The sequence below is a fragment of the Phyllobates terribilis genome, unplaced genomic scaffold (genome assembly GCF_046119375.1).
Source record: "Phyllobates terribilis strain yellow unplaced genomic scaffold, ASM4611937v1 Scaffold_25__1_contigs__length_18738178, whole genome shotgun sequence".
In the NCBI taxonomy this organism is placed as follows: Eukaryota; Metazoa; Chordata; class Amphibia; order Anura; family Dendrobatidae; genus Phyllobates; species Phyllobates terribilis.
In genome coordinates this window covers 8,237,759-8,526,116 of record NW_027362785.1, presented here as the reverse complement: position 1 = coordinate 8,526,116, position 288,358 = coordinate 8,237,759, and the positions used below count along the sequence as shown (strand labels likewise).

Sequence of the window (288,358 nt, the reverse complement as noted above, 5' to 3'; positions counted from 1 at the left end):
CCCATCCTGGTGTATGTACCCCATCCTGGTATATGCTCCCCCCATCCTGGTATATGTGCCCCCATCCTAGTATGTGCTCCCCCATTCAGGTATATGCACACCATCCAGGTATATGTCCCTTCATCCTGGTATATGTCCCCCCATCCTGATATATGACCCCCCATTCTTGTATATGCTCCCCCATCCTGGAATATGCTCCCCCATCCTGGTATATGTCCCCCATCCTGGTATATGTTCCCCCATCCTGGTATATGTTCCCCCATCCTGGTATGTGTTCCCCCATCCTGGTATATGTCCCCCATCCTGGTATATGTTCCCCCATCCTGGTATATGTTCCCCCATCCTGGTATATGTCTCTCATCCTGATATATGTTCCCCCATCCTGGCATATGCTCCCTCTATCCTGGTATATGTTCCCCCACCCTGGCATATGTTCGCCCATCCTGGTATATGTCCCCCATCCTGGTATACATTTCTCCATCCTGATATATGTCCCCCATCCTGGTATGTGTTTCTCCACCCTGGTATGTGTTTCTCCATCCTTGTATATGCCCCCCATCCATGTATATGTACCCATCCTAGTATATGCTCCCCATTCTAGTATATGCTCCCCCATCCTGGTATATGCCCCCCATCCTGGTATAAGACCCCTATCCTGTAATAAGTCCCCCATCCTTGTATATGTCCCCCATCCTTGTATGTGCCCCCCATCCTTGTATATGCCCCCCATCCTGGTCCCCCATCCTGGTGTATGTACCCCATCCTGGTATATGCTCCCCCCATCCTGGTATATGTGCCCCCATCCTAGTATGTGCTCCCCCATTCAGGTATATGCACACCATCCAGGTATATGTCCCTTCATCCTGGTATATGTCCCCCCATCCTGATATATGCTCCCCCATTCTTGTATATGCTCCCCCATCCTGGAATATGCTCCCCCATCCTGGTATATGTCCCCCATCCTGGTATATGTTCCCCCATCCTGGTATATGTTCCCCCATCCTGGTATGTGTTCCCCCATCCTGGTATATGTCCCCCATCCTGGTATATGTTCCCCATCCTGGTATATGTTCCCCCATCCTGGTATATGTCTCTCATCCTGATATATGTTCCCCCATCCTGGCATATGCTCCCTCTATCCTGGTATATGTTCCCCCACCCTGGCATATGTTCGCCCATCCTAGTATATGTCCCCCATCCTGGTATACATTTCTCCATCCTGATATATGTCCCCCATCCTGGTATGTGTTTCTCCACCCTGGTATGTGTTTCTCCATCCTTGTATATGCCCCCCATCCATGTATATGTACCCATCCTAGTATATGCTCCCCATTCTAGTATATGCTCCCCCATCCTGGTATATGCCCCCCATCCTGGTATAAGACCCCTATCCTGTAATAAGTCCCCCATCCTTGTATATGTCCCCCATCCTTGTATGTGCCCCCCATCCTTGTATATGCCCCCCATCCTGGTCCCCCATCCTGGTGTATGTACCCCATCCTGGTATATGCTCCCCCCATCCTGGTATATGTGCCCCCATCCTAGTATGTGCTCCCCCATTCAGGTATATGCACACCATCCAGGTATATGTCCCTTCATCCTGGTATATGTCCCCCCATCCTGATATATGACCCCCCATTCTTGTATATGCTCCCCCATCCTGGAATATGCTCCCCCATCCTGGTATATGTCCCCCATCCTGGTATATGTTCCCCTATCCTGGTATATGTTCCCCCATCCTGGTATGTGTTCCCCCATCCTGGTATATGTCCCCCATCCTGGTATATGTTCCCCCATCCTGGTATATGTTCCCCCATCCTGGTATATGTTCCCCCATCCTGGTATATGTCTCTCATCCTGATATATGTTCCCCCATCCTGGCATATGCTCCCTCTATCCTGGTATATGTTCCCCCACCCTGGCATATGTTCGCCCATCCTGGTATATGTCCCCCATCCTGGTATACATTTCTCCATCCTGATATATGTCCCCCATCCTGGTATGTGTTTCTCCACCCTGGTATGTGTTTCTCCATCCTTGTATATGCCCCCATCCATGTATATGTACCCATCCTAGTATATGCTCCCCATTCTAGTATATGCTCCCCCATCCTGGTATATGCCCCCCATCCTGGTATAAGACCCCTATCCTGTAATAAGTCCCCCATCCTTGTATATGTCCCCCATCCTTGTATGTGCCCCCCATCCTTGTATATGCCCCCCATCCTGGTCCCCCATCCTGGTGTATGTACCCCATCCTGGTATATGCTCCCCCCATCCTGGTATATGTGCCCCCATCCTAGTATGTGCTCCCCCATTCAGGTATATGCACACCATCCTGGTATATGTCCCTTCATCCTGGTATATGTCCCCCCATCCTGATATATGCTCCCCCATTCTTGTATATGCTCCCCCATCCTGGAATATGCTCCCCCAACCTGGTATATGTCCCCCATCCTGGCATATGTCTTTCCCCCATCCTTATATATGTCTCTCCATCCTGGTATATATATCCCCCATCCTGGTACAGTGGTGGCCAAAAGTATTGGCACCCCTGCAATTCTGTCATATAATACTCAGTTTCTTCCTGAAAATGATTGCAATCACAAATTATTTGGTCTTATTATCTTCATTTAATTTGTCTTCAATGAAAAAACACAAAAAGAATTGTCCTAAAGCCAAATTGGATACAATTCCACACCAAACCTAAAAAAGGGGGTGGACAAAAGTATTGGCACCCTTTGAAAAATCCTGTGATGCTTCTGTAATTGGTGTAATTAACAGCACCTATAACTTACCTGTGGCACCTAACAGGCGTTGGCAATAACTAAATCACACTTGCAGCCAGTTAACATGGATTAAAGTTGCCTCAACCTCTGTCCTGTGTCCTTGTGTGACCACATTGAGCATGGAGAAAAGAAAGAAGACCAAAGAACTGTTTGAGGACTTGAGAAACCAAATTGTGAGGAAGCATGAGCAATCTCAAGGCTACAAGTCCATCTCCAAAGACCTGAATGTTCCTGTGTCTTCCGTGCGCAGTGTCATCAAGAAGTGTAAAGCCCATGGCACTGTGGCTAACCTCCCTAGATGTGGACGGAAAAGAAAAATTGACGAGAGATTTCAACGCAAGATTGTGCGGATAGTGGATAAAGACCCTCAACTAACATCCAAACAAGTTCAAGCTGCCCTGCAGTCCGAGGGTACAACAGTGTCAACCCGTACTATCCATCAGCGTCTGAATGAAAAGGGACTGTATGGTAGGATACCCAGGAAGACCCCACTTCTTACCCCGAGACATAAAAAAGCCAGGCTGGAGTTTGCCAAAACTTACCTGAGAAAGCCTAAAACGTTTTGGAAGAATGTTCTCTGGTCAGATGAGACAAAAGTAGATGGGAAAAAGCATCAACATAGAGTGTACAGGAAAAAAAAAGAGGCATTCAAAGAAAAGAACACGGTCCCTACAGTCAAACATGGCGGAGGTTCCCTGATGTTTTGGGGTTGCTTTGCTACCTCTGGCACTGGACTGCTTGACCGTGTGCATGGCATTATGAAGTCTGAAGACTACCAACAAATTTTGCAGCATAATGTAGGGCCCAGTGTGAGAAAGCTGGGTCTCCCTCAGAGGTCATGGGTCTTCCAGCAGGACAATGACCCAAAACACACTTCCAAAAGCACTATAAAATGGTTTGAGAGAAAGCACTGGAGACGTCTAAGGTGGCCAGCAATGAGTCCAGACCTGAATCCCATAGAACACCTGTGGAGAGATCTCAAAATGGCAGTTTGGAGAAGGCAGCCTTCAAATATCAGGGACCTGGAGCAGTTTACCAAAGAAGAATGGTCTACAATTCCAGCAGAGCATTGTAAGAAACTCATTGATGGTTACCGGAAGCGGTTGTTCGCAGATATTTTGGCTAAAGGTTGTGCAACCAAGTATTAGGCTGAGGGTGCCAATACTTTTGTCTGGCCCATTTTTGGAGTTTTGTGTGAAATGATCAATGATTTGATTTTTGCTTCATTCTCTTTTGTGTTTTTTCATTGCAAGCAAATTAAATGAAGAGAATAAGACCAAAGAATTTGTGATTGCAATCATTTTCAGGAAGAAACTGAGTGCTATCTGACAGAATTGCAGGGGTGCCAATACTTTTGGCCACCACTGTATATGCTCCCGATCCTGGTAGATATCCCCCATCCTGGTATATATACCCCATTCTTGTATATTTCCCCCATCCTTGTATGTGCCTCCCATCCTGGTATACAGCCCACATTCTTGTATATGCCCCCCATTTTGGTATATGCCCCCCATCCTGGTATATACTCCCCCATCCTGGTATATGCCCCCATCCTGGTATATATCCCCCATCCTGGTATATATCCCCTATCCTTGTATATTCCCCCCATCCTTGTATATGCTCCCGCATCCTGGTATCTGATCCCCAACCTTGTATATGTCCCCCATCCTTGTATATGCTCCCCCATCCTGGTATATGCTCCCCATCCTTGTATATGTCCCCCATCCTTGTATATGCTTCCCATCCTGGTATATATCCCCATCCTGGTATCTGATCCCCAACCTTGTATATTCTCCCCATCCTGGTATATGCTCCCCCCATCCTGGTATATGCTCCCCATCCTTGTATATGTCCCCCATCCTGGTATATGCCCCCCATCCTGGTATATATCCCCATCCTGGTATCTGATCCCCAACCTTGTATATTCTCCCCATCCTGGTATATGCCAGCCATCCAGGTATATATATCCCACCTGTTACTTGCAGATAACTAAAGCAGGGCAGCAAAGGACCCTCATGATATAACTTTACAATGAAGTTCTTCCCTGTGCCGGCCAATATAACCAACAATAAGATGAGAAGTTGCTAACCAGTGGAGAAAAGTTGAAGTTTCCTTAGTGCATTAGGCAAAAATTTCCCAGAAAGTGTTCGTGTTGTATCACTAATCTGATCCTACAAAATGTAAGTTTGTGTCCTGACTCCTGACATCTGTGCCTAAATTAATAAAAAATAATCGGTAAAGGATCCCTGGAATCCGTTTCTGAAAAGAGAAACATGAGGCTCGGCATCCCTTATTTCCAGTTATTTTAGGTATTCCGATACGATAGCTAAACTTTCTCATCGACGCTACATGATGTTCACGCAACATTTTTCATCACAAAGGCATCTGTCCTGCTGAAAAACGATATCCAGCCCCGTGGCAAAAGTGATTCTGAAATAAAAGTTGACTGAGAAATGCGTGAAATTTAGTAGTGACATGGAGATCGCTGTTCTATATCGGGAATGAATGTAGCCTGCCTATAAACACATCCCAGATGATACTATATGCAAAAAAAAAAAAATTGATTGACCATATGGCTAACCTTCAGGTACCAGTCGTATCTTGTATCGCACAGTGGTCAACAGAAGTAAAATTACCCCATCGACACATTTACAGCTGAGAGCCTTAATATTAAGGTCCAAATATAGAGAGTGATAACGCTGGCACAGCAAAGCTCCGTGTATAAAAGTATCAGGGCGGCAGTGTGGACTTATCCTTCACCGGCTCTGCATCTAGAGGTAAGCTGTCCCCCTCCGGGGATGTGTGTCCTAGGCTCGGGCTAAGCATCGTATACATATCAATTCTAGAAAGTTGTTTTTTTCTCATGGATTCCTGTAGATTCCATGGGAAAAATATGTATTTCCTATCACAAGTCATATTATGGCTCTTTACCATAATTTGCCAAATTTGCCAAAATACTAGAACGAAAAGTAGACCCCAGATTTCAGTAAATTGATCATGATACTAGAACGAGAAGTAGACCCCAAATTTCAGTAAATTGATCATGATGCTAGAACGAAAAGTAGACCCCAGATTTTCAGCAAATCGATCATGATACTAGAACGAAAAGTAGACCCCAAATTTCAATAAATCGATCATGATACTAAAACGAAAAGTAGACCCCAGATTTCAGTAAATCGATCATGATACTAGAACGAAAAGTAGACCCCAGATTTCAGTAAATTGATCATGATACTAGAACGAAAAGTAGACCCCAGATTTCAGTAAATTGATCATGATACTAGAACGAGAAGTAGACCCCAGATTTCAGTAAATTGATCATGATACTAAACCGAAAAGTAGACCCCAGATTTCAGTAAATTGATCATGATTCTAGAACCAAAAAGTAGACCCCAAATTTTCAGTAAATTGATCATGATACTAGAACGAAAAGTAGACCCCAGATTTCAGTAAATTGATCATGATACTAAACCGAAAAGTAGACCCCAGATTTCAGTAAATTGATCATGATTCTAGAACCAAAAAGTAGACCCCAAATTTTCAGTAAATTGATCATGATACTAGAACGAAAAGTAGACCCCAGATTTCAGTAAATTGATCGTGATACTAGAACGAAAAGTAGACCCCAGGTTTCAGTAAATCGATCATGATACTAGAACGAAAAGTAGACCCCAGATTTCAGTAAATTGATCATGATACTAAAACGAAAAGTAGACCCCAGATTTCAGTAAATTGATCATGATACTAGAACGAAAAGTAGACCCCAGATTTCAGTAAATTGATCGTGATACTAGAACGAAAAGTAGACCCCAGGTTTCAGTAAATCGATCATGATACTAGAACGAAAAGTAGACCCCAGATTTCAGTAAATTGATCATGATACTAAAACGAAAAGTAGACCCCAGATTTCAGTAAATTGATCATGATACTAGAACGAAAAGTAGACCCCAGATTTTAGTAAATTGATCATGATACTAGAACGAAAAGTAGACCCCAGGTTTCAGTAAATCGATCATGATACTAGAACGAGAAGTAGACCCCAAATTTCAGTAAATTGATAATGATGCTAGAACGAAAAGTAGACCCCAGATTTCAGTAAATTGATCATGATACTAAAACGAAAAGTAGACCCCAGATTTCAGTAAATCGATCATGATACTAGAACGAAAAGTAGACCCCAGATTTTCAGTAAATTGATCATGATCATGAGATTTTTAGTAATTCATTGGTTCACGGGGAATTTTCTAGACTTGTTGACTGAATCATAACAGTGTAGATCCCTCAAAAATTATATTGAGTAGTATAATTCGGGAGAAGGGGAGAGACACCGATTAATAAAAGTGTTAATTACTAGGACAATTATAAATTAATTATTCTAACCGGCAAGCTTTTCTTTTTTTCTTGCAGATAATCCTTTGAACCTTTTTCCATCGTAGAAGGATACTCAAAGGTATGATCCATTTCCAGACTACAATAGGCTTCAAGTACAAAAATGGGAACTTTTATTTTTTAATTTTAACACAAATTACCCCATTTATTAATCATGGAGTATTTTAGGCCATATTAGATTGGGTAGGTAACGAGAACTGCGCCTAATTTGTTAAGAAGTAATGAGCAGCCGAACCTTTGCCGAACATTGTCACCACTAATTTGTGATTATTTTTCACCCTTGCCTTTCCTAAATAAGGGGTTAAAACTAAGTTTACAGATTGATCCTTCAACTTCTCTGGGTTTTTTTTTAGGAGAGGGTGGGGGGGACAAAATATGGCAAACATGGAGAGAAAAGTAGGGTTAGGGTTAGAGTTGACTCTAACCCTAACCCTAGATGCAACTTTCCAAGTAATGCAATTTCCACAAAAATTAGGCATCAACCGAAAAATTAATGTGAGTCAATATAGTAAATGAGTATTCCCATTCAAAGCTGAGATGGTAATATCTGTTTAGCCTTGAAGTGGCCATTTTAACAACTCCCATAGAAGTTATTGTTAACTTTAGTAGCACAGTGAGATCCACTGTTTCTGTAAGTGTTTTCCATATCTCCCATTAGATCAGCACAGTCCGTTCCACTTATTCCCGCCTCTGCGTGTAAGAAGGGTGTAAAAAAAATGGCAATAATCAACCAATAATTACATTTTTTTTTATTCTTGCCATACAGAAAATCATCAGCCATGGCTGACGGTGAGATGGCTGCTTTTGGGGAGGCAGCCCAATACCTCCGAAAGTCAGAAAAAGAAAGAATTGAGGCCCAAAATCGCCCGTTTGATGCAAAAACATCATACTTTGTGATTGACCCAAAGACAATGTACGTAAAAGGAGTCATCCAAAGCCGAGAAGGAGGAAAAGTAACCGTAAAGAAAGAAGATAACACCGTAAGTTACACAGGGCAGAAAGGCATAAGAATTACAAACTGATAGTTGTAAGAATAATAAGACGTTTCATCTCACCATGTTCCTTTATTCTATGCAGACTGTAACAGTGAAGGATGACGAAGTTTTCCCCATGAACCCCCCAAAGTACGACAAGATTGAAGACATGGCCATGATGACCCACTTGAACGAACCATCTGTCTTGTATAACCTCAAAGAGCGTTATGCAGCCTGGATGATCTACGTAAGCCTCATAGACTTCCATGCTCGATGATTCTTCACCTCCTTTTATCCTGAAACATTGTGTAAATTTTTCTTCCTTACTTTTTTTGGTTTCTCTTTAGACCTATTCTGGGCTGTTTTGTGCCACAGTCAACCCCTACAAGTGGCTTCCGGTGTACAACCCCGAGGTGGTGGCTGCCTACAGAGGCAAAAAGCGTATGGAGGCCCCACCACACATCTTCTCCATCTCTGATAATGCCTATCAGTACATGTTGACTGGTAAGTACTGGCTACATTGAATTGTGGGGAAACATTGGAAGGATCTACTGTCCTAACAGAGTCTTCCCACCAGAAATGTCTCGATGGACAATTATAAAAGGTCTTCATGTTTGACCTCAGATATCATTGCTCAACTCAAAGGGACTTTATTCGTAGCTGTTCTCCTGAATCCGGCGTTGTTGTTTTCTTCTTCCTGTGTCTCCCCGTTCCTGAGATATAGACCTTCTATATCTGTAAATTTAGTCTTGTTAGCCAATCAGGTGTGGTCCATATGAAGGCGCCCACAGAAGTGATTAGGACTCCACCGCTTTAACTAAAAAGTCTATATTTACAGAAAAGGGGTCCATATCTTAGGAACAGAGAGTCACCAGAACAAAAGAAACCACAACACCAGATTCAGGAAAACAGTTGCAATTTGACCATGTTAAAAATCACGTATTTATGGCAAGTGACAAGTCCTTTAAGCCAGCATGGTGACCATAAGTGGTTGTAAGGAGGACGAGAGCTCCACATATGGTTAAAATAATGATGTAATTCACTATTTATACCTCAACACCCCTTCTCCCATTTGTTATTATTATTATTATTATAATGGGCACATTAGTCCATAGTGGGTCCATAGTGGGCACATTAGTTCATAGTGGGGTCCATAGTGGGAACATTAGTCCACAATGTGGTCCATAATGGGCATATTAGTCCATAATTGGGTCCATAATGGGCACATTAGTCCATAGTGGGGTCCATAGTGGGCACATTAGTCCATAGTGGGGTCCATAGTGGGCACATTAGTCCATAGTAGGGTCCATAATGGGCATATTAGTCCATAATTGGGTCCATAATGGGCACATTAGTCCATAGTGGGGTCTATAGTGGGCACATTAGTCCATAGTGGGGTCCATAATGGGCATATTAGTCCATAATTGGGTCCATAATGGTCACATTAGTCCATAGTGGGGTCTTTAGTGGGCACATTAGTCCATAGTGGGGTCCATAGTGGGCACATTAGTCCATAGTGGGGTCTATAGTGGGCACATTAGTCTATAGTGGGGTCGATAGTGGGCACATTAGTCCATAGTGGGGCCCATAGTGGGCACATTAGTCCATAGTGGGGTCCATAGTGGGCACATTAGTCCATAATGGGGTCCATAGTGGGCACATTAGTCCACAGTGGGGTCCATAGTGGGCACATTGGGCTTCTGTAAGTAAATGTGTAAAATAATGTACAGATGAATCAATATTCAGTCTTGTTTCAATAGTTTTTTACGCTTTTTTTCTGAAATCATCTATATTTTTTTGTTTAAAACAGATCGTGAAAATCAATCTGTCCTGATTACGTAAGTGTCAAACTCAAGGGATAAAAAGTACAGAGTCGTATTAGTTAAAGAAATGCTTTTAATGGAACACTAATCAGTTTTACTTAAAATGTATTTTTTTTTTTTGGCTCTTCTTTAATGTTTTTTATACATAGTGGAGAATCCGGGGCCGGGAAGACTGTGAACACGAAACGCGTCATCCAATACTTCGCAACAATTGCGGCCATTGGTGACACAAAGAAGAAGGAGGAACAACCCGCTGGAAAAATCCAGGTAATGTGACTTCATCTGTATCAGTGAGATCTGTTTAGTGTCTGACGAATATATAACTTATTACACTAATTTTTATACTTTATAGGGCACCCTTGAAGACCAGATCATCCAGGCTAATCCATTGCTCGAGGCTTTTGGTAACGCTAAAACGGTCAGAAATGACAACTCCTCACGTTTTGTAAGTTACATTTTATTAATAAAAAAAAAGTGCACCCATTTGTTGTTTTTTTTTCAAGATATAAAAAAAAAAAACATTTCTTCTATGTTAAAAACTTTAGGGTAAATTCATCAGAATCCACTTTGGTACCACAGGAAAACTGTCTTCAGCTGATATTGAAACATGTAAGTTAAGACAATTTTTAAGAAAATATTCAAAGTAGAAACTTTTTTTCTAAACTTTTTAATTCATTTATATATTTATAAGATCTACTGGAAAAATCCAGAGTGTAGAAACTTTTTTAAAAAAACTTTTTAATTCATTTATATATTTACTGGAAAAATACAGAGTGTAGAAACTTTTTTTAAAAAACTTTTTAATTCAATTATATATTTACTGGAAAAATCCAGAGTGTAGAAACTTTTTTTAAAAACTTTTTAATTCATTTATATATTTACTGGAAAAATCCAGAGTGTAGAAACTTTTTTTAAAAACTTTTTAATTCATTTATATATTTACTGGAAAAATCCAGAGTGTAGAAACTTTTTTTAAAAACTTTTTAATTCATTTATATATTTACTGGAAAAATCCAGAGTGTAGAAACTTTTTTAAAAACTTTTTAATTCATTTATATATTTACTGGAAAAATCCAGAGTGTAGAAACTTTTTTTTTTAAAACTTTTTAATTCATTTATATATTTATAAGATCTACTGGAAAAATCCAGAGTGTAGAAACTTTTTTTAAAAAACTTTTTAATTCAATTATATATTTACTGGAAAAATCCAGAGTGTAGACACTTTTTTTTAAAACTTTTTAATTCATTTATATATTTATAAGATCTACTGGAAAAATCCAGAGTGTAGAAACTTTTTTTTAAAACTTTTTAATTCCTTTATATATTTATAAGATCTACTGGAAAAATCCAGAGTGTAGAAACTTTTTTTTAAAACTTTTTAATTCATTTATATATTTACTGGAAAAATCCAGAGTGTAAAAACTTTTTTTAAAAAACTTTTTAATTCAATTATATATTTACTGGAAAAATCCAGAGTGTAGAAACTTTTTTTAAAAACTTTTTAATTCATTTATATATTTACTGGAAAAATCCAGAGTGTAGAAACTTTTTTTAAAAACTTTTTAATTCATTTATATATTTACTGGAAAAATCCAGAGTGTAGAAACTTTTTTTAAAAACTTTTTAATTCATTTATATATTTACTGGAAAAATCCAGAGTGTAGACACTTTTTTTTAAAACTTTTTAATTCATTTATATATTTATAAGATCTACTGGAAAAATCCAGAGTGTAGAAACTTTTTTTTAAAACTTTTTAATTCCTTTATATATTTATAAGATCTACTGGAAAAATCCAGAGTAACATTCCAGCTGTCTGCAGAAAGGAGCTACCATATCTTCTACCAGATCATGTCCAACAAGAGACCAGAACTGATCGGTAAGTTACCGAAGAAGGATAAAAATGTCTTTGGGAATACGTGGTGGCAACTATTACAAAATACACAACTTCTTATTTCAGATCAGTTGCTGATCACCACCAACCCATACGACTTCCCGTTTGTGAGCCAAGGTGAGATCACAGTGCCCAGTATCGATGACCAAGAGGAGTTGATGGCCACAGACGTAAGTTTGATTTCGGACGTAGTTAAGCTAATTTTTTTTGCTAGTAATACAGGAAAATTTGTGATACTTCTAAGCTCCATCTCAAAGGTTTTGCAATTAATTTACAGAGCGCCATTGACATCCTGGGGTTCAATTCAGATGAAAAGGTCGGTATCTACAAAATGACCGGTGCTGTCATGCACTACGGCAACATGAAGTTCAAGCAGAAGCAAAGAGAGGAGCAGGCCGAGCCCGACGGCACAGAAGGTGAGGCCAAAGAAGATCATTTAAACACTTTTACTTCAACCTAAGTCATTCAATAACAAGGATAGAAAATATGCCTATCCACACCACCTTACATAGTAACATAGTTTTTAAGGTTGAAGGAAGACTAAGTCCATCTAGTTCAACCCATGTTGACCTTCATATCATCGATGAGAACATGAAATGTGAAAAGCTCTTTATAATAAAAAGTCTTCATTTTGTTTTCCAGTGGCTGACAAGGTTGGCTATCTGATGGGTCTGAACTCAGCTGATCTTCTGAAAGCTTTGTGCTACCCAAGAGTCAAAGTCGGAAATGAATTTGTGACCAAAGGTCAAACCGTCCAGCAGGTAAAGTCCTGGAATATTTTTGTACAATGATCACCGATGGAAATTTTTCAAAAATCTGAATTGGTTATCATTCCCATCTAGGTGAACAACTCAGTGGGTGCCCTGGCCAAGTCCGTCTTTGAGAAGATGTTCTTGTGGATGGTCATCCGTATCAACCAGCAGCTGGACACCAAGCAGCCAAGACAGCACTTCATCGGTGTCTTGGATATTGCCGGCTTTGAGATCTTTGATGTAAGTAATGTAACTTCACGTGACAAACTGAATAAATGTCAAACTAATACAACAATTAATATCGAGAAATATTTTAGTTCAACAGCTTGGAACAACTTTGCATCAACTTCACCAACGAGAAGCTGCAGCAGTTCTTCAACCACCACATGTTTGTCCTGGAGCAAGAAGAGTACAAGAAGGAAGGGATCGACTGGGAGTTCATTGACTTCGGCATGGACTTGGCCGCCTGCATTGAGCTGATTGAGAAGGTATGCAAAGAAAATTAAATGTATTGATTGATCACTGGTTTATTAGCATATTGACTGCACAATCCGACAAATTGCACAAGTAATATTTCACATGCAAGTGATATAAATATTTAATTACCAATTACTATTCACCTTTGACCAGCCAATGGGCATCTTCTCCATCCTTGAAGAGGAGTGCATGTTCCCTAAGGCCACAGATACATCATTTACAAACAAGCTGTACGATCAACATCTCGGCAAGTGCAACAACTTCCAGAAACCCAAACCTGGCAAAGGCAAAGCCGATGCTCACTTCTCCCTGGTCCACTACGCTGGGACAGTAGACTACAACATCTCTGGCTGGCTGGACAAGAACAAGGACCCACTGAATGAGACTGTCATTGGCCTCTACCAAAAGTCTTCAGTGAAACTCCTGTCTTTCTTGTATTCTGCATACTCAGGTTCAGAAGCAGGTAAGTGAACTCTCTCCACTTGTAGTCCTTCTGCTCGTGGGACTACACAGCATTTTCCTAGGGGTTCTCCGAACACTCTTATACTGTGCGTTCTGCACAGTCAGTAGGATGTTCATAGCATTTGGAAGTCCTTTAATTAATTTAAGAAAGGGTATTTGTTCTCGAAATACCGAGAAACACTTTTCTAACATCTTATAAGTCAACTTTGAACCAAACGAGACGATAGAACATAACACAACTAACTAATATTGTTTGTGATTTAGAAAGTGGTGGTGGAAAGAAAGGTGGTAAGAAGAAGGGTTCCTCCTTCCAGACTGTGTCTGCTCTTTTCAGGGTAAGTATATGGAAGAACTCATACAGAATTGTACATGTTTGATCCTATTGTCTTATCCTAAATGTCCTCATACCTATAACTGTATTCATCTACAGGAAAATCTGAACAAACTGATGACCAACTTGAGAAGCACCCACCCTCACTTTGTACGTTGTTTGATCCCCAATGAAACCAAGACCCCAGGTAAATTAAGGAACCAAATTTAAAATTAGGTCAATCTGAAGATCTCCATATTAAATCGCACATCCAGCTTTACATAACGACTGATTAACTTGCTTAATCTAGGTGCTATGGATCATTACCTGGTCATGCACCAGCTCAGGTGTAATGGTGTGCTTGAAGGTATCAGAATTTGCCGGAAAGGATTTCCCAGCAGAATCCTCTATGCTGATTTCAAACAGCGGTATGGATTAAATCGATGACTTTATAATTATGTATATTTATGCATTCTTAAACACTTTTATAATTCTATTAAACCAATGCATCCTGACTTTTAAACAGCTACAAGGTCTTGAATGCCAGCGCTATTCCCGAAGGTCAGTTCATTGACAGCAAGAAGGCTTCTGAGAAACTTCTTGGGTCCATCGATGTTGATCACACTCAGTACAAATTTGGCCACACTAAGGTACTTTTATTTGGTATTTCTATGTCACTATCTAGAGAGTTCCATAGAATCTGATACTATAACTCAGCTTGTATTGTTTGCAGGTCTTCTTCAAGGCTGGTTTGTTGGGTACCCTTGAGGAGATGCGAGATGAGAAGTTGGCACAGCTGATTACTCGTACTCAGGCTATCTGCAGAGGATACCTTATGAGAGTTGAGTTCAAGAAAATGAACGAGAGGAGGTATATTCCAGATTCAATTTAGAATAATACAATTTCTTCTTTCAATGGACTATGATTGTGATAGAAATATGCTTCGTTTCCAGAGAGTCCATCTACTGCATTCAGTACAACATCCGAGCTTTCATGAATGTCAAGACTTGGCCATGGATGAAACTTTATTTCAAGATCAAACCTCTTCTGAAGAGCGCCGAATCTGAGAAAGAGATGGCCAACATGAAAGAGGAGTTTGAGAAGACAAAGGAAGCTCTAACTAAGTCAGAAGCAAAGAGAAAGGAGCTGGAGGAGAAAATGGTTTCCATTCTCCAGGAGAAAAATGACCTGCAGCTCCAAGTGGCATCTGTAAGTAATAAATCATCAGACTCCAGGTTACAATGAGTTTTGGAAGAATTTAAGTTAATTTGGTTCCCCGAATGCATTTTGCAGGAATCTGAGGGCCTGGCAGATGCAGAAGAAAGATGTGAAGGTCTCATCAAGGCCAAGATTCAACTGGAAAGCAAAATCAAAGAGGTTAACGAGAGGCTAGAAGATGAAGAAGAATCTAACGCTGAACTGACTGCCAAGAAGAGGAAACTGGAGGATGAATGCTCTGAACTGAAGAAGGACATTGATGATCTGGAGCTAACATTGGCCAAAGTAGAGAAGGAGAAACATGCCACAGAGAATAAGGTGATTTATTTTCATCGAGATGACAAAGAATATGGTCATCAGTGCAAGAGTGTGACAAAAACATTGCTTGTGATTCGTTGAATAATTCTTATTTGTTTTTTCCACATGAAGGTTAAAAACCTTACTGAGGAAATGGCAGTCCTGGATGAAAGCATAGCCAAACTTACAAAAGAAAAGAAGGCACTTCAGGAAGCCCACCAACAAACTTTGGATGATCTTCAAGCTGAAGAGGACAAAGTCAATACTCTGACAAAGGCCAAGACCAAGTTGGAGCAACAAGTTGATGATGTATGTATGGCCGTGAGCAAAGTGCTTTTCGTTAAAGAAATAAATACATTGCAATGGTCGAAAGCTAACATGATTTATTATCTTAGCTTGAAGGATCTCTTGAACAAGAGAAGAAGCTTCGTATGGACTTAGAGAGGGCCAAGAGAAAGCTGGAAGGTGACCTAAAGTTGGCTCAAGAGTCTACAATGGACTTGGAAAATGATAAACAACAGCTGGATGAAAAAGTTAAAAAGTAAAAAAATTTTGTTGTTAAATATCTATCGGGATGAGGGAAAGGTCAAACTTCTCGTATAGAGCCGAAACACCCCCATAGACATTAAATGGTTGACCGACTCCACCAACTGTGCTATATTCTTGGCATCATTAACCAGCTATACTCAGGTGGACTGATATTTTTTATCCCTTATTTTTATTCCACAGGAAGGAGTTTGAAATCAGTCAGCTCCAGAGTAAGATTGAGGATGAACAGGCCCTGGCAGCTCAACTACAGAAGAAAATTAAGGAGCTCCAGGTAGTAAAACTTATATTTATTGGTATAAGAGACAGCATTAATGTTCACTCCATACTTCTGAATGAACATCAATATTTAAATGTAAAAAAAACAAATCTTGTAGGCTCGTATTGAGGAACTGGAAGAAGAAATTGAGGCGGAACGTGCAGCCCGTGCCAAGGCTGAGAAGCAGCGTGCCGACCTCTCGAGAGAGCTTGAGGAGATCAGCGAGCGCCTTGAAGAAGCTGGTGGTGCAACCTCTGCTCAGATTGAGATGAACAAGAAGCGTGAGGCTGAATTCCAGAAGATGCGACGTGACCTGGAAGAAGCCACCTTACAACACGAAGCCACTGCCGCCGCTCTCCGGAAGAAGCATGCCGATAGCACGGCCGAGCTCGGAGAACAAATCGATAATCTCCAGAGGGTCAAGCAGAAGCTGGAAAAAGAGAAGAGTGAACTCAAGATGGAGATTGATGATCTCGCCAGCAATATGGATTCTGTTTCCAAAAGCAAAGTAAGCACATTAAATGTATTCATCACTTTACACCTAAGGCAATCTTCAGTATAAAGAACATTCTTTTTACTCCGACTTCATAGGCCAACTTGGAGAAAATGTGTAGAACACTGGAGGACCAATTTAGCGAAATTAAGACAAAGGAAGACGAGCATCTTAGGGTACTCAACGACTTAAATACCCAGAAAGCACGTCTTTTAACTGAAAATGGTAATTTTTAATGTTAAACGTAATAAGGGCAAATCTGGTTCCACGAATAGAAGTTTGACATTGCTTTACTTGTATTAATTAGGGGAATTTGGCCGTCAACTAGAGGAGAAAGAATCTTTAATTTCTCAACTCTCCAGAGGAAAACAGGCCTTCACCCAACAGACTGAAGAGCTGAAAAGACAGCTTGAAGAAGAAACCAAGGTAAGGTGCTAAGTTGCTTAAATATATTAAGCATTGTCCCAAGGCTATTTTGACCTCAAGCTAAGTAAATGGTTTTTTTTTACTAATACAGGCCAAGAATGCACTTGCACATGGACTCCAGTCTGCCCGCCATGACTGTGACCTGTTGAGGGAACAATTTGAAGAGGAACAAGAGGCAAAGGCTGAACTTCAACGGGCTTTGTCCAAGGCCAATGGTGAAGTCTCACAATGGAGAACCAAATATGAGACTGACGCCATCCAGCGTACAGAGGAACTGGAAGAAGCCAAGTAGGTTTCCTTTACTTGACATATATCTTGAAATCCAATTCCAATTGAAATTGGTCAAGGTATACCTAATATTAGTCCAATAATTATGTACTTTGATTAACAGGAAGAAACTTGCACAGCGCCTCCAGGAAACTGAAGAACAAATTGAGGCTGTCAACTCAAAATGTGCTTCTCTCGAGAAAACTAAACAAAGACTTCAAGGAGAGGTTGAAGACCTCATGGTAGATGTAGAAAGATCAAATTCAGCCTGCGCCGCCCTCGATAAGAAGCAGAGAAACTTTGATAAGGTAAATGATTAATTACTAGGACTTCTTTTTTCACACTTTCAAATCGTTCTTCGGTAATATTTCCAAAATTGGAGTTACTGGTGGGTGATTCTTGTAATAGTAGAATAGTGTTGTTATATCCAAAATCTTGTCTTTCAATCGATAGGTCTTGTCAGACTGGAAACAGAAATATGAGGAAGCTCAGGCTGAACTCGAAGCTTCTCAAAAGGAATCAAGATCCCTTAGTACGGAGGTGTTTAAGATGAAGAATTCATATGAGGAAGCACTTGATCAACTTGAGACACTGAAGAGGGAAAACAAGAACCTCCAACGTAAGTTCCACCATTTTCCATCGACGTAAAAAAGTTGTGACCGTTTTTATTACGATTTTCTCTACTCCTTTGGAAGTATAATCATTGACGATATTAAAGAAAGTTCTAATTTATTGGTTCAATATCTTCTTTTACTACTAACAGAGGAGATCTCTGACTTAACTGAACAAGTTGCCGAGTCTGGGAAGAGCATCCATGAAATCGAAAAAGCTAAAAAACAGGTTGAACAGGAAAAGTCTGACCTTCAATCAGCACTGGAAGAAGCAGAGGTAGGTTAACCAGAACATGCCATAATAAAATGGTTTAGCATCATTTTATTTTTATCATAAACTTAACAATTTGTATATTTTTAGGGTTCCCTGGAACATGAAGAGGCCAAGATCCTGCGTGTCCAACTGGAGCTTAATCAAATAAAGTCTGAAGTTGACAGGAAAGTTGCGGAGAAAGATGAAGAGATCGAGCAAATCAAGAGGAATAGCCAGAGAGCCTTGGAGTCCATGCAAAGCACTTTGGATGCTGAGATCAGAAGCAGGAATGATGCTCTGAGACTGAAGAAGAAGATGGAGGGAGACCTTAACGAGATGGAGATCCAACTGAGCCATGCCAACCGCCAAGCTTCAGAGGCCCAGAAACAACTCAGGAACGTACAGGGACAACTGAAGGTGAGTTGTGTGAAGATATTTTTTTGAGGATTGAGATATTGTTGACTTGAAAGTGAACTGAATTATTTCTCTTTAGGATGCCCAATTGCATCTTGATGATGCCATTAGAGGAAGCGATGACCTGAAGGAACAACTGGCCATCGTAGAAAGGAGAAATAACCTCATGACAGTAGAAATTGAAGAGATGAGGTCCGCCCTGGAACAAACTGAGCGTGGCCGCAAAGTGGCTGAGCAAGAGCTCATGGACGTCACTGAGCGTGTTCAGCTTCTCCACTCTCAGGTTGGGCTGTATTTTATTTCTTCACAATAATAGTACATCTTTTAATGGTGTATTCCGTCACTAACATCATCATTCTTCCCTGTACAGAACACTAGCCTGATCAACACTAAGAAGAAGCTTGAATCTGATTTATCGCAACTTCAAACTGAAGTTGAGGAGGCCGTCCAAGAATCAAGAAATGCCGATGATAAAGCCAAGAAAGCAATTACAGACGTAAGTAGAACTTCTGAAAGTTAAGAAAAAAAATACCCGTTTGATGAACATATAATCAATCTGCAAAAGATTACATCTTATTGCTCTCTTCGTTATCATCCTAGGCTGCCATGATGGCTGAAGAACTGAAGAAGGAACAAGACACCAGCGCTCACCTTGAAAGAATGAAGAAGAACCTTGAGCAGACAGTGAAGGATCTTCAGCATCGTCTTGACGAGGCCGAGCAGTTGGCAATGAAAGGTGGCAAGAAACAGCTCCAGAAACTTGAGAGCAGAGTAAGAAAGTGTTTCCGAGAACAATATCATTTATAAACGATGCAGTTTTCACTAACGATATGAACTGTATTTGTAGGTGCGTGAACTTGAGAATGAGCTTGATGGCGAACAAAAGAGAGGCTCAGATGCCATTAAGGGAGTCCGCAAGTACGAGAGGAGAGTAAAGGAACTGTCTTACCAGGTACATGGTATGAAAAAAGATCCTTATAAAATGAATGTCCTGACATTAAGACCAAGTTCACATACTTCATCTTTTATTAACAGTCTGAAGAAGACAAGAAAAACGTCTTTAGGCTTCAGGACTTAGTGGACAAACTGCAGTTGAAGGTCAAAGCTTACAAGAGACAGGCAGAGGAATCTGTAAGTCTATGTAATTTTTGATAAGAATAATAATAATGGATAAGAATATTTAGAGACATCTCCTCAATGTCATGTCCATCTTGTAGGAGGAACAAGCCAATGTCCACCTGTCCCGATTCAGGAAGTCCCAGCACGAGCTGGAAGAAGCTGAGGAACGCGCTGACATTGCGGAATCTCAAGTCAACAAGATGAGAGCCAAGAGCCGTGACATCGGCAAGGTGAGATCGAACAGCTCGAAATCTCTCTTTGATTTGATACTTAATCAAGAATATCGCATATAAAGTTTACTAACACATCTTTATTTTTTTTTTATCCGCAGAAGGCAGAAGAATAAAGAAGGATCGAACGTGAATTATTTACAAAAGATGTTCATAAAATATGGGCTGGTTTTGTAAATGTCGGGTCAGCTTTGTAGTATTTTTCGTCTCTAGGTGCAAATAAATTTTCTGCAGACAGTCCCTTCGTTTCGTGGGTTCTTTTCTTAAAAGTTGTGAAATGGCAGAACACAATATTTGGGCCACCCCGTGAAACCAATTTTTTTTTTATTTTTCATAAATCCATAGTACAAGCCATGCAGAAGTTACCATGGTCAAACCCTAACCAACAGTCGTAGTTCTGAAAATCAGTGGTAATAAATAATAGGAAATCAGTGGTTGTCCATGAAGTGGTCCATCCCGATTATGAGCTGTCTCCAATCAATGACAATCACTGCTGAATGGATAACTACTGGTGCTGATGTTCGGGGCACCGAGGGCTTGTATGTCAGACTCCACACGTGGTACCTGAATCAATCAAAAGTTCCCTAGTACATTGATTGGTCTATGGTATTTAGTCACCATATGGTATGGCCATACGCATCATGTGGACATTAAATGGTAAACCATAGGGAAAGGAATGAACTAGAAGGGCACCAACTGTAAAGGGCACCAACCAACCAAGTCCAACCCTCAAATTAACTTTCCTCTTCCAGTATTAAATAATTAAAGCTCTCTGTTCTTTCACACCAGATTTTTAGAAAAGCATGGTGTTACTGCCCTCATTCCCCCAAGATACAACTGTTTTTGGTGCTCATAAAAGTCTAATTTGTCCAGGAAATGTCACGATTCTGTATAACTTACCAACTAACAGACCAAAAAAGCAGAAAAAATACCCATTAAAAAATAACTTTTAATTTAGCATTTAAAAATGTGTACCAAATAGTACGATTAGGATAAACTACACATATTGAGAGGAGATACCTTATAATAAAGGGATGGTGGGGATAAGCATATAGCAATCAAAGATTAGCTCTGAATGACCCTGGTAGAGGAGCTCTCCCTACCTGACAGCGGAGTGTTTTCACCCTAGGGGTTCAAGTGGTGCCCCCGCTCCACGACGGCTGTCCCTCACCTATCCCTGAATATCCCTACTCAAACACACAATAAAACACACATATTGACCAGTAACGTCCTAATTGACGAATTAGATATATATCAAACACACAATAGTATGCTGTGCGTACTCAGTGAGGGGTTCAGTCCACCACCAGGTAGCTCCGGAGTACTTAGCAGGACCCCTTTCTGTGTGTCCTTTCTCTGGCCTTCTCCCTGCACCTCACACCCAGCGACACTTCTATCCAGTACCCTCGGGCCTTGGCGGGCGACGTGTGTTCCGTCCCCTGGATCCTATGCGGCCACCTTCTTAGTGTACTGGTGTGGACTTGTGGCCTGCGGTACTTGAAGTGCTGCAGCCTCCGGTTTCCTAGTTGGGCCTTGTAGCTCCATGCTAGTTGAGGGACCGGTTCCCTTTATCTGGCCTGACCCCCCTACTTTCTAGTAGCGGCGGGCATACGGGTGGCTTATAATAGTTTATAATAATAGTTTATTTTTTATAGCGCCAACATATTCCGCAGCACTTTACAAATTTTAGGGGGGACTTATACAGACAATACAGAATAAGCATATCTCATATCGAACGGAGTGAGGGTCCGGCTGCTCGCGAGCTTACAGTCTAATAGGAAGTGGGGGAGACACAAAAGGTAAAAAGTACATATATTGTATAATGCAGCCTTGATATACTGAATAGGATAAATAATAATACATGGACTGGTCGCAGCCAGTATGTGTGCAGTCCTGACAGAGGCTTTTATGTGCATGGTTGGTTTGAACCCGAAGTTGAAGAAGATTTTAATATGGGGGAAAGCTGGGATGGACAGAGTGTGTTTAGGTGATACGCCAGTCTAAAGAAATGTGTTTTTAGGGTTCGCTTGAAACTGTGGGTATTGGGAATTAATCGAACTGTCCTGGGTAGTGCATTCCAGAGAATTGGCGCAGCACGTGAGAAATCTTGGAGACGGGAGTGGGAAGTTCGGATTATGGAGGATTTTAGTTTCAAGTCATTTGCAGAACGGAGGGCACGTGTAGGGTGGTAGACTAAGACAAGGGAGCAGATGTAGGGGGGTACTGAAGCATGGAGCGCTTTGTGAGTAAGCGTGATAAGTTTAAAACGAACTCTATATTGGATGGGCAACCAATGCAATGACTGGCACAGGGAAGAGGCATCGGTGTAGCGGTTGGCGAGGAATATGATCCTGGCTGCTGCGTTCAGGACTGATTGGAGAGGGGAGGGTTTAGTAAGAGGGAGACCGATAAGTAGAGCGTTGCAATAGTCAAGACGGGAATGAATAAGAGCTACAGTAAGAGTTTTTGCTGAGTCAAAGGTGAGAAAAGTCCTGATTCTTGAGATGTTTTTGAGGTGTAGATGACATGAACGAGTGAGTGATTTGATGTGAGGAGTGAAAGAAAGATCTGAATCAAGTATGACCCCAAGACAGCGGGCTTGTTGCTGGGGAGTAATGGTGGAGCCACAAACAGAGATGGCAATATCGGGCACAGGTAGATTAATGGAGGGAGGAAAGACGAGGAGTTCAGTTTTTGACAGATTCAGTTTTAGGTAGAGGGAGGACATAATGTTAGACACAGCAGAAAGACAATCACTGGTCTTTTGTAGTAATGCAGGGGTGATGTCCGGAGCAGAGGTGTATAATTGGGTGTCATCAGCATAGAGATGGTACTGAAAACCGAATCTACTGATTGTTTGTCCAATAGGAGCGGTGTATAAGGAGAAAAGAAGGGGGCCTAGGACTGATCCTTGAGGAACCCCGACAGTAAGGGGAAGGAGAGAGGAGGAGGAGCCGGCGAAAGACAGAGAAGGAGCGGTCAGAGAGATAGGAGGAGAACCAGGAGAGAACAGTGTCCTTGAGGCCAATAGTGCGGAGCATAGTGAGGAGGAGCTGGTGATCCACAGGGTCGAATGCTGCAGAGAGATCCAGGAGATCAGCAGGGAGCAGGGACCATTAGATTTAGCTGTTAGTAGATCATTAGAGACTTTAGTGAGGGCAGTTTCAGTAGAATGTAAAGAGCGGAAACCAGATTGTAAAGGGTCAAGAAGAGAGTTGTCTGAGAGATAGCGGATGAGACGGGAGTGGACCAGGCATTCCAAGAGTTTAGAGATGAAGGGAAGATTGGAAACAGGTCTGTAGTTGGCCGTGCAGTTCTGGTCGAGGGATGGTTTTTTAAGTAATGGTTGTATGCTGGCGTGTTTAAAAGAAGAGGGAAAGATACCAGATGAGAGGGAGAGGTTGAAAATTTTAGTTAGGTGAGAGGTGACAGCTGGAGCAAGGGACTGAAGGAGATGTGAGGGAATAGGGTCGCTGGTGCAGGTGGTAGGGCGAGAAGATGCAAGGAGCCTGATCACTTCATCTTCCGTGACTGGTTCGAAGTCAGAAAATGAGCAAGATACAATGTGGCGGGGGAGAGCATGCATAACATTTGGGGATTGGGAGAAAATTTCCTGTCGGATATGGTCAGTTTTTTCTTTGAAATAATTGGCCAGATCGTCAGCGCTGAGGTCGGTGGTCGGGGCCTGTGCTGTTTGATTGAGGAGAGAATGAAACGTGTCAAAGAGTCGTTTAGGATTATTGGAAAGTGAGATGATGAGGTTGTTGAAGCAGGTTTGTTTGGAGAGGTGAAGGGCAGAGTTATATGTTTTCAGCATAAATTTATGATGGAGGAAATCTTCGGGCAGATTTGATTTTCTCCACAGCCGTTCAGCGCACCTGGAGCACCGCTGGAGAAGACGTGTTTGAGGCGTGTGCCAGGGTTGTCGCCGTCTATGCCGAATTGTTCTTTGTGTAGGAGGTGCGGCTTCATCCAGGGCGCATAGCATTATTTCATTATAAAGCTTCAATGCAGAGTTGGGACACGAGAGGGAGGAGATTGGGGCCAATGATGATTGCAACCTTTTTATAAATTTCTGGGTGTTAATGGCGCGTATATTCCTATAAGTGTGGAAAGTGGGGGGTCTTGAGTAGAGTCACAGTTCTTGACCGAGAATGAAAGAAGATTATGGTCAGACAGTGGAAGGGGAGAGTTAGTAAAGTCATGTACTGAGCAAAGCCGGGAGAAGATCAGGTCCAATGTGTTCCCGTCCTCATGTGTAGAATTAGCAAGTTGTGAAAGGCCGAAGGAGGAGGTTAATGATAAAAGATGAGCGGCAGATGGGGAAAGAGGATCGCCAATTGGGATGTTAAAATCTCCCATGATTATCGTGGGGATGTCACAGGATAGAAAATTTGGAAGCCAGGCAGCAAAGTGATCCAAGAATTGACGGGAAGGACCTGGGGGGCGATAGACAACCGCCACTCGCAGGGAGAAGGGCCGGTAGAGTCTGACTGTGTGGGCCTCAAAGGACGGGAAGACAAGGGAGGGTACAGGGGGGATAACCTGAAAAGTACATTTTGTTGAAAGAAGCAGACCAACCCCTCCACCTGATCTGTTGTCAGGTCGCGGGGTATGAGAGAAATGTAGGCCACCATAGGAGAGAGCTGCAGCGGCGGTGGTGTCCGACTGCTGGATCCAGGTTTCCGTGAGAGCCAGAAGGTTCTCAAGGACGTCGAACGCACGCACATCACGCGGCGTAAGAAGAATCACCTCTAATTTCCGGGGAGCCGTCCCCCCCACAGAATCTGAGACCATCACCTTGTGAAGCAGGTTTTGCTATTACTTACCCCTTTTATTTTAATAACTGTTGATGCATACATGTAAATTGTCTCCTTTATAATATCTTGTATATATTTTGTAAACACTGCCCCCTTTTGGGAGTAAATCATTATTATTTACCAGCTTCGTTCTTCTTGTCCTATGTTGAGCAAACACGTTCCTCACCCGCTAATTCACGTTACCTAACGGGTACCCGATCCACCTGTTCAGCGATCGGTGGTGGCAGTATACCAGTATTTATGTGATATTGTGGTTTGAGGGTGGCTGGTCGGAGGTATATATACGTTCCTGGAAGGAACTGGTGGTATATATACGTCCTGTCACATCACGTGCCGCAATAGTCGACATAAATTAGAGCAGCTGCACCCGTGCGTATCCTCGGTCAATACCGTGTTTGACCAGCAGGATAAGGGGGCGCCAGAGAGCTGCAAGGTCTGACCCAAGTGGGTGTCGTTTTCATGACAAATTGCTGCACGGCCCATACCCCTAGGGTCCCTTCGGTTCCTGGAGCCTTCCTGCTCCCACTCCTCTCTTCTCCTTCCAGGCTCAGGCCTCCTGGCTAGGCCCGCCTGTGGAGCAGAGCTCATGCAGAGCCTCTGCTCCTTGTCTTCACCTCAGTCTGTCTGACTGGAACTGAACACTGACTCACTAATCTAAGATGGCTCCTGTACTTATACTCCTACTCCGGTTCTCCCAGGATCTACATCCTCCACCCATCCACTACTTAGTTCCCCCTCTCTTCTCTAAGTGGTTCCCCCCACTCCAGCCAGGGATCAGGGACACTTGTGCTCTACTGTAGGAGCATTATCGCCCTGTCCCCCCGGAAATGTGGTGTAGTGGATGTAGTGTTAGGGTCCTGAGCCGTACTCCTTCCTTACCTGAGAGTGAGATACCACACCTCTGGGTGAGATGCAATACCTCTGTGGCGACCGAACCCTCAGGGGCGCCACATCTGTATGACAGATATGGGAGCAGGAGCAGCGAAACAAAGACCTTCAATCAATTATTGTAAAGAGCCAAAGGTCAACCCTTAGTTCCTAAAAATACAATCCCACATGTAAACTACATAGACCCGCTCCCACTTCCTGTAACAAGAGACAGACCCATCCCTACTTCCTGTAGTGAGACAAAATCCTGCCTGGACATCCTGTGAAGAGACAAAGTCTCACTCCTATTTATTGTAGAGAGACAAAGTCCCACGCCTACTTCCTGTAGAGAGACAAAGCCCCACCCCTACTTCCTGTAGAGAGACAAAGCCCCACCCCTACTTCCTGTAGCGAGACAAAAACCTGCCTGAACATCCTGTGAAGGAACAAAGCCCCACTCCTACTTCTTGTAGAGACAAAGTCCCACCCCTACTTCCTGTAGAGACAAAGTCCCACCCCTACTTCTTGTATAGACAAAGCCCCACTTGAGGTGTAGAGACAAAGTCCCAGCCCTACTTCCGGTGAAGGAACAAAGCCCCACTCCTACTTCCTGTAGAGAGACTAAACCCCACCCCTACTTCCTGTAGAGAGACTAAGCCCCACCCCTATTTCCTGTAGAGAGACAAAGCCCCACCCCTACTTCCTGTAGAGAGACAAAGCCCCACCCCTACTTCCTGTAGCAAGACAAAAACCTGCCTGAACATCCTGTGAAGGAACAAAGCCCCACTCCTACTTCTTGTAGAGACAAAGTCCCACCCCTACTTCCTGTAGAGACAAAGCCCCAGCCCTACTTCTGGTGAAGGAACAAAGCCCCACTCCTACTTCCTGTAGAGACAAAGCCCCACCCCTATTTCCTGTAGAGAGACAAAGCCCCACCCCTATTTCCTGTAGAATGAAAAAGCCCCATCCCTACTTCCTGTAGAGACAAAAACCTGCCTGAACAACCTGTGAAGGAACAAAGCCCCACTCCTACTTCCTGTAGAGACAAAGCCCCACTCCTACTTCCTGTAGAGACAAAGTCCCACCCCTACTTCCTGTAGAGACAAAGCCCCACCCCTATTTCCTGTAGAGAGACAAAGCCCCACCCCTATTTCCTGTAGAATGAAAAAGCCCCATCCCTACTTCCTGTAGAGACAAAAACCTGCCTGAACAACCTGTGAAGGAACAAAGCCCCACTCCTACTTCCTGTAGAGAGACAAAGCCCTACCCATAGAAAGTACCACTTCTACTTCTTGCAGAGAGACGGGCATAGCTACAATAGGTGAAGGGGTTGCATTCACACCAGGGTCATGGAGCCTAAGGTGCCGCTTACCCGATGTGCAGGGCATTTCAGTAGCTTAGGTATCCGTGGTTACGACCACTAACAACTAAATAGCTAATTGTCACTATGTGAGTGGTCATAACCATGGATACCTAAGCTATTGCAATGCCCTGCACATGGGGTAAGCGACATAGCAAATCAAAAGAACTATACTACATTTCTAATTATTATTATTTATTATTATAGCGCCATTTATTCTATGGCACTTTACATGTAATTCTAATTGAATGTATTTGCTAATAGCATTATGTTTTTACATTATTTTTTATAATCCTTGTAGGAGTTATCAGTCTTTGTAGGGTATTCCAATACAGGGAATTTTTCTATTGGTGCTTTTTGTAAATTAGTTACTTCTTCCCCTTTTGAGCGGTGTTACCACGAGCTCACTATCTATTCTGTATTACACATTGAATGGCCACTTTATTAGAGACCCCCAACCATAGGCGGATTATAATGAGGTCAATCCGGGCTACCGTCCGGGGCCCGGGGCTCCCAGGGGCCTGTGGCCAGATTGACCTCATTATAATGTGTGACAGGAGGGCCCGGGAGTTGGAAGATGGAATCTGCTCTGCTGTGTCCGGCGGCGCTGCAGAGGATGACTCACCGGCTGCTGACTGTGTAAGTGCAGGAGAGGAGGCTCCGCTCACCTGCTCCGGCCTCCAGCAGAGCACAGAGCCAGCTTACAGCATGGCCACTGCTCTCCCTGCCCCCTACCCGGGTCTGAATGTTACCTCTCCGCTCTCCCCCTCCTGCCCTGCAATTACACCAGAGCTCTGCAGTCAGGCCTCAAGAGGAGGGGAGGCTGCCCCACAGAGAAGATGGAAGAACCTGCATCATGTACAGAAAGGGTAAGTCCATATATATGTATGTATGTATGTATATGTGTGTGTGTGTGTATCTATATCTATGTATTTGTGGACCATCAGAGGGGCTCACTCGTTGTCGAGGCCTGGGCTGCTTCCCCTGTGCAGGACCGCTGGCACTTCACCTGACATGGCCGTGAGCTGTGCGGCTGCGCCTATAATTGTGCTTGTGCATTGCCCCTGCCGCGCCATTACTGCCAGACACAACCGCACAGCGCACGGCCATGTCAGGTGAAGTGCCGGCAATCAAGCAGCGCCATAGGTCCTACACAGATGCTGTAGAAGCAGCCCAGGCCCCAACGGCGAGTGGGCCCCTCTGATGGTCCAGGGCCATGTCTGTGACACGCCGGCGGCCCTGCACTGAGACATGCCTGAGGAGCTGCTGGACAGGACAGTTTTATGTGTTTATAAGATATGTACGTGTGCATGTGTGTGTGCGCATATCTGCATATCGTGAGTGCTCACGTGTGCTGGCCCGACCGCATCACAGTTAGAAGACACGGCCCTGTATGCTGCCGTATCTGCTAGCATGACGTCATGGAAGGTCCTTTCACACCACCGTGAGCCGCCCAACACACCGGACGCATCGCTGAGGAGACCGGGGGCCATCGGAAGGTAAGTATAATCTTTATTTTTTTTATTTTAAATTCTTTTTTTTACAGGTACTATGGTACCCGGGTCTGGAGGAGAGCCTCCTCTTCTCCAGATCCGGGTACCATCCGCACATTGAAACGCTTAATATCCGCTTGTGCACATGTAGTCATGCGGATATTAAGCGATTCAATGCAAGTTAATGGTGGCAATTACGCTGCGTGTCCGCAAAATTAATGGACATGCTGCGTATTTTTCCGCAATGATAATCCGCAGCGGAAACTTCCGCAGCATGTGCACAGCACATGCGGATTATCATTGGGGAACATGGCAGGTCTTCTACCATGCATTTTTTCAGCGTTTTCGCTGCGGAAATTCCGTGGCAAAAATGCTTGAAAAACGCACAGTGGGCACGCAGCCTATGCGTGTATGTATTTGTCTTTGTATATGTCTGTATGTTTGTTTGTATGTGTGCGGCCTCCTGCTGTACCTGGGGGGGGCGCCGTGCGGCCTCATGCTGTATCTGGGGGGGTCGCCGTGCGTCCCCCAGCTGTATCTGGGGGAGGCGCCGTGCGGCCCCCGGCTGTATCTGGGGGGGGCGCCGTGCGGCCTCCGGCTGTATCTGGGGGGGCGCCGTGCGGCCCCCGGCTGTATCTGGGGGGGGTGCCGTGCGGCCTCCGGCTGTATCTGGGGGGGGGCGCCGTGCGGCCTCCGGCTGTATCTGTGGGGGGCGCCGTGCGGCCTCCTGCTGTATCTGGGGGGGGCGCCGTGCAGCCTCCGGCTGCATCTGGAGGGGCGCCGTGCGGCCTCCGGCTGTATCTGGGGGGGTCGCCGTGCGTCCCCCGGCTGTATCTGGGGGAGGCGCCGTGCGGCCCCCGGCTGTATCTGGGGGGGGCGCCGTGCGGCCTCCGGCTGTATCTGGGGGGGCGCCGTGCGGCCTCCTGCTGTATTTGTGGGGGGCGCCGTGCAGCCTCCTGCTGTATCTGGGGGGGGGGGGCGCCGTGCGGCCTCCGGCTGCATCTGGGGGGCGCCGTGCGGCCTCCTGCTGTGTATAGGAGGATTATGTGAAAGCTCATATTATACAGTATGAGACCCTACATACATAGAGGGATGTCCGCATACTTAATTGTGCTCAATATTAAGTCATACAATTAATATAAAAAAAATAATTATAATTAATATATTAATATTGTGCAGAATTAATTTCACAAGAACTATCACATGATCTATCAAAGGGGGATCATGTGACAAGTCATGTGATACATTAGGTGTGTGTGGGGGGGGGGGCCCATGCCGTCTAAACTGCCCAGGGCCCTTGCTACTCTTAATCCACCCCTGCCCCCAACCCTTTCACCATTGGAGCTTCCTTGCTTGGACGGACATTAAAGCTATGACCTTGGAGTCCCCCATAAAATCTAGTGATCAATTTTCCATAGGTCACTGTCGGTGTGAATCCACATTAGAATAGGAAAATAGAGTAATCTGGAATTAGACATGGTACCATATTTAGTGATAGAATAGCTGGAGTCAAGATTTCACTGCCAATCCTTCTGGAGTTTTCTGTGTTCTTGAGGGACTAACGAGAATAGTAGTTGTGGGTGGTAGGGAACTAAAACGTACCAATTATGTACCTATTACTATTACTTAACATTGATACCTGTAGATGGATGACTCCTTTATATTCTGTCAGGTTGATGGAGATGCCTAAAATAGTTTCTTGGCACCGCCAGCCTCCTCTGATACCTGTAGATGGATAAACCCTTCGTGTCGGGCTGGTGGAGGAAAGGTTTTCTTGACGCACCCTGGCTCCTCTCAAAATTGTGGGTGGATGACCCCTTTTTGTCAGGTTGGTGAAAGTGCAGTAATTTTGCGAAGAAGGTTTTCTTGGAGCACCGTGTCTCCTCTGGTATGTGTGGATGAGTGTCTGGACAATTGGATTGTGGTCTTTCTTCCCTTCATGGCAGCTGTTTTCCCTATGCCAGAAGGACATTTCTCCATGCCACAAGGGTCATGTAGTCATGGATTGGTTCCAAGGATTTTCTTCCAGAGCCCATAGATCTTTATCTTATAGAACATCTCTGAGAAGATTGAAGCTTTGGTCTCTGCTCTCGTTACCTTCTGCAAACTAGTAAAAACACTGAGAAATTCTTTCTTGCATCTGTTTCGTAAGCAATTGACTAAGTGTTGCAAACATTTCCGGCGATTCTTATAAAGATCGATGGTATTAAAGATCCTCTTGTGAGGAGAAGAACTGGAGTTAAAATATCTAGAGACTGAAAGAAAAATGAAAGGGTGTGAGTTAATTATGGTAGCTACCAACACTCAGAAGTCACAAGTGGGGTGTTTAACTCAAATAGCTAAGACTTCAGAATGTGCTGAGTGACGTCAATGCTGCAATCCCATAATCCATCTATATGGGAAGAACGTTGAGGACTGGACTTCCACTCCTTCATGAAGCTTTTCATATTGCTTTCAGTCCTTGAAAAGCTTTCGATGAAACTTCAAGAGTCCATAGATACAATTACAGCTTTCCCACTCAAATCAATGAATAACACACTGCCCGTTTACTATTCGATTGACCATGAGAAGTTCTCCACACTGCCCGTTTACTATTCGATTGACCACGAGAAGTTCTCCACACTGCCCGTTTACTATTCGATTGACCATGAGAAGTTCTCCACACTGCCCATTTACTATTCGATTGACCATGAGAAGTTCTCCACACTGCCCGTTTGCTATTCGATAGACCACGAGAAGTTCTCCACACTGCCCGTTTACTATTCGATTGACCACGAGAAATTCTCCACACTGCCCGTTCACTATTCGATTGACCATGAGAAGTTCTCCACACTGCCTGTTTACTATTTGATTAACCATGAGAAGTTCTCCACACTGCCCGTTTACTATTCGATTGACCATGAGAAGTTCTCCACACTGCCCGTTTACTATTCGATTGATCATGAGAAGTTCTCCACACTGCCCGTTTACTATTCGATTAACCAAGAGAAGTTCTCCACACTGCCCGTTTACTATTCGATTGACCATGAGAAGTTCTCCACACTGCCCGTTTACTATTCGATTGACCATGAGAAGTTGTCCACACTGCCCGTTTACTATTCGATTGACCATGAGAAGTTCTCCACACTGCCCGTTTACTATTCGATTGACCATGAGAAGTTCTCCACACTGCCCGTTTACTATTCGATTGACCATGAGAAGTTCTCCACACTGCCCGTTTACTATTCGATTGATCATGAGAAGTTCTCCACACTGCCCGTTTACTATTCGATTGACCATGAGAAGTTCTCCACACTGCCCGTTTACTATACGATTGACCATGAGAAGTTCTCCACACTGACCGTTTACTATTCGATTGACCATAAGAAGTTGTCCACACTGCCCGTTTACTATTCGATTGACCATGAGAAGTTCTCCACATTGCCCGTTTACTATTCGATTGACCATGAGAAGTTCTCCACGCTGCCCGTTTACTATTCGATTGACCATGAGAAGTTCTCCACACTGCCTGTTTACTATTCGATTGACCACGAGTAGTTCTCCACACTGCCCGTTTACTATTCGATTGACCATGAGAAGTTCTCCACACTGCCTGTTTACTATTCGATTGACCATGAGAAGTTCTCCATGTGAGCCAAAGTCTACAGACGTTTCAACTATCGTAGGAAGAAGAGGTCACTGTGCTCAGTGTCAGTTTATCCTTGTTACAGCTGTGGCTTTTGCACCATGAGGTTTTTCCTAAATGCAATAATGATAGGGGCATCCATGCATTATCGAATATCGTTTCTTGGTAAGGTTGACCCAGGTGGATGGTCTCATTAAAGGGGTTTCGAAGAGAAATATAAGTTATTTTTGACATACCATGCACACTTAACTTACCACGCCACTCACATTTCGACACTGCACGGTCCCCCGCCGGTCTGCTCACTGAATTAACAACATTTGCAGTGTCAAAACAGCTAAAACCAGGCACAAGTTAATCTGCTTTAACCAATTTTATGAGATTGCCTAGGCATCCCTGCCGGGAACCAGCTATACCTCCCGAATTAACCCAGATATCGTTCATGAAAGCTTAGTTCAGCTGTGAATTCATATGTTTTCTACAGGGAGAGAAGGGTAAACCTTTTGATTAAATTCAAGCCCCTTGGTCCTTATCTCAGATGAGTAGGGAGACCCCAAACACATTATATGGTCAGCCCATCCCACCGAAGACTGTGGGTTTGGCCAACTTTTACTGAAGCTTGTAATTGTCTTCTAAATGATTTAGGTAGGTTGATTTTAAACCATTTACCAGCACTGATTGACGATTCTCATGCTCATTGGAGCTCATTTACTCTCCTCTTTGCAAAGGGCCAATGTGAACAGTAGCGTTAATGATACAATCGTCCTGTCCCCCGAACATCATCCTCTGTTTACATAGGATAAACCAGCTTAAAAGTTGCAATTGGAGATGAGTGTTGGTAACATTATTGGTCCGCCTAAATGAAATTTAAGGCATTTCAATTACCTCAAGGTTACCATATGTCTGCTCAACTTGTTAACACACATTTAATGGCATCAAAGTTATCAGCTTTTAATCTTTTGATATGTTCTGTTAGATGAACAACCTAATCACCTGATTAAAATATCGACCTCTACTGTTGGCACAAAACGCAAGTCTCCAACCTCGGTAGTTTTTGGGGTAGTCACCATGCTCACTGGCTGGAGAGTATTGCTACAGCTCCTCACGACTATTCTTAGAGTCCATTTGGTGTGGGCCACATGCTCCTTGGTGTGCCACTATATCTCAAATTCCCTGTAGGGGAACACATGTCCCAGCTTTGCCATCTTCTCCTCTATGACCTTCAGGTTTGGCTAAATTTTTTCTTATCTAGTATATATAACATTTGCTGTAGGCCCCCACTTGCCTGAGATAAGAAATCCTTCTGCCACTTAATTCTTGATTACTTCAGAACCTGCTATCTGACTATGGTCTCCCTTCTTCGCGCGCACACAACCATTTTTCATTGCAGGTCTGCTAACATTAGGACCATAGGTCTTTCTCCTTTCACTACTCTTCCCTATCTGCCTTAACAACCAACCTAGATGAGATTTGTGTAAATAAACTTACGACAGTTTATGTATCTTGCATTCCAGGCATTTCTGGCTTTATGTCCATAGGTAATTGTTGAGTATTGTTCTCTTTGCCACATTGTAGTTGGAGAAATACATTAATACACTTATCAACATTGACATTGCAGGAAAAGTTCTGGAGTCATAGAAATTGCAGACATATTATCAATATGCAAATGATGAAAAAAAAATCCTGTTCAGCCCTTGTAAATATGCCACCAGTTAGCAAAATTCTCAGGGTCCGTACCGCCTAGCAGTACGGACCCGATTTTATAACTCAGAAAGGTAACGGGTCAGGATGGAACAGAGTGCGTGAAACAAAGAGAGTGCCTCGGGCAGGAGTTTCAAGACGATAGTAGCAGAGAAGATAAGTACCGGCCATACTGGCAAACTGGTTCCCTTGAGGGGAAGGAAACGCGGAACCGCGGGTTGAGAGTAGAACTCTCACTAACTGGATTTTAGTAGTGTTCAGGGTGGTGGTGAAGGAAGGTGAAATAGTGGAGATACAGAACAAGTGGGTTAAGAGAAAGGAACTGAGACTGTGCGTGAAAATGCTCGGTATTGTGAAGGAAAAGTTCATTAAGCTGTGTACACGCTACCTACTGTGTATAATCCCCACCAAGTTATCATTCAGTCATTTTTGACTGGTGGACTTGACGCGCCCCCTGGGCCGTGGGGTACCCGGAGCCGGGCCGGTAGGTTCTGGGGGTTGTAGTCACAGTGGCTGTGACCCGATCCGTGACCCAGGTGGTCAAACCAAAGGGCTAGTATTTGTGTATGGTATTTATAATGTCCGACTACGCCACCTGTGGAATGCGGCTAATGGAGGCCGCCGCTGCGGAACAGTCCTCTGAAGCGGGTGGTATAGCAGCGAGGGTGGTATAACTCCCCACAGGAAGAGTGTAGCTTCAGGGCAGTGCGTGTGGATGATGGTGGTTATGGTGCAGGTAGTCAGTAATCAAGACAGAGTCAGATAGTACAGTCCCAGGGCTTTTACTGGTGGCAATTATACAGGTCCCAACGGGAGTACTGGCTAGTGATGAGGGCCTGGTCAGTCTGGGAGCAAGAATAGAGTCCTCCTGGCCAGGTGGAGTTGTAGGCCTGCCGTTCTGACTATACTCTTTTGGCTATTCTGCTTGCAGCTGTGTTGTAGCCCACGTCCCTTAGTGTAACGTGCTGTGCTCACCCGTATGGCTGGCAACTCGGGCCTTGTGGATGCCTCGCTCCTCTGTGGCGGTACTGGTCCCTTTTGCTGCTGAGCCTCCGGGCTTCTGATGGGGGCCAGGAGACCTGCAATCTCTTGCCCTACGGTATCTGCTGCTGGGTTTGCAATCCTCACAGCCTTGGACTCCGGTGTCCGGTGTATGCTCTGGCTAGGATGAGCTATCTCCAGCTCCAGTCCCTAGCTCCTTACTCCTTGGTGTCCACAACTCGACTTCTCACACTGAACTGCAACTCTGGACTCTCCTAACCTCGCCTCCAGACCCAGTTATAAAGGGCAGGATCCTCCCCTTTCTGGTCTGGAGCCAGGATGTGTTACATGTACTGTGTTCCTGACAAGGAAACTCCTGTTTGCTCTCAGACATGGCATTACTACCACTGTGGCAACCAGACCCTCTGGGGTGCCACAGACTCCCTCATTGAACTGTTCAACATCTGGTCTTGGCCAACCCAAGTCACTGGTAACGCGCGGCCTAACAGGGCATGGCGCCCCCATAGCACAAGTTCACAAACCCAGTCAGGATCCCCAACTTCATGGAACACGGCGGGGCGTACCTTGCCCACGGCTACTACCCTGCACCACGTTACAAGAATGTCACCATGCATTTACATTGGAAGTGGGCCTTAGTGGGTAAAAAAAAATCTTTATAGGATAGGTCTAGTTCCAGACTTCTTTGAAACCTTCTGAAGATATTTTTTCGGAAAGTGTATATACCATTTCATTCAACACTGTTTACTAGAATGTGTTGGTAAGTGCTAAGCTGAGACCATCGTAGACGAGCAGAACATCAGTGAATAATATCTTCATGGTAGCTGAAGTTTCGCACTACAGCCAGTCTCTAATTCCTTTATGTTCACGCAGTTGTTGCCAAAATGTTTGTGTGGTGCATTGATGACAGTTCAATTTCTGGTATAATGACGGACTGAAATCAATTCTTGGCTGTTGTTTCGATATACAATGGAAGTCCCATGGAGCAGATTCAGCTCCATTTTCCACATAAACAGTAATGTGAGCATAATACCAGGATGACATTATATGTCCTGTGTGAAGAAGAATGGCAACCTAAAAATAGGAAAAAGAGATATCAGAGATCAACTGATACTCGCCATGTAGTGGAGAACGAAGAATTCTCTGGGCCCTACTGGTTGGACTAATGTCATGAAAGGAGTTATTCACTTTTAGGAAAGTGGCCTCCAATTTGTCCAAGGGTGGGTACAGTGACGCCAGCGCTGATTGGGCACCGGGGTCATGTGTCACTGACTCGCCCAGGGGGATATGGGGGACTCGGTACCCGGGCCTTTACCTTCTTGGGATGTCACGGCAGTCGGCTCCCGGGCACGTACTCTGGGGTCACTCTTTAAAAGGGGCTTGTTGCTTGAAGGGATGAATAACAGTTTTGTCTCGTGACGCCACCTGTGGTTACTGGTAATGGGTACCAGCGCTGCTGCAGACCTCCGGGGGTGATGGGATGGCAGCTGGGATGCTTCAGCTCCCCACAGGCGGAGCGGGCCACCAGGGCAGGGTTGATGGAAGGGATGCAGGTGAGAGGTGGCCCGGTCGGGTCAGAGGGAATGACGGACACGCACACAGGGGATTCGCTTCAGTACCTTTACTGGTGTAACGGCAGGTATGGTCCAGGGTACTCAGTAGGAAGGGTGCACTTCTGGACTCTCCCTAGTGAGCGGGTATAAGGCCTCCTGGTCCGTTTCTTCCTCTCTATAAAGCTCCTGGCCAGCCTGCAACTAGGCCTAGCTTCTGTGCTGTTTCACTCTCTCACCTGTCGGCTTGGTAGTAGAACTTTTCTCTGGCAACCACTATCCCTGGACGCTGGGGCCTTCATGGTTCCTAGTTCTGTAAATGATTATAGCTTCAGGTTGACCAGGACTCTGTAATCCTCCTGGTATGCCGGTTATCCCTACTGGGTGTAGAGGACCCTGTAGGCACGGACCCGGTGTCCGGCTTGTGTCCTGGGGTGAGCTTAAGATGCTCTTCTGCCCCCTTAACTCCTCTCTCCTCTCCTTGCCTCATGCCACACTCGAGGCCCTCAGCACAGCAGCACAACAGGTGCTGCCTCTTCACTGATCTCAAGTGCCAGCACACTCTGCCTACCTAACTCCACCCTCCAGAATATATATCCCTAACAGGGCTCCCTCTGGTGGTATGAGGTGGAAGGTTGGAGGTGTCTGTGTGTAGTAAGGGCCTCTTGTGGAGAAGTCCGTCCATGCACCCTTTTGGGTCCTGCGGTACCTGTGTGTAGCAGGGTGCCAAATCACTACAACCGCACGAAAGCCCCGGGACCCCAAGTACCGACACCGCTGTAACAGTGCCGGCATGGGAGGTGAGTATAGGCTTTTTTATTTTATCAAAGCTAAACATTAAGCTCAAGAAGGGGTTGTCTAAATAGTGGACAATCTTTTTAAGTATTTCACGCAGTTTGGGCCACTTTCCTGAAGGTGGACAACCCCTTTAACTGCTTAACGCTTCAGCAATTTTTCAGCTTTGCGCTTTTTTTTTTCCTTCTCCTCTTCTAAGAGGCACAACTTTTTGATTTTTCCGTTCACACAGCAATATGAAGGCTTGTTTTTTTTTTGTGGGACAATTGTAGTCATATATTTTACTATTCAATGTACTGAAAACCGGGAAAAATAATTTCAAGTTGGATGAAATAGTGAAAAAAATGTTGCCGTCGTTTTTTGGTTTCCTTTTTATGTTGTTCATTGGACGGTAAAAATGACTTGGAAATAGGATTTTTGTGATCTTCAACAGTGATTGTGGTTTGCGTCTCTGATTGTGGTCATCCACCAGAGTTCAGCAATAGGCCTCATCCGACTGAACTGAAGATACACGGTCCTCGTTCTCTGGCCTTGAGGCGAGGAGCGGGTCAGAGTTAACCACTGCCTCTACCCGGTCAAGGTCCTGACCCAAGAAGGCCTGGAGGGGAGCAGAGGAGAAAGGCTCCACAGGCCAAAGGATCCCAGGGGGATACGGACGAAATGGAGTCGCCACCTGTATTTCTTACTCTGGCCTAGTCAGAGGGACTCCTGCTGCAAGAGGGGTGACCGGCCCCCGATATCTGACTTTGTTACTTCACGTCTCAGTCAGAAAAGCCCGGAGGCTTAGTGGATCCCAGGAGGGATACGGATGGAGCGGCATACGCCACCTGTATCTCTCTACCTGCGTTTATCCAGAGGGACCCGGCCTTACACCTTGTTTTAACCACACATACAGTCAGGAGAAGACTTAGTGGGAGAACTCACCAAGGAGAGGAACACACACCAGCGGGGTCTCGACAGGTGCTCCTGATCTACCTGGAAAGTGCTGGACCCCCTTCCTGGTGGCCGCAGTACGCCGCGAGGAGCAGAGGAAAGCTTTGCGGCTAAAGTTCATCTGAATGTGAGTAAAGACCCTGGATGACTTCACACCCCGCTTCAGCCTGTTATTTCCTGCGCGGCACTGCACCCACCATTCCTTCCTCACACTGCCCTGAGGCCTGCTCCGCCTGGGGGGAGCCGTCCCATCTAAGCTGCCTGTAACACCGGCCTCAGTGGACTGAAGCAGTGCTGGTGCCCATCACTGGAAACCGTAGGTGGTGTAGTTGGAAAATACCACTCAACCCTGAAAGCCCATTATATCTTTTATGTGACCGCCCTGGGCACGGACCGGGTCTGGGCCACGACTGCAACCCCGAGACACCTATACTGACCCGGCTCCGAGTACCCCATTTCCCAGGGAGGGCTGAGAGTGTCACAAACTTGGCATAGTTGGCAGGATTGCGTGCCCGCACAACGGAAAAGAAAATCCCCATTGCTGCCGGGTACTGTGCGCCTTTACGCAAAAAGACTGTCGTTTTACACTTCATGTGGCGCAGCCCAAGAAGAATGGATGCCATTATGTGCCAAAACAACAGCGACCAAAGTCCTCCCATCGTGGGCCTGGCTCCCCAATGGCGCCAAAAGTGCAGACCGCCCCCTCCAGCAGAGACAGTCCGCGCAGTGGTGTCCGTCAAAATGGATGGGACGTCCCTGGGAGTGCCCGTCAGCCAGCCGCCTGGGAACCGCCCTAAAAGAAGGAGGAGAGACAGAACACACCTTGCAGCCAAGATGGACGCAGCAGAAGAGAAGTCCTCCGAGGCCTCCGATGCTGTTCCACGAGCTGCCACCTTCCTCGGCATGAAGGGAATATGCCTGACCCCGGAGGAGGCCGAGTTCCTCCGAGGAGAAACCCAGGACTTGACCCGGAGGGTCGAGGAGGCCCAGCGATTGGTCGCCGCAGAGTGGAGAAAGACGGTGCTGCAGAGGATCCAGGCCCGCCGTCATGTCGGTCCATGGAGGCTGCAGCCCAGGCGGAGGAAGCCCAGGAGGCCGTGCGCAACCCAGGAGCAGGTAAGGCGGAAACCCTTATCCCGGGCGCAGGACGCACTGTACCTCTCCTAAGTGTCCTGCCGGCGCCCCTGTCCCCGGGCGCCATCGTATGGGAGCAGCTATCGGCTCTGGAGGCCGAGGCCCAAGCCACCGCCGTCACAGGAGACCTGCTATGCCTCCCGGCTCCTGAGTTTCAAGGGGAATCCACCTGCCCCAACCCGGACTGGTCCCCATTAGTAGGGGATCTGCAGCAGCTTTCACTTCTGCCGCTTCCTGCACCTCCAGTCACCTGCCCGGCGGCAGACGAGTATGTCTGGGACAACCAGGGGGGCGACCTGATGGGCTTCCCACAGGAGACCCGGGCTGAAGCGCGGAGGAGGGAGGAGACGTGCCTTGAGCAACTCCTCCAATTTGACAAGGAGCGACGCCAGAAGGAGGTCCGCTGCGAGCGCCTGGAGGTGCATACCAAGGCCGGAAAGTCACGGGCCCGCCAGGCAGAGGCCACCCGTCCAAGCCCCCGGGAGGAAGGCCTGATTGTGCGTTTTCACCAGGAGGCCGGATGGGGCTTCATTCGCAGTTCCACCGAGATGTCTTTGTGAACCGGCGGGACGTCGAGCCGCGGCAGGAACAAGGCCACCCTGACCGGAACCTCTGCCCGGGCAACTTGGTGTCCTACACCCGCCACCACGGGGAGCATGGGTGGTATGCCCTGGACGTCCACAGGGTGTTCAAAGGGGATGCCCCCACTCACCTGCCCATGGAGGACCGGTCAGGCTCAGTCGGCAAAAACGAGCCTTTTCCCCGGTGGGGATACCGCTTCTAAGCAACCCCGGGAGATGCGTCTCCCTGTTGAGTGAACTGTTTTTAGTTTTCTTTTGTACACCCGGATTTAAATTGGAAGAGACATTTGTCCCTGCGGACACTAGCAGTAGACAGACTTCTTATTGTATATAGTTCTGCATCTATTTAGGTGCTCCCTATTGGTTTTATGCAAAACCGCTTCTACTTCTACCTCAGACCTCAGAAGTAAAACCTGTCTGGAGTGGCTCTAATGGAGGTCCAACTCGGGATCTCCATGCCCTGCAGCCACCCCAGGGCCTACTTTGAGGGTTTGGGACAGGTCCCTCATGCTGCTGAACTGACACTTTTCTACAATGTTTTCTACCGATCTGTGTTACGGGTCCGGGAGGTGGAACCTCTGTGCTACGGTGCAAGGACGGACCCAGAGGGGCGTAACCAAGTATCGACTCGGACCGACCCTGGTCGTACGGCGGCTAACGACTCCGTGACCAGGGAGGGACCGAGCCGAGGGACCAGGTGCTACTCTGGGGACGACCTTGTAAGGGAGCAGGTGACTCCCACGGTACAGATGGCAGGGACTGACCGGAATAGCAGGTAGGCACAGCAGGCAGGCTGGCGAGCAGAAGCCTCCAGGTAGGCTATCAGGTAGACACGGCAAGTGACGGCAGGAGTCTCTAGGTGGGCTGGCAGGTGGTCACGGGAAGTGACGGCAGGAGTCTCTAGGTGGGCTGGCAGGTGGTCACGGCAAGTGACGGCAGGAGTCTCCGGGTAGGCACGGTAGGTAACAAGCAGGTAACAGGCAGGTCACAGGCAAGTGCTCCCAGGTGAGAGGGCTGGCAGGCACGGCAGGTAACAGGCAGGCAACAGGCAAGTGCTCCCAGGTGAGCGGACTGGCAGGCACGGCAGTTAACAGGCAGACAACAGGCAAGTGCTCCCAGGTGAGCGGGCTGGCAGGCACGGCAGGTAACCGGCAGGCAACAGGCAAGTGCTCCCAGGTGAGCGGGCTGGCAGGCACGGCGGGTAACAGGCAGGTAACAGGCTGGCGGGCAAGACTGGTAGTCAGGCTAGCAGCGAAACCTGAGGGCTGAAGCAGAGGTCAGTAAACACTGTGCAACAACTTTTGCTCTGGCAATTCCATTTTGGAGGAGGTCTCTTATATATGGGAGGATCCTCGGCTATTGGCCAGGGATTCCTTAGGACGGAGCGCGCGGCCCCTTTAAGAGGGAGGGAGCGCGCGCGCGCACACCCTAAGCACAGTGCCCGGGGAGCTGTTCGCGCCGGCAGCAGGAAGAGGAGCGCTGGAGAACGCAGAGCGGGGAGCGAGGAGGTGAGTGGGACGGCGTCTCTGCCTAGGAGGGGGCAGAGACGCCGATGCTACAATCTGTCTACTTGCATAATGTCTCTTTACTGTTTTTCTACATTTATACATATTATATTTATATATACAGTATATCATGCAACGTTAAAGTGTCCTTACCTCCCATAAAGGGAAGATTGTTATTGTTATACAAAAATTTGAAATGTCTGTACCACTTTTTTCTCTTTTGAAGCCCGCGGACGTGCTGTGTTTCACGAGGGGGGAATGTGGCGCTCCTGAGGGTTCAGTCACCACAGGGGTACTGCACCTCAGTAGAGGTGTGGTATCTCCTCTTCCAGGTAAGGATGGAGCATTTCTCAGGACCCCACTCCACCATTCAACACTACACCACTCCTGTCCTGTACGGGGCCTAAATGCACCAGGGTGCTGCCCCGGCCTGGGATATAGGAAATGGGGGGGAGCCAAAGATAGGCGGAACCATGTAGTGGGTGAGGGTGGAGGACACACTTTTAGGGTACACTTACTAATTCATATTTAATCTACGGCCATCTTAGATTCAAGGTCTTTGATAGTGATCTTCAACAGTGATTGTGGTCTCCGTCTCTGATTGTGGTCATCCACCAGAGTTCATCTATAGGCCTCATTCGACTGAAGATACATGGTCCTCATTCTCTGGCCTTGAGGCGAGGAGTGGGTCAGAGTTAACCACTGCCTCTACCCGGTCAAGGTCCTGAACTAAGAAGGCCTGGAGGGGAGCAGAGGAGACAAGCTCCACAGGCAAAAGGATCCCAGGAGGATACGGACGGAGCGGCATATGCCACCTGTATTTCTTACTCTGGCCTAGTCAGAGGGACTCCTGCTGCAAGAGGGTTGACCGGCCCCCGATATCTGACTTTGCTACTTCACGTCTCAGTCAGAAAAGCCCGGAGGCTTAGTGGATCCCAGGAGGGATACGGACGGAGCGGCATACGCCTCCTGTATCTCTCTACCTGCGCTCATCCAGTGGGACCCGGCCTTACACCTAGTTCTAACCAGACATACAGTCAGGAGAAGACTTAGTGGGGAGAACTCACCAAGGAGAGGAACACACGCCAGAGGGGTCTCGACAGGTGCTCCTGATCTACCTGGAAAGTGCTGGACCCCCTTCCTTGTGGCCGCAGTACGCCGCGAGGAGCAGAGGGAAGCTTTGCGGCTAAAGTTCATCTGAATGTGAGTAAAAACCCTGGATGACTTCACACCCCGCCTCAGCCTGTTATTTCCTGCGCGGCACTGCACCCACCATTCCTCCTCACACTGCCCTGAGGCCTGCTCCGCCTGCGGGGAGCCGTCCCATCTTAGCTGCCTGTAACACCAGCCTCAGTGGACTGAAGCAACGCTCCATAGGTGGCGTAGTCGGAAAATACCACTCAACCCTGAAAGCCCATTAAATCTTTTATGTGACCGCCCTGGGCACGGACTGGGTCCGGGCCACGACTGCAACCCCGAGACACCTATACTGACCCGGCTCCGAGTACCCCATTTCCCAGGGAGGGCTGAGAGAGTCACACAGTCATGTGACAGGACATCGCGGATGACCATCGGGGGCCACTTACTCTTACACCTCCCCTTGTCTTTACTATGAGCTATTCTGTCACATGGTAGTAAAGGCAGACTGCATGGCAGGGGATGGACGTTATTCACCAAAGGGCAATGGGGCTGAATGGAAAAACAGAATTCAATGATTAAGAAGTTGGGTCCAATACTTTTCTCCATATAATATAAAAATGTATATATTTTTGGAATATGTTTTGATTCTACCATTAATGATTCCGTCATTAATGGGGTGACAGAGGGAGCCTCTTCCTCTGTCTAACCTAACCGTTTAGATGCCGCGGCAGTAATAGTCGCAGCTGCTATAGTTCCTGATAGGATGGGCTCAGCTTTTGGGCACGCGCCCTCAGTGCCGCTTATTTATGGCTCTCTCAGTAAGGACCAGCCGCAGTGCCATAAATGTTTGACGAAAGGTGATCAAGGGTTAGAGTTCGCTGACTACTTAATTGACCTCTAGAAGTAATAACAAGTCACTTTTTTTGCAAACCAATATAAAATATTTAAAGGGACAGTCTAGGAAAATAATTTCTTACCGCTCCCCGGTATATTTAGAATGAATTATCGTCACTACCGCTAATAATATGCATTCACATACATCCATGTAACATGGGCCGGGTATAGATTGGGGATTCTTGTCTTCATCGCAGATGTCCTTCGGAGTCTGTGAGCTGTTTACATTCCTTCTTCCCACAAGGAGATAATTCCAGAATCCGGTCCGAGCCGTATCCTCACTTGACTTGGATTATATATCGCGTTCACTAGGTCAAGTTACAGCTATGTACAGTCACGAGGCTACTCAAGAATGTGCACTAAAAATTCTGGAAGACTTCTGGAACCTCTGTGGTCTCTTACATAAAACGACCAAAATTATCGTTTCCGTCCAAAGGGAATTGCCTGTGACGCGCCCCCAGGGCCGAAGGGTACTTGGCAGCCGGGCCTTATGGCTGCTTTTGGGGGAGATCACGGTGGCTGGCCCGGTCCGTGACCCAGGGCGGTCAGTGCAAAAAAGGGATATTAATAGGGGATTTGTCGTGACCCCACCTGTGGTGTCTGGTGAGGATCACCAGCGCTGAGACAGTCCTCTGAGGCAAGTGTTAGGGCAGCTTGAGATGGAACGGCTCCCCACAGGTGGAGCAGGTCTCAGGGCAGTGAGAACGATGCAGGTTGCGCTGGGCATTGTGGTGCAGGGGGGAGCGATGGCGCAGCAGAAGTAACGGACAGAGACAGGGGATTTGCTTCATTACGTTTACTGGTGCTGTTGTTAGGTACGGTCCAGGGTACTCCAGGTGAAGGGCGCACTTTTGGACTTCACCCCAGTGAGCGGGTATAGGGCCTCCTGATCCGTGTCTGTCTCTGCGTATGTTCCTGGCCAGCCTGCAACTGTGCCTAGACTATGTGTCCTGCTTTTACTTCACCTGTTGCTCAGAAGTAGGACCTCCGGTTGGTAACCACTTTCCCTGGACGTCGGGGCCTTCGTGGTTCCTGGTCCTGTAGGTATCTAGCTTCAGGTTTGCCAGGGACTTGTAGTCCTCCTGGGATTCCGGTTATCCCTACTGGGTGTAAAGGGTCCCTGTAGGCTCGGACCCGGTGTCCGGTTTGTATAACGGGGTGAGCTTACTATGCTCCTCTGCCCCCTTAGCTCCACTCTCCTTTTATCCTCGCCGTCGACCACACTCGGGGCCCTCACTACTCGGCAGCTGGCGTGCTGCGTCTTCACCGCTCTCTGAGCGTCGGCACGCTCTCTGCTCAACTCTGAGCTGTGTTCCTCTCTGAACACTCACTAAACTCTGACTCTGGACTGGAACTGAACTCAAATCTCAGCTGCCTAGCTCCACCCTCCCTTTATATATCCCTAACGGGCTCCCTCTGCTGGTCTGAGGTGGTAGGGTGGAGGTGTATGAATGTAGTGAGGGCCTCTTGTGGAGAAGTCCATCCATGCACCATGCACCCTTCAGGGTCTGTGGCACCAATGCGCAGCAGGGCGCCACACCTGCATTTTTTTTTGTTCATGATACTAATTTGCAATAGCCCACATTAACATATGCACATCCACTACACACTATCTAATACTTCTCTTCCCCTGAGGGGGCACTGTAGAGAAATAGAACACTTACCGCCAGCAACCAAATATATCACTAAAATGATTCAACTCCTTGCACTGGAGAGATCGGCGCAATGGAAAGTTCAATAAAGTGGTCCAACGCGCTTCACCATAAAAACATAAAATACAACTTTATCACACTCTCTCTACCCCAGGAAGAAGCCAACAGGCGAAACCCAGGGTCAAGTAAAAAAAATGACTTGCTGGGTGTTTGACACGAGTTTCATAGTTTAAGGTTGAAGGCAGACGTAAGTCGATCGAGTTTAACTTTTATTCTAAAATGTTGATCCATAAAAAGGAAAGAGAACCATGAGGCAGATGGTAATTGTAACATATTAGGGGTAAAAATCCCACCATCAAACTCAACACTGCCCCAGGGGCCCGCTCCACCTGTGGGGAGCAGAAACACCTCAGCTGCCATCCCATCACCCCCCGGAGGTCTGCAGCAGCGCTGGTAATCCTTACCAGATACTTCCGGTGGCGTCACAAACTATTTACTTTATTTTTATTTCTATCCAAGTTCCAATCCCCTTTTTCAAGAGTGACCCCAAGGTACGGGCCCGGGAGCCGACCACCGCGACACCCCCAAAACCAGGCAAAGGCCCGGGTACTGAGTCATCCCCATCCCCTGGGTGCGTCACTATCTCCCAGGTTACCTCAGATAAAATGGAGGACTCTGTGTGTCTTTAAGCCTAAGACAAAATGGAGGACGCTATCTCCCAGGTTACCTCAGATAAAATGGAGGACTCTGTGTGTCTTTAAGCCTAAGACAAAATGGAGGACGCTATCTCCCTGGTTACCTCAGATAAAATGGAGGACTCTGTGTGTCTTTAAGCCTAAGACAAAATGGAGGACGCTATCTCCCAGGTTACCTCAGATAAAATGGAGGACTCTGTGTGTCTTTAAGCCTAAGACAAAATGGAGGACGTTATCTCCCAGGTTACCTCAGATAAAATGGAGGACTCTGTGTGTCTTTAAGCCTAAGACAAAATGGAGGACGCTATCTCCCAGGTTACCTCAGAAAAAATGGAAGACATTCTCTGTCTTTATGTCTAGGAAGAAATGGAGGACGCTATTTCCCAGGTTACCTCAGATAAAATGTAGCACTGTCTCCGTCTTTAAGTTTAAAACAAAATGGAGGACGCTATCTCCCAGGTAACCTCAGAAAAAATGGAGGACACTGTCTGTCTTTAAGCCTAAGACAAAATGGAAGATGCTATCTCCCAGGTAATCTCAAGATAAAATGGAGGACTAGCTCTGTCTTTATATCTAGGACAAAATGGAGGATGCTATCTCCCAGGTTACCTCAGAAAAATGGAGGACTCTGTCTGTCTTTAAGCCTAAGACAAAATGGAGGATGCTATCTCCTAGGTTATCTCAGAAAAATGGAGGACTCTCTCTGTCTTTAGGCCTAAGACAAAATGGAGGATGCTATCTCCCAGGTTATCTCAAGATAAAATGGAGGACTAGCTCTGTCTTTATATCTAGGACAAAATGGAAGATGCTATTGACTCGCCCCCTGGGCCGCATGGGGAACCCGGAACCGGGCCTCTGGTGGGATGCTGGGGGTGGTAGTCTCAGTGTGGCGGCGACCCGGTCCGTGGCTCAGGGTGGTCAAACCAGTGGCAGTCTTAGTGTAATAACAAATGTCCGACTACGCCACCCGTGGATTGCGGTCAGTGGGGACCGCCGCTGCGCTGCAGGTCGCTGAGGCTGATGTTGTAAGCGCAGCCAAGTATGGGATAACTCCCCACAGGAGAAGTATTGCCTCAGGGCAGCTAGTGTGGATGATGGGAGTGATGGTGTGAGCGTCCCAGTACTAATGGTGCTGGTGCGGCGATGAAACACAGAGACGTGTGGTGCAGTTCAGGGTCTTTACTGATGGTATGAAGCAGACCCTCCCGGGAGTACTAGTTAGCAGTAGAGGCCTGGTCAGTCTGTGAGCAAGCAGGATCTCCCCCTGGCCAGGAGGAGTTGTAGGCCTCCCCGTGTATCTGCACTCTTTCCTGGCTACCTTGCTCTATGCGGGTAGAAGTAGCCCACGTCCCTGAGTATACCGTGTGCTGCTCACCCATATGGCCGGTGACTTGGGGCCTTCTGTTAGCCTCCGCTCCACGACGGCGGTGCTGGTCCCTTGCTTGTGACCGTGCCTCCGGGCTTCTAAGGCAAGAGGACCTGGAATCCCCTGCCGGTTGGATTCTGCTGCTGGACCTGGATGTCCCCACAGCCTCGGACTCCGTGTCCGGGTTTAGTGTCTTCAGCCAGGGCGAGCTATCTAGCTTCCAGCCTCTGGCTCTCACTCCTGCTCCTACAGAGCTCCTGTTGTATCTTTCCCTCTCCAAGCTCTGACTGACTTAACCCCACCCAGACCCAGTTTATAAGAGCAGATTCCTCCCCTCCCAGGTCTGGGTGGGCCGTGTTGCATGCTTAGGGCTCCTGACCAGAGAAACCTCCCACTTGCTCTCAGACATAATATTTCTATTACTGTGGCAACCAGACCCCTGGGGTGCCACACTATCTCCCAGGTTACCTCAGATAAAATGGAGGACTCTGTGTGTCTTTAAGCCTAAGACAAAATGGAGGATGCTATCTCCCAGGTTACCTCAGAAAAACGGAGGACTCTGTCTGTCTTTAAGCCTAAGACAAAATGGAGGATGCTATCTCCCAGGTTACCTCAGATAAAATGGAGGACTCTCTCTGTATTTAACCCTTAGGTCACGGCCCCACTATCAGTATTTGGTCAGTATTCGGTCAGTATTTTTTCTCAGGAGCCAAAACCAGGTGAGGAACAATCAGAGAAAAGGTGGAATAGAAACAAGTCACCAATTCTGCATTTATCTCCCACTCCTGAGAACAAATACTGACCGAATACTGATAGTGGGGCCGTGGCCTAAGACAAAATGGAGGATGTTACCTTACAGATTACCTCAGATACAAGGGAGGATGCTCGCTCTCTCACTTTCAATTTACCACAGATAAATCATTCTCCATTTTATCTCTCTCTGTTTACCTCTGATATAATGGAAATATTTTAGTACACAAGACTGTCATTATTAAAAAAGGGAACGCTCTATGAAGCTGCCGGAAGCAAAAATGGAGATTGCCATCTCTCAGATTATTTTATGTGAATTGGAGGACGATCTTTTTTTTACAGTTTACCTCAAATAAAATACATGACGCACTCTCTGTTTCAGTTTACATCATATAAAATGGAGGACGCTCTGTCTCTCTTTTAATTTACATCTAACAAAGTGGAGGACGCTCTCTCTCTCTCTTTACCTCAGATAGAATTGAGGACGCTCTCTTTCTCTTAATGTGGCGCCCCTGAGGGTTCAGTCTCCACAGAGGTACTGCACCTCACCCAGAGGTGTGGTGTCTCCTTCTCTCAGGTAAGGAGGGAGTGCTGCCCGGAACCCCAACACCCGCATCCAACACTGCACTGCTCCAGACCGGCTGGAGGGGCAAGACGCAATGTATGTTTCTGCTGAGCCCTGACCCTGGCTGGAGTGGGGGGAACCCGAAGGTAGGGGGAACCAGTAGTGGGTGTGGGTGGAGGAAGTAGTTTGAGGGTGCACCATAGTAGTAGGTATATAAAGGGAAGCCATCTTAGGGTGGCAGATCAGTAGATGAGTAGTTCAGACAGTGAGGACAGTTCAGAAGAACAGTCCGGGAGCAGAGTCTCATTAGGAGCTCTGCTCCACTAGTAGGGCCTTGTCTGGAGGCCCCGGAGGGGAGCAGAGGAGTAGGCTCCGATCTACAGAAGGGATCATAGGGGGTACGGCGAGTGCAGGAAGACACAGTACGCCCCGCACCTATAGATAAAAGGGAGGACGCTCTCTTTCTCTTTACCTCAGATAAAATGGAGGACGCTCTCTTTCTCTTTACCTCAGATAAAATGGAGGACGCTCTCTTTCTCTTTACCTCAGATAAAATGGAGGATGCTCTCTTTCTCTTTACCTCAGATAAAATGGAGGACGCTCTCTTTCTCTTTACCTCAGATAAAAGGGAGGACGCTCTCTTTCTCTTTACCTCAGATAAAATGGAGGACGCTCTCTTTCTCTTTACCTCAGATAAAATGGAGGATGCTCTTGACGCACCCCCTGGGCCATGTTGTGCAGCGTTGCGCATGCGGGGAATACCCGGAGCCGGATCTGATAGGGGTAGTAGTCCTCGTGGCGGTGACCCGGTCCGTGCCCAGGGTGTCAAACCAAGTGGCAGAACTTAGAATAAGATGTTATATTGTTCGACTACGCCACCCGTTGATTGCGGCTATGAAGCCACCGCTGCAGGGCAGACCGCTGAGGCCGGTGGTACGGGTGTGCAGCGTGGATAGTATAACCCCCAACGGGAGGGGTATGGCCCCAGGGCAGCAGGCGAAGAGGGGATGATGGTAGTGATGTTATAGTAGTCCCCGTCCTAATAGTGCTAATGCGACAAGGAATCAGTGAGACGTACAGCTGCAGTTTTCAATGCTTTACTCACAGTTCTTTATCAGGTCCCTTGTGCGCAGTCAAGACCGCCCGAGTCATGCTGCGTCCACCAGGTCAGGGACTCGGCCAACTCCCAGGCAATTCCAGAGCGTGGTCCAGGGCTCCCCTCTCTTCCTTCCTACTGGCCGTCCCCACCAGGGACCCACCTTTGTCCGGCTCCCTCGGGCCTTCTGGTGGCGAAGCCTTTCCCGGTTTCCCTGACCCTATACGGTATGCCTTCCTGGTGGATATGGTGAGGGGTCGCGCCAAGACTTGACCACGACCTCCGGTTCCTGGCTAAGGATAATTGGACTCCACCAGTTTGGGATCCGGTACCCTGTTCTGCCAACCCTTCACCCGTTATTCCGTGGGATCTTAGGGTTCCCTCTTTTCTTGCGTCTCTGGGCCTTTCCTGGTGTTTATGTTCCTTCTTCCTCTTACTTCTCTCTCTCTCTCTCTCTGCTTCAGGCCTCCACTTCAGGCCTGGCTCTGGAGCTGGGCCCGGACTGAGCCACAGCTCCCTGTCAGCCCTCTCTGGCTGAACTCTCTCAGACTGCACTCCTCTGCACCTCTCCCCCGTTCTATCATGGTGCCCACCTTTTATACTCCCTTCTGACACCCGAGCCCAGGTGACCAGCACCCAATGGGCTCCTACCTATGCCCAGAGTCCCTCCCCTGTCTGCTCCTACACCACTGGGATATTCCTCCCCCCTCCCCACTCCAGCCAGGGACAGACGCTGTCGTACCTGCACATCTGTCTGGTGGGAGTACCGTTGATCTGTCCCCTGGAAATGGGGTGAGTGTAGTGTATGCAGCTAACTGAGCCTCGTTCCACATTCCATCCTTACCCGGGAGTGGAATACCGCACCTCTGGTTCGAGGTGCAATACCCCTGTAGCAGCCGAGTCCTCGGGGTGCTACATTCCCCCCTGGTAAATCACAGCACGTCCTCGGGCTGGAATAGAATAAAAACATTTTAAACATACAAATATTTTTAAAGTGCACTCGCATATAAGACATTAACTATGAACTCATCCCCTTTATGGGAGGTACTCTGTTCTTCTTAACGTTACTGGCATAAAACATTTTTAAAACATTCTACTAATGCCACCGGAACTCTTTTGTAAAACACTATATAAAACTTTTGGCATTATCATTTTAGCAGCATATTAAACTTTCCATTATAAGACATTTTTTTACACAAACATTTTCAACACATATCCTTGAGCTCCGGCCACTGTGCAACTTGCGACCAGGTAAAGTGCAACAGACACTACTTCCAAGGTAGAAAGGCAGTTCTTATAAAACCAATAGGGGGCGCTTTAAGAAGCGCAACTATGTACAAGGGTATGGCCGCTCTCAGTCCTCGGCCAGTGGGAATAGGGGAATGGCTGCTCACAGTCCTCAGCCTGGTTAGGGATTAGGGGCACACAGGTAACAGTTCTTTAACAGTTCCATACTAGTCCCAATGGGGACCACACTTCAATCAGCAAGAGTCCTTGTACCCCGACGGGTAACTATATACAGTTCCACTTTACCATTCTCTAATAATGGTGTCCTCCTTGTTCTTCCGGGTAGTCTTCAGGTCTGTCCGGACCCTCGATGTACTCTGTTTCTTGGTGGTACTGTAGCTCCTCCTCCGTGAGCCTGTGAACGTGGAGGGCGTATGGTCCTTTGGCACCCTTGTGCCGGGTGAAGGTGACCACATCACCCGGGTAGAGATCACGTCCGCGGTGTCCCTCCGGCAGGTGGCTCTCGACATCCCTGCGGGTGACAAAGACGTCGCCGGGGGTTCGATGGTCTCGGATAAAACCCCAGCCATGCTCTAGCTGGAACTTTATTACGGTCCCGTCGGTGCGGGGACCGTGGGCTGTTCGGGGGTCTTGTCGGGCCCTGCGCTTCTGTTCCGCGCTCCGGGCCTGCAGCTGTTCCTCGCGGATCCGCCTCTCTCGCCGTTCTCTTCCAAAGACCTCCAGCTGTTGACGGCAGCACTCCTCACGCCGGACTGCGTCCGCCCGGGTCTCCTGGGTGAACCCCATGAGGTTCTCACCGGTCGGATCCCATTCAAATTGGGCGTCCTCTAACGGGATCGGAGCAATCTTGGCGGGCGCCGGAGCCGGGATCAGAGGCTCACACAGGGGCCGTTCCTTCCGGAGTCGGGGGTTGACGTACTCCGGTGGCCCCACGAAGGGCAGCCCGTCCGGGCTGGTATGTTGTGCGTAAAGATCTGCGCCCAGGGGTGGCACTGTGGAGGTAGAGGGCGCCGTAGGGGCGGCAGCGCCCGGGGGTACTCGGCCTTGCGACCAGGCCGGGAGAATTCAGTTCTGTACTAGGGATGGCACCATTGAGGCAGAGGGCGCTGGAGGGGCAGCGGCGCCCTGGTCCACCAGGCCTTGCGACCAGGCCGGTGGCACTTCCTGTTTCGCCGCGCTCAGGGTCAAGGAGCGTGGCGCGGAAGAGGGCGTGACCGCGGCTCCTGCCGCTTGAGGCCTAGTTGGGAGCAGTGGCGGTGCGGCAACGGGCGCGGTGAGTAGGACTTCGGGCTCTGAGACGGGGAGCTGGGGCAGGCTTACGGCTACTGGGCTCGGGGTAATGACGTCCCCATTACCTGCTTCCATCCTTGCAGCTCCCTCCGCGGCGTCGTCTCCGGCCTTCGTCCTTCCTGTACCATCCTCAGAGGCGGACATGCTCCTTGTTGCAGGTGGCGCCTCCTGCTGGCGGATCCCAGCCTGCCGGGCCATCTCCCTTCTCCACTCGGCCAGCGCATCCTGCTGTGCCCGGACCATCCTCCGGTCCAAGTCCTCCAGCGCAGCCTGCGCACGCTCCGGATCTCTGGGGAGCTATGCCAGGATCTCCACTAGGCTGGCTGGCGGTGCGGCCTGCAGCAGGCTCCGGACCACGGTGTTGGCACTGCTGGACGCTTCCTCCATTCCCGGGTGCGGTCTGTCCAGACTCCTCCAGGCCGCACCCAGCCCCTCAGTTTTGTTCCCTATCCCCCCCATTGGGAGTGGTCCCGGGGCAACTTAGTGACAGTCAGTTTCAGGGGCAGACCCCCCACTCTGATGGACATCTCCATTGTTGTAGTCTCGGCTGATGGGGGCGGTCCCCTCCCTTGGCGCCACTCTGGGACCATGCCCACGATGGGAGGTGGTCTCTTGCCACCCTCTGGCACGCCCACAATGGCGTCCGCTCTGCCAGGGCGGGAAACCGTCCAAGATGGCGGGAATCGTCCCCTGATGGCGGGAAGCTCCGCGGATGGCGGGTAAAAGCTGCAGATGGCGGGCAAACGGCGGGAAACGACCCGAGATGGCGTCCGATGGCGGGAATCCTCTGGAATTGGCGGGAGACTTCTTTTTGAGGTACATGTGAACTTTTCTTCAGGCACGCAGTACCCGGTGGTTGCGGGCACGAGATCCTGCCGACTACGCCAAAGTTGACGCACCCCCTGGGCCATGTTGTGCAGCGTTGCGCATGCGGGGAATACCCGGAGCCGGATCTGATAGGGGTAGTAGTCCTCGTGGCGGTGACCCGGTCCGTGCCCAGGGTGTCAAACCAAGTGGCAGAACTTAGAATAAGATGTTATATTGTTCGACTACGCCACCCGTTGATTGCGGCAATGAAGCCACCGCTGCAGGGCAGACCGCTGAGGCCGGTGGTACGGGTGTGCAGCGTGGATAGTATAACCCCCAACGGGAGGGGTATGGCCCCAGGGCAGCAGGTGAAGAGGGGATGATGGTAGTGATGTTATAGTAGTCCCCGTCCTAATAGTGCTAATGCGACAAGGAATCAGTGAGACGTACAGCTGCAGTTTTCAATGCTTTACTCACAGTTCTTTATCAGGTCCCTTGTGCGCAGTCAAGACCGCCCGAGTCATGCTGCGTCCACCAGGTCAGGGACTCGGCCAACTCCCAGGCAATTCCAGAGCGTGGTCCAGGGCTCCCCTCTCTTCCTTCCTACTGGCCGTCCCCACCAGGGACCCACCTTTGTCCGGCTCCCTCGGGCCTTCTGGTGGCGAAGCCTTTCCCGGTTTCCCTGACCCTATACGGTATGCCTTCCTGGTGGATATGGTGAGGGGTCGCGCCAAGACTTGACCACGACCTCCGGTTCCTGGCTAAGGATAATTGGACTCCACCAGTTTGGGATCCGGTACCCTGTTCTGCCAACCCTTCACCCGTTATTCCGTGGGATCTTAGGGTTCCCTCTTTTCTTGCGTCTCTGGGCCTTTCCTGGTGTTTATGTTCCTTCTTCCTCTTACTTCTCTCTCTCTCTCTCTCTGCTTCAGGCCTCCACTTCAGGCCTGGCTCTGGAGCTGGGCCCGGACTGAGCCACAGCTCCCTGTCAGCCCTCTCTGGCTGAACTCTCTCAGACTGCACTCCTCTGCACCTCTCCCCCGTTCTATCATGGTGCCCACCTTTTATACTCCCTTCTGACACCCGAGCCCAGGTGACCAGCACCCAATGGGCTCCTACCTATGCCCAGAGTCCCTCCCCTGTCTGCTCCTACACCACTGGGATATTCCTCCCCCCTCCCCACTCCAGCCAGGGACAGACGCTGTCGTACCTGCACATCTATCTGGTGGGAGTACCGTTGATCTGTCCCCCGGAAATGGGGTGAGTGTAGTGTATGCAGCTAACTGAGCCCCGTTCCACACTCCATCCTTACCCGGGAGTGGAATACCGCACCTCTGGTTCGAGGTGCAATACCCCTGTAGCAGCCGAGTCTTCGGGGTGCTACATTCTCTTTCTCTTTACCTCAGATAAAATGGAGGACGCTCTCTTTCTCTTTACCTCAGATAAAATGGAGGACGCTCTCTTTCTCTTTACCTCAGATAAAAGGGAGGACGCTCTCTTTCTCTTTACCTCAGATAAAATGGAGGATGCTCTCTTTCTCTTTACCTCAGATAAAATGGAGGACGCTCTCTTTCTCTTTACCTCAGATAAAATGGAGGATGCTCTCTTTCTCTTTACCTCAGATAAAAGGGAGGACGCTCTCTTTCTCTTTATCTCAGATAAAAGGGAGGACGCTCTCTTTCTCTTTACCTCAGATAAAATGGAGGACGCTCTCTTTCTCTTTACCTCAGATAAAATGGAGGACGCTCTCTTTCTCTTTACCTCAGATAAAAGGGAGGACGCTCTCTTTCTCTTTATCTCAGATAAAAGGGAGGATGCTCTCTTTCTCTTTACCTCAAATAAAATGGAGGACGCTCTCTTTCTCTTTACCTCAGATAAAAGGGAGGACGCTCTCTTTCTCTTTACCTCAGATAAAAGGGAGGACGCTCTCTTTCTCTTTACCTCAGATAAAATGGAGGACGCTCTCTTTCTCTTTACCTCAGATAAAATGGAGGACGCTCTCTTTCTCTTTACCTCAGATAAAATGGAGGACGCTCTCTTTCTCTTTACCTCAGATAAAATGGAGGATGCTCTCTTTCTCTTTACCTCAGATAAAATGGAGGACGCTCTCTTTCTCTTTACCTCAGATAAAAGGGAGGACGCTCTCTTTCTCTTTATCTCAGATAAAAGGGAGGATGCTCTCTTTCTCTTTACCTCAAATAAAGTGGAGGACGCTCTCTTTCTCTTTACCTCAGATAAAATGGAGGACGCTCTCTTTCTCTTTACCTCAGATAAAAGGGAGGACGCTCTCTTTCTCTTTACCTCAGATAAAATGGAGGACGTTCTTTCTCTTTACCTCAGATAAAATGGAGGACGCTCTCTTTCTCTTTACCTCAGATAAAATGGAGGACGCTCTCTTTCTCTTTACCTCAGATAAAATGGAGGACGCTCTCTTTCTCTTTACCTCAGATAAAAGGGAGGACGCTCTCTTCTCTTTACCTCAGATAAAATGGAGGACGCTCTCTTTCTCTTTACCTCAGATAAAAGGGAGGACGCTCTCTTTCTCTTTACCTCAGATAAAATGGAGGACGCTCTCTTTCTCTTTACCTCAGATAAAATGGAGGACGTTCTTTCTCTTTACCTCAGATAAAATGGAGGACGCTCTCTTTCTCTTTACCTCAGATAAAATGGAGGACGCTCTCTTTCTCTTTACCTCAGATAAAATGGAGGACGCTCTCTTTCTCTTTACCTCAGATAAAAGGGAGGACGCTCTCTTCTCTTTACCTCAGATAAAATGGAGGACGCTCTCTTTCTCTTTACCTCAGATAAAAGGGAGGACGCTCTCTTTCTCTTTACCTCAGATAAAATGGAGGACGCCCTCTTTCTCTTTACCTCAGATAAAATGGAGGACGCTCTCTTTCTCTTTACCTCAGATAAAATGGAGGACGCTCTCTTTCTCTTTACCTCAGATAAAATGGAGGACGCTCTCTTTCTCTTTACCTCAGATAAAATGGAGGACGCTCTCTTTCTCTTTACCTCAGATAAAATGGAGGATGCTCTCTTTCTCTTTACCTCAGATAAAATGGAGGACGCTCTCTTTCTCTTTACCTCAGATAAAATGGAGGATGCTCTCTTTCTCTTTACCTCAGATAAAATGGAGGACGCTCTCTTTCTCTTTACCTCAGATAAAAGGGAGGACGCTCTCTTTCTCTTTACCTCAGATAAAATGGAGGACGCTCTCTTTCTCTTTACCTCAGATAAAAGGGAGGACGCTCTCTTTCTCTTTACCTCAGATAAAATGGAGAACGCCCTCTTTCTCTTTACCTCAGATAAAATGGAGGATCCTCTCTTTCTCTTTACCTCAGATAAAATGGAGGACGCCCTCTTTCTCTTTACCTCAGATAAAATGGAGGACGCCCTCTTTCTCTTTACCTCAGATAAAAGGGAGGACGCTCTCTTTCTCTTTACCTCAGATAAAATGGAGGACGCTCTCTTTCTCTTTACCTGAGATAAAATGGAGGATGCTCTCTTTCTCTTTACCTCAGATAAAAGGGAGGACGCTCTTTTTCTCTTTACCTCAGATAAAAGGGATGACGCTCTCTTTCTCTTTACCTCAGATAAAATGGAGGACGCTCTCTTTCTCTTTACCTCAGATAAAATGGAGGACGCTCTCTTTCTCTTTACCTCAGATAAAATGGAGGACGCTCTCTTTCTCTTTACCAAAGATAAAATGGAGGATGCTCTCTTTCTCTTTACCTCAGATAAAATGGAGGATCCTCTCTTTCTCTTTACCTCAGATAAAAGGGAGGATCCTCTCTTTCTCTTTACCTCAGATAAAAGGGAGGACGCTCTCTTTCTCTTTACCTCAGATAAAATGGAGGACGCTCTCTTTCTCTTTACCTCAGATAAAATGGAGGACGCTCTCTTTCTCTTTACCTCAGATAAAAGGGAGGACGCTCTCTTTCTCTTTATCTCAGATAAAAGGGAGGATGCTCTCTTTCTCTTTACCTCAAATAAAGTGGAGGACGCTCTCTTTCTCTTTACCTCAGATAAAATGGAGGACGCTCTCTTTCTCTTTACCTCAGATAAAAGGGAGGACGCTCTCTTTCTCTTTACCTCAGATAAAATGGAGGACGTTCTTTCTCTTTACCTCAGATAAAATGGAGGACGCTCTCTTTCTCTTTACCTCAGATAAAATGGAGGACGCTCTCTTTCTCTTTACCTCAGATAAAATGGAGGACGCTCTCTTTCTCTTTACCTCAGATAAAAGGGAGGACGCTCTCTTCTCTTTACCTCAGATAAAATGGAGGACGCTCTCTTTCTCTTTACCTCAGATAAAAGGGAGGACGCTCTCTTTCTCTTTACCTCAGATAAAATGGAGGACGCTCTCTTTCTCTTTACCTCAGATAAAATGGAGGACGTTCTTTCTCTTTACCTCAGATAAAATGGAGGACGCTCTCTTTCTCTTTACCTCAGATAAAATGGAGGACGCTCTCTTTCTCTTTACCTCAGATAAAATGGAGGACGCTCTCTTTCTCTTTACCTCAGATAAAAGGGAGGACGCTCTCTTCTCTTTACCTCAGATAAAATGGAGGACGCTCTCTTTCTCTTTACCTCAGATAAAAGGGAGGACGCTCTCTTTCTCTTTACCTCAGATAAAATGGAGGACGCCCTCTTTCTCTTTACCTCAGATAAAATGGAGGACGCTCTCTTTCTCTTTACCTCAGATAAAATGGAGGACGCTCTCTTTCTCTTTACCTCAGATAAAATGGAGGACGCTCTCTTTCTCTTTACCTCAGATAAAATGGAGGACGCTCTCTTTCTCTTTACCTCAGATAAAATGGAGGATGCTCTCTTTCTCTTTACCTCAGATAAAATGGAGGACGCTCTCTTTCTCTTTACCTCAGATAAAATGGAGGATGCTCTCTTTCTCTTTACCTCAGATAAAATGGAGGACGCTCTCTTTCTCTTTACCTCAGATAAAAGGGAGGACGCTCTCTTTCTCTTTACCTCAGATAAAATGGAGGACGCTCTCTTTCTCTTTACCTCAGATAAAAGGGAGGACGCTCTCTTTCTCTTTACCTCAGATAAAATGGAGAACGCCCTCTTTCTCTTTACCTCAGATAAAATGGAGGATCCTCTCTTTCTCTTTACCTCAGATAAAATGGAGGACGCCCTCTTTCTCTTTACCTCAGATAAAATGGAGGACGCCCTCTTTCTCTTTACCTCAGATAAAAGGGAGGACGCTCTCTTTCTCTTTACCTCAGATAAAATGGAGGACGCTCTCTTTCTCTTTACCTCAGATAAAATGGAGGATGCTCTCTTTCTCTTTACCTCAGATAAAAGGGAGGACGCTCTTTTTCTCTTTACCTCAGATAAAAGGGATGACGCTCTCTTTCTCTTTACCTCAGATAAAATGGAGGACGCTCTCTTTCTCTTTACCTCAGATAAAATGGAGGACGCTCTCTTTCTCTTTACCTCAGATAAAATGGAGGACGCTCTCTTTCTCTTTACCAAAGATAAAATGGAGGATGCTCTCTTTCACTTTACCTCAGATAAAATGGAGGATCCTCTCTTTCTCTTTACCTCAGATAAAAGGGAGGATCCTCTCTTTCTCTTTACCTCAGATAAAAGGGAGGACGCTCTCTTTCTCTTTACCTCAGATAAAATGGAGGACGCTCTCTTTCTCTTTACCTCAGATAAAATGGAGGACGCTCTCTTTCTCTTTACCTCAGATAAAATGGAGGACGCTCTCTTTCTCTTTACCTCAGATAAAAGGGAGGACGCTCTCTTTCTCTTTATCTCAGATAAAAGGGAGGATGCTCTCTTTCTCTTTACCTCAAATAAAGTGGAGGACGCTCTCTTTCTCTTTACCTCAGATAAAATGGAGGACGCTCTCTTTCTCTTTACCTCAGATAAAAGGGAGGACGCTCTCTTTCTCTTTACCTCAGATAAAATGGAGGACGTTCTTTCTCTTTACCTCAGATAAAATGGAGGACGCTCTCTTTCTCTTTACCTCAGATAAAATGGAGGACGCTCTCTTTCTCTTTACCTCAGATAAAATGGAGGACGCTCTCTTTCTCTTTACCTCAGATAAAAGGGAGGACGCTCTCTTCTCTTTACCTCAGATAAAATGGAGGACGCTCTCTTTCTCTTTACCTCAGATAAAAGGGAGGACGCTCTCTTTCTCTTTACCTCAGATAAAATGGAGGACGCTCTCTTTCTCTTTACCTCAGATAAAATGGAGGACGTTCTTTCTCTTTACCTCAGATAAAATGGAGGACGCTCTCTTTCTCTTTACCTCAGATAAAATGGAGGACGCTCTCTTTCTCTTTACCTCAGATAAAATGGAGGACGCTCTCTTTCTCTTTACCTCAGATAAAAGGGAGGACGCTCTCTTCTCTTTACCTCAGATAAAATGGAGGACGCTCTCTTTCTCTTTACCTCAGATAAAAGGGAGGACGCTCTCTTTCTCTTTACCTCAGATAAAATGGAGGACGCCCTCTTTCTCTTTACCTCAGATAAAATGGAGGACGCTCTCTTTCTCTTTACCTCAGATAAAATGGAGGACGCTCTCTTTCTCTTTACCTCAGATAAAATGGAGGACGCTCTCTTTCTCTTTACCTCAGATAAAATGGAAGACGCTCTCTTTCTCTTTACCTCAGATAAAATGGAGGATGCTCTCTTTCTCTTTACCTCAGATAAAAGGGAGGACGCTCTCTTTCTCTTTATCTCAGATAAAAGGGAGGATGCTCTCTTTCTCTTTACCTCAAATAAAATGGAGGACGCTCTCTGTCTCTTTACCTCAAATAAAATGGAGGACGCTCTCTTTCTCTTTACCTCAGATAAAAGGGAGGACGCTCTCTTTCTCTTTACCTCAGATAAAAGGGAGGACGCTCTCTTTCTCTTTACCTCAGATAAAATGGAGGACGCTCTCTTTCTCTTTACCTAAGATAAAATGGAGGACGCTCTCTTTCTCTTTACCTCAGATAAAATGGAGGACGCTCTCTTTCTCTTTACCTCAGATAAAATGGAGGATGCTCTCTTTCTCTTTACCTCAGATAAAATGGAGGACGCTCTCTTTCTCTTTACCTCAGATAAAATGGAGGATGCTCTCTTTCTCTTTACCTCAGATAAAATGGAGGACGCTCTCTTTCTCTTTACCTCAGATAAAAGGGAGGACGCTCTCTTTCTCTTTACCTCAGATAAAATGGAGGACGCTCTCTTTCTCTTTACCTCAGATAAAAGGGAGGACGCTCTCTTTCTCTTTACCTCAGATAAAATGGAGAACGCCCTCTTTCTCTTTACCTCAGATAAAATGGAGGATCCTCTCTTTCTCTTTACCTCAGATAAAATGGAGGACGCCCTCTTTCTCTTTACCTCAGATAAAATGGAGGACGCCCTCTTTCTCTTTACCTCAGATAAAAGGGAGGACGCTCTCTTTCTCTTTACCTCAGATAAAATGGAGGACGCTCTCTTTCTCTTTACCTCAGATAAAATGGAAGACGCTCTCTTTCTCTTTACCTCAGATAAAATGGAGGATGCTCTCTTTCTCTTTACCTCAGATAAAAGGGAGGACGCTCTTTTTCTCTTTACCTCAGATAAAAGGGAGGACGCTCTCTTTCTCTTTACCTCAGATAAAATGGAGGACGCTCTCTTTCTCTTTACCTCAGATAAAAGGGAGGACGCTCTCTTTCTCTTTACCTCAGATAAAATGGAGGACGCTCTCTTTCTCTTTACCTCAGATAAAATGGAGGATGCTCTTTCTCTTTACCTCAGATAAAAGGGATGACGCTCTCTTTCTCTTTACCTCAGATAAAATGGAGGACGCTCTCTTTCTCTTTACCTCAGATAAAATGGAGGACGCTCTCTTTCTCTTTACCTCAGATAAAATGGAGGACGCTCTCTTTCTCTTTACCTCAGATAAAATGGAGGACGCTCTCTTTCTCTTTACCTCAGATAAAATGGAGGATCCTCTCTTTCTCTTTACCTCAGATAAAAGGGAGGATCCTCTCTTTCTCTTTACCTCAGATAAAAGGGAGGACGCTCTCTTTCTCTTTACCTCAGATAAAATGGAGGACGCTCTCTTTCTCTTTACCTCAGATAAAATGGAGGACGCTCTCTTTCTCTTTACCTCAGATAAAATGGAGGACGCTCTCTTTCTCTTTACCTCAGATAAAAGGGAGGACGCTCTCTTTCTCTTTATCTCAGATAAAAGGGAGGATGCTCTCTTTCTCTTTACCTCAAATAAAATGGAGGACGCTCTCTTTCTCTTTACCTCAGATAAAATGGAGGACGCTCTCTTTCTCTTTACCTCAGATAAAAGGGAGGACGCTCTCTTTCTCTTTACCTCAGATAAAATGGAGGACGCTCTCTTTCTCTTTACCTCAGATAAAATGGAGGACGTTCTTTCTCTTTACCTCAGATAAAATGGAGGACGCTCTCTTTCTCTTTACCTCAGATAAAATGGAGGACGCTCTCTTTTTCTTTACCTCAGATAAAATGGAGGACGCTCTCTTTCTCTTTACCTCAGATAAAAGGGAGGACGCTCTCTTCTCTTTACCTCAGATAAAATGGAGGACGCTCTCTTTCTCTTTACCTCAGATAAAAGGGAGGACGCTCTCTTTCTCTTTACCTCAGATAAAATGGAGGACGCCCTCTTTCTCTTTACCTCAGATAAAATGGAGGACGCTCTCTTTCTCTTTACCTCAGATAAAATGGAGGACGCTCTCTTTCTCTTTACCTCAGATAAAATGGAGGACGCTCTCTTTCTCTTTACCTCAGATAAAATGGAAGACGCTCTCTTTCTCTTTACCTCAGATAAAATGGAGGATGCTCTCTTTCTCTTTACCTCAGATAAAAGGGAGGACGCTCTCTTTCTCTTTACCTCAGATAAAAGGGAGGACGCTCTCTTTCTCTTTACCTCAGATAAAATGGAGGATGCTCTCTTTCTCTTTACCTCAGATAAAAGGGAGAACGCTCTCTTTCTCTTTACCTCAGATAAAATGGAGGACGCTCTCTTTCTCTTTACCTCAGATAAAATGGAGGATGCTCTCTTTCTCTTTACCTCAGATAAAATGGAGGACGCTCTCTTTCTCTTTACCTCAGATAAAATGGAGGACGCTCTCTTTCTCTTTACCTCAGATAAAAGGGATGACGCTCTCTTTCTCTTTACCTCAGATAAAATGGAGGACGCTCTCTTTCTCTTTACCTCAGATAAAATGGAGGACGCTCTCTTTCTCTTTACCTCAGATAAAATGGAGGACGCTCTCTTTCTCTTTACCTCAGATAAAATGGAGGACGCTCTCTTTCTCTTTACCTCAGATAAAATGGAGGACGCTCTCTTTCTCTTTACCTCAGATAAAATGGAGGACGCTCTCTTTCTCTTTACCTCAGATAAAATGGAGGACGCTCTCTTTCTCTTTACCTCAGATAAAATGGAGGACGCTCTCTTCTCTTTACCTCAGATAAAATGGAGGACGCTCTCTTTCTCTTTACCTCAGATAAAAGGGAGGACGCTATCTTTCTCTTTACCTCAGATAAAATGGAGGACGCCCTCTTTCTCTTTACCTCAGATTAAATGGAGGACGCTCTCTTTCTCTTTACCTCAGATAAAATCTAGGACGCTCTCTTTCTCTTTACCTCAGATAAAATGGAGGACGCTCTCTTTCTCTTTACCTCAGATAAAATGGAAGATTCTCTCTTTCTCTTTACCTCAGATAAAATGGAGGACGCTCTCTTTCTCTTTACCTCAGATAAAATGGAGGACGCTCTCTTTCTCTTTACCTCAGATAAAATGGAAGACGCTCTCTTTCTCTTTACCTCAGATAAAATGGAGGATGCTCTCTTTCTCTTTACCTCAGATAAAAGGGAGGACGCTCTCTTTCTCTTTACCTCAGATAAAAGGGAGGACGCTCTCTTTCTCTTTACCTCAGATAAAATGGAGGATGCTCTCTTTCTCTTTACCTCAGATAAAAAGGAGAACGCTCTTTCTCTTTACCTCAGATAAAATGGAGGACGCTCTCTTTCTCTTTACCTCAGATAAAATGGAGGATGCTCTCTTTCTCTTTACCTCAGATAAAATGGAGGACGCTCTCTTTCTCTTTACCTCAGATAAAATGGAGGACGCTCTCTTTCTCTTTACCTCAGATAAAATGGAGGACGCTCTCTTTCTCTTTACCTCAGATAAAATGGAGGACGCTCTCTTTCTCTTTACCTCAGATAAAATGGAGGACGCTCTCTTCTCTTTACCTCAGATAAAATGGAGGACGCTCTCTTTCTCTTTACCTCAGATAAAAGGGAGGACGCTCTCTTTCTCTTTACCTCAGATAAAATGGAGGACGCCCTCTTTCTCTTTACCTCAGATAAAATGGAGGACGCTCTCTTTCTCTTTACCTCAGATAAAATGGAGGACGCTCTCTTTCTCTTTACCTCAGATAAAATGGAGGACGCTCTCTTTCTCTTTACCTCAGATAAAATGGAAGACGCTCTCTTTCTCTTTACCTCAGATAAAATGGAGGACGCTCTCTTTCTCTTTACCTCAGATAAAATGGAGGACGCTCTCTTTCTCTTTACCTCAGATAAAATGGAAGACGCTCTCTTTCTCTTTACCTCAGATAAAATGGAGGATGCTCTCTTTCTCTTTACCTCAGATAAAAGGGAGGACGCTCTCTTTCTCTTTACCTCAGATAAAATGGAAGACGCTCTCTTTCTCTTTACCTCAGATAAAATGGAGGATGCTCTCTTTCTCTTTACCTCAGATAAAAGGGAGGACGCTCTCTTTCTCTTTACCTCAGATAAAAGGGAGGAAGCTCTCTTTCTCTTTACCTCAGATAAAAGGGAGGACGCTCTCTTTCTCTTTACCTCAGATAAAAGGGAGAACGCTCTCTTTCTCTTTACCTCAGATAAAATGGAGGACGCTCTCTTTCTCTTTACCTCAGATAAAATGGAGGATGCTCTCTTTCTCTTTACCTCAGATAAAATGGAGGACGCTCTCTTTCTCTTTACCTCAGATAAAATGGAGGATGCTCTCTTTCTCTTTACCTCAGATAAAATGGAGGACGCTCTCTTTCTCTTTACCTCAGATAAAATGGAGGACGCTCTCTTTCTCTTTACCTCAGATAAAATGGAGGACGCTCTCTTTCTCTTTACCTCAGATAAAATGGAGGACGCTCTCTTCTCTTTACCTCAGATAAAATGGAGGACGCTCTCTTTCTCTTTACCTCAGATAAAATGGAGGATGCTCTCTTTCTCTTTACCTCAGATAAAATGGAGGACGCTCTCTTTCTCTTTACCTCAGATAAAATGGAGGATGCTCTCTTTCTCTTTACCTCAGATAAAATGGAGGACGCTCTCTTTCTCTTTACCTCAGATAAAATGGAAGACGCTCTCTTTCTCTTTACCTCAGATAAAATGGAGGATGCTCTCTTTCTCTTTACCTCAGATAAAATGGAAGACGCTCTCTTTCTCTTTACCTCAGATAAAATGGAGGACGCTCTCTTTCTCTTTACCTCAGATAAAATGGAGGACGCTCTCTTTCTCTTTACCTCAGATAAAATGGACGCTCTCTTTCTCTTTACCTCAGATAAAATGGAGGATCCTCTCTTTCTCTTTACCTCAGATAAAAGGGAGGACGCTCTCTTTCTCTTTACCTCAGATAAAATGGAGGACGCTCTCTTTCTCTTTACCTCAGATAAAATGGAGGATGCTCTCTTTCTCTTTACCTCAGATAAAATGGAGGACGCTCTCTTTCTCTTTACCTCAGATAAAATGGAGGACGCTCTCTTTCTCTTTACCTCAGATAAAAGGGAGGACGCTCTCTTTCTCTTTACCTCAGATAAAATGGAGGACGCTCTCTTTCTCTTTACCTCAGATAAAAGGGAGGAGGTCATCACAACGTTGCAATAAAATGCAATAACGGGTGATCAAAACATCAGATTTATCCCAAGATGGTATCAATAAAAAAACGTCAGCTCGGTGCGCAAAAAATAATGCCTCAACCGGCCCCAGATCACGAAAAATGGAGACGCTACGGGTCTCGAAAAATGGCGCCATTTTTTTTTTTTTTTTAAAGCAAACTTTGGATTTTTTTTAACCACTTAAATAAAAAAGAACCTATACATGTTTGGTGTCTACAAACTCATAATGACCTGGAGAATAATAATGGCCGGTCAGTTTTAGCATTTAGTGAACATGGTAAAAAAAAAAACTGTGGAATTGCACTTTTTTTTGCAATTTCACCTCACTTGGAATTTTTTTCCCGTTTTCCAGTACACGATATGGTAAAACCAGTGATGTTGTTCAAAAGTGCAACTCGTCCCGCAAAAAATAAGCCATCACACGGCCATATTGACCGAAAAATAAAAAAGTTATGGCTCTGGGAACGAGGGGAGCAAAAAACGAAAAAGCAAAAAACGGAAAATGCTCCGGTCATTAAGGGGTTAAGGATGCGGCCATTCTTCAGCAGTCCCCACGTCATCATGTGCGGAACGATGGCCGACACAGACATGAATGATGTGTGTCGTACTGTATGCGTTCAGGTGAGGTACGACACATGGATCCCCCTTCATGACAGCTGGGGGGGGTTAGAGAAGAATGGCAGCATTGTAAACAGAACATAGAAAACAGATGAGACGAATGGAGCCTGCCGGAGCGGTACGCGGAGCTCCAAGGAGAGACACATGGAGCGCCATGGAGAGGTATAACGAAGGCTGAGGAGAGGTAGACGGAAGGCCGAGGAGAGGCTCGCGGTGTGCAGGCAAGAGGTGCCAAGAAAAATCAGGTGGAGGGCTGCGGAGAGGTACAGTACAGACCAAAAGTTTGGACACACCTTTTCATTTAAAGATTTTTCTGTATTTTCATGACTATGAAAATTGTACATTCACACTGAAGGCATCAAAACTATGAATTAACACATGTGGAATAATATACTTAACAAAAAAGTGTGAAAATATGTCTTATATTCTAGGTTCTTCAAAGTAGCCACCTTTTGCTTTGATGACTGCTTTGCACACTCTTGGCATTCCTCTCGCGGCGGGCCAGGGAGAGGCACGGGAAAGGCTTAGGAGAGGCACATGGAAGGCCGAGGTGAGACACGCAGAGATCCAGAGAGTGGGGCGTGGTGGGTCAGGGAGTGAGATGCGGTGGGACCTAGAGAGGCATGTGGAAGGCCGAGAAGAGGCACGCAGAAGGCGTAGGAGAGGCATGGAGAAGGCATAGGAGAGGCATGCAGAAGGCATAAGAGAGGCATGCAGAAGGCGTACGAGAGGCATGCAGAAGGCGTAGGAGAGGCATGCAGAAGGCATAGGAGAGGCATGCAGAAGGCGTAGGAGAGGCATGCAGAAGGCGTAGGAGAGGCATGCAGAAGGCGTAGGAGAGGCATGCGGAAGGCCAAAGAGAGGCACGCGGAAGGCCAAAGAGAGGTATGCAGAGCGTTGAGAAGTGCACAAGGGGCCGAGGAGAGATGAGTATGATTTTTTTTTTAACCCATTCCTGACCCTTAGAAACCAGCCGCCATTTTTCTGGAATTTGTGCAAACTTAAGTGCGAAAAATTCAGATTCTAGCAAATCCAGATTTTGAGGGGAAATCAGGAACAATTTTGATTCATTTTAAATTGATTCCTCCGTGTTTCGTAACCATTTTTGTAAGGGCTCACATGCCTCAGAAACAGTCCATGTGGCCACCAAAAACCTCTGCTGGATTCCACTCTGCCAGCCGGAAAAGCGAACTGACCACAGGGTCACAGAGAGCCAGTCCACACCTGACAGGCGTAGATTTCTAACGCTTGGAAGTAAATGATCCAGTTAATTAAAATATCCACAAATTGAAGCAAAACAAAACAGAAAAGGCATTAAAATCGGCAAAACTTTTTATTATCTACGTTGCGGGGAACAATGCGCCATCTCCAAACACACGGCAGAGCGGAGTCTTCACTCACGTGTCTCCTTCTTTCACCTGCGGAACACAAGAAAGCGTCAGTTCTCCCAAAAACTCATCACCCACCAAAAGGAAACTGTCAGGAGGAAGGGTCATAACCTCTTATTCTACCTTCTTATGTGTTAAGACGACTATGATCTATTACTCCCTGTTGTCAGCCATTACTGGGGGAGGTGACTGTAGGACAGGTGACTACAATCGATTACTCTCTGTTATCAGGGAGAATGCTCCGCAGGACTCATCTTCTAGAGAACCCGCCGATCGGACGTCTTCGAATACCTTTCCAAAGTCGCGGCTCTTAGCTCGCATCTTGTTGAGCTGGGATTCGGCTACATCCGCCCGTTCCTCCGCTTCGTCCAGCTCGTGCTGTAGTTTCCGCAGTTTTGAGAGATGAATGTTGTTTTGTCCCTCCTGTAAAAAAAAGGCAAATATGTGACGAATCCGTGTTGTACCCGTGTGTGCGCCGTTACTTTTCCATGAGTTTAGTTTCATGCTGCTTTCAGTGACTGGCAGCAGCGGTATTTCAGTTTTGTTAAACAGCAGTAATCGGAGCTGAAATCCGGTTGCTGCTGCTACAGGCAGATGCCGGCTGTGTAACACAGCTCCATACAAGTACACAACACATCAGGAAGGCAATAAGGAAAAGGTGGAAAGGTGGAGTACGCACCGATTCCTCAGTCTGTCTCTTGTACGACTTGACCTTAGCTTGCAACTTATCCACCAGGTCTTGAAGCCTCAGGACATTTTTCCTGTCTTCTTCTGACTGTAGGAAATAGAGTTTTATTCCGGAGCACCACTCAAAATTCCAAGTTGGCGATCAGGCAGATAAACCATGACTTAGTCGCTCCTCATTTCCTCACCTGATAAGCCACTTCCTTCAGTTGCCGCTCAACTTTCCGATACGTTTTCGTGTTCTCCGCACTTTGTTTCTGTTCAGCTTCCAGTTCATTTTCCAGTTCCCGGATCTGAGATCATTTAAGAAAGAATCCTTCAAAACTTTGGCTAAGTTTCCGTTTCCCGTTCCCCGTCCCCCCCCTCATTGATTTTTTGGGGGGTCTGGGATCAGTTTTGATTTATGCTTCACCCAAATTTGTGGCAAATTGACCTCCTGAATCCAAATTTTTGGGTTTTGCTGGTACATTGCTGGTTTGTAGAGGGTTGGGAAAGGAGTGAAAAAAAAAATTATATTCGCCCCCAATACAGTTCTCGGAGGAGCTCCTTGGCCACTTCTTTCCTTTGGCACCACACGCACAATGTCCTCTTTCTACAGCGGAGGGGAGTAGGCTTCCGACATTATACAAAAATACGTGACGTTACGTCGTGTGATGCCCGAGGCACTTACTAGGCCTTGGGCAACATACTTGGTGACCACACAGTTCTACTTGGCACTGGAAGCCACAGATTGAAGATACGAGAAGATGACGTCACAAGCAGTGCCAAATGAAGGAACGGCCGGAGGAAGCTGCAAGGATGACTCAATGAATGCTGTGGTAGAGGGATTGGTGAGCATTTTTAAATTTTCACCCTACCTTTATTATGCTATGGGGTGTGGAGACATTTTAGAGCAGAATAAGGAATATTTGACGTGCATCAAATAATTTCAAAGCAAATTAATTTCCTGACCAAATTTGAGCCACCTAGATTTTCTAATTCTCAACCAAAACCCAACATGCCTCCAATAAATGTAGTATTCTTCCTACAATCTCACCCTGGCCTCCAGTTTCTGAAGTTGTTTCTTGCCCCCCTTCAACGCCACTTGTTCAGCTTCATCGAGCCGATGTTGAAGATCTTTCACAGACTGCTCCATGTTCTTTTTCATCCTCTCGAGGTGGGCACTGGTGTCCTGTTCCTTTTTCAGTTCTTCTGCCATCATGGCTGCCTGGGAAAAGAAAGAACATGTTATTTTCAGGTTGGGATATCTAATATAAATTCACACAGAACTCATCAGCGACAACTATGTCTATGAAGCCAATCAAACGCCAGTGGTGTGGCAGGGGGAAGCCACAAGAGAGGACTGTCAAATGAGCGGTACTGGAAGACTACACTTCTTGGCGAGAGTGCCGGCCTAGAACTGCCCATGAGGAGTACAGCAGTCGACTAATCAAAACAGAAAAGAAAATTTAGGGTTGACTACAACTCATGCCGCGAACTCCGCCGGCCAACTTGGTGGTTGCACCGTAGAGTAACCTGTGACAAGACTGTAATATACTCTTAGGTTGAGCGCAACAAAATTTGGCGAATGAACCAACATTACCGAGCTTGGTGAATAACCTACAGTGTTATAATTCACCAATTTAACATTTCTTACATCTGTGATTGCCTTCTTAGCCTTTTCTTCTGCGTTTCGTAATTCTTGGATGGCATCTTCAACTTCAGACTGGAGCTGAGCGGCATCGCTTTCAAGTTTCTTCTTGGCGTTGATTAAACCAGTGTTCTAAATATTGCAAATTTAGGTGTTAGGAAAATAAAATACACAGGAACCACCTGAAGTCAAATTTGGGAGATTTTGTCAAATTTGGCTGGGAAATCAGATATCTGGTAGAGTCATACTCCTTTCTCCTCGAAGTTGAGCATGCATATGTAAGGAAAGGTATGGCTATTGCCATTGAAGGTGCTTAGCCCATCTTTTTACTTTAATAAGATATTATAAGCCATTACTTGACTGTGTAGAAGCTGAACCCTCTCAGTCACATCCAGAAGTTCTTGTTCGGCCAGTTTTCGAACTTTCTCAGTCTGCTCCAGCGCCGTCCGTAGCTCTTCGATTTCTGCCTGCTGCAAGAGAATGCGTCGATCTGCAACACCCAAGTTCTCTCTCAGGTCCTCATTGGCATGAGTCAACCCATCCAGTTGTACTTGGGCTTCCTGTGTAAAATAAATACATAGTAAGCTATGATGGCAATTCTTTTTAAAAAAAAAATTGAAAGTGACAGGAACCGACCTTTAGCTGAGTTTGTAGGATCTTCAGCTGTTTCTGGCTCTCAGCAGCCGCCCGGTTGGCATGACCGAGCTGCATTTCCATTTCATTCATGTCTCCTTCCATTTTCTTTTTAGCCCTGAGGACATCATTTCTGCTCCTTATCTCAGACTCGAGAGTAGAATTCAAGGCATCTATCGTCCTCTGACTGCTGCGTTTCAGCTGGTCCATCTCTTCATCCTTCTCCGCTAGTTTCCGGTCCACCTCTGACTTCACCTGGTTCATCTCCAGTTGGATGCGAAGGATTTTTGCTTCTTCGTGCTCAAGACTTCCCTAGAGAAAGAACCTTTTTTAGTTCATCATTGGAATGACAAAAAGATCTACAAATCATTCTTTGGGGTAATTTAACACTTTTTTGATTTAGCTCTTATTGATGTGGAGAAGTCCATCCATGCACCCTTCTGGGTTCTGTGGCACCATTGCGCAGCAGGGCGCCACAATCTACAAATCATTGTTTGGGGTAATTTAACATTTTTTTGATTTAGCTCTTATTGATGTGGAGCTGTAGGTTGTGGCCTGAGGATATTTTCTTCTGGTTGACCCATTTTATTTTAGTCTAACTTGATTGAGTTGGATCAAACAGCTCCAAAATTGACCATATTTTGGTTGTTCTTGATAAGATACATCATTCATTTCTTGCGTACATACCTCAGCCTCCTCCAAAGCGGAGAGCAAGTCAGCTTTCTCCTGTTCCACCTGTTTTCTGTTTTTTTCCACCTCACCGGCATTCTTCGATGCCTCGCCAATTTGATCCATCAGGTCTGATATTTCCTCTGTATTTAAACAAAAAAAAACATTGAGTTACACAATAGGATGCACATTTCCCTCAAACCTTCACTCATTTTTTGAAAAGTAAAAGCATCAACTTACGCTGGAGATTTTTGTTTTCGCGTTTGATCGTCTCAAGTTGATCCAAAGTGACTTCGTAAGAGTTACGCAACTTAAAAAGTTCCGCGCTCAAACTCCTCGATTCTTTTTGAGAGAGCTCTAGCTCAGTTTGGTATTCTTCACACTTCTGTTTCCACTCACCTACAACCTGCAAAACCAAGATCCATAAAATCGATGAAGAAACTGGTTAGACTTGTCCATACTATTACGTAAGTAGATGCACTTACTTTGTCAAAGTTCCTTTGCTTCTTATCCAGTGCAGCTGCCGCGGCATTTGACCTCTCTACGTCCATCATTAAATCATCCACTTCCATCTGTAGTCTCTGCTTCGTTTTCTCCAGAGAAGAACATTTGGAGTTCAGAGCCTCAAACTGCTCCTCAGTTTCCTGAAGTCGTTGACCTAGTTTCTTCCTATCACGCAATCCAATGCAAGCACATTATGGACAAGACAATCGAGTACGTTGAGATTTAAAATATCAAAAGCAATCTAGATTTAGAGGAATAGAGATGGTTAGGTAGTGTCCCAACTCACTTGGCTTCTTCCAGTTCTTCGGTACGATGAATGGCATCTGTCTCATACTTAGTTCTCCACGTCGCCACGTCATTGTTGGCTTTGGACAACATATGTTGAAGTTCTGTTTTAACTTCTTGTTCCTCATCAAATTGCTCACGAAGCAAATCACAGTCATGGCGAGCCGATTGGAGAGAATGGGCAAGGGCGTTTTTAGCCTGAAATTAAATTTTCCCGTTACAGTCGCATATTTTGACTTTTTGTGTTGAGCAAAGCCATCTTACCTTGGTCTCTTCTTCGAAGAGTCTTCTAAAATCTTCCATCTGTTGAGTAAAGGCCGTTTTGCCTCTGCTCAACTGAGAAATCAAAGCCTCTTTTTCTTCCACCGAATGAGATAACGACCCTAAGATACAAACCTTAACGTTAGGGCCAAAGTTTTTAAAAGTATTTGGTGATGTTGATTCGCAAAAAAAAAAATCATTGTGATTTAAGAGAATCAATTAAATGTTATCTTAATGTTCCAGAACTACTTTTATTTGGGCACTTTCCTGAAGAATCAAGCTTTTATACTGCACAAACCATGTTCATTCTGTAGGCGAGCCTTTTGAGTGGTGAGGTCACTGATAAGACGGGTGTTGTCTTCATGCTGAATCTTCATTTCGGAGAGTTGATCTTCCAAGAGCCGGCACATCTTTTCTAAATTAGCCTAGAAATATGGTCATTTTAGCTTTTTTATTTCAGCATTGGAAAATTGAACAGGAAAAATTATAAACAAAAAATACCAATTTACTAACAGTGTACCCATCACCGAATTCTAGTTGGTAGGTTGGGAACAGTTTGTTTCGAGTTGAGTTCTAACCTTGGACTTGGAGATAGACTCCATGTTTCCTGCCAGATCATCAGATTCCATCTTGAGTTCGGTCTTCTCTTTCTCAAGTTTTTGTTTGACCCTTTGAAGGTTTTCTATTTGTTCCCTGAGTTCAGCCATGCTATCTGCCTGTTTCTTCCTCAAGGTTGCCACAACAGATTCATGCTGTAGGTTGGCTTCTTCTAGATCTCGACGTAGTTTGTGGAAATCTACCTCCCTCTTCTTGTTCATTTCGACTTGAACGGCACTCGCTCCTCCAGCTTCCTCTAGTCTTTCGCTGATGTCTTCTAACTCTCTAGATAATTCTGCCCGTTGCTTCTCTACCTTGGCCCGAGCTGCCCGTTCCGATTCGATTTCTTCATGTAGTTCTTCATTACTCGCCTACAGCCAAAAGTGAATCACAAAAATTCTGATTAAAGCTTTGATGGCTTGGTCTAGTATCTTGACCAAGCCATGAAAAATGGGGCCTTATAGTCTCCAAATTAATACCTTGAAAAAGACTAGACTGTGGAAAAAGATGGCTTTATGCCAATTTATGGTCCTGGTCATGAGAGGGTAGCCCATGATGGGTGTTCTATTTAAAACCCTTTGGCGTATACTTTTGTAGTGAATTAGAAGGGAGTCGGATGTTCCGAATTCTTATAGAACGATTACAAGGAGTGCTTCTCCTCTTGACAAAGACAACCCGTTGATATGAATAAGAACGGTGCATTGCTTACTATCCCTTATGGAAGTTCGGCAAGGAAATTGAACACCATGTTTGGAGAACCTACACAACACAGCTCTTTTCTACGACGTTACCTGTAATTCCTTGATTTTTTTCTGCAGTTGAGCGTTGACCATCTGTTCATCTTCAATTCTTTTCTGTATCTCAACAACTTCAAAATCCTTCCTGTGGGGGGTAAAATAGAAAAAACAGATACAACCCAATTAAGAGACAAGCAAAACCAATGTATGATCCGATGTTCTTAGCTGGAATCTTAAGCCAAATATCCTCATAGAATTATAAAATGGTAGAGTTGGAAGTTGGGGCCTCCTTGGTCATCTGGTCTAACCCCTTGCTCAAGGCTGGATTCAGTACACCATCTCAGACAGATGTCTGTCCAGCCTCTGTTTAAAGAAGACTTAAGAAGACTCCTTGGTGCATCTGGCATTTTTTTTAGGCCCCTCAATATCATACATCGCTTGCGCTGTGACATCATGACATTGGGGACACCTATTAGGACCAGACCGACCTAGGATGCCAGAAGAAGGAGTTAACATTATCCTGATTTTTTACAGCTCAAGACCCAATTATTGGTAATTCACATGTACAATCAAGTATACTTTTGTTTCAAAAATTTAGTCTTCTCAAAGTTTTTCAAGTTTCGACGTTATCAGAAAGCAGTTCATGTTGGGAAACCAGAGTTGGTGCTCAATGGCAAATATGGCCTACGGATGACAACCCCAGATCTCAACAGTTTATCAGGTGTCCAGAATATGAAGATCTGGATCTTAACCATAATTCTCCAATACCTATGCCTCCAGATCTGGATCTTATCCATAATTCTCCAATACCTATGCCTCCAGATCTGGATCTTATCCATAATTCTCCAATACCTATGCCTCCAGATCTGGATCTTATCCATAATTCTCCAATACCTATGCCTCCAGATCTGGATCTTATCCATAATTCTCCAATACCTATGCCTCCAGATCTGGATCTTATCCATAATTCTCCAATACCTATGCCTCCAGATCTGGATCTTATCCATAATTCTCCAATACCTATGCCTCCAGATCTGGATCTTATCTATAATTCTCCAATACCTATGCCTCCAGATCTGGATCTTATCTATAATTCTCCAATACCTATGACTCCAGCAGCCAAGGAAGAGACATTGGGCCACCACCCTAGGTTGAATTGCAAAGAACCAGGAACCATTCAGAAGGTTAATTAGCGTTTATTACTTTTTTAGTTTGCCCTCCGAGTTGTCTTTATCATTTTCAAGGTCCATTATCGTATCTTGGTTCAGCTTCAGATCCCCCTCCAGTTTTCTCCTGATTCTTTCCAAGTCAGCCCGCACTTTCTTCTCCTGCTCGAGAGCCGATTCCAGCTGAAATTCAGAGAATACAAAACAATCATCTATCAAATGTAACCTCGAAGTCTCATAGGAACCACGATTCCCCTCAGATCTCTTTCAGTAGGTTCCGTAAATATATTTTATGACTTGGGGCAAACGTACTTCATCCACTTGCTGCTCTAGTTTCATCTTCAGCTTCGTAAGACTGTTTACTTTATCTTCTTCTGCCTGTAGATCATCGAGCGTTTGTTGATGAGACTCTTGGATGGCTTTCTTTTCTTTGCTTATCTTGACGATGCTCTCATCTAATGCCGCCATTTCTTCTGTCAAATTTTTCACCTAATGAGAGAATGCAATTTTTATCAAATCACACTAAACCTGTACTAAACATAAAAAAGAATATAACTACTATAATACTGACCTTATGTGCAAGAATATAACTACTATAATACTGACCCTATATACAAGAATATAACTACTATAATACTGCTCCTATGTACAAGAATATAACTACTATAATACTGCTCCTATGTACAAGAATATAACTACTATAATACTGCCCCCTATGTACAAGAATATAACTACTATAATACTGCCCCTATGTACAAGAATATATCTACTATAATACTGCTCCTATGTACAAGAATATAACTACTATAATACTGCTCCTATGTACAAGAATATAACTACTATAATACTGCTCCTATGTACAAGAATATAACTACTATAATACTGCCCCCTATATACAAGAATATAACTACTATAATACTGCTCCTATGTACAAGAATATAACTACTATAATACTGCCCCCTATGTACAAGAATATAACTACTATAATACTGCCCCTATGTACAAGAATATAACTACTATAATACTGCCCCCTATGTACAAGAATATATCTACTATAATACTGCTCCCTATGTATAAGAATATAACTACTATAATACTGCTCCCTATGTATAAGAATATAACTACTATAATACTGCTCCCTATGTACAAGAATATAACTACTATAATACTGCCCCCTATGTACAAGAATATAACTACTATAATACTGCCCCCTATGTACAAGAATATAATTACTATAATACTGCTCCTATGTACAAGAATATAACTACTATAATACTGCCCCCTATGTACAAGAATATAACTACTATAATACTGCCCCTATGTACAAGAATATAACTACTATAATACTGCTCCTATGTACAAGAATATAACTACTATAATACTGCCCCCTATATACAAGAATATAACTACTATAATACTGCCCCTATGTACAAGAATATAACTACTATAATACTGCTCCTATGTACAAGAATATAACTACTATAATACTGCCCCCTATGTACAAGAATATAACTACTATAATACTGCCCCTATGTACAAGAATATAACTACTATAATACTGCTCCTATGTACAAGAATATAACTACTATAATACTGCCCCCTATATACAAGAATATAACTACTATAATACTGCCCCTATGTACAAGAATATAACTACTATAATACTGCTCCTATGTACAAGAATATAACTACTATAATACTGCCCCCTATATACAAGAATATAACTACTATAATACTGCCCCTATGTACAAGAATATAACTACTATAATACTGCTCCTATGTACAAGAATATAACTACTATAATACTGCCCCTATGTACAAGAATATAACTACTATAATACTGCACCCTATGTACAAGAATATAACTACTATAATACTGACCCTATATACAAGAATATAACTACCATAATACTGACCCTATATACAAGAATATAAGTACTATAATACTGCACCCTATGTACAAGAATATAACTACTATAATACTGCTCCTATGTACAAGAATATAACTACTATAATACTGCCCCTATGTACAAGAATATAACTACTATAATACTGCTCCCTATATACAAGAATATAACTACTATAATACTGCCCCCTATGTGCAAGAATATAACTACTATAATACTGCACCCTATGTACAAGAATATAACTACTATAATACTGCTCCCTATGTACAAGAATATAACTACTATAATACTGACCCTATATACAAGAATATAACTACTATAATACTGACCCTATATACAAGAATATAACTACTATAATACTGCCCCTATGTACAAGAATATAACTACTATAATACTGCACCCTATGTACAAGAATATAACTACTATAATACTGCTCCTATGTACAAGAATATAACTACTACAGTACTGCCCCCTATGTACAAGAATATAACTACTATATTACTGCCCCCTATGTACAAGAATATAACTACTATAATACTGCTCCCGATGTACAAGAATATAACTACTATAATACTGCTCCTATGTACAAGAATATAACTACTATAATACTGCTCCTATGTACAAGAATATAACTACTATAATACTGCCCCTATGTGCAAGAATATATCTACTATAATACTGCTCCTATGTACAAGAATATAACTACTATAATACTGCTCCTATGTACAAGAATATATCTACTATAATACTGCTCCTATGTACAAGAATATATCTACTATAATACTGCTCCTATGTACAAGAATATAACTACTATAATACTGCTCCTATGTACAAGAATATAACTACTATAATACTGCTCCTATGTACAAGAATATAACTACTATAATACTGCTCCTATGTACAAGAATATAACTACTATAACACTGCTCCTATGTACAAGAATATAACTACTATAATACTGACCCCTATGTATAAGAATATAACTACTATAATACTGCTCCTATGTACAGGAATATAACTACTATAATACTGCTCCTATGTACAGGAATATAACTACTATAATACTGCTCCTATGTACAAGAATATAACTCCTATAATACTGCTCCTATGTACAAGAATATAACTCCTATAATACTGCTCCCTATGTACAAGAATATAACTCCTATAATACTTCTCCTATGTACAAGAATATAACTACTATAATACTGCCCCTATGTACAAGAATATAACTACTATAATACTGCTCCTATGTACAAGAATATAACTACTATAATACTGCTCCCTATGTACAAGAATATAACTACTATAATACTGCTCCTATGTACAGGAATATAACTACTATAATACTGCTCCTATGTACAAGAATATAACTACTATAACACTGCCCCTATGTACAAGAATATAACTCCTATAATACTGCTCCCTATGTACAAGAATATAACTCCTATAATACTTCTCCTATGTACAAGAATATAACTACTATAATACTGCTCCTATGTACAAGAATATAACTACTATAATACTGCCCCTATGTACAAGAATATAACTACTATAATACTGCTCCTATGTACAAGAATATAACTACTATAATACTGCTCCCTATGTACAAGAATATAACTACTATAATACTGCTCCTATGTACAAGAATATAACTCCTATAATACTTCTCCTATGTACAAGAATATAACTACTATAATACTGCCCCTATGTACAAGAATATAACTACTATAATACTGCTCCCTATGTACAAGAATATAACTACTATAATACTGCTCCCTATGTACAAGAATATAACTACTATAATACTGCTCCTATGTACAAGAATATAACTACTATAATACTGCCCCCTATGTACAAGAATATAACTCCTATAATACTTCTCCTATGTACAAGAATATAACTACTATAATACTGCCCCTATGTACAAGAATATAAGTACTATAATACTGCTCCTATGTACAAGAATATAACTACTATAATACTGCTCCTATGTACAAGAATATAACTACTATAATACTGCCCCTATGTACAAGAATATAACTACTATAATACTGCTCCTATGTACAAGAATATAACTACTATAATACTGCCCCTATGTACAAGAATATAACTACTATAATACTGCTCCTATGTACAAGAATATAACTACTATAATACTGCTCCTATGTACAAGAATATAACTACTATAATACTGCTCCTAAGTACAAGAATATAACTACTATAATACTGCTCCCTATGTACAAGAATATAACTACTATAATACTGCCCCTATGTACAAGAATATAACTACTATAATACTGCCCCTATGTACAAGAATATAACTATTATAATACTGCTCCTATGTACAAGAATATAACTACTATAATACTGCCCCCTATGTACAAGAATATATCTACTATAATACTGCTCCTATGTACAAGAATATAACTACTATAATACTGCTCCTATGTACAAGAATATAACTACTATAATACTGCTCCTATGTACAAGAATATAACTACTATAATACTGCCCCCTTTGTACAAGAATATAACTACTATAATACTGCTCCTATGTACAAAAATATAACTACTATAATACTGCCCCCTATGTACAAGAATATAACTACTATAATACTGCCCCCTATGTACAAGAATATATCTACTATAATACTGCTCCTATGTACAAGAATATAACTACTATAATACTGCTCCTATGTACAAGAATATAACTACTATAATACTGCCCCTATATACAAGAATATAACTACTATAATACTGCCCCTATGTACAAGAATATAACTACTATAATACTGCTCCTATGTACAAGAATATAACTACTATAATACTGCCCCCTATATACAAGAATATAACTACTATAATACTGCCCCTATGTACAAGAATATAACTACTATAATACTGCTCCTATGTACAAGAATATAACTACTATAATACTGCCCCTATGTACAAGAATATAACTACTATAATACTGCACCCTATGTACAAGAATATAACTACTATAATACTGACCCTATATACAAGAATATAACTACCATAATACTGACCCTATATACAAGAATATAAGTACTATAATACTGCACCCTATGTACAAGAATATAACTACTATAATACTGCTCCTATGTACAAGAATATAACTACTATAATACTGCCCCTATGTACAAGAATATAACTACTATAATACTGCTCCCTATATACAAGAATATAACTACTATAATACTGCCCCCTATGTACAAGAATATAACTACTATAATACTGCACCCTATGTACAAGAATATAACTACTATAATACTGCTCCCTATGTACAAGAATATAACTACTATAATACTGACCCTATATACAAGAATATAACTACTATAATACTGACCCTATATACAAGAATATAACTACTATAATACTGCCCCTATGTACAAGAATATAACTACTATAATACTGCACCCTATGTACAAGAATATAACTACTATAATACTGCTCCTATGTACAAGAATATAACTACTACAGTACTGCCCCCTATGTACAAGAATATAACTACTATATTACTGCCCCCTATGAACAAGAATATAACTACTATAATACTGCTCCCGATGTACAAGAATATAACTACTATAATACTGCTCCTATGTACAAGAATATAACTACTATAATACTGCTCCTATGTACAAGAATATAACTACTATAATACTGCCCCTATGTACAAGAATATATCTACTATAATACTGCTCCTATGTACAAGAATATAACTACTATAATACTGCTCCTATGTACAAGAATATATCTACTATAATACTGCTCCTATGTACAAGAATATATCTACTATAATACTGCTCCTATGTACAAGAATATAACTACTATAATACTGCTCCTATGTACAAGAATATAACTACTATAATACTGCTCCTATGTACAAGAATATAACTACTATAATACTGCTCCTATGTACAAGAATATAACTACTATAACACTGCTCCTATGTACAAGAATATAACTACTATAATACTGACCCCTATGTATAAGAATATAACTACTATAATACTGCTCCTATGTACAGGAATATAACTACTATAATACTGCTCCTATGTACAGGAATATAACTACTATAATACTGCTCCTATGTACAAGAATATAACTCCTATAATACTGCTCCTATGTACAAGAATATAACTCCTATAATACTGCTCCCTATGTACAAGAATATAACTCCTATAATACTTCTCCTATGTACAAGAATATAACTACTATAATACTGCCCCTATGTACAAGAATATAACTACTATAATACTGCTCCTATGTACAAGAATATAACTACTATAATACTGCTCCCTATGTACAAGAATATAACTACTATAATACTGCTCCTATGTACAGGAATATAACTACTATAATACTGCTCCTATGTACAAGAATATAACTACTATAACACTGCCCCTATGTACAAGAATATAACTCCTATAATACTGCTCCCTATGTACAAGAATATAACTCCTATAATACTTCTCCTATGTACAAGAATATAACTACTATAATACTGCTCCTATGTACAAGAATATAACTACTATAATACTGCCCCTATGTACAAGAATATAACTACTATAATACTGCTCCTATGTACAAGAATATAACTACTATAATACTGCTCCCTATGTACAAGAATATAACTACTATAATACTGCTCCTATGTACAAGAATATAACTCCTATAATACTTCTCCTATGTACAAGAATATAACTACTATAATACTGCCCCTATGTACAAGAATATAACTACTATAATACTGCACCCTATGTACAAGAATATAACTACTATAATACTGCTCCTATGTACAAGAATATAACTACTACAGTACTGCCCCCTATGTACAAGAATATAACTACTATATTACTGCCCCCTATGTACAAGAATATAACTACTATAATACTGCTCCCGATGTACAAGAATATAACTACTATAATACTGCTCCTATGTACAAGAATATAACTACTATAATACTGCTCCTATGTACAAGAATATAACTACTATAATACTGCCCCTATGTACAAGAATATATCTACTATAATACTGCTCCTATGTACAAGAATATAACTACTATAATACTGCTCCTATGTACAAGAATATATCTACTATAATACTGCTCCTATGTACAAGAATATATCTACTATAATACTGCTCCTATGTACAAGAATATAACTACTATAATACTGCTCCTATGTACAAGAATATAACTACTATAATACTGCTCCTATGTACAAGAATATAACTACTATAATACTGCTCCTATGTACAAGAATATAACTACTATAACACTGCTCCTATGTACAAGAATATAACTACTATAATACTGACCCCTATGTATAAGAATATAACTACTATAATACTGCTCCTATGTACAGGAATATAACTACTATAATACTGCTCCTATGTACAGGAATATAACTACTATAATACTGCTCCTATGTACAAGAATATAACTCCTATAATACTGCTCCTATGTACAAGAATATAACTCCTATAATACTGCTCCCTATGTACAAGAATATAACTCCTATAATACTTCTCCTATGTACAAGAATATAACTACTATAATACTGCCCCTATGTACAAGAATATAACTACTATAATACTGCTCCTATGTACAAGAATATAACTACTATAATACTGCTCCCTATGTACAAGAATATAACTACTATAATACTGCTCCTATGTACAGGAATATAACTACTATAATACTGCTCCTATGTACAAGAATATAACTACTATAACACTGCCCCTATGTACAAGAATATAACTCCTATAATACTGCTCCCTATGTACAAGAATATAACTCCTATAATACTTCTCCTATGTACAAGAATATAACTACTATAATACTGCTCCTATGTACAAGAATATAACTACTATAATACTGCCCCTATGTACAAGAATATAACTACTATAATACTGCTCCTATGTACAAGAATATAACTACTATAATACTGCTCCCTATGTACAAGAATATAACTACTATAATACTGCTCCTATGTACAAGAATATAACTCCTATAATACTTCTCCTATGTACAAGAATATAACTACTATAATACTGCCCCTATGTACAAGAATATAACTACTATAATACTGCTCCCTATGTACAAGAATATAACTACTATAATACTGCTCCCTATGTACAAGAATATAACTACTATAATACTGCTCCTATGTACAAGAATATAACTACTATAATACTGCCCCCTATGTACAAGAATATAACTCCTATAATACTTCTCCTATGTACAAGAATATAACTACTATAATACTGCCCCTATGTACAAGAATATAACTACTATAATACTGCTCCTATGTACAAGAATATAACTACTATAATACTGCTCCTATGTACAAGAATATAACTACTATAATACTGCCCCTATGTACAAGAATATAACTACTATAATACTGCTCCTATGTACAAGAATATAACTACTATAATACTGCCCCTATGTACAAGAATATAACTACTATAATACTGCTCCTATGTACAAGAATATAACTACTATAATACTGCTCCTATGTACAAGAATATAACTACTATAATACTGCTCCTAAGTACAAGAATATAACTACTATAATACTGCTCCCTATGTACAAGAATATAACTACTATAATACTGCCCCTATGTACAAGAATATAACTACTATAATACTGCCCCTATGTACAAGAATATAACTATTATAATACTGCTCCTATGTACAAGAATATAACTACTATAATACTGCCCCCTATGTACAAGAATATATCTACTATAATACTGCTCCTATGTACAAGAATATAACTACTATAATACTGCTCCTATGTACAAGAATATAACTACTATAATACTGCTCCTATGTACAAGAATATAACTACTATAATACTGCCCCCTTTGTACAAGAATATAACTACTATAATACTGCTCCTATGTACAAAAATATAACTACTATAATACTGCCCCCTATGTACAAGAATATAACTACTATAATACTTCTCCTATGTACAAGAATATAACTACTATAATACTGCCCCTATGTACAAGAATATAACTACTATAATACTGCCCCTATGTACAAGAATATAGCTACTATAATACTGCCCCCTATGTACAAGAATATAACTACTATAATACTGCCCCCTATGTACATGAATATAACTACTATAATACTGCCTCCTATGTACATGAATATAACTACTATAATACTGCCCCCTATGTACATGAATATAACTACTATAATACTGCCCCTATGTACAAGAATATAACTACTATAATACTGCCCCCTATGTACATGAATATAACTACTATAATACTGCCTCCTATGTACAAGAATATAACTACTATAATACTGCTCCCTATGTACAAGAATATAACTACTATAATACTGCTCCTATGTACAAGAATATAACTACTATAATACTGCTCGTATGTACAAGAATATAACTACTATAATACTGCGCCTATGTACAAGAATATAACTACTATAATACTGCCCCCTATGTACATGAATATAACTACTATAATACTGCCTCCTATGTACAAGAATATAACTACTATAATACTGCTCCCTATGTACAAGAATATAACTACTATAATACTGCTCCTATGTACAAGAATATAACTACTATAATACTGCTCGTATGTACAAGAATATAACTACTATAATACTGCTCCTATGTACAAGAATATAACTACTATAATACTGCTCGTATGTACAAGAATATAACTACTATAATACTGCGCCTATGTACAAGAATATAACTACTATAATACTGCCCCCTATGTACAAGAATATAACTACTATAATACTGCCCCCTATGTACAAGAATATAACTACTATAATACTGCCCCCTATGTACAAGAATATAACTACTATAATACTGCCCCCTATGTACATGAATATAACTACTATAATACTGCCCCTATGTACAAGAATATAACTACTATAATACTGCCCCCTATGTACATGAATATAACTACTATAATACTGCCTCCTATGTACAAGAATATAACTACTATAATACTGCCCCCTATGTACAAGAATATAACTACTATAATACTGCTCCCTATGTACAAGAATATAACTACTATAATACTGCTCGTATGTACAAGAATATAACTACTATAATACTGCTCCTATGTACAAGAATATAACTACTATAATACTGCTCCTATGTACAAGAATATAACTACTATAATACTGCGCCTATGTACAAGAATATAACTACTATAATACTGCCCCCTATGTACAAGAATATAACTACTATAATACTGCCCCCTATGTACAAGAATATAACTACTATAATACTGCCCCCTATGTACAAGAATATAACTACTATAATACTGCCCCCTATGTACATGAATATAACTACTATAATACTGCCCCTATGTACAAGAATATAACTACTATAATACTGCCCCCTATGTACATGAATATAACTACTATAATACTGCCTCCTATGTACAAGAATATAACTACTATAATACTGCTCCCTATGTACAAGAATATAACTACTATAATACTGCTCCTATGTACAAGAATATAACTACTATAATACTGCTCGTATGTACAAGAATATAACTACTATAATACTGCTCCTATGTACAAGAATATAACTACTATAATACTGCTCCCTATGTACAAGAATATAACTACTATAATACCGCTCTCCCTGTACATGAATGTGATGACATAATATTGCACACCTTATTTTCTGTGGCATGTTTCTCCTTCTCCACTTTGACCAGGGTCAGCTCCAGGTCATCGAGGTCCTTCTTCAGTTCTCTGGTCTCATCTTCCAGTTTCCTCTTTTTGGTTGTGAGGTCAGAGCTCATCTCCTCTTCATCTTCCAGTCTCTCCGTCAGTTCCTTCACTTTCGCCTCCAGCTGAATCTTACTCTTTATCAGCTCATCACATCTTTCTTCCGCATCAGCTAAAGTCTGATTTTCCTAGTTTCGAAAAAAGGAAAAAGTTGATCTTCACAAACCCTTTAAGCATATTTACAGTTACACTTTAGTCCTGAAGACCATGATCCTTGGACGATTATATTTTTGTCCATGGTCATGTTGACTTACCGAATGGGCCTGGAGTAACAGCTCATTCTTCTCTTGCGTAAGAGACACCATTCTCTGCTCCACCTCCTTCCTCCGAGCTTCTGACTTGGCCAGTTCCTCCTTGATCTTCTCTATTTCTTCCTTCATGTTCTGCAGCTCCTTTTCTGTCTCCGCGCTCTTCAGAAGCGGCTTGATTTTAAAGAATAATTTCATCCATGGCCAGTGCTTGACATTCATGAACGACCGTACGTTGTACTGAATGGTTGTGATGGCATCTCTGTTGAACAGAGCAGGAGTGCGTATTATATGCAGTAAATTGGGACCCCACCATTCGCGAGATCAGGGCACTGAGGACCCCCCATCTGAGCGGAGGTCAAGTAAGCACATCTGTGCTCCATTCATTCTACTTTGCCAAGTAGAGGTCACCTATCCCATAAAAAATAATGGAGTAGAGGTGTTCCTGTTCAAGCTCAGCTCCATTGAGATGGGGGTCTTCAGAACTCTAATCTCTGGATTGGTTCATGTCTCAGGGGTCGAATCCCCAGAGATCAACAAGTTATCCCCTACCGTTCTTTTCCTTCTCCAGACAATCATTCTTCCAGAAGTCCCCAACAGTCTGAAGGAGCTTCATCAGAAAAAATGACTTTACCCCCATCCTCTCCAGTCCAATCACTGTATTATAGTTGTTTTCTCTGATGAAACTCCTTCAGACTGTTTGGGAAGAATGATTGTCCAGAAGAATGATTGTCCAGAAGAATGATTATTGCTGCAGAAGAAAAGATGAGCGCTGCTATCAGTCTTGTGTCTATCAGCAGTAAAGCCTCCTGGGGGGCTTCTCATCCATGTTTTGGGCTTATTCAATGTGCAATGGATTCTCATCCATGGAGGAGGTCACTCACAATGTGTGGAGGCTTCTCATCCATGGAGGGGGTCACTCACAATGTGTGGAGGCTTCTCATCCATGGAGGGGGTCACTCACAATGTGTGGGGGCTTCTCATCCATGGAGGGGGTCACTCACAATGTGTGGGGGCTTCTCATCCATGGAGGAGGTCACTCACAATGTGTGGAGGCTTCTCATCCATGGAGGAGGTCACTCACAATGTGTGGAGGCTTCTCATCCATGGAGGGGGTCACTCACAATGTGCGGGGGATTCTCATCCATGGAGGAGGTCACTCACAATGTGTGGGGGCTTCTCATCCATGGAGGGGATCACTCACAATATGCTGGGGCTTCTCATCCATGGAGGAGGTCACTCACAATGTGTGGGGGCTTCTCATCCATGGAGGGGATCACTCACAATGTGTGGGGGGCTTCACATCCATGGAGGGGGATCACTCACAATGTGCGGGGGCTTCTCATCCATGGTGGGGGTCACTCACAATGTGTGGAGGCTTCTCATCCATGGAGGGGGTCACTCACAATGTGGGGCTTCTCATCCATGGAGGGAGTCACTCACAATGTGTGGGGGCTTCTCATCCATGAAGGGGATCACTCACAATGTGTGGAGGCTTCTCATCCATGGAGGAGATCACTCACCATGTGCGGGGGCTTCTCATCCATGGAGGGGGTCACTCACAATGTGTGGGGGCTTCTCATCTATGGAGGAGGTCACTCACAATGTGCGGGGGCTTCTCATCCATGGAGGGGGCCACTCACAATGTGTGGAGGCTTCTCATCCATGGAGGAGATCACTCACCATGTGCGGGGGCTTCTCATCCATGGAGGGGGTCACTCACAATGTGGGGGCTTCTCATCCATGGAGGGGGTCACTCACAATGTGCGGGGGATTCTCATCCATGGAGGAGGTCACTCACAATGTGTGGGGGCTTCTCATCCATGAAGGGGATCACTCACAATGTGTGGAGGCTTCTCATCCATGGAGGAGATCACTCACCATGTGCGGGGGCTTCTCATCCATGGAGGGGGCCACTCACAATGTGTGGAGGCTTCTCATCCATGGAGGAGATCACTCACCATGTGCGGGGGCTTCTCATCCATGGAGGGGGTCACTCACAATGTGGGGGCTTCTCATCCATGGAGGGGGTCACTCACAATGGCCGGGGGATTCTCATCCATGGAGGAGGTCACTCACAATGTGTGGGGGCTTCTCATCCATGGAGGGGGTCACTCACAATGTGCAGGGACTTCTCATTCATGGAGGGGATCACTCACAATGTGTGGGGGCTTCTCATCCATGGAGGGGATCACTCACAATGTGGGGGCTTCTCATCCATGGAGGGAGTCACTCACAATGTGTGGGGGCTTCTCATCCATGGAGGGAGTCACTGACAATGTGTGGTGGCTTCACATCCATGGAGGACGTCACTCACAATGTGTGGGAGCTTCTCATCCATGGAGGACGTCACTCACAATGTGCGGGGGCTTCTCATCCATCATCCATGGAGGGGGTCACTCACATTGTGCGGGGGCTCCTCATCCATGGAGGGGGTCACTCACAATGAGCAGGGGCTTCTCATCCATGGAGGGGGTCACTCACAATGTGTGTGGGGGCTTCTCATCTATGGAGGGGATCAGTCACAATGTGTGGGGGCTTCTCATCCATGGAGGGGGTCACTCACAATGTGTGGAGGCTTCTCATCCATGGAGAGGATCACTCACAATGTGTGGGGGCTTCTCATCCATGGAGGGAGTCACTGACAATGTGTGGAGGCTTCTCATCCATGGAGGAGATCACTCACCATGTGCGGGGGCTTCTCATCCATGGAGGGGGTCACTCACAATGTGCTCGGGCTTCACATCCATGGAGGACGTCACTCACAATGTGTGAGGGCTTCTCATCCATGGAGGGGATCACTCACAATGTGCGGGGGCTTCTCATCCATGGAGGGGGTCACTCACAATGTGTGGGGGCTTCTCATCCATGGAGGGGGTCACTCACAATGTGTATGGGGGCTTCTCATCCATGGAGGGGGTCACTCACAATGTGTGGAGGCTTCTCATCCATGGAGAGGATCACTCACAATGTGTGGGGGCTTCTCATCCATGGAGGGAGTCACTGACAATGTGTGGAGGCTTCTCATCCATGGAAGAGATCACTCACCATGTGCGGGGGCTTCTCATCCATGGAGGGGGTCACTCACAATGTGTGAGGGCTTCACATCCATGGAGGACGTCACTCACAATGTGTGAGGGCTTCTCATCCATGGAGGGGATCACTCACAATGTGCGGGGGCTTCTCATCCATGGAGGGGGTCACTCACAATGTGTATGGGGGCTTCTCATCCATGGAGGGGGTCACTCACAATGTGTGGGGGCTTCTCATCCATGGAGGGGGTCACTCACAATGTGTGGGGGCTTCTCATCCATGGAGGGGGTCACTCACAATGTGTGGGGGCTTCTCATCCATGGTGGGGGTCACTCACAATGTGTGGGGGCTTCTCATCCATGGAGGGGGTCACTCACAATGTGCTGGGACTTCTCATCCATGGAGGGGGTCACTCACAATGTGTGGAGGCTTCTCATCCATGGAGGAGATCACTCACCATGTGCGGGGGCTTCTCATCCATGGAGGGGGTCACTCACAATGTGCGGGGGCTTCTCATCCATGGAGGGGGTCACTCACAATGTGTGGAGGCTTCTCATCCATGGAGGGGGTCACTCACAATGTGCGGGGGCTTCTCATCCATGGAGAGGATCACTCACAATGTGTGGGGGCTTCTCATCCATGGAGGGGTTCACTCACAATGTGCGGGGGCTTCTCATCCATGGAGGGGATCACTCACAATGTGCGGGGGCTTCTCATCCATGGAGGGGGTCACTCACAATGTGTGGGGGCTTCTCATCCATGGAGGGGGATCACTCACAATGTGTGGAGGCTTCTCATCCATGGAGGGGGTCACTCACAATGTGTGGGGGCTTCTCATCCATGGAGGGGGTCACTCACAATGTGCGGAGACTTCTCATCCATGGAGGGGATCACTCACAATGTGTGGGGGCTTCTCATCCATGGAGGGGATCACTCACAATGTGCGGGGGCTTCTCATCCATGGAGGGGGTCACTCACAATGTGTGGGGGCTTCTCATCCATGGAGGGGATTACTCACAATGTGTGGGGGCTTCTCATCCATGGAGAGGATCACTCACAATGTGTGGAGGCTTCTCATCCATGGAGGGGGTCACTCACAATGTGTGGGGGCTTCTCATCCATGGAGGGGGTCACTCACAATGTGCGGGGGATTCTCATCCATGGAGGGGGTCACTCACAATGTGTGGGGGCTTCACATCCATGGAGGACGTCACTCACAATGTGTGGAGGCTTCTCATCCATGGAGGGGGTCACTCACAATGTGTGGGGGCTTCTCATCCATGGAGGGGGTATACTATACAGCTACTCAACTGTACTACCAGACACAGTGAATGCCTAAGTGTAGTGTTACCTATGGTGTCCACATAATGGCACTGCTATACAGCTGCACAATACGACCAGAGCCAGTGACAGTGATCAAAGGCAGTTCATGCCTGAAACGCGTCTGAGCGTTATTTCATCTATCACCATGAATTTTAATTTTATGGTTTTGAAATAAAGTTTAGAGGATTTTATTTCGTTGCGACACTTTGGAATTTTTCTCCATTGCTCGTTTTAGTGCCCGGTACGTTACCAGGTAATAACTTTTCATACTTAGCGGGATCGACCCCATATATTTTTTGCAGCTATAAAACTGGAGATCGTAAGAAAAAAATGACCTTCTTTCCATCATCTTCTTGAACTCCTCTCTCATGAGGAATCCTCGGCAGATCGCCTGGGTGCGCGTGATCAGCTGCGCCAGACGTTCATCTCTCATTTCTTCCAAAATGCCCAGAAGACCGGCTTTGAAGAAGACCTAGAACAAAAGATTTCGGGCTCGTTCAGTGTTTTCCTGCCTGACTGTCACATTGGTTTCTTATCTAGACAATCCTCTGTAAGCGAAACGCATGGAAAATTAATGTTGCTATTCACTTAAAGCAAACTGAGAAAAAAGTTGAGGAACCGAAAAGTTTCCCAAAAAGTTGTAAAAGTTTTTAGAACATTAGAAGACCGCCGAATTGGATCATACAAACCTTCGTGTGGCCAAACTTATACTGAGTGTGATCGATATCAATGGAGCCGAGCAGTTTCTCACTGGCCTTCTTGCTGTCGATAAACTGCCCGTCAGGAATGGCGCTGGCGTTCAAGACCTTATACCTGGTATGGAAATAAGTATAATCTTTATTTATTGTGGGGCCATCCAGGTTTCACAATCTTGCCATGCTCAAGGCCCAGGGATGCAGTGAGTGATAGCTCAGCCCCTCTATAAAATGCTGGGGCCCGTGCTGTGTTGTCAGTACTGTGAGTGACAGCCCAGTCACCCAATCAGTGGTAGGGTCGTGCTGTGTTGTCAGTATTGTGAGTGACAGCCCAGTCACCCAATCAGTGGTAGGGGCGTGCTGTGTTGTCAGTATTGTGAGTGACAGCCCAGTCACCCAATCAGTGGTAGGGGCGTGCTGTGTTGTCAGTATTGTGAGTGACAGCCCAGTCACGCAATCAGTGGTAGGGGCGTGCTGTGTTATCAGTCTTGTGAGTGACAGCCCAGTCACCCAATCAGTGGTAGGGGCGTGCTGTGTTATCAGTATTGTGAGTGACAGCCCAGTCACCCAATCAGTGGTAGGGCCGTGCTGTGTTGTCAGTATTGTGAGTGACAGCCCAGTCACGCAATCAGTGGTAGGGGCGTGCTGTGTTATCAGTCTTGTGAGTGACAGCCCAGTCACGCAATCAGTGGTAGGGGCGTGCTGTGTTGTCAGTACTGTGAGTGACAGCCCAGTCACCCAATCAGTGGTAGGGGCGTGCTGTGTTGTCAGTATTGTGAGTGACAGCCCAGTCACCCAATCAGTGGTAGGGGCGTGCTGTGTTGTCAGTATTGTGAGTGACAGCCCAGTCACGCAATCAGTGGTAGGGGCGTGCTGTGTTGTCAGTATTGTGAGTGACAGCCCAGTCACCCAATCAGTGGTAGGGGCGTGCTGTGTTGTCAGTATTGTGAGTGACAGCCCAGTCACGCAATCAGTGGTAGGGGCGTGCTGTGTTATCAGTCTTGTGAGTGACAGCCCAGTCACCCAATCAGTGGTAGGGGCGTGCTGTGTTATCAGTATTGTGAGTGACAGCCCAGTCACCCAATCAGTGGTAGGGCCGTGCTGTGTTGTCAGTATTGTGAGTGACAGCCCAGTCACCCAATCAGTGGTAGGGGCGTGCTGTGTTATCAGTATTGTGTGTGACAGCCCAGTCACCCAATCAGTGGTAGGGGCGTGCTGTGTTATCAGTATTGTGAGTGACAGCCCAGTCACCCAATCAGTGGTAGGGGCGTGCTGTGTTGTCAGTATTGTGAGTGACAGCCCAGTCACCCAATCAGTGGTAGGGGCGTGCTGTGTTATCAGTATTGTGTGTGACAGCCCAGTCACCCAATCAGTGGTAGGGGCGTGCTGTGTTATCAGTATTGTGAGTGACAGCCCAGTCACCCAATCAGTGGTAGGGGCGTGCTGTGTTGTCAGTATTGTGAGTGACAGCCCAGTCACCCAATCAGTGGTAGGGGCGTGCTGTGTTATCAGTATTGTGAGTGACAGCCCAGTCACCCAATCAGTGGTAGGGGCATGCTGTGTTGTCAGTATTGTGAGTGACAGCCCAGTCACCCTATCAGTGGTAGGGGCGTGCTGTGTTGTCAGTATTGTGAGTGACAGCCCAGTCACCCAATCAGTGGTAGGGGCGTGCTGTGTTATCAGTATTGTGAGTGACAGCCCAGTCACGCAATCAGTGGTAGGGGCGTGCTGTGTTGTCAGTACTGTGAGTGACAGCCCAGTCACCCAATCAGTGGTAGGGGCGTGCTGTGTTATCAGTATTGTGTGTGACAGCCCAGTCACCCAATCAATGGTAGGGGCGTGCTGTGTTGTCAGTATTGTGAGTGACAGCCCAGTCACCCAATCAGTGGTAGGGGCGTGCTGTGTTGTCAGTATTGTGAGTGACAGCCCAGTCACCCAATCAGTGGTAGGGGCGTGCTGTGTTGTCAGTAATGTGAGTGACAGCCCAGTCACCCAATCAGTGGTAGGGGCGTGCTGTGTTGTCAGTAATGTGAGTGACAGCCCAGTCACCCAATCAGTGGTAGGGGCGTGCTGTGTTATCAGTATTGTGAGTGACAGCCCAGTCACCCAATCAGTGGTAGGGACGTGCTGTGTTATCAGTATTGTGTGTGACAGCCCAGTCACCCAATCAGTGGTAGGGGCGTGCTGTGTTATCAGTATTGTGAGTGACAGCCCAGTCACCCAATCAGTGGTAGGGGCGTGCTGTGTTGTCAGTATTGTGAGTGACAGCCCAGTCACCCAATCAGTGGTAGGGGCGTGCTGTGTTGTCAGTATTGTGAGTGACAGCCCAGTCACCCAATCAGTGGTAGGGGCGTGCTGTGTTATCAGTATTGTGAGTGACAGCCCAGTCACCCAATCAGTGGTAGGGGCATGCTGTGTTATCAGTATTGTGAGTGACAGCCCAGTCACCCAATCAGTGGTAGGGGCATGCTGTGTTGTCAGTATTGTGAGTGACAGCCCAGTCACCCAATCAGTGGTAGGGGCGTGCTGTGTTATCAGTATTGTGAGTGACAGCCCAGTCACCCAATCAGTGGTAGGGGCGTGCTGTGTTGTCAGTATTGTGAGTGACAGCCCAGTCACCCAATCAGTGGTAGGGGCGTGCTGTGTTGTCAGTATTGTGAGTGACAGCCCAGTCACCCAATCAGTGGTAGGGGCATGCTGTGTTGTCAGTATTGTGAGTGACAGCCCAGTCACCCAGTCAGCCGCCCATTTAGATCTGGCCTGATGCGTTTCATCCAGGTGTCTCCCGTTCTCAATGATTGCCTGGCTATTTAGTTAGCTGACAATGGTTAGATCATTGCCAGTCGTAGCTTTTGCTTGGTGGCGTGTTTGCCTTGTTCTCTAGTGCTCTGTTATTCTGATCTTTTGCTACCTGACCTAGGACCTTGCCTTTGACCATCCATTTGCCTAGCCCCTTTGTCTCGATCCGCTAACTCCCTGGAATTCTGACCTCAGACTGTGACCTGTTTACTACTTTGTCTTGCCCCTTTGTTTATGACGAACTCTCTTGGCATTTGACCCCGGACCTCTTGACTTGTCCATGAGAAATGACGTTTACAAGCGTCACACCCGGCCTTTTTTTTTTTTTATAACAATGACAATAGCAGTGCCCACTTCTTAGTTGGAGACTTGATCCCTACAGCTTTAATGATGACCAACACGGGGTGTAAGGCCAGTTTTTTTATGGTGGGGCTTAGCATGCTGCATTTACGCACTCCGGGAAAATTGACAACTTTTTTCTTATATCTTGCACATTATTGTCCTGTTATCTTCACTTATTTGGTTAAAAGACTTTTTGTTTTTACCGTTGCTTAAAGTCTCCATAGTGAATTCTGCTTGGGAAACCTTTTCGACAAATTCTAATTCCTTCCAGTACTCCATTGCACCGCAACTGGTGAATTACGAGGTGGTTATCCATCTCTCCTAAAAAAGATAAAGGTGGAATTAGAGGATTTGAACAGCGCCACACTTGTGTACAGGCTGTGTATGGTACTGCAGCACAGCCTCAGGGAGGACATCTTATAGGATTTATGGTACCCCCAATCTCCCTAAATTATACCTGGATTCTTAGTCTCGTTAGGGATTAAACAACGGACAAAGTGTGGGTGAGTGGTCTTCAAGTTTGTCATCAGTTTGTTCAGATTTTCCTGTAATTTTACAAAGAATATAAATATTTCGAGTAAGACAAAATATCTCTCCTTAGAACAGCGTTCGGTGGACCTACTCGAAACAATGCCGATACAGTCTGGAAGGAGGACCCCTTCTTCTTGCTCCCTCCTTTGCTGGTGGCAGCTGGACAGACACAAAATAATTGAAGGAGAACGTTAATTAAATCATCACAATAGAAATGTTCGATAAATGAGCCTGAAATTCACCTGCTTCCGAAGAGGAAAAGGTGGAGAAGAGATTGGCAAGAAGTTTGACAGAAGACTTCTGATACAGTCCCACCACGGTCTCGTTCAGTGGGTCCTTGTTCTTCTCCAGCCAGCCGGTGATGTTATAATCCACAGTACCAGCGTAATGGACCAGGGAAAAGTGAGCTTCTCCTTTCCCTTTACCCGGTTTAGGCTTTTGGAAATTCGGAGACTTTCCAAGGTGTTGATCGTATAATTTGTTCTTGAAGGTGATATCGGAAGCTTTTGGAAACATACACTCCTCTTCGAGGATTGAGAAGATTCCCATCGGCTGAAAGAGTAGACAGACCGATAAAGATGATTGTGATACCATAGTTAATGCTAGTCTTGTCAAGGTTGAATTTTTTGGAACTTTGGACAGCTCTACCTTTTCAATTAGCTGGATGCAGGCGGCCAAGTCCATGTCGAAGTCAATGAACTCCCACTCGATCCCTTCCTTCTTGTACTCCTCTTGTTCCAGGACAAACATGTGGTGGTTGAAGAACTGCTGCAGCTTCTCGTTGGTGAAGTTGATGCAAAGTTGTTCAAAAGTGTTGAACTATCCAAAAAACATGGGAAAATAGATAAAAAGTCTCTTAAAAAAAATATATATATATATGTACGAGTTCTAAAGTTCACCACTTACGTCAAAGATCTCAAATCCAGCAATATCCAAAACCCCAATAAAATACTGCCGGGATTGCTTCGTGTCGAGCTGTTGGTTGATACGAGTCACCATCCATAAGAAAAGTTTCTCGTAAACAGACCTGGCAAGAGCTCCGATTGAGTTGTAGACCTAAAAGGGAAGTGTTGTTGATCCATAAGTTTTGCCTAATTTCCAACAATATTTACCAAAACCAACCACAATCTCAGGTTTTTTGGTTTTGACATGGCCGATGGAGTGGTTGGAATTCGGTACAAACCAACCACAATCTCAGGTTTTTTTTGGTTTTGACATGGCCGATGGAGTGGTTGGAATTCGGTACAAACCAACCACAATCTCAGGTTTTTTTTGGTTTTGACATGGCCGATGGAGTGGTTGGAATTCGGTACAAACCAACCACAATCTCAGGGGTTATTTTGGTTTTGACATGGCCGATGGAGTGGTTGGAATTCGGTACAAACCAACCACAATCTCAGGGTTTTTTTTGGTTTTGACATGGCTTATGGAGTGGTTGGAATTCGGTACAAACCAGCCACAATCTCAGGGTTTCTTTTGGTTTTGACATGGCCGATGGAGTGGTTGGAATTCGGTACAAACCAACCACAATCTCAGGGTTTTTTTTGGTTTTGACATGGCTTATGGAGTGGTTGGAATTCGGTACAAACCAGCCACAATCTCAGGGTTTCTTTTGGTTTTGACATGGCCGATGGAGTGGTTGGAATTCGGTACAAACCAACCACAATCTCAGGGTTTTTTTTTGGTTTTGACATGGCTGATGGAGTGGTTGGAATTCGGTACGTTGTGATTCGTGAGCTCATAATAATTTGACCATTGTTCTTACCTGCTGCACAGTTTGACTTTTTGTCACAAACTCGTTTCCAACTTTAACCCTTGGGTTGCAGAGAGATTTGACCAGATCTGAAGAATTAAGGCCCATCAAGTAAGCGGCTTTATCTGCATCTGTAGAAAAAAAAATACCGATTAGGGGACAAAATGGCAAATAAACGAAGTTGTCCATACATCTAAGATGGCAGATGTGTGAAACCTATCGATAGCGTCTAATCAGGGTGTCAAAGTAAGAGGCCTAGATACCATTATCCTATATGGTAAGTAACCGAAATCTGAACCTAGCCTGAGGACATTTCAGAACAAGATGCCAGAAGCTTTGAAACTTTGTGGACCTGATTGGGTGGATTACTTGTTCTTCTCATTATTAGTCCCAGCAGATCAGTCCGTCATATCTAGATTATTATGGTCCCCATTGGCTGAGATATTTGACCGTTTCCTGGACCAAGTTTCATTGGGCTTTATCTACCAGTCCACCCAAAACCTCTCTTACCTTCAGTGCCATCTGGCTCCGCTTGCTCTTCACGGGGTTTCTGCTTGAACTTTAGGTTGCCATAGTGCATAACAGCACCAGTCAACTTATAGATCCCCATCTTTTCTTCTTGGTTAAAGCCAAGGATGTCTATGGCTTCCTAAGAGGACAACACAAATGACAGACATACCAATAAGAGTATGATGTATGGGCATATCCTACAGCTATGGACCGGTTATGGTGAAATTGGCCATCCCTGGCCCTTTGGTCATATTCATTGTAGGAGAGGACCTGATGAAGGGATCAATGATGTTTAGGGCAATTTATTTCTCACTATGGGATTCTCCTATGGTGAACCTGCCGGAAGCAAAAATTGTCCTGATTCGCCCTTGTTTTCTTATACTCACGTCTGTGGCCATGAGTTCCTCTTCATCATCTATACTTTTAACAGAGATTTCCCCCATACTTGTGTATTGGTAATCATACGGATTGGTTGTAACCAGCAACATTTCTGGAAAAAAAATAATGTAATCTGTCGTTACATCGGAGCAAAAACAACAACGAAAAGTGAACTCAACGCGAAGCATTGAACTGACCTACAATCTCAGGCTTCTTGTTGCACTGAATCTGGTAAAATATATGGTAGCTGCGCTCATTGGGAAGCTGGAAGGTCACTCTGGACTTCTCCAGCAAATCTACAATGAAAACATTCGAGGACCGAAATTAGGAACTGATATGAATCAAAAGAATATATCAAATCTCATGGTTAAGAAGTCAAATATAATATAGGAGAGACCAAAAAATTAAACCCACTTTTCGATATTTTTTTTTTAAATTATGTCGACTTATTCCTGACAAATGGGTCTGGCCACTAGGAGTCTTCATCTTGTGCTGTCCACTACCTATTGTCAAATGTCATCCATCTCTAGCAGCAGAGACATTGAGATCTATTACAGGAAGTGAGACAGGTCATTGTCTCTACAGGAAGTGGGGTGAGTCTTAGATTCTCATTAGTAAATATAGGTTGGTCTTTGTCTCTTTACAGGAAGTGGGGAACCGGTCTTTGTTTCACTTCAGGAAGTGGAGGGCAGGTCTTTTTCTCCTTACAAGAAGTGAGGAACCGGTCATTGTCTCCTTACAAGAAGTGGGGAACCGGTCTTTATCTCTTTACTGGAAGTGGAGGGCAGGTCATTGTCTCTTTACAGGAAGTGGTGAACCGGTCTTTGTTTCTTTACTAAAAGTGGAGGGCAGGTCATTGTCTCTTTACAGGAAGTGGGGAACCAGTCTTTGTCTCTTTACTGGAAGTGGAGGGCAGGTCATTGTCTCTTTACAGGAAGTGGGCAACCAGTCTTTGTCTCTTTACTGGAAGTGGAGGGTGGGTCATTGTCTCTTTACAGGAAGCAGGGAACCAGTCTTTGTCTCTTTACAGGAAGCAGGGAACCGGTCTTTGTATCTTTACTCTCTCTTTACTCGAAGTGGAGGGCGGGAAGTGGAGGGTGGGTCATTGTCTCTTTACAGGAAGCAGGGAACCGGTCTTTGTCTCTTCACTCGAAGTGGAGGGCGGGTCATTGTGTCTTTACAGGAAGAGGGGAACCGGTCTTTGTCTCTTTACTGGAAGTGGAGGGCAGGTCATTGTCTCTTTACAGGAAGTGGGGAACCCAGTCTTTGTCTCTTTACTGGAAGTGGGGAACTGTTCTTTGCCTCTTTACAGGAAGCGGGGAACCAGTCTTTGTCTCTTTACAGAAAGCGGGGAACCAGTCTTTGTCTCTTTACAGAAAGCGGGGAACCGGTCTTTGTCTCTTTACAGGAAGTGGGGAACCCGTCTTTGTCTTTTTACTGGAAGTGGGGAACTGGTCTTTGTCTCTTTACTGGAAGTGGAGGGCGGGTCATTGTCTCTTTACAGGAAGCGGGGAACCAGTATTTGTCTCTTTACTGGAAGTGAAGGGCGGGTCATTGTCTCTTTACATGAAGCGGGAAACAGGTCTTTGTCGCTTTACAGGAAGTGGGGAACCAGTGTTTGTCTCTTTACAGGAAGCGAGGAACCGGTCTTTGTCTCTTCACTTGAAGTGGAGGGCAGGTCATTGTGTCTTTACAGGAAGTGGGGAACTCAGTCTTTGTCTCTTTACTGGAAGTGGGGAACTGGTCTTTGTCTCTTTACTGGAAGTGGAGGGCGGGTCATTGTCTCTTTACAGGAAGCGGGGAACCAGTCTTTGTCTCTTTACAGAAAGCAGGGAACCAGTCTTTGTCTCTTTACAGAAAGCGGGTAACCGGTCTTTGTCTCTTTACAGGAAGTGGGGAACCCGTCTTTGTCTTTTTACTGGAAGTGGGGAACTGGTCTTTGTCTCTTTACTGGAAGTGGAGGGCGGGTCATTGTCTCTTTACAGGAAGCGGGGAACCAGTCTTTGTCTCTTTACAGGAAGTGGGGAACCAGTCTTTGTCTCTTTACTGGAAGTGGAGGGCGAGTCATTGTCTCTTTACAGGAAGTGGGGAACAGGTCTTTGTCACTTTACAGGAAGTGGGGAACCAGTGTTTGTCTCTTTATAGGAAGCGAGGAACCGGTCTTTGTCTCTTCACTTGAAGTGGAAGGCAGGTCATTGTGTCTTTACAGGAAGTGGGGAACCCAGTCTTTGTCTCTTTACTGGAAGTGGCGAACTGGTCTTTGTCTCTTTACTGGAAGTGGAGGGCGGGTCATTGTCTCTTTACAGGAAGCGGGGAACCAGTCTTTGTCTCTTTACAGGAAGTGGGGAACCAGTCTTTGTCTCTTTACTGGAAGTGGAGGGCGGGTCATTGTCTCTTTACAGGAAGCGGGGAACAGGTCTTTGTCGCTTTACAGGAAGTGGGAAACCAGTGTTTGTCTCTTTACAGGAAGCGAGGAACCGGTCTTTGTCTCTTCACTTGAAGTGGAAGGCAGGTCATTGTGTCTTTACAGGAAGTGGGGAACCCAGTCTTTGTCTCTTTACTGGAAGTGGGGAACTGGTCTTTGTCTCTTTACTGGAAGTGGAGGGTGGGTCATTGTCTCTTTACAGGAAGCGGGGAACCGGTCTTTGTCTCTTTACAGAAAGCAGGGAACCAGTCTTTGTCTCTTTACAGAAAGCGGGTAACCGGTCTTTGTCTCTTTACAGGAAGTGGGGAACCCGTCTTTGTCTTTTTACTGGAAGTGGGGAACTGGTCTTTGTCTCTTTACTGGAAGTGGAGGGCGGGTCATTGTCTCTTTACAGGAAGCGGGGAACCAGTCTTTGTCTCTTTACAGGAAGTGGGGAACCAGTCTTTGTCTCTTTACTGGAAGTGGAGGGCGAGTCACTGTCTCTTTACAGGAAGCGGGGAACCGGTCTTTGTCTCTTTACAGGAAGTGGGGAACCCGTCTTTGTCTTTTTACTGGAAGTGGGGAACTGGTCTTTGTCTCTTTACTGGAAGTGGAGGGCGGGTCATTGTCTCTTTACAGGAAGCGGGGAACCAGTATTTGTCTCTTTACTGGAAGTGGAGGGTGGGTCATTGTCTCTTTACAGGAAGCGGGAAACAGGTCTTTGTCGCTTTACAGGAAGTGGGGAACCAGTGTTTGTCTCTTTACAGGAAGCGAGGAACCGGTCTTTGTCTCTTCACTTGAAGTGGAGGGCAGGTCATTGTGTCTTTACAGGAAGTGGGGAACCCAGTCTTTGTCTCTTTACTGGAAGTGGGGAACTGGTCTTTGTCTCTTTACTGGAAGTGGAGGGCGGGTCATTCTCTCTTTACAGGAAGCGGGGAACCAGTCTTTGTCTCTTTACAGGAAGTGGGGAACCAGTCTTTGTCTCTTTACTGGAAGTGGAGGGCAGGTCATTGTGGCTTTACAGGAAGTGGGGAACCCAGTCTTTGTCTCTTTACTGGAAGTGGGGAACTGGTCTTTGTCTCTTTACTGGAAGTGGAGGGCGGGTCATTCTCTCTTTACAGGAAGCGGGGAACCAGTCTTTGTCTCTTTACAGGAAGTGGGGAACCAGTCTTTGTCTCTTTACTGGAAGTGGAGGGCGGGTCATTGTCTCTTTACAGGAAGCGGGGAACCAGTCTTTGTTTCTTTACAGGAAGTGGGGAAAAGTCTTTGTCTCTTTAATGGAAGTGGAGGGCGGGTCATTGTTTCTTTATAGGAAGTGGGGAACCAGTCTTTGTCTGTTTACTGGAAGTGTAGGGCAGGTCATTTTCTCTTTAGAGGAAGTGGGGAATAGGTCTTTGTCGCTTTACAGGAAGTGGGTAACCGGTCTATGTCTCTTTACAGGAAGTGGGGAACCAGTCTTTGTCTCTTTACAGGAAGTGGGGGACTTTTTTTTGTCTCTTTACTGGAAGTGGAGTGCGGCTCAGTCTTTCTTTACAGAAAGTGGGGGAACCAGTCTTTGTCTCTTTACAGGAAGCAGGGAAAATGTCTTTGTCGCTTTACAGGAAGTGGGGAACTGGTCTATGTCTCTTTACAGGAAGTGGGGAACCAGTCTTCGTCCCTTTATAGGAAGTGGGGAACTGTTTTTTGTCTCTTTACTGGAAGTGGAGGGTGGGTCAGTGTTTCTTTACAGGAAGTGGGGAACCAGTCTTTGTCTCTTTACAGGAAGGGGGGAACTGGTCTTTGTCTCTTTACAGGAAGTGGGGAACTGGTCTTTGTCTCTTTACAGGAAGTGGGGAACCAGTCTTTGTCTCTTTACAGGAAGTGGGAAACCAGTCTTTGTCTCTTTACTGGAAGTAGGGAACCGGTCTTTGTCTCTTTACTGGAAGTGGAGGGCGGGTCATTGTCTCTTTATAGGAAGTGGGGAACCAGTCTTTGTCTCTTTACTGGAAGTCGAGGGCGGGTCATTGTCTCTTTACAATAAGCGGGGAACAGGTCTTTGTTGCTTTACAGGAAGCGAGGAACCGGTCTTTCTCTCTTCACTCGAAGTGGAGGGCGGGTCATTGTGTCTTTACAGGAAGTTGGGAACTGGTCTTTGTCTCTTTACTGGAAGTGGAGGGCAGGTCATTGTCTCTTTACAGGAAGTGGGGAACCCAGTCTTTGTCTCTTTACTGGAAGTGGGGAACTGGTCTTTGTATCTTTACTGAAAGTGGAGGGCGGGTCATTGTCTCTTTACAGGAAGCGGGGAACCAGTATTTGTCTCTTTACAGGAAGTGGGGAACCGGTCTTTGTCTCTTTTTACTGGAGGTGGAGGGCGGGTCATTGTCTCTTTATAGGAAGTGGGGAACAGGTCTTTGTCTCTTTACAGGAAGTGGGGAACCGGTCTATGTCTCTTTACAGGAAGTGGGAACCAGTCTATGTCTCTTTACAGGGTGTGGGGAACCATTTTTTGTCTCTTTACTGGAAGTGGAGCACGGGTCAGTGTTTCTTTACAGGAAGTGGGGAACCAGTCTCTGTCTCTTTACAGGAAGCGGGGAACAGGTCTATGTCTCTTTACAAGAAGTGGGGAACCGGTTTTTGTCTCTTTACTGGAAGTGGAGGGCGGGTCATTGTCTCTTTACAGGAAGTGGGGAACAGGTCTACGTCTCTTTACAGAAAGCAGGGAACTGGTCGTTGTCTCTGTAAAGGAAGTGGGGAACTGGTCTTTGTCGCTTTACTGGAAGTGGAGGGCAGGTCATTGCCTCTTTACAGGAAGTGGAGGGTGGGTCATTGCTTCTTTACAGGAAGTGGGGAACCAGTCTTTGTCTCTTTACTGGAAGTGGAGGGCAGGTCATTGCCTCTTTACAGGAAGTGGGGGTGGGTCTTCGTCTCTTTACAGGAAGTGGGGGTGGGTCTTCGTCTCTTTACAGGAAGTGGGGGTGGGTCTTCATCTCTTTACAGCAAGCAGAGGGCTGTTCTTTGTCTCTTTACAGGAATAACCTGATTTTTTAGAAGCTATACCAAGACACCTCTGACAAACGGCCCCAGCGCAGTGTGAATAGAGCCCGATCCAATAACATTATTAATTACAAAAACAAAGTAAATGATAAAAACAAAAAAACAAATATCAAAACTTATACCAATAACAAAATGACGATAAAACCGAGCAATATTAAATAATTAACAATTATTTCCAGAATAATAGAATGAATATTAAAAATCCGAACAAATGATAACTATAGTGATACAATGAATATTGAAAGCTGAAATAAGGCACAATTATTATTATAAAATGGAAGATTAATAACACAATCAGCCGGGGTCTCACATGTTTCGATATCCGCTGAGGAAAGTTTTCCGGTGGCTCCAAAGTGAATCCGGATGAATTTTCCCTGCGTAATAAATTATTAAAGTTATAGATGGCGTCTATTCTCCAAATATTACCGCAAAGGGTTAAATAAAATGGTGGTAAATAGTGAACGCTCCCTTTTAAATCTCAATTTCTTTGATATTAGAACCTTTGTATAACGGGAAATTGAAATTTCGGATAAAGAGAACTTTTTTTTTTGACCTGGCGGCAACTTACAAAACGAGACGAATTGTCATTCCTGACGGTCTTGGCGTTACCAAAGGCCTCCAGAAGAGGGTTAGCCTGGATGATTTGATCCTCCAGGGTCCCCTAGAGAAAAATCAGGAAAAAAAAAAAAAAGTTTACAAGACTTTCATACTTTTACATATTATGGACAGAATGAGCTCACTTGCAGGTTCTCAGTTAACTCATTCTGAGCCGGCAAAATACAGGGAAACAAAGAAACCCGTAGAAGCTAACTGCTGCAATTTTTTTTTAATAAAACCAAATTATTTGTTAGCCTATAATGCCTGCATAAAAGTAAAAAAAAAAAAATGAACCCCAAAAGGTGAAAAAAGCATAAATCATCCTAACCTGCATCTTGTTTGCGGAGGAAGTTTCTTTCTTTTTCCCTGAATCTGCAGTAGTTGCAATTGTTGCAAAATACTGGATGACGCGTTTCGTGTTCACAGTCTTCCCGGCACCGGATTCTCCACTGAATTTACAACAAAGAAATTGTAACAAAAAAGATAAAAGAAAGAAATAAGAACAAAGAAGAACAAAAGCCAAACGCTGGAAAGAAAGAAAATCGAAACAAAACAATATATATATATATGAGGAGGAGGAGAAGGAGAATCAAAAGAAGGAGATGATGGAAGATTAGGAGAAAAGAGGAGAATTAGGAGGAGAAGAAAGAGGAGGTGGAGAAGGAAAAGGAGTATGAGGAGAAGGAGGAGAAGAAGAAGGAGAAGAAGGAAGAGAAAGAGAAGAAGGAGGAAAAGGAGGAAGAGAAGAAGTAGGAGAAGGATTATTAGGAAAAAGAAAAGGGGGATAAGGAGAATGAGGAGAAGGAGGAGAAAGAAGGAGGAGATTAAAGAGGAGGAGGAGAAAGAAGGAGGAGATTAAAGAGGAGGAGGAGAAAGAAGGAGGAGATTAAAGAGGAGGAGGAAGAGAAGGAGGAGAAGGAGAAAGAGGAGGAGGAGAAGGAAGAATCGGAGAAGGAGGATATGGAGAAAGAAAAGAAGAAAAAGATGGAGAAGGAGGAGAAAGAGAAGGAAAATGAGGAGAAGGAGGAGAAAGAAGGAAAATGAGGAAAAGGAGGAGAAAGAGAAGGAAGAGGAGGAGAAGTAGAAGGAACAGATGAAGGAGGAGGAGAAGAAGGAGGAGAAAGAAAAGGAGGAGGAGGAGAAAGAGAACAAGGGGTGAAGGAGAAGGAGGAGAAAAAAGTATGAGGAGAAGAATGAGGAAGAGAAGGAAGAGAAAGAGAAGAAGGAAAAGAAGGAGAAGGGAGAGAATGAGAAGGAGGACAAAGAAGGATGAGAGGGAGAAGGAAAAGGAGGAAGAGGAGAAGGAGGAGGCGAAGAGAAGGAGTATGAGGAAAAGGAGGAGAAGGAAAAGGAGGAAAAAGAAGGAGGATAATGAGAAGGAGGATGAGAAGAAGAAGGAAAAGGAGGAGTATGAGGAGAAGGAGGAGAAGAAGGAGGAGAAAGAGAATGATAAGGAGGAGAAAGAGAAGGATGAGAAGGAAAAGGAGAATAAGGAGAAGGAGGAGAAGAAGAACGAGGAGGTTAAGGGGGAGAAGGAGAAAGAGGAGGAGAAGGAAGAATAGGAGTAGGAGGATATGGAGAAAAAGAAGAAGAAGACAGTGAATAAGGAGGAGAAAGAGAATGAGGAGAAGGAGTATGAGGAGAAGGAGAAGTAGAAGGAAGAGATGAAGGAGGAGGAGAAAGAGAAGGAGGAGAAAGAGGAGGAGAAAGAGGAGGAGAAAGAGAAGGAGGAGAAAGAGAAGAAGGAGAAGGAGAAAGAGAAGAAATAGGTGAAGGCGAAAGAGGAGAAATTGTAGGAAATTTATGAGTTATAATCATGGTGGAAGGGGAAGGTTAAATTCCAAAGCATTGGGTTAGGTACTAAATGATGGTGTTAAAACAGGAGGTTTTAGAAAGTTTAGTTTTCATTGTTTTGGGGTTTTTTTTAAACTCTAATTTCCTTAAGTTGAGTGTTTTTGAGGAAGTTAATGGTCAGTAGTCGAGCATATGGCAATCTATAGAAGATGGCTGGCACATTCGGGTAAGGTGCCTTAGGTTCTGTTGACTGCTTGATTGTGGTCTCCATTCACAACAGAAGTGCCAGACCCGTCATACATTACTACCGGCACTGGGGACTCCACTAACTTATGGAGTCTAGAGAGGTTCCACTGTGGTGTCCGTAGTGTTGATGATGATTATCACTAGCATAGGAATAATTTCAAACATAAAAGACAAGATAGTAAAACATATTCTCACGTGATGAGGATCGACTGGTTCTCTCGATCTGTACAAGAAGGAGCAAAAAACAGAATTAATATCCTACCTCAGGTAGTGAGTCTTCATGGAGAGCAGGCAGGAGATAGTTTGAGGGCTCATGCACACACTATGGACCTATATACACTTAGTTTCCACCGTTTTATGAAAATGTTCTCTAATGGAAGCAACGCTGAGGATAACCCCATAATGCATCAGCCATGATCCAACTGCACATGGTATGTGTAAAACTGGAGGAATACAGAGGTACGATAGAGCTCCAAGACTTTGGGTGTAACATTACAGACTTTACCACCATGAATCAGTTACTCGGCCAAGTTTTCTTTTTTTTTATACAATAGTATTTCATACAAAGACTAAACATATTTTTTCTCACCAGTCAGCATGGACTGATAGGCGTTATCGGAAATAGAGAAGATGTGTGGTGGGGTTTCCATACGCTTCTTGCCTCGGTAGGCAGCCACCACCTGGGGGTTGTACACTGGAAGCCACTTGTAGGGATTGACAGTGACACAGAATAATCCAGAATACGTCTAGAATCAAACGGAGAGACAAGATTAACAGCCATGAACCCATGAGATTAGTATGGAGTATGACCTTGACCAACAATCATATTGACCAAGGACTACCAAGAAAAATATTATCCGAGGAGGTCAATAAATTTTCAGTTACGGTAATGATTTGGATAGAAAATGTGGGTGATGTTAGGTGTTAGTGAAGACCTCGTTGAGGTTGAGTTGTCGTCCTCTGGATCATTGGATATCTTGTCTTTTTTATCTACATCTTTTTTTTCGATGTATGTCCAAGAATTGTCAAGGAACCTTCTACTAGGCCAAAGTATCCGAGGAGGTCAATACATTTTCAGTTATGGTAATGATTTGGACAGAAAATGTGGGTGATGTAGGTGTTAGTGAAGACCTCGTTGTGGTTGAGTTGTTGTCCTCTGGATCATTGGATATCTTGTCTTTTTTATCTACATCTTTTTTTTCGATGTATGTCCAAGAATTGTCAAGGAACCTTCTACTAGGCCAAAGTATCCGAGGAGGTCAATAAATTTTCAGTTATGGTAATGATTTGGACAGAAAATGTGGGTGATGTAGGTGTTAGTGAAGACCTCGTTGTGGTTGAGTTGTCATCCTCTGGATCATTGGATATCTTGTCTTTTTTATCTACATCTTTTTTTCGATGTATGTCCAAGAATTGTCAAGGAACCTTCTACTAGGCCAAAGTATCCGAGGAGGTCAATAAATTTTCAGTTATGGTAATGATTTGGACAGAAAATGTGGGTGATGTAGGTGTTGGTGAAGACCTCGTTGTGGTTGAGTTGTTGTCCTCTGGATTATTGGATATCTTGTCTTTTTTATCTACATCTTTTTTCTCGATGTATGTCCAAGAATTGTCAAGGAACCTTCTACTAGGCCAAAGTATCCGAGAAGGTCAATAAATTTTCAGTTATGGTAATGATTTGGACAGAAAATGTGGGTGATGGAGGTGTTAGTGAAGACCTCGTTGTGGTTGAGTTGTCGTCCTCTGGATTATTGGATATCTTGTCTTTTTTATCTACATCTTTTTTCTCGATGTATGTCCAAGAATTGTCAAGGAACCTTCTACTAGGCCAAAGTATCCGAGAAGGTCAATAAATTTTCAGTTATGGTAATGATTTGGACAGAAAATGTGGGTGATGGAGGTGTTAGTGAAGACCTCGTTGTGGTTGAGTTGTCGTCCTCTGGATCTTTGGAAATCTTGTCTTTTTTATCTTTTTTAAAATATATGTCCAAGAATTGTCAAGGAACCTTCTACTAGGCCAAAGTGAACCTTCATTATATCCTTAGCTGACTACAAGAAAACCCTCTTCTTTGGAGATAATCATGGGAAACTAAGAAGAGAAAGGATGAACGATAGGATTGATTGAGACTATGACAAATAATGAATAAGCCAACGAGGAAAGTAGAGACCCAAGAGAATCTCAAGTCATATTTTCGGCATAAGCCAAGTCCTGAAGAACATACCAATGAGTTTAAGATTCAAGAAGTGGAGAATTAGATCTACTTTACAGGAACCCTCCTCTATTTTCCAGTTGTCAAGACAGGCCACTTTAATTTGCCATGACATGGTCTTTAGGACATTCAAAAATCACATCTGAAATACGATCATTCATTGACCATAATTGCCAAGAGTCTCAAAGGTGACAGAACCTTTGAGAACTTCCGTAAACAATCCTGGTCATATCTGGTTCTGAACATGGGCCTAGAAGTGGACATTCCCAGTCCCTGGGAGGGGGCGAAACAAAGTTTGTTAATGGTCAAGAAAGTATCTTACATAGATCATCCATGCGGCGTAACGTTCCTTGAGGTTGAAGAGAACCGATGGCTCGTTGAGGTGCGTGAGCAGGGCCATGTCTTCGATCTTATCAAATTTCGGGGGGTTTCTTGGGAAAACATCATCGTCCTTCACTGTGACGACCTACAAAAGAATAACAGTAGCTGAATTTGTCCTTCACCAGTGAAACACCATAAGGCTTGAAATCCTTCCAGAACCTACACTTCCCCCGTCCGTATGTACAGTTGCACTCTTCCCCTCTTTACTCTGAACAATCCCTTTCAGATAGAGCTCCTTAGCGTCCGCGATATAAACAAAAGTCTTGGCGTCGAATGGTTGGTTTTGGGCCTCGATCCGCTCTTTTTCAGACTTGCGCAGGTATTGCGCGGCATCCCCAAAAATCGCCATATCACGATCTCCACTCATGGCTGCAAATTTTCTGAAACATATAAAACCATAAAGAATAAAATGCCACCGAAACAGTGAAGACTGACACAGTAACGCAGTAGACAGGTCGAAAGCGGTAACGTACTGCCCCAGAATCTACGTGAGGTCAAAGCACATTAAGAGAATGCCCCCTAGGGGGCGCGATCGGTCATAAATTTTGAGGAATTGCCATTTAATTAACAATATAAATGTTATGAGTGGGGTTATAATAGTTTCGTTCATGGCGTGGGAATCCTCTGTACAGGACTACATAAACAACTAGATCACATAACCGGCCTCCGCTGCCGGCCAGATGCCCGGAAAGTTGATGATAATCTCTTTATTAATGCACGGAGCGCGTCCTGTGCCAACCCGCGGCCTCAAAGTCTTACAGGAAAAATCCTAATTGCACGGCTCTGGTTACGGGGGTGGAGGAGCAGAAAAGTGCAATGCAGCAGGGAGAAAGGGATGGCACCGGCCAGGGAGTAATGATGAGCGACGAAGCAATCCAAGTGCATTGCCACGCCCCCAGAGCACTTCCAGCCCAATTTGCATATAGGTTATTTTCTAGATTTCTGGGGGTATTATTTTTATTGCGGGATAAGTTCCTATACAGCCATTCCCCCTACATCAATGTGTAAAATCCTGCTGACAGGTTCCCTTTAAATCCCCTCTAACTGTTGACCCATTCATCACCCTAGACGACCAGGGAAATTATTATAAGCCCCTCCTACAACTTAGACCACCAGGGAAATTATTATAAACCCCTCCTACAACTTAGACCACCAGGGAAATTATTATAAACCCCTCCTACAACGTAGACCAATAGTGAATTTATAATAAGCCCCTCTTATACCCTAGACCACCAGGGACATTATTATAAACCCCTCCCACAACGTAGACCACCAGTGAATTTATAATAAGCCCCTCTTAAGCCCTAGACCACCAGGGAAATTATTAGAAACCCCTCATACAACGTAGACCACCAGTGAATTTATAATAAGCCCCTCTTATACCCTAGACCACCAGGGAAATTATTATAAACTCCTCCTACAACTTAGACCACCGGTGAATTTATAATAAGCCCCTCTTATACCCTAGACCACCAGGGAAATTATTATAAACCCCTCCCACAACGTAGACCACCAGTGAATTTATAATAAGCCCCTCTTATACCCTAGACCACCAGGGAAATTATTATAAACCCCTCCTACATCGTAGACCACCAGTGAATTTATAATAAGCCCCTCTTTTACCCTAGACCACCAGGGAAATTATTATAAACCCCTCCTACAACGTAGACCAATAGTGAATTTATAATAAGCCCCTCTTATACCCTAGACCACCAGAGAAATTATTATAAACCCCTCCTACAAAGTAGACCACCAGTGAATTTATAATAAGCCCCTCTTATACCCTAGACCACCAGGGAAATTATTATAAACTCCTCCTACAACTTAGACCACCGGTGAATTTATAATAAGCCCCTCTTATACCCTAGACCACCAGGAAAATTATTATAAACCCCTCCCACAACGTAGACCACCAGTGAATTTATAATAAGCCCCTCTTATACCCTAGACCACCAGGGAAATTATTATAAACCCCTCCTACATCGTAGACCACCAGTGAATTTATAATAAGCCCCTCTTAAGCCCTAGACCACCAGGGAAATTATTAGAAACCCCTCCTACAACGTAGACCACCAGTGAATTTTTAATAAGCCCCTGTTATACCCTAGAAACACAGGGAAATTGTAACAAACCCCTTTATTAGCCTAGACCACCGGAGAATTAATAATAAACTCCATTATCACTCTAGGCCACAAGGAAACATATAATAAAATCATCCTACAACCGAGAGTTTATTATAAACCCCTTCAACAACCCTAGACCACCAGGGATTTATAATAAACCCTTCCCACAACCAGGACCACCAGGGATTTATAACAAACCCTTCCCACAACCAGGACCACCAGGGATTTATAACAAACCCTTCCCACAACCAGGACCACCAGGGAATTTATAATAAACCCTTCCCACAACCAGGACCACCAGGGAATTTATAATAAACCCTTCCCACAACCAGGACCACCAGGGAATTTATAATAAACCCTTTCCACAACTAGGACCACCAGGGAATTTATAATAAACCCTTTCCACAACTAGGACCACCAGGGAATTTATAACAAACCCTTCCCACAACCAGGACCACCAGGGAATTTATAACAAACCCTTCCCACAACCAGGACCACCAGGGAATTTATAATAAACCCTTCCCACAACCAGGACCACCAGGGAATATATAATAAACCCTTCCCACAACCAGGACCACCAGGGAATTTATAATAAACCCTTCCCACAACCAGGACCACCAGGGAATTTATAATAAACCCTTCCCACAACCAGGACCACCAGGGAATTTATAATAAACCCTTCCCACAACCAGGACCACCAGGGAATTTATAATAAACCCTTCCCGCAACCAGGACCACCAGGGAATTTATAATAAACCCTTCCCACAACCAGGACCACCAGGGAATTTATAATAAACACTTCCCACAACCAGGACCACCAGGGAATTTATAATAAACACTTCCCACAAACAGGACCACCAGGGAATTTATAACAAACCCTTCCCACAACCAGGACCACCTAGGAATTTATAATAAACCCTTCCCACAACCAGGACCACCAGGGAATTTATAATAAACCCTTCCCACAACCAAGAACACCAGGGAATTTATAATAAACCCTTCCCACAACCAGGACCACCAAGGAATTTATAACAAACCCTTCCCACAACCAGGACCACCAGGGAATTTATAATAAACCCTTCCCACAACCAGGACCACCAGGGAATTTATAGCAAACCCTTCCCACAACCAGGACCACCAGGGAATTTATAATAAACCCTTCCCACAACCAGGACCACCAGGGAATTTATAACAAACCCTTCCCACAACCAGGACAACCAGGGAAATTATTATAAACCCCTCCTACAACTTAGACCACCAGGGAAATTATTATAAACCCCTCCTACATCGTAGACCACCAGTGAATTTATAATAAGCCCCTCTTATACCCTAGACCACCAGGGACATTATTATAAACCTCTCCCACAACATAGACCACCAGTGAATTTATAATAAGCCCCTCTTAAGCCCTAGACCACCAGGGAAATTATTACAAACCCCTACTACAACGTAGACCACCAGTGAATTTATAATAAGCCCCTCTTATACCCTAGACCACCAGGGAAATTATTATAAACCCCTCCTACATCGTAGACCACCAGTGAATTTATAATAAGCCCCTCTTATACCCTAGACCACCAGGGAAATTATTATAAACCCCTCCTACATCGTAGACCACCAGTGAATTTATAATAAGCCCCTCTTTTACCCTAGACCACCAGGGAAATTATTATAAACCCCTCCTACAACGTAGACCAATAGTGAATTTATAATAAGCCCCTCTTATACCCTAGACCACCAGCGAAATTATTATAAACCCATCCTACAAAGTAGACCACCAGTGAATTTATAATAAGCCCCTCTTAAGCCCTAGACCACCAGGGAAATTATTACAAACCCCTACTACAACGTAGACCACCAGTGAATTTATAATAAGCCCCTCTTATACCCTAGACCACCAGGGAAATTATTATAAACCCCTCCTACATCGTAGACCACCAGTGAATTTATAATAAGCCCCTCTTATACCCTAGACCACCAGGGAAATTATTATAAACCCCTCCTACATCGTAGACCACCAGTGAATTTATAATAAGCCCCTCTTTTACCCTAGACCACCAGGGAAATTATTATAAACCCCTCCTACAACGTAGACCAATAGTGAATTTATAATAAGCCCCTCTTATACCCTAGACCACCAGCGAAATTATTATAAACCCCTCCTACAAAGTAGACCACCAGTGAATTTATAATAAGCCCCTCTTATACCCTAGACCACCAGGGAAATTATTATAAACACCTCCTACAATTTAGACCACCGGTGAATTTATAATAAGCCCCTCTTATACCCTAGACCACCAGGGAAATTATTATTAACCCCTCCCACAACGTAGACCACCAGTGAATTTATAATAAGCCCCTCTTATACCCTAGACCACCAGGGAAATTATTATAAACCCCTCCTACATCGTAGACCACCAGTGAATTTATAATAAGCCCCTCTTTTACCCTAGACCACCAGGGAAATTATTATAAACCCCTCCTACAACGTAGACCAATAGTGAATTTATAATAAGCCCCTCTTATACCCTAGACCACCAGGGACATTATTATAAACCCCTCCTACAAGGTAGACCACCAGTGAATTTATAATAAGCCCCTCTTATACCCTAGACCACCAGGGAAATTATTATAAACCCCTCCTACAACTTAGACCACCAGTGAATTTATAATAAGCCCCTCTTATACCCTAGACCACCAGGGAAATTATTATAAACCCCTCCTACAACTTAGACCACCAGGGAATTTATAACAAACCCTTCCCACAACCAGAACCACCAGGGAATTTATAATAAACCCTTCCCACAACCAGGACCACCAGGGAATTTATAACAAACCTTCCCACAACCAGGACCACCAGGGAATTTATAATAAACCCTTCCCACAACCAGGACCACCAGGGATTTATAATAAGCCCTTCCCACAACCAGGACCACCAGGGAATTTATAATAAACCCTTCCCACAACCAGGACCACCAGGGATTTATAACAAACCCTTCCCACAACCAGGACCACCAGGGATTTATAACAAACCCTTCCCACAACCAGGACCACCAGGGAATTTATAATAAACCCTTCCCACAACCAGGACCACCAGGGAATTTATAATAAACCCTTCCCACAACCAGGACCACCAGGGAATTTATAATAAACCCTTTCCACAACTAGGACCACCAGGGAATTTATAACAAACCCTTCCCACAACCAGGACCACCAGGGAATTTAAACAAACCCTTCCCACAACCAGGACCACCAGGGAATTTAAACAAACCCTTCCCACAACCAGGACCACCAGGGATTTATAATAAACCCTTCCCACAACCAGGACCACCAGGGAATTTATAATAAACCCTTCCCACAACCAGGACCACCATTGAATTTAAATAAACCCTTCCAACAACCGGGACCACCAGGGAATTTATAATAAACCCTTCCCACAACCAGGATCACCAGGGATTTATAAAAAACCCTTCCCACAACCAGGACCACCAGGGAATTTATAATAAACCCTTCCCACAACCAGGACCACCAGGGAATTTATAATAAACCCTTCCCACAACCAGGACCACCAGGGATTTATAACAAACCCTTCCCACAGCCAGAACCACCAGGGAATTTATAACAAAACCTTCCCACAACCAGGACCACCAGGGAATTTATAATAAACCCTTCCCACAACCAGGACCACCAGGGATTTATAATAAACCCTTCCCACAACCAGGACCAACAGAGAATTTATAATAAACCCTTCCCACAACCAGGACCACCAGGGATTTATAACAAACCCTTCCCACAACCAGGACCACCAGGGATTTATAACAAACCCTTCCCACAACCAGGACCACCAGGGAACTTATAATAAACCCTTCCCACAACCAGGACCACCAGGGAATTTATAATAAACCCTTCCCACAACCAGGACCACCAGGGAATTTATAATAAACCCTTTCCACAACTAGGACCACCAGGGAATTTATAACAAACCCTTCCCACAACCAGGACCACCAGGGAATTTAAACAAATCCTTCCCACAACCAGGACCACCAGGGAATTTATAATAAGCCCTTCCCACTACCAGGACCACCAGGGAATTTATAATAAACCTTTTCCACAACCAGGACCACCAGGGAATTTATAATAAACCCTTCCCACAACCAGGACAACCAGGGATTTATAACAAACCCTTCCCAAAACCAGGACCACCAGGGAATTTATAATAAACCCTTCCCACAACCAGGACCACCAGGGATTTATAATAAACCCTTCCCACAACCAGGACCACCAGGGAATTTATAATAAACCCTTCCCACAACCAGGACCACAAGGGAATTTATAATAAACCCTTTCCCACAACCAGGACCACCAGGGAATTTATAATAAACCCTTCCCACAACCAGGACCACCAGAGATTTATAATAAACCCTTCCCACAACCAGGACCACCAGGGAATTTATAATAAACTGTTCCCACAACCAGGAATACCAGGGAATTTATAATAAACTGTTCCCACAACCAGGACCACCAGGGAATTTAAACAAACCCTTCCCACAACCAGGACCACCAGGGAATTTATAACAAACCCTTCCCACAACCAGGACCACCAGGGAATTTGTAATAAACCCTTCCCACTACCAGGACCACCAGGGAATTTATAATAAACCCTTCCCACAACCAGGACCACCAGGGAATATATAATAAACCCTTCCCACAACCAGGACCACCAGGGAATTTATAATAAACCCTTCCCACAACCAGGACCACCAGGGAATTTATAATAAACCCTTCCCACAACCAGGACCACCAGGGAATTTATAATAAACCCTTCCCACAACCAGGACCACCAGGCAATTTATAATAAACCCTTCCCACAACCAGGACCACCAGGGAATTTATAATAAACCCTTCCCACAACCAGGACCACCAGGGAATTTATAATAAACGCTTCCCACAACCAGGACCACCAGGGAATTTATAACAAACCCTTCCCACAACCAGGACCACCTGGGAATTTATAATAAACCCTTCCCACAACCAGGACCACCAGGGAATTTATAACAAACCCTTCCCACAACCAGGACCACCAGGGAATTTATTGCAAACCCTTCCCACAACCAGGACCACCAGGGAATATATAATAAACCCTTCCCACAACCAAGACCACCAGGGAATTTATGATAAACCCTTCCCACCACTAGGACCACCAGGGAATTTATAATAAACCCTTCCCACAACTAGGACCACCAGGGAATTTATATAAAAAAAGTCTATGCCATTTGGGAAATTATTATTACCTGCTTCTCCCCACAACCTAGACCACCAGAAAATGTAAAATACACCTATTTAACACCCTAGACCACCAGGGAATTTATAATAACCCTCTATAATACCCTAGACAAGAAGGGAACCTTCCCTACAACCCAGGTAAGCAGGGGATGTATATTAAACCACTCTCTCACCCTAGACCACCGGGGAATTTATAAAAACCTCTAACACACTAGACCACCAAGAAATTGTAATTAACCCTTTCCATAGCCTAGATTACAAGGGTATTTAAAATAAACCTGGATCACCAGGGCTTTGGCCATCAGCCCCTTCACCACTCTAGACCTTCAGGGACAATACAGTGCACTATGTGGCCGTTTTATTTAGTGACAAGTTTTTGAATACTATAGGAAATGATTACTGTAGAGTATGATGGAGGTATAGGATGATGGGAGCCGCGTAGGATGATGACCACTGCAGCCGATCAGATTACACTTTTAAACTGATAAATTAATTTGTAAATCCAGTCTGAAAGGGACACGAGCAGCTGCCGGCTGCCATCTCCTGACTCAATGGTATTTGCCTGCCAAAGTGGAATTAAAACTGATGGCGGCATCTAAATATCCAAGACGTCTCCAGAAACAGCAGCAAAGAATGTCACAACTTGTCTGACACTTAGGAAAGAACATCCTGATATTTGCTTAATAAAATCAGATAAAGAGCTCCAGAATCCACAGGGGGAAGTATGATAGCAGTTATATTACTGTACACAGGGGGCAGTATGATAGCAGTTATATTACTGTACACAGGGGGCAGTATGAAAGCAGTTATATTACTGTACACAGGGGGCAGTATGAAAGCAGTTATATTACTGTACACAGAGGGCAGTATGATAGCAGCTATATTACTGTACACAGGGGGCAGTATGATAGCAGTTATATTACTGTACACAGGGGGCAGTATGATAGCACTTATATTACTGTACACAGACGGCAGTATGATAGCAGTTATATTACGGTACACAGAGGGCAGGATGATAGCAGTTATATTACTGTACACAGGGGGCAGTATGAAAGCAGTTATATTACTGTACACAGGGGGCAGTATGATAGCAGTTATATTACTGTACACAGACGACAGTATGATAGCAGTTATATTGCTGTACACAGGGGGCAGTATGATAGCAGTTATATTACTGTACACAGGGATCAGTATGATAGCAGTTATATTACTCTACACAGGGGTAAGTATGATAGCAGTTATATTACTGTACACAGGGATCAGTATGATAGCAGTTATATTACAGTACACAGGCGGCAGTATGATAGCAGTTATATTACTGTACACAGGGGGCAGTATGATAGCAGTTATATTACTGTACACAGGGGGCAGTATGAAAGCAGTTATATTACTGTACACAGGGGGCAGTATGAAAGCAGTTATATTACTGTACACAGAGGGCAGTATGATAGCAGCTATATTACTGTACACAGGGGGCAGTATGATAGCAGTTATATTACTGTACACAGGGGGCAGTATGATAGCACTTATATTACTGTACACAGACGGCAGTATGATAGCAGTTATATTACTGTACACAAGGGGCAGTATGATAGCAGTTATATTACTGTACACAGGGGGCAGTATGATAGCAGTTATATTACGGTACACATGGGCCAGTATGATAGCAGCTATATGACTGTACACAGGGGGCAGTATGATAGCAGTCATATGACTGTACACATGGGCCAGTATGATAGCAGCTATATGACTGTACACAGGGGGCAGTATGATAGCAGTTATATTACTGTACACAGGGGGCAGTATGATAGCAGTTATATTACTGTACACAGGGGGCAGAATGATAGCAGTTATATTACTGTACACAAGGGGCAGTATGATAGCAGTTATACTACCGTACACAGGGGGCAGTATGATAGCAGTTATATTACGGTACACATGGGCCAGTATGATAGCAGCTATATGACTGTACACAGGGGGCAGTATGATAGCAGTCATATGACTGTACACATGGGCCAGTATGATAGCAGCTATATGACTGTACACAGGGGGCAGTATGATAGCAGTTATATTACTGTACACAGGGGGCAGTATGATAGCAGTTATATTACTGTACACAGGGGGCAGAATGATATCAGTTATAATACTGTACACAGGGGGCAGTATGATAGCAGCTATATTACTGTACACAGGGGGCAGTATGATAGCAGTTATATTACGGTACACATGGGTCAGCATGATAGCAGTTATATTACTGTACACAGGGGGCAGTATGATAGCAGTCATATTACGGTACACATGGGTCAGTATGATAGCAGTTATATTACCGTACACAGGGGGCAGTATGATAGCAGTTATATTACTGTACACAGACGGCAGTATGATAGCAGTTATGATACTGTACACAGAGGGCAGTATGATAACAGTTATAATACTGTACACAGAGGGCAGTATGATAGCAGTTATATTACTGTACACAGGGGGCAGTATGATAGCAGTTATATTACTGTACACATGGTGCAGTATGATAGCAGTTATATTACTGTACACAGATGGCAGTATGATAGCAGTTATAATACTGTACACAGGGGGCAGTATGATAGAAGTTATATTACTGTACATAGGAGCAGTATTATAGCAGTTATATTACTGTACACAGATGGCAGTATGATAGCAGCTATATTACTGTACACAGGGGACAGTATGATAGCAGTTATATTACTGTACACAGAGGGAAGTATGATAGCAGTTATATTACTGAACACAGGGGGCAGTATGATAGCAGTTATATTACTGTACACATGGTGCAGTATGATAGCAGTTATATTACTGTACACAGATGGCAGTATGATAGCAGTTATAATACTGTACACAGGGGGCAGTATGATAGAAGTTAAATTACTGTACATAGGAGCAGTATTATAGCAGTTATACTACAGTACACAGGGGGCAGTATGATAGCAGTTATATTACGGTACACAGGGGGCAGTATGATAGCAGCTATATGACTGTACACAGGGGGCAGTATGATAGCAGTTATATTACTGTACACAGGGGGCAGTATGATAGCAGTTATATTACTGTACACAGGGGGCAGAATGATATCAGTTATAATACTGTACACAGGGGGCAGTATGATAGCAGCTATATTACTGTACACAGGGGGCAGTATGATAGCAGTTATATTACGGTACACATGGGTCAGCATGATAGCAGTTATATTACTGTACACAGGGGGCAGTATGATAGCAGCTATATTACTGTACACAGGGGGCAGTATGATAGCAGTCATATTACGGTACACATGGGTCAGTATGATAGCAGTTATATTACCGTACACAGGGGGCAGTATGATAGCAGTTATATTACTGTACACAGGGATCAGTATGATAGCAGTTATATTACTCTACACAGGGGTAAGTATGATAGCAGTTATATTACTGTACACAGGGATCAGTATGATAGCAGTTATATTACAGTACACAGGCGGCAGTATGATAGCAGTTATATTACTGTACACAGGGGGCAGTATGATAGCAGTTATATTACTGTACACAGGGGGCAGTATGAAAGCAGTTATATTACTGTACACAGGGGGCAGTATGAAAGCAGTTATATTACTGTACACAGAGGGCAGTATGATAGCAGCTATATTACTGTACACAGGGGGCAGTATGATAGCAGTTATATTACTGTACACAGGGGGCAGTATGATAGCACTTATATTACTGTACACAGACGGCAGTATGATAGCAGTTATATTACTGTACACAAGGGGCAGTATGATAGCAGTTATATTACTGTACACAGGGGGCAGTATGATAGCAGTTATATTACGGTACACATGGGCCAGTATGATAGCAGCTATATGACTGTACACAGGGGGCAGTATGATAGCAGTCATATGACTGTACACATGGGCCAGTATGATAGCAGCTATATGACTGTACACAGGGGGCAGTATGATAGCAGTTATATTACTGTACACAGGGGGCAGTATGATAGCAGTTATATTACTGTACACAGGGGGCAGAATGATAGCAGTTATATTACTGTACACAAGGGGCAGTATGATAGCAGTTATACTACCGTACACAGGGGGCAGTATGATAGCAGTTATATTACGGTACACATGGGCCAGTATGATAGCAGCTATATGACTGTACACAGGGGGCAGTATGATAGCAGTCATATGACTGTACACATGGGCCAGTATGATAGCAGCTATATGACTGTACACAGGGGGCAGTATGATAGCAGTTATATTACTGTACACAGGGGGCAGTATGATAGCAGTTATATTACTGTACACAGGGGGCAGAATGATATCAGTTATAATACTATACACAGGGGGCAGTATGATAGCAGCTATATTACTGTACACAGGGGGCAGTATGATAGCAGTTATATTACGGTACACATGGGTCAGCATGATAGCAGTTATATTACTGTACACAGGGGGCAGTATGATAGCAGTCATATTACGGTACACATGGGTCAGTATGATAGCAGTTATATTACCGTACACAGGGGGCAGTATGATAGCAGTTATATTACTGTACACAGACGGCAGTATGATAGCAGTTATGATACTGTACACAGAGGGCAGTATGATAACAGTTATAATACTGTACACAGGGGGCAGTATGATAGCAGTTATATTACTGTACACAGGGGGCAGTATGATAGCAGTTATATTACTGTACACAGATGGCAGTATGATAGCAGCTATATTACTGTACACAGGGGACAGTATGATAGCAGTTATATTACTGTACACAGAGGGAAGTATGATAGCAGTTATATTACTGAACACAGGGGGCAGTATGATAGCAGTTATATTACTGTACACATGGTGCAGTATGATAGCAGTTATATTACTGTACACAGATGGCAGTATGATAGCAGTTATAATACTGTACACAGGGGGCAGTATGATAGAAGTTAAATTACTGTACATAGGAGCAGTATTATAGCAGTTATACTACAGTACACAGGGGGCAGTATGATAGCAGTTATATTACGGTACACAGGGGGCAGTATGATAGCAGCTATATGACTGTACACAGGGGGCAGTATGATAGCAGTTATATTACTGTACACAGGGGGCAGTATGATAGCAGTTATATTACTGTACACAGGGGGCAGAATGATATCAGTTATAATACTGTACACAGGGGGCAGTATGATAGCAGCTATATTACTGTACACAGGGGGCAGTATGATAGCAGTTATATTACGGTACACATGGGTCAGCATGATAGCAGTTATATTACTGTACACAGGGGGCAGTATGATAGCAGCTATATTACTGTACACAGGGGGCAGTATGATAGCAGTCATATTACGGTACACATGGGTCAGTATGATAGCAGTTATATTACCGTACACAGGGGGCAGTATGATAGCAGTTATATTACTGTACACAGACGGCAGTATGATAGCAGTTATAATACTGTACACAGAGGGCAGTATGATAACAGTTATAATACTGTACACAGAGGGCAGTATGATAGCAGTTATATTACTGTACACAGGGGGCAGTATGATAGCAGTTATATTACTGTACACATGGTGCAGTATGATAGCAGTTATAATACTGTACACAGAGGGCAGTATGATAACAGTTATAATACTGTACACAGAGGGCAGTATGATAACAGTTATATTACCGTACACAGGGGGCAGTATGATAGCAGTTATAATACTGTACACAGGGGGCAGTATGATAGAAGTTATATTACTGTACATAGGAGCAGTATTATAGCAGTTATATTACTGTACACAGATGGCAGTATGATAGCAGCTATATTACTGTACACAGGGGACAGTATGATAGCAGTTATATTACTGTACACAGAGGGCAGTATGATAGCAGTTATATTACTGAACACAGGGGGCAGTATGATAGCAGTTATATTACTGTACACATGGTGCAGTATGATAGCAGTTATATTACTGTACACAGATGGCAGTATGATAGCAGTTATAATACTGTACACAGGGGGCAGTATGATAGAAGTTAAATTACTGTACATAGGAGCAGTATTATAGCAGTTATACTACAGTACACAGGGGGCAGTATGATAGCAGTTATATTACGGTACACAGGGGGCAGTATGATAGCACTTATATTACTGTATACAGGGGGCAGTATGATAGCAGTTATATTACTGTACACAGGGGGCAGTATGATAGCACTTATATTACTGTACACAGGGGGCAGTATGATAGCAGATGTAATACTGTACACAGGGGGCAGTATGATAGCAGTTATATTACTGTACACAGAGGGCAGTATGATAGCAGTTATATTACTGTACACAGGGGGCAGTATGATAGCAATTATATTACTGTACACAGGGGGCAGTATGATAGCAGATATAATACTGTACACAGGGGGCACTATGATAGCAGTTATATTACTGTACACAGGAGGCAGTATGATAGCAGTTATATTACTGTACACAGGGGGCAGTATGATAGCAGTTATACTACGGTACACAGGGGGCAGTATGATAGCAGTTATATTACTGTACACAGGGGGCAGTATGATAGCAGTTATATTACTGTACACAGGAGGCAGGATGATAGCAGTTATATTACTGTACACAGGGGGCAGTATGATAGCAGTTATATTACTGTACACAGGGGGCAGTATGATAGCAGTTATATTACTGTACACAGGGGGCAGTATGATAGTAGTTATATTACTGTACACAGGGGGCAGTATGATAGCAGTTATATTACTGTACACAGGAGGCAGGATGATAGCAGTTATATTACTGTACACAGGAGGCAGTATGATAGCAGTTATATTACTGTACACAGGGGGCAGTATGATAGCAGTTATGTTACGGTACACAGGGGGCAGTATGATAGCAGTTATATTACTGTACACAGACGGCAGTATTATAGTAGTTATATTACTGTACACAGAGGGCAGTATGATAGCAGTTATATTACTGTACACAGGGGGCAGTATGATAGCAGTTATATTACGGTACACAGGGGGCAGTATGATAGCAGTTATATTACTGTACACAGGGGGCAGTATGATAGCAGTTATATTACTGTACACAGGAGGCAGGATGATAGCAGTTATATTACGGTACACAGGGGGCAGTATGATAGCAGTTATATTACTGTACACAGACAGCAGTATTATAGTAGTTATATTACTGTACACAGAGGGCAGTATGATAGCAGTTATATTACTGTACACAGACGGCAGTATTATAGCAGTTATATTACTGTACACAGGGGGCAGTATGATAGCAGTTATACTACAGTACACAGCGGGCAGTATGATAGCAGTTATATTACGGTACACAGGGGGCAGTACGATAGCACTTATATTACTGTACACAGGGGGCAGCATGATAGCACTTATATTACTGTACACATGGGGGCAGCATGATAGCACTTATATTACTGTACACAGGGGGCAGTATGATAGCAGTTATATTACTGTACACAGGGGGCAGCATGATAGCACTTATATTACTGTACACAGGGGGCAGTATGATAGCAGTTATATTAGTGAACACAGAGGGCAGTATGATAGCAGTTATATTACTGTACACAGAGGGCAGTATGATAGCAGTTATATTACTGTACACAGGGGGCAGTATGATAGCACTTATATTACTGTACACAGGGGGCAGCATGATAGCACTTATATTACTGTTTACAGGTGGCAGCATGATAGCAGTTATATTACTGTACATAGGGGGCAGTATGATAGCAGTTATATTAGTGAACACAGAGGGCAGTATGATAGCAGATATATTACTGTACACAGGGGGCAGTATGATAGCAGTTATATTACTGTACACAGGGGGCAGTATGATAGCACTTATATTACTGTACACAGGGGGCAGCATGATAGCAGTTATATTACTGTACACAGGGGGCAGTATGATAGCAGTTATATTACTGTACACAGATGGCAGTATGATAGCAGTTATAATACTGTACACAGGGGGCAGTATGATAGAAGTTAAATTACTGTACATAGGAGCAGTATTATAGCAGTTATACTACAGTACACAGGGGGCAGTATGATAGCAGTTATATTACGGTACACAGGGGGCAGTATGATAGCAGCTATATGACTGTACACAGGGGGCAGTATGATAGCAGTTATATTACTGTACACAGGGGGCAGTATGATAGCAGTTATATTACTGTACACAGGGGGCAGAATGATATCAGTTATAATACTGTACACAGGGGGCAGTATGATAGCAGCTATATTACTGTACACAGGGGGCAGTATGATAGCAGTTATATTACGGTACACATGGGTCAGCATGATAGCAGTTATATTACTGTACACAGGGGGCAGTATGATAGCAGCTATATTACTGTACACAGGGGGCAGTATGATAGCAGTCATATTACGGTACACATGGGTCAGTATGATAGCAGTTATATTACCGTACACAGGGGGCAGTATGATAGCAGTTATATTACTGTACACAGACGGCAGTATGATAGCAGTTATAATACTGTACACAGAGGGCAGTATGATAACAGTTATAATACTGTACACAGAGGGCAGTATGATAGCAGTTATATTACTGTACACAGGGGGCAGTATGATAGCAGTTATATTACTGTACACATGGTGCAGTATGATAGCAGTTATAATACTGTACACAGAGGGCAGTATGATAACAGTTATAATACTGTACACAGAGGGCAGTATGATAACAGTTATATTACCGTACACAGGGGGCAGTATGATAGCAGTTATAATACTGTACACAGGGGGCAGTATGATAGAAGTTATATTACTGTACATAGGAGCAGTATTATAGCAGTTATATTACTGTACACAGATGGCAGTATGATAGCAGCTATATTACTGTACACAGGGGACAGTATGATAGCAGTTATATTACTGTACACAGAGGGCAGTATGATAGCAGTTATATTACTGAACACAGGGGGCAGTATGATAGCAGTTATATTACTGTACACATGGTGCAGTATGATAGCAGTTATATTACTGTACACAGATGGCAGTATGATAGCAGTTATAATACTGTACACAGGGGGCAGTATGATAGAAGTTAAATTACTGTACATAGGAGCAGTATTATAGCAGTTATACTACAGTACACAGGGGGCAGTATGATAGCAGTTATATTACGGTACACAGGGGGCAGTATGATAGCACTTATATTACTGTATACAGGGGGCAGTATGATAGCAGTTATATTACTGTACACAGGGGGCAGTATGATAGCACTTATATTACTGTACACAGGGGGCAGTATGATAGCAGATGTAATACTGTACACAGGGGGCAGTATGATAGCAGTTATATTACTGTACACAGAGGGCAGTATGATAGCAGTTATATTACTGTACACAGGGGGCAGTATGATAGCAATTATATTACTGTACACAGGGGGCAGTATGATAGCAGATATAATACTGTACACAGGGGGCACTATGATAGCAGTTATATTACTGTACACAGGAGGCAGTATGATAGCAGTTATATTACTGTACACAGGGGGCAGTATGATAGCAGTTATACTACGGTACACAGGGGGCAGTATGATAGCAGTTATATTACTGTACACAGGGGGCAGTATGATAGCAGTTATATTACTGTACACAGGAGGCAGGATGATAGCAGTTATATTACTGTACACAGGGGGCAGTATGATAGCAGTTATATTACTGTACACAGGGGGCAGTATGATAGCAGTTATATTACTGTACACAGGGGGCAGTATGATAGTAGTTATATTACTGTACACAGGGGGCAGTATGATAGCAGTTATATTACTGTACACAGGAGGCAGGATGATAGCAGTTATATTACTGTACACAGGAGGCAGTATGATAGCAGTTATATTACTGTACACAGGGGGCAGTATGATAGCAGTTATGTTACGGTACACAGGGGGCAGTATGATAGCAGTTATATTACTGTACACAGACGGCAGTATTATAGTAGTTATATTACTGTACACAGAGGGCAGTATGATAGCAGTTATATTACTGTACACAGGGGGCAGTATGATAGCAGTTATATTACGGTACACAGGGGGCAGTATGATAGCAGTTATATTACTGTACACAGGGGGCAGTATGATAGCAGTTATATTACTGTACACAGGAGGCAGGATGATAGCAGTTATATTACGGTACACAGGGGGCAGTATGATAGCAGTTATATTACTGTACACAGACAGCAGTATTATAGTAGTTATATTACTGTACACAGAGGGCAGTATGATAGCAGTTATATTACTGTACACAGACGGCAGTATTATAGCAGTTATATTACTGTACACAGGGGGCAGTATGATAGCAGTTATACTACAGTACACAGCGGGCAGTATGATAGCAGTTATATTACGGTACACAGGGGGCAGTACGATAGCACTTATATTACTGTACACAGGGGGCAGCATGATAGCACTTATATTACTGTACACATGGGGGCAGCATGATAGCACTTATATTACTGTACACAGGGGGCAGTATGATAGCAGTTATATTACTGTACACAGGGGGCAGCATGATAGCACTTATATTACTGTACACAGGGGGCAGTATGATAGCAGTTATATTAGTGAACACAGAGGGCAGTATGATAGCAGTTATATTACTGTACACAGAGGGCAGTATGATAGCAGTTATATTACTGTACACAGGGGGCAGTATGATAGCACTTATATTACTGTACACAGGGGGCAGCATGATAGCACTTATATTACTGTTTACAGGTGGCAGCATGATAGCAGTTATATTACTGTACATAGGGGGCAGTATGATAGCAGTTATATTAGTGAACACAGAGGGCAGTATGATAGCAGATATATTACTGTACACAGGGGGCAGTATGATAGCAGTTATATTACTGTACACAGGGGGCAGTATGATAGCACTTATATTACTGTACACAGGGGGCAGCATGATAGCAGTTATATTACTGTACACAGGGGGCAGTATGATAGCAGTTATATTACTGTACACAGGGGGCAGTATGATAGCAGTTATATTACTGTACACAGGGGGCAGTATGATAGCAGTTATATTACTGTACACAGACGGCAGTATGATAGCAGTTATATTACTGTACACAGGGGGCAGTATGATAGCAGTTATATTAGTGAACACAGAGGGCAGTATGATAGCAGTTATATTACTGTACACAGAGGGCAGTATGATAGCAGTTATATTACTGTACACAGGGGGCAGTATGATAGCAGTTATATTACTGTACACAGGGGGCAGCATGATAGCACTTATATTACTGTACACATGGGGGCAGCATGATAGCACTTATATTACTGTACACAGGGGGCAGTATGATAGCAGTTATATTACTGTACACAGGGGGCAGCATGATAGCAGTTATATTACTGTACACAGGGGGCAATATGATAGCAGTTATATTACTGAACACAGAGGGCAGTATGATAGCAGTTATATTACTGTACACAGTGGGCAGTATGATAGCAGTTATATTACTGTACACAGGGGGCAGTATGATAGCTGATATATAACTGTACACAGGGGGCAGTATGATAGCACTTATATTACTGTACACAGGGGGCAGTATGATAGCAGTTATATTACTGTACACAGGGGGCAGTATGATAGTAGTTATATTACTGTACACAGGGGGCAGTATGATAGCAGTTATATTACTGTACACAGGGGGCAGTATGATAGCAGTTATATTACTGTACACAGACGGCAGTATTATAGCAGGTATATTACTGTACACAGGGGGCAGCATAATAGCACTTATATTACTGTACACAGGGGGCAGTATGATAGCAGTTATATTACTGTACACAGGGGGCAGTATGATAGCAGTTATACTACCGTACACAGGGGGCAGTATGATAGCAGTTATATTACTGTACACAGGGGGCAGTATGATAGCAGTTATATTACTGTACACAGAGGGCAGTATGATAGCAGTTATATTACTGTACACAGGAGGCAGTATGATAGCAGTTATACTACCGTACACATTGGCCAGTATGATAGCAGTTATATTACCGTACACAGGGGGCAGTATGATAGCAGTTATATTACTGTACACAGGGGGCAGTATGATAGCAGTTATATTACCGTACACAGGGGGCAGTATGATAGCAGTTATATTACTGTACACAGGGGGCAGTATGATAGCAGTTATATTACTGTACACAGGAGGCAGTATAATAGCAGTTATGCTACCGTACACAGGGGGCAGTATGATAGCAGTTATATAACTGTACACAGACGGCAGTATTATAGCAGTTATATTACTGTACACAGGGGGCAGTGTGATAGCAGTTATATTACTGTACACAGGAGGCAGTATGACAGCAGTTTTACTACCGTACACAGGGGGCAGTATGATAGCAGTTATATTACTGTACATAGGGGGCAGTATGATAGCAGTTATATTACTGTACACATGGGGCAGTATGATAGCAGTTATACTACCGTATACAGGGGGCAGTATGATAGCAGTTATATTACTGTACACAGGGGGCAGTATGATAGCAGTTATATTACTGTACACAGACGGCAGGATGATAGCACTTATATTACTGTACACAGACGGCAGTATGATAGCAGTTATATTACTGTACACAGACGGCAGTATGATAGCAGTTATACTACCGTACACAGGGGGCAGTATGATAGCAGTTATATTACTGTACACAGGGGGCAGTATGATAACACTTATATTACTGTACACAGACGGCAGTATGATAGCAGTTATATTACTGTACACAGGGGGCAGTATGATAGCAGTTATATTACTGTACACAGAGGGCAGTATGATAGCAGTTATATTACTGTACACAGGGGGCAGTATGATAGCAGTTATATTACTGTACACAGGGGGCAGTATGATAGCAGTTATATTACTGTACACATGGGGCAGTATGATAGCAGTTATACTACCGTACACAGGAGGCAGTATGATAGCAGTTATATTACTGTACACAGGGGGCAGTATGATAGCAGTTATATTACTGTACACAGGGGGCAGTATAATAGCAGTTATACTACCGTACACAGGCGGCAGTATGATAGCAGTTATATTACTGTACACAGACGGCAGTATGATAGCAGTTATATTACTGAACACAGGGGGCAGTATGATAGCAGTTATATTACTGTACACAGAGGGCAGTATGATAGCAGTTATACTACAGTACACAGGGGGCAGTATGATATCAGTTATATTACCGTACACAGGGGGCAGTATGATAGCAGTAATACTACCGTACACAGGGGGCAGTATGATAGCAGTTATATTACTGTACACAGACGGCAGTATGATAGCAGTTATATTACTGTACACAGACGGCAGGATGATAGCACTTATATTACTGTACACAGACGGCAGTATGATAGCAGTTATATTACTGTACACAGACGGCAGTATGATAGCAGTTATACTACCGTACACAGGGGGCAGTATGATAGCAGTTATATTACTGTACACAGGGGACAGTATGATAGCACTTATATTACTGTACACAGACGGCAGTATGATAGCAGTTATATTACTGTACACAGGGGCAGTATGATAGCAGTTATATTACTGTACACAGGGGGCAGTATGATAGCAGTTATATTACTGTACACAGAGGGCAGTATGATAGCAGTTATATTACTGTACACAGGGGGCAGTATGATAGCAGTTATATTACCGTACACAGGGGGCAGTATGATAGCAGTTATATTACCGTACACAGACGGCAGTATGATAGCAGTTATACTACCGTACACAGGGGGCAGTATGATAGCACTTATATTACTGTACACAGACGGCAGTATGATAGCAGTTATATTACTGTACACAGACGGCAGGATGATAGCAGTTATATTACTGTACACAGACGGCAGTATGATAGCAGTTATATTACTGTACACAGACGGCAGGATGATAGCAGTTATATTACTGTACACAGGGGCAGTATGATAGCAGTTATATTACTGTACACAGGGGGCAGTATGATAGCAGTTATATTACCGTACACAGACGGCAGTATGATAGCAGTTATACTACCGTACACAGGGGGCAGTATGATAGCACTTATATTACTGTACACAGACGGCAGTATGATAGCAGTTATATTACTGTACACAGACGGCAGGATGATAGCAGTTATATTACTGTACACAGACGGCAGTATGATAGCAGTTATATTACTGTACACAGACGGCAGGATGATAGCAGTTATATTACTGTACACAGGGGGCAGTATGATAGCAGTTATATTACTGTACACAGGGGGCAGTATGATAGCAGTTATATTACTGTACACAGGGGGCAGTATGATAGCAGTTATATTACTGTACACATGGGGCAGTATGATAGCAGTTATACTACCGTACACAGGAGGCAGTATGATAGCAGTTATATTACTGTACACAGGGGGCAGTATGATAGCAGTTATATTACTGTACACAGGGGGCAGTATGATAGCAGTTATACTACTGTACACAGGGGGCAGTATGATAGCAGTTAGATTACTGTACACAGAGGGCAGTATGATAGCAGTTATACTACCGTACACAGGAGGCAGTATGATAGCAGTTATATTACTGTACACAGGCGGCAGTATGATAGCAGTTATATTACTGTACACAGACGGCAGTATGATAGCAGTTATATTACTGTACACAGGGGGCAGTATGATAGCAGTTATATTACTGTACACAGAGGGCAGTATGATAGCAGTTATACTACAGTACACAGGGGGCAGTATGATATCAGTTATATTACTGTACACAGGGGGCAGTATTATAGTAGTTATATTCTTTTATATAGGGGGCAGTATTATAGTAGTTATATTACTGTACACAGGGGGCAGTATGATATCAGTTATATTACTGTACAAAGGGGGCAGTATGAAAGCAGTTTTATTACTGTACACAGGGGGCAGTATGAAAGCAGTTATATTACTGTACACAGGGGGCAGTATAATAGCAGTTATACTACCGTACACAGGGGGCAGTATGATAGCAGTTATATTAATGTACACAGGGGGCAGTATGATAGCAGTTATATTACTGTACACAGAGGGCAGTATGAAAGCAGTTTTATTACTGTACACAGGGGGCAGTATGAAAGCAGTTATATTACTGTACACAGGGGGCAGTATGAAAGCAGTTTTATTACTGTACACAGGGGGCAGTATGAAAGCAGTTATACTACCGTACACAGGGGGCAGTATGATAACAGTTATATTCTTGTACATAGAGGCAGTATTATAGTAGTTATATTCTTGTACATAGGGGGCAGTATTATAGTAGTTATATTCGTGTACATAGGAGCAGTATTATAGTAGTTATATTACCGTACATAGGAGCAGTATTATAGCAGTTATATTCTTGTACATAGGGGGCAGTATTATAGTAGTTATATTCTTGTACATAGGGGGCAGTATTATAGTAGTTATATTCTTGTATACAGGAGCAGTATTATAGTAGTTATATTCTTGTACATAGGGGGCAGTATTATAGTAGTTATATTCCTGTACATAGGGAGCAGTATTATAGTAGTTATATTCTTGTACATAGGAGCAGTATTAAAGTAGTTATATTCTTGTACATAGGGGGCAGTATTATAGTAGTTATATTCTTGTACATAGGGGGCAGTATTATAGTAGTTATATTCTTGTACATAGGGGCCAGTATTATAGTAGTTATATTCTTGTACATAGGGGGCAGTATTATAGTAGTTATATTCTTGTACATAGGAGCAGTATTATAGTAGTTATATTCTTGTATATAGGGGCAGTATTATAGTAGTTATATTCTTGTACATAGGGGCAGTATTATAGTAGTTATATTATTGTACATAGGAGCTGTATTATAGTAGTTATGTACTTGTACATAGGGGGCAGCATTATAGTAGTTATATTCTTGTACATAGGAGCAGTATTATAGTAGTTATATTCTTGTACATAGGGGCAGTATTATAGTAGTTATATTCTTGTACATAGGGGCAGTATTATAGTAGTTATATTCTTGCACATAGGAGCAGTATTATAGTAGTTATATTCTTGTACATAGGAGCAGTATGATAGCAGTTATATTCTTGTACATAGGAGCAGTATGATAGCAGTTATATTCTTGTACATAGGGGCAGTATTATAGTAGTTATATTCTTGCACATAGGAGCAGTATTATAGTAGTTATATTCTTGTACATAGGAGCAGTATGATAGCAGTTATATTCTTGTACATAGGGGCAGTATTATAGTAGTTATATTCTTGTACATAGGGGGCAGTATTATAGTAGTTATATTCTTGTACATAGGGGGCAGTATTGTAGTAGTTATATTCTTGTACATAGGCGGCAGTATTATAGTAGTTGTATTCTTGTACATAGGAGCAGTATTATAGTAGTTATATTACTGTACACAGGGGGCACTATGATAGCAGTTATATTACTGTACACATGGGGCAGTATGATAGCAGTTATACTACCGTACACAGGGGGCAGTATTATAGTAGTGATACTACCGTACACAGGGGGCAGGATGATAGCAGTTATATTACTGTACACAGGGGGCAGTATGATAGCAGTTATATTACTGTACACATGGGGAAGTATGATAGCAGTTATATTACTGTACACAGGGGGCAGTATGATAGCAGTTATATTACTGTACACAGGGGGCAGTATGATAGCAGTTATATTACTGTACACAGTGGGCAGTATGATAGCAGTTATATTACTGTACACATGGGGCAGTATGATAGCAGTTATATTACTGTACACATGGGGCAGTATGATAGCAGTTATATTACTGTACACTGGGGGCAGTATGATAGCAGTTATATTACTGTACACAGGGGGCAGTATGATAGCAGTTATATTACCGTACACAGGGGGCAGTATGATAGCAGTTATATTACTGTACATAGGGAGCAGTATTATAGTAGTTATATTCTTGTACATAGGGGGCAGTATGATAGCAGTTATATTCTTCTACATAGGGGCAGTATTATAGTAGTTATATTCTTGTACATAGGGGGCAGTATTATAGTAGTTATGTTCTTGTACACAGGGGGCAGTATGATATCAGTTATATTACTGTACACAGGGGGCAGTATGATAGCAGTAATACTACCGTACACAGGGGGCAGTATGATAGCAGTTATATTACTGTACACAGGGGGCAGTATGATAGCAGTTATATTACTGTACACAGGGGGCAGTATGATAGCAGTTATATTACTGTACACAGAGGGCAGTATGAAAGCAGTTATATTACTGTACACCGGGGGCAGTATAATAGCAGTTATAATACCGTACACAGGGGGCAGTATGATAGCAGTTATATTCTTGTACATAGGGGCAGTATTATAGTAGTTATATTCTTGTACATAGGGGCAGTATTATAGTAGTTATATTCTTGTACATAGGGGGCAGTATTATAGTAGTTATATTCTTGTACATAGTGAGCAGTATTATAGTAGTTATATTCCTGTACATAGGGGCAGTATTATAGTAGTTATATTCTTGTACATAGGAGCAGTATTATAGTATTTATATTCTTGTACATAGGGGCAGTATTTTAGTAGTTATATTCTTGTACATAGGGGCAGTATTATAGTAGTTATATTCTTGTACATAGGGAGCAGTATTATAGTAGTTATATTCTTGTACATAGGAGCAGTATTATAGTAGTTATATTCTTGTACATAGGGGCAGTATTATAGTAGTTATATTCTTGTACATAGGGGGCAGTATTATAGTAGTTATATTCTTGTACATAGGAGCAGTATTATAGTAGTTATATTCTTGTACATAGGGACAGTATTATAGTAGTTATATTCTTGTACATAGGAGCAGTATTATAGTAGTTATATTCTTGTACATAGGGGCAGTATTATTGTAGTTATATTCTTGTACATAGGGGCAGTATTATAGTAGTTATATTCTTGTACATAGGAGCAGTATTATAGTAGTTATATTCTTGTACATAGGGGCAGTATTATAGTAGTTATATTCTTGTACATAGGAGCAGTATTATAGTAGTTATATTCTTGTACAAAGGGGGCAGTATGATAGCAGTTATATTACTGTACACAGAGGGCAGTATGATAGCAGTTATACTACCGCACACAGGGGGCAGTATGATAGCAGTTATATTACTGTACACAGGGGGCAGTATGATAGCAGTTATATTACTGTACACAGAGGGCAGTATGAAAGCAGTTATATTACTGTACACCGGGGGCAGTATGATAGCAGTTATATTCTTGTACATAGGGGCAGTATTATAGTAGTTATATTCTTGTACATAGGAGCAGTATTATAGTAGTTATATTCTTGCACATAGGAGCAGTATTATAGTAGTTATATTCTTGTACATAGGGGGCAGTATTATATTAGTTATATTCTTGTACATAGGAGCAGTATTATAGTAGTTATATTCTTGTACATAGGGAGCAGTATTATAGTAGTTATATTCTTATACATAGTGGCAGTATTATAGTAGTTATATTCTTGTACATAGGAGCAGTATTATAGTAGTTATATTCTTATACATAGTGGCAGTATTATAGTAGTTATATTCTTGTACATAGGAGCAGTATTTTAGTAGTTATATTTTTGTACATAGGGGGCAGTATTATAGTAGTTATATTCTTGTACATAGGGGGCAGTATTATAGTAGTTATATTCTTGTACATATGTGGCAGTATCACAGTAATTATATTCTTGTACATAGGAGCAGTATTATAGTAGTTATATTCTTGTACATAGGAGCAGTATTATAGTAGTTATATTCTTGTACATAGGAGCAGTATTATAGTAGTTATATTCTTGTACATAGGGGGCAGTATTATAGTAGTTATATTCTTGTACATAGGGGGCAGTATTAAAGTAGTTATATTCTTGTACATAGGGGCAGTATTATAGTAGTTATATTCTTGTACATAGGGGGCAGTATTATAGTAGTTATATTCTTGTACATAGGGGGCAGTATTATAGTAGTTATATTCCTGTACATAGGAGCAGTATTATAGTAGTTATATTCTTGTACATAGGAGCAGTATTATAGTAGTTATATTCTTGTACATAGGGGCAGTATTATAGTAGTTATATTCTTGTACATAGGGGGCAGTATTATAGTAGTTATATTCTTGTACATAGGGGGCAGTATTATAGTAGTTATATTCTTGCACATAGGGGCAGTATTATAGTAGTTATATTCTTGTACATAGGGGGCAGTATTATAGTAGTTATATTCTTGTACATAGGGGGCAGTATTATAGTAGTTATATTCTTGTACATAGTGGCAGTATTATAGTAGTTATATTCTTGTACATAGGGAGCAGTATTATAGTAGTTATATTCTTGTACATAGGAGCAGTATTATAGTAGTTATATTCTTGTACATAGGAGCAGTATTATAGTAGTTATATTCTTGTACATAGGGGGCAGTATTATAGTAGTTATATTCTTGCACATAGGGGGCAGTATTATAGTAGTTATATTCTTGTACATATGTGGCAGTATCACAGTAATTATATTCTTGTACATAGGAGCAGTATTATAGTAGTTATATTCTTGTACATAGGAGCAGTATTATAGTAGTTATATTCTTGTACATAGGAGCAGTATTATAGTAGTTATATTCTTGTACATAGGGGGCAGTATTATAGTAGTTATATTCTTGTACATAGGGGGCAGTATTATAGTAGTTATATTCTTGTACATAGGGGGCAGTATTATAGTAGTTATATTCTTGTATATAGGAGCAGTATTATAGTAGTTATATTCTTGTACATAGGAGCAGTATTATAGTAGTTATATTCTTGTACATAGGGGGCAGTATTATAGTAGTTATATTCTTGTACATAGGGGGCAGTATTATAGTAGTTATATTCTTGTACATAGGAGCAGTATTATAGTAGTTATATTCTTGTACATAGGGGGCAGTATTATAGTAGTTATATTCTTGTACATAGGGGGCAGTATTATAGTAGTTATATTCTTGCACATAGGGGCAGTATTATAGTAGTTATATTCTTGTACATAGGGGGCAGTATTATAGTAGTTATATTCTTGTACATAGGGGGCAGTATTATAGTAGTTATATTCTTGTACATAGGGGGCAGTATTATAGTAGTTATATCCTTGCACATAGGGGCAGTATTATAGTAGTTATATTCTTGTACATAGGGGGCAGTATTATAGTAGTTATATTCTTGTACATAGGGGGCAGTATTATAGTAGTTATATTCTTGTACATAGGAGCAGTATTATACAAGTTATATTCTTGTACATAGGGAGCAGTATTATAGTAGTTATATTCTTGTACATAGGGAGCAGTATTATAGTAGTTATATTCTTGAACATATGTGGCAGTATCATAGTAATTATATTCTTGTACATAGGAGCAGTATTATAGTAGTTATATTGTTGTACATAGGAGCAGTATTATAGTAGTTATATTCTTGAACATATGTGGCAGTATCATAGTAATTATATTCTTGTACATAGGAGCAGTATTATAGTAGTTATATTCTTGTACATAGGAGCAGTATTATAGTAGTTATATTCTTGTACATAGGGGCCAGTATTATAGTAGTTATATTCTTGTACATAGGAGCAGTATTATAGTAGTTATATTCTTGTACATAGGAGCAGTATTATAGTAGTTATATTCTTGTATATAGGAGCAGTATTATAATAGTCATATTCTTGTACATAGGGGGCAGTATTATAGTAGTTATATTCTTGTACATAGGGGGCAGTATTATAGTAGTTATATTCTTGTACATAGGGGGCAGTATTATAGTAGTTATATTCTTGTATATAGGAGCAGTATTATAGTAGTTATATTCTTGTACATAGGAGCAGTATTATAGTAGTTATATTCTTGTATATAGGAGCAGTATTATAATAGTCATATTCTTGTACATAGGGGGCAGTATTATAGTAGTTATATTCTGGTACATAGGGGGCAGTATTATAGTAGTTATATTCTTGTACATAGGAGCAGTATTATAGTAGTTATATTCTTGTACATAGGGGCAGTATTATAGTAGTTATATTCTTGTACATAGGGGCAGTATTATAGTAGTTATATTCTTGTACATAGGTGGCAGTATCATAGTAGTTATATTCTTGTATATAGGGGGCAGTATTATAGTAGTTATATTCTTGTACATAGGAGCAGTATTATAGTAGTTATATTCCTGTACATAGGGGCAGTATTATAGCAGTTATATTCTTGTACATAGGAGCAGTATTATAGTAGTTATATTCTTGTACATAGGGGCAGTATTATAGTAGTTATATTCTTGTACATAGGAGCAGTATTATAGTAGTTATATTCTTGTACATAGGGGGCAGTATTATAGTAGTTATATTCTTGTACATAGGAGCAGTATTATAGTAGTTATATTCTTGTACATAGGGGGCAGTATTATAGTAGTTATATTCTTGTATATAGGGGGCAGTATTATAGTAGTTATATTCTTGTACATAGGAGCAGTATTATAGTAGTTATATTCCTGTACATAGGGGCAGTATTATAGTAGTTATATTCTTGTACATAGGAGCAGTATTATAGTAGTTATATTCTTGTACATAGGGGCAGTATTATAGTAGTTATATTCTTGTACATAGGAGCAGTATTATAGTAGTTATATTCTTGTACATAGGGGGCAGTATTATAGTAGTTATATTCTTGTACATAGGAGCAGTATTATAGTAGTTTTATTCCTGTACATAGGAGCAGTATTATAGTAGTTATATTCTTGCACATAGGAGCAGTATTATAGTAGTTATATTCTTGTACATAGGAGCAGTATTATAGTAGTTATATTCTTGTACATAGGGAGCAGTATTATAGTAGTTATATTCTTGTACATAGGGAGCAGTATTATAGTAGTTATATTCTTGAACATATGTGGCAGTATCATAGTAATTATATTCTTGTACATAGGAGCAGTATTATAGTAGTTATATTCTTGTACATAGGAGCAGTATTATAGTAGTTATATTCTTGAACATATGTGGCAGTATCATAGTAATTATATTCTTGTACATAGGAGCAGTATTATAGTAGTTATATTCTTGTACATAGGAGCAGTATTATAGTAGTTATATTCTTGTACATAGGGGCCAGTATCATAGTAGTTATATTCTTGTACATAGGAGCAGTATTATAGTAGTTATATTCTTGTACATAGGAGCAGTATTATAGTAGTTATATTCTTGTATATAGGAGCAGTATTATAATAGTCATATTCTTGTACATAGGGGGCAGTATTATAGTAGTTATATTCTTGTACATAGGGGGCAGTATTATAGTAGTTATATTCTTGTACATAGGGGGCAGTATTATAGTAGTTATATTCTTGTATATAGGAGCAGTATTATAGTAGTTATATTCTTGTATATAGGAGCAGTATTATAATAGTCATATTCTTGTACATAGGAGCAGTATTATAGTAGTTATATTCTTGAACATATGTGGCAGTATCATAGTAATTATATTCTTGTACATAGGAGCAGTATTATAGTAGTTATATTCTTGTACATAGGAGCAGTATTATAGTAGTTATATTCCTGTACATAGGGGCCAGTATTATAGTAGTTATATTCTTGTACATAGGAGCAGTATTATAGTAGTTATATTCTTGTACATAGGAGCAGTATTATAGTAGTTATATTCTTGTATATAGGAGCAGTATTATAATAGTCATATTCTTGTACATAGGGGGCAGTATTATAGTAGTTATATTCTTGTACATAGGGGGCAGTATTATAGTAGTTATATTCTTGTACATAGGGGGCAGTATTATAGTAGTTATATTCTTGTATATAGGGGCAGTATTATAGTAGTTATATTCTTGTACATAGGAGCAGTATTATAGTAGTTATATTCTTGTACATAGGAGCAGTATTAAAGTAGTTATATTCTTGTATATAGGAGCAGTTTTATAGTAGTTATATTCTTGTACATAGGGGGCAGTATTATAGTAGTTATATTCTTGTATATAGGAGCAGTTTTATAGTAGTTATATTCTTGTACATAGGAGCAGTATTAAAGTAGTTATATTCTTGTACATAGGAGCAGTATTGTGGTAGTTATATTCTTGTATATAGGAGCAGTTTTACAGTAGTTATATTCTTGTACATAGGGGGCAGTATTATAGTAGTTATATTCTTGTACATAGGGGCAGTATTATAGTAGTTATATTCTTGTACATAGGAGCAGTATTATAGTAGTTATATTCTTGTACATAGGAGCAGTATTATAATAGTTATATTCTTGTACATAGGGGGCAGTATTATAGTAGTTATATTCTTCTACATAGGAGCAGTATTATAGTAGTTATATTCTTGTACATAGGAGCAGTATTATAGTAGTTATATTCTTGTATATAGGGGCAGTATTATAGTAGTTATATTCTTGTACATAGGAGCAGTATTGTGGTAGTTATATTCTTGTATATAGGAGCAGTATTATAGTAGTTATATTCTTGTACATAGGGGCAGTATTATAGTAGTTATATTCTTGTACATAAGAGCAGTATTGTGGTAGTTATATTCTTGTACATAGGGGCGGTATTATAGTAGTTATATTCTTGTACATAGGAGCAGTATTATAGTAGTTATATTCTTGTACATAGGAGCAGTATTATAGTAGTTATATTCTTGTACATAGGAGCAGTATTAAAGTAGTTATATTCTTGTACATAGGGGCAGTATTATAGTAGTTATATTCTTGTACATAAGAGCAGTATTGTGGTAGTTATATTCTTGTACATAGGGGCGGTATTATAGTAGTTATATTCTTGTACATAGGAGCAGTATTATAGTAGTTATATTCTTGTACATAGGAGCAGTATTATAGTAGTTATATTCTTGTACATAGGAGCAGTATTATAGTAGTTATATTCTTCTACATAGGGGGCAGTATTATAGTAGTTATATTCTTGTACATAGGAGCAGTATTATAGTAGTTATATTCTTGTACATAGGGGGCAGTATTATAGTAGTTATATCCCTGTACATAGGGGGCAGTATTATAGTAGTTATATTCTTGTACATAGGGGGCAGTATTATAGTAGTTATATTACTGTACATAGGGGGCAGTATTATAGTAGTTATATTCTTGTACATAGGAGCAGTATTATAGTAGTTATATTCTTGTACATAGGGGGCAGTATTATAGTAGTTATATTACTGTACATAGGGGGCAGTACTATAGTAGTTATATTCTTGCACATAGGGAGCAGTATTATAGTAGTTATATTCTTGTACATAGGAGCAGTATTATAGTAGTTATATTCTTGCACATAGGAGCAGTATTATAGTAGTTATATTCTTGTGCATAGGGAGCAGTATTATAGTAGTTATATTCTTGTACATAGGAGCAGTATTATAGTAGTTATATTCTTGTACATAGGGGCAGTATTATAGTAGTTATATTCTTGTACATAGGGGGCAGTATTATAGTAGTTATATTCTTGTACATAGAGGCAGTATTATAGTAGTTATATTCTTGTACATAGGGGCAGTATTATAGTAGTTATATTCTTGTACATAGGGGGCAGTATTATAGTAGTTATATTCTTGTACATAGGGGGCAGTATTATAGTAGTTATATTCTTGTACATAGGAGCAGTATTATAGTAGTTATATTCTTGTATATAGGGGCTGTATTATAGTAGTTATATTCTTGTACATAGGGGCAGTATTATAGTAGTTATATTCTTGTACATAGGGGGCAGTATTATAGTAGTTATATTCTTGTACATAGGGGGCAGTATTATAGTAGTTATATTCTTGTACATAGGGGCTGTATTATAGTAGTTATATTCTTGTACATAGGGCGCAGTATTATAGTAGTTATATTCTTGTACATAGGGAGCAGTATTATAGTAGTTATATTCTTGTACATAGGGGGCAGTATTATAGTAGTTATATTCTTGTACATAGGGGTAGTATTATAGTAGTTATATTCTTGTACATAGGGGGCAGTATTATAGTAGTTATATTCTTGTATATAGGGGCAGTATTATAGTAGTTATATTCTTGTACATAGGAGCAGTATTATAGTAGTTATATTCTTGTACATAGCAGCAGTATTGTTGTAGTTATATTCTTGTATATAGGAGCAGTTTTATAGTAGTTATATTCTTGTACATAGGAGCAGTATTAAAGTAGTTATATTCTTGTACATAGGGGCAGTATTATAGTAGTTATATTCTTCTACATAGGAGCAGTATTATAGTAGTTATATTCTTGTACATAGGAGCAGTATTATAGTAGTTATATTCTTGTATATAGGGGCAGTATTATAGTAGTTATATTCTTGTACATAGGAGCAATATTCTAGTAGTTATATTCTTGTACATACTAGCAGTATTATAGTAGTTATATTCTTGTACATAGGAGCAGTATTATAGTAGTTATATTCTTGTACATAGGGGGCAGTATTATAGTAGTTATATTACTGTACATAGGGGGCAGTATTATAGTAGTTATATTCTTGTACATAGGGGCAGTATTATAGTAGTTATATTCTTGTACATAGGGGCAGTATTATAGTAGTTATATTCTTGTACATAGGAGCAGTATTATAGTAGTTATATTCTTGTACATAGGGGGCAGTATTATCGTAGTTATATTCTTGTACATAGGGGGCAGTATTATAGTAGTTATATTCTTGCACATAGGAGCAGTATTATAGTAGTTATATTCTTGTACATAGGGGGCAGTATTATAGTAGTTATATTCTTCTACATAGGAGCAGTATTATAGTAGTTATATTCTTGTACATAGGAGCAGTATTATAGTAGTTATATTCTTGTATATAGGGGCAGTATTATAGTAGTTATATTCTTGTACATAGGAGCAGTATTGTGGTAGTTATATTCTTGTATATAGGAGCAGTATTATAGTAGTTATATTCTTGTACATAGGGGCAGTATTATAGTAGTTATATTCTTGTACATAAGAGCAGTATTGTGGTAGTTATATTCTTGTACATAGGGGCGGTATTATAGTAGTTATATTCTTGTACATAGGAGCAGTATTATAGTAGTTATATTCTTGTACATAGGAGCAGTATTATAGTAGTTATATTCTTGTACATAGGAGCAGTATTGTGGTAGTTATATTCTTGTATATAGGAGCAGTATTATAGTAGTTATATTCTTGTACATAGGGGCAGTATTATAGTAGTTATATTCTTGTACATAAGAGCAGTATTGTGGTAGTTATATTCTTGTACATAGGGGCGGTATTATAGTAGTTATATTCTTGTACATAGGAGCAGTATTATAGTAGTTATATTCTTGTACATAGGAGCAGTATTATAGTAGTTATATTCTTGTACATAGGAGCAGTATTAAAGTAGTTATATTCTTGTACATAGGGGCAGTATTATAGTAGTTATATTCTTGTACATAAGAGCAGTATTGTGGTAGTTATATTCTTGTACATAGGGGCGGTATTATAGTAGTTATATTCTTGTACATAGGAGCAGTATTATAGTAGTTATATTCTTGTACATAGGAGCAGTATTATAGTAGTTATATTCTTGTACATAGGAGCAGTATTATAGTAGTTATATTCTTGTACATAGGGGGCAGTATTATAGTAGTTATATTACTGTACATAGGGGGCAGTATTATAGTAGTTATATTCTTGTACATAGGAGCAGTATTATAGTAGTTATATTCTTGTACATAGGGGGCAGTATTATAGTAGTTATATCCCTGTACATAGGGGGCAGTATTATAGTAGTTATATTCTTGTACATAGGGGGCAGTATTATAGTAGTTATATTACTGTACATAGGGGGCAGTATTATAGTAGTTATATTCTTGTACATAGGAGCAGTATTATAGTAGTTATATTCTTGTACATAGGGGGCAGTATTATAGTAGTTATATTACTGTACATAGGGGGCAGTATTATAGTAATTATATTCTTGTACATAGGGGACAGTACTATAGTAGTTATATTCTTGCACATAGGGAGCAGTATTATAGTAGTTATATTCTTGTACATAGGAGCAGTATTATAGTAGTTATATTCTTGCACATAGGAGCAGTATTATAGTAGTTATATTCTTGTGCATAGGGAGCAGTATTATAGTAGTTATATTCTTGTACATAGGAGCAGTATTATAGTAGTTATATTCTTGTACATAGGGGCAGTATTATAGTAGTTATATTCTTGTACATAGGGGGCAGTATTATAGTAGTTATATTCTTGTACATAGAGGCAGTATTATAGTAGTTATATTCTTGTACATAGGGGCAGTATTATAGTAGTTATATTCTTGTACATAGGGGGCAGTATTATAGTAGTTATATTCTTGTACATAGGGGGCAGTATTATAGTAGTTATATTCTTGTACATAGGAGCAGTATTATAGTAGTTATATTCTTGTATATAGGGGCTGTATTATAGTAGTTATATTCTTGTACATAGGGGCAGTATTATAGTAGTTATATTCTTGTACATAGGGGGCAGTATTATAGTAGTTATATTCTTGTACATAGGGGGCAGTATTATAGTAGTTATATTCTTGTACATAGGGGCAGTATTATAGTAGTTATATTCTTGTACATAGGGCGCAGTATTATAGTAGTTATATTCTTGTACATAGGGAGCAGTATTATAGTAGTTATATTCTTGTACATAGGGGGCAGTATTATAGTAGTTATATTCTTGTACATAGGGGTAGTATTATAGTAGTTATATTCTTGTACATAGGGGGCAGTATTATAGTAGTTATATTCTTGTATATAGGGGCAGTATTATAGTAGTTATATTCTTGTACATAGGAGCAGTATTATAGTAGTTATATTCTTGTACATAGCAGCAGTATTGTGGTAGTTATATTCTTGTATATAGGAGCAGTTTTATAGTAGTTATATTCTTGTACATAGGAGCAGTATTAAAGTAGTTATATTCTTGTACATAGGGGCAGTATTATAGTAGTTATATTCTTCTACATAGGAGCAGTATTATAGTAGTTATATTCTTGTACATAGGAGCAGTATTATAGTAGTTATATTCTTGTATATAGGGGCAGTATTATAGTAGTTATATTCTTGTACATAGGAGCAGTATTCTAGTAGTTATATTCTTGTACATACTAGCAGTATTATAGTAGTTATATTCTTGTACATAGGAGCAGTATTATAGTAGTTATATTCTTGTACATAGGGGGCAGTATTATAGTAGTTATATTACTGTACATAGGGGGCAGTATTATAGTAGTTATATTCTTGTACATAGGGGCAGTATTATAGTAGTTATATTCTTGTACATAGGGGCAGTATTATAGTAGTTATATTCTTGTACATAGGAGCAGTATTATAGTAGTTATATTCTTGTACATAGGGGGCAGTATTATCGTAGTTATATTCTTGTACATAGGGGGCAGTATTATAGTAGTTATATTCTTGCACATAGGAGCAGTATTATAGTAGTTATATTCTTGTACATAGGGGTAGTATTATAGTAGTTATATTCTTGTACATAGGGGGCAGTATTATAGTAGTTATATTCTTGTACATAGGGGTCAGTTTTATATTAGTTATATTCTTGCACATAGGGGCAGTATTATAGTAGTTATATTCTTGTACATAGGAGCAGTATTATAGTAGTTATATTCTTGTACATAGGGGCAGTATTGTATTAGTTATATTCTTGTACATAGGGGTAGTATTGTATTAGTTATATTCTTGTACATAGGGGTAGTATTATAGTAGTTATATTCTTGTACATAGGGGGCAGTATTATAGTAGTTATATTCTTGTACATAGGAGCAGTATTACAGTAGTTATATTCTTGTACATAGGGGCAGTATTGTATTAGTTATATTCTTGTACATAGGGGTAGTATTATAGTAGTTATATTCTTGTACATAGGGGGCAGTATTATAGTAGTTATATTCTTGTACATAGGGGGCAGTATTATTGTAGTTATATTCTTGTACATAGGTCGCAGTATTATAGTAGTTATATTCTTGTACATAGGTCGCAGTATTATAGTAGTTATATTCTTGTACATAGGGGGAGTATTATTGTAGTTATATTCTTGTACATAGGGAGCATTATTATAGTAGTTATATTCTTGTACATAGGGGGCAGTATTATAGTAGTTATATTCTTGTACATAGGGGTAGTATTATAGTAGTTTTATTCTTGTACATAGGAGCAGTATTATAGTAGTTATATTCTTGTACATAGGGAGCAGTATTATAGTAGTTATATTCTTGTACATAGAGGCAGTATTATAGTAGTTATATTCTTGTACATAGGAGCAGTATTATAGTAGTTATATTCTTGTACATAGGAGCAGTATTATAGTAGTTATATTCTTGTACATAGAGGCAGTATTATAGTAGTTATATTCTTGTACATAGGAGCAGTATTATAGTAGTTATATTCTTGTACATAGGGAGCAGTATTATAGTAGTTATATTCTTGTACATAGGGGGCAGTATTATAGTAGTTATATTCTTGTACATAGGGAGCAATATTATAGTAGTTATATTCTTGTACATAGGGGGTAGTATTATAGTAGTTATATTCTTGTACATAGGGGTAGTATTATAGTAGTTATATTCTTGTACATAGGGGGCAGTATTATCGTAGTTATATTCTTGTACATAGGGGGAGTATTATTGTAGTTATATTCTTGTACATAGGGAGCAGTATTATAGTAGTTATATTCTTGTACATAGGGGGCAGTATTATAGTAGTTATATTCTTGTACATAGGGCGCAGTATTATAGTAGTTATATTCTTGTACATAGGGGGCAGTATTATAGTAGTTATATTCTTGCACATAGGAGCAGTATTATAGTAGTTATATTCTTGTACATAGGGGTAGTATTATAGTAGTTATATTCTTGTACATAGGGGGCAGTATTATAGTAGTTATATTCTTGTACATAGGGGTCAGTTTTATATTAGTTATATTCTTGCACATAGGGGCAGTATTATAGTAGTTATATTCTTGTACATAGGAGCAGTATTATAGTAGTTATATTCTTGTACATAGGGGCAGTATTGTATTAGTTATATTCTTGTACATAGGGGTAGTATTATAGTAGTTATATTCTTGTACATAGGGGGCAGTATTATAGTAGTTATATTCTTGTACATAGGAGCAGTATTACAGTAGTTATATTCTTGTACATAGGGGCAGTATTGTATTAGTTATATTCTTGTACATAGGGGTAGTATTATAGTAGTTATATTCTTGTACATAGGGGGCAGTATTATAGTAGTTATATTCTTGTACATAGGGGGCAGTATTATTGTAGTTATATTCTTGTACATAGGTCGCAGTATTATAGTAGTTATATTCTTGTACATAGGTCGCAGTATTATAGTAGTTATATTCTTGTACATAGGGGGAGTATTATTGTAGTTATATTCTTGTACATAGGGAGCATTATTATAGTAGTTATATTCTTGTACATAGGGGGCAGTATTATAGTAGTTATATTCTTGTACATAGGGGTAGTATTATAGTAGTTTTATTCTTGTACATAGGAGCAGTATTATAGTAGTTATATTCTTGTACATAGGGAGCAGTATTATAGTAGTTATATTCTTGTACATAGAGGCAGTATTATAGTAGTTATATTCTTGTACATAGGAGCAGTATTATAGTAGTTATATTCTTGTACATAGGAGCAGTATTATAGTAGTTATATTCTTGTACATAGGGAGCAGTATTATAGTAGTTATATTCTTGTACATAGGGAGCAGTATTATAGTAGTTATATTCTTGTACATAGGAGCAGTATTATAGTAGTTATATTCTTGTACATAGGGAGCAGTATTATAGTAGTTATATTCTTGTACATAGGGGGCAGTATTATAGTAGTTATATTCTTGTACATAGGGAGCAATATTATAGTAGTTATATTCTTGTACATAGGGGGTAGTATTATAGTAGTTATATTCTTGTACATAGGGGTAGTATTATAGTAGTTATATTCTTGTACATAGGGGGCAGTATTATCGTAGTTATATTCTTGTACATAGGGGGAGTATTATTGTAGTTATATTCTTGTACATAGGGAGCAGTATTATAGTAGTTATATTCTTGTACATAGGGGGCAGTATTATAGTAGTTATATTCTTGTACATAGGGCGCAGTATTATAGTAGTTATATTCTTGTACATAGGGGGCAGTATTATAGTAGTTATATTCTTGTACATAGGGGGCAGTATTATAGTAGTTATATTCTTGTACATAGGGGGCAGTATTATAGTAGTTATATTCTTGTACATAGGGGTAGTATTATAGTAGTTTTATTCTTGTACATAGGGTGCAGTATTATAGTAGTTATATTCTTGTACATAGGGGGCAGTATTATAGTAGCTATATTCTTGTACATAGGGTGCAGTATTATAGTAGTTATATTCTTGTACATAGGAGCAGTATTATAGTAGTTATATTCTTGTACATAGGGGGCAGTATTTTAGTAGTTATATTCTTGTACATAGGGGGCAGTATTATAGTAGTTATATTCTTGTACATAGGGGGCAGTATTATAGTAGTTATATTCTTGTACATAGGAGCAGTATTATAGTAGTTATATTCTTGTACATAGGGGCAGTATTATAGTAGTTATATTCTTGTACATAGGGGCAGTATTATAGTAGTTATATTCTTGTACATAGGTGGCAGTATCATAGTAGTTATATTCTTGTATATATGGGGAAGTATTATAGTAGTTATATTCTTGTACATAGGAGCAGTATTATAGTAGTTATATTCCTGTACATAGGGGCAGTATTATAGTAGTTATATTCTTGTACATAGGGGGCAGTATTATAGTAGTTATATTCTTGTACATAGGGGCAGTATTATAGTATTTATATTCTTGTACATAGGTCGCAGTATCATAGTAGTTATATTATTGTGCAGAGGGAGCAGTATTATAGTAGTTATATTCTTGTACATAGGAGCAGTAATATAGTAGTTATATTCTTGTACATAGGGGCAGTATTATAGTAGTTATATTCTTGTACATAGGGGGCAGTATTATAGTAGTTATATTCTTGTACATAGGAGCAGTATTATAGTAGTTATATTCTTGTACATAGGGGCAGTATTATAGTAGTTATATTCTTGTACATAGGGGCAGTATTATAGTAGATATATTCTTGTACATAGGTGGCAGTATCATAGTAGTTATATTCTTGTATATAGGGGGCAGTATTATAGTAGTTATATTCTTGTACATAGGAGCAGTATTATAGTAGTTATATTCCTGTACATAGGGGCAGTATTATAGTAGTTATATTCTTGTACATAGTGGGCAGTATTATAGTAGTTATATTCTTGTACATAGGGGCAGTATTATAGTATTTATATTCTTGTACATAGGTGGCAGTATCATAGTAGTTATATTATTGTGCAGAGGGAGCAGTATTATAGTAGTTATATTCTTGTACATAGGGGCAGTATTATAGTAGTTATATTCTTGTACATAGGAGCAGTATTATAGTAGTTATATTCTTGTACACAGGGGGCAGTATTGTGGTAGTTATATTCTTGTACATAGGAGCAGTATTATAGTAGTAATATTCCTGTACATAGGAGCAGTATTGTGGCAGTTATATTCTTGTACATAGGAGCAGTATTATAGAAGTTATATTCTTGTATATAGGAGCAGTATTATAGTAGTTATATTCTTGTACATAGGAGCAGTATTGTGGTAGTTATATTCTTGTACATAGGGGCGGTATTGTAGTAGTTATATTCTTGTACATAGGAGCAGTATTATAGTAGTTATATTCTTGTACATAGGAGCAGTATTATAGTAGTTATATTCCTGTACATAGGGGGCAGTATTATAGTAGTTATATTCTTGTATATAGGGGCAGTATTATAGTAGTTATATTCTTGTACATAAGAGCAGTATTATAGTAGTTAGATTCTTGTACATAGGGGGCAGTATTATAGCATTTATATTCTTGTACATAGGAGCAGTATTAAAGTAGTTATATTCTTGTACATAGGAGCAGTATTATAGTAGTTATATTCTTCTACATAGGAGCAGTATTATAGTAGTTATATTCTTGTACATAGGAGCAGTATTATAGTAGTTATATTCTTGTACATAGGAGCAGTATTATAGTAGTTATATTCTTGTACATAGGGGCAGTATTATAGTAGTTATATTCTTGTACATAGGGGGCAGTATTATAGTAGTTATATTATTGTACATAGAGGCAGTATTATAGTAGTTATATTCTTGTACATAGGGGCAGTATTATAGTAGTTATATTCTTGTACATAGGGGGCAGTATTATAGTAGTTATATTCTTGTACATAGGGGGCAGTATTATAGTAGTTATATTCTTGTACATAGGAGCAGTATTATAGTAGTTATATTCTTGTATATAGGGGCAGTATTATAGTAGTTATATTCTTGTACATAGGGGCAGGATTATAGTAGTTATATTCTTGTACATAGGGGGCAGGATTATAGTAGTTATATTCTTGTACATAGGGGGCAGTATTATAGTAGTTATATTCTTGTACATAGTGGCAGTATTATAGTAGTTATATTCTTGTACATAGGGCGCAGTATTATAGTAGTTATATTCTTGTACATAGGGAGCAGTATTATAGTAGTTATATTCTTGTACATAGGGGGCAGTATTATAGTAGTTATATTCTTGTACATAGGGGTAGTATTATAGTAGTTATATTCTTGTACATAGGGGGCAGTATTATAGTAGTTATATTCTTGTACATAGGGGTCAGTTTTATATTAGTTATATTCTTGTACATAGGGGCAGTATTATAGTAGTTATATTCTTGTACATAGGGGGCAGTATTATAGTAGTTATATTCTTGTACATAGGGGCAGTATTATAGTAGTTATATTCTTCTAGATAGGGCGCAGTATTATAGTAGTTATATTCTTGTACATAGGGAGCAGTATTATAGTAGTTATATTCTTGTACATAGGGGGCAGTATTATAGTAGTTATATTCTTGTACATAGGGGTGGTATTATAGTAGTTATATTCTTGTACATAGGGGCAGTATTATATTAGTTATATTCTTGTACATAGGGGGAGTATTATTGTAGTTATATTCTTGTACATAGGTCGCAGTATTATAGTAGTTATATGCTTGTACATAGGGGGCAGTATTATAGTAGTTATATTCTTGTACATAGGGGGAGTATTATTGTAGTTATATTCTTGTACATAGGGAGCATTATTATAGTAGTTATATTCTTGTACATAGGGGGCAGTATTATAGTAGTTATATTCTTGTACATAGGGGTAGTATTATAGTAGTTTTATTCTTGTACATAGGGTGCAGTATTATAGTAGTTATATTCTTGTACATAGGGAGCAGTATTATAGTAGTTATATTCTTGTACATAGGGGGCAGTATTATAGTAGTTATATTCTTGTACATAGGGAGCAGTATTATAGTAGTTATATTCTTGTACATAGGGGGCAGTATTATAGTAGTTATATTCTTGTACATAGGGGTAGTATTATAGTAGTTATATTCTTGTACATAGGGGGCAGTATTATCGTAGTTATATTCTTGTACATAGGGGGAGTATTATTGTAGTTATATTCTTGTACATAGGGAGCAGTATTATAGTAGTTATATTCTTGTACATAGGGGGCAGTATTATAGTAGTTATAATCTTGTACATAGGGCGCAGTATTATAGTAGTTATATTCTTGTACATAGGGGGCAGTATTATAGTAGTTATATTCTTGTACATAGGGGGCAGTATTATAGTAGTTATATTCTTGTACATAGGGTGCAGTATTATAGTAGTTATATTCTTGTACATAGGGGGCAGTATTGTAGTAGTTATATTTTTGTACATAGGGGGCAGTATTATAGTAGTTATATTCTTGTACATAGGGGGCAGTATTATAGTAGTTATATTCTTGTACATAGGAGCAGTATTATAGTAGTTATATTCTTGTACATAGGGGCAGTATTATAGTAGTTATATTCTTGTACATAGGGGCAGTATTATAGTAGTTATATTCTTGTACATAGGTGGCAGTATCATAGTAGTTATATTCTTGTATATAGGGGGCAGTATTATAGTAGTTATATTCTTGTACCTAGGAGCAGTATTATAGTAGTTATATTCCTGTACATAGGGGCAGTATTATAGTAGTTCTATTCTTGTACATAGGGGGCAGTATTATAATAGTTCTATTCTTGTACATAGGGGCAGTATTATAGTATTTATATTCTTGTACATAGGTGGCAGTATCATAGTAGTTATATTATTGTGCAGAGGGAGCAGTATTATAGTAGTTATATTCTTGTACATAGGAGCAGTATTATAGTAGTTATTTTCTTGTACATAGGAGGCAGTATTATAGTAGTTATATTCTTGTACATAGAGGGCAGTATTATAGTAGTTATATTCTTGTACATAGGAGCAGTATTATAGTAGTTATATTCTTGTACATAGGGGCAGTATTATAGTAGTTATATTCTTGTACATAGGGGCAGTATTATAGTAGTTATATTCTTGTACATAGGTGGCAGTATCATAGTAGTTATATTCTTGTATATAGGGGGCAGTATTATAGTAGTTATATACTTGTACATAGGAGCAGTATTATAGTAGTTATATTCCTGTACATAGGGGCAGTATTATAGTAGTTATATTCTTGTACATAGGGGGCAGTATTATAGTAGTTATATTCTTGTACATAGGGGCAGTATTATAGTATTTATATTCTTGAACATAGGTGGCAGTATCATAGTAGTTATATTATTGTGCAGAGGGAGCAGTATTATAGTATTTATATTCTTGTACATAGGAGCAGTATTATAGTAGTTATATTCTTGTACATAGGGGGCAGTATTGTGGTAGTTATATTCTTGTACATAGGAGCAGTATTATAGTAGTAATATTCTTGTACATAGGAGCAGTATTGTGGCAGTTATATTCTTGTACATAGGAGCAGTATTATAGAAGTTATATTCTTGTATATAGGAGCAGTATTATAGTAGTTATATTCTTGTACATAGGAGCAGTATTGTGGTAGTTATATTCTTGTACATAGGGGCGGTATTGTAGTAGTTATATTCTTGTACATAGGAACAGTATTATAGTAGTTATATTCTTGTACATAGGAGCAGTATTATAGTAGTTATATTCTTGTACATAGGAGCAGTATTATAGTAGTTATATTCTTGTACATAGGAGCAGTATTATAGTAGTTTTATTCTTGTACATAGGAGCAGTATTATAGTAGTTATATTCTTCTACATAGGAGCAGTATTATAGTAGTTATATTCTTGTACATAGGAGCAGTATTATAGTAGTTATATTCTTGTATATAGGGGCAGTATTATAGTAGTTATATTCTTGTACATAGGAGCAGTATTATAGTAGTTATATTCTTGTACATAGGAGCAGTATTATAGTAGTTATATTCTTGTACATAGGAGCAGTATTATAGTAGTTATATTCTTGTACATAGGGGGCAGTATTATAGCATTTATATTCTTGTACATAGGAGCAGTATTAAAGTAGTTATATTCTTGTACATAGGGGCAGTATTATAGTAGTTATATTCTTGTACATAGGGGCAGTATTATAGTAGTTATATTCTTGTACATAGGGGGCAGTATTATAGTAGTTATATTCTTGTACATAGGCGCAGTATTATAGTAGTTATATTCTTGTACATAGGGGGCAGTATTATAGTAGTTATATTCTTGTACATAGGAGCAGTATTATAGTAGTTATATTCTTGTACACAGGGGGCAGTATTGTGGTAGTTATATTCTTGTACATAGGAGCTGTATTATAGTAGTTATATTCTTGTACACAGGGGGCAGTATTGTGGTAGTTATATTCTTGTACATAGGAGCAGTATTGTGGCAGTTATATTCTTGTACATAGGAGCAGTATTATAGAAGTTATATTCTTGTATATAGGAGCAGTATTATAGTAGTTATATTCTTGTACATAGGGGGCAGTATTATAGTAGTTATATTCTTGTACATAGGGGCGGTATTGTAGTAGTTATATTCTTGTACATAGGAGCAGTATTATAGTAGTTATATTCTTGTACATAGGGGCAGTATTATAGTAGTTATATTCTTGTACGTAGGGAGCAGTATTATAGTAGTTATATTCTTGTACATAGGGGCAGTATTATAGTAGTTATATTCTTGTACATAGGGACAGTATTATGGTAGTTATATTCTTGTACATAGGAAGGTATTATAGTAGTAATATTCTTGTACATAGGAGCAGTATTATAGTAGTTATATTCTTGTACATAGGGGGCAGTATTGTGGTAGTTATATTCTTGTACATAGGAGCAGTATTATAGTAGTAATATTCTTGTACATAGGAGCAGTATTGTGGCAGTTATATTCTTGTACATAGGAGCAGTATTATAGAAGTTATATTCTTGTATATAGGAGCAGTATTATAGTAGTTATATTCTTGTACATAGGAGCAGTATTGTGGTAGTTATATTCTTGTACATAGGGGCAGTATTATAGTAGTTATATTCTTGTACATAGGGAGCAGTATTATAGTAGTTATATTCTTGTACATAGGAGCAGTATTATAGTAGTTATATTCTTGTACATAGGAGCAGTATTATAGTAGTTATATTCTTGTACATAGGAGCAGTATTATAGTAGTTATATTCTTGTACATAGGAGCAGTATTATAGTAGTTATATTCTTGTACATAGGAGCTGTATTATAGTAGTTATATTCTTCTACATAGGAGCAGTATTATAGTAGTTATATTCTTGTACATAGGAGCAGTATTATAGTAGTTATATTCTTGTATATAGGGGCAGTATTATAGTAGTTATATTCTTGTACATAGGAGCAGTATTATAGTAGTTATATTCTTGTACATAGGAGCAGTATTATAGTAGTTATATTCTTGTACATAGGAGCAGTATTATAGTAGTTATATTCTTGTACATAGGGGGCAGTATTATAGTATTTATATTCTTGTACATAGGAGCAGTATTAAAGTAGTTATATTCTTGTACATAGGGGAAGTATTATAGTAGTTATATTCTTCTACATAGGAGCAGTATTATAGTAGTTATATTCTTGTACATAGGAGCAGTATTATAGTAGTTATATTCTTGTATATAGGGGCAGTATTATAGTAGATATATTCTTGTACATAGGAGCAGTATTATAGTAGTTATATTCTTGTACATAGGAGCAGTATTATAGTAGTTAGATTCTTGTACATAGGGGGCAGTATTATAGCATTTATATTCTTGTACATAGGAGCAGTATTATAGTAGTTATATTCTTGTACATAGGGGGCAGTATTATAGTAGTTATATTACTGTACATAGGGGGCAGTATTATAGTAGTTATATTCTTGTACATAGGGGCAGTATTATAGTAGTTATATTCTTGCACATAGGAGCAGTATTATAGTAGTTATATTCTTGTACATAGGGAGCAGTATTATAGTAGTTATATTCTTGTATATAGGGGCAGTATTATAGTAGTTATATTCTTGTATATAGGGGGCAGTATTATAGAAGTTATATTCTTGTACATAGGCGCAGTATTATAGTAGTTATATTCTTGTACATAGGGGCAGTATTATAGTAGTTATATTCTTGTACATAGGAGCAGTATTATAGTAGTTATATTCTTGTACATAGGGAGCAGTATTATAGTAGTTATATTCTTGTACATAGGAGCAGTATTATAGTAGTTATATTCTTGTACATAGGGGGCAGTATTATAGTAGTTATATTACTGTACATAGGGGGCAGTATTATAGTAGTTATATTCTTGTACATAGGGGCAGTATTATAGTAGTTATATTCTTGTACATAGGAGCAGTATTATAGTAGTTATATTCTTGCACATAGGAGCAGTATTATAGTAGTTATATTCTTGTACATAGGGAGCAGTATTATAGTAGTTATATTCTTGTACATAGGAGCAGTATTATAGTAGTTATATTCTTGTACATAGGAGCAGTATTATAGTAGTTATATTCCTGCGCATAGGGGGCAGTATTATAGTAGTTATATTCCTGCGCATAGGGGGCAATATTATAGTAGATATATTTTTGTATATAGGGGCAGTATTATAGTAGTTATATTCTTGTACATAGGGGCACTATTATAGTAGTTATATTCTTGTACATAGGGGACAGTATTATAGTAGCTATATTCTTGCATATAGGGGCAGTATTATAGTAGTTATATTCTTGTACACAGGGGAACTATTATAGCAGTTATATTCTTGTACATAGGGAGCAGTATTATAGTAGTTATATTCTTGTATATAGGGGCAGTATTATAGTAGTTATATTCTTGTACATAGGGGCACTATTATAGTAGTTATATTCTTGTATATAGGGGCAGTATTATATTCGTTAAATTCTTGCACATAGGAGCAGTATTATAGTAGTTATATTCCTGCGCATAGGGGGCAGTATTATAGTAGATATATTTTTGTATATAGGGGCAGTATTATAGTAGTTATATTCTTGTACATAGGGGCACTATTATAGTAGTTATATTCTTGTACATAGGGGACAGTATTATAGTAGTTATATTCTTGTACATAGGGGGCACTATTATAGTAGTTATATTCTTGCATATAGGGGCAGTATTATAGTAGTTATATTCTTGTACACAGGGGCACTATTATAGTAGTTATATTCTTGTACATAGGGAGCAGTATTATAGTAGTTATATTCTTGTATATAGGGGCAGTATTATAGTAGTTATATTCTTGTACATAGGGGCACTATTATAGTAGTTATATTCTTGCACATAGGAGCAGTATTATAGTAGTTATATTCTTGTATATAGGGGGCAGTATTATAGTAGTTATATTCTTGTATATAGGGGCAGTATTATAGTAGTTATATTCTTGTATATAGGGGGCAGTATTATAGTAGTTATATTCCTGTACATATGGAGCAGTATTATAGTAGTTATATTCTTGTACATAGGAGCAGTATTATAGTAGTTATATTCTTGTACATAGGGGCAGTATTATAGTAGTTATATTCTTGTATATAGGGGCAGTAATATAGTAGTTATATTCTTGTACATAGGAGCAGTATTATAGTAGTTATATTCTTGTACATAGGAGCAGTATTATAGTAGTTATATTCTTGTACATAGGGGGCAGTATTATAGTAGTTATATTACTGTACATAGGGGGCAGTATTATAGTAGTTATATTCTTGTACATAGGGGCAGTATTATAGTAGTTATATTCTTGTACATAGGAGCAGTATTATAGTAGTTATATTCTTGTACATAGGGGGCAGTATTATAGTAGTTATATTCTTGTACATAGGGGGCAGTATTATAGTAGTTATATTCTTGTACATAGGAGCAGTATTATAGTAGTTATATTCTTGTACATAGGGGGCAGTATTATAGTAGTTATATTACTGTACATAGGGGGCAGTATTATAGTAGTTATATTCTTGTACATAGGGGCAGTATTATAGTAGTTATATTCTTGTACATAGGAGCAGTATTATAGTAGTTATATTCTTGCACATAGGAGCAGTATTATAGTAGTTATATTCTTGTACATAGGGGGCAGTATTATAGTAGTTATATTACTGTACATAGGGGGCAGTATTATAGTAGTTATATTCTTGTACATAGGGGCAGTATTATAGTAGTTATATTCTTGTACATAGGAGCAGTATTATAGTAGTTATATTCTTGCACATAGGAGCAGTATTATAGTAGTTATATTCTTGTACATAGGGAGCAGTATTATATTAGTTATATTCTTGTACATAGGAGCAGTATTATAGTAGTTATATTCTTGTACATAGGGGCACTATTATATTAGTTATATTCTTGCACATAGGAGCAGTATTATAGTAGTTATATTCCTGCGCATAGGGGGCAGTATTATAGTAGATATATTTTTTTATATAGGGGCAGTATTATATTAGTTATATTCTTGTACATAGGGGCACTATTATAGTAGTTATATTCTTGTACATAGGGGACAGTATTATAGTAGCTATATTCTTACATATAGGGGCAGTATTATAGTAGTTATATTCTTGTACACAGGGGCACTATTATAGTAGTTATATTCTTGTACATAGGGAGCAGTATTATAGTAGTTATATTCTTGTATATAGGGGCAGTATTATAGTAGTTATATTCTTGTACATAGGGGCACTATTATAGTAGTTATATTCTTGCACATAGGAGCAGTATTATAGTAGTTATATTCTTGTATATAGGGGGCAGTATTATAGTAGTTATATTCTTGTATATAGGGGCAGTATTATAGTAGTTATATTCTTGTATATAGGGGGCAGTATTATAGTAGTTATATTCCTGTACATATGGAGCAGTATTATAGTAGTTATATTCTTCTACATAGGAGCAGTATTATAGTAGTTATATTCTTGTACATAGGGGCAGTATTATAGTAGTTATATTCTTGTACATAGGAGCAGTATTATAGTAGTTATATTCTTGTACATAGGGGGCAGTATTATAGTAGTTATATTCTTGTACATAGGGGGCAGTATTATAGTAGTTATATTCTTGCACATAGGGGCAGTATTATAGTAGTTATATTCTTGTACATAGGGGGCAGTATTATAGTAGTTATATTCTTGTACATAGGGGGCAGTATTATAGTAGTTATAGTCTTGTACATAGGGGGCAGTATTATAGTAGTTATATTCTTGTACATAGGAGCAGTATTATAGTAGTTATATTCTTGTACATAGGGGGCAGTTTTATAGTAGTTATATTCTTGTACATAGGGGGCAGTATTATAGTAGTTATATTCTTGCACATAGGGGCAGTATTATAGTAGTTATATTCTTGTACATAGGGGGCAGTATTATAGTAGTTATATTCTTGTACATAGGGGGCAGTATTATAGTAGTTATATTCTTGTACATAGGGGGCAGTATTATAGTAGTTATATTCTTGCACATAGGGGCAGTATTATAGTAGTTATATTCTTGTACATAGGGGGCAGTATTATAGAAGTTATATTCTTGTACATAGGGGGCAGTATTATAGTAGTTATATTCTTGTACATAGGAGCAGTATTATAGAAGTTATATTCTTGTACATAGGGAGCAGTATTATAGTAGTTATATTCTTGAACATATGTGGCAGTATCATAGTAATTATATTCTTGTACATAGGAGCAGTATTATAGTAGTTATATTGTTGTACATAGGAGCAGTATTATAGTAGTTATATTCTTGAACATATGTGGCAGTATTATAGTAATTATATTCTTGTACATAGGAGCAGTATTATAGTAGTTATATTCTTGTACATAGGAGCAGTATTATAGTAGTTATATTCTTGTACATAGGGGCCAGTATTATAGTAGTTATATTCTTGTACATAGGAGCAGTATTATAGTAGTTATATTCTTGTACATAGGAGCAGTATTATAGTAGTTATATTCTTGTATATAGGAGCAGTATTATAATAGTCATATTCTTGTACATAGGGGGCAGTATTATAGTAGTTATATTCTTGTACATAGGGGGCAGTATTATAGTAGTTATATTCTTGTACATAGGGGGCAGTATTATAGTAGTTATATTCTTGTATATAGGAGCAGTATTATAGTAGTTATATTCTTGTACATAGGAGCAGTATTATAGTAGTTATATTCTTGTATATAGGAGCAGTATTATAATAGTCATATTCTTGTACATAGGGGGCAGTATTATAGTAGTTATATTCTTGTACATAGGGGGCAGTATTATAGTAGTTATATTCTTGTACATAGGAGCAGTATTATAGTAGTTATATTCTTGTACATAGGGGCAGTATTATAGTAGTTATATTCTTGTACATAGGGGCAGTATTATAGTAGTTATATACTTGTACATAGGTGGCAGTATCATAGTAGTTATATTCTTGTATATAGGGGGCAGTATTATAGTAGTTATATTCTTGTACATAGGAGCAGTATTATAGTAGTTATATTCCTGTACATAGGGGCAGTATTATAGTAGTTATATTCTTGTACATAGGAGCAGTATTATAGTAGTTATATTCTTGTACATAGGGGCAGTATTATAGTAGTTATATTCTTGTACATAGGAGCAGTATTATAGTAGTTATATTCTTGTACATAGGGGGCAGTATTATAGTAGTTATATTCTTGTACATAGGAGCAGTATTATAGTAGTTATATTCTTGTACATAGGGGGCAGTATTATAGTAGTTATATTCTTGTATATAGGGGGCAGTATTATAGTAGTTATATTCTTGTACATAGGAGCAGTATTATAGTAGTTATATTCCTGTACATAGGGGCAGTATTATAGTAGTTATATTCTTGTACATAGGAGCAGTATTATAGTAGTTATATTCTTGTACATAGGGGCAGTATTATAGTAGTTATATTCTTGTACATAGGAGCAGTATTATAGTAGTTATATTCTTGTACATAGGGGGCAGTATTATAGTAGTTATATTCTTGTACATAGGAGCAGTATTATAGTAGTTTTATTCCTGTACATAGGAGCAGTATTATAGTAGTTATATTCTTGCACATAGGAGCAGTATTATAGTAGTTATATTCTTGTACATAGCAGCAGTATTATAGTAGTTATATTCTTGTACATAGGGAGCAGTATTATAGTAGTTATATTCTTGTACATAGGGAGCAGTATTATAGTAGTTATATTCTTGAACATATGTGGCAGTATCATAGTAATTATATTCTTGTACATAGGAGCAGTATTATAGTAGTTATATTCTTGTACATAGGAGCAGTATTATAGTAGTTATATTCTTGAACATATGTGGCAGTATCATAGTAATTATATTCTTGTACATAGGAGCAGTATTATAGTAGTTATATTCTTGTACATAGGAGCAGTATTATAGTAGTTATATTCTTGTACATAGGGGCCAGTATTATAGTAGTTATATTCTTGTACATAGGAGCAGTATTATAGTAGTTATATTCTTGTACATAGGAGCAGTATTATAGTAGTTATATTCTTGTATATAGGAGCAGTATTATAATAGTCATATTCTTGTACATAGGGGGCAGTATTATAGTAGTTATATTCTTGTACATAGGGGGCAGTATTATAGTAGTTATATTCTTGTACATAGGGGGCAGTATTATAGTAGTTATATTCTTGTATATAGGAGCAGTATTATAGTAGTTATATTCTTGTACATAGGAGCAGTATTATAGTAGTTATATTCTTGTATATAGGAGCAGTATTATAATAGTCATATTCTTGTACATAGGAGCAGTATTATAGTAGTTATATTCTTGAACATATGTGGCAGTATCATAGTAATTATATTCTTGTACATAGGAGCAGTATTATAGTAGTTATATTCTTGTACATAGGAGCAGTATTATAGTAGTTATATTCTTGTACATAGGGGCCAGTATTATAGTAGTTATATTCTTGTACATAGGAGCAGTATTATAGTAGTTATATTCTTGTACATAGGAGCAGTATTATAGTAGTTATATTCTTGTATATAGGAGCAGTATTATAGTAGTTATATTCTTGTACATAGGGGGCAGTATTATAGTAGTTATATTCTTGTATATAGGGGCAGTATTATAGTAGTTATATTCTTGTACATAGGAGCAGTATTATAGTAGTTATATTCTTGTATATAGGAGCAGTTTTATAGTAGTTATATTCTTGTACATAGGAGCAGTATTGTGGTAGTTATATTCTTGTATATAGGAGCAGTTTTATAGTAGTTATATTCTTGTACATAGGGGGCAGTATTATAGTAGTTATATTCTTGTACATAGGGGCAGTATTATAGTAGTTATATTCTTGTACATAGGAGCAGTATTATAGTAGTTATATTCTTGTACATAGGAGCAGTATTATAGTAGTTATATTCTTGTACATAGGGGGCAGTATTATAGTAGTTATATTCTTCTACATAGGAGCAGTATTATAGTAGTTATATTGTTGTACATAGGAGCAGTATTATAGTAGTTATATTCTTGTATATAGGGGCAGTATTATAGTAGTTATATTCTTGTACATAGGAGCAGTATTGTGGTAGTTATATTCTTGTATATAGGAGCAGTATTATAGTAGTTATATTCTTGTACATAGGGGCAGTATTATAGTAGTTATATTCTTGTACATAAGAGCAGTATTGTGGTAGTTATATTCTTGTATATAGGGGCGGTATTATAGTAGTTATATTCTTCTACATAGGAGCAGTATTATAGTAGTTATATTCTTGTACATAGGAGCAGTATTATAGTAGTTATATTCTTGTACATAGGAGCAGTATTAAAGTAGTTATATTCTTGTACATAGGGGCAGTATTATAGTAGTTATATTCTTGTACATAAGAGCAGTATTGTGGTAGTTATATTCTTGTACATAGGGGCGGTATTATAGTAGTTATATTCTTGTACATAGGAGCAGTATTATAGTAGTTATATTCTTGTACATAGGAGCAGTATTATAGTAGTTATATTCTTGTACATAGGAGCAGTATTATAGTAGTTATATTCTTGTACATAGGGGGCAGTATTATAGTAGTTATATTACTGTACATAGGGGGCAGTATTATAGTAGTTATATTCTTGTACATAGGGGCAGTATTATAGTAGTTATATTCTTGTACATAGGGGGCAGTATTATAGTAGTTATATCCCTGTACATAGGGGGCAGTATTATAGTAGTTATATTCTTGTACATAGGGGGCAGTATTATAGTAGTTATATTACTGTACATAGGGGGCAGTATTATAGTAGTTATATTCTTGTACATAGGAGCAGTATTATAGTAGTTATATTCTTGTACATAGGGGGCAGTATTATAGTAGTTATATTACTGTACATATGGGGCAGTATTATAGTAGTTATATTCTTGTACATAGGGGGCAGTACTATAGTAGTTATATTCTTGCACATAGGGAGCAGTATTATAGTAGTTATATTCTTGTACATAGGAGCAGTATTATAGTAGTTATATTCTTGCACATAGGAGCAGTATTATAGTAGTTATATTCTTGTACATAGGGGGCAGTATTATAGTAGTTATATTCTTGTACATAGGAGCAGTATTATAGTAGTTATATTCTTGTACATAGGGGCAGTATTATAGTAGTTATATTCTTGTACATAGGGGGCAGTATTATAGTAGTTATATTCTTGTACATAGAGGCAGTATTATAGTAGTTATATTCTTGTACATAGGGGCAGTATTATAGTAGTTATATTCTTGTACATAGGGGGCAGTATTATAGTAGTTATATTCTTGTACATAGGGGGCAGTATTATAGTAGTTATATTCTTGTACATAGGAGCAGTATTATAGTAGTTATATTCTTGTATATAGGGGCTGTATTATAGTAGTTATATTCTTGTACATAGGGGCAGTATTATAGTAGTTATATTCTTGTACATAGGGGGCAGTATTATAGTAGTTATATTCTTGTACATAGGGGGCAGTATTATAGTAGTTATATTCTTGTACATAGGGGCAGTATTATAGTAGTTATATTCTTGTACATAGGGCGCAGTATTATAGTAGTTATATTCTTGTACATAGGGAGCAGTATTATAGTAGTTATATTCTTGTACATAGGGGGCAGTATTATAGTAGTTATATTCTTGTACATAGGGGTAGTATTATAGTAGTTATATTCTTGTACATAGGAGGCAGTATTATAGTAGTTATATTCTTGTATATAGGGGCAGTATTATAGTAGTTATATTCTTGTACATAGGAGCAGTATTATAGTAGTTATATTCTTGTACATAGGAGCAGTATTGTGGTAGTTATATTCTTGTATATAGGAGCAGTTTTATAGTAGTTATATTCTTGTACATAGGAGCAGTATTAAAGTAGTTATATTCTTGTACATAGGGGCAGTATTATAGTAGTTATATTCTTCTACATAGGAGCAGTATTATAGTAGTTATATTCTTGTACATAGGAGCAGTATTATAGTAGTTATATTCTTGTATATAGGGGCAGTATTATAGTAGTTATATTCTTGTACATAGGAGCAGTATTCTAGTAGTTATATTCTTGTACATACTAGCAGTATTATAGTAGTTATATTCTTGTACATAGGAGCAGTATTATAGTAGTTATATTCTTGTACATAGGGGGCAGTATTATAGTAGTTATATTACTGTACATAGGGGGCAGTATTATAGTAGTTATATTCTTGTACATAGGGGCAGTATTATAGTAGTTATATTCTTGTACATAGGGGCAGTATTATAGTAGTTATATTCTTGTACATAGGAGCAGTATTATAGTAGTTATATTCTTGTACATAGGGGGCAGTATTATCGTAGTTATATTCTTGTACATAGGGGGCAGTATTATAGTAGTTATATTCTTGTACATAGGGGCAGTATTATAGTAGTTATATTCTTGTACATAGGAGCAGTATTATAGTAGTTATATTCTTGCACATAGGAGCAGTATTATAGTAATTATATTCTTGTGCATAGGGGTAGTATTATAGTAGTTATATTCTTGTACATAGGGGGCAGTATTATAGTAGTTATATTCTTGTACATAGGGGTCAGTTTTATATTAGTTATATTCTTGTACATAGGGGCAGTATTATAGTAGTTATATTCTTGTACATAGGAGCAGTATTATAGCAGTTATATTCTTGTACATAGGGGCAGTATTGTATTAGTTATATTCTTGTACATAGGGGTAGTATTATAGTAGTTATATTCTTGTACATAGGGGGCAGTATTATAGTAGTTATATTCTTGTACATAGGAGCAGTATTATAGTAGTTATATTCTTGTACATAGGGGCAGTATTGTATTAGTTATATTCTTGTACATAGGGGTAGTATTATAGTAGTTATATTCTTGTACATAGGGGGCAGTATTATAGTAGTTATATTCTTGTACATAGGGGGCAGTATTATTGTAGTTATATTCTTGTACATAGGTCGCAGTATTATAGTAGTTATATTCTTGTACATAGGTCGCAGTATTATAGTAGTTATATTCTTGTACATAGGGGGAGTATTATTGTAGTTATATTCTTGTACATAGGGAGCATTATTATAGTAGTTATATTCTTGTACATAGGGGGCAGTATTATAGTAGTTATATTCTTGTACATAGGGGTAGTATTATAGTAGTTTTATTCTTGTACATAGGAGCAGTATTATAGTAGTTATATTCTTGTACATAGGGAGCAGGATTATAGTAGTTATATTCTTGTACATAGAGGCAGTATTATAGTAGTTATATTCTTGTACATAGGAGCAGTATTATAGTAGTTATATTCTTGTACATAGGAGCAGTATTATAGTAGTTATATTCTTGTACATAGAGGCAGTATTATAGTAGTTATATTCTTGTACATAGGAGCAGTATTATAGTAGTTATATTCTTGTACATAGGGAGCAGTATTATAGTAGTTATATTCTTGTACATAGGGGGCAGTATTATAGTAGTTATATTCTTGTACATAGGGAGCAATATTATAGTAGTTATATTCTTGTACATAGGGGGTAGTATTATAGTAGTTATATTCTTGTACATAGGGGTAGTATTATAGTAGTTATATTCTTGTACATAGGGGGCAGTATTATCGTAGTTATATTCTTGTACATAGGGGGAGTATTATTGTAGTTATATTCTTGTACATAGGGAGCAGTATTATAGTAGTTATATTCTTGTACATAGGGGGCAGTATTATAGTAGTTATATTCTTGTACATAGGGCGCAGTATTATAGTAGTTATATTCTTGTACATAGGGGGCAGTATTATAGTAGTTATATTCTTGTACATAGGGGGCAGTATTATAGTAGTTATATTCTTGTACATAGGGGTAGTATTATAGTAGTTTTATTCTTGTACATAGGGTGCAGTATTATAGTAGTTATATTCTTGTACATAGGGGGCAGTATTATAGTAGCTATATTCTTGTACATAGGGTGCAGTATTATAGTAGTTATATTCTTGTACATAGGAGCAGTATTATAGTAGTTATATTCTTGTACATAGGGGGCAGTATTGTAGTAGTTATATTCTTGTACATAGGGGGCAGTATTATAGTAGTTATATTCTTGTACATAGGGGGCAGTATTATAGTAGTTATATTCTTGTACATAGGAGCAGTATTATAGTAGTTATATTCTTGTACATAGGGGCAGTATTATAGTAGTTATATTCTTGTACATAGGGGCAGTATTATAGTAGTTATATTCTTGTACATAGGTGGCAGTATCATAGTAGTTATATTCTTGTATATAGGGGGAAGTATTATAGTAGTTATATTCTTGTACATAGGAGCAGTATTATAGTAGTTATATTCCTGTACATAGGGGCAGTATTATAGTAGTTATATTCTTGTACATAGGGGGCAGTATTATAGTAGTTATATTCTTGTACATAGGGGCAGTATTATAGTATTTATATTCTTGTACATAGGTGGCAGTATCATAGTAGTTATATTATTGTGCAGAGGGAGCAGTATTATAGTAGTTATATTCTTGTACATAGGAGCAGTAATATAGTAGTTATATTCTTGTACATAGGGGGCAGTATTATAGTAGTTATATTCTTGTACAGAGGGGGCAGTATTATAGTAGTTATATTCTTGTACATAGGAGCAGTATTATAGTAGTTATATTCTTGTACATAGGGGCAGTATTATAGTAGTTATATTCTTGTACATAGGGGCAGTATTATAGTATTTATATTCTTGTACATAGGTGGCAGTATCATAGTAGTTATATTATTGTGCAGAGGGAGCAGTATTATAGTAGTTATATTCTTGTACATAGGGGCAGTATTATAGTAGTTATATTCTTGTACATAGGAGCAGTATTATAGTAGTTATATTCTTGTACACAGGGGGCAGTATTGTGGTAGTTATATTCTTGCACATAGGAGCAGTATTATAGTAGTAATATTCCTGTACATAGGAGCAGTATTGTGGCAGTTATATTCTTGTACATAGGAGCAGTATTATAGAAGTTATATTCTTGTATATAGGAGCAGTATTATAGTAGTTATATTCTTGTACATAGGAGCAGTATTGTGGTAGTTATATTCTTGTACATAGGGGCGGTATTGTAGTAGTTATATTTTTGTACATAGGAGCAGTATTATAGTAGTTATATTCTTGTACATAGGGGCAGTATTATAGTAGTTATATTCTTCTACATAGGAGCAGTATTATAGTAGTTATATTCTTGTACATAGGAGCAGTATTATAGTAGTTATATTCTTGTATATAGGGGCAGTATTATAGTAGATATATTCTTGTACATAGGAGCAGTATTATAGTAGTTATATTCTTGTACATAAGAGCAGTATTATAGTAGTTAGTTTCTTGTACATAGGGGGCAGTATTATAGCATTTATATTCTTGTACATAGGAGCAGTATTAAAGTAGTTATATTCTTGTACATAGGGGCAGTATTATAGTAGTTATATTCTTCTACATAGGAGCAGTATTATAGTAGTTATATTCTTGTACATAGGAGCAGTATTATAGTAGTTATATTCTTGTACATAGGGGGCAGTATTATAGTAGATATATTCTTGTACATAGGAGCAGTATTATAGTAGTTATATTCTTGTACATAGGGGGCAGTATTATAGTAGTTATATTATTGTACATAGAGGCAGTATTATAGTAGTTATATTCTTGTACATAGGGGCAGTATTATAGTAGTTATATTCTTGTACATAGGGGGCAGTATTATAGTAGTTATATTCTTGTACATAGGGGGCAGTATTATAGTAGTTATATTCTTGTACATAGGAGCAGTATTATAGTAGTTATATTCTTGTATATAGGGGCAGTATTATAGTAGTTATATTCTTGTACATAGGGGCAGGATTATAGTAGTTATATTCTTGTACATAGGGGGCAGGATTATAGTAGTTATATTCTTGTACATAGGGGGCAGTATTATAGTAGTTATATTCTTGTACATAGGGGCAGTATTATAGTAGTTATATTCTTGTACATAGGGCGCAGTATTATAGTAGTTATATTCTTGTACATAGGGAGCAGTATTATAGTAGTTATATTCTTGTACATAGGGGGCAGTATTATAGTAGTTATATTCTTGTACATAGGGGTAGTATTATAGTAGTTATATTCTTCAACATAAGAGCAGTATTATAGTAGTTATAATCTTGTACATAGGAGCAGTATTATAGTAGTTATATTCTTGTGTATAGGGGCAGTATTATAGTAGATATATTCTTGTACATAGGGGCAGTATTATAGTAGTTATATTCTTGTACATAGGGGGCAGTATTATAGTAGTTATATTCTTGTACATAGGGGCAGTATTATAGTAGTTATATTCTTCTAGATAGGGCGCAGTATTATAGTAGTTATATTCTTGTACATAGGGAGCAGTATTATAGTAGTTATATTCTTGTACATAGGGGGCAGTATTATAGTAGTTATATTCTTGTACATAGGGGTGGTATTATAGTAGTTATATTCTTGTACATAGGGGCAGTATTATATTAGTTATATTCTTGTACATAGGGGGAGTATTATTGTAGTTATATTCTTGTACATAGGTCGCAGTATTATAGTAGTTATATTCTTGTACATAGGGGGCAGTATTATAGTAGTTATATTCTTGTACATAGGGGGCAGTATTATAGTAGTTATATTCTTGTACATAGGGGGAGTATTATTGTAGTTATATTCTTGTACATAGGGAGAATTATTATAGTAGTTATATTCTTGTACATAGGGGGCAGTATTATAGTAGTTATATTCTTGTACATAGGGGTAGTATTATAGTAGTTTTATTCTTGTACATAGGGTGCAGTATTATAGTAGTTATATTCTTGTACATAGGGAGCAGTATTATAGTAGTTATATTCTTGTACATAGGGGGCAGTATTATAGTAGTTATATTCTTGTACATAGGGAGCAGTATTATAGTAGTTATATTCTTGTACATAGGGGGCAGTATTATAGTAGTTATATTCTTGTACATAGGGGTAGTATTATAGTAGTTATATTCTTGTACATAGGGGGCAGTATTATCGTAGTTATATTCTTGTACATAGGGGGAGTATTATTGTAGTTATATTCTTGTACATAGGGAGCAGTATTATAGTAGTTATATTCTTGTACATAGGGGGCAGTATTATAGTAGTTATATTCTTGTACATAGGGCGCAGTATTATAGTAGTTATATTCTTGTACATAGGGGGCAGTATTATAGTAGTTATATTCTTGTACATAGGGGGCAGTATTATAGTAGTTATATTCTTGTACATAGGGGTAGTATTATAGTAGTTTTATTCTTGTACATAGGGTGCAGTATTATAGTAGTTATATTCTTGTACATAGGGGGCAGTATTATAGTAGCTATATTCTTGTACATAGGGTGCAGTATTATAGTAGTTATATTCTTGTACATAGGGGCAGTATTGTAGTAGTTATATTTTTGTACATAGGGGGCAGTATTATAGTAGTTATATTCTTGTACATAGGGGGCAGTATTATAGTAGTTATATTCTTGTACATAGGAGCAGTATTATAGTAGTTATATTCTTGTACATAGGGGCAGTATTATAGTAGTTATATTCTTGTACATAGGGGCAGTATTATAGTAGTTATATTCTTGTACATAGGTGGCAGTATCATAGTAGTTATATTCTTGTATATAGGGGGCAGTATTATAGTAGTTATATTCTTGTACCTAGGAGCAGTATTATAGTAGTTATATTCCTGTACATAGGGGCAGTATTATAGTAGTTATATTCTTGTACATAGGGGGCAGTATTATAGTAGTTATATTCTTGTACATAGGGGCAGTATTATAGTATTTATATTCTTGTACATAGGTGGCAGTATCATAGTAGTTATATTATTGTGCAGAGGGAGCAGTATTATAGTAGTTATATTCTTGTACATAGGAGCAGTATTATAGTAGTTATTTTCTTGTACATAGGAGGCAGTATTATAGTAGTTATATTCTTGTACATAGAGGGCAGTATTATAGTAGTTATATTCTTGTACATAGGAGCAGTATTATAGTAGTTATTTTCTTGTACATAGGAGGCAGTATTATAGTAGTTATATTCTTGTACATAGAGGGCAGTATTATAGTAGTTATATTCTTGTATATAGGGGGCAGTATTATAGTAGTTATATTCTTGTACATAGGAGCAGTATTATAGTAGTTATATTCTTGTACATAGGAGCAGTATTGTGGTAGTTATATTCTTGTACATAGGGAGCAGTATTATAGTAGTTATATTCTTGTACATAGGGGCAGTATTATAGTAGTTATATTCTTGTACATAGGGGGCAGTATTATAGTAGTTATATTCTTGTACATAGGAGTAGTATTATAGTAGTTATATTCTTGTACATAGGAGCAGTATTATAGTAGTTATATTCTTGTACATAGGAGCAGTATTATAGTAGTTATATTCTTGTACATAGGAGCAGTATTATAGTAGTTTTATTCTTGTACATAGGAGCAGTATTATAGTAGTTATATTCTTCTACATAGAAGCAGTATTATAGTAGTTATATTCTTGTACATAGGAGCAGTATTATAGTAGTTATATTCTTGTATATAGGGGCAGTATTATAGTAGTTATATTCTTGTACACAGGAGCAGTATTATAGTAGTTATATTCTTGTACATAGGAGCAGTATTATAGTAGTTATATTCTTGTACATAGGGGCAGTATTATAGTAGTTATATTCTTGTACATAGGAGCAGTATTATAGTAGTTATATTCTTGTACATAGGGGGCAGTATTATAGCATTTATATTCTTGTACATAGGAGCAGTATTAAAGTAGTTATATTCTTGTACATAGGGGCAGTATTATAGTAGTTATATTCTTGTACATAGGGGCAGTATTATAGTAGTTATATTCTTGTACATAGGAGCAGTATTATAATAGTTATATTCTTGTACACAGGGGGCAGTATTGTGGCAGTTATATTCTTGTACATAGGAGCAGTATTATAGAAGTTATATTCTTGTATATAGGAGCAGTATTATAGTAGTTATATTCTTGTACATAGGAGCAGTATTGTGGTAGTTATATTCTTGTACATAGGGGCGGTATTGTAGTAGTTATATTCTTGTACATAGGAGCAGTATTATAGTAGTTATATTCTTGTACATAGGGGCAGTATTATAGTAGTTATATTCTTGTACGTAGGGAGCAGTATTATAGTAGTTATATTCTTGTACATAGGGGCAGTATTATAGTAGTTATATTCTTGTACATAGGGACAGTATTATGGTAGTTATATTCTTGTACATAGGAAGGTATTATAGTAGTAATATTCTTGTACATAGGAGCAGTATTGTGGCAGTTATATTCTTGTACATAGGAGCAGTATTATAGTAGTTATATTCTTGTACATAGGGAGCAGTATTATAGTAGTTATATTCTTGTACATAGGAGCAGTATTATAGTAGTTATATTCTTGTACATAGGAGCAGCATTATAGTAGTTATATTCTTGTACATAGGAGCCGTATTATAGTAGTTATATTGTTGTACATAGGAGCAGCATTATAGTAGTTATATTCTTGTACATAGGAGCAGTATTATAGAAGTTATATTCTTGAATATAGGAGCAGTATTATAGTAGTTATATTCTTGTACATAGGAGCAGTATTGTGGTAGTTATATTCTTGTACATAGGGGCAGTATTATAGTAGTTATATTCTTGTACATAGGGAGCAGTATTATAGTAGTTATATTCTTGTACATAGGGGCAGTATTATAGTAGTTATATTCTTGTACATAGGGAGCAGTATTATAGTAGTTATATTCTTGTACATAGGAGCAGTATTATAGTAGTTATATTCTTGTACATAGGAGCAGCATTATAGTAGTTATATTCTTGTACATAGGAGCAGTATTATAGTAGTTATATTGTTGTACATAGGAGCAGCATTATAGTAGTTATATTCTTGTACATAGGAGCAGTATTATAGAAGTTATATTCTTGAATATAGGAGCAGTATTATAGTAGTTATATTCTTGTACATAGGAGCAGTATTGTGGTAGTTATATTCTTGTACATAGGGGCAGTATTATAGTAGTTATATTCTTGTACATAGGGGCAGTATTATAGTAGTTATATTCTTGTACATAGGGGGCAGTATTATAGTAGTTATATTCTTGTACATAGGAGCAGTATTATAGTAGTTATATTCTTGTACATAGGAGCAGTATTATAGTAGTTATATTCTTGTACATAGGAGCAGCATTATAGTAGTTATATTCTTGTACATAGGAGCAGTATTATAGTAGTTATATTGTTGTATATAGGAGCTGTATTATAGTAGTTATATTCTTCTACATAGGAGCAGTATTATAGTAGTTATATTCTTGTACATAGGAGCAGTATTATAGTAGTTATATTCTTGTATATAGGGGCAGTATTATAGTAGTTATATTCTTGTACATAGGAGCAGTATTATAGTAGTTATATTCTTGTACATAGGAGCAGTATTATAGTAGTTATATTCTTGTACATAGGAGCAGTATTATAGTAGTTATATTCTTGTACATAGGGGGCAGTATTATAGTATTTATATTCTTGTACATAGGAGCAGTATTATAGTAGTTATATTCTTGTATATAGGAGCAGTTTTATAGTATTTATATTCTTGTACATAGGAGCAGTTTTATAGTAGTTATATTCTTCTACATAGGAGCAGTATTATAGTAGTTATATTCTTCTACATAGGAGCAGTATTATAGTAGTTATATTCTTCTACATAGGGGCAGTATTATAGTAGTTATATTCTTCTACATAGGAGCAGTATTATAGTAGTTATATTCTTCTACATAGGAGCAGTTTTATAGTAGTTATATTCTTCTACATAGGGGCAGTATTATAGTAGTTATATTCTTCTACATAGGAGCAGTTTTATAGTAATTATATTCTTCTACATAGGAGCAGTATTATAGTAGTTATATTCTTGTACATAGGGGGCAGTATTGTAGTAGTTATATTCTTGTATATAGGGGCAGTATTATAGTAGTTATATTCTTGTACATAGGAGCAGTATTATAGTAGTTATATTCTTGTACATAGGGAGCAGTATTATAGTAGTTATATTCTTGTATATAGGGGCAGTATTATAGTAGTTATATTCTTGTACATAGGAGCAGTATTATAGTAGTTATATTCTTGTACATAGGAGCAGTATTATAGTAGTTATATTCTTGTACATAGGAGCAGTATTATAGTAGTTATATTCTTGCACATAGGGGCAGTATTATAGTAGTTATATTCTTGTACATAGGAGCAGTATTATAGTAGTTATATTCTTGTACATAGGGGGCAGTATTATAGCATTTATATTCTTGTACATAGGAGCAGTATTAAAGTAGTTATATTCTTGTACATAGGGGCAGTATTATAGTAGTTATATTCTTCTACATAGGAGCAGTATTATAGTAGTTATATTCTTGTACATAGGAGCAGTATTATAGTAATATTCTTGTATATTGGGGCAGTATTATAGTAGATATATTCTTGTACATAGGAGCAGTATTATAGTAGTTATATTCTTGTACATAGGAGCAGTATTATAGTAGTTAGATTCTTGTACATAGGGGGCAGTATTATAGCATTTATATTCTTGTACATAGGAGCAGTATTATAGTAGTTATATTCTTGTACATAGGGGCAGTATTATAGTAGTTATATTCTTGTACATAGGGGGCAGTATTATAGTAGTTATATTCTTGTACATAGGGGGCAGTATTATAGTAGTTATATTCTTGTACATAGGAGCAGTATTATAGTAGTTATATTCTTGTATATAGGAGCAGTATTATAGTAGTTATATTCTTGTACATAGGGGCAGGATTATAGTAGTTATATTCTTGTACATAGGGGGCAGGATTATAGTAGTTATATTCTTGTACATAGGGGGCAGTATTATAGTAGTTATATTCTTGTACATAGGGGCAGTATTATAGTAGTTATATTCTTGTACATAGGGCGCAGTATTATAGTAGTTATATTCTTGTACATAGGGAGCAGTATTATAGTAGTTATATTCTTGTACATAGGTGGCAGTATTATAGTAGTTATATTCTTGTACATAGGGGTAGTATTATAGTAGTTATATTCTTGTACATAGGGGGCAGTATTATAGTAGCTATATTCTTGTACATAGGGGTCAGTTTTATATTAGTTATATTCTTGTACATAGGGGCAGTATTATAGTAGTTATATTCTTGTACATAGGGGGCAGTATTATAGTAGTTATATTCTTGTACATAGGGGCAGTATTATAGTAGTTATATTCTTCTAGATAGGGCGCAGTATTATAGTAGTTATATTCTTGTACATAGGGAGCAGTATTATAGTAGTTATATTCTTGTACATAGGGGGCAGTATTATAGTAGTTATATTCTTGTACATAGGGGTGGTATTATAGTAGTTATATTCTTGTACATAGGGGCAGTATTATATTAGTTATATTCTTGTACATAGGGGGAGTATTATTGTAGTTATATTCTTGTACATAGGTCGCAGTATTATAGTAGTTATATTCTTGTACATAGGGGGCAGTATTATAGTAGTTATATTCTTGTACATAGGGGGCAGTATTATAGTAGTTATATTCTTGTACATAGGGGGCAGTATTATAGTAGTTATATTCTTGTACATAGGGGGAGTATTATTGTAGTTATATTCTTGTACATAGGGAGCATTATTATAGTAGTTATATTCTTGTACATAGGGGGCAGTATTATAGTAGTTATATTCTTGTACATAGGGGTAGTATTATAGTAGTTTTATTCTTGTACATAGGGTCCAGTATTATAGTAGTTATATTCTTGTACATAGGGAGCAGTATTATAGTAGTTATATTCTTGTACATAGGGGGCAGTATTATAGTAGTTATATTCTTGTACATAGGGAGCAGTATTATAGTAGTTATATTCTTGTACATAGGGGGCAGTATTATAGTAGTTATATTCTTGTACATAGGGGTAGTATTATAGTAGTTATATTCTTGTACATAGGGGGCAGTATTATCGTAGTTATATTCTTGTACATAGGGGGAGTATTATTGTAGTTATATTCTTGTACATAGGGAGCAGTATTATAGTAGTTATATTCTTGTACATAGGGGGCAGTATTATAGTAGTTATATTCTTGTACATAGGGCGCAGTATTATAGTAGTTATATTCTTGTACATAGGGGGCAGTATTATAGTAGTTATATTCTTGTACATAGGGGGCAGTGTTATAGTAGTTATATTCTTGTACATAGGGGTAGTATTATAGTAGTTTTATTCTTGTACATAGGGTGCAGTATTATAGTAGTTATATTCTTGTACATAGGGGGCAGTATTATAGTAGCTATATTCTTGTACATAGGGTGCAGTATTATAGTAGTTATATACTTGTACATAGGGGCAGTATTGTAGTAGTTATATTTTTGTACATAGGGGGCAGTATTATAGTAGTTATATTCTTGTACATAGGGGGCAGTATTATAGTAGTTATATTCTTGTACATAGGAGCAGTATTATAGTAGTTATATTCTTGTACATAGGGGCAGTATTATAGTAGTTATATTCTTGTACATAGGGGCAGTATTATAGTAGTTATATTCTTGTACATAGGTGGCAGTATCATAGTAGTTATATTCTTGTATATAGGGGGCAGTATTATAGTAGTTATATTCTTGTACCTAGGAGCAGTATTATAGTAGTTATATTCCTGTACATAGGGGCAGTATTATAGTAGTTATATTCTTGTACATAGGGGGCAGTATTATAGTAGTTATATTCTTGTACATAGGGGCAGTATTATAGTATTTATATTCTTGTACATAGGTGGCAGTATCATAGTAGTTATATTATTGTGCAGAGGGAGCAGTATTATAGTAGTTATATTCTTGTACATAGGAGCAGTATTATAGTAGTTATTTTCTTGTACATAGGAGGCAGTATTATAGTAGTTATATTCTTGTACATAGAGGGCAGTATTATAGTAGTTATATTCTTGTACATAGGAGCAGTATTATAGTAGTTATATTCTTGTACATAGGGGCAGTATTATAGTAGTTATATTCTTGTACATAGGGGCAGTATTATAGTAGTTATATTCTTGTACATAGGTGGCAGTATCATAGTAGTTATATTCTTGTATATAGGGGGCAGTATTATAGTAGTTATATACTTGTACATAGGAGCAGTATTATAGTAGTTATATTCCTGTACATAGGGGCAGTATTATAGTAGTTATATTCTTGTACATAGGGGGCAGTATTATAGTAGTTATATTCTTGTACATAGGGGCAGTATTATAGTATTTATATTCTTGAACATAGGTGGCAGTATCATAGTAGTTATATTATTGTGCAGAGGGAGCAGTATTATAGTAGTTATATTCTTGTACATAGGAGCAGTATTATAGTAGTTATATTCTTGTACATAGGGGGCAGTATTGTGGTAGTTATATTCTTGTACATAGGAGCAGTATTATAGTAGTAATATTCTTGTACATAGGAGCAGTATTGTGGCAGTTATATTCTTGTACATAGGAGCAGTATTATAGAAGTTATATTCTTGTATATAGGAGCAGTATTATAGTAGTTATATTCTTGTACATAGGAGCAGTATTGTGGTAGTTATATTCTTGTACATAGGGGCGGTATTGTAGTAGTTATATTCTTGTACATAGGAACAGTATTATAGTAGTTATATTCTTGTACATAGGAGCAGTATTATAGTAGTTATATTCTTGTACATAGGAGCAGTATTATAGTAGTTATATTCTTGTACATAGGAGCAGTATTATAGTAGTTTTATTCTTGTACATAGGAGCAGTATTATAGTAGTTATATTCTTGTACATAGGAGCAGTATTATAGTAGTTATATTCTTGTACATAGGAGCAGTATTATAGTAGTTATATTCTTGTACATAGGAGCAGTATTATAGTAGTTATATTCTTGTGCATAGGGGCAGTATTATAGTACTTATATTCTTGTACATAGGAGCAGTATTGTGGTAGTTATATTCTTGTACATAGGGGCGGTATTGTGGTAGTTATATTCTTGTACATAGGAGCAGTATTGTGGTAGTTATATTCTTGTACATAGGAGCAGTATTATAGTAGTTATATTCTTGTACATAGGAGCAGTATTATAGTAGTTATATTCTTGCACATAGGAGCAGTATTATAGTAGTTATATTCTTGTACATAGGGGGCAGTATTATAGTAGTTATATTCTTGTACATAGGGGCAGTATTATAGTAGTTATATTCTTGTACATAGGGGCAGTATTATAGTAGTTATATTCTTGTACATAGGGAGCAGTATTATAGTAGTTATATTCTTGTACATAGGAGCAGTATTGTGGTAGTTATATTCTTGTACATAGGGGCGGTATTGTAGTAGTTATATTCTTGTACATAGGAACAGTATTATAGTAGTTATATTCTTGTACATAGGAGCAGTATTATAGTAGTTATATTCTTCTACATAGGAGCAGTATTATAGTAGTTATATTCTTGTACATAGGAGCAGTATTATAGTAGTTATATTCTTGTATATAGGGGCAGTATTATAGTAGTTATATTCTTGTACATAGGAGCAGTATTATAGTAGTTATATTCTTGTACATAGGAGCAGTATTATAGTAGTTATATTCTTGTACATAGGAGCAGTATTATAGTAGTTATATTCTTGTACATAGGGGGCAGTATTATAGCATTTATATTCTTGTACATAGGAGCAGTATTAAAGTAGTTATATTCTTGTACATAGGGGCAGTATTATAGTAGTTATATTCTTGTACATAGGGGCAGTATTATAGTAGTTATATTCTTGTACATAGGAGCAGTATTATAGTAGTTATATTCTTGTACACAGGGGGCAGTATTGTGGCAGTTATATTCTTGTACATAGGAGCAGTATTATAGAAGTTATATTCTTGTATATAGGAGCAGTATTATAGTAGTTATATTCTTGTACATAGGAGCAGTATTGTGGTAGTTATATTCTTGTACATAGGGGCGGTATTGTAGTAGTTATATTCTTGTACATAGGAGCAGTATTATAGTAGTTATATTCTTGTACATAGGGGCAGTATTATAGTAGTTATATTCTTGTACGTAGGGAGCAGTATTATAGTAGTTATATTCTTGTACATAGGGGCAGTATTATAGTAGTTATATTCTTGTACATAGGGACAGTATTATGGTAGTTATATTCTTGTACATAGGAAGGTATTATAGTAGTAATATTCTTGTACATAGGAGCAGTATTATAGTAGTTATATTCTTGTACATAGGGGGCAGTATTGTGGTAGTTATATTCTTGTACATAGGAGCAGTATTATAGTAGTAATATTCTTGTACATAGGAGCAGTATTGTGGCAGTTATATTCTTGTACATAGGAGTAGTATTATAGAAGTTATATTCTTGAATATAGGAGCAGTATTATAGTAGTTATATTCTTGTACATAGGAGCAGTATTGTGGTAGTTATATTCTTGTACATAGGGGCAGTATTATAGTAGTTATATTCTTGTACATAGGGAGCAGTATTATAGTAGTTATATTCTTGTACATAGGAGCAGTATTATAGTAGTTATATTCTTGTACATAGGAGCAGTATTATAGTAGTTATATTCTTGTACATAGGAGCAGTATTATAGTAGTTATATTGTTGTATATAGGAGCTGTATTATAGTAGTTATATTCTTCTACATAGGAGCAGTATTATAGTAGTTATATTCTTGTACATAGGAGCAGTATTATAGTAGTTATATTCTTGTATATAGGGGCAGTATTATAGTAGTTATATTCTTGTACATAGGAGCAGTATTATAGTAGTTATATTCTTGTACATAGGAGCAGTATTATAGTAGTTATATTCTTGTACATAGGAGCAGTATTATAGTAGTTATATTCTTGTACATAGGGGGCAGTATTATAGTATTTATATTCTTGTACATAGGAGCAGTATTATAGTAGTTATATTCTTGTATATAGGAGCAGTTTTATAGTATTTATATTCTTCTACATAGGAGCAGTTTTATAGTAGTTATATTCTTCTACATAGGAGCAGTATTATAGTAGTTATATTCTTGTACATAGGGGGCAGTATTATAGTAGTTATATTCTTGTATATAGGGGCAGTATTATAGTAGTTATATTCTTGTACATAGGAGCAGTATTATAGTAGTTATATTCTTGTACATAGGAGCAGTATTATAGTAGTTATATTCTTGTACATAGGGGGCAGTATTATAGTATTTATATTCTTGTACATAGGAGCAGTATTATAGTAGTTATATTCTTGTATATAGGAGCAGTTTTATAGTATTTATATTCTTGTACATAGGAGCAGTTTTATAGTAGTTATATTCTTCTACATAGGAGCAGTTTTATAGTAGTTATATTCTTCTACATAGGAGCAGTATTATAGTAGTTATATTCTTGTACATAGGGGGCAGTATTATAGTAGTTATATTCTTGTACATAGGAGCAGTATTATAGTAGTTATATTCTTGTACATAGGGGGCAGTATTATAGTATTTATATTCTTGTACATAGGAGCAGTATTATAGTAGTTATATTCTTGTATATAGGAGCAGTTTTATAGTATTTATATTCTTGTACATAGGAGCAGTTTTATAGTAGTTATATTCTTCTACATAGGAGCAGTTTTATAGTAGTTATATTCTTCTACATAGGAGCAGTATTATAGTAGTTATATTCTTGTACATAGGAGCAGTATTATAGTAGTTATATTCTTGTACATAGGAGCAGTATTATAGTAGTTATATTCTTGTACATAGGGGGCAGTATTATAGTATTTATATTCTTGTACATAGGAGCAGTATTATAGTAGTTATATTCTTGTATATAGGAGCAGTTTTATAGTATTTATATTCTTGTACATAGGAGCAGTTTTATAGTAGTTATATTCTTCTACATAGGAGCAGTTTTATAGTAGTTATATTCTTCTACATAGGAGCAGTATTATAGTAGTTATATTCTTGTACATAGGGGCAGTATTATAGTAGTTATATTCTTGTACATATTGGGCAGTATTATAGTAGTTATATTCTTGTATATAGGGGCAGTATTATAGTAGTTATATTCTTGTACATAGGAGCAGTATTATAGTAGTTATATTCTTGTACATAGGGAGCAGTATTATAGTAGTTATATTCTTGTATATAGGGGCAGTATTATAGTAGTTATATTCTTGTACATAGGAGCAGTATTATAGTAGTTATATTCTTGTACATAGGAGCAGTATTATAGTAGTTATATTCTTGTACATAGGAGCAGTATTATAGTAGTTATATTCTTGCACATAGGGGCAGTATTATAGTAGTTATATTCTTGTACATAGGAGCAGTATTATAGTAGTTATATTCTTGTACATAGGGGGCAGTATTATAGCATTTATATTCTTGTACATAGGAGCAGTATTAAAGTAGTTATATTCTTGTACATAGGGGCAGTATTATAGTAGTTATATTCTTCTACATAGGAGCAGTATTATAGTAGTTATATTCTTGTACATAGGAGCAGTATTATAGTAGTTATATTCTTGTATATAGGGGCAGTATTATAGTAGATATATTCTTGTACATAGGAGCAGTATTATAGTAGTTATATTCTTGTACATAGGAGCAGTATTATAGTAGTTAGATTCTTGTACATAGGGGGCAGTATTATAGCATTTATATTCTTGTACATAGGAGCAGTATTATAGTAGTTATATTCTTGTACATAGGGGGCAGTATTATAGTAGTTATATTACTGTACATAGGGGGCAGTATTATAGTAGTTATATTCTTGTACATAGGGGCAGTATTATAGTAGTTATATTCTTGTACATAGGAGCAGTATTATAGTAGTTATATTCTTGCACATAGGAGCAGTATTATAGTAGTTATATTCTTGTACATAGGGAGCAGTATTATAGTAGTTATATTCTTGTATATAGGGGCAGTATTATAGTAGTTATATTCTTGTATATAGGGGGCAGTATTATAGAAGTTATATTCTTGTACATAGGCGCAGTATTATAGTAGTTATATTCTTGTACATAGGGGCAGTATTATAGTAGTTATATTCTTGTACATAGGAGCAGTATTATAGTAGTTATATTCTTGTACATAGGAGCAGTATTATAGTAGTTATATTCTTGTACATAGGGGGCAGTATTATAGTAGTTATATTACTGTACATAGGGGGCAGTATTATAGTAGTTATATTCTTGTACATAGGGGCAGTATTATAGTAGTTATATTCTTGTACATAGGAGCAGTATTATAGTAGTTATATTCTTGCACATAGGAGCAGTATTATAGTAGTTATATTCTTGTACATAGGGGCACTATTATATTAGTTATATTCTTGCACATAGGAACAGTATTATAGTAGTTATATTCTTGCATATAGGGGCAGTATTATAGTAGTTATATTCTTGCACATAGGAGCAGTATTATAGTAGTTATATTCTTGTACATAGGGGCACTATTATATTAGTTATATTCTTGCACATAGGAGCAGTATTATAGTAGTTATATTCTTGCATATAGGGGCAGTATTATAGTAGATATATTTTTGTATATAGGGGCAGTATTATAGTAGTTATATTCTTGTACATAGGGGCACTATTATAGTAGTTATATTCTTGTACATAGGGGACAGTATTATAGTAGCTATATTCTTGCATATAGGGGCAGTATTATAGTAGTTATATTCTTGTACACAGGGGCACTATTATAGTAGTTATATTCTTGTACATAGGGAGCAGTATTATAGTAGTTATATTCTTGTATATAGGGGCAGTATTATAGTAGTTATATTCTTGTACATAGGGGCACTATTATAGTAGTTATATTCTTGCACATAGGAGCAGTATTATAGTAGTTATATTCTTGTATATAGGGGGCAGTATTATAGTAGTTATATTCTTGTATATAGGGGCAGTATTATAGTAGTTATATTCTTGTATATAGGGGGCAGTATTATAGTAGTTATATTCCTGTACATATGGAGCAGTATTATAGTAGTTATATTCTTCTACATAGGAGCAGTATTATAGTAGTTATATTCTTGTACATAGGGGCAGTATTATAGTAGTTATATTCTTGTACATAGGAGCAGTATTATAGTAGTTATATTCTTGTACATAGGAGCAGTATTATAGTAGTTATATTCTTGTACATAGGAGCAGTATTATAGTAGTTATATTCTTGTACATAGGAGCAGTATTATAGTAGTAATATTCTTGTACATAGGAGCAGTATTGTGGCAGTTATATTCTTGTACATAGGAGCAGTATTATAGAAGTTATATTCTTGAATATAGGAGCAGTATTATAGTAGTTATATTCTTGTACATAGGAGCAGTATTGTGGTAGTTATATTCTTGTACATAGGGGCAGTATTATAGTAGTTATATTCTTGTACATAGGAGCAGTATTGTGGTAGTTATATTCTTGTACATAGGAGCAGTATTATAGTAGTTATATTCTTGTACATAGGAGCAGTATTATAGTAGTTATATTCTTGTACATAGGGAGCAGTATTATAGTAGTTATATTCTTGTACATAGGAGCAGTATTATAGTAGTTATATTCTTGTACATAGGAGCAGTATTATAGTAGTTATATTCTTGTACATAGGAGCAGTATTATAGTAGTTATATTGTTGTATATAGGAGCTGTATTATAGTAGTTATATTCTTCTACATAGGAGCAGTATTATAGTAGTTATATTCTTGTACATAGGAGCAGTATTATAGTAGTTATATTCTTGTATATAGGGGCAGTATTATAGTAGTTATATTCTTGTACATAGGAGCAGTATTATAGTAGTTATATTCTTGTACATAGGAGCAGTATTATAGTAGTTATATTCTTGTACATAGGAGCAGTATTATAGTAGTTATATTCTTGTACATAGGGGGCAGTATTATAGTATTTATATTCTTGTACATAGGAGCAGTATTATAGTAGTTATATTCTTGTATATAGGAGCAGTTTTATAGTATTTATATTCTTGTACATAGGAGCAGTTTTATAGTAGTTATATTCTTCTACATAGGAGCAGTTTTATAGTAGTTATATTCTTCTACATAGGAGCAGTATTATAGTAGTTATATTCTTGTACATAGGGGGCAGTATTATAGTAGTTATATTCTTGTATATAGGGGCAGTATTATAGTAGTTATATTCTTGTACATAGGAGCAGTATTATAGTAGTTATATTCTTGTACATAGGAGCAGTATTATAGTAGTTATATTCTTGTACATAGGGGGCAGTATTATAGTATTTATATTCTTGTACATAGGAGCAGTATTATAGTAGTTATATTCTTGTATATAGGAGCAGTTTTATAGTATTTATATTCTTGTACATAGGAGCAGTTTTATAGTAGTTATATTCTTCTACATAGGAGCAGTTTTATAGTAGTTATATTCTTCTACATAGGAGCAGTATTATAGTAGTTATATTCTTGTACATAGGGGGCAGTATTATAGTAGTTATATTCTTGTACATAGGAGCAGTATTATAGTAGTTATATTCTTGTACATAGGGGGCAGTATTATAGTATTTATATTCTTGTACATAGGAGCAGTATTATAGTAGTTATATTCTTGTACATAGGAGCAGTTTTATAGTAGTTATATTCTTCTACATAGGAGCAGTTTTATAGTAGTTATATTCTTCTACATAGGAGCAGTATTATAGTAGTTATATTCTTGTACATAGGAGCAGTATTATAGTAGTTATATTCTTGTACATAGGAGCAGTATTATAGTAGTTATATTCTTGTACATAGGGGGCAGTATTATAGTATTTATATTCTTGTACATAGGAGCAGTATTATAGTAGTTATATTCTTGTATATAGGAGCAGTTTTATAGTATTTATATTCTTGTACATAGGAGCAGTTTTATAGTAGTTATATTCTTCTACATAGGAGCAGTTTTATAGTAGTTATATTCTTCTACATAGGAGCAGTATTATAGTAGTTATATTCTTGTACATAGGGGCAGTATTATAGTAGTTATATTCTTGTACATAGGGGGCAGTATTATAGTAGTTATATTCTTGTATATAGGGGCAGTATTATAGTAGTTATATTCTTGTACATAGGAGCAGTATTATAGTAGTTATATTCTTGTACATAGGGAGCAGTATTATAGTAGTTATATTCTTGTATATAGGGACAGTATTATAGTAGTTATATTCTTGTACATAGGAGCAGTATTATAGTAGTTATATTCTTGTACATAGGAGCAGTATTATAGTAGTTATATTCTTGTACATAGGAGCAGTATTATAGTAGTTATATTCTTGCACATAGGGGCAGTATTATAGTAGTTATATTCTTGTACATAGGAGCAGTATTATAGTAGTTATATTCTTGTACATAGGGGGCAGTATTATAGCATTTATATTCTTGTACATAGGAGCAGTATTAAAGTAGTTATATTCTTGTACATAGGGGCAGTATTATAGTAGTTATATTCTTCTACATAGGAGCAGTATTATAGTAGTTATATTCTTGTACATAGGAGCAGTATTATAGTAGTTATATTCTTGTATATAGGGGCAGTATTATAGTAGATATATTCTTGTACATAGGAGCAGTATTATAGTAGTTATATTCTTGTACATAGGAGCAGTATTATAGTAGTTAGATTCTTGTACATAGGGGGCAGTATTATAGCATTTATATTCTTGTACATAGGAGCAGTATTATAGTAGTTATATTCTTGTACATAGGGGGCAGTATTATAGTAGTTATATTACTGTACATAGGGGGCAGTATTATAGTAGTTATATTCTTGTACATAGGGGCAGTATTATAGTAGTTATATTCTTGTACATAGGAGCAGTATTATAGTAGTTATATTCTTGCACATAGGAGCAGTATTATAGTAGTTATATTCTTGTACATAGGGAGCAGTATTATAGTAGTTATATTCTTGTATATAGGGGCAGTATTATAGTAGTTATATTCTTGTATATAGGGGGCAGTATTATAGAAGTTATATTCTTGTACATAGGCGCAGTATTATAGTAGTTATATTCTTGTACATAGGGGCAGTATTATAGTAGTTATATTCTTGTACATAGGAGCAGTATTATAGTAGTTATATTCTTGTACATAGGAGCAGTATTATAGTAGTTATATTCTTGTACATAGGGGGCAGTATTATAGTAGTTATATTACTGTACATAGGGGGCAGTTTTATAGTAGTTATATTCTTGTACATAGGGGCAGTATTATAGTAGTTATATTCTTGTACATAGGAGCAGTATTATAGTAGTTATATTCTTGCACATAGGAGCAGTATTATAGTAGTTATATTCTTGTACATAGGGGCACTATTATATTAGTTATATTCTTGCACATAGGAGCAGTATTATAGTAGTTATATTCCTGCGCATAGGGGGCAGTATTATAGTAGATATATTTTTGTATATAGGGGCAGTATTATAGTAGTTATATTATTGTACATAGGGGCACTATTATAGTAGTTATATTCTTGTACATAGGGGACAGTATTATAGTAGCTATATTCTTGCATATAGGGACAGTATTATAGTAGTTATATTCTTGTACATAGGGAGCAGTATTATAGTAGTTATATTCTTGTATATAGGGGCAGTATTATAGTAGTTATATTCTTGTACATAGGGGCACTATTATAGTAGTTATATTCTTGCACATAGGAGCAGTATTATAGTAGTTATATTCTTGTATATAGGGGGCAGTATTATAGTAGTTATATTCTTGTATATAGGGGCAGTATTATAGTAGTTATATTCTTGTATATAGGGGGCAGTATTATAGTAGTTATATTCCTGTACATATGGAGCAGTATTATAGTAGTTATATTCTTCTACATAGGAGCAGTATTATAGTAGTTATATTCTTGTACATAGGGGCAGTATTATAGTAGTTATATTCTTGTACATAGGAGCAGTATTATAGTAGTTATATTCTTGTACATAGGAGCAGTATTATAGTAGTTATATTCTTGTACATAGGAGCAGTATTATAGTAGTTAGATTCTTGTACATACGGGGCAGTATTATAGCATTTATATTCTTGTACATAGGAGCAGTATTAAAGTAGTTATATTCTTGTTCATAGGGGCAGTATTATAGTAGTTATATTCTTCTACATAGGAGCAGTATTATAGTAGTTATATTCTTGTACATAGGAGCAGTATTATAGTAGTTATATTCTTGTATATAGGGGCAGTATTATAGTAGTTATATTCTTGCACATAGGAGCAGTATTATAGTAGTTATATTCTTGTACATAGGAGCAGTATTATAGTAGTTATATTCTTGTACATAGGGGGCAGTATTATAGTAGTTATATTACTGTACATAGGGGGCAGTATTATAGTAGTTATATTCTTGTACATAGGGGCAGTATTATAGTAGTTATATTCTTGTACATAGGAGCAGTATTATAGTAGTTATATTCTTGTACATAGGGGGCAGTATTATAATAGTTATATTCTTGTACATAGGGGGCAGTATTATAGTAGTTATATTCTTGTACATAGGAGCAGTATTATAGTAGTTATATTCTTGTACATAGGGGGCAGTATTATAGTAGTTATATTACTGTACATAGGGGGCAGTATTATAGTAGTTATATTCTTGTACATAGGGGCAGTATTATAGTAGTTATATTCTTGTACATAGGAGCAGTATTATAGTAGTTATATTCTTGTATATAGGGGGCAGTATTATAGAAGTTATATTCTTGTACATAGGCGCAGTATTATAGTAGTTATATTCTTGTACATAGGGGCAGTATTATAGTAGTTATATTCTTGTACATAGGAGCAGTATTATAGTAGTTATATTCTTGTACATAGGGAGCAGTATTATAGTAGTTATATTCTTGTACATAGGAGCAGTATTATAGTAGTTATATTCTTGTACATAGGGGGCAGTATTATAGTAGTTATATTACTGTACATAGGGGGCAGTATTATAGTAGTTATATTCTTGTACATAGGGGCAGTATTATAGTAGTTATATTCTTGTACATAGGAGCAGTATTATAGTAGTTATATTCTTGCACATAGGAGCAGTATTATAGTAGTTATATTCTTGTACATAGGGAGCAGTATTATATTAGTTATATTCTTGTACATAGGAGCAGTATTATAGTAGTTATATTCTTGTACATAGGGGCACTATTATATTAGTTATATTCTTGCACATAGGAGCAGTATTATAGTAGTTATATTCCTGCGCATAGGGGGCAGTATTGTAGTAGATATATTTTTGTATATAGGGGCAGTATTATATTAGTTATATTCTTGTACATAGGGGCACTATTATAGTAGTTATATTCTTGTACATAGGGGACAGTATTATAGTAGCTATATTCTTACATATAGGGGCAGTATTATAGTAGTTATATTCTTGTACACAGGGGCACTATTATAGTAGTTATATTCTTGTATATAGGGGGCAGTATTATAGTAGTTATATTCCTGTACATATGGAGCAGTATTATAGTAGTTATATTCTTCTACATAGGAGCAGTATTATAGTAGTTATATTCTTGTACATAGGGGCAGTATTATAGTAGTTATATTCTTGTACATAGGAGCAGTATTATAGTAGTTATATTCTTGTACATAGGAGCAGTATTATAGTAGTTATATTCTTGTACATAGGAGCAGTATTATAGTAGTTATATTCTTGTACATAGGGGGCAGTATTATAGTAGTTATATTACTGTACATAGGGGGCAGTATTATAGTAGTTATATTCTTGTACATAGGGGCAGTATTATAGTAGTTATATTCTTGTACATAGGAGCAGTATTATAGTAGTTATATTCTTGTATATAGGGGCAGTATTATAGTAGTTATATTCTTGTACATAGGGGGCAGTATTATAGTAGTTATATTCTTGTACATAGGAGCAGTATTATAGTAGTTATATTCTTGGACATAGGAGCAGTATTATAGTCGTTATATTCTTGTACATAGGGGGCAGTATTATAGTAGTTATATTCTTGTACATAGGGGGCAGTATTATAGTAGTTATATTCTTGTACACAGGGGGCAGTATTATAGTAGTTATATTCTTGTACATAGGAGCAGTATTATAGTAGTTATATTCTTGTATATAGGGGCAGTATTATAGTAGTTACATTCTTGTACATAGGGGGCAGTATTATAGTAGTTATATTCTTGTACATAGGGGGCAGTATTATAGTAGTTATATTCTTGTACATAGGAGCAGTATTATAGTAGTTATATTCTTGGACATAGGAGCAGTATTATAGTAGTTATATTCTTGCACATAGGAGCAGTATTATAGTAGTCATATTCTTGTACATAGGGAGCAGTATTATAGTAGTTATATTCTTGTACATAGGAGCAGTATTATAGTAGTTATATTCTTGTACATAGGGGCAGTATTATAGTAGTTATATTCTTGTACATAGGGGGCAGTATTATAGTAGTTATATTCTTGTACATAGGGGCAGTATTATAGTAGTTATATTCTTGTACATAGGAGCAGTATTATAGTAGTTATATTCTTGCACATAGGAGCAGTATTATAGTAGTTATATTCTTGTACATAGGGAGCAGTATTATAGTAGTTATATTCTTGTACATAGGAGCAGTATTATAGTAGTTATATTCTTGCACATAGGAGCAGTATTATAGTAGTTATATTCTTGTACATAGGGAGCAGTATTATAGTAGTTATATTCTTGTACATAGGAGCAGTATTATAGTAGTTATATTCTTGTACATAGGGGCAGTATTATAGTAGTTATATTCTTGTACATAGGGGGCAGTATTATAGTAGTTATATTCTTGTACATAGGGGCAGTATTATAGTAGTTATATTCTTGTACATAGGGGGCAGTATTATAGTAGTTATATTCTTGTACATAGGGGGCAGTATTATAGTAGTTATGTTCTTGTACATAGGGGGCAGTATTATAGTAGTTATATTCTTGTATATAGGGGCAGTATTATAGTAGTTATATTCTTGTACATAGGGCGCAGTATTATAGTAGTTATATTCTTGTACATAGGGAGCAGTATTATAGTAGTTATATTCTTGTACATAGGGGGCAGTATTATAGTAGTTATATTCTTGTACATAGGGGTAGTATTATAGTAGTTATATTCTTGTACATAGGGGGCAGTATTATAGTAGTTATATTCTTGTACATAGGGGTCAGTTTTATATTAGTTATATTCTTGTACATAGGGGGCAGTATTATAGTAGTTATATTATTGTACATAGGGGGCAGTATTATAGTAGTTATATTACTGTACATAGGGGGTAGTATTATAGTAGTTATATTCTTGTACATAGGGGCAGTATTATAGTAGTTATATTCTTGTACATAGGAGCAGTATTATAGTAGTTATATTCTTGCACATAGGAGCAGTATTATAGTAGTTATATTCTTGTACATAGGGAGCAGTATTATAGTAGTTATATTCTTGTACATAGGAGCAGTATTATAGTAGTTATATTCTTGTACATAGGGGCAGTATTATAGTAGTTATATTCTTGTACATAGGGGGCAGTATTATAGTAGTTATATTCTTGTACATAGGGGCAGTATTATAGTAGTTATATTCTTGTACATAGGAGCAGTATTATAGTAGTTATATTCTTGCACATAGGAGCAGTATTATAGTAGTTATATTCTTGTACATAGGGAGCAGTATTATAGTAGTTATATTCTTGTACATAGGAGCAGTATTATAGTAGTTATATTCTTGCACATAGGAGCAGTATTATAGTAGTTATATTCTTGTACATAGGGAGCAGTATTATAGTAGTTATATTCTTGTACATAGGAGCAGTATTGTGGTAGTTATATTCTTGTACATAGGGGCAGTATTATAGTAGTTATATTCTTGTACATAGGGAGCAGTATTATAGTAGTTATATTCTTGTACATAGGAGCAGTATTATAGTAGTTATATTCTTGTACATAGGAGCAGTATTATAGTAGTTATATTCTTGTACATAGGAGCAGTATTATAGTAGTTATATTGTTGTATATAGGAGCTGTATTATAGTAGTTATATTCTTCTACATAGGAGCAGTATTATAGTAGTTATATTCTTGTACATAGGAGCAGTATTATAGTAGTTATATTCTTGTATATAGGGGCAGTATTATAGTAGTTATATTCTTGTACATAGGAGCAGTATTATAGTAGTTATATTCTTGTACATAGGAGCAGTATTATAGTAGTTATATTCTTGTACATAGGAGCAGTATTATAGTAGTTATATTCTTGTACATAGGAGCAGTATTATAGTAGTTATATTCTTGTAGATAGGAGCAGTTTTATAGTATTTATATTCTTGTACATAGGAGCAGTTTTATAGTAGTTATATTCTTCTACATAGGAGCAGTTTTATAGTAGTTATATTCTTCTACATAGGAGCAGTATTATAGTAGTTATATTCTTGTACATAGGGGGCAGTATTATAGTAGTTATATTCTTGTATATAGGGGCAGTATTATAGTAGTTATATTCTTGTACATAGGAGCAGTATTATAGTAGTTATATTCTTGTACATAGGAGCAGTATTATAGTAGTTATATTCTTGTACATAGGAGCAGTATTATAGTAGTTATATTCTTGTACATAGGGGGCAGTATTATAGTATTTATATTCTTGTACATAGGAGCAGTATTATAGTAGTTATATTCTTGTATATAGGAGCAGTTTTATAGTATTTATATTCTTCTACATAGGAGCAGTTTTATAGTAGTTATATTCTTCTACATAGGAGCAGTTTTATAGTAGTTATATTCTTCTACATAGGGGCAGTATTATAGTAGTTATATTCTTGTACATAGGGGCAGTATTATAGTAGTTATATTCTTGTACATAGGGGCAGTATTATAGTAGTTATATTCTTGTACATAGGGGCAGTATTATAGTAGTTATATTCTTGTACATAGGAGCAGTATTATAGTAGTTATATTCTTGTACATAGGAGCAGTATTATAGTAGTTATATTCTTGTACATAGGGGGCAGTATTATAGTAGTTATATTCTTGTACATAGGAGCAGTATTATAGTAGTTATATTCTTGTACATAGGGGGCAGTATTATAGTATTTATATTCTTGTACATAGGAGCAGTATTATAGTAGTTATATTCTTGTATATAGGAGCAGTTTTATAGTATTTATATTCTTGTACATAGGAGCAGTTTTATAGTAGTTATATTCTTCTACATAGGAGCAGTTTTATAGTAGTTATATTCTTCTACATAGGAGCAGTATTATAGTAGTTATATTCTTGTACATAGGAGCAGTATTATAGTAGTTATATTCTTGTACATAGGAGCAGTATTATAGTAGTTATATTCTTGTACATAGGGGGCAGTATTATAGTATTTATATTCTTGTACATAGGAGCAGTATTATAGTAGTTATATTCTTGTATATAGGAGCAGTTTTATAGTATTTATATTCTTGTACATAGGAGCAGTTTTATAGTAGTTATATTCTTCTACATAGGAGCAGTTTTATAGTAGTTATATTCTTCTACATAGGAGCAGTATTATAGTAGTTATATTCTTCTACATAGGGGGCAGTATTATAGTAGTTACATTCTTGTATATAGGGGCAGTATTATAGTAGTTATATTCTTGTACATAGGAGCAGTATTATAGTAGTTATATTCTTGTACATAGGGAGCAGTATTATAGTAGTTATATTCTTGTATATAGGGGCAGTATTATAGTAGTTATATTCTTGTACATAGGAGCAGTATTATAGTAGTTATATTCTTGTACATAGGAGCAGTATTATAGTAGTTATATTCTTGTACATAGGAGCAGTATTATAGTAGTTATATTCTTGCACATAGGGGCAGTATTATAGTAGTTATATTCTTGTACATAGGAGCAGTATTATAGTAGTTATATTCTTGTACATAGGGGGCAGTATTATAGCATTTATATTCTTGTACATAGGAGCAGTATTAAAGTAGTTATATTCTTGTACATAGGGGCAGTATTATAGTAGTTATATTCTTCTACATAGGAGCAGTATTATAGTAGTTATATTCTTGTACATAGGAGCAGTATTATAGTAGTTATATTCTTGTATATAGGGGCAGTATTATAGTAGATATATTCTTGTACATAGGAGCAGTATTATAGTAGTTATATTCTTGTACATAGGAGCAGTATTATAGTAGTTAGATTCTTGTACATAGGGGGCAGTATTATAGCATTTATATTCTTGTACATAGGAGCAGTATTATAGTAGTTATATTCTTGTACATAGGGGGCAGTATTATAGTAGTTATATTACTGTACATAGGGGGCAGTATTATAGTAGTTATATTCTTGTACATAGGGGCAGTATTATAGTAGTTATATTCTTGTACATAGGGAGCAGTATTATAGTAGTTATATTCTTGTATATAGGGGCAGTATTATAGTAGTTATATTCTTGTATATAGGGGGCAGTATTATAGAAGTTATATTCTTGTACATAGGCGCAGTATTATAGTAGTTATATTCTTGTACATAGGAGCAGTATTATAGTAGTTATATTCTTGTACATAGGAGCAGTATTATAGTAGTTATATTCTTGTACATAGGGGGCAGTATTATAGTAGTTATATTACTGTACATAGGGGGCAGTATTATAGTAGTTATATTCTTGTACATAGGGGCAGTATTATAGTAGTTATATTCTTGTACATAGGGGCACTATTATATTAGTTATATTCTTGCACATAGGAGCAGTATTATAGTAGTTATATTCCTGCGCATAGGGGGCAGTATTATAGTAGATATATTTTTGTATATAGGGGCAGTATTATAGTAGTTATATTCTTGTACATAGGGGCACTATTATAGTAGTTATATTCTTGTACATAGGGGACAGTATTATAGTAGCTATATTCTTGCATATAGGGGCAGTATTATAGTAGTTATATTCTTGTACACAGGGGCACTATTATAGTAGTTATATTCTTGTACATAGGGAGCAGTATTATAGTAGTTATATTCTTGTATATAGGGGCAGTATTATAGTAGTTATATTCTTGTACATAGGGGCACTATTATAGTAGTTATATTCTTGCACATAGGAGCAGTATTATAGTAGTTATATTCTTGTATATAGGGGGCAGTATTATAGTAGTTATATTCTTGTATATAGGGGCAGTATTATAGTAGTTATATTCTTGTATATAGGGGCAGTATTATAGTAGTTATATTCCTGTACATATGGAGCAGTATTATAGTAGTTATATTCTTCTACATAGGAGCAGTATTATAGTAGTTATATTCTTGTACATAGGGGCAGTATTATAGTAGTTATATTCTTGTACATAGGAGCAGTATTATAGTAGTTATATTCTTGTACATAGGAGCAGTATTATAGTAGTTATATTCTTGTACATAGGAGCAGTATTATAGTAGTTAGATTCTTGTACATACGGGGCAGTATTATAGCATTTATATTCTTGTACATAGGAGCAGTATTAAAGTAGTTATATTCTTGTTCATAGGGGCAGTATTATAGTAGTTATATTCTTCTACATAGGAGCAGTATTATAGTAGTTATATTCTTGTACATAGGAGCAGTATTATAGTAGTTATATTCTTGTATATAGGGGCAGTATTATAGTAGTTATATTCTTGCACATAGGAGCAGTATTATAGTAGTTATATTCTTGTACATAGGAGCAGTATTATAGTAGTTATATTCTTGTACATAGGGGGCAGTATTATAGTAGTTATATTACTGTACATAGGGGGCAGTATTATAGTAGTTATATTCTTGTACATAGGGGCAGTATTATAGTAGTTATATTCTTGTACATAGGAGCAGTATTATAGTAGTTATATTCTTGTACATAGGGGGCAGTATTATAGTAGTTATATTCTTGTACATAGGGGGCAGTATTATGGTAGTTATATTCTTGTACATAGGAGCAGTATTATAGTAGTTATATTCTTGTACATAGGGGGCAGTATTATAGTAGTTATATTACTGTACATAGGGGGCAGTATTATAGTAGTTATATTCTTGTACATAGGGGCAGTATTATAGTAGTTATATTCTTGTACATAGGAGCAGTATTATAGTAGTTATATTCTTGTATATAGGGGGCAGTATTATAGAAGTTATATTCTTGTACATAGGCGCAGTATTATAGTAGTTATATTCTTGTACATAGGGGCAGTATTATAGTAGTTATATTCTTGTACATAGGGAGCAGTATTATAGTAGTTATATTCTTGTACATAGGAGCAGTATTATAGTAGTTATATTCTTGTACATAGGGGGCAGTATTATAGTAGTTATATTACTGTACATAGGGGGCAGTATTATAGTAGTTATATTCTTGTACATAGGGGCAGTATTATAGTAGTTATATTCTTGTACATAGGAGCAGTATTATAGTAGTTATATTCTTGCACATAGGAGCAGTATTATAGTAGTTATATTCTTGTACATAGGGAGCAGTATTATATTAGTTATATTCTTGTACATAGGAGCAGTATTATAGTAGTTATATTCTTGTACATAGGGGCAGTATTATAGTAGTTATATTCTTGTACATAGGGAGCAGTATTATATTAGTTATATTCTTGTACATAGGAGCAGTATTATAGTAGTTATATTCTTGTACATAGGGGCACTATTATATTAGTTATATTCTTGTACATAGGGGACAGTATTATAGTAGTTATATTCCTGCGCATAGGGGGCAGTATTGTAGTAGATATATTTTTGTATATAGGGGCAGTATTATATTAGTTATATTCTTGTACATAGGGGCACTATTATAGTAGTTATATTCTTGTACATAGGGGACAGTATTATAGTAGCTATATTCTTACATATAGGGGCAGTATTATAGTAGTTATATTCTTGTACACAGGGGCACTATTATAGTAGTTATATTCTTGCACATAGGAGCAGTATTATAGTAGTTATATTCTTGTATATAGGGGCAGTATTATAGTAGTTATATTCTTGTATATAGGGGCAGTATTATAGTAGTTATATTCTTGTATATAGGGGGCAGTATTATAGTAGTTATATTCCTGTACATATGGAGCAGTATTATAGTAGTTATATTCTTCTACATAGGAGCAGTATTATAGTAGTTATATTCTTGTACATAGGGGCAGTATTATAGTAGTTATATTCTTGTACATAGGAGCAGTATTATAGTAGTTATATTCTTGTACATAGGAGCAGTATTATAGTAGTTATATTCTTGTACATAGGAGCAGTATTATAGTAGTTATATTCTTGTACATAGGGGGCAGTATTATAGTAGTTATATTACTGTACATAGGGGGCAGTATTATAGTAGTTATATTCTTGTACATAGGGGCAGTATTATAGTAGTTATATTCTTGTACATAGGAGCAGTATTATAGTAGTTATATTCTTGTATATAGGGGCAGTATTATAGTAGTTATATTCTTGTACATAGGGGGCAGTATTATAGTAGTTATATTCTTGTACATAGGAGCAGTATTATAGTAGTTATATTCTTGGACATAGGAGCAGTATTATAGTAGTTATATTCTTGTACATAGGGGGCAGTATTATAGTAGTTATATTCTTGTACATAGGGGGCAGTATTATAGTAGTTATATTCTTGTACACAGGGGGCAGTATTATAGTAGTTATATTCTTGTACATAGGAGCAGTATTATAGTAGTTATATTCTTGTATATAGGGGCAGTATTATAGTAGTTACATTCTTGTACATAGGGGGCAGTATTATAGTAGTTATATTCTTGTACATAGGGGGCAGTATTATAGTAGTTATATTCTTGTACATAGGAGCAGTATTATAGTAGTTATATTCTTGGACATAGGAGCAGTATTATAGTAGTTATATTCTTGCACATAGGAGCAGTATTATAGTAGTCATATTCTTGTACATAGGGAGCAGTATTATAGTAGTTATATTCTTGTACATAGGAGCAGTATTATAGTAGTTATATTCTTGTACATAGGGGCAGTATTATAGTAGTTATATTCTTGTACATAGGGGGCAGTATTATAGTAGTTATATTCTTGTACATAGGGGCAGTATTATAGTAGTTATATTCTTGTACATAGGAGCAGTATTATAGTAGTTATATTCTTGCACATAGGAGCAGTATTATAGTAGTTATATTCTTGTACATAGGGAGCAGTATTATAGTAGTTATATTCTTGTACATAGGAGCAGTATTATAGTAGTTATATTCTTGCACATAGGAGCAGTATTATAGTAGTTATATTCTTGTACATAGGGAGCAGTATTATAGTAGTTATATTCTTGTACATAGGAGCAGTATTATAGTAGTTATATTCTTGTACATAGGGGCAGTATTATAGTAGTTATATTCTTGTACATAGGGGGCAGTATTATAGTAGTTATATTCTTGTACATAGGGGCAGTATTATAGTAGTTATATTCTTGTACATAGGGGGCAGTATTATAGTAGTTATATTCTTGTACATAGGGGGCAGTATTATAGTAGTTATATTCTTGTACATAGGGGGCAGTATTATAGTAGTTATATTCTTGTATATAGGGGCAGTATTATAGTAGTTATATTCTTGTACATAGGGCGCAGTATTATAGTAGTTATATTCTTGTACATAGGGAGCAGTATTATAGTAGTTATATTCTTGTACATAGGGGGCAGTATTATAGTAGTTATATTCTTGTACATAGGGGTAGTATTATAGTAGTTATATTCTTGTACATAGGGGGCAGTATTATAGTAGTTATATTCTTGTACATAGGGGTCAGTTTTATATTAGTTATATTCTTGTACATAGGGGGCAGTATTATAGTAGTTATATTACTGTACATAGGGGGCAGTATTATAGTAGTTATATTACTGTACATAGGGGGCAGTATTATAGTAGTTATATTCTTGTACATAGGGGCAGTATTATAGTAGTTATATTCTTGAACATAGGAGCAGTATTATAGTAGTTATATTCTTGCACATAGGAGCAGTATTATAGTAGTTATATTCTTGTACATAGGGAGCAGTATTATAGTAGTTATATTCTTGTACATAGGAGCAGTATTATAGTAGTTATATTCTTGTACATAGGGGCAGTATTATAGTAGTTATATTCTTGTACATAGGGGGCAGTATTATAGTAGTTATATTCTTGTACATAGGGGCAGTATTATAGTAGTTATATTCTTGTACATAGGAGCAGTATTATAGTAGTTATATTCTTGCACATAGGAGCAGTATTATAGTAGTTATATTCTTGTACATAGGGAGCAGTATTATAGTAGTTATATTCTTGTACATAGGAGCAGTATTATAGTAGTTATATTCTTGCACATAGGAGCAGTATTATAGTAGTTATATTCTTGTACATAGGGAGCAGTATTATAGTAGTTATATTCTTGTACATAGGAGCAGTATTATAGTAGTTATATTCTTGTACATAGGGGCAGTATTATAGTAGTTATATTCTTGTACATAGGGGGCAGTATTATAGTAGTTATATTCTTGTACATAGGGGCAGTATTATAGTAGTTATATTCTTGTACATAGGGGCAGCATTATAGTAGTTATATTCTTGTACATAGGAGCAGTATTATAGTAGTTATATTCTTGTATATAGGGGCAGTATTATAGTAGTTATATTCTTGTACATAGGGGGCAGTATTATAGTAGTTATATTCTTGTACATAGGGGGCAGTATTATAGTAGTTATATTCTTGTACATAGGGGGCAGTATTATAGTAGTTATATTCTTGTATATAGGGGCAGTATTATAGTAGTTATATTCTTGTACATAGGGCGCAGTATTATAGTAGTTATATTCTTGTACATAGGGAGCAGTATTATAGTAGTTATATTCTTGTACATAGGGGGCAGTATTATAGTAGTTATATTCTTGTACATAGGGGGCAGTATTATAGCATTTATATTCTTGTACATAGGAGCAGTATTAAAGTAGTTATATTCTTGTTCATAGGGGCAGTATTATAGTAGTTATATTCTTCTACATAGGAGCAGTATTATAGTAGTTATATTCTTGTACATAGGAGCAGTATTATAGTAGTTATATTCTTGTATATAGGGGCAGTATTATAGTAGTTATATTCTTGCACATAGGAGCAGTATTATAGTAGTTATATTCTCATACATAGGAGCAGTATTATAGTAGTTATATTCTTGTACATAGGGGGCAGTATTATAGTAGTTATATTACTGTACATAGGGGGCAGTATTATAGTAGTTATATTCTTGTACATAGGGGCAGTATTATAGTAGTTATATTCTTGTACATAGGAGCAGTATTATAGTAGTTATATTCTTGTACATAGGGGGCAGTATTATAGTAGTTATATTCTTGTACATAGGGGGCAGTATTATAGTAGTTATATTCTTGTACATAGGAGCAGTATTATAGTAGTTATATTCTTGTACATAGGGGGCAGTATTATAGTAGTTATATTACTGTACATAGGGGGCAGTATTATAGTAGTTATATTCTTGTACATAGGGGCAGTATTATAGTAGTTATATTCTTGTACATAGGAGCAGTATTATAGTAGTTATATTCTTGTATATAGGGGGCAGTATTATAGAAGTTATATTCTTGTACATAGGCGCAGTATTATAGTAGTTATATTCTTGTACATAGGGGCAGTATTATAGTAGTTATATTCTTGTACATAGGAGCAGTATTATAGTAGTTATATTCTTGTACATAGGGAGCAGTATTATAGTAGTTATATTCTTGTACATAGGAGCAGTATTATAGTAGTTATATTCTTGTACATAGGGGGCAGTATTATAGTAGTTATATTACTGTACATAGGGGGCAGTATTATAGTAGTTATATTCTTGTACATAGGGGCAGTATTATAGTAGTTATATTCTTGTACATAGGAGCAGTATTATAGTAGTTATATTCTTGCACATAGGAGCAGTATTATAGTAGTTATATTCTTGTACATAGGGAGCAGTATTATATTAGTTATATTCTTGTACATAGGAGCAGTATTATAGTAGTTATATTCTTGTACATAGGGGCACTATTATATTAGTTATATTCTTGCACATAGGAGCAGTATTATAGTAGTTATATTCCTGCGCATAGGGGGCAGTATTGTAGTAGATATATTTTTGTATATAGGGGCAGTATTATATTAGTTATATTCTTGTACATAGGGGCACTATTATAGTAGTTATATTCTTGTACATAGGGGACAGTATTATAGTAGCTATATTCTTACATATAGGGGCAGTATTATAGTAGTTATATTCTTGTACACAGGGGCACTATTATAGTAGTTATATTCTTGCACATAGGAGCAGTATTATAGTAGTTATATTCTTGTATATAGGGGGCAGTATTATAGTAGTTATATTCTTGTATATAGGGGCAGTATTATAGTAGTTATATTCTTGTATATAGGGGGCAGTATTATAGTAGTTATATTCCTGTACATATGGAGCAGTATTATAGTAGTTATATTCTTCTACATAGGAGCAGTATTATAGTAGTTATATGCTTGTACATAGGGGCAGTATTATAGTAGTTATATTCTTGTACATAGGAGCAGTATTATAGTAGTTATATTCTTGTACATAGGAGCAGTATTATAGTAGTTATATTCTTGTACATAGGAGCAGTATTATAGTAGTTATATTCTTGTACATAGGGGGCAGTATTATAGTAGTTATATTACTGTACATAGGGGGCAGTATTATAGTAGTTATATTCTTGTACATAGGGGCAGTATTATAGTAGTTATATTCTTGTACATAGGAGCAGTATTATAGTAGTTATATTCTTGTATATAGGGGCAGTATTATAGTAGTTATATTCTTGTACATAGGGGGCAGTATTATAGTAGTTATATTCTTGTACATAGGAGCAGTATTATAGTAGTTATATTCGTGGACATAGGAGCAGTATTATAGTAGTTATATTCTTGTACATAGGGGGCAGTATTATAGTAGTTATATTCTTGTACATAGGGGGCAGTATTATAGTAGTTATATTCTTGTACACAGGGGGCAGTATTATAGTAGTTATATTCTTGTACATAGGAGCAGTATTATAGTAGTTATATTCTTGTATATAGGGGCAGTATTATAGTAGTTACATTCTTGTACATAGGGGGCAGTATTATAGTAGTTATATTCTTGTACATAGGGGGCAGTATTATAGTAGTTATATTCTTGTACATAGGAGCAGTATTATAGTAGTTATATTCTTGGACATAGGAGCAGTATTATAGTAGTTATATTCTTGCACATAGGAGGAGTATTATAGTAGTCATATTCTTGTACATAGGGAGCAGTATTATAGTAGTTATATTCTTGTACATAGGAGCAGTATTATAGTAGTTATATTCTTGTACATAGGGGCAGTATTATAGTAGTTATATTCTTGTACATAGGGGGCAGTATTATAGTAGTTATATTCTTGTACATAGGGGCAGTATTATAGTAGTTATATTCTTGTACATAGGAGCAGTATTATAGTAGTTATATTCTTGCACATAGGAGCAGTATTATAGTAGTTATATTCTTGTACATAGGGAGCAGTATTATAGTAGTTATATTCTTGTACATAGGAGCAGTATTATAGTATTTATATTCTTGCACATAGGAGCAGTATTATAGTAGTTATATTCTTGTACATAGGGAGCAGTATTATAGTAGTTATATTCTTGTACATAGGAGCAGTATTATAGTAGTTATATTCTTGTACATAGGGGCAGTATTATAGTAGTTATATTCTTGTACATAGGGGGCAGTATTATAGTAGTTATATTCTTGTACATAGGGGCAGTATTGTAGTAGTTATATTCTTGTACATAGGGGGCAGTATTATAGTAGTTATATTCTTGTACATAGGGGGCAGTATTATAGTAGTTATATTCTTGTACATAGGGGGCAGTATTATAGTAGTTATATTCTTGTATATAGGGGCAGTATTATAGTAGTTATATTCTTGTACATAGGGCGCAGTATTATAGTAGTTATATTCTTGTACATAGGGAGCAGTATTATAGTAGTTATATTCTTGTACATAGAGGGCAGTATTATAGTAGTTATATTCTTGTACATAGGGGTAGTATTATAGTAGTTATATTCTTGTACATAGGGGGCAGTATTATAGTAGTTATATTCTTGTACATAGGGGTCAGTTTTATATTAGTTATATTCTTGTACATAGGGGGCAGTATTATAGTAGTTATATTACTGTACATAGGGGGCAGTATTATAGTAGTTATATTACTGTACATAGGGGGCAGTATTATAGTAGTTATATTCTTGTACATAGGGGCAGTATTATAGTAGTTATATTCTTGTACATAGGAGCAGTATTATAGTAGTTATATTCTTGCACATAGGAGCAGTATTATAGTAGTTATATTCTTGTACATAGGGAGCAGTATTATAGTAGTTATATTCTTGTACATAGGAGCAGTATTATAGTAGTTATATTCTTGTACATAGGGGCAGTATTATAGTAGTTATATTCTTGTACATAGGGGGCAGTATTATAGTAGTTATATTCTTGTACATAGGGGCAGTATTATAGTAGTTATATTCTTGTACATAGGAGCAGTATTATAGTAGTTCTATTCTTGCACATAGGAGCAGTATTATAGTAGTTATATTCTTGTACATAGGGAGCAGTATTATAGTAGTTATATTCTTGTACATAGGAGCAGTATTATAGTAGTTATATTCTTGCACATAGGAGCAGTATTATAGTAGTTATATTCTTGTACATAGGGAGCAGTATTATAGTAGTTATATTCTTGTACATAGGAGCAGTATTATAGTAGTTATATTCTTGTACATAGGGGCAGTATTATAGTAGTTATATTCTTGTACATAGGGGGCAGTATTATAGTAGTTATATTCTTGTACATAGGGGCAGTATTATAGTAGTTATATTCTTGTACATAGGGGCAGTATTATAGTAGTTATATTCTTGTACATAGGAGCAGTATTATAGTAGTTATATTCTTGTATATAGGGGCAGTATTATAGTAGTTATATTCTTGTACATAGGGGGCAGTATTATAGTAGTTATATTCTTGTACATAGGGGGCAGTATTATAGTAGTTATATTCTTGTACATAGGGCGCAGTATTATAGTAGTTATATTCTTGTACATAGGGAGCAGGATTATAGTAGTTATATTCTTGTCCATAGGGGGCAGTATTATAGTAGTTATATTCTTGTACATAGGGGTAGTATTATAGTAGTTATATTCTTGTACATAGGGGGCAGTATTATAGTAGTTATATTCTTGTACATAGGGGTCAGTTTTATATTAGTTATATTCTTGTACATAGGGGGCAGTATTATAGTAGTTATATTACTGTACATAGGGGGCAGTATTATAGTAGTTATATTACTGTACATAGGGGGCAGTATTATAGTAGTTATATTCTTGTACATAGGGGCAGTATTATAGTAGTTATATTCTTGTACATAGGAGCAGTATTATAGTAGTTATATTCTTGCACATAGGAGCAGTATTATTGTAGTTATATTCTTGTACATAGGGAGCAGTATTATAGTAGTTATATTCTTGTACATAGGGAGCAGTATTATAGTAGTTATATTCTTGTACATAGGGGCACTATTATAGTAGTTATATTCTTGCATATAGGAGCAGTATTATAGTAGTTATATTCCTGCGCATAGGGGGCAGTATTATAGTAGATATATTTTTGTATATAGGGGCAGTATTGTAGTAGTTATATTCTTGTACATAGGAGCAGTATTATAGTAGTTATATTCTTGTACATAGGGGACAGTATTATAGTAGCTATAGTCTTGCATATAGGGGCAGTATTATAGTAGTTATATTCTTGTACACAGGGGCACTATTATAGTAGTTATATTCTTGTACATAGGGGGCAGTATTATAGTAGTTATATTCTTGTACATAGGGGCAGTATTATAGTAGTTATATTCTTGTACATAGGAGCAGTATTATAGTAGTTATATTCTTGTACATAGGGGGCAGTATTATAGTAGTTATATTACTGTACATAGGGGGCAGTATTATAGTAGTTATATTCTTGGACATAGGAGCAGTATTATAGTAGTTATATTCTTACACATAGGAGCAGTATTATAGTAGTCATATTCTTGTACATAGGGAGCAGTATTATAGTAGTTATATTCTTGTACATAGGAGCAGTATTATAGTAGTTATATTCTTGTACATAGGGGCAGTATTATAGTAGTTATATTCTTGTACATAGGAGCAGTATTATAGTAGTTATATTCTTGTACATAGGGACAGTATTATAGTAGTTATATTCCTGTACATAGGAGCAGTATTATAGTAGTTATATTCTTGCACATAGGAGCAGTATTATAGTAGTTATATTCTTGTACATAGGGAGCAGTATTATAGTAGTTATATTCTTGTACATAGGAGCAGTATTATAGTAGTTATATTCTTGCACATAGGAGCAGTATTATAGTAGTTATATTCTTGTACATAGGGAGCAGTATTATAGTAGTTATATTCTTGTACATAGGAGCAGTATTATAGTAGTTATATTCTTGTACATAGGGGCAGTATTATAGTAGTTATATTCTTGTACATAGGGGGCAGTATTATAGTAGTTATATTCTTGTACATAGGGGCAGTATTATAGTAGTTATATTCTTGTACATAGGGGGCAGTATTATAGTAGTTATATTCTTGTACATAGGAGCAGTATTATAGTAGTTATATTCTTGTACATAGGGGGTAGTATTATAGTAGTTATATTCTTGTACATAGGAGCAGTATTATAGTAGTTATATTCTTGTACATAGGGGGCAGTATTATAGTAGTTATATTCTTGTACATAAGGGGCAGTATTATAGTAGTTATATTCTTGTACATAGGGGGCAGTATTATAGTAGTTATATTCTTGTATATAGTGGCAGTATTATAGTAGTTATATTCTTGTACATAGGGCGCAGTATTATAGTAGTTATATTCTTGTACACAGGGAGCAGTATTATAGTAGTTATATTCTTGTACATAGGGGGCAGTATTATAGTAGTTATATTCTTGTACATAGGGGTAGTACTATAGTAGTTATATTCTTGTACATAGGAGCAGTATTATAGTAGTTATATTCTTGTACATAGGGGTCAGTTTTATATTAGTTATATTCTTGTACATAGGGGGCAGTATTATAGTAGTTATATTACTGTACATAGGGGGCAGTATTATAGTAGTTATATTCTTGTACATAGGGGCAGTATTATATTAGTTATATTCTTGTACATAGGGGGCAGTATTATAGTAGTTATATTCTTGTACATAGGGAGCAGTATTATAGTAGTTATATTCTTGTACATAGGGGCACTATTATAGTAGTTATATTCTTGCACATAGGAGCAGTATTATAGTAGTTATATTCCTGCGCATAGGGGGCAGTATTATAGTAGATATATTTTTGTATATAGGGGCAGTATTATAGTAGTTATATTCTTGTACATAGGAGCAGTATTATAGTAGTTATATTCTTGTACATAGGGGCAGTATTATAGTAGTTATATTCTTGTACATAGGGGGCAGTATTATAGTAGTTATATTCTTGTACATAGGGGCAGTATTATAGTAGTTATATTCTTGCACATAGGAGCAGTATTATAGTAGTCATATTCTTGTACATAGGGAGCAGTATTATAGTAGTTATATTCTTGTACATAGGAGCAGTATTATAGTAGTTATATTCTTGTACATAGGGGCAGTATTATAGTAGTTATATTCTTGTACATAGGGGGCAGTATTATAGTAGTTATATTCTTGTACATAGGGGCAGTATTATAGTAGTTATATTCTTGTACATAGGAGCAGTATTATAGTAGTTATATTCTTGCACATAGGAGCAGTATTATAGTAGTTATATTCTTGTACATAGGGAGCAGTATTATAGTAGTTATATTCTTGTACATAGGAGCAGTATTATAGTAGTTATATTCTTGCACATAGGAGCAGTATTATAGTAGTTATATTCTTGTACATAGGGAGCAGTATTATAGTAGTTATATTCTTGTACATAGGAGCAGTATTATAGTAGTTATATTCTTGTACATAGGGGGCAGTATTATAGTAGTTATATTCTTGTACATAGGAGCAGTATTATAGTAGTTATATTCTTGTATATAGGGGCAGTATTATAGTAGTTAAATTCTTGAACATAGGGGGCAGTATTATAGTAGTTATATTCTTGTACATAAGGGGCAGTATTATAGTAGTTATATTCTTGTACATAGGGGGCAGTATTATAGTAGTTATATTCTTGTACATAGGGGCATTATTATATTAGTTATATTCTTGTACATAGGGTGCAGTATTATAGTAGTTATATTCTTGTACATAGGGAGCAGTATTATAGTAGTTATATTCTTGTACATAGGGGGCAGTATTATAGTAGTTATATTCTTGTACATAGGGGGCAGTATTATAGTAGTTATATTCTTGTACATAGGAGCAGTATTATAGTAGTTATATTCTTGTACATAGGGGTCAGTTTTATATTAGTTATATTCTTGTACATAGGGGGCAGTATTATAGTAGTTATATTACTGTACATAGTGGGCAGTATTATAGTAGTTATATTCTTGTACATAGGGGCAGTATTATAGTAGTTATATTCTTGTACATAGGAGCAGTATTATAGTAGTTATATTCTTGCACATAGGAGCAGTATTATAGTAGTTATATTCTTGTACATAGGGAGCAGTATTATAGTAGTTATATTCTTGTACATAGGGGCACTATTATAGTAGTTATATTCTTGCACATAGGAGCAGTATTATAGTAGTTATATTCCTGCGCATAGGGGGCAGTATTATAGTAGATATATTTTTGTATATAGGGGCAGTATTATAGTAGTTATATTCTTGTACATAGGGGCACTTTTATAGTAGTTATATTCTTGTACATAGGGGACAGTATTATAGTAGCTATATTCTTGCATATAGGGGCAGTATTAAAGTAGTTATATTCTTGTACATAGGGGTAGTATTATAGTAGTTTTATTCTTGTACATAGGGTGCAGTATTATAGTAGTTATATTCTTGTACATAGGGAGCAGTATTATAGTAGTTATATTCTTGTACATAGGGGGCAGTATTATAGTAGTTATATTCTTGTACATAGGGAGCAGTATTATAGTAGTTATATTCTTGTACATAGGGGGCAGTATTATAGTAGTTATATTCTTGTACATAGGGGTAGTATTATAGTAGTTATATTCTTGTACATAGGAGCAGTATTATAGTAGTTATATTCTTGTACATACTAGCAGTATTATAGTAGTTATATTCTTGCACATAGGGGCAGTATTATAGTAGTTATATTCTTGTACATAGGGAGCAGTATTATAGTAGTTTTATTCTTGTACATAGGGTGCAGTATTATAGTAGTTATATTCTTGTACATAGGGAGCAGTATTATAGTAGTTATATTCTTGTACATAGGGGGCAGTATTATAGTAGCTATATTCTTGTACATAGGGGGCAGTATTATAGTAGTTATATTCTTGTCCATAGGGGGAGTATTATTGTAGTTATATTCTTGTACATAGGGAGCAGTATTATAGTAGTTATATTCTTGTACGTAGGGGGCAGTATTATAGTAGTTATATTCTTGTACATAGGGGGCAGTATTATAGTAGTTATATTCTTGTACATAGGGGGCAGTATTATAGTAGTTATATTCTTGTACATAGGGGGCAGTATTATAGTAGTTATATTCTTGTACATAGGGGTAGTATTATAGTAGATATATTCTTGTACATAGGGTGCAGTATTATAGTAGTTATATTCTTGTACATAGGAGCAGTATTATAGTAGTTATATTCTTGTACATGGGGGCAGTATTATAGTAGTTATATTCTTGTACATAGGGCGCAGTATTATAGTAGTTATATTCTTGTACATAGGAGCAGTATTATAGTAGTTATATTCTTGTACATAGGAGCAGTATTATAGTAGTTATATTCTTGTACATAGGGGCAGTATTATAGTAGTTATATTCTTGTACAAAGGAGCAGTATTATAGTAGTTATATTCTTGTATATACGGGCAGTATTATAGTAGTTATATTCTTGTACATAGGAGCAGTATTACAGTAGTTATATTCTTATACATAGGGAGCAGTATTATAGTAGTTATATTCTTGTACATAGGAGCAGTATTATAGTAGTTATATTCTTGTATATAGGGGCAGTATTATAGTAGTTATATTCTTGTACATAGGGCGCAGTATGATAGTAGTTATATTCTTGTACATAGGAGCAGTATTATAGTAGTTATATTCTTGTACATAGGGGCAGTATTATAGTAGTTATATTCTTGTACATAGGAGCAGTATTATAGTAGTTATATTCTTGTATATAGGGGCAGTATTATAGTAGTTATATTCTTGTACATAGGGGGCAGTATTATAGTAGTTATATTCTTGTACATAGGGAGCAGTATTATAGTAGTTATATTCTTGTACATAGGAGCAGTATTATAGTAGTTTTATTCTTGTACATAGGGGGCAGTATTATAGTAGTTATATTCTTGTACATAGGGAGCAGTATTATAGTAGTTATATTCTTGTACATTGGGGGCAGTATTATAGTAGTTATATTCTTGTACATAGGGGGAGTATTATTGTAGTTATATTCTTGTACATAGGGAGCATTATTATAGTAGTTATATTCTTGTACATAGGGGGCAGCATTATAGTAGTTATATTCTTGTACATAGGGATAGTATTATAGTAGTTATATTCTTGTACATAGGGGGCAGTATTATAGTAGTTATATTCTTGTACATAGGAGCATTATTATAGTAGTTATATTCTTGTACATAGGGAGCATTATTATAGTAGTTATATTCTTGTACATAGGGGCAGTATTATAGTAGTTATATTCTTGTACATAGGGGTAGTATTATAGTAGTTATATTCTTGTACATAGGGGGCAGTATTATAGTAGTTATATTCTTGTACATAGGGGCAGTATTATAGTAGTTATATTCTTGTACATAGGGGGCAGTATTATAGTAGTTATATTCTTGTACATAGGGGCAGTATTATAGTAGTTATATTCTTGTACATAGGAGCAGTATTATAGTAGTTATATTCTTATACATAGGGGGCAGTATTATAGTAGTTATATTCTTGTACATATGGAGCAGTATTATAGTAGTTATATTCTTGTACATAGGGGGCAGTATTATAGTAGTTATATTCTTTTACATAGGAGCAGTATTATAGTAGTTATATTCTTGTACATAGGGGGCAGTATTATAGTAGTTATATTCTTGTACATAGGAGCAGTATTATAGTAGTTATATTCTTGTACATAGGAGCAGTATTATAGTAGTTATATTCTTGTACATAGGAGCAGTATTATAGTAGTTATATTCTTGTATATAGGGGGCAGTATTATAGTAGTTATATTCTTGTACATAGGAGCAGTATTATAGTAGTTATGTTCTTGTACATAGGGGGCAGTATTATAGTAGTTATATTCTTGTATATAGGGGGCAGTATTATAGTAGTTATATTCTTGTACATAGGGAGCAGTATTATAGTAGTTATATTCTTGTACATAGGGGGCAGTATTATAGTAGTTATATTCTTGTACACAGGAGCAGTATTATAGTAGTTATATTCTTGTACATAGGAGCAGTATTATAGTAGTTATATTCCTGTACATAGCAGAAGTATTATAGTAGTTATATTCTTGTACATAGGGGGCAGTATTATAGTAGTTATATTCTTGTACATAGGGGGCAGTATTATAGTAGTTATATTCTTGTACATAGGGGCAGTATTATAGTAGTTATATTCTTGTACATAGGGCGCAGTATTATAGTAGTTTCATTCTTGTACATAAGGAGCAGTATTATAGTAGTTATATTCTGGTACATAGGGGGCAGTATTATAGTAGTTATATTCTTGTACATAGGGGTAGTATTATAGTAGTTATATTCTTGTACATAGGGGTCAGTATTATAGTAGTTATATTCTTGTACATAGGAGCAGTATTATAGTAGTTATATTCTTATACATAGGGGGCAGTATTATAGTAGTTATATTCTTGTACATATGGAGCAGTATTATAGTAGTTATATTCTTGTACATAGGGGCAGTATTATAGTAGTTATATTCTTGTACATAGGGGCAGTATTATAGCAGTTATATTCTTGTACATAGGAGCAGTATTATAGTAGTTATATTCTTGTACATAGGGGCAGTATTATAGCAGTTATATTCTTGTACATAGGAGCAGTATTATAGTAGTTATATTCTTGTACATAGGAGCAGTATTATAGTAGTTATATTCTTGTACATAGGAGCAGTATTATAGTAGTTATATTCTTATATATAGGGGGCAGTATTATAGTAGTTATACTCTTGTACATAGGGGGCAGTATTATAGTAGTTATATTCTTGTACATAGCAGCAGTATTATAGTACTTATATGCTTGTACATAGGAGCAGTATTATAGTAGTTATATTCTTGTAGATAGGGGCAGTATTATAGTAGTTATATTCTTGTACATAGGGGGCAGTATTATAGTAGTTATATTCTTGTACATAGGAACAGTATTATAGTACTTATATTCTTGTACATAGGGAGCAGTATTATAGTAGTTATATTCTTGTACACAGGGTCAGTATTATAGTAGTTATATTCTTGTACATAGGAGCAGTATTATAGTAGTTATATTCTTGTACATAGGGGGCAGTATTATAGTAGTTATATTCTTGTACATAGGAGCAGTATTATAGTAGTCATATTCTTGAACATAGGAGCAGTATTATAGTAGTTATATTCTTGTACATAGGAGCAGTATTATAGTAGTTATATTCTTGTACATAGGGGGCAGTATTATAGCATTTATATTCTTGTACATAGGAGCAGTATTATAGTAGTTATATTCTTGTATATAGGAGCAGTTTTATAGTTTTTATATTCTTGTACATAGGAGCAGTATTAAAGTAGTTATATTCTTGTACATAGGAGCAGTATTATAGTAGTTATATTCTTGTACATAGGAGCAGTATTATAGTAGTTATATTCTTGTACATAGGGGGCAGTAATATAGTAGTTATATTCTTGTACATAGGAGCAGTATTATAGTAGTTATATTCTTGTACATAGGAGCAGTATTATAGTAGTTATATTCTTGTACATAGGGTGCAGTATTATAGTAGTTATATTACTGTACATAGGGGGCAGTATTTTAGTAGTTATATTCTTGTACATAGGGGCAGTATTATAGTAGTTATATTCTTGTACATAGGAGCAGTATTATAGTAGTTATATTCTTGTACATAGGGGGCAGTATTATAGTAGTTATATTCTTGTAAATAGGGGGCAGTATTATATTAGTTATATTCTTGTACATAGGAGCAGTATTATAGTAGTTATATTCTTGTACATAGGGAGCAGTATTATAGTAGTTATATTCTTGTATATAGGGGCAGTATTATAGTAGTTATATTCTTGTATATAGGGGGCAGTATTATAGAAGTTATATTGTTGTACATAGGGGCAGTATTATAGTAGTTATATTCTTGTACATAGGGGCAGTATTATAGTAGTTATATTCTTGTACATAGGAGCAGTATTATAGTAGTTATATTCTTGTACAAAGGGAGCAGTATTATAGTAGTTATATTCTTGTATATAGGGGCAGTATTATAGTAGTTATATTCTTGTACATAGGGGCAGTATTATAGTAATTATATTCTTGTATATAGGAGCAGTTTTATAGTTTTTATATTCTTGTACATAGGAGCAGTATTAAAGTAGTTATATTCTTGTACATAGGAGCAGTATTATAGTAGTTATATTCTTGTACATAGGAGCAGTATTATAGTAGTTATATTCTTGTATATAGGGGGCAGTATTATAGAAGCTATATTGTTGTACATAGGGGCAGTATTATAGTAGTTATATTCTTGTACATAGGGGCAGTATTATAGTAGTTATATTCTTGTACATAGGAGCAGTATTATAGTAGTTATATTCTTGTACATAGGGAGCAGTATTATAGTAGTTATATTCTTGTATATAGGGGCAGTATTATAGTAGTTATATTCTTGTACATAGGTGCACTATTATAGTAGTTATATTCTTGAACATAGGAGCAGTATTATAGTAGTTATATTCCTGCACATAGGGGGCAGTATTATAGTAGATATATTTTTGTATATAGGGGCAGTATTATAGTAGTTATATTCTTGCACATAGGGGCACTATTATAGCAGTTATATTCTTGTACATAGGCAAAAGTATTATAGTAGCTATATTCTTGCATATAGGGGTAGTATTGTAGTAGTTATATTCTTGTACACAGGGGCACTATTATAGTAGTTATATTCTTGTACATAGGGAGCAGTATTATAGTAGTTATATTCTTGTATATAGGGGCAGTATTATAGTAGTTATATTCTTGTACATAGGGGCACTATTATAGTAGTTATATTCTTGCACATAGGAGCAGTACTATAGTAGTTATATTCTTGTACATAGGAGCAGTATTATAGTAGTTATATTCTTGTACATAGGAGCAGTATTATAGTAGTTATATTCTTGTATATAGGGGGCAGTATTATAGTAGTTATATTCCTGTACATATGGAGCAGTATTATAATAGTTATATTCTTGTACATAGGGAGCAGTATTATAGTAGTTATTTTCTTGTATATAGGGGGCAGTATTATAGTAGTTATATTCTTGTACATAGGGGCAGTATTATAGTAGTTATATTCTTGTACATAGTAGCAGTATTATAGTAGTTAAATTCCTGTACATAGGGGTCAGTATTATAGTAGTTATATTCTTCTACATAGGAGCAGTATTATAGTAGTTATATTCTTGTACATAGGGGGCAGTATTATAGTAGTTATATTCTTGTACATAGGAGCAGTATTATAGTAGTTATATTCTTGTACATAGGAGCAGTATTATAGTAGTTATATTCTTGTACATAGGGGGCAGTATTATAGTAGTTATATTCTTGTACATAGGAGCAGTATTATAGTAGTTATATTACTGTACATAGGGGCAGTATTATAGTAGTTATATTCTTATACATAGGGGCAGTATTATAGTAGTTATATTCTTGTACATTGGAGCAGTATTATAGTAGTTATATTCTTGCACATAGGAGCAGTATTATAGTAGTTATATTCTTGTACATAGGGAGCAGTATTATAGTAGTTATATTCTTGTACATAGGAGCAGTATTATAGTAGTTATATTCTTGTACATAGGGGCAGTATTATAGTAGTTATATTCTTGTACATAGGGGGCAGTATTATAGCAGTTATATTCTTGTACATAGAGGCAGTATTATAGTAGTTATATTCTTGTACATAGGGGCAGTATTATAGTAGTTATATTCTTGTACATAGGGGGCAGTATTATAGTAGTTATATTCTTGTACATAGGAGCAGTATTATAGTAGTTATATTCTTGTATATAGGGGCAGTATTATAGTAAGTATATTCTTGTACATAGGAGGCAGTATTATAGTAGTTATATTCTTGTACATAGGGGGCAGTATTATAGTAGTTATATTCTTGTACATAGGGGCAGTATTATAGTAGTTATATTCTTGTACATAGGGCGCAGTATTATAGTAGTTATATTCTTGTACATAGGGAGCAGTATTATAGTAGTTATATTCTTGTATATAGGGGGCAGTATTATAGTAGTTATATTCTTGTACATAGGGGTAGTATTATAGTAGTTATATTCTTGTACATAGGGGGCAGTATTATAGTAGTTATATTCTTGTACATAGGGGTCAGTTTTATATTAGTTATATTCTTGTACATAGGGGCAGTATTATAGTAGTTATATTCTTGTACATAGGGGGCAGTATTATAGTAGTTATATTCTTGTACATAGGGGCAGTATTATAGTAGTTATATTCTTCTAGATAGGGCGCAGTATTATAGTAGTTATATTCTTGTACATAGAGAGCAGTATTATAGTAGTTATATTCTTGTACATAGGGGGCAGTATTATAGTAGTTATATTCTTGTACATAGGTGTGGTATTATAGTAGTTATATTCTTGTACATAGGGGGCAGTATTATAGTAGTTATATTCTTGTACATAGGGGGAGTATTATTGTAGTTATATTCTTGTACATAGGGCGCAGTATTATAGTAGTTATATTCTTGTACATAGGGGGCAGTATTATAGTAGTTATATTCTTGCACATAGGGGGAGTATTATTGTAGTTATATTCTTGTACATAGGGAGCATTATTATAGTAGTTATATTCTTGTACATAGGGGGCAGTATTATAGTAGTTATATTCTTGTACATAGGGGTAGTATTATAGTAGTTTTATTCTTGTACATAGGGGTCAGTATTATAGTAGTTATATTCTTGTACATAGGGGGAGTATTATTGTAGTTATATTCTTGTACATAGGGAGCAGTATTATAGTAGCTATATACTTGTACATAGGGCGCAGTATTATAGTAGTTATATTCTTGTACATAGGGAGCAGTATTATAGTAGTTATATTCTTGTACATAGGGGGCAGTATTATAGTAGTTATATTCTTGTACATAGGGGGCAGTATTATAGTAGTTATATTCTTGTACATAGGGGCAGTATTATAGTAGTTATATTCTTGTACATACTAGCAGTATTATAGTAGTTATATTCTTGCACATAGGGGCAGTATTGCAGTAGTTATATTCTTGTATATAGGGGGAGTATTATTGTAGTTATATTCTTGTACATAGCAGCAGTATTATAGTACTTATATGCTTGTACATAGGAGCAGTATTATAGTAGTTATATTCTTGTAGATAGGGGCAGTATTATAGTAGTTATATTCTTGTACATGGGGGCAGTATTATAGTAGTTATACTCTTGTACATAGGGCTCAGTATTATAGTAGCTATATACTTGTACATAGGGCGCAGTATTATAGTAGTTATATTCTTGTACATGGGGGCAGTATTATAGTAGTTATACTCTTGTACATAGGGCTCAGTATTATAGTAGCTATATACTTGTACATAGGGCGCAGTATTATTGTAGTTATATTCTTGTACATAGGGGCAGTATTATTGTAGTTATATTCTTGTACATAGGAGCAGTATTATTGTAGTTATATTCTTGTACATAGGGAGCATTATTATAGTAGTTATATTCTTGTACATAGGGGGCAGTATTATAGTAGTTATATTCTTGTACATAGGGGTAGTATTATAGTAGTTATATTCTTGTACATAGGGTGCAGTATTATAGTAGTTATATTCTTGTACATAGGGGGCAGTATTATAGTAGTTATATTCTTGTACATAGGGGCAGTATTATAGTAGTTATATTCTTGTACATAGGAGCAGTATTATAGTAGTTATATTCTTATACATAGGGGGCAGTATTATAGTAGTTATATTCTTGTACATATGGAGCAGTATTATAGTAGTTATATTCTTGTACATAGGGGGCAGTATTATAGTAGTTATATTCTTGTACATAGGAGCAGTATTACAGTAGTTATATTCTTGTACATACTAGCAGTATTATAGTAGTTATATTCTTGCACATAGGGGCAGTATTATAGTAGTTATATTCTTGTACATAGGAACAGTATTATAGTAGTTATGTTCTTGTACATAGGGGGCAGTATTATAGTAGTTATATTCTTGTATATAGGGGGCAGTATTATAGTAGTTATATTCTTGTACATAGGAGCAGTATTATAGTAGTTATATTCTTATATATAGGGAGCAGTATTATAGTAGTTATATTCTTGTACATAGGAGCAGTATTATAGTAGTTATATTCTTGTACATAGGAGCAGTATTATAGTAGTTATTTTCTTGTACATAGCAGAAGTATTATAGTAGTTATATTCTTGTACATAGGGGGCAGTATTATAGTAGTTATATTCTTGTACATAGGGGGCAGTATTATAGTAGTTATATTCTTGTACATAGGGGCAGTATTATAGTAGTTATATTCTTGTACATAGGGCGCAGTATTATAGTAGTTTCATTCTTGTACATAAGGAGCAGTATTATAGTAGTTATATTCTTGTACATAGGGGGCAGTATTATAGTAGTTATATTTTTGTACATAGGGGGCAGTATTATAGTAGTTATATTCTTGTACATAGGGGTCAGTATTATAGTAGTTATATTCTTGTACATAGGGGCAGTTTTATAGTAGTTATATTCTTGTACATAGGAGCACTATTACAGTAGTTATATTTTTGTACATAGGGCGCAGTATTATAGTAGTTATATTCTTGTACATAGGGAGCAGTATTATAGTAGTTATATTCTTGTACATAGGGGGCAGTATTATAGTAGTTATATTCTTGTACATAGGGGTAGTATTATAGTAGTTATATTCTTGTACATAGGGGTCAGTATTATAGTAGTTATATTCTTGTACATAGGAGCAGTATTATAGTAGTTATATTCTTATACATAGGGGGCAGTATTATAGTAGTTATATTCTTGTACATATGGAGCAGTATTATAGTAGTTATATTCTTGTACATAGGGGCAGTATTATAGTAGTTATATTCTTGTACATAGGGGCAGTATTATAGCAGTTATATTCCTGTACATAGGGGGCAGTATTATAGTAGTTATATTCTTGTACATAGGAGCAGTATTATAGTAGTTATATTCTTGTACATAGGGGGCAGTATTATAGTAGTTATATTCTTGTACATAGCAGCAGTATTATAGTACTTATATGCTTGTACATAGGAGCAGTATTATAGTAGTTATATTCTTGTAGATAGGGGCAGTATTATAGTAGTTATATTCTTGTACATAGGAACAGTATTATAGTACTTATATTCTTGTACATAGGGAGCAGTATTATAGTAGTTATATTCTTGTAGATAGGGACAGTATTATAGTAGTTATATTCTTGTACATAGGAGGCAGTATTATAGTAGTTATATTCTTGTACATAGGAACAGTATTATAGTACTTATATTCTTGTACATAGGGAGCAGTATTATAGTAGTTATATTCTTGTACACAGGGGCAGTATTATAGTAGTTATATTCTTGTACATAGGAGCAGTATTATAGTAGTTATATTCTTGTACATAGGGGGCAATATTATAGTAGTTATATTCTTGTACATAGGGGCAGTATTATAGCAGTTATATTCCTGTACATAGGGGGCAGTATTATAGTAGTTATATTCTTGTACATAGGAGCAGTATTATAGTAGTTATATTCTTGTACATAGGGGGCAGTATTATAGTAGTTATATTCTTGTACATAGCAGCAGTATTATAGTACTTATATGCTTGTACATAGGAGCAGTATTATAGTAGTTATATTCTTGTAGATAGGGGCAGTATTATAGTAGTTATATTCTTGTACATAGGGGGCAGTATTATAGTAGTTATATTCTTGTACATAGGAACAGTATTATAGTACTTATATTCTTGTACATAGGGAGCAGTATTATAGTAGTTATATTCTTGTACACAAGGGCAGTATTATAGTAGTTATATTCTTGTACATAGGAGCAGTATTATAGTAGTTATATTCTTGTACATAGGGGGCAATATTATAGTAGTTATTTTCTTGTACATAGGAGCAGTATTATAGTAGTTATATTCTTGAACATAGGAGCAGTATTATAGTAGTTATATTCTTGTACATAGGAGCAGTATTATAGTAGTTATATTCTTGTACATAGGGGGCAGTATTATATTAGTTATATTCTTGTACATAGGAGCAGTATTATAGTAGTTATATTCCTGTACATAGGGGCAGTATTATAGTAGTTATATTCTTGTACATAGGAGCAGTATTATAGTAGTCATATTCTTGAACATAGGAGCAGTATTATAGTAGTTATATTCTTATACATAGGAGCAGTATTATAGTAGTTATATTCTTGTACATAGGGGGCAGTATTATATTAGTTATATTCTTGTACATAGGAGCAGTATTATAGTTGTTATATTCCTGTACATAGGGGCAGTATTATAGTAGTTATATTCCTGTACATAGGGACAGTATTATAGTAGTTATATTCTTGTACAGAGGGGCAGTATTATATTAGTTATATTCTTGTACATAGGAGCAGTATTATAGTAGTTATATTCTTGTACATAGGAGCAGTATTATAGTAGTTATATTCTTGTACATAGGGGGCAGTATTATAGTAGTTATATTCTTGTACATAGGAGCAGTATTATAGTAGTTATATTCTTGTACATAGGAGCAGTATTATAGTAGTTATTTTCTTGTATATACGGGGCAGTATTATAGTAGTTATATTCTTGTACATAGGGGCAGTATTATAGTAGTCATATTCTTGTACATAGGAGCAGTACTATAGTAGTTATATTCCTGTACATAGGGGCAGTATTATAGTAGTTATATTCTTGTACATAGGGGCAGTATTATAGTAGTTATATTCTTGTACATAGGAGCAGTATTATAGTAGTTATATTCTTGTACATAGGAGCAGTATTATAGTAGTTATATTCTTGTAGATAGGGGCAGTATTATAGTAGTTATATTCTTGTACATAGGGGGCAGTATTATAGTAGTTATATTCTTGTACATAGGAGCAGTATTATAGTAGTTATATTCTTGTACATAGGAGCAGTATTATAGTAGTTATATTCTTGCACATAGGAGCAGTATTATAGTAGTCATATTCTTGAACATAGGAGCAGTATTATAGTAGTTATATTCTTGTACATAGGGGGCAGTATTATAGTAGTTATATTCTTGTACATAGGGGCAGTATTATAGTAGTTATATTCTTGTACATAGGGGGCAGTATTATAGTAGTTATATTCTTGTACATAGGGGGCAGTATTATAGTAGTTATATTCTTGTACATAGGGGCAGTATTATAGTAGTTATATTCTTGTACATAGGAGCAGTATTATAGTAGTTATATTCTTGTACATAGGGGGCAGTATTATATTAGTTATATTCTTGTACATAGGAGCAGTATTATAGTAGTTATATTCCTGTACATAGGGGCAGTATTATAGTAGTTATATTCTTGTACATAGGAGCAGTATTATAGTAGTCATATTCTTGAACATAGGAGCAGTATTATAGTAGTTATATTCTTGTACATAGGAGCAGTATTATAGTAGTTATATTCTTGTACATAGGGGGCAGTATTATAGTAGTTATATTCTTGTAAATAGGGGGCAGTATTATAGTAGTTATATTCTTGTACATAGGAGCAGTATTATAGTAGTTATATTCTTGTACATAGGGGGCAGTATTATAGTAGATATATTCTTGTACATAGGGGCAGTATTATAGTAGTTATATTCTTGTACATAGGAGCAGTATTATAGTAGTTATATTCTTGCACATAGGAGCAGTATTATAGTAGTTATATTCTTGTACATAGGGAGCAGTATTATAGTAGTTATATTCTTGTATATAGGGGCAGTATTATAGTAGTTATATTCTTGTATATAGGGGGCAGTATTATAGAAGTTATATTGTTGTACATAGGGGCAGTATTATAGTAGTTATATTCTTGTACATAGGGGCAGTATTATAGTAGTTATATTCTTGTACATAGGAGCAGTATTATAGTAGTTATATTCTTGTACATAGGGAGCAGTATTATAGTAGTTATATTCTTGTATATAGGGGCAGTATTATAGTAGTTATATTCTTGTACATAGGGGCACTATTATAGTAGTTATATTCCTGCACATAGGGGGCAGTATTATAGTAGTTATATTCCTGCACATAGGGGGCAGTATTATAGTAGATATATTTTTGTATATAGGGGCAGTATTATAGTAGTTATATTCTTGTACATAGGGAACAGTATTATAGTAGCTATATTCTTGCATATAGGGGTAGTATTGTAGTAGTTATATTCTTGTACACAGGGGCACTATTATAGTAGTTATATTCTTGTATATAGGAGCAGTACTATAGTAGTTATATTCTTGTACATAGGGGCAGTATTATAGTAGTTATATTCTTGTATATAGGGGTAGTATTGTAGTAGTTATATTCTTGTACACAGGGGCACTATTATAGTAGTTATATTCTTGTACATAGGGAACAGTATTATAGTAGCTATATTCTTGCATATAGGGGTAGTATTGTAGTAGTTATATTCTTGTACACAGGGGCACTATTATAGTAGTTATATTCTTGTACATAGGAGCAGTATTATAGTAGTTATATTCTTGTACATAGGGGCACTATTATAGTAGTTATATTCTTGCACATAGGAGCAGTACTATAGTAGTTATATTCTTGCACATAGGAGCAGTACTATAGTAGTTATATTCTTGTACATAGGAGCAGTATTATAGTAGTTATATTCTTGTATATAGGGGTAGTATTGTAGTAGTTATATTCTTGTACACAGGGGCACTATTATAGTAGTTATATTCTTGTACATAGGGAACAGTATTATAGTAGCTATATTCTTGCATATAGGGGTAGTATTGTAGTAGTTATATTCTTGTACACAGGGGCACTATTATAGTAGTTATATTCTTGTACATAGGAGCAGTATTATAGTAGTTATATTCTTGTACATAGGGGCACTATTATAGTAGTTATATTCTTGCACATAGGAGCAGTACTATAGTAGTTATATTCTTGTACATAGGAGCAGTATTATAGTAGTTATATTCTTGTATATAAGGGCAGTATTATAGTAGTTATATTCTTGTATACAGGGGGCAGTATTATAGTAGTTATATTCCTGTACATATGGAGCAGTATTATAATAGTTATATTCTTGTACATAGGAGCAGTATTGTAGTTATATTTTTGTACATAGGGAGCAGTATTATAGTAGTTATATTCTTGTACATAGGGGCAGTATTATAGTAGTTATATTCTTGTACATAGGAGCAGTATTATAGTAGTTATATTCTTGTACATAGGATCAGTATTATAGTAGTTAAATTCCTGTACATAGGGGTCAGTATTATAGTAGTTATATTCTTCTACATAGGAGCAGTATTATAGTAGTTATATTCTTGTACATAGGGGGCAGTATTATAGTAGTTATATTCTTGTACATAGGAGCAGTATTATAGTAGTTATATTCTTGTACATAGGAGCAGTATTATAGTAGTTATATTCTTGTACATAGGAGCAGTATTATAGTAGTTATATTCTTGTACATAGGGGGCAGTATTATAGTAGTTATATTACTGTACATAGGGGCAGTATTATAGTAGTTATATTCTTGTACATAGGAGCAGTATTATAGTAGTTATATTCTTGCACATAGGAGCAGTATTATAGTAGTTATATTCTTGTACATAGGGAGCAGTATTATAGTAGTTATATTCTTGTACATAGGAGCAGTATTATAGTAGTTATATTCTTGTACATAGGGGCAGTATTATAGTAGTTATATTCTTGTACATAGGGGGCAGTATTATAGTAGTTATATTCTTGTACATAGAGGCAGTATTATAGTAGTTATATTCTTGTACATAGGGGCAGTATTATAGTAGTTATATTCTTGTACATAGGGGCAGTATTATAGTAGTTATATTCTTGTACATAGGGGGCAGTATTATAGTAGTTATATTCTTGTACATAGGAGCAGTATTATAGTAGTTATATTCTTGTATATAGGGGCAGTATTATAGTAAGTATATTCTTGTACATAGGGAGCAGTATTATAGTAGTTATATTCTTGTATAGGGGCAGTATTATAGTAGTTATATTCTTGTACATAGGAGCAGTATTATAGTAGTTATATTCTTGTACATAGGGGGCAGTATTATAGTAGTTATATTCTTGTACATAGGGGGCAGTATTATAGTAGTTATATTCTTGTACATAGGGGCAGTATTATAGTAGTTATATTCTTGTACATAGGGAGCAGTATTATAGTAGTTATATTCTTGTACATAGGGGGCAGTATTATAGTAGTTATATTCTTGTACATAGGAGCAGTATTATAGTAGTTATATTCTTGTACATAGGGGGCAGTATTATAGTAGTTATATTCTTGTACATAGGGGGCAGTATTATAGTAGTTATATTCTTGTATATAGGGGCAGTATTATAGTAAGTATATTCTTGTACATAGGGAGCAGTATTATAGTAGTTATATTCTTGTATATAGGGGCAGTATTATAGTAGTTATATTCTTGTACATAGTAGCAGTATTATAGTAGTTATATTCTTGTACATAGGGGGCAGTATTATAGTAGTTATATTCTTGTACATAGGGGGCAGTATTATAGTAGTTATATTCTTGTACATAGGGGCAGTATTATAGTAGTTATATTCTTGTACATAGGGAGCAGTATTATAGTAGTTATATTCTTGTACATAGGGGGCAGTATTATAGTAGTTATATTCTTGTACATAGGGGTAGTATTATAGTAGTTATATTCTTGTACATAGGGGGCAGTATTATAGTAGTTATATTCTTGTACATAGGGGTCAGTTTTATATTAGTTATATTCTTGTACATAGGGGCAGTATTATTGTAGTTATATTCTTGTACATAGGGAGCATTATTATAGTAGTTATATTCTTGTACATAGGTGGCAGTATTATAGTAGTTATATTCTTGTACATAGGGGTAGTATTATAGTAGTTTTATTCTTGTACATAGGGTGCAGTATTATAGTAGTTATATTCCTGTACATAGGGAGCAGTATTATAGTAGTTATATTCTTGTACATAGGGGGCAGTGTTATAGTAGTTATATTCTTGTACATAGGGAGCAGTATTATAGTAGTTATATTCTTGTACATAGGGGGCAGTATTATAGTAGTTATATTCTTGTACATAGGGGTAGTATTATAGTAGTTATATTCTTGTACATAGGGGTCAGTATTATAGTAGTTATATTCTTGTACATAGGGGGAAGTATTATAGTAGTTATATTCTTGTACATAGGGGTAGTATTATAGTAGTTATATTCTTGTACATAGGGGTCAGTATTATAGTAGTTATATTCTTGTACATAGGGGGCAGTATTATTGTAGTTATATTCTTGTACATAGGGAGCAGTATTATAGTAGTTATATTCTTGTACATAGGGGGCAGTATTATAGTAGTTATATTCTTGTACATAGGGGTAGTATTATAGTAGTTATATTCTTGTACATAGGGGTCAGTATTATAGTAGTTATATTCTTGTACATAGGGAGCAGTATTATAGTAGTTATATTCTTGTACATAGGGGTAGTATTATAGTAGTTATATTCTTATACATAGGGGTCAGTATTATAGTAGTTATATTCTTGTACATAGGGGGCAGTATTATTGTAGTTATATTCTTGTACATAGGGAGCAGTATTATAGTAGTTATATTCTTGTACATAGGGGGCAGTATTATAGTAGTTATATTCTTGTACATAGGGGGCAGTATTATAGTAGTTATTATCTTGTACATAGGGGGCAGTATTATAGTAGTTATATTCTTGTACATAGGGGGCAGTATTATAGTAGTTATATTCTTGTACATAGGGGTAGTATTATAGTAGCTATATTCTTGTACATAGGGTGCAGTATTATAGTAGTTATATTCTTGTACATAGGAGCAGTATTATAGTAGTTATATTCTTGTACATGGGGGCAGTATTATAGTAGTTATATTCTTGTACATAGGGCGCAGTATTATAGTAGCTATATACTTGTACATAGGGCGCAGTATTATAGTAGTTATATTCTTGTACATAGGGAGCAGTATTATAGTAGTTATATTCTTGTACATAGGGGGCAGTATTATAGTAGTTATATTCTTGTACATAGGGGGAGTATTATTGTAGTTATATTCTTGTACATAGGTTGAGTATTATTGTAGTTATATTCTTGTACATAGGGAGCATTATTATAGTAGTTATATTCTTGTACATAGGGGGCAGTATTATAGTAGTTATATTCTTGTACATAGGGGTAGTATTATAGTAGTTATATTCTTGTACATAGGGTGCAGTATTATAGTAGTTATATTCTTGTACATAGGGGGCAGTATTATAGTAGTTATATTCTTGTACATAGGGGCAGTATTATAGTAGTTATATTCTTGTACATAGGAGCAGTATTATAGTAGTTATATTCTTGTACATATGGAGCAGTATTATAGTAGTTATATTCTTGTACATAGGGGGCAGTATTATAGTAGTTATATTCTTGTACATAGGAGCAGTATTATAGTAGTTATATTCTTGTACATAGGGGGCAGTATTATAGTAGTTATATTCTTGTACATAGGAGCAGTATTATAGTAGTTATATTCTTGTACATAATAGCAGTATTATAGTAGTTATATTCTTGCACATAGGGGCAGTATTATAGTAGTTATATTCTTGTACATAGGAACAGTATTATAGTAGTTATGTTCTTGTACATAGGGGGCAGTATTATAGTAGTTATATTCTTGTATATAGGGGGCAGTATTATAGTAGTTATATTCTTGTACATAGGAGCAGTATTATAGTAGTTATATTCTTGTATATAGGGAGCAGTATTATAGTAGTTATATTCTTGTACATAGGGGCAGTATTATAGTAGTTATTTTCTTGTACATAGCAGAAGTATTATAGTAGTTATATTCTTGTACATAGGGGGCAGTATTATAGTAGTTATATTCTTGTACATAGGGGGCAGTATTATAGTAGTTATATTCTTGTACATAGGGGCAGTATTATAGTAGTTATATTCTTGTACATAGGGCGCAGTATTATAGTAGTTTCATTCTTGTACATAAGGAGCAGTATTATAGTAGTTATATTCTTGTACATAGGGGGCAGTATTATAGTAGTTATATTCTTGTACATAGGGGGCAGTATTATAGTAGTTATATTCTTGTACATAGGGGTCAGTATTATAGTAGTTATATTCTTTTACATAGGGGCAGTTTTATAGTAGTTATATTCTTGTACATAGGAGCACTATTACAGTAGTTATATTCTTGTACATAGGGCGCAGTATTATAGTAGTTATATTCTTGTACATAGGGAGCAGTATTATAGTAGTTATATTCTTGTACATAGGGGGCAGTATTATAGTAGTTATATTCTTGTACATAGGGATAGTATTATAGTAGTTATATTCTTGTACATAGGGGTCAGTATTATAGTAGTTATATTCTTGTACATAGGAGCAGTATTATAGTAGTTATATTCTTATACATAGGGGGCAGTATTATAGTAGTTATATTATTGTACATATGGAGCAGTATTATAGTAGTTATATTCTTGTACATAGGGGCAGTATTATAGTAGTTATATTCTTGTACATAGGGGCAGTATTATAGCAGTTATATTCCTGTACATAGGGGGCAGTATTATAGTAGTTATATTCTTGTACATAGGAGCAGTATTATAGTAGTTATATTCTTGTACATAGGAGCAGTATTATAGTAGTTATATTCTTGTACATAGGGGGCAGTATTATAGTAGTTATATTCTTGTACATAGCAGCAGTATTATAGTACTTATATGCTTGTACATAGGAGCAGTATTATAGTAGTTATATTCTTGTAGATAGGGGCAGTATTATAGTAGTTATATTCTTGTACATAGGGGGCAGTATTATAGTAGTTATATTCTTGTACATAGGAACAGTATTATAGTACTTATATTCTTGTACATAGGAGCATTATTATAGTAGTTAAATTCTTGTACATTGGAGCAGTATTATAGTAGTTATTTTCTTGTATATACGGGGCAGTATTATAGTAGTTATTTTCTTGTATATACGGGGCAGTATTATAGTAGTTATATTCTTGTACATAGGGGGCAGTATTATAGTAGTTATATTCTTGTACATAGGAACAGTATTATAGTAGTTATATTCTTGTACATAGGAGCAGTATTATAGTAGTTATATTCTTGTACATAGGAACAGTATTATAGTAGTTATTTTCTTGTATATACGGGGCAGTATTATAGTAGTTATATTCTTGTACATAGGGGCAGTATTATAGTAGTTATATTCTTGTACATAGGAGCAGTATTATAGTAGTCATATTCTTGTACATAGGAGCAGTACTATAGTAGTTATATTCCTGTACATAGGGGCAGTATTATAGTAGTTATATTCTTGTACATAGGGGCAGTATTATAGTAGTTATATTCTTGTACATAGGAGCAGTATTATAGTAGTTATATTCTTGTACATAGGGGCAGTATTATAGTAGTTATATTCTTGTACATAGGAGCAGTATTATAGTAGTTATATTCTTGTACATAGGAGCAGTATTATAGTAGTTATATTCTTGTACATAGCAGCAGTATTATAGTACTTATATGCTTGTACATAGGAGCAGTATTATAGTAGTTATATTCTTGTAGATAGGGGCAGTATTATAGTAGTTATATTCTTGTACATAGGGGGCAGTATTATAGTAGTTATATTCTTGTACATAGGAACAGTATTATAGTAGTTATATTCTTGTACATAGGAGCAGTATTATAGTAGTTATTTTCTTGTATATACGGGGCAGTATTATAGTAGTTATATTCTTGTACATAGGGGCAGTATTATAGTAGTTATATTCTTGTACATAGGAGCAGTACTATAGTAGTTATATTCCTGTACATAGGGGCAGTATTATAGTAGTTATATTCTTGTACATAGGGGCAGTATTATAGTAGTTATATTCTTGTACATAGGAGCAGTATTATAGTAGTTATATTCTTGTACATAGGAGCAGTATTATAGTAGTTATATTCTTGTACATAGGAGCAGTATTATAGTAGTTATATTCTTGTACATAGGAGCAGTATTATAGTAGTTATATTCTTGTACATAGGAGCAGTATTATAGTAGTTATATTCTTGTACATAGGAGCAGTATTATAGTATTCATATTCTTGAACATAGGAGCAGTATTATAGTAGTTATATTCTTGTACATAGGAGCAGTATTATAGTAGTTATATTCCTGTACATAGGGGGCAGTATTATAGTAGTTATATTCTTGTACATAGGAGCATTATTATAGTAGTTAAATTCTTGTACATAGGAGCAGTATTATAGTAGTTATTTTCTTGTATATACGGGGCAGTATTATAGTAGTTATTTTCTTGTATATACGGGGCAGTATTATAGTAGTTATATTCTTGTACATAGGGGGCAGTATTATAGTAGTTATATTCTTGTACATAGGAACAGTATTATAGTAGTTATATTCTTGTACATAGGAGCAGTATTATAGTAGTTATTTTCTTGTATATACGGGGCAGTATTATAGTAGTTATATTCTTGTACATAGGGGCAGTATTATAGTAGTTATATTCTTGTACATAGGAGCAGTACTATAGTAGTTATATTCCTGTACATAGGGGCAGTATTATAGTAGTTATATTCTTGTACATAGGAGCAGTACTATAGTAGTTATATTCCTGTACATAGGGGCAGTATTATAGTAGTTATATTCTTGTACATAGGGGCAGTATTATAGTAGTTATATTCTTGTACATAGGGGCAGTACTATAGTAGTTATATTCCTGTACATAGGAGCAGTACTATAGTAGTTATATTCCTGTACATAGGGGCAGTATTATAGTAGTTATATTCTTGTACATAGGAGCAGTATTATAGTAGTTATATTCTTGTACATAGGAGCAGTATTATAGTAGTTATATTCTTGTAGATAGGAGCAGTATTATAGTAGTTATATTCTTGTACATAGGAGCAGTATTATAGTAGTTATATTCTTGTACATAGGAGCAGTATTATAGTAGTTATATTCTTGTACATAGGAGCAGTATTATAGTATTCATATTCTTGAACATAGGAGCAGTATTATAGTAGTTATATTCTTGTACATAGGAGCAGTATTATAGTAGTTATATTCCTGTACATAGGGGGCAGTATTATAGTAGTTATATTCTTGTATATACGGGGCAGTATTATAGAAGTTATTTTCTTGTATATACGGGGCAGTATTATAGTAGTTATATTCTTGTACATAGGGGGCAGTATTATAGTAGTTATATTCTTGTACATAGGAACAGTATTATAGTAGTTATATTCTTGTACACAGGGGGCAGTATTATAGTAGTTATATTCTTGTACATAGGAGCAGTATTATAGTAGTTATATTCTTGTAAATAGGAGCAGTATTATGGTAGTTATATTCTTGTACATAGGAGCAGTATTATAGTATTCATATTCTTGAACATAGGAGCAGTATTATAGTAGTTATATTCTTGTACATAGGAGCAGTATTATAGTAGTTATATTCCTGTACATAGGGGGCAGTATTATAGTAGTTATATTCTTGTACATAGGGGCAGTATTATAGTAGTTATATTCTTGTACATAGGAGCAGTATTATAGTAGTTATATTCTTGTACATAGGAGCAGTATTATAGTATTCATATTCTTGAACATAGGAGCAGTATTATAGTAGTTATATTCTTGTACATAGGAGCAGTATTATAGTAGTTATATTCCTGTACATAGGGGGCAGTATTATAGTAGTTATATTCTTGTACATAGGAGCAGTATTATAGTAGTTATATTCTTGTACATAGGAGCAGTATTATAGTAGTTATATTCTTGTACATAGGGGGCAGTATTATAGTAGTTATATTCTTGTACATAGGAGCAGTATTATAGTAGTTATATTCCTATACATAGGGGCAGTATTATAGTAGTTATATTCTTGTACATAGGAGCAGTATTATAGTAGATATATTCTTGTACATAGGAGCAGTATTATAGTAGTTATATTCTTGTACATAGGGGGCAGTATTATGGTAGTTATATTCTTGTACATAGGGGCAGTATTATAATAGTTATATTCTTGTACATAGGGGCAGTATTATAGTAGTTATATTCTTGTACATAGGGGCAGTATTATAGTAGTTATATTCTTGTACATAGGGGGCAGTATTATAGTAGTTATATTCTTGTACATAGGGGCAGTATTATAGTAGATATATTCTTGTACATAGGGGCAGTATTATAGTAGTTATATTCTTGTACATAGGAGCAGTATTATAGTAGTTATATTCCTGTACATAGGGGCAGTATTATAGTAGTTATATTCTTGTACATAGGAGCAGTATTATAGTAGATATATTCTTGTACATAGGGGCAGTATTATAGTAGTTATATTCTTGTACATAGGGAGCAGTATTATAGTAGTTATATTCTTGTACATAGGAGCAGTATTATAGTAGTTATATTCTTGTACATAGGGGGCAGTATTATAGTAGTTATATTCTTGTACATAGGAGCAGTATTATAGTAGTTATATTCCTGTACATAGGGGCAGTATTATAATAGTTATATTCTTGTACATAGGGGCAGTATTATAGTAGTTATATACTTGTACATAGGGGCAGTATTATAGTAGTTATATTCTTGTACATAGGGGGCAGTATTATAGTAGTTATATTCTTTTACAAAGGGGACAGTATTATAGTAATTATATTCTTGTATATAGGAGCAGTATTATAGTAATTATATTCTTGTATATAGGAGCAGTATTATAGTAGTTATATTCTTGTACATAGAGGGCAGTATTATAGTAGTTATATTCTTGTACATAGGGGGCAGTATTATAGTAGTTATATTCTTGTACATAGGTACAGTATTATAGTAGATATATTCTTGTATATAGGGGGCAGTATTATAGTAGTTATATTCTTGTACATAGGGGGCAGTATTATAGTAGTTATATTCTTGTACATAGAAGCAGTATTATAGTAGTTATATTCTTGTACACAGGGGGCAGTATTATAGTAGTTATATTCTTGTACATAGGTGCAGTATTATAGTAGGTATATTCTTGTATATAGGGGGCAGTATTATAGTAGTTATATTCTTGTACATAGGTGCAGTATTATAGTAGGTATATTCTTGTATATAGGGGGCAGTATTATAGTAGTTATATTCTTGTACATAGGAGCAGTATTATAGTAGGTATATTCTTGTATATAGGGTGCAGTATTATAGTAGTTATATTCTTATACATAGGAGCAGTATTATAGTAGTTATATTCTTGTATATAGGGTGCAGTATTATAGTAGTTATATTCTTGTACATAGGGGACAGTATTATAGTAGTTATATTCTTGTACATAGGGGGCAGTATTATAGTAGTTATATTCTTGTACATAGGTGCAGTATTATAGTAGGTATATTCTTGTATATAGGGGGCAGTATTATAGTAGTTATATTCTTGTACATAGGAGCAGTATTATAGTAGTTATATTCTTGTACCTAGGAGCAGTATTATAGTAGCTATATTCTTGTACATAGGGAGCAGTATTATAGTAGTTATATTCTTGTACATAGGGGGCAGTATTATAGTAGTTATATTCTTGTACATAGGGGCAGTATTATAGTAGTTATATTCTTGTACATAGGGGCAGTATTATAGTAGTTATATTCTTGTACATAGGGGGCAGTATTATAGTAGTTATATTCTTGTACATAGGGGCAGTATTATAGTAGATATATTCTTGTACATAGGGGCAGTATTATAGTAGTTATATTCTTGTACATAGGAGCAGTATTATAGTAGTTATATTCCTGTACATAGGGGCAGTATTATAGTAGTTATATTCTTGTACATAGGAGCAGTATTATAGTAGATATATTCTTGTACATAGGGGCAGTATTATAGTAGTTATATTCTTGTACATAGGGAGCAGTATTATAGTAGTTATATTCTTGTACATAGGAGCAGTATTATAGTAGTTATATTCTTGTACATAGGGGGCAGTATTATAGTAGTTATATTCTTGTACATAGGAGCAGTATTATAGTAGTTATATTCCTGTACATAGGGGCAGTATTATAATAGTTATATTCTTGTACATAGGGGCAGTATTATAGTAGTTATATACTTGTACATAGGGGCAGTATTATAGTAGTTATATTCTTGTACATAGGGGGCAGTATTATAGTAGTTATATTCTTTTACAAAGGGGACAGTATTATAGTAATTATATTCTTGTATATAGGAGCAGTATTATAGTAATTATATTCTTGTATATAGGAGCAGTATTATAGTAGTTATATTCTTGTACATAGAGGGCAGTATTATAGTAGTTATATTCTTGTACATAGGGGGCAGTATTATAGTAGTTATATTCTTGTACATAGGTACAGTATTATAGTAGATATATTCTTGTATATAGGGGGCAGTATTATAGTAGTTATATTCTTGTACATAGGGGGCAGTATTATAGTAGTTATATTCTTGTACATAGAAGCAGTATTATAGTAGTTATATTCTTGTACATAGGGGGCAGTATTATAGTAGTTATATTCTTGTACATAGGTGCAGTATTATAGTAGGTATATTCTTGTATATAGGGGGCAGTATTATAGTAGTTATATTCTTGTACATAGGTGCAGTATTATAGTAGGTATATTCTTGTATATAGGGGGCAGTATTATAGTAGTTATATTCTTGTACATAGGAGCAGTATTATAGTAGGTATATTCTTGTATATAGGGTGCAGTATTATAGTAGTTATATTCTTATACATAGGAGCAGTATTATAGTAGTTATATTCTTGTATATAGGGTGCAGTATTATAGTAGTTATATTCTTGTACATAGGGGACAGTATTATAGTAGTTATATTCTTGTACATAGGGGGCAGTATTATAGTAGTTATATTCTTGTACATAGGTGCAGTATTATAGTAGGTATATTCTTGTATATAGGGGGCAGTATTATAGTAGTTATATTCTTGTACATAGGAGCAGTATTATAGTAGTTATATTCTTGTACCTAGGAGCAGTATTATAGTAGCTATATTCTTGTACATAGGGAGCAGTATTATAGTAGTTATATTCTTGTACATAGGGGGCAGTATTATAGTAGTTATATTCTTGTACATAGGAGCAGTATTATAGTAGTTATATTCTTGTACATAGGAGCAGTATTATAGTAGTTATATTCTTGTACATAGGAGCAGTATTATAGTAGTTATATTCTTGTACATAGGAGCAGTATTATAGTAGTTATATTCTTGTACATAGGGGCAGTATTATAGTAGTTATATTCTTGTACATAGGGAGCAGTATTATAGTAGTTATATTCTTGTACATAGGAGCAGTATTATAGTAGTTATATTCTTGTACATAGGGGGCAGTATTATAGTAGTTATATTCTTGTACATAGGAGCAGTATTATAGTAGTTATATTCCTGTACATAGGGGCAGTATTATAATAGTTATATTCTTGTACATAGGGGCAGTATTATAGTAGTTATATACTTGTACATAGGGGCAGTATTATAGTAGTTATATTCTTGTACATAGGGGGCAGTATTATAGTAGTTATATTCTTTTACAAAGGGGACAGTATTATAGTAATTATATTCTTGTATATAGGAGCAGTATTATAGTAATTATATTCTTGTATATAGGAGCAGTATTATAGTAGTTATATTCTTGTACATAGAGGGCAGTATTATAGTAGTTATATTCTTGTACATAGGGGGCAGTATTATAGTAGTTATATTCTTGTACATAGGTACAGTATTATAGTAGATATATTCTTGTATATAGGGGGCAGTATTATAGTAGTTATATTCTTGTACATAGGGGACAGTATTATAGTAGTTATATTCTTGTACATAGGGGGCAGTATTATAGTAGTTATATTCTTGTACATAGAAGCAGTATTATAGTAGTTATATTCTTGTACATAGGGGGCAGTATTATAGTAGTTATATTCTTGTACATAGGTGCAGTATTATAGTAGGTATATTCTTGTATATAGGGGGCAGTATTATAGTAGTTATATTCTTGTACATAGGTGCAGTATTATAGTAGGTATATTCTTGTATATAGGGGGCAGTATTATAGTAGTTATATTCTTGTACATAGGAGCAGTATTATAGTAGGTATATTCTTGTATATAGGGTGCAGTATTATAGTAGTTATATTCTTATACATAGGAGCAGTATTATAGTAGTTATATTCTTGTATATAGGGTGCAGTATTATAGTAGTTATATTCTTGTACATAGGGGACAGTATTATAGTAGTTATATTCTTGTACATAGGGGGCAGTATTATAGTAGTTATATTCTTGTACATAGGTGCAGTATTATAGTAGGTATATTCTTGTATATAGGGGGCAGTATTATAGTAGTTATATTCTTGTACATAGGAGCAGTATTATAGTAGTTATATTCTTGTACCTAGGAGCAGTATTATAGTAGCTATATTCTTGTACATAGGGAGCAGTATTATAGTAGTTATATTCTTGTACATAGGGGGCAGTATTATAGTAGTTATATTCTTGTACATAGGAGCAGTATTATAGTAGTTATATTCTTGTACATAGGAGCAGTATTATAGTAGTTATATTCTTGTACATAGGAGCAGTATTATAGTAGTTATATTCTTGTACATAGGAGCAGTATTATAGTAGTTATATTCTTGTGCATAGGGGCAGTATTATAGTAGTTATATTCTTGTACATAGGAGCAGTATTATAGCAGTTATATTCTTGTACATAGGGGGCAGTATTATAGTAGTTATATTCTTGTACATAGGAGCAGTATTATAGTAGTTATATTCTTTTACATAGGGGGCAGTATTATAGTAGTTATATTCTTGTACATAGGAGCAGTATTATAGTAGTTATATTCTTGTACATAGAGGCAGTATTATAGTAGTTATATTCTTGTACATAGGAGCAGTATTATAGTAGTTATATTCTTGTACATAGGGGGCAGTATTATAGTAGTTATATTCTTGTACATAGGAGCAGTATTATAGTAGTTATATTCTTGTACATAGGAGCAGTATTATAATAGTTATATTCTTGTACATAGGGGGCAGTATTATAGTAGTTATATTCTTGTACATAAGAGCAGTATTATAGTAGTTATATTCTTGTACATAAGAGCAGTATTATAGTAGTTATATTCTTGTACATAGGAGCAGTATTATAGTAGTTATATTCTTGTACATAGGGGCAGTATTATAGTAGTTATATTCTTGTACATAGGAACAGTATTATAGTAGTTATATTCTTGTACATAGGAGCAGTATTATAGTAGTTATATTCTTGTACATAGGAGCAGTATTATAGTAGTTATATTCTTGTACATAGGAGCACTATTATAGTAGTTATATTCTTTTACATAGGAGCAGTATTATAGTAGTTATATTCTTGTACATAGGAGGCAGTATTATAGTAGTTATATTCTTGTACATAGGGGGCAGTATTATAGTAGTTATATTCTTGTACATAGGGGGCAGTATTATAGTAGTTATATTCTTGTATATAGGGGCAGTATTATAGTAGTTATATTCTTGTACATAGGGGGCAGTATTATAGTAGTTATATTCTTGTATATAGGGGCAGTATTATAGTAGTTATATTCTTGTACATAGGGGGCAGTATTATAGTAGTTATATTCTTGTATATAGGGGCAGTATTATAGTAGTTATATTCTTGCACATAGGGAGCAGTATTATAGTAGTTATATTCTTTTACATAGGAGCAGTATTATAGTAGTTATATTCTTGTACATAGGGGGCAATATTATAGTAGTTATATTCTTGTACATATTAGCAGTATTATAGTAGTTATATTCTTGTACATAGGGGGCAGTATTATAGTAGTTATATTCTTGTACATAGGGGGCAGTATTATAGTAGTTATATTCTTGTACATAGGGGGCAGTATTATAGTAGTTATATTCTTGTACATAGGGGGCAGTATTATAGTAGTTATATTCTTGCACATAGGGGCAGTATTATAGTAGTTATATTCTTGTACATAGGGGCAGTATTATAGTTGTTATATTCTTGTACATAGGAGCAGTATTATAGTTGTTATATTCTTGTACATAGGGGCAGTATTATAGTAGTTATATTCTTGTGCATAGGGGGCAGTATTATAGTAGTTATATTCTTGTACATAGGGGGCAGTATTATAGTAGTTATATTCTTGCACATAGGGGCAGTATTATAGTAGTTATATTCTTGTACATAGGGGCAGTATTATAGTAGTTATATTCTTGTACATAGGGGCAGTATTATAGTAGTTATATTCTTGTACATAGGAGCAGTATTATAGTAGTTATATTCTTGTACATAGGGGCAGTATTATAGTAGTTATATTCTTGTACATAGGGGGCAGTATTATAGTAGTTATATTCTTGTACATAGGAGCAGTATTATAGTTGTTATATTCTTGTACATAGGGGCAGTATTATAGGAGTTATATTCTTGTGCATAGGGGGCAGTATTATAGTAGTTATATTCTTGTACATAGGGGGCAGTATTATAGTAGTTATATTCTTGCACATAGGGGCAGTATTATAGTAGTTATATTCTTGTACATAGGGGCAGTATTATAGTATTTATATTCTTGTACATAGGGGCAGTATTATAGTAGTTATATTCTTGTACATAGGAGCAGTATTATAGTAGTTATATTCTTGTACATAGGGGCAGTATTATAGTAGTTATATTCTTGTACATAGGGGGCAGTATTATAGTAGTTATATTCTTGTACATAGGGGCAGTATTATAGTAGTTATATTCTTGTACATAGGGGACAGTATTATAGTAGTTATATTCTTGTACATAGGGGCAGTATTATAGTAGTTATATTCTTGTACATAGGAGCAGTATTATAGTAGTTATATTCTTGTACATAGGGGACAGTATTATAGTAGTTATATTCTTGTACATAGGAGCAGTATTATAGTAGTTATATTCTTGTATATAGGGGGCAGTATTATAGTAGTTATATTCTTGTACATAGGGGGCAGTATTATAGTAGTTATATTCTTGTATATAGGGGCAGTATTATAGTAGTTATATTCTTGTACATAGGGGACAGTATTATAGTAGTTATATTCTTGTACATAGGAGCAGTATTATAGTAGTTATATTCTTGTATATAGGGGGCAGTATTATAGTAGTTATATTCTTGTACATAGGGGGCAGTATTATAGTAGTTATATTCTTGTACATAGGGGGCAGTATTATAGTAGTTATATTCTTGTATATAGGGGCAGTATTATAGTAGTTATATTCTTGTACATAGGGGGCAGTATTATAGTAGTTATATTCTTGTATATAGGGGCAGTATTATAGTAGTTATATTCTTGTACATAGGGGGCAGTATTATAGTAGTTATATTCTTGTATATAGGGGCAGTATTATAGTAGTTATATTCTTGCACATAGGGAGCAGTATTATAGTAGTTATATTCTTTTACATAGGAGCAGTATTATAGTAGTTATATTCTTGTACATAGGGGGCAATATTATAGTAGTTATATTCTTGTACATATTAGCAGTATTATAGTAGTTATATTCTTGTACATAGGGGGCAGTATTATAGTAGTTATATTCTTGTACATAGGGGGCAGTATTATAGTAGTTATATTCTTGTACATAGGGGGCAGTATTATAGTAGTTATATTCTTGTACATAGGGGGCAGTATTATAGTAGTTATATTCTTGCACATAGGGGCAGCATTATAGTAGTTATATTCTTGTACATAGGGGCAGTATTATAGTTGTTATATTCTTGTACATAGGAGCAGTATTATAGTTGTTATATTCTTGTACATAGGGGCAGTATTATAGTAGTTATATTCTTGTGCATAGGGGGCAGTATTATAGTAGTTATATTCTTGTACATAGGGGGCAGTATTATAGTAGTTATATTCTTGCACATAGGGGCAGTATTATAGTAGTTATATTCTTGTACATAGGGGCAGTATTATAGTAGTTATATTCTTGTACATAGGGGCAGTATTATAGTAGTTATATTCTTGTACATAGGAGCAGTATTATAGTAGTTATATTCTTGTACATAGGGGCAGTATTATAGTAGTTATATTCTTGTACATAGGGGGCAGTATTATAGTAGTTATATTCTTGTACATAGGAGCAGTATTATAGTTGTTATATTCTTGTACATAGGGGCAGTATTATAGGAGTTATATTCTTGTGCATAGGGGGCAGTATTATAGTAGTTATATTCTTGTACATAGGGGGCAGTATTATAGTAGTTATATTCTTGCACATAGGGGCAGTATTATAGTAGTTATATTCTTGTACATAGGGGCAGTATTATAGTATTTATATTCTTGTACATAGGGGCAGTATTATAGTAGTTATATTCTTGTACATAGGAGCAGTATTATAGTAGTTATATTCTTGTACATAGGGGCAGTACTATAGTAGTTATATTCTTGTACATAGGGGGCAGTATTATAGTAGTTATATTCTTGTACATAGGGGCAGTATTATAGTAGTTATATTCTTGTACATAGGGGACAGTATTATAGTAGTTATATTCTTGTACATAGGGGCAGTATTATAGTAGTTATATTCTTGTACATAGGAGCAGTATTATAGTAGTTATATTCTTGTACATAGGGGACAGTATTATAGTAGTTATATTCTTGTACATAGGAGCAGTATTATAGTAGTTATATTCTTGTATATAGGGGGCAGTATTATAGTAGTTATATTCTTGTACATAGGGGGCAGTATTATAGTAGTTATATTCTTGTATATAGGGGCAGTATTATAGTAGTTATATTCTTGTACATAGGGGACAGTATTATAGTAGTTATATTCTTGTACATAGGAGCAGTATTATAGTAGTTATATTCTTGTATATAGGGGGCAGTATTATAGTAGTTATATTCTTGTACATAGGGGGCAGTATTATAGTAGTTATATTCTTGTATATAGGGGCAGTATTATAGTAGTTATATTCTTGTATATAGGGGCAGTATTATAGTAGTTATATTCTTGTATATAGGGAGCAGTATTCTAGTAGTTATATTCTTGTATATAGGGAGCAGTATTATAGTAGTTATATTCTTGTATATAGGGGCAGTATTATAGTAGTTATATTCTTGTACATAGGAGTAGTATTATAGTAGTTATATTCTTGTACATAGGGGGCAGTATTATAGTAGTTATATTCTTGTATATAGGGGCAGTATTATACTAGTTATATTCTTGTACATAGGGGGCAGTATTATAGTAGTTATATTCTTGTACATAGGGGCAGTATTATAGTAGTTATATTCTTGTACATAGGAGTAGTATTATAGTAGTTATATTCTTGTATATAGGGGCAGTATTATAGTAGTTATATTCTTGTACATAGGGAGCAGTATTATAGTAGTTATATTCTTGCACATAGGGGACAGGATTATAGTAGTTATATTCTTGTACATCGGGGCAGTATTATAGTAGTTATATTCTTGTATATAGGGGCAGTATTATAGTAGTTATATTCTTGTACATAGGAGCAGTATTCTAGTAGTTATATTCTTGTATATAGGGGCAGTATTCTAGTAGTTATATTCTTGTATATAGGGGCAGTATTATAGTAGTTATATTCTTGTACATAGGAGCAGTATTATAGTAGTTATATTCTTGTACATAGGAGCAGTATTATAGTAGTTATATTCTTGTACATAGGGGCAGTATTATAGTAGTTATATTCTTGTATATAGGGGTCAGTATTATAGTAGTTATATTCTTGTACATAGGAGCAGTATTATAGTAGTTATATTCTTGTATATAGGGGTCAGTATTATAGTAGTTATATTCCTGTACATAGGAGCAGTATTATAGTAGTTATATTCTTGTACATAGGGGGCAGTATTATAGTAGTTATATTCTTGTACATAGGAGCAGTATTATAGTAGTTATATTCTTGTACATAGGGGGCAGTATTATAGTAGTTATATTCTTGTATATAGGGGCAGTATTATAGTAGTTATATTCTTGTACATAGGAGCAGTATTATAGTAGTTATATTCTTGTACATAGGAGCAGTATTATAGTAGTTATATTCTTGTACATAGGGGCAGTATTATAGTAGTTATATTCTTGTATATAGGGGTCAGTATTATAGTAGTTATATTCTTGTACATAGGAGCAGTATTATAGTAGTTATATTCTTGTATATAGGGGTCAGTATTATAGTAGTTATATTCCTGTACATAGGAGCAGTATTATAGTAGTTATATTCTTGTACATAGGGGGCAGTATTATAGTAGTTATATTCTTGTACATAGGAGCAGTATTATAGTAGTTATATTCTTGTACATAGGGGCAGTATTATAGTATTTATATTCTTGTACATAGGGGCAGTATTATAGTAGTTATATTCTTGTACATAGGGGGCAGTATTATAGTAGTTATATTCTTGTACATAGGAGCAGTATTATAGTAGTTATATTCTTGTACATAGGAGCAGTATTATAGTAGTTATATTCTTGTACATAGGGGGCAGTATTATAGTAGTTATATTCTTGTACATAGGGGGCAGTATTATAGCAGTTATATTCTTGTACAAAGGGGGCAGTATTATAGCAGTTATATTCTTGTATATAGGGGGCAGTATTATAGTAGTTATATTCCTATACATAGGGGCAGTATTATAGTAGTTATATTCTTGTACATAGGAGCAGTATTATAGTAGTTATATTCCTATACATAGGGGCAATATTATAGTAGTTATATTATTGTACATAGGGGGCAGTATTATAGTAGTTATATTCCTATACATAGGGGCAGTATTATAGTAGTTATATTCTTGTACATAGGGGGCAGTATTATAGTAGTTATATTCTTGTACATAGGAGCAGTATTATAGTAGTTATATTCTTGTACATAGGGGCAGTATTATAGTAGTTATATTCTTGTACATAGGAGCAGTATTATAGTAGTTATATTCCTATACATAGGGGCAGTATTATAGCAGTTATATTCTTGTATATAGGGGGCAGTATTATAGTAGTTCTATTCCTATACATAGGGGCAGTATTATAGTAGTTATATTCTTGTACATAGGGGGCAGTATTATAGTAGTTATATTCTTGTACATAGGAGCAGTATTATAGTAGTTATATTCTTGTACATAGGGGCAGTATTATAGTAGTTATATTATTGTACACAGGGGCAGTATTATAGTAGTTATATTCTTGTACATAGGGGCAGTATTATACTAGTTATATTCTTGTACATAGGAGCAGTATTATAGTAGTTATATTCTTGTACATAGGGGCAGTATTATAGTAGTTATATTCTTGTACATAGGGGTCAATATTATAGTAGTTATATTCTTGTACATAGGGGGCAGTATTATAGTAGTTATATTCTTGTACATAGGGGGCAGTATTATAGCAGTTATATTCTTGTACAAAGGGGGCAGTATTATAGCAGTTATATTCTTGTATATAGGGGGCAGTATTATAGTAGTTATATTCCTATACATAGGGGCAGTATTATAGTAGTTATATTCTTGTACATAGGAGCAGTATTATAGTAGATATATTCTTGTACATAGGGGCAGTATTATAGTAGTTATATTCTTGTACATAGGAGCAATATTATAGTAGTTATATTCTTGTACATAGGGAGCAGTATTATAGTAGTTATATTCTTGTACATAGGGGGCAGTATTATAGTAGTTATATTCCTGTACATAGGGGCAGTATTATAGTAGTTATATTGTTGTACATAGGAGCAGTATTATAGTAGTTATATTCTTGTACATAGGAGCAATATTATAGTAGTTATATTCTTGTACATAGGGAGCAGTATTATAGTAGTTATATTCTTGTACATAGGGGGCAGTATTATAGTAGTTATATTCCTGTACATAGGGGCAGTATTATAGTAGTTATATTGTTGTACATAGGAGCAGTATTATAGTAGTTATATTCTTGTACATAGGGGGCAGTATTATGGTAGTTATATTCTTGTACATAGGGGCAGTATTATAATAGTTATATTCTTGTACATAGGGGCAGTATTATAGTAGTTATATTCTTGTACATAGGGGCAGTATTATAGTAGTTATATTCTTGTACATAGGGGGCAGTATTATAGTAGTTATATTCTTGTACATAGGGGCAGTATTATAGTAGATATATTCTTGTACATAGGGGCAGTATTATAGTAGTTATATTCTTGTACATAGGAGCAGTATTATAGTAGTTATATTCCTGTACATAGGGGCAGTATTATAGTAGTTATATTCTTGTACATAGGAGCAGTATTATAGTAGATATATTCTTGTACATAGGGGCAGTATTATAGTAGTTATATTCTTGTACATAGGGAGCAGTATTATAGTAGTTATATTCTTGTACATAGGAGCAGTATTATAGTAGTTATATTCTTGTACATAGGGGGCAGTATTATAGTAGTTATATTCTTGTACATAGGGGCAGTATTATAGTAGTTATATTCTTGTACATAGGAGTAGTATTATAGTAGTTATATTCTTGTACATAGGGGGCAGTATTATAGTAGTTATATTCTTGTATATAGGGGCAGTATTATAGTAGTTATATTGTTGTACATAGGGAGCAGTATTATAGTAGTTATATTCTTGCACATAGGGGACAGTATTATAGTAGTTATATTCTTGTACATAGGGGCAGTATTATAGTAGTTATATTCTTGTATATAGGGGCAGTATTATAGTAGTTATATTCTTGTACATAGGAGCAGTATTCTAGTAGTTATATTCTTGTATATAGGGGCAGTATTCTAGTAGTTATATTCTTGTATATAGGGGCAGTATTATAGTAGTTATATTCTTGTACATAGGAGCAGTATTATAGTAGTTATATTCTTGTACATAGGAGCAGTATTATAGTAGTTATATTCTTGTACATAGGGGCAGTATTATAGTAGTTATATTCTTGTATATAGGGGTCAGTATTATAGTAGTTATATTCTTGTACATAGGAGCAGTATTATAGTAGTTATATTCTTGTATATAGGGGTCAGTATTATAGTAGTTATATTCCTGTACATAGGAGCAGTATTATAGTAGTTATATTCTTGTACATAGGGGGCAGTATTATAGTAGTTATATTCTTGTACATAGGAGCAGTATTATAGTAGTTATATTCTTGTACATATTGGGCAGTATTATAGTAGTTATATTCCTGTACATAGGAGCAGTATTATAGTAGTTATATTCTTGTACCTAGGGGGCAGTATTATAGTAGTTACATTCTTGTACATAGGAGCAGTATTATAGTAGTTATATTCTTGTACATAGGGGCAGTATTATAGTAGTTATATTCTTGTACATAGGGGCAGTATTATAGTAGTTATATTCTTGTACATAGGGGGCAGTATTATAGTAGTTATATTCTTGTACATAGGAGCAGTATTATAGTAGTTATATTCTTGTACATAGGAGCAGTATTATAGTAGTTATATTCTTGTACATAGGGGTCAGTATTATAGTAGTTATATTCTTGTACATAGGGGGCAGTATTATAGTAGTTATATTCTTGTACATAGGGGGCAGTATTATAGCAGTTATATTCTTGTACAAAGGGGGCAGTATTATAGCAGTTATATTCTTGTATATAGGGGGCAGTATTATAGTAGTTATATTCCTATACATAGGGGCAGTATTATAGTAGTTATATTCTTGTACATAGGAGCAGTATTATAGTAGTTATATTCCTATACATAGGGGCAGTATTATAGTAGTTATATTCTTGTACATAGGGGGCAGTATTATAGTAGTTATATTCCTATACATAGGGGCAGTATTATAGTAGTTATATTCTTGTACATAGGGGGCAGTATTATAGTAGTTATATTCTTGTACATAGGAGCAGTATTATAGTAGTTATATTCTTGTACATAGGGGCAGTATTATAGTAGTTATATTCTTGTACATAGGAGCAGTATTATAGTAGTTATATTCTTGTACATAGGGGCAGTATTATAGTAGTTATATTCTTGTACATAGGAGCAGTATTATAGTAGTTATATTCCTATACATAGGGGCAGTATTATAGCAGTTATATTCTTGTATATAGGGGGCAGTATTATAGTAGTTATATTCCTATACATAGGGGCAGTATTATAGTAGTTATATTCTTGTACATAGGGGGCAGTATTATAGTAGTTATATTCTTGTACATAGGGGCAGTATTATAGTAGTTATATTATTGTACACAGGGGCAGTATTATAGTAGTTATATTCTTGTACATAGGGGCAGTATTATAGTAGTTATATTCTTGTACATAGGAGCAGTATTATAGTAGTTATATTCTTGTACATAGGGGCAGTATTATAGTAGTTATATTCTTGTACATAGGGGTCAGTATTATAGTAGTTATATTCTTGTACATAGGGGGCAGTATTATAGTAGTTATATTCTTGTACATAGGGGGCAGTATTATAGCAGTTATATTCTTGTACAAAGGGGGCAGTATTATAGCAGTTATTTTCTTGTATAAAGGGGGCAGTATTATAGTAGTTATATTCCTATACATAGGGGCAGTATTATAGTAGTTATATTCTTGTACATAGGAGCAGTATTATAGTAGATATATTCTTGTACATAGGGGCAGTATTATAGTAGTTATATTCTTGTACATAGGAGCAATATTATAGTAGTTATATTCTTGTACATAGGGAGCAGTATTATAGTAGTTATATTCTTGTACATAGGGGGCAGTATTATAGTAGTTATATTCCTGTACATAGGGGCAGTATTATAGTAGTTATATTGTTGTACATAGGAGCAGTATTATAGTAGTTATATTCTTGTACATAGGAGCAATATTATAGTAGTTATATTCTTGTACATAGGGAGCAGTATTATAGTAGTTATATTCTTGTACATAGGGGGCAGTATTATAGTAGTTATATTCCTGTACATAGGGGCAGTATTATAGTAGTTATATTGTTGTACATAGGAGCAGTATTATAGTAGTTATATTCTTGTACATAGGGGGCAGTATTATGGTAGTTATATTCTTGTACATAGGGGCAGTATTATAATAGTTATATTCTTGTACATAGGGGCAGTATTATAGGAGTTATATTCTTGTGCATAGGGGGCAGTATTATAGTAGTTATATTCTTGTACATAGGGGGCAGTATTATAGTAGTTATATTCTTGCACATAGGGGCAGTATTATAGTAGTTATATTCTTGTACATAGGGGCAGTATTATAGTAGTTATATTCTTGTACATAGGGGCAGTATTATAGTAGTTATATTCTTGTACATAGGAGCAGTATTATAGTAGTTATATTCTTGTACATAGGGGCAGTATTATAGTAGTTATATTCTTGTACATAGGGGGCAGTATTATAGTAGTTATATTCTTGTACATAGGGGCAGTATTATAGTAGTTATATTCTTGTACATAGGGGACAGTATTATAGTAGTTATATTCTTGTACATAGGGGCAGTATTATAGTAGTTATATTCTTGTACATAGGAGCAGTATTATAGTAGTTATATTCTTGTACATAGGGGCAGTATTATAGTAGTTATATTCTTGTACATAGGGGGCAGTATTATAGTAGTTATATTCTTGTATATAGGGGCAGTATTATAGTAGTTATATTCTTGTATATAGGGGCAGTATTATAGTAGTTATATTCTTGTATATAGGGAGCAGTATTCTAGTAGTTATATTCTTGTATATAGGGAGCAGTATTATAGTAGTTATATTCTTGTATATAGGGGCAGTATTATAGTAGTTATATTCTTGTACATAGGAGTAGTATTATAGTAGTTATATTCTTGTACATAGGGGGCAGTATTATAGTAGTTATATTCTTGTATATAGGGGCAGTATTATACTAGTTATATTCTTGTACATAGGGGGCAGTATTATAGTAGTTATATTCTTGTACATAGGGGCAGTATTATAGTAGTTATATTCTTGTACATAGGAGTAGTATTATAGTAGTTATATTCTTGTACATAGGGGGCAGTATTATAGTAGTTATATTCTTGTATATAGGGGCAGTATTATAGTAGTTATATTCTTGTACATAGGGAGCAGTATTATAGTAGTTATATTCTTGCACATAGGGGACAGTATTATAGTAGTTATATTCTTGTACATAGGGGCAGTATTATAGTAGTTATATTCTTGTATATAGGGGCAGTATTATAGTAGTTATATTCTTGTACATAGGAGCAGTATTCTAGTAGTTATATTCTTGTATATAGGGGCAGTATTCTAGTAGTTATATTCTTGTATATAGGGGCAGTATTATAGTAGTTATATTCTTGTACATAGGAGCAGTATTATAGTAGTTATATTCTTGTACATAGGAGCAGTATTATAGTAGTTATATTCTTGTACATAGGGGCAGTATTATAGTAGTTATATTCTTGTATATAGGGGTCAGTATTATAGTAGTTATATTCCTGTACATAGGAGCAGTATTATAGTAGTTATATTCTTGTACATAGGGGGCAGTATTATAGTAGTTATATTCTTTTACATAGGAGCAGTATTATAGTAGTTATATTCTTGTACATAGGGGGCAGTATTATAGTAGTTATATTCCTGTACATAGGAGCAGTATTATAGTAGTTATATTCTTGTACATAGGGGGCAGTATTATAGTAGTTATATTCTTGTACATAGGAGCAGTATTATAGTAGTTATATTCTTGTACATAGGGGCAGTATTATAGTAGTTATATTCTTGTACATAGGGGCAGTATTATAGTAGTTATATTCTTGTACATAGGGGGCAGTATTATAGTAGTTATATTCTTGTACATAGGGGGCAGTATTATAGTAGTTATATTCTTGTACATAGGGGGCAGTATTATAGCAGTTATATTCTTGTACATAGGAGCAGTATTATAGTAGTTATATTCTTGTACATAGGAGCAGTATTATAGTAGTTATATTCTTGTACATAGGATCAGTATTATAGTAGTTATATTCTTGTACATAGGAGCAGTATTATAGTAGTTATATTCTTGTACATAGGAGCAGTATTATAGTAGTTATATTCTTGTACATAGGGGTCAGTATTATAGTAGTTATATTCTTGTACATAGGGGGCAGTATTATAGTAGTTATATTCTTGTACATAGGGGGCAGTATTATAGCAGTTATATTCTTGTACAAAGGGGGCAGTATTATAGCAGTTATATTCTTGTATATAGGGGGCAGTATTATAGTAGTTATATTCCTATACATAGGGGCAGTATTATAGTAGTTATATTCTTGTACATAGGAGCAGTATTATAGTAGTTATATTCCTATACATAGGGGCAGTATTATAGCAGTTATATTCTTGTATATAGGGGGCAGTATTATAGTAGTTATATTCCTATACATAGGGGCAGTATTATAGTAGTTATATTCTTGTACATAGGGGGCAGTATTATAGTAGTTATATTCTTGTACATAGGAGCAGTATTATAGTAGTTATATTCTTGTACATAGGGGCAGTATTATAGTAGTTATATTATTGTACACAGGGGCAGTATTATAGTAGTTATATTCTTGTACATAGGGGCAGTATTATAGTAGTTATATTCTTGTACATAGGAGCAGTATTATAGTAGTTATATTCTTGTACATAGGGGCAGTATTATAGTAGTTATATTCTTGTACATAGGGGTCAGTATTATAGTAGTTATATTCTTGTACATAGGGGGCAGTATTATAGTAGTTATATTCTTGTACATAGGGGGCAGTATTATAGCAGTTATATTCTTGTACAAAGGGGGCAGTATTATAGCAGTTATATTCTTGTATATAGGGGGCAGTATTATAGTAGTTATATTCCTATACATAGGGGCAGTATTATAGTAGTTATATTCTTGTACATAGGAGCAGTATTATAGTAGATATATTCTTGTACATAGGGGCAGTATTATAGTAGTTATATTCTTGTACATAGGAGCAATATTATAGTAGTTATATTCTTGTACATAGGGAGCAGTATTATAGTAGTTATATTCTTGTACATAGGGGGCAGTATTATAGTAGTTATATTCCTGTACATAGGGGCAGTATTATAGTAGTTATATTGTTGTACATAGGAGCAGTATTATAGTAGTTATATTCTTGTACATAGGAGCAATATTATAGTAGTTATATTCTTGTACATAGGGAGCAGTATTATAGTAGTTATATTCTTGTACATAGGGGGCAGTATTATAGTAGTTATATTCCTGTACATAGGGGCAGTATTATAGTAGTTATATTGTTGTACATAGGAGCAGTATTATAGTAGTTATATTCTTGTACATAGGGGGCAGTATTATGGTAGTTATATTCTTGTACATTGGGGCAGTATTATAATAGTTATATTCTTGTACATAGGGGCAGTATTATAGTAGTTATATTCTTGTACATAGGGGCAGTATTATAGTAGTTATATTCTTGTACATAGGGGGCAGTATTATAGTAGTTATATTCTTGTACATAGGGGCAGTATTATAGTAGATATATTCTTGTACATAGGGGCAGTATTATAGTAGTTATATTCTTGTACATAGGAGCAGTATTATAGTAGTTATATTCCTGTACATAGGGGCAGTATTATAGTAGTTATATTCTTGTACATAGGAGCAGTATTATAGTAGATATATTCTTGTACATAGGGGCAGTATTATAGTAGTTATATTCTTGTACATAGGGAGCAGTATTATAGTAGTTATATTCTTGTACATAGGAGCAGTATTATAGTAGTTATATTCTTGTACATAGGGGGCAGTATTATAGTAGTTATATTCTTGTACATAGGGGCAGTATTATAGTAGTTATATTCTTGTACATAGGAGTAGTATTATAGTAGTTATATTCTTGTACATAGGGGGCAGTATTATAGTAGTTATATTCTTGTATATAGGGGCAGTATTATAGTAGTTATATTCTTGTACATAGGGAGCAGTATTATAGTAGTTATATTCTTGCACATAGGGGACAGTATTATAGTAGTTATATTCTTGTACATAGGGGCAGTATTATAGTAGTTATATTCTTGTATATAGGGGCAGTATTATAGTAGTTATATTCTTGTACATAGGAGCAGTATTCTAGTAGTTATATTCTTGTATATAGGGGCAGTATTCTAGTAGTTATATTCTTGTATATAGGGGCAGTATTATAGTAGTTATATTCTTGTACATAGGAGCAGTATTATAGTAGTTATATTCTTGTACATAGGAGCAGTATTATAGTAGTTATATTCTTGTACATAGGGGCAGTATTATAGTAGTTATATTCTTGTATATAGGGGTCAGTATTATAGTAGTTATATTCTTGTACATAGGAGCAGTATTATAGTAGTTATATTCTTGTATATAGGGGTCAGTATTATAGTAGTTATATTCCTGTACATAGGAGCAGTATTATAGTAGTTATATTCTTGTACATAGGGGGCAGTATTATAGTAGTTATATTCTTGTACATAGGAGCAGTATTATAGTAGTTACATTCTTGTACATATTGGGCAGTATTATAGTAGTTATATTCCTGTACATAGGAGCAGTATTATAGTAGTTATATTCTTGTACATAGGGGGCAGTATTATAGTAGTTACATTCTTGTACATAGGAGCAGTATTATAGTAGTTATATTCTTGTACATAGGGGCAGTATTATAGTAGTTATATTCTTGTACATAGGGGCAGTATTATAGTAGTTATATTCTTGTACATAGGGGCAGTATTATAGTAGATATATTCTTGTACATAGGGGCAGTATTATAGTAGTTATATTCCTGTACATAGGGGCAGTATTATAGTAGTTATATTCTTGTACATAGGAGCAGTATTATAGTAGATATATTCTTGTACATAGGGGCAGTATTATAGTAGTTATATTCTTGTACATAGGGAGCAGTATTATAGTAGTTATATTCTTGTACATAGGAGCAGTATTATAGTAGTTATATTCTTGTACATAGGGGGCAGTATTACAGTAGTTATATTCTTTTACATAGGAGCAGTATTATAGTAGTTATATTCCTGTACATAGGGGCAGTATTATAATAGTTATATTCTTGTACATAGGGGCAGTATTATAGTAGTTATATACTTGTACATAGGGGCAGTATTATAGTAGTTATATTCTTGTACATAGGGGGCAGTATTATAGTAGTTATATTCTTTTACATAGGGGGCAGTATTATAGTAATTATATTCTTGTATATAGGAGCAGTATTATAGTAATTATATTCTTGTATATAGGAGCAGTATTATAGTAGTTATATTCTTGTACATAGAGGGCAGTATTATAGTAGTTATATTCTTGTACATAGGGGGCAGTATTATAGTAGTTATATTCTTGTACATAGGTACAGTATTATAGTAGATATATTCTTGTATATAGGGGGCAGTATTATAGTAGTTATATTCTTGTACATAGGGGACAGTATTATAGTAGTTATATTCTTGTACATAGGGGGCAGTATTATAGTAGTTATATTCTTGTACATAGAAGCAGTATTATAGTAGTTATATTCTTGTACATAGGGGGCAGTATTATAGTAGTTATATTCTTGTACATAGGTGCAGTATTATAGTAGGTATATTCTTGTATATAGGGGGCAGTATTATAGTAGTTATATTCTTGTACATAGGGGACAGTATTATAGTAGTTATATTCTTGTACATAGGGGGCAGTATTATAGTAGTTATATTCTTGTACATAGGTGCAGTATTATAGTAGGTATATTCTTGTATATAGGAGCAGTATTATAGTAGTTATATTCTTGTACATAGGAGCAGTATTATAGTAGTTATATTCTTGTACCTAGGAGCAGTATTATAGTAGTTATATTCTTGTACATAGGGAGCAGTATTATAGTAGTTATATTCTTGTACATAGGGGGCAGTATTATAGTAGTTATATTCTTGTATATAGGGGTCAGTATTATAGTAGTTATATTCTTGTACATAGGAGCAGTATTATAGTAGTTATATTCTTGTATATAGGGGTCAGTATTATAGTAGTTATATTCCTGTACATAGGAGCAGTATTATAGTAGTTATATTCTTGTACATAGGGGGCAGTATTATAGTAGTTATATTCTTGTACATAGGAGCAGTATTATAGTAGTTATATTCTTGTACATATTGGGCAGTATTATAGTAGTTATATTCCTGTACATAGGAGCAGTATTATAGTAGTTATATTCTTGTACATAGGGGGCAGTATTATAGTAGTTACATTCTTGTACATAGGAGCAGTATTATAGTAGTTATATTCTTGTACATAGGGGCAGTATTATAGTAGTTATATTCTTGTACATAGGGGCAGTATTATAGTAGTTATATTCTTGTACATAGGGGGCAGTATTATAGTAGTTATATTCTTGTACATAGGAGCAGTATTATAGTAGTTATATTCTTGTACATAGGAGCAGTATTATAGTAGTTATTTTCTTGTACATAGGGGTCAGTATTATAGTAGTTATATTCTTGTACATAGGGGGCAGTATTATAGTAGTTATATTCTTGTACATAGGGGGCAGTATTATAGCAGTTATATTCTTGTACAAAGGGGGCAGTATTATAGCAGTTATATTCTTGTATATAGGGGGCAGTATTATAGTAGTTATATTCCTATACATAGGGGCAGTATTATAGTAGTTATATTCTTGTACATAGGAGCAGTATTATAGTAGTTATATTCCTATACATAGGGGCAGTTTTATAGTAGTTATATTCTTGTACATAGGGGGCAGTATTATAGTAGTTATATTCCTATACATAGGGGCAGTATTATAGTAGTTATATTCTTGTACATAGGGGGCAGTATTATAGTAGTTATATTCTTATACATAGGAGCAGTATTATAGTAGTTATATTCTTGTACATAGGGGCAGTATTATAGTAGTTATATTCTTGTACATAGGAGCAGTATTATAGTAGTTATATTCCTATACATAGGGGCAGTATTATAGCAGTTATATTCTTGTATATAGGGGGCAGTATTATAGTAGTTATATTCCTATACATAGGGGCAGTATTATAGTAGTTATATTCTTGTACATAGGGGGCAGTATTATAGTAGTTATATTCTTGTACATAGGAGCAGTATTATAGTAGTTATATTCTTGTACATAGGGGCAGTATTATAGTAGTTATATTATTGTACACAGGGGCAGTATTATAGTAGTTATATTCTTGTACATAGGGGCAGTATTATAGTAGTTATATTCTTGTACATAGGAGCAGTATTATAGTAGTTATATTCTTGTACATAGGGGCAGTATTATAGTAGTTATATTCTTGTACATAGGGGTCAGTATTATAGTAGTTATATTCTTGTACATAGGGGGCAGTATTATAGTAGTTATATTCTTGTACATAGGGGGCAGTATTATAGCAGTTATATTCTTGTACAAAGGGGGCAGTATTATAGCAGTTATTTTCTTGTATATAGGGGGCAGTATTATAGTAGTTATATTCCTATACATAGGGGCAGTATTATAGTAGTTATATTCTTGTACATAGGAGCAGTATTATAGTAGATATATTCTTGTACATAGGGGCAGTATTATAGTAGTTATATTCTTGTACATAGGAGCAATATTATAGTAGTTATATTCTTGTACATAGGGAGCAGTATTATAGTAGTTATATTCTTGTACATAGGGGGCAGTATTATAGTAGTTATATTCCTGTACATAGGGGCAGTATTATAGTAGTTATATTGTTGTACATAGGAGCAGTATTATAGTAGTTATATTCTTGTACATAGGAGCAATATTATAGTAGTTATATTCTTGTATATAGGGGCAGTATTATAGTAGTTATATTCTAGTACATAGGGAGCAGTATTATAGTAGTTATATTCTTGTACATAGGGGGCAGTATTATAGTAGTTATATTCCTGTACATAGGGGCAGTATTATAGTAGTTATATTGTTGTACATAGGAGCAGTATTATAGTAGTTATATTCTTGTACATAGGGGGCAGTATTATGGTAGTTATATTCTTGTACATAGGGGCAGTATTATAATAGTTATATTCTTGTACATAGGGGCAGTATTATAGTAGTTATATTCTTGTACATAGGGGCAGTATTATAGTAGTTATATTCTTGTACATAGGGGGCAGTATTATAGTAGTTATATTCTTGTACATAGGGGCAGTATTATAGTAGATATATTCTTGTACATAGGGGCAGTATTATAGTAGTTATATTCTTGTACATAGGAGCAGTATTATAGTAGTTATATTCCTGTACATAGGGGCAGTATTATAGTAGTTATATTCTTGTACATAGGAGCAGTATTATAGTAGATATATTCTTGTACATAGGGGCAGTATTATAGTAGTTATATTCTTGTACATAGGGAGCAGTATTATAGTAGTTATATTCTTGTACATAGGAGCAGTATTATAGTAGTTATATTCTTGTACATAGGGGGCAGTATTATAGTAGTTATATTCTTGTACATAGGAGCAGTATTATAGTAGTTATATTCCTGTACATAGGGGCAGTATTATAATAGTTATATTCTTGTACATAGGGGCAGTATTATAGTAGTTATATACTTGTACATAGGGGCAGTATTATAGTAGTTATATTCTTGTACATAGGGGGCAGTATTATAGTAGTTATATTCTTTTACATAGGGGGCAGTATTATAGTAATTATATTCTTGTATATAGGAGCAGTATTATAGTAATTATATTCTTGTATATAGGAGCAGTATTATAGTAGTTATATTCTTGTACATAGAGGGCAGTATTATAGTAGTTATATTCTTGTACATAGGGGGCAGTATTATAGTAGTTATATTCTTGTACATAGGTACAGTATTATAGTAGATATATTCTTGTATATAGGGGGCAGTATTATAGTAGTTATATTCTTGTACATAGGGGACAGTATTATAGTAGTTATATTCTTGTACATAGGGGGCAGTATTATAGTAGTTATATTCTTGTACATAGAAGCAGTATTATAGTAGTTATATTCTTGTACATAGGGGGCAGTATTATAGTAGTTATATTCTTGTACATAGGTGCAGTATTATAGTAGGTATATTCTTGTATATAGGGGGCAGTATTATAGTAGTTATATTCTTGTACATAGGGGACAGTATTATAGTAGTTATATTCTTGTACATAGGGGGCAGTATTATAGTAGTTATATTCTTATACATAGGTGCAGTATTATAGTAGGTATATTCTTGTATATAGGGGGCAGTATTATAGTAGTTATATTCTTGTACATAGGGGGCAGTATTATAGTAGTTATATTCTTGTACATAGGTGCAGTATTATAGTAGGTATATTCTTGTATATAGGGGGCAGTATTATAGTAGTTATATTCTTGTACATAGGGGACAGTATTATAGTAGTTATATTCTTGTACATAGGGGGCAGTATTATAGTAGTTATATTCTTATACATAGGTGCAGTATTATAGTAGGTATATTCTTGTATATAGGGGGCAGTATTATAGTAGTTATATTCTTGTACATAGGGGACAGTATTATAGTAGTTATATTCTTGTATATAGGGGGCAGTATTATAGTAGTTATATTCCTGTACATAGGGGCAGTATTATAATAGTTATATTCTTGTACATAGGGGCAGTATTATAGTAGTTATATACTTGTACATAGGGGCAATATTATAGTAGTTATATTCTTGTACATAGGGGGCAGTATTATAGTAGTTATATTCTTTTACATAGGGGGCAGTATTATAGTAATTATATTCTTGTATATAGGAGCAGCATTATAGTAATTATATTCTTGTATATAGGAGCAGTATTATAGTAGTTATATTCTTGTACATAGAGGGCAGTATTATAGTAGTTATATTCTTGTACATAGGGGGCAGTATTATAGTAGTTATATTCTTGTACATAGGTGCAGTATTATAGTAGGTATATTCTTGTATATAGGGGGCAGTATTATAGTAGTTATATTCTTGTACATAGGGGACAGTATTATAGTAGTTATATTCTTGTACATAGGGGGCAGTATTATAGTAGTTATATTCTTGTACATAGGTGCACTATTATAGTAGGTATATTCTTGTATATAGGAGCAGTATTATAGTAGTTTTATTCTTGTACATAGGAGCAGTATTATAGTAGTTATATTCTTGTACCTAGGAGCAGTATTATAGTAGTTATATTCTTGTACATAGGGAGCAGTATTATAGTAGTTATATTCTTGTACATAGGGGGCACTATTATAGTAGTTATATTCTTGTACATAGGAGCAGTATTATAGTAGTTATATTCTTGTACATAGGAGCAGTATTATAGTAGTTATATTCTTGTACATAGGGGCAGTATTATAGTAGTTATATTCTTGTACATAGGAGCAGTATTATAGCAGTTATATTCTTGTACATAGGGGGCAGTATTATAGTAGTTATATTCTTGTACATAGGAGCAGTATTATAGTAGTTATATTCTTTTACATAGGGGCAGTATTATAGTAGTTGTATTCTTGTACATAGGAGCAGTATTATAGTAGTTATATTCTTGTACATAGGGGCAGTATTATAGTAGTTATATTCTTGTACATAGGAGCAGTATTATAGTAGTTATATTCTTGTACATAGGTTATATTCTTGTACATAGGGGGCAGTATTATAGTAGTTATATTCTTGTACATAGGAGCAGTATTATAGTAGTTATATTCTTGTACATAGGAGCAGTATTATAATAGTTATATTCTTGTACATAGGGGGCAGTATTATAGTAGTTATATTCTTGTACATAAGAGCAGTATTATAATAGTTATATTCTTGTACATAGGAGCAGTATTATAGTAGTTATATTCTTGTACATAGGGGCAGTATTATAGTAGTTATATTCTTGTACATAGGAACAGTATTATAGTAGTTATATTCTTGTACATAGGAACAGTATTATAGTAGTTATATTCTTGTACATAGGGGCAGTATTATAGTAGTTATATTCTTGTACATAGGAACAGTATTATAGTAGTTATATTCTTGTACATAGGGAGCAGTATTATAGTAGTTATATTCTTGTACATAGGGAGCAGTATTATAGTAGTTATATTCTTGTACATAGGGAGCAGTATTATAGTAGTTATATTCTTGTACATAGGAGCAGTATTATAGTAGTTATATTCTTGTACATAGGGGGCAGTATTATAGTAGTTATATTCTTGTACATAGGGAGCAGTATTATAGTAGTTATATTCTTGTACATAGGGAGCAGTATTATAGTAGTTATATTCTTGTACATAGGAGCAGTATTATAGTAGTTATATTCTTGTACATAGGAGCAGTATTATAGTAGTTATATTCTTGTACATAGGGGCAGTATTATAGTAGTTATATTCTTCTACATAAGAGCAGTATTATAGTAGTTATATTCTTGTACATAGGAGCAGTATTATAGTAGTTATATTCTTGTACATAGGAGCAGTATTATAGTAGTTATATTCTTGTACATAGGAGCAGTATTATAGTAGTTATATTCTTGTACATAGGGGCAGTATTATAGTAGTTATATTCTTGTACATAAGCGCAGTATTATAGTAGTTATATTCTTGTACATAGGAGCAGTATTATAGTAGTTATATTCTTGTACATAGGAGCACTATTATAGTAGTTATATTCTTTTACATAGGAGCAGTATTATAGTAGTTATATTCTTGTACATAGGAGGCAGTATTATAGTAGTTATATTCTTGTACATATTAGCAGTATTATAGTAGTTATATTCTTGTACATAGGAGCAGTATTATAGTAGTTATATTCTTGTACATAGGAGCAGTATTATAGTAGTTATATTCTTGTACATAGGGGGCAGTATTATAGTAGTTATATTCTTGTACATAGGGGGCAGTATTATAGTAGTTATATTCTTGCACATAGGGGCAGTATTATAGTAGTTATATTCTTGTACATAGGAGCAGTATTATAGTAGTTATATTCTTGTACATAGGGGGCAATATTATAGTAGTTATATTCTTGTACATATTAGCAGTATTATAGTAGTTATATTCTTGTACATAGGGGGCAGTATTATAGTAGATATATTCTTGTACATAGGGGGCAGTATTATAGTAGTTATATTCTTGTACATAGGGGGCAGTATTATAGTAGTTATATTCTTGTACATAGGGGGCAGTATTATAGTAGTTATATTCTTGCACATAGGGGCAGTATTATAGTAGTTATATTCTTGTACATAGGAGCAGTATTATAGTAGTTATATTCTTGTACATAGGAGCAGTATTATAGTAGTTATATTCTTGTACATAGGGGCAGTATTATAGTAGTTATATTCTTGTACATAGGAGCACTATTATAGTAGTTATATTCTTGTACATAGGGGCAGTATTATAGTAGTTATATTCTTGTACATAGGGGGCAGTATTATAGTAGTTATATTCTTGTACATAGGGGCAGTATTATAGTAGTTATATTCTTGTACATAGGGGACAGTATTATAGTAGTTATATTCTTGTACATAGGGGCAGTATTATAGTAGTTATATTCTTGTACATAGGAGCAGTATTATAGTAGTTATATTCTTGTACATAGGGGCAGTATTATAGTAGTTATATTCTTGTACATAGGGGGCAGTATTATAGCAGTTATATTCTTGTATATAGGGGCAGTATTATAGTAGTTATATTCTTGTATATAGGGGCAGTATTATAGTAGTTATATTCTTGTATATAGGGAGCAGTATTCTAGTAGTTATATTCTTGTATATAGGGAGCAGTATTATAGTAGTTATATTCTTGTATATAGGGGCAGTATTATAGTAGTTATATTCTTGTACATAGGAGTAGTATTATAGTAGTTATATTCTTGTACATAGGGGGCAGTATTATAGTAGTTATATTCTTGTATATAGGGGCAGTATTATACTAGTTATATTCTTGTACATAGGGGGCAGTATTATAGTAGTTATATTCTTGTACATAGGGGCAGTATTATAGTAGTTATATTCTTGTACATAGGAGTAGTATTATAGTAGTTATATTCTTGTACATAGGGGGCAGTATTATAGTAGTTATATTCTTGTATATAGGGGCAGTATTATAGTAGTTATATTCTTGTACATAGGGAGCAGTATTATAGTAGTTATATTCTTGCACATAGGGGACAGTATTATAGTAGTTATATTCTTGTACATAGGGGCAGTATTATTGTAGTTATATTCTTGTATATAGGGGCAGTATTATAGTAGTTATATTCTTGTACATAGGAGCAGTATTCTAGTAGTTATATTCTTGTATATAGGGGCAGTATTCTAGTAGTTATATTCTTGTATATAGGGGCAATATTATAGTAGTTATATTCTTGTACATAGGAGCAGTATTATAGTAGTTATATTCTTGTACATAGGAGCAGTATTATAGTAGTTATATTCTTGTACATAGGGGCAGTATTATAGTAGTTATATTCTTGTATATAGGGGTCAGTATTATAGTAGTTATATTCTTGTACATAGGAGCAGTATTATAGTAGTTATATTCTTGTATATAGGGGTCAGTATTATAGTAGTTATATTCCTGTACATAGGAGCAGTATTATAGTAGTTATATTCTTGTACATAGGGGGCAGTATTATAGTAGTTATATTCTTGTACATAGGAGCAGTATTATAGTAGTTATATTCTTGTACATAGGGGGCAGTATTATAGTAGTTATATTCCTGTACATAGGAGCAGTATTATAGTAGTTATATTCTTGTACATAGGAGCAGTATTATAGTAGTTATATTCTTGTACATAGGGGCAGTATTATAGTAGTTATATTCTTGTATATAGGGGTCAGTATTATAGTAGTTATATTCTTGTACATAGGGGCAGTATTATAGTAGTTATATTCTTGTACATAGGGGGCAGTATTATAGTAGTTATATTCTTGTACATAGGAGCAGTATTATAGTAGTTATATTCTTGTACATAGGAGCAGTATTATAGTAGTTATATTCTTGTACATAGGGGCAGTATTATAGTAGTTATATTCTTGTACATAGGAGCAGTATTATAGTAGTTATATTCTTGTACATAGGGGCAGTATTATAGTAGTTATATTCTTGTACATAGGGGTCAGTATTATAGTAGTTATATTCTTGTACATAGGGGGCAGTATTATAGTAGTTATATTCTTGTACATAGGGGGCAGTATTATAGCAGTTATATTCTTGTACATAGGGGGCAGTATTATAGTAGTTATATTCTTGTATATAGGGGGCAGTATTATAGTAGTTATATTCCTGTACGTAGCGGGCAGTATTATAGTAGTTATATTCTTGTACATAGGGGGCAGTATTATAGTAGTTATATTCTTGTACATAGGGGGCAGTATTATAGTAGTTATATTCTTGTACATAGGGGGCAGTATTATAGTAGTTATATTCTTGTACATAGGAGCAGTATTATAGTAGTTATATTCTTGTACATAGGGGCAGTATTATAGTAGTTATATTCTTGTACATAGGGGTCAGTATTATAGTAGTTATATTCTTGTACATAGGGGGCAGTATTATAGTAGTTATATTCTTGTACATAGGGGGCAGTATTATAGCAGTTATATTCTTGTACATAGGGGGCAGTATTATAGTAGTTATATTCTTGTATATAGGGGGCAGTATTATAGTAGTTATATTCCTGTACGTAGGGGGCAGTATTATAGTAGTTATATTCTTGTACATAGGGGGCAGTATTATAGTAGTTATATTCTTGTACATAGGGGGCAGTATTATAGCAGTTATATTCTTGTACATAGGGGGCAGTATTATAGTAGTTATATTCTTGTATATAGGGGGCAGTATTATAGTAGTTATATTCCTGTACGTAGGGGGCAGTATTATAGTAGTTATATTCTTGTACATAGGGGGCAGTATTATAGTAGTTATATTCTTGTATATAGGGAGCAGTATTATAGTAGTTATATTCTTGTATATAGGGAGCAGTATTATAGTAGTTATATTCTTGTATATAGGAGCAGTATTATAGTAGTTATATTCTTGTACATAGGAGCAGTATTATAGTAGTTATATTCTTGTACATAGGGGGCAGTATTATAGTAGTTATATTCTTGTATATAGGGGCAGTATTATAGTAGTTATATTCTTGTATATAGGGAGCAGTATTATAGTAGTTATATTCTTGTATATAGGAGCAGTATTATAGTAGTTATATTCTTGTACATAGGAGCAGTATTATAGTAGTTATATTCTTGTACATAGGGGGCAGTATTATAGTAGTTATATTCTTGTATATAGGAGCAGTATTATAGTAGTTATATTCTTGTACATAGGGGGCAGTATTATAGTAGTTATATTCTTGTACATAGGGGGCAGTATTATAGTAGTTATATTCTTGTACATAGGGGGCAGTATTATAGTAGTTATATTCTTGTACATAGGGGGCAGTATTATAGTAGTTATATTCTTGTACATAGGGGGCAGTATTATAGTAGTTATATTCTTGTACATAGGAGCAGTATTATAGTAGTTATATTCTTGTACATAGGAGCAGTATTATAGTAGTTATATTCTTGTACATAGGGGCAGTATTATAGTAGTTATATTCTTGTACATAGGGGGCAGTATTATAGTAGCTATATTCTTGTACATAGGAGCAATATTATAGTAGTTATATTCTTGTACATAGGGGGCAGTATTATAGTAGTTATATTCTTGTACATAGGAGCAGTATTATAGTAGTTATATTCTTGTACATAGGGGGCAGTATTATAGTAGCTATATTCTTGTACATAGGAGCAATATTATAGTAGTTATATTCTTGTACATAGGGGGCAGTATTATAGTAGTTATATTCTTGTACATAGGAGCAGTATTATAGTAGTTATATTCTTGTACATAGGGGCAGTATTATAGTAGTTATATTCTTGTACATAGGGGGCAGTATTATAGTAGTTATATTCTTGTACATAGGAGCAGTATTATAGTAGTTATATTCCTGTACATAGGGGCAGTATTATAGTAGTTATATTCCTGTACATAGGGGCAGTATTATAGTAGTTATATTCCTGTACATAGGGGCTGTATTATAGTAGTTATATTCTTGTACATAGGAGCAGTATTATAGTAGTTATATTCTTGTACATAGGGGGCAGTATTATAGTAGTTATATTCTTGTACATAGGGGGCAGTATTATAGTAGTTATATTCCTGTACATAGGGGCTGTATTATAATAGTTATATTCTTGTACATAGGGGCAGTATTATAGTAGTTATATTCTTGTACATAGGAGCAGTATTATAGTAATTATATTCCTGTACATAGGAGCAGTATTATAGTAGTTATATTCTTGTACATAGGAGCAGTATTATAGTAGTTATATTCCTGTACATAGGGGCTGTATTATAATAGTTATATTCTTGTACATAGGGGCAGTATTATAGTAGTTATATACTTGTACATAGGGGCAGTATTATAGTAGTTATATTCTTGTACATAGCAGCAGTATTATAGTAGTTATATTCTTGTACATAGGGAGCAGTATTATAGTAGTTATATTCCTGTACATAGGGGCTGTATTATAATAGTTATATTCTTGTACATAGGGGCAGTATTATAGTAGTTATATACTTGTACATAGGGGCAGTATTATAGTAGTTATATTCTTGTACATAGGGAGCGGTATTATAGTAGTTATATTCTTGTACATAGCAGCAGTATTATAGTAGTTATATTCTTGTACATAGCAGCAGTATTATAGTAGTTATATTCTTGTACATAGGAGCAGTATTATAGTAGTTATATTCTTGTACATAGCAGCAGTATTGTAGTAGTTATATTCTTGTACATAGGGAGCAGTATTATAGTAGTTATATTCTTGTACATAGGAGCAGTATTATAGTAGTTATATTCCTGTACATAGGAGCAGTATTATAGTAGTTATATTCTTGTACATAGGAGCAGTATTATAGTAGTTATATTCTTGTACATAGTGGGCAGTATTATAGTAGTTATATTCTTGTACATAGGAGCAGTATTATAGTAGTTATATTCCTGTACATAGGGGCAGTATTATAGTAGTTATATACTTGTTCATAGGGGCAGTATTATAGTAGTTATATACTTGTACATAGGGGCAGTATTATAGTAGTTATATTCTTGTACATAGGAGCAGTATTATAGTAGTTATATTCCTGTACATAGGGGCAGTATTATAGTAGTTATATTCTTGTACATAGTGGGCAGTATTATAGTAGTTATATTCCTGTACATAGGGGCAGTATTATAGTAGTTATATTCCTGTACATAGGGGCAGTATTATAGTAGTTATATTCTTGTACATAGGGGCAGTATTATAGTAGTTATATTCCTGTACATAGGGGCAGTATTATAGTAGTTATATACTTGTACATAGGGGCAGTATTATAGTAGTTATATACTTGTACATAGGGGCAGTATTATAGTAGTTATATTCTTGTACATAGGAGCAGTATTATAGTAGTTATATTCTTGTACATAGGAGCAGTATTATAGTAGTTATATTCCTGTACATAGGGGCTGTATTATAATAGTTATATTCTTGTACATAGGGGCAGTATTATAGTAGTTATATACTTGTACATAGGGGCAGTATTATAGTAGTTATATTCTTGTACATAGGAGCAGTATTATAGTAGTTATATTATTGTACATAGGGGCAGTATTATAGTAGTTATATTCTTGTACATAGGGGGCAGTATTATAGTAGTTATATTCTTGTACATAGGAGCAGTATTATAGTAGTTATATTCTTGTACATAGGGGACAGTATTATAGTAGTTATATTCTTGTACATAGGGGCAGTATTATAGTAGTTATATTCTTGTACATAGGAGCAGTATTATAGTAGTTATATTCTTATACATAGGGGCAGTATTATAGTAGTTATATTCTTGTATATAGGGAGCAGTATTATAGTAGTTATATTCTTGTACATAGGAGCAGTATTATAGTAGTTATATTCCTGTACATAGGGGCAGTATTATAGTAGTTATATTCTTGTACATAGGAGCAGTATTATAGTAGTTATATTCCTGTACATAGGGGCAGTATTATAGTAGTTATATTCTTGTACATAGGGGCAGTATTATAGTAGTTATATTCTTGTACATAGGAGCAGTATTATAGTAGTTATATTCCTGTACATAGGGGCAGTATTATAGTAGTTATATTCTTGTACATAGGAGCAGTATTATAGTAGTTATATTCCTGTACATAGGGAGCAGTATTATAGTAGTTATATTCTTGTACATAGGAGCAGTATTATAGTAGTTATATTCCTGTACATAGGGGCAGTATTATAGTAGTTATATTCTTGTACATAGTGGGCAGTATTATAGTAGTTATATTCCTGTACATAGGGGCAGTATTATAGTAGTTATATTCCTGTACATAGGAGCAGTATTATAGTAGTTATATTCTTGTACATAGTGGGCAGTATTATAGTAGTTATATTCTTGTACATAGGAGCAGTATTATAGTAGTTATATTCCTGTACATAGGGGCAGTATTATAGTAGTTATATACTTGTACATAGGGGCAGTATTATAGTAGTTATATACTTGTACATAGGGGCAGTATTATAGTAGTTATATTCTTGTACATAGGAGCAGTATTATAGTAGTTATATTCCTGTACATAGGGGCAGTATTATAGTAGTTATATTCTTGTACATAGTGGGCAGTATTATAGTAGTTATATTCCTGTACATAGGGGCAGTATTATAGTAGTTATATTCCTGTACATAGGGGCAGTATTATAGTAGTTATATTCTTGTACATAGGGGGCAGTATTATAGTAGTTATATTCCTGTACATAGGAGCAGTATTATAGTAGTTATATTCTTGTACATAGTGGGCAGTATTATAGTAGTTATATTCTTGTACATAGGAGCAGTATTATAGTAGTTATATTCCTGTACATAGGGGCAGTATTATAGTAGTTATATACTTGTACATAGGGGCAGTATTATAGTAGTTATATACTTGTACATAGGGGCAGTATTATAGTAGTTATATTCTTGTACATAGGAGCAGTATTATAGTAGTTATATTCTTGTACATAGGAGCAGTATTATAGTAGTTATATTCCTGTACATAGGGGCTGTATTATAATAGTTATATTCTTGTACATAGGGGCAGTATTATAGTAGTTATATACTTGTACATAGGGGCAGTATTATAGTAGTTATATTCTTGTACATAGGAGCAGTATTATAGTAGTTATATTATTGTATATAGGGGCAGTATTATAGTAGTTATATTCTTGTACATAGGGGGCAGTATTATAGTAGTTATATTCTTGTACATAGGAGCAGTATTATAGTAGTTATATTCTTGTACATAGGGGACAGTATTATAGTAGTTATATTCTTGTACATAGGGGCAGTATTATAGTAGTTATATTCTTGTACATAGGAGCAGTATTATAGTAGTTATATTCTTATACATAGGGGCAGTATTATAGTAGTTATATTCTTGTATATAGGGAGCAGTATTATAGTAGTTATATTCTTGTACATAGGAGCAGTATTATAGTAGTTATATTCTTATACATAGGGGCAGTATTATAGTAGTTATATTCTTGTACATAGGAGCAGTATTATAGTAGTTATATTCTTGTACATAGGAGCAGTATTATAGTAGTTATATTCCTGTACATAGGGGCAGTATTATAGTAGTTATATTCTTGTACATAGGAGCAGTATTATAGTAGTTATATTCCTGTACATAGGGGCAGTATTATAGTAGTTATATTCTTGTACATAGGGGCAGTATTATAGTAGTTATATTCTTGTACATAGGGAGCAGTATTATAGTAGTTATATTCTTGTACATAGGAGCAGTATTATAGTAGTTATATTCTTGTACATAGGGAGCAGTATTATAGTAGTTATATTCTTGTACATAGGAGCAGTATTATAGTAGTTATATTCCTGTACATAGGGAGCAGTATTATAGTAGTTATATTCTTGTACATAGGGAGCAGTATTATAGTAGTTATATTCCTGTACATAGGGGCAGTATTATAGTAGTTATATTCTTGTACATAGGGGCAGTATTATAGTAGTTATATTCTTGTACATAGGGAGCAGTATTATAGTAGTTATATTCTTGTACATAGGGAGCAGTATTATAGTAGTTATATTCTTGTACATAGGAGCAGTATTATAGTAGTTATATTCTTGTACATAGGGAGCAGTATTATAGTAGTTATATTCTTGTACATAGGAGCAGTATTATAGTAGTTATATTCTTGTACATAGGGAGCAGTATTATAGTAGTTATATTCTTGTACATAGGAGCACTATTATAGTAGTTATATTCTTGTACATAGGGGCAGTATTATAGTAGTTATATTCTTGTACATAGGGGCAGTATTATAGTAGTTATATTCTTGTACATAGGGGCAGTATTATAGTAGTTATATTCTTGTAGATAGGAGCAGTATTATAGTAGTTATATTCTTGTACATAGGAGCAGTATTATAGTAGTTATATTCTTGTATATAGGAGCAGTATTATAGTAGTTATATTCTTGTACATAGGGGGCAGTATTATAGTAGTTATATTCTTGTACATAGGAGCACTATTATAGTAGTTATATTCTTGTACATAGGGGCAGTATTATAGTAGTTATATTCTTGTACATAGGGGCAGTATTATAGTAGTTATATTCTTGTACATAGGGGCAGTATTATAGTAGTTATATTCTTGTACATAGGGGCAGTATTATAGTAGTTATATTCTTGTACATAGGGAGCAGTATTATAGTAGTTATATTCTTGTACATAGGAGCACTATTATAGTAGTTATATTCTTGTACATAGGGGCAGTATTATAGTAGTTATATTCTTGTACATAGGGGCAGTATTATAGTAGTTATATTCTTGTACATAGGGGCAGTATTATAGTAGTTATATTCTTGTAGATAGGAGCAGTATTATAGTAGTTATATTCTTGTACATAGGAGCAGTATTATAGTAGTTATATTCTTGTATATAGGAGCAGTATTATAGTAGTTATATTCTTGTACATAGGGAGCAGTATTATAGTATTTATATTCTTGTACATAGGAGCACTATTATAGTAGTTATATTCTTGTACATAGGGGCAGTATTATAGTAGTTATATTCTTGTACATAGGGGCAGTATTATAGTAGTTATATTCTTGTACATAGCAGCACTATTATAGTAGTTATATTCTTGTACATAGGGGCAGTATTATAGTAGTTATATTCTTGTACATAGGGGGCAGTATTATAGTAGTTATATTCTTGTAGATAGGAGCAGTATTATAGTAGTTATATTCTTGTACATAGGAGCAGTATTATAGTAGTTATATTCTTGTATATAGGAGCAGTATTATAGTAGTTATATTCTTGTACATAGGGAGCAGTATTATAGTAGTTATATTCTTGTACATAGGAGCAGTATTATAGTAGTTATATTCTTGTACATAGGGGGCAGTATTATAGTAGTTATATTCTTGTACATAGGAGCACTATTATAGTAGTTATATTCTTGTACATAGGGGCAGTATTATAGTAGTTATATTCTTGTACATAGGAGCAGTATTATAGTAGTTATATTCTTGTACATAGGGGCAGTATTATAGTAGTTATATTCTTGTACATAGGGGCAGTATTATAGTAGTTATATTCTTGTACATAGGGGGCAGTATTATAGTAGTTATATTCTTGTACATAGGAGCACTATTATAGTAGTTATATTCTTGTACATAGGGGCAGTATTATAGTAGTTATATTCTTGTACATAGGAGCAGTATTATAGTAGTTATATTCTTGTACATAGGAGCAGTATTATAGTAGTTATATTCTTGTACATAGGGGCAGTATTATAGTAGTTATATTCTTGTAGATAGGAGCAGTATTATAGTAGTTATATTCTTGTAGATAGGAGCAGTATTATAGTAGTTATATTCCTGTACATAGGGGGTAGTATTATAGTAGTTATATTCTTGTACATAGGGGCAGTATTATAGTAGTTATATTCTTGTACATAGGGGGCAGTATTATAGTAGTTATATTCTTGTACATAAGGAGCAGTATTATAGTAGTTATATTCTTGTATATAGGGAGCAGTATTATAGTAGTTATATTCTTGTACATAGGGGCAGTATTATAGTAGTTATATTCTTGTACATAGGGGCAGTATTATAGTAGTTATATTGTACATAGGAGCAGTATTATAGTAGTTATATTCTTGTACATAGGGGGCAGTATTATAGTAGTTATATTCTTGTACATAGGGGGCAGTATTATAGTAGTTATATTCTTGTACATAGGGGGCAGTATTATAGTAGTTATATTCTTGTACATAGGAGCAGTATTATAGTAGTTATATTCTTGTATATAGGGAGCAGTATTATAGTAGTTATATTCTTATACATAGGGGGCAGTATTATATTAGTTATATTCTTGTACATAGGAGCAGTATTATAGTAGTTATATTCTTGTACATAGGGGGCAGTATTATAGTAGTTATATTCTTGTACATAGGAGCAGTATTATAGTAGTTATATTCTTGTACATAGGGGGCAATATTATAGTAGTTATATTCTTGTACATATTAGCAGTATTATAGTAGTTATATTCTTGTACATAGGGGGCAGTATTATAGTAGTTATATTCCTGTACATAGGGGCAGTATTATAGTAGTTATATTCCTGTACATAGGAGCAGTATTATAGTAGTTATATTCTTGTACATAGTGGGCAGTATTATAGTAGTTATATTCTTGTACATAGGAGCAGTATTATAGTAGTTATATTCCTGTACATAGGGGCAGTATTATAGTAGTTATATACTTGTACATAGGGGCAGTATTATAGTAGTTATATACTTGTACATAGGGGCAGTATTATAGTAGTTATATTCTTGTACATAGGAGCAGTATTATAGTAGTTATATTCCTGTACATAGGGGCAGTATTATAGTAGTTATATTCTTGTACATAGTGGGCAGTATTATAGTAGTTATATTCCTGTACATAGGGGCAGTATTATAGTAGTTATATTCCTGTACATAGGGGCAGTATTATAGTAGTTATATTCTTGTACATAGGGGGCAGTATTATAGTAGTTATATTCCTGTACATAGGGGCAGTATTATAGTAGTTATATTCTTGTACATAGTGGGCAGTATTATAGTAGTTATATTCTTGTACATAGGAGCAGTATTATAGTAGTTATATTCCTGTACATAGGGGCAGTATTATAGTAGTTATATACTTGTACATAGGGGCAGTATTATAGTAGTTATATACTTGTACATAGGGGCAGTATTATAGTAGTTATATTCTTGTACATAGGAGCAGTATTATAGTAGTTATATTCCTGTACATAGGGGCTGTATTATAATAGTTATATTCTTGTACATAGGGGCAGTATTATAGTAGTTATATACTTGTACATAGGGGCAGTATTATAGTAGTTATATTCTTGTACATAGGAGCAGTATTATAGTAGTTATATTATTGTATATAGGGGCAGTATTATAGTAGTTATATTCTTGTACATAGGGGGCAGTATTATAGTAGTTATATTCTTGTACATAGGAGCAGTATTATAGTAGTTATATTCTTGTACATAGGGGACAGTATTATAGTAGTTATATTCTTGTACATAGGGGCAGTATTATAGTAGTTATATTCTTGTACATAGGAGCAGTATTATAGTAGTTATATTCTTATACATAGGGGCAGTATTATAGTAGTTATATTCTTGTATATAGGGAGCAGTATTATAGTAGTTATATTCTTGTACATAGGAGCAGTATTATAGTAGTTATATTCCTGTACATAGGGGCAGTATTATAGTAGTTATATTCTTGTACATAGGAGCAGTATTATAGTAGTTATATTCCTGTACATAGGGGCAGTATTATAGTAGTTATATTCTTGTACATAGGGGCAGTATTATAGTAGTTATATTCTTGTACATAGGGAGCAGTATTATAGTAGTTATATTCTTGTACATAGGAGCAGTATTATAGTAGTTATATTCTTGTACATAGGGAGCAGTATTATAGTAGTTATATTCTTGTACATAGGAGCAGTATTATAGTAGTTATATTCCTGTACATAGGGAGCAGTATTATAGTAGTTATATTCTTGTACATAGGGAGCAGTATTATAGTAGTTATATTCCTGTACATAGGGGCAGTATTATAGTAGTTATATTCTTGTACATAGGGGCAGTATTATAGTAGTTATATTCTTGTACATAGGGAGCAGTATTATAGTAGTTATATTCTTGTACATAGGGAGCAGTATTATAGTAGTTATATTCTTGTACATAGGAGCAGTATTATAGTAGTTATATTCTTGTACATAGGGAGCAGTATTATAGTAGTTATATTCTTGTACATAGGAGCAGTATTATAGTAGTTATATTCTTGTACATAGGGAGCAGTATTATAGTAGTTATATTCTTGTACATAGGAGCACTATTATAGTAGTTATATTCTTGTACATAGGGGCAGTATTATAGTATTTATATTCTTGTACATAGGGGCAGTATTATAGTAGTTATATTCTTGTACATAGGGGCAGTATTATAGTAGTTATATTCTTGTACATAGGAGCAGTATTATAGTAGTTATATTCTTGTACATAGGAGCAGTATTATAGTAGTTATATTCTTGTATATAGGAGCAGTATTATAGTAGTTATATTCTTGTTCATAGGGGGCAGTATTATAGTAGTTATATTCTTGTACATAGGGAGCAGTATTATAGTAGTTATATTCTTGTACATAGGAGCAGTATTATAGTAGTTATATTCTTGTACATAGGGGCAGTATTATAGTAGTTATATTCTTGTACATAGGGGCAGTATTATAGTAGTTATATTCTTGTAGATAGGAGCAGTATTATAGTAGTTATATTCTTGTACATAGGAGCAGTATTATAGTAGTTATATTCTTGTATATAGGAGCAGTATTATAGTAGTTATATTCTTGTACATAGGGAGCAGTATTATAGTATTTATATTCTTGTACATAGGAGCACTATTATAGTAGTTATATTCTTGTACATAGGGGCAGTATTATAGTAGTTATATTCTTGTACATAGGGGCAGTATTTTAGTAGTTATATTCTTGTACATAGGAGCACTATTATAGTAGTTATATTCTTGTAGATAGGAGCAGTATTATAGTAGTTATATTCTTGTACATAGGAGCAGTATTATAGTAGTTATATTCTTGTATATAGGAGCAGTATTATAGTAGTTATATTCTTGTACATAGGGAGCAGTATTATAGTAGTTATATTCTTGTACATAGGAGCACTATTATAGTAGTTATATTCTTGTACATAGGGGCAGTATTATAGTAGTTATATTCTTGTACATAGGAGCAGTATTTTAGTAGTTATATTCTTGTACATAGGAGCAGTATTATAGTAGTTATATTCTTGTACATAGGGGCAGTATTATAGTAGTTATATTCTTGTACATAGGGGCAGTATTATAGTAGTTATATTCTTGTACATAGGAGCAGTATTTTAGTAGTTATATTCTTGTACATAGGAGCAGTATTATAGTAGTTATATTCTTGTACATAGGGGCAGTATTATAGTAGTTATATTCTTGTACATAGGAGCAGTATTATAGTAGTTATATTCTTGTACATAGGGGGCAGTATTATAGTAGTTATATTCTTGTACATAGGGGCACTATTATAGTAGTTATATTCTTGTACATAGGGGCAGTATTATAGTAGTTATATTCTTGTACATAGGAGCAGTATTTTAGTAGTTATATTCTTGTACATAGGAGCAGTATTATAGTAGTTATATTCTTGTACATAGGGGCAGTATTATAGTAGTTATATTCTTGTACATAGGAGCAGTATTATAGTAGTTATATTCTTGTACATAGGGGGCAGTATTATAGTAGTTATATTCTTGTACATAGGGGGCAGTATTATAGTAGTTATATTCTTGTACATAGGAGCAGTATTATAGTAGTTATATTCTTGTATATAGGGAGCAGTATTATAGTAGTTATATTCTTATACATAGGGGGCAGTATTATATTAGTTATATTCTTGTACATAGGAGCAGTATTATAGTAGTTATATTCTTGTACATAGGGGGCAGTATTATAGTAGTTATATTCTTGTACATAGGAGCAGTATTATAGTAGTTATATTCTTGTACATAGGGGGCAATATTATAGTAGTTATATTCTTGTACATATTAGCAGTATTATAGTAGTTATATTCTTGTACATAGGGGGCAGTATTATAGTAGTTATATTCCTGTACATAGGGGCAGTATTATAGTAGTTATATTCCTGTACATAGGAGCAGTATTATAGTAGTTATATTCTTGTACATAGTGGGCAGTATTATAGTAGTTATATTCTTGTACATAGGAGCAGTATTATAGTAGTTATATTCCTGTACATAGGGGCAGTATTATAGTAGTTATATACTTGTACATAGGGGCAGTATTATAGTAGTTATATACTTGTACATAGGGGCAGTATTATAGTAGTTATATTCTTGTACATAGGAGCAGTATTATAGTAGTTATATTCCTGTACATAGGGGCAGTATTATAGTAGTTATATTCTTGTACATAGTGGGCAGTATTATAGTAGTTATATTCCTGTACATAGGGGCAGTATTATAGTAGTTATATTCCTGTACATAGGGGCAGTATTATAGTAGTTATATTCTTGTACATAGGGGGCAGTATTATAGTAGTTATATTCCTGTACATAGGGGCAGTATTATAGTAGTTATATTCTTGTACATAGTGGGCAGTATTATAGTAGTTATATTCTTGTACATAGGAGCAGTATTATAGTAGTTATATTCCTGTACATAGGGGCAGTATTATAGTAGTTATATACTTGTACATAGGGGCAGTATTATAGTAGTTATATACTTGTACATAGGGGCAGTATTATAGTAGTTATATTCTTGTACATAGGAGCAGTATTATAGTAGTTATATTCCTGTACATAGGGGCTGTATTATAATAGTTATATTCTTGTACATAGGGGCAGTATTATAGTAGTTATATACTTGTACATAGGGGCAGTATTATAGTAGTTATATTCTTGTACATAGGAGCAGTATTATAGTAGTTATATTATTGTATATAGGGGCAGTATTATAGTAGTTATATTCTTGTACATAGGGGGCAGTATTATAGTAGTTATATTCTTGTACATAGGAGCAGTATTATAGTAGTTATATTCTTGTACATAGGGGACAGTATTATAGTAGTTATATTCTTGTACATAGGGGCAGTATTATAGTAGTTATATTCTTGTACATAGGAGCAGTATTATAGTAGTTATATTCTTATACATAGGGGCAGTATTATAGTAGTTATATTCTTGTATATAGGGAGCAGTATTATAGTAGTTATATTCTTGTACATAGGAGCAGTATTATAGTAGTTATATTCCTGTACATAGGGGCAGTATTATAGTAGTTATATTCTTGTACATAGGAGCAGTATTATAGTAGTTATATTCCTGTACATAGGGGCAGTATTATAGTAGTTATATTCTTGTACATAGGGGCAGTATTATAGTAGTTATATTCTTGTACATAGGGAGCAGTATTATAGTAGTTATATTCTTGTACATAGGAGCAGTATTATAGTAGTTATATTCTTGTACATAGGGAGCAGTATTATAGTAGTTATATTCTTGTACATAGGAGCAGTATTATAGTAGTTATATTCCTGTACATAGGGAGCAGTATTATAGTAGTTATATTCTTGTACATAGGGAGCAGTATTATAGTAGTTATATTCCTGTACATAGGGGCAGTATTATAGTAGTTATATTCTTGTACATAGGGGCAGTATTATAGTAGTTATATTCTTGTACATAGGGAGCAGTATTATAGTAGTTATATTCTTGTACATAGGGAGCAGTATTATAGTAGTTATATTCTTGTACATAGGAGCAGTATTATAGTAGTTATATTCTTGTACATAGGGAGCAGTATTATAGTAGTTATATTCTTGTACATAGGAGCAGTATTATAGTAGTTATATTCTTGTACATAGGGAGCAGTATTATAGTAGTTATATTCTTGTACATAGGAGCACTATTATAGTAGTTATATTCTTGTACATAGGGGCAGTATTATAGTATTTATATTCTTGTACATAGGGGCAGTATTATAGTAGTTATATTCTTGTACATAGGGGCAGTATTATAGTAGTTATATTCTTGTACATAGGAGCAGTATTATAGTAGTTATATTCTTGTACATAGGAGCAGTATTATAGTAGTTATATTCTTGTATATAGGAGCAGTATTATAGTAGTTATATTCTTGTTCATAGGGGGCAGTATTATAGTAGTTATATTCTTGTACATAGGGAGCAGTATTATAGTAGTTATATTCTTGTACATAGGAGCAGTATTATAGTAGTTATATTCTTGTACATAGGGGCAGTATTATAGTAGTTATATTCTTGTACATAGGGGCAGTATTATAGTAGTTATATTCTTGTAGATAGGAGCAGTATTATAGTAGTTATATTCTTGTACATAGGAGCAGTATTATAGTAGTTATATTCTTGTATATAGGAGCAGTATTATAGTAGTTATATTCTTGTACATAGGGAGCAGTATTATAGTATTTATATTCTTGTACATAGGAGCACTATTATAGTAGTTATATTCTTGTACATAGGGGCAGTATTATAGTAGTTATATTCTTGTACATAGGGGCAGTATTATAGTAGTTATATTCTTGTACATAGGAGCACTATTATAGTAGTTATATTCTTGTAGATAGGAGCAGTATTATAGTAGTTATATTCTTGTACATAGGAGCAGTATTATAGTAGTTATATTCTTGTATATAGGAGCAGTATTATAGTAGTTATATTCTTGTACATAGGGGCAGTATTATAGTAGTTATATTCTTGTACATAGGGAGCAGTATTATAGTAGTTATATTCTTGTACATAGGAGCACTATTATAGTAGTTATATTCTTGTACATAGGGGCAGTATTATAGTAGTTATATTCTTGTACATAGGAGCAGTATTTTAGTAGTTATATTCTTGTACATAGGAGCAGTATTATAGTAGTTATATTCTTGTACATAGGAGCAGTATTATAGTAGTTATATTCTTGTACATAGGGGCAGTATTATAGTAGTTATATTCTTGTACATAGGAGCAGTATTATAGTAGTTATATTCTTGTACATAGGAGCAGTATTATAGTAGTTATATTCTTGTACATAGGGGCAGTATTATAGTAGTTATATTCTTGTACATAGGGGCAGTATTATAGTAGTTATATTCTTGTAGATAGGAGCAGTATTATAGTAGTTATATTCTTGTAGATAGGAGCAGTATTATAGTAGTTATATTCCTGTACATAGGGGGCAGTATTATAGTAGTTATATTCTTGTACATAGGGGCAGTATTATAGTAGTTATATTCTTGTACATAGGGGGCAGTATTATAGTAGTTATATTCTTGTACATAAGGAGCAGTATTATAGTAGTTATATTCTTGTATATAGGGAGCAGTATTATAGTAGTTATATTCTTGTACATAGGGGCAGTATTATAGTAGTTATATTCTTGTACATAGGGGCAGTATTATAGTAGTTATATTGTACATAGGAGCAGTATTATAGTAGTTATATTCTTGTACATAGGGGGCAGTATTATAGTAGTTATATTCTTGTACATAGGGGGCAGTATTATAGTAGTTATATTCTTGTACATAGGGGGCAGTATTATAGTAGTTATATTCTTGTACATAGGAGCAGTATTATAGTAGTTATATTCTTGTATATAGGGAGCAGTATTATAGTAGTTATATTCTTATACATAGGGGGCAGTATTATATTAGTTATATTCTTGTACATAGGAGCAGTATTATAGTAGTTATATTCTTGTACATAGGGGGCAGTATTATAGTAGTTATATTCTTGTACATAGGAGCAGTATTATAGTAGTTATATTCTTGTACATAGGGGGCAGTATTATAGTAGTTATATTCTTGTACATAGGAGCAGTATTATAGTAGTTATATTCTTGTACATAGGGGGCAGTATTATAGTAGTTATATTCTTGTACATAGGAGCAGTATTATAGTAGTTATATTCTTGTATATAGGGAGCAGTATTATAGTAGTTATATTCTTATACATAGGGGGCAGTATTTTATAGACAATGTATAGTGATTATATTATATTAGATTGTTATTTTGGATGTTACAATGTGTTAACCTTTCTTCTATATACAGTGTAAATCACATTTGTAAACCTTGTAGGGTTATAAATCTTTTTAGATATTGAATTATAAAGCCCCCCATCTCGCACAGTGAGGTGATGGTGGGCAGTTTGCGGGGTGATGTTGGGGGGACAGCGATGATTGTGCAGCTCTTAGCTTTGCTCAGGTGACCTGATTGTGGCTGATTTCTTTGTCTCTGTCGCCCTCTAGTGGCATTTTATATTATACACGTTCTGATGTCAGTGTCATTACTGGTTATTGGGGATTGTGCATGAGACGTTGCGTTATCTGGTACCGCCGCACCGCCAGTGTCTGCAGCTCCTCTATGTTTCCAATAGACTCAGATGAAAATTAAAAACTTGCAAGAAGTCTAACATTTCCCCGATGTACGAGCTCGTCTTCAGGTGATCGCAGCCTCTTACACGGCAAGATATTAGTGAATCCGGGGACATAAAGGCTTCTTATGGCTTTGCTCCCATTCTACGTGTGCAGCCGCCCTCCTCCCATCCGGATTCCTGTATGACCCTGGGTATCTATGGGATTTCTGTATGATTCAGGGTGTCACGGGTAACAGTCAGGGGGTCACACAGATCCCACCGCTGTCACCAATTTGTCAGGAGACACATCTCCGCCGCTTACAATCGTCTGAACAATTACACAATTGTCTGACGAGTGATGGACGAGGCCGCGGCTGTTTCCTCTACTAGGCGGATTATTGGGGAGCTAACAGTGAGCGTATGGAGTATACACCTCCAATTCCAATGCATGGAATATATGTATATACCTCAGTACGGTCACTGCCAGCTCCACAAAACAAAAGGAACTATTAGGTCCAACCACCAATCATTTATACAGGTCGATTGGACGTCCGTTACAGGTAGCGTATGGCTTCAGGGGTGCAGGTTACAGAGTAAAAGGAACAGATCTATTAAAGTTTATGGTTAATCCAGAAAGAAAGGCAGTGTTTATACAAGATGATAAAAAATGGGAACAAACAATATGGTATGTACCATTACATAAAATAAAAAGGGATAGAGAAAGAGAAGTACTAAACCTGATGTCACTGAAATGGCTCAGAGCTTAGCGGAGGGAGATACTCCAATTGGGAAAATGAACAGGATATCTTCTCCCCTGGAAATTCAAGGTGGTAGATATAGTCGTCATATTTTTTAATCCAGAAAGAAAGGCAGTGTTTATACAAGATGATAACAAATGGGAACAAAAAATATGGTATGAACAATTACATAAAATAAAAAGGGATAGAGAAAGAGTACTAAACCTGATGTCACTGAAATGGCTCAGAGCTTAGCGGAGGGAGATACTCCAATTGGGAAAATGAACAGGATATCTTCTCCCCTGGAAATTCAGGGTGGTAGATATAGTCGTCATATTTTTTAATCCAGAAAGAAAGGCAGTGTTTATACAAGATGATAAAAAATGGGAACAAAAAATATGGTATGAACAATTACATAAAATAAAAAGGGATAGAGAAAGAGTACTAAACCTGATGTCACTGAAATGGCTCAGAGCTTAGCGGAGGGAGATACTCCAATTGGGAAAATGAACAGGATATCTTCTCCCCTGGAAATTCAAGGTGGTAGATATAGCCATCATATTTTTTATCGTGATTCTACCATTCTGAGCAAACATGACCTGGATAGCCTCATCCATTGGACCCTTATTAAGTTGGAGGGGTTCTAATGTCCTGACAGTGATGTGAGTGAATGTGTTCTGTTTGTTTCTTTGCTACGACTCAAAAAATATATATCCCATAAATATCAGATCAATACAAGCCCCCATATTCATATCTGCCCACTGGGACTGGCCGGGCTGGGAGAGATTCTGTGATCAGCGGAAGCTTCTGCCTGGGGAGGCAGTTCTCCTCATCTGCATAAACCAATCTCCATTTTGGTATCTGGTTCCCAAAGTAGATCTTTCTGTTTTGATTACCTGGCCATTGCAGGGGGCCGCTGCTTCAAAGGAGGCTGGAGTACCAGCTCTCCTCCAGTTATAATTAGTTTTCTCTGTTCCCCATATGATCAATGTGAGGGTGATATGTCCCCTCTCCGGAGTTGTCTAATGGATTTTAATTTTTCTCTATGACACCTCCCCCTTTTAGAGGCGGCACTAGAGACTGATTTACAGATCATCTCCCAAACCCATCTTACAGCACAACCTCCCTGGATCCCACAGTACCCTCTCCTTCTTGGGCTTGGCGGTGGGCTTCTCCGTGAGGTCACTCAGCGCCAGACAATAAACACATAGATCAGTCCCAGCAAATACCCGAGATGGTGCAAAATTACAGAGTCCTCACCCTTCCACTGGCCCACCTGGGATAGAACAGCTTTGAGGCTTCCAGGGCCAACTACCTCTACTAGTGGCCGCCCCGCTTTGGTTGGACTCCAACAGACAGGAGGTAGCGGCAAGCTTAGAAACAGAGCATCGAGGTACAAGGCCAGGAGACCCGAAGATACCAACCTGGCCTCTCCGAACATTTCCATGGGTTCCACGTGACCTGATTGTCCCAACTTGGCTTTCTCCGAGTGTCTCCAGTGTTCAAGGTGACCAGATGGTCCCAATCTGGCAACCCCAAACAACATATCCATGGGGCCAGGTGACCTGATTGTCCCAACCTGACAACAACGTCTGATGGTCAATGGAGCAGATCTGTATCCCTCCAGCCAGGGCCATGGTCCCTTAGGCTGGCATCCTGTAGAATCCAAATCTGTGTCTCTCTGTATGGAGCCATGTGTCCTATTTGTTGTTCTGAAGAGTCTCTCTTGGCTGTGATTTTGTAAAGGTATAACTCATCATTCACAGGGCAGGGGGGAAGGTGGCAGGGGAACAGGTCTCATTGTTTGGGCATTTAATCAATTTGTATAGTTTGTCTTCTATTGCTCCGCAGATCAACAAACTAGCTGGCCTGGTTAAACATGTAATTAGCATATTAGCAAACATCATTGTTCCATGACTCTGAGTCGCTGTCCTCCTGAGATAACACACAATAAGTTGCAGTAAATGTCATCTCAAGTGTCAACATCCAGGCTTATAAACATTATTCACATTTTCTATTGTTCAACATGCACCTGACGAAGGGCATGAATCTACCCTGACACAACCTTACAGTAGCATCACACGACACATCAGATCTTGGAGGGTTGTGAGGAATGTATAAAGCAACCAATCATCCCAGATCAGTACCCAATAACACATTTGGGAAGAGATTCTCCGACACCCCCACTTCCCTTATCCCCCTCCCCCCATTCAGGAAAACCCGGGCCATCGGTGAGGGTCAGCGAACACCCTCAAACCTGGTGACAGTCAGGGTCTTCCCAGGAATGATCCCTTCTGGTAACACAAACTCAGGGCTAACGAGAGTTCTTTCTGCGCCGGTGTCCTTAAGCCCCACAGTGACGGTGTCGCCCGCAGTAACCAACTGCAAGTTTTCACGGGCCCTCCAAACCGCCCCACCCACAAAAAACAGCTGTGGGCAGGTTGGTCTGATGTGACTAGTTCGGTCAAAGGGATAGCACCAGCGAGAGTCGGATGCAGGCCGGGTGCTGAAAGATGGGATGAGACCCCCCGAGGACGGGCTTGAAGGGACATTGGGTGTTGGCGTACCCCTTTTCTAGCTGGCGAGGGCTGACTTCTGCACCTCAGGGGTTAGGTTGGCCTCATATGCATTGGCAATTTATGCGGCCTTGGCGGTCTCCTTTGGCTCCCGGTCCATCACAAACTGTCGCACCTCCACTGGCCAAAGATGAAGATATTGGTCCTTCATCATTTGGTCCTTCTATTCCTCGAAAATGGAGGCCGAGAGTCCCTGGATCCACTGCTCGAAGTTGCTTCTGAGCCCTTCCACCACATCACTATAGCTGTCATGTGGTCCACACTGGAGGGCCCGGAACTTTTTTAGGGACACCACAGATGTCGGCTGATATTTCTTTATCAGGGCTGTCCTCGTAGTCTCCATCATGCTCTCGGGGAGAGAGGCGAACAACTCCAGAGCTTAGAGGAAGTTGTGTCCTTGTGGAGACCAAGTACGGAGACTAATAGGCCCAATGGGAAAGAGGGGAGAGGAAAGGAAGCGAGTAGAGGAGGGGAGAGAAGAGAAGGTGTGATATGGTGTGTGGGTAGTGCCTTGATCTCTGAGGCACCAAGGTCTAGGGGGCCTGAAAACCATCCAACCTGTATGCCTACCCCTGGATATAAGGAGGGGTCTGAGGAGGATAGTCAGTCAAGTAAGATAGATCCTTTGTGGGATACTGATACAAAGGCCAGCACCCCAGAGAGTTGGAGAAACCCTGACTACCCTGGAAAATACTTCTGGAGGAGCCTATACGGAAAAGTATCTGGAGCCGCACTGCCATATCCATCTCTAAGCAGAGGATTGTGAGTCTCATCTCCGGGGGCATTTATCCCGTTACTGGACTGTATCCGTGTTCCTGGACTATTTCATCCTCTGTGTGGTAGATTGTTTTATGGACCGGAGTAGGACCCTGTGACATAGGGGAAGAGAGGAGGAGAGAGGAAAGGGAGAAAGGGGAAGAGGAGAGAAAAGAAAGAGAGTGGAAGAGGAGAGAGGAGAGGAAAGGAAGAGAGAAGAGGGTAGAGGAAAGAAATAGAGGAAGGTGAGGAGAGGAAGAGGAAACAAAGAGAAAAGAAGAGAGGAAAGGAAGAAAGGAGGGGGGAAGAGAGGAGAGGGGAGAAGAAAGGAGGAGAGGCGAGAAGAGGGGAGAAGAAATGAGAAGAGGAAAGGAAGAAAGGAGGGGGAAGAGAGGAGAGGGGAGAAGAAAGGAGGAGAGGGGAGAGGAAAGGAAGAGAGGAGAAAGGAGAGGAAAGGAAGAGAGGAAAAGAGGAGAAAGGAAAAGAAAAAGGAAGAGAACAACAGAGGAGAAGAGAGGGGAAGAAATAGTGGAAGAGAAGAGAGGGGGAGAGCAGAAATGAGAGATTAGGAGAGAGAGAGAGGAGATGAAAGGGAATGAGAGGAGAGGGAGAGAGGAGAGGAAGAGAGAAGAGAAGAGGAGGGAGAGCAAAGGAAGAAAGGAGAAGGGAGAGGAAAAGAAGAGAGGAGAGGTGAAAGGAAGAGAGGAGAGGGGAGAAGAAAGGAAAGGAAGAGAGGAGAGGGGAGAAGAAAGGAAAGAAGGAGAGGGGAGAGGAAATGGAGAGAGGAGAAAGGAGAGGAAAGGAAGAGAGAAAAAGAGGAGAGGGGAGTGGAAAGGAAGAGAGGAAAATGCGAGACGAAAGGAAGAGAGGGGTGGGGAAGAGAAAAGGAACAGAGGAGAGGAAAAGAAGAGAGGAGACAGGAGAGGACAGGAATAGAGGAGAAGCTGGGAGAAGAAGAGAGGAGAGGGGAGAGGAAAGGGGAGAAGAAAAGAAGAGAGGAGAGGAAAGGAAGAGAGAAGAAAGGATAGGGGAGAGGATATGAAGTAATAATATAGAGAGGAGAGTGGGGAGGAGAGGAAAGGAAGAGAGAGGAAAGTAAGAGAGGAGAAGAAAGTAGAGGGGGAAGTAAAGGAAGAGAGGAGGGGAGAGGAGAGGGAAGAGGAAAGGAAGAGTGAAGAAGAGAAGAGGAGGGAGAGGAAAGGAAGAAAGGAGAAGGGAGAGGAAAAGAGGAGAGGGGAGAGGAAATAAGTAGAGGGGTGAGGATAGGAAGAGAGGAAAGGAGAGAAAAGGAAGAGAGGAAAAGAGGAGAAAGGAAAAGAAAAAGGAAGAGAGAAAAACAGAGGAGAAGAGAGGGGAAGAAATAGTGGAAGAGAAGAGAGGGGGAGAGCAGAAATGAGAGATTAGGAGAGAGAGAGGAGATGAAAGGGAATGAGAGGAGAGGGAGAGAGGAGAGGAAGAGAGAAGAGAAGAGGAGGGAGAGCAAAGGAAGAAAGGAGAAGGGAGAGGAAAAGAAGAGAGGAGAGGTGAAAGGAAGAGAGGAGAGGGGAGAAGAAAGGAAAGGAAGAGAGGAGAGGGGAGAAGAAAGGAAAGAAGGAGAGGGGAGAGGAAATGGAGAGAGGAGAAAGGAGAGGAAAGGAAGAGAGAAAAAGAGGAGAGGGGAGTGGAAAGGAAGAGAGGAAAATGCGAGACGAAAGGAAGAGAGGGGTGGGGAAGAGAAAAGTAACAGAGGAGAGGAAAAGAAGAGAGGAGACAGGAGAGGACAGGAATAGAGGAGAAGCTGGGAGAAGAAGAGAGGAGAGGGGAGAGGAAAGGGGAGAAGAAAAGAAGAGAGGAGAGGAAAGGAAGAGAGAAGAAAGGATAGGGGAGAGGATATGAAGTAATAATATAGAGAGGAGAGTGGGGAGGAGAGGAAAGGAAGAGAGGAAAGTAGGAGAGGAGAAGAAAGTAGAGGGGGGAAGTAAAGGAAGAGAGGAGGGGAGTGGAGAGGGAAGAGGAAAGGAAGAGTGAAGAAGAGAAGAGGAGGGAGAGGAAAGGAAGAAAGGAGAAGGGAGAGGAAAAGAGGAGAGGGGAGAGGAAATAAGGAGAGGGGTGAGGATAGGAAGAGAGGAAAGGAGAGAAAAGGAAGAGAGGAAAAGAGGAGAAAGGAAAAGAAAAAGGAAGAGAGAAAAACAGAGGAGAAGAGAGGGGAAGAAATAGTGGAAGAGAAGAGAGGGGGAGAGCAGAAATGAGAGATTAGGAGAGAGAGAGAGGAGATGAAAGGGAATGAGAGGAGAGGGAGAGAGGAGAGGAAGAGAGAAGAGAAGAGGAGGGAGAGCAAAGGAAGAAAGGAGAAGGGAGAGGAAAAGAAGAGAGGAGAGGTGAAAGGAAGAGAGGAGAGGGGAGAAGAAAGGAAAGGAAGAGAGGAGAGGGGAGAAGAAAGGAAAGAAGGAGAGGGGAGAGGAAATGGAGAGAGGAGAAAGGAGAGGAAAGGAAGAGAGAAAAAGAGGAGAGGGGAGTGGAAAGGAAGAGAGGAAAATGCGAGACGAAAGGAAGAGAGGGGTGGGGAAGAGAAAAGGAACAGAGGAGAGGAAAAGAAGAGAGGAGACAGGAGAGGACAGGAATAGAGGAGAAGCTGGGAGAAGAAGAGAGGAGAGGGGAGAGGAAAGGGGAGAAGAAAGGAAGAGAGAAGAGAGGAGAGGAAAGGAAGAGAAGAAAGTATAGGGGAGAGGATATGAAGTAATAATATAGAGAGGAGAGTGGGGAGGAGAGGAAAGGAAGAGAGAGGAAAGTAAGAGAGGAGAAGAAAGTAGAGGGGGAAGTAAAGGAAGAGAGGAGGGGAGAGGAGAGGGAAGAGGAAAGGAAGAGTGAAGAAGAGGAGGGAGAGGAAAGGAAGAGAGGAGAAGGGAGAGGAAAAGAAGAGAGGAGAGGGGTGAGGATAGGAAGAGAGGAAAGGAGAGAAAAGGAAGAGAGAAGAACATAGGAGAAGAGAGGGGAAGAAATAGTGGAAGAGAAGAGAGGGGGAGAGCAGAGATGAGAGATTAGGAGAGAGAGAGAGGAGATGAAAGGGGATGAGAGGAGAAGGGGAAAGGAGAGGAAGAGAGAAGAGAAGAGGAGGGAGAGCAAAGGAAGAAAGGAGAGGAAAAGAAGAGAGGAGAGGTGAAAGGAAAGGAAGAAAGGAGAGGGGAGAAGAAAGGAAAGAAGGAGAGGGGAGTGGAAATGGAGAGAGGTGAGAGGTTATAAATGGAAGAGAGGAGCGGGGAGAGGAAAGGAAGAGGGGAGAGGAAGAGATGAGGAGACAGAGAGAGGAGAGGAGACATGATGGGAGTGGAGAGATGAGGTGACATGAGATGAGAGGAGGGGAAGGGGAGAGAGGAGAGTGGAGAGGGGGAAGAAGAGAGGAGAGAGGAGAGGAGAGGAGGGAAAGGAAAAAAGGAGAAGAGAGGAGGGGTGAGGAGAATAGAGATGAGGAGAGGGGAGAGGGATTTAAATTCCCAGTGGAGCATTGCATGGTTTATAAATCTTCTTACACTGGAGAAACATTCCCACTTAGACCCCCTATCAGAGGCCCCTCAGCCGGCCTCACCAGTGCTCCTGCTCTTCCCCACATGTCTCCAAACGGAGTTTCTAACCCTAAGTCACATGGCAGTGGTCGTTATAGGGGTGATTTTAGCTTTCTGATTCCTACATCCACTAGGTGGCGCTAGAGTTCAGTCTTCTTCCTCTCTGAAGAGGCTGTTTGCATAAAATGGGATTATATACAGTGACCGGCGTGTAACCTGCAGTCACCACAAGGGGGGGCCAAATTCATGTTCTGTAACCTACAGAAGAAGATGCAGCGGCTGAGAGCGGTGGACACGACGGCGGCTTTGGCGTCGATGACATTGCCCGGACCTGAAGAATCGCGTCACCAGGTCATTCTTGCTTATCATTGTGTTTATTTACTGCAGGGGTATATTATACTTTTTAAAGATTTTTTTTCTCTATTTTATACCATTAAAAAAAAATGTAATATTTATTAAAATTAAGACTTTACATTTTTTGGGTGACGCATTTCGCTTAAACAGGGGTGTAATGAAAGCGGTGGCAGAGGGTGTGACCGCAACCGGGCACGTGCTGGAGGAGGGTCTTATTTCAGCAACCAATCAGAGGCCAGCAGTGGACATTGGCGTCCAAGTCACAGGCGGCGCGTTGGTTTTGTTTTTTTTTAAAATGTGTTAGAGAACAGCAGTCAGAACAGGGAGAATTATTACAGGATGGGCCCAAGTAGGGGGACATTATTCCAGGAAGGGGCCAGGATGGAGAACATTATAGCAAGAAGAGTCCAGGATGGGGGATATTACACCAGGAAGGGGCCAGGATGGGGGATATTAAACCAGGAAGGAGCCAGGATGGGGGACATTATACTAGGAAGGGGCCAGGACGGGGGATATTACACCAGGAAGGGGGATATTATTACAGGAAGGTTTCAGGATGGAGAACATTATACCAGGAAGGGGGCCAAGATGGGGGATATTATACAAGAAAGGGCCAGGATGGGGGGTATTATACCAGGAAGGAGCCAGGATGGGGGACATTATACTAGGAAGGGGCCAGGACGGGGGATATTACACCAGGAAGGGGGATATTATTACAGGAAGGCTTCAGGATGGAGGACATTATACCAGGATGGGGGATATTATACCAGGAAGGGGCCAGGGTGGGGGATATTATACCAGGCAGATGCCAGGATGTGGGATATTATAACAGGAGGGGGGATATTATGACATTATAGCAGGAAGGGGCCAGGATGGGGAGTATTATACCAGGAAGGGGCAAGGATGGGGGATATTATACCAGGAAGGGGGATATTATTACAGGAAGGTTTCAGGATGGAGGACATTATACCAGGAAGGGGCCAGGATAGGGGATATAATACCAGGAGGGGGGATATTATTACAGGTAGATTTCAGGGTGGAGGACATTATAGCAGAAAGGGGACAGGAGGGGGGACATTATACCAGGAAGGGGTCAGGATGGGGGATATTATACCAGGAAGGGGCCAGGATGTGGGATATTATACCAGGAGGGGGGATATTATTACAGGAAGGTTTCAGGATGGAGGACATTATAGCAGGAAGGCGCCAGGATGGGGGATATTATACCAGGAAGGGGGACATTGTTATATTATAAGGGAGGGGGCAACACAAGTTTTTATTAGATTTATAAATTTACAAGGGCCCCAACATCTGACCCCGAACCCCCTTGCCTCTAAGACAAGGGGGAGCGACACCGAGAGCAGGAACATAGGAGCTCAGCAGAAGAATACCAATCATAGGATTAGATACACAGGTCAGCAGAAGAGTACCAATCATAGGATTAGATACACGGCTCAGCAGAATATTACCAATCATAGGATTAGATACACAGCTCAGCAGAAGAGTACCAATCATAGGATTAGATACACAGCCCAGCAGAAGAGTACCAATCATAGGATTAGATACACAGCTCAGCAGAAGAGCACCAATCATAGGATTAGATACACGGCTCAGCAGAAGATTACCAATCATAGGATTAGATACACAGCCCAGCAGAAGAGTACCAATCATAGGATTAGATACACAGCTCAGCAGAAGAATACCAATCATAGGATTAGATACACAGCTCAGCAGAAGAGTACCAATCATAGGATTAGATACACAGCTCAGCAGAAGAGTACCAATCATAGGATTAGATACACGGCTCAGCAGAAGATTACCAATCATAGGATTAGATACACAGCCCAGCAGAAGAGTACCAATCATAGGATTAGATACACAGCTCAGCAGAAGAGTACCAATCATAGGATTAGATACACGGCTCAGCAGAAGAGTACCAATCATAGGATTAGATACACGGCCCAGCAGAAGAGTACCAATCATAGGATTAGATACACAGCTCAGCAGAAGATTACCAATCATAGGATTAGATACACAGCTCAGCAGAAGAGTACCAATCATAGGATTAGATACACGGCCCAGCAGAAGAGTACCAATCATAGGATTAGATACAAGGCTCAGCAGAAGAGTACCAATCATAGGATTAGATACACAGCTGAGCAGAAGAGTACCAATCATAGGATTAGATACACAGGTGAGCAGAAGAGTACCAATCATAGGATTAGATACACAGCTCAGCAGAAGAGTACCAATCATAGGATTAGATACACAGCCCAGCAGAAGAGTACCAATCATAGGATTAGATACACAGCTCAGCAGAAGAGTACCAATCATAGGATTAGATACAAGGCTCAGCAGAAGAGTACCAATCATAGGATTAGATACACAGCTGAGCAGAAGAGTACCAATCATAGGATTAGATACACAGCTCAGCAGAAGAGTACCAATCATAGGATTAGATACACAGCCCAGCAAAAGAGTACCAATCATAGGATTAGATACACGGCTCAGCAGAAGAGTACCAATCATAGGATTAGATACACAGCTGAGCAGAAGAGTACCAATCATAGGATTAGATACACAGCTGAGCAGAAGAGTACCAATCATAGGATTAGATACACAGCTCAGCAGAAGAGTACCAATCATAGGATTAGATACACAGCTCAGCAGAAGAGGACCAATCATAGGATTAGATACACGGCTCAGCAGAAGAGTACCAATCATAGGATTAGATACACGGCTCAGCAGAAGAGTACCAATCATAGGATTAGATACACGGCTCAGCAGAAGAGTACCAATCATAGGATTAGATACACGGCTCAGCAGAAGAGTACCAATCAAAGGATTAGATACACGGCTCAGCAGAAGAGTACCAATCATAGGATTAGATACACGGCTCAGCAGAAGAGTACCAATCATAGGATTAGATACACAGGTCAGCAGAAGAGTACCAATCATAAGATTAGATACACTGCTCAGCAGAAGATTACCAATCATAGGATTAGAAACACGGCTCAGCAGAAGAGTACCAATCATAGGATTAGATAAACGGCTCAGCAGAAGAGTACCAATCATAGGATTAGATACACGGCTCAGCAGAAGAGTACAAATCATAGGATTAGATACACGGCTCAGCAGAAGAGTACCAATCATAGGATTAGATACACAGCTCAGCAGAAGAGTACCAATCATAGGATTAGATACACAGCTCAGCAGAAGAGTACCAATCATAGGATTAGATACACAGCTCAGCAGAAGAGTACCAATCATAGGATTAGATACACAGCTCAGCAGAAGAGTACCAATCATAGGATTAGATACACAGCTCAGCAGAAGAGTACCAATCATAGGATTAGATACACAGCTCAGCAGAAGAGTACCAATCATAGGATTAGATACACAGCTCAGCAGAAGAGTACCAATCATAGGATTAGATACACAGCTCAGCAGAAGAGTACCAATCATAGGATTAGATACACAGCTCAGCAGAAGAGTACCAATCATAGGATTAGATACACGGCTCAGCAGAAGAATACCAATCATAGGATTAGATACACGGCTCAGCAGAAGAGCACCAATCATAGGATTAGATACACAGCTCAGCAGAAGAGTACCAATCATAGGATTAGATACACGGCTCAGCAGAAGAGTACCAATCATAGGATTAGATACACGGCTCAGCAGAAGAGTACCAATCATAGGATTAGATACACGGCTCAGCAGAAGAGCACCAATCATAGGATTAGATACACAGCTCAGCAGAAGAGTACCAATCATAGGATTAGATACACAGCTCAGCAGAAGAGTACCAATCATAGGATTAGATACACAGCTCAGCAGAAGAGTACCAATCATAGGATTAGATACACAGCTCAGCAGAAGAGTACCAATCATAGGATTAGATACACAGCTCAGCAGAAGAGTACCAATCATAGGATTAGATACACGGCTCAGCAGAAGAATACCAATCATAGGATTAGATACACGGCTCAGCAGAAGAGCACCAATCATAGGATTAGATACACAGCTCAGCAGAAGAGTACCAATCATAGGATTAGATACACGGCTCAGCAGAAGAGTACCAATCATAGGATTAGATACACAGCTCAGCAGAAGAGCACCAATCATAGGATTAGATACACAGCTCAGCAGAAGAGTACCAATCATAGGATTAGATACACGGCTCAGCAGAAGAGCACCAATCATAGGATTAGATACACAGCTCAGCAGAAGATTACCAATCATAGGATTAGATACACGGCTCAGCAGAAGAGTACCAATCATAGGATTAGATACACGGCTCAGCAGAAGAGCACCAATCATAGGATTAGATACACGGCTCAGCAGAAGAGTACCAATCATAGGATTAGATACACGGCTCAGCAGAAGAGTACCAATCATAGGATTAGATACACAGCTCAGCAGAAGAGTACCAATCATAGGATTAGATACACAGCTCAGCAGAAGAGCACCAATCATAGGATTAGATACACGGCTCAGCAGAAGAGTACCAATCATAGGATTAGATACACGGCTCAGCAGAAGAGTACCAATCATAGGATTAGATACACGGCTCAGCAGAAGAGTACCAATCATAGGATTAGATACACAGCTCAGCAGAAGAGTACCAATCATAGGATTAGATACAAGGCTCAGCAGAAGAGCACCAATCATAGGATTAGATACATGGCTCAGCAGAAGAGTACCAATCATAGGATTAGATACACGGCTCAGCAGAAGAGTACCAATCATAGGATTAGATACACGGCTCAGCAGAAGAGTACCAATCATAGGATTAGATACACAGCTCAGCAGAAGAGTACCAATCATAGGATTAGATACACAGCTCAGCAGAAGAGTACCAATCATAGGATTAGATACACGGCTCAGCAGAAGAGTACCAATCATAGGATTAGATACACGGCTCAGCAGAAGAGTACCAATCATAGGATTAGATACACGGCTCAGCAGAAGAGTACCAATCATAGGATTAGATACACGGCTCAGCAGAAGAGTACCAATCATAGGATTAGATACACAGCTCAGCAGAAGAGTACCAATCATAGGATTAGATACACGGCTCAGCAGAAGAGTGCCAATCATAGGATTAGATACACGGCTCAGCAGAAGAGTACCAATCATAGGATTAGATACACGGCTCAGCAGAAGAGTACCAATCATAGGATTAGATACACGGCTCAGCAGAAGAGTACCAATCAAAGGATTAGATACACGGCTCAGCAGAAGAGTACCAATCAAAGGATTAGATACACGGCTCAGCAGAAGAGTACCAATCATAGGATTAGATACACGGCTCAGCAGAAGAGTACCAATCATAGGATTAGATACACAGGTCAGCAGAAGAGTACCAATCATAGGATTAGATACACTGCTCAGCAGAAGATTACCAATCATAGGATTAGATACACAGCTCAGCAGAAGAGTACCAATCATAGGATTAGATACACAGCTCAGCAGAAGAGTACCAATCATAGGATTAGATACACAGGTCAGCAGAAGAGTACCAATCATAGGATTAGATACACAGCTCAGCAGAAGAGCACCAATCATAGGATTAGATACACAGCTCAGCAGAAGAGTACCAATCATAGGATTAGATACACGGCTCAGCAGAAGAGTACCAATCATAGGATTAGATACACGGCTCAGCAGAAGAGTACCAATCATAGGATTAGATACACGTTTCAGCAGAAGAGTACCAATCATAGGATTAGATACACAGCTCAGCAGAAGAGCACCAATCATAGGATTAGATACACGGCTCAGCAGAAGAGTACCAATCATAGGATTAGATACACGGCTCAGCAGAAGAGCACCAATCATAGGATTAGATACACGGCTCAGCAGAAGAGTACCAATCATAGGATTAGATACACGGCTCAGCAGAAGAGTAGCAATCATAGGATTAGATACACAGCTCAGCAGAAGAGTACCAATCATAGGATTAGATACACAGCTCAGCAGAAGAGCACCAATCATAGGATTAGATACACAGCTCAGCAGAAGAGTACCAATCATAGGATTAGATACACGGCTCAGCAGAAGAGTACCAATCATAGGATTAGATACTCGGCTCAGCAGAAGAGCACCAATCATAGGATTAGATACACAGCTCAGCAGAAGAGTACCAATCATAGGATTAGATACTCGGCTCAGCAGAAGAGTACCAATCATAGGATTAGATACACAGCTCAGCAGAAGAGTACCAATCATAGGATTAGATACACAGCTCAGCAGAAGAGCACCAATCATAGGATTAGATACACAGCTCAGCAGAAGAGTACCAATCATAGGATTAGATACTCGGCTCAGCAGAAGAGCACCAATCATAGGATTAGATACATGGCTCAGCAGAAGATTACCAATCATAGGATTAGATACACGGCTCAGCAGAAGAGTACCAATCATAGGATTAGATACACGGCTCAGCAGAAGAGTACCAATCATAGGATTAGATACACAGCTCAGCAGAAGAGTACCAATCATAGGATTAGATACACAGCTCAGCAGAAGAGTACCAATCATAGGATTAGATACACAGCTCAGCAGAAGAGTACCAATCATAGGATTAGATACACGGCTCAGCAGAAGAGTACCAATCATAGGATTAGATACACGGCTCAGCAGAAGAGTACCAATCATAGGATTAGATACACGGCTCAGCAGAAGAGTACCAATCATAGGATTAGATACACAGCTCAGCAGAAGAGTACCAATCATAGGATTAGATACACGGCTCAGCAGAAGAGTACCAATCATAGGATTAGATACACAGCTCAGCAGAAGATTACCAATCATAGGATTAGATACACCGCTCAGCAGAAGAGTACCAATCATAGGATTAGATACACCGCTCAGCAGAAGAGTGCCAATCATAGGATTAGATACACGGCTCAGCAGAAGAGTACCAATCATAGGATTAGATACACGGCTCAGCAGAAGAGTACCAATCATAGGATTAGATACACGGCTCAGCAGAAGAGCACCAATCATAGGATTAGATACACAGGTCAGCAGAAGAGTACCAATCATAGGATTAGATACAAGGCTCAGCAGAAGAGTACCAATCATAGGATTAGATACACAGCTCAGCAGAAGAGTACCAATCATAGGATTAGATACACAGCTGAGCAGAAGAGTAACAATCATAGGATTAGATACACAGCTCAGCAGAAGAGTACCAATCATAGGATTAGATACACGGCTCAGCAGAAGAGTACCAATCATAGGATTAGATACACAGGTCAGCAGAAGAGTACCAATCATAGGATTAGATACAAGGCTCAGCAGAAGAGTACCAATCATAGGATTAGATACACAGCTCAGCAGAAGAGTACCAATCATAGGATTAGATACACGGCTCAGCAGAAGAGTACCAATCATAGGATTAGATACACGGCTCAGCAGAAGAGTACCAATCATAGGATTAGATACACGGCTCAGCAGAAGAGTACCAATCAAAGGATTAGATACACTGCTCAGCAGAAGAGTACCAATCATAGGATTAGATACACAGGTCAGCAGAAGAGTACCAATCATAGGATTAGATACACGGCTCAGCAGAAGAGTACCAATCATAGGATTAGATACACAGCTCAGCAGAAGATTACCAATCATAGGATTAGATACACAGCTCAGCAGAAGAGTACCAATCATAGGATTAGATACACGGCTCAGCAGAAGAGTACCAATCATAGGATTAGATACACAGCTCAGCAGAAGAGCACCAATCATAGGATTAGATACACAGCTCAGCAGAAGAGTACCAATCATAGGATTAGATACACAGCTCAGCAGAAGAGTACCAATCATAGGATGAGATACACAGCTCAGCAGAAGAGTACCAATCATAGGATTAGATACACGGCTCAGCAGAAGAGTACCAATCATAGGATTAGATACACGGCTCAGCAGAAGAGTACCAATCATAGGATTAGATACACGGCTCAGCAGAAGAGTACCAATCATAGGATTAGATACACAGCTCAGCAGAAGAGTACCAATCATAGGATTAGATACACAGCTCAGCAGAAGAGTACCAATCATAGGATTAGATACACAGCTCAGCAGAAGAGTACCAATCATAGGATTAGATACACAGCTCAGCAGAAGAGTACCAATCATAGGATTAGATACACAGCTCAGCAGAAGAGTACCAATCATAGGATTAGATACACAGCTCAGCAGAAGAGTACCAATCATAGGATTAGATACACAGCTCAGCAGAAGAGTACCAATCATAGGATTAGATACACAGCTCAGCAGAAGAGTACCAATCATAGGATTAGATACACAGCTCAGCAGAAGAGTACCAATCATAGGATTAGATACACAGCTCAGCAGAAGAGTACCAATCATAGGATTAGATACACAGCTCAGCAGAAGAGTACCAATCATAGGATTAGATACACAGCTCAGCAGAAGAGTACCAATCATAGGATTAGATACACGGCTCAGCAGAAGAATACCAATCATAGGATTAGATACACGGCTCAGCAGAAGAGCACCAATCATAGGATTAGATACACAGCTCAGCAGAAGAGTACCAATCATAGGATTAGATACACAGCTCAGCAGAAGAGTACCAATCATAGGATTAGATACACGGCTCAGCAGAAGAGTACCAATCATAGGATTAGATACACAGCTCAGCAGAAGAGTACCAATCATAGGATTAGATACACGGCTCAGCAGAAGAGTACCAATCATAGGATTAGATACACGGCTCAGCAGAAGAGTACCAATCATAGGATTAGATACACGGCTCAGCAGAAGAGCACCAATCATAGGATTAGATACACAGCTCAGCAGAAGAGTACCAATCATAGGATTAGATACACAGCTCAGCAGAAGAGTACCAATCATAGGATTAGATACACAGCTCAGCAGAAGAGTACCAATCATAGGATTAGATACACAGCTCAGCAGAAGAGTACCAATCATAGGATTAGATACACAGCTCAGCAGAAGAGTACCAATCATAGGATTAGATACACGGCTCAGCAGAAGAATACCAATCATAGGATTAGATACACGGCTCAGCAGAAGAGCACCAATCATAGGATTAGATACACAGCTCAGCAGAAGAGTACCAATCATAGGATTAGATACACGGCTCAGCAGAAGAGTACCAATCATAGGATTAGATACACAGCTCAGCAGAAGAGCACCAATCATAGGATTAGATACACAGCTCAGCAGAAGAGTACCAATCATAGGATTAGATACACGGCTCAGCAGAAGAGCACCAATCATAGGATTAGATACACAGCTCAGCAGAAGATTACCAATCATAGGATTAGATACACGGCTCAGCAGAAGAGTACCAATCATAGGATTAGATACACGGCTCAGCAGAAGAGCACCAATCATAGGATTAGATACACGGCTCAGCAGAAGAGTACCAATCATAGGATTAGATACACGGCTCAGCAGAAGAGTACCAATCATAGGATTAGATACACAGCTCAGCAGAAGAGTACCAATCATAGGATTAGATACACAGCTCAGCAGAAGAGCACCAATCATAGGATTAGATACACGGCTCAGCAGAAGAGTACCAATCATAGGATTAGATACACGGCTCAGCAGAAGAGTACCAATCATAGGATTAGATACACGGCTCAGCAGAAGAGTACCAATCATAGGATTAGAT

The 288,358-nt window shown here is 37.6% G+C and overlaps 2 protein-coding genes across 3 annotated transcripts; one reads left to right on the top strand and one right to left on the bottom strand.

The window, feature by feature from the left end:
* The first annotated feature begins 5,455 nt into the window (after positions 1–5,455).
* LOC141176354 (myosin-4-like) lies at positions 5,456–20,240 on the top strand. The gene is made up of 41 exons (XM_073660300.1): positions 5,456–5,565; positions 7,196–7,238; positions 7,944–8,157; positions 8,255–8,398; positions 8,499–8,655; positions 9,962–9,989; positions 10,124–10,241; positions 10,327–10,419; positions 10,520–10,583; positions 11,753–11,851; positions 11,933–12,036; positions 12,144–12,282; positions 12,509–12,627; positions 12,709–12,858; positions 12,936–13,106; positions 13,249–13,558; positions 13,822–13,892; positions 13,988–14,075; positions 14,178–14,295; positions 14,394–14,517; positions 14,601–14,737; positions 14,821–15,076; positions 15,161–15,403; positions 15,515–15,691; positions 15,778–15,923; positions 16,112–16,202; positions 16,306–16,695; positions 16,779–16,905; positions 16,988–17,106; positions 17,198–17,394; positions 17,498–17,681; positions 17,827–17,992; positions 18,137–18,261; positions 18,346–18,654; positions 18,731–18,934; positions 19,022–19,147; positions 19,252–19,422; positions 19,499–19,603; positions 19,687–19,782; positions 19,869–20,000; positions 20,102–20,240. Exons 3-41 carry the CDS (start codon positions 7,957–7,959, stop codon positions 20,114–20,116), a joined length of 5,814 nt encoding a protein of 1,937 aa, XP_073516401.1. The 5' UTR covers positions 5,456–5,565; positions 7,196–7,238; positions 7,944–7,956; the 3' UTR covers positions 20,117–20,240.
* Positions 20,241–66,692: 46,452 nt separating this feature from the next.
* LOC141176351 (myosin heavy chain, skeletal muscle, adult-like) lies at positions 66,693–271,994 on the bottom strand. Of its 2 annotated transcripts, none has more exons than XM_073660298.1 (41): positions 271,908–271,994; positions 271,683–271,759; positions 107,097–107,313; positions 106,875–107,018; positions 104,932–105,088; positions 104,538–104,565; positions 102,631–102,751; positions 102,274–102,366; positions 102,016–102,079; positions 96,466–96,564; positions 96,277–96,380; positions 95,891–96,029; positions 95,393–95,511; positions 94,534–94,683; positions 94,276–94,446; positions 93,870–94,179; positions 93,719–93,786; positions 93,554–93,641; positions 93,300–93,417; positions 89,950–90,073; positions 89,596–89,732; positions 84,911–85,166; positions 84,542–84,784; positions 74,245–74,421; positions 73,970–74,115; positions 72,821–72,911; positions 72,011–72,400; positions 71,731–71,857; positions 71,436–71,554; positions 71,173–71,369; positions 70,868–71,051; positions 70,623–70,788; positions 70,401–70,525; positions 69,717–70,025; positions 69,437–69,640; positions 69,087–69,212; positions 68,487–68,657; positions 67,639–67,743; positions 67,446–67,541; positions 67,058–67,189; positions 66,693–66,796 (listed from the first exon to the last, which is right to left on the bottom strand). In XM_073660298.1, the coding sequence occupies exons 3-41, from the start codon at positions 107,298–107,300 to the stop codon at positions 66,776–66,778; spliced, it is 5,823 nt and encodes a 1,940-aa protein (XP_073516399.1). In that variant the 5' UTR covers positions 107,301–107,313; positions 271,683–271,759; positions 271,908–271,994; the 3' UTR covers positions 66,693–66,775. The 2 variants fall into 2 exon arrangements, with proteins under 2 accessions (XP_073516399.1, XP_073516398.1); XM_073660297.1 differs by lacking the exon at positions 271,683–271,759 and adding an exon at positions 271,458–271,534 and having other exon boundaries at positions 271,908–271,973.
* Between the last annotated feature and the right edge of the window lie 16,364 nt (positions 271,995–288,358).

Bases quoted from the DNA above. Each gene is read 5' to 3' on its own strand.
- LOC141176354 (XM_073660300.1), top strand. From the start codon at position 7,957: ATGGCTGACGGTGAGATGGCTGCTTTTGGGGAGGCAGCCCAATACCTC. The intron at 10,584-11,752 runs GTAAGTTAAGAC...TATATTTATAAG, and splicing joins TTCAGCTGATATTGAAACAT to ATCTACTGGAAAAATCCAGA. The intron at 12,283-12,508 runs GTGAGGCCAAAG...TTTGTTTTCCAG, and splicing joins CGAGCCCGACGGCACAGAAG to TGGCTGACAAGGTTGGCTAT.
- LOC141176351 (XM_073660298.1), bottom strand. From the start codon at position 107,300: ATGAGTGGAGATCGTGATATGGCGATTTTTGGGGATGCCGCGCAATAC. The intron at 71,052-71,172 runs GTGAGTTGGGAC...ATTGCGTGATAG, and splicing joins GAAGAACTGGAAGAAGCCAA to GAAGAAACTAGGTCAACGAC. The intron at 67,542-67,638 runs GTGAGGAAATGA...TATTTCCTACAG, and splicing joins TGAAGGAAGTGGCTTATCAG to TCAGAAGAAGACAGGAAAAA.